We start from the raw sequence: 288,358 nt of genomic DNA, 5'->3' as shown, positions 1-288,358 counted from the left end.
ATTACAAAGGAACTTGCTGTGTTTTCTGCAGTACTACCCATATACTTTATGCAATGTGGACAAAATCTTACAGTACTGCTATGGACCTGAGTCTGAACAGATATATATGCTAATAGAATGATATGGTCATAGCGCCACCTACTGGTAGCAGGAAAGTTTGGTTGTAAACATGTGTTTGTTGTACATCTCTGCAAATGAGAGGAGAGGAGAGCATAGGACAGGAGAGTATAGGAGACGAGAGCATAGGAGAGAAGACAGTGATAGCCCTGCGGATCGCAAGGTGCGCGAGGGCCCGCAATGCTGCTTGCAGCTTTATTAGGGCCCGAGCACCGAATGGTGCAAGAGCCCTATTGAAAACCTTAGGATTATTATTAGGGCCCGAGCACCGAATGGTGCAAGAGCCCTATTGAAACCCTTAGGATTATTATTAGGGCCCGAGCACCGAATGGTGCAAGAGCCCTATTGAAACCCTTAGGATTATTATTAGGGCCCGAGCACCGAATGGTGCAAGAGCCCTATTGAAACCCTTAGGATTATTATTAGGGCCCGAGCACCGAATGGTGCAAGAGCCCTATTGAAACCCTTGGGATTATTATTAGGGCCCGAGCACCGAATGGTGCAAGAGCCCTATTGAAACCCTTAGGATTATTATTAGGGCCCGAGCACCGAATGGTGCAAGAGCCCTATTGAAACCCTTAGGATTATTATTAGGGCCCGAGCACCGAATGGTGCAAGAGCCCTATTGAAACCCTTAGGATTATTATTTTTAGGGCCCGAGCACCGAATGGTGCAAGAGCCCTATTGAAACCCTTAGGATTATTATTTTTTTTTTTTTTTTTTTTTCTTTCCCCCCCTTAGATCGCATTTTTGGGGGCCTTAACATGCCCAAAAACTCACCAAACTTGGTAGAAAAATTCATTCGCCCGAAAAATTTTTAAATTTGCTGACGTTTGAAATGCACATAGGAAAATGACTCTATAGCGCCCCCAACGTGTAGCCCCTCTGGCCAGTTTGACACAGGATTATGAAAATTGGCACACATATGTATCACCTCAAGACGCACAAAAAAGTCTCTTGGACCCCCCCTCCAAACCCAACAGGAAGTCCGCCATTTGAAGGTTTGTGGCCATTTTTGGCGATGTGTGACCCTGCTGCAAAACTTTTCACGCCTCGCATACTTTATCGGATTGAGCTGAAAGTCACCGTGTCCACTCAGGACACCATAGGGAATAGACGCATTCCAAAACTCTTACAAAAGTCTGACGGTGTGGCCGGGGCGTGGCCTCAAAGTTTGACCATTTCAGAGGAAACAGGAAGTCGCTATAACTTCTTTGTTTTCTGTCCCATCTGTACCAAATGTCACATGTATGATCAGAGTCTGACCCTAAACACATCTATACAACAATATTGAGGCTTTGACAGAGCGCCACCTACTGGCTACACAAAATGTTGTGTTTTCATAGGTTTTTCTGCCTGCCCCCCTGGACTGTTTTGAGTATGGTCATGAAAATTGGTACACATGTGTATCACCCCAAGATGCACAAAAAAGTCTCTTGGACCCCCCCTCCAAACCCAACAGGAAGTCCGCAATTTTGAAATTTCTGTTAATTTTTGGCGATTTGTGACCCTTCTACAAAACTTTTCACGCCTCGCATACTTCATCCAAATGAGCTAAAACTCACTGTGTCCACTCAGGACACCATAGGGAATAGACGCATTCCAAAACTCTTACAAAAGTCTGACGGTGTGGCGGGGCCGTGGCCTCAAAGTTGACCATTCGCCATTACAAAGGAACTCACTGTATGTATTTCCCAAATGCGTAGCCCCGCTGGCCAGTTTGACACAGGATCATGAAAATTGGCAGACATGTGTATCACCCCAAGACGCACAAAAAAGTCTCTTGGACCCCCCCTCCAAACCCAACAGGAAGTCCGCCATTTTGACTTATGTGGCCATTTTTTACCTATTTGTGACCCTGCTACAATACTTTTCACGCCTCACATACTTCATCCAATTCAGCTGAAATTCACTGTGTCCACTCAGGACACCATAGGGAATAGACGCATTCCAAAATTCTTTCAAAAGTATTACGGTGTGGTGGGGGCGTGGCCTCAAAGTTGACCAGTCACCATTACACAGGAACTCGCTCTATTTTATGCAGTACTACCCATATACTTCATGCAATGTGGACAAAATCTTACACTACTGCTATGGACCCGAGTCTGAACAGACATATATGCTAATAGGATGATACGGTCAGAGCGCCACCTACTGGTAGCAGGAAAGTTTGGTTGTAAACATGTGTTTGTTGTATATCTGTGGAAATGAGAGGAGGAGAGCATAGCACAGGACAGTATAGGAGATGAGAGCATAGGAGAGAAGACTGCGATGACCCCGCGGATCGCAAGATGCGCGAGGGCCCGCAATGCTGCTTGCAGCTTTAATTTTTTTTTTTTTTTTTCTTTTTCCCCCTCCGAGATCGCATTTTTGGAGGCCTTAACATGCCCAAAAACTCACCAAACTTGGTAGAAAAATTCATTCGCCCGAAAAATTTTGAAATTTGCTGACTTTTGAAATGCACATATAAAAATGGCTCTATAGCGCCCCCAACGCGTAGCCCCTCTGGCCGGTTTGACACAGGATTATGAAAATTGGCACACATATGTATCACCTCAAGACGCACAAAAAAGTCTCTTGGACCCCCCCTCCAAACCCAACAGGAAGTCCGCCATTTGAAGGTTTGTGGCCATTTTTGGCGATGTGTGACCCTGCTGCCAAACTTTTCACGCCTCGCATACTTCAACGGATTGAGCTGAAATTCGCCGTGTCCACTCAGGACACCATAGGGAATAGACGCATTCCAAAACTCTTACAAAAGTCTTACGGTGTGGCCGGGGCGTGGCCTCAAAGTTTGACCATTTCTGAGGACACAGAAAGTCTCTATAACTTCTTCGTTTTCTGTCCGATCTGTACGAAATGTCACATGTATGATCAGAGTCTGACCCTAAACACATCTATACAACAATATTGAGGCTTTGACAGAGCGCCACCTACTGGCTACACAAAATGTTGTGTTTTCATAGGTTTTTCTGCCTGCCCCCCTGGCCTGTTTTGAGTAGGGTCATGAAAATTGGTACACATGTGTATCACCCCAAGATGCACAAAAAAGTCTCTTGGACCCCCCCTCCAAACCCAACAGGAAGTCCGCAATTTTGAAATTTCTGTTAATTTTTGGCGATTTGTGACCCTCCTACAAAACTTTTCACGCCTCGCATACTTCCTCCAAATGAGCTAAAACTCACTGTGTCCACTCAGGACACCATAGGGAATAGACGCATTCAAAAACTCTTACAAAAGTCTGACGGTGTGGCGGGGGCGTGGCCTCAAACTTGACCATTCGCCATTACAAAGGGACTCACTGTATTTATTGCCCTAATGCGTAGCCCCGCTGGCCAGTTTGACACAGGTTCATGAAAATTAGCACACATGTGTATCACCCCAAGACGCACAAAAAAGTCTCTTGGACCCCGCCTCCAAACCCAACAGGAAGTCCGCCATTTTGACTTTTGTGGCAATTTTTTGCCTATTTTTGACCCTGCTTCAAAACTTTTCACGCCTCACATACTTCATGCAATTGAGCTGAAATTCACTGTGTCTACTCAGGACACCATAGGGAATAGATGCATTCCAAAACTCTTTCAAAAGTATTACCGTGTGGCAGGGGAGTGGCCTCAAAGTTGACCGTTCGCCATTACAAAGGAACTCGCTGTGTTTTATGCAGTACTACCCATATACTTTATGCAATGTGGACAAAATCTTACAGTACTGCTATGGACCTGAGTCTGAACAGATATATATGCTAATAGGATGATACGGTCATAGCGCCACCTACTGGTAGCAGGAAAGTTTGGTTGTAAACATGTGTTCGTTGTATCTCTGTGGAAATAAGAGGAGAGCATAGGACAGGAGAGTATAGGAGACAAGAGCATAGGAGAGAAGACTGCGATGACCCCGTGGATCGCAAGGTGTGCGAGGGCCCGCAATGCTGCTTGCAGCTTTAATTAGGGCCCGAGCACCGAATGGTGCAAGAGCCCTATTGAAACCCTTAGGATTATTATTAGGGCCCGAGCACCGAATGGTGCAAGAGCCCTATTGAAACCCTTAGGATTATTATTAGGGCCCGAGCACCGAATGGTGCAAGAGCCCTATTGAAACCCTTAGGATTATTATTTTTTTTTTTTTCCCCCTCCGAGATCGCATTTTTGGAGGCCTTAACATGCCCAAAAACTCACCAAACTTGGTAGAAAAATTCATTCGCCCGAAAAATTTTGAAATTTGCTGACTTTTGAAATGCACATATAAAAATGGCTCTATAGCGCCCCCAACGCGTAGCCCCTCTGGCCGGTTTGACACAGGATTATGAAAATTGGCACACATATGTATCACCTCAAGACGCACAAAAAAGTCTCTTGGACCCCCCCTCCAAACCCAACAGGAAGTCCGCCATTTGAAGGTTTGTGGCCATTTTTGGCGATGTGTGACCCTGCTGCCAAACTTTTCACGCCTCGCATACTTCAACGGATTGAGCTGAAATTCGCCGTGTCCACTCAGGACACCATAGGGAATAGACGCATTCCAAAACTCTTACAAAAGTCTGACGGTGTGGCCGGGGCGTGGCCTCAAAGTTTGACCATTTCTGAGGACACAGAAAGTCTCTATAACTTCTTCGTTTTCTGTCCGATCTGTACGAAATGTCACATGTATGATCAGAGTCTGACCCTAAACACATCTATACAACAATATTGAGGCTTTGACAGAGCGCCACCTACTGGCTACACAAAATGTTGTGTTTTCATAGGTTTTTCTGCCTGCCCCTGTGGCCTGTTTTGAGTAGGGTCACGAACATTGGCACACATGTTTATCACCCCAAGACGCACAAAAAAGTCTCTTGGACCCCCCCTCCAAACCCAACAGGAAGTCCGCCATTTTGAAATTTCTGTTAATTTTTGGCTGTTTGTGACCCTGCTGCAAAACTTTTCACGCCTCGCATACTTTATCCAATCAAGCTGAAAATCACTGTGTCCACTCAGGACACGATACAGAATAGACGCATTCCAAAAATCTTTCAAAAGTATTACCATGTGGTGGGGGAGTGGCCTCAAAGTTGACCATTCGCCATTACAAAGGAACTCCCTGTATTTTTTGCCCTAACGCGTAGCCCCGCTGGCCAGTTTGACACAGGATCATGAAAATTTGCACACATGTGTATCACCCCAAGACGCACAAAAAAGTCTCTTGGACCCCCGCTCCAAACCCAACAGGAAGTCCGCCATTTTGACTTTTGTGGCCATTTTTTGCCTATTTGTGACCCTGCTTCAAAACTTTTCACGCCTCACATACTTCATGCAATTGAGCTGAAAATCACTGTGTCCACTCAGGACACCATACGGAATAGACGCATTCCAAAACTCTTTCAAAAGTATTACCGTGTGGTGGGGGCGTGGCCTCAAATTTGACCATTCGCCATTACAAAGGAACTTGCTCTATTCTATGTAGTACTACCCATATACTTCATGCAATGTGGACAAAATCTTACACTACTGCTATGGACCCGAGTCTGAACAGATATATATGCTAATAGGATGATACGGTCATAGCGCCACCTACTGGTAGCAGGAAAGTTTGGTTGTAAACATGTGTTTGTTGTATATCTGTGGAAATGAGAGGAGGAGAGCATAGGACAGGAGAGTATAAGAGACGAGAGCATAGGAGAGAAGCCTGCGATGACCCCGCGGATCGCCAGGTGCGCGAGGGCCCGCAATGCTGCTTGCAGCTTTAATTAGGGCCCGAGCACCGAATGGTGCAAGAGCCCTATTGAAACCCTTAGGATTATTATTAGGGCCCGAGCACCGAATGGTGCAAGAGCCCTATTGAAACCCTTAGGATTATTATTTTTCATTTTTTTTTTTTTTCTTCCTTCCCCCCCTTAGATCGCATTTTTGGGGGCCTTAACATGCCCAAAAACTCACCAAACTTGGTAGAAAAATTCATTCGCCCGAAAAATTTTGAAATTTGCTGACGTTTGAAACGCACATAGGAAAATGACTCTATAGCGCCCCCAACGCGTAGCCCCTCTGGCCAGTTTGACACAGGATTATGAAAATTAGCACACATATGTATCACCTCAAGACGCACAAAAAAGTCTCTTGGACCCCCCCTCCAAACCCAACAGGAAGTCCGCCATTTTACCTTTTGTGGCCATTTTTGGCGATGTGTGACCCTGCTGCCAAACTTTTCACGCCTCGCATACGTCATCGGATTGAGCTGAAATTCGCCGTGTCCACTCAGGACACCATAGGGAATAGACGCATTCCAAAACTCTTACAAAAGTCTGACGGTGTGGCCGGGGCGTGGCCTCAAAGTTTGACCATTTCTGAGGACACAGAAAGTCTCTATAACCTCTTCGTTTTCTGTCCGATCTGTACGAAATGTCACATGTATGATCAGAGTCTGACCCTAAACACATCTATACAACAATATTGAGGCTTTGACAGAGCGCCACCTACTGGCTACACAAAATGTTGTGTTTTCATAGGTTTTTCTGCCTGCCCCCCTGGCCTGTTTTGAGTAGGGTCATGAAAATTGGTACACATGTGTATCACCCCAAGATGCACAAAAAAGTCTCTTGGACCCCCCCTCCAAACCCAACAGGAAGTCCGCAATTTTGAAATTTCTGTTAATTTTTGGCGATTTGTGACCCTCCTACAAAACTTTTCACGCCTCGCATACTTCATCCAAATAACCTAAAACTCACTGTGTCCACTCAGGACACCATAGGGAATAGACGCATTCCAAAACTCTTACAAAAGTCTGACGGTGTGGCGGGGGCGTGGCCTCAAAGTTGACCATTCTCCATTACAAAGGAACTCACTGTATTTATTGCCCTAACGCGTAGCCCCGCTGGCCAGTTTGACACAGGATCATGAGAATTAGCACACATGTGTATCACCCCAAGACGCACAAAAAAGACTCTTGGACCCCCCCTCCAAACCCAACAGGAAGTCCACCATTTTGATTTTTTTTTGTAATTTTTACCGTTTTCTGACCCTGCTATAAAACTTTTCATGCCTCGCATACTTCATGCAATTGAGCTGAAATTCACTGTGTCCACTCGGGACACCATAGGGAATAGACGCATTCCAAAACTCTTTCAAAAGTATTACCGTGTGGTGGGGGAGTGGCCTCAAAGTTGACCGTTCGCCATTACAAAGGAACTCGCTGTGTTTTATGCAGTACTACCCATATACTTTATGCAACGTGGACAAAATCTTACAGTACTGCCATGGAGCCGAGTCTAAACAGATATATATGCTAATAGGATGATACGGTCATAGCGCCACCTACTGGTAGCAGGAAAGTTTGGTTGTAAACATGTGTTTGTTGTATATCTGTGGAAATGAGAGGAGGAGAGCATAGCACAGGAGAGTATAGGAGACAAGAGCATAAGAGAGAAGACTGCGATGACCCCGCGGATCGCAAGGTGCGCGAGGGCCCGCAATGCTGCTTGCAGCTTTAATTTTTCATTTTTTTTTTTCCTTCCCCCCCTAAGATCGCATTTTTGGGGGCCTTAACATGCCCAAAAACTCACCAAACTTGGTAGAAAAATTCATTCGCCCGAAAAATTTTGAAATTTGCTGACGTTTGAAACGAACATAGGAAAATGACTCTATAGCGCCCCCAACGTGTAGCCCCTCTGGCCAGTTTGACACAGGATTATGAAAATTGGCACACATATGTATCACCTCAAGACGCACAAAAAAGTCTCTTGGACCCCCCCTCCAAACCCAACAGGAAGTCCGCTATTTGAAGGTTTGTGGCCATTTTTGGCGATGTGTGACCCTGCTGCCAAACTTTTCACGCCTCGCATACTTCATAGAATTGAGCTGAAATTCACTGTGTCCACTCAGGACACCATAGGGAATAGACGCATTCCAAAACTCTTACAAAAGTCTGACGGTGTGGCCGGGGCATGGCCTCAAAGTTTGACCATTTCAGAGGAAACAGGAAGTCGCTATAACTTCTTTGTTTTCTGTCCCATCTGTACCAAATGTCACATGTATGATCAGAGTCTGACCTTAAACACATCTATACAACAATATTGAGGCTTTGACAGAGCGCCACCTACTGGCTACACAAAATGTTGTGTTTTCATAGGTTTTTCTACCTGCCCCTGTGGCCTGTTTTGAGTAGGGTCATGAAAATTGGCACACGTGTGTATCACCCCAAGATGCACAAAAAACTCTCTTGGACCCCCCCCACCAAACCCAACAGGAAGTCCGCCATTTTGAAATTTCTGTTAATTTTTGGCGATTTGTGACCCTGCTACAAAACTTTTCACGCCTCGCATACTTCATCCAATCAAGCTGAAAATCACTGTGTCCACTCAGGACACCATAGGGAATAGACGCATTCCAAAACTCTTACAAAAGTCTTACGGTGTGGTGGGGGCGTGGCCTCAAAGTTGACCATTCGCCATTACAAATGAACTCCATGTATTTTTTGCCCTAACGCGTAGCCCCGCTGGCCAGTTTGACACAGGATCATGAAAATTGGCACACATGTGTATCACCCCAAGACGCACAAAAAAGTCTCTTGGACCCCCCATCCAAACCCAACAGGAAGTCCGCCATTTTGACTTTTGTGGCCATTTTTTGCCTATTTGTGACCCTGCTTCAAAACTTTTCACGCCTCACATACTTCATGCAATTGAGCTGAAATTCACTGTGTCCACTCAGGACACCATAGGGAATAGACGCATTCCAAAACTCTTTCAAAAGTATTACCGTGTGGCGGGGGAGTGGCCTCAAAGTTCACCATTCGCCATTACAAAGGAACTCGCTGTGTTTTATGCAGTGCCACCCATATACTTTATGCAATGTGGCCAAAATCTTACACTACTGCTATGGACCCGAGTCTGAACAGTTATATATGCTAATAGGATGATACGGTCATAGCGCCACCTACTGCTAACAGGAAAGATTGGTTGTAAACATGTGTTTGTTGTACATCTCTGCAAATGAGAGGACAGGAGAGCATAGCACAGGAGAGTATGGGAGACAAGAGCATAGGAGAGAAGACAGCGATAGCCCCGTGGATCGCAAGGTGCGCGAGGGCCCGCAATGCTGCTTGCAGCTTTAATTTTTTTTTTTTTTCCCCCTCCGAGATCGCATTTTTGGAGGCCTTAACATGCCCAAAAACTCACCAAACTTGGTAGAAAAGTTCATTCGCCCGAAAAATTTTGAAATTTGCTGACTTTTGAAATGCGCATATAAAAATGGCTCTATAGCGCCCCCAACGCGTAGCCCCTCTGGCCGGTTTGACACAGGATTATGAAAATTGGCACACATATGTATCACCTCAAGACGCACAAAAAAGTCTCTTGGACCCCCCCTCCAAACCCAACAGGAAGTCCGCCATTTGAAGGTTTGTGGCCATTTTTGGCGATGTGTGACCCTGCTGCCAAACTTTTCACGCCTCGCATACTTCAACGGATTGAGCTGAAATTCGCCGTGTCCACTCAGGACACCATAGGGAATAGACGCATTCCAAAACTCTTACAAAAGTCTGACGGTGTGGCCGGGGCGTGGCCTCAAAGTTTGACCATTTCTGAGGACACAGAAAGTCTCTATAACTTCTATGTTTTCTGTCCGATCTGTACGAAATGTCACATGTATGATCAGAGTCTGACCCTAAACACATCTATACAACAATATTGAGGCTTTGACAGAGCGCCACCTACTGGCTACAGAAAATGTTGTGTTTTCATAGGTTTTTCTGCCTGCCCCCCTGGCCTGTTTTGAGTAGGGGCATGAAAATTGGTACACATGTGTATCACCCCAACATGCACAAAAAAGTCTCTTGGACCCCCCCTCCAAACCCAACAGGAAGTCCGCAATTTTGAAATTTCTGTTAATTTTTGGCGATTTGTGACCCTCCTACAAAACTTTTCATGCCTCGCATACTTCATCCAAATGAGCTAAAACTCACTGTGTCCACTCAGGACACCATAGGGAATAGACGCATTCAAAAACTCTTACAAAAGTCTGACGGTGTGGCGGGGGCGTGGCCTCAAAGTTGACCATTCGCCATTACAAAGGAACTCCCTGTATTTATTGCCCTAACGCGTAGCCCCGCTGGCCAGTTTGACACAGGATCATGAGAATTAGCACACATGTGTATCACCCCAAGACGCACAAAAAAGTCTCTTGGACCCCCCTCCAAACCCAACAGGAAGTCCGCCATTTTGACTTTTGTGGCCATTTTTTGCCTATTTGTGACCCTGCTTCAAAACTTTTCACGCCTCACATACTTCATGGAATTGAGCTGAAATTCACTGTGTCCACTCAGGACACCATAGGGAATAGACGCATTCCAAAACTCTTTCACAAGTATTACCGTGTGGCAGGGGAGTGGCCTCAAAGTTGACCATTCGCCATTACAAAGGAACTCGCTGTGTTTTATGCAGTACTACCCATATACTTTATGCAATGTGGACAAAATCTTACAGTACTGCTATGGACCCGGGTCTGAACAGATATATATGCTAATAGGATGATTCGGTCATAGCGCCACCTACTGGTAGCAGGAAAGTTTGGTTGTAAACATGTGTTTGTTGTATATCTGTGGAAATGAGAGGAGGAGAGCATAGCACAGGACAGTATAGGAGACGAGAGCATAGGAGAGAAGACTGCGATGACCCTGCGGATCGCAAGGTGCGCGAGGGCCCGCAATGCTGCTTGCAGCTTTAATTTTTCATTTTTTTTTTTCTTCCTTCCCCCCCTTAGATTGCATTTTTGGGGGCCTAAACATGCCCAAAAACTCACCAAACTTGGTAGAAAAATTCATTTGCCCGAAAAATTTTGAAATTTGCTGAGTTTTGAAATGCACATATAAAAATGGCTCTATAGCGCCCCCAACGCGTAGCCCCTCTGGCCGGTTTGACACAGGATTATGAAAATTGGCACACATATGTATCACCTCAAGACGCACAAAAAAGTCTCTTGGACCCCCCCTCCAAACCCAACAGGAAGTCCGCCATTTGAAGGTTTGTGGCCATTTTTGGCGATGTGTGACCCTGCTGCCAAACTTTTCACGCCTCGCATACTTCATCGGATTGAGCTGAAAGTCACCGTGTCCACTCAGGACACCATAGGGAATAGACGCATTCCACAACTCTTTCAAAAGTATTACCGTGTGGCCGGGGTGTGGCCTCAAAGTTTGACCATTTCAGAGGAAACAGGAAGTCGCTATAACTTCTTCGTTTTCTGTCCGATCTGTATGAAATGTCACATGTATGATCAGAGTCTGACCCTAAACACATATATACAACAATATTGAGGCTTTGACAGAGCGCCACCTACTGGCTACACAAAATGTTGTCTTTTCATAGGTTTTTCTGCGTACCCCCCTGGCCTGTTTTGAGTAGGGTCATGAAAATTAGCACACGTGTATCACCCCAAGATGCACAAAAAAGTCTCGTGGACCCCCCCTCCAAACCCAACAGGAAGTCCACCATTTTGAAATTTCTGTTAATTTTGGGCGATTTTTGACCCTGCTGCAAAACTTTTCATGCCTCGCATACTTCCTCCAATTGAGCTAAAACTCACTGTGTCCACTCAGGACACCACAGGGAATAGACGCATTCCAAAACTCTTACAAAAGTCTTACGGTGTGGTGGGGGCGTGGCCTCAAAGTTGACCATTCGCCACTACAAAGGAACTCCCTGTATTTTTTGCCCTAATGTGTAGCCCCGCTGGCCAGTTTGACACAGGTTCATGAAAATTAGCACACATGTGTATCACCCCAAGACGCACAAAAAAGTCTCTTGGACCCCCCCTCCAAACCCAACAGGAAGTCCGCCATTTTGACTTTTGTGGCCATTTTTTGCCTATTTGTGACCCTGCTTCAAAACTTTTCACGCCTCACATACTTCATGCAATTGAGCTGAAATTCACTGTGTCTACTCAGGACACCATAGGGAATAGACGCATTCCAAAACTCTTTCAAAAGTATTACCGTGTGGCGGGGGAGTGGCCTCAAAGTTGACCGTTCGCCATTACAAAGGAACTCGCTGTGTTTTATGCAGTACTACCCATATACTTTATGCAATGTGGACAAAATCTTACACTACTGCTATGGACCCGAGTCTGAACAGATATATATGCTAATAGGATGATACGGTCATAGCGCCACCTACTGGCAACAGGAACTTTGTCTGGAAATGAGAGCACAGTGGAGTTTAGGAGATGAGAGCATAGGAGAGGGGATTACATTAACCACACGGATCGCAAGGTCTGCAAGGGCCCGCAATGCTGCTTGCAGCTTTAATTTATATTTATTTTATTTATATATTATCACTTTGTTGTAATTTTAAATTAAAATTAATTTTGAATGAATAATCGTTTTGACTAATCGTAATCATGATAATCGCGATTAGATTTTTCGTCTGGGTCGACACGTGCAAGATTTTTTTTATTTCTGAACGCACTTTTGTTATTAAAAGAATAGATTTTTGAACATTTATGAATCAGGCACACATCTAGTTAATGCAACGTAACAATCGTAACAAACAGAAAATATAAATATTCAGGTTCCGATTTAGAGAAAAAAACTTTTCATGTTTTGACTGATATTTAAAGGATTTTCCACAAACTCAACATTTTAGAGATGTTTTACCTTGAGGAGCGTTGTGAGAGAGAACCATGCCATGGTTTGGTTCTGGTCCATCATAAGCAGCAGTTACTATAGAGGGATCAGTTTCCTCTTTCAGTACATGCTGCTCTCCTTCATGACTGGTGCAGACTTCCTGCTGCTCCTCTTTAACCTGTGGAGGTTCTGGTTCCTCCTGGTCCAGACTGGAGTTCTTCTTCTGGTTACAGAGCTGCTGGTCAGCCAGAACATCCTCCACTTGTAACTTGTGTTGTTGAGGGAGATCTGCAGGTCAGAGGTCAGAAGAAAACAGAGAGTTTATGTGATCTCCATGACAGTAGCTCATTTGTCAAAAACTGAACCTCAATGATTCATCCAGGTCATTTCCTTGTTAGAGTTCCTTGAAGATGTTTAGCTGCTCCTACAAGCTGCTTCAAGCCTCTGAACAGTTCAGAACCTTCTCATACTAAAACTAATGATACACTTTTTGTTTTTACAGTTGGCTTCACTATTAGAGCCTTTATTTAGATATTTATTCAGAATACAGTTTATTCACATACAGTCCACAGCAGCTCTCATTAACCCTTCAGAGTGCTGAAGTAAAAACTGATCACACCTTTACTGTCACATCATGTTTAGTTAGTTAGCAGCACAAACATGTTCATCTCTGCAGTTTCACTGCATGGTCTCTAAATATACACACTGTGCTTCTGATCAACAGCAATCTGTTAATATTATTTGTCTTCTAGAAAAGCTGTTTAATGCTACCTAGGAATGCTGATTCTGATTTACAGTTTTTGATTCGTTTGACCTGCCGCTACTGATTTTAGCTGATTAGGATTTCATTTTTTAAAACCTCTTTACAGTAGAGCTGCTCGAGCCTGTGTGCCCCAGTGTGGGCATTCAGACACTAATAACTACTGTAATTGTTATAAAACAGACCATACACATCATGAAAGTGCAGTGTTATGGAACAACAACATATTGCAAACTTACCAGTGTTTCCTCTGCCATTATATAGGGAGCAGCTGTTTTCTATAGCAGCAGATCATAACAGAAGCCATTTAAGGTCACCTTTTCTATAGAACAGGTCTTCACCTGGTTCTTTTATTAAACCAACTAAATAGCCTTATGTTATTTATCTTATTTGACAGGCAGCAAATCATTAATTAATTCACTGATGAAATGTAACTTCATACTGTCTGCACATAGGATGCAGACACGCTTCAAGCCATGAAGTCAGTGTCCTCCTGTCAGAAACACGATGTGCTGAATGTCACTCTTTTCAAACAGAGCCCTTGTTGTTCCGTGACATTGTCATGTTTACACCTGTTCTGTGTAGCTTGATCTCAGGCTTCAGGAGGAGATCCAGCAGTTTGCGCTGATGGTCCAGCTCTTCCTAGTACTGGACGATAGTTTGTTCAAACACTCCCAATATTTCAGCAGCAGCAGCAGTTAGCCGCTCGCTGATAAAAGGTCTCAGAGACTCAGCAGCAGCTTCAGATGATGAAACAGTCACAGTAGTTACACTTCTGTTCAGCTATCGAACAACAAACTACTTCTTCTTCACATGCATGGAGGAGCTCAGCTGTGCACTGTCATGCTGTGTGTGTCCAGAAGGAGGGAGGAGGACACTTGATTCTTTGATGTCAACATGGACAAAGCAGAGAGCAGGAGGAGGTCAGAGTCCACACAGCAGGCAGCTACATGCAGATGTGCTGACAGTGCAGGGCTGATGAGGGCCGTGGAAACAGGCGTCTGATTGGAGGATTGTCTGCAGGTGAGGCAGGAAGCAGACAGAGCCACCGTGGCTCCTTTTTAGGGGCCATATGACATCATCATTTAGATGCATCCTCTGATTCTTCTGTCAGCATCAGACACATCACAGTTTGATCAGTTTTCAGATCACACACAGCAGCATCAGTAACACTGAGCAGACATTACACACCATCAAACACACACACTGCTCACTTATAACAGGGATAATAAGTAAAGTTCTTTACAATAAATTCACATTCACATTTTGGTATCACTTCACACATGGCACAGTATATGTGGCAGTGAGTTAAAGGTGGAATATGTAGTCAGTTAATACCAAATATTGACACTAGGTGGCAGCACTTGAGCTAAGAGTTGTTTCCTCCTCTCCTCCTGCTTTTTGTTTCCACTTACTGTACAACACGATCATGTGGCTGGTGTGCTGCTTTCTTCTTATTGTTGAATGATGATTATACAGCTCCTGTCTCCAGTCAGAGTGAAGGACAGCAGCAACATTTACTCTCATTTTCTATTGACCTCAATCATTTCTTTCTTTGACCACAGTCATTCATACATGTCTTTACTTCATGTGTGTGGGCAGCAGTGGCTCAGTGGTATAGCAGGGTTGTCTAATAACTGGAAGGTTGGTGGTTTGATTCCAACTCCTCCCTAGTCACTGTGTGTGTCCTTGGACAAGGCACCAGGTGCTCTTTGCTGGGCTGCATTAAGCAATTTCCCCATTGTGGTACTAATAAAGGTTTTTTAATTTGCTTAATGTGTTACTCTGATTATGACATCATTCTCCACTTGTCTTAAACAGGATGGTTAGGTCTGGAGGTTAGGTCTGCTTGTGACATCACTCTTGGTCTGTTGAGGAGAGCTGTTGGTCTTGTTATGACATCACAGGTCAGTTGCTGTGTTAAAGAGAGCTGCTTGGTTGGGTTGTGACATCACTGTTTACCGAGTGTGTTACTGCTTGTTGGCCTTGTTATGACATCACTGTTCAGACAGCTGTGGCTCAGGTGGAAGAACTGTAGGTTCTCAGCTTGATCCTCATTCCTGCATTGATGGTGACAGGTCCTTGGTGACAAGACACAACTGCAAGTTGGTCCCGTGTGTGTGTGCGCAATTTCCCTTCCCCTGGTCTGAGTCTTATTCGTGTAGAGAGAGATGGAGGAACAGCTGCAGATATCAGTGTGATCTCAGTGGTTATTAGGGCAGAAAGCAGACAATCAGATGGCTCAGTGGGTTTCACTGTGACGGTTACAGAATCATTCCAGGAAGTCCTCGACCTGCCTCATTTCCTGCTCACTGCATGCTCTTTAAACAGATCAGTCTGCACTCAGTGTTTCAACAATTCATTCAAAACCACAGAAAGGTGTTTGGATACAAAACATCAGATCTGAAAGAGTTTATTAATATCAGAAAGTGACAGAGCTGCAGAGAGTCTGAAGACAGCTGCAGGTTCATTTCTTCTTCTTCTACTCACATTGAAACAATTCATTCATCATCAAATCACAGAGAGCACATGTGTGCAGATAAAACATTCAAACATTTTCTCATTTTATGTCACTGTGAAGAAACCAAACTGTCACAGCCCAGCAGCTCTTACCGCCTATCCATCATTACCTGTTAGTGTGTTGTCGTCATTCCCTCTCTCCCCAGGTCCACTTCTTTCATCCCCTCTGTGCTGTGTCCCACCATCCATGCCCTGTGCATCTGTGGTGTGTGTTCCACCTGCCATCCATCACCACCGTTTATTTAGAAACCAATCACAAATGTCTGACCAATTTTTTGTAGGAGTTTGACAATCTGTAGCCAAATGAGACATATTACCTGTAGGCCTTTATATGTTCTCTTTCTTTGTGAGAATCAACAGATTCATAATGTGAAGTCTGATAAACTGATGTCTTTATGAACAAGTGTTGTAGTTTACTAGATTTACTTAGGGTGCCCCTTTAAGTTCCTAAAAGGTTCTTTTTGTCCAACCAGCCTGCAGGGGACCATTTAATTTTAGGAGGTTTAGTTGTCACATTAATGCAGACATTTTACCGTATTGTATTTACATAAGTCTGTAGTGTCAGTAGTGATGTTTCTGCTTATATTTTGAAAGTACTTTTGTGTACATTAAAGTCGCTGTGCCAAAAGTGGCCAGAGTGTAGATGTTCAGTGGCTGGTGCTTGACACATCCCCCATACTCCCCCCAACATTCCATTGGCTGTTCTGCAGCTTGAATGCTAAGCTAACCTAGCGTTGTTTGTTGGAACACACAGATGTGTGTGTCCTTATTTCTCCAGTCACTGCGTGACATCCATCGTCTGTCTTAATTGGCTGAAAATCATCTTTACTTAATTGATCTGACTCAATCATGCATGTACTGAAGCGGTACAGACGTCGTGCCGAGTATGAAAGCGTTTTCATTCATTGTAACTGCAAAAGGCTAAATAATGTCAACCGCTGTTACTTTTTAAATTAATGTGCGTGAAGATCTTGGGAAATTCTTTGGGGTGTAGTGTAACCACAACAGTTTACCACATCTATCACATCCTGATTTGTAAATAAAAAAAAGGCCACTGAGTCATGCTGATGAAAGTGTGCTTTTCTTTCTTTTTTTAATTATAACTGAGTGTAGAAACAAACCAGACTTATGAGCTGAGCTGGCAGAGCAGTGCGACCCCTCGTCTGATCCAGTGGTCCGCAGAAATGTCAGTGTTGAGGGTCATGGCGATTACGTAATTGGTGGAGTGCCCGGTGGTGGACAGGGTGCCACGTCGCTCACTTGTTTTGTAGACGGGAACCAAGTAACACATTCTCTGGGGAATGTCCTGACGCTTCATGGGCTTACACCACATCTGAGGTGAGAAAGAAACAAGCGTTAAGACCGCCATCTACTTTGTCTTAAGAATAGCCATTTTGGCAGACACTTTCATAAGGGGTTATTTCTAAGTTGAGTGGGGAGAAAGCTGCAGTTTCTCAGGTAGCCACTTGAGAGCTCAAAAAGCTTTGCAACAGAAACAAACATGTTTACAGCCTGGTACAGAAATTGATTTTGATCTCATATAAAATGTAGAGAACTACATTTTACAAGTCAAACTCTCAATTATAATAATTGAAACTTTGGAGGCCATAAACTTAAAAAACAATAGCATTAACAAGGAAGAGCCCCCCTTCAAAGCTATTATGGTAAGTAATCTTGGTTGTGCAAAAAGGATAAACTCATAGTCAATGAATGCACTGTGAAGAAAAGAAAACAGAGGGAGGAGGAAGCTGTGTTTCTGTGGCTGAACAAGAAACATCCTCATTGGTGAGGCTGCAGCTACAACACAGAGGCTAAGAAATACATTGTAAAAAAACATGTTTTTCATAATCTACTATGATAAAAGATCAAATATTACTAGGGCCCTATAAAATCTGTTTATCTATCAATTTCCTGTGCTTTGGAGAAGAGTCAACTGCGTGGTGGTGCCACAGCCAGACCATATGACGAAGTGCTGCGTTTTTGATAACCTTTGGTCCCTAATCCCCTAAGGGCAAGTGCACCAATTTTTAGCCATATCAAGCAATTCCCCTAGGAGGAGTTCGCAAAAGTGCGGGGTGAGTAAATTGGAACAGGGTGTGGTTTTTTCCAAAATGGTCGACTTCCTGTACATCGTGGAATTTTCGTCCAAGAGGCTTTTTTTCTTGTCACAAGGCGAGGCGATACATCAGCGTACCGAGACCGAAGTCTGTAGCAGTTGCGGTGAATATATTCACACTTTAGGGGGCGCTGCAGAGCCATGCACCCACGCCCGCCAATGGTGACAGTGTCAAGTCGCGATTTTCGTCGGGGGACAATTTTGTGCCAAGTTTGGTGAGTTTTTGAACATGTTCAGGGGGGGCAAAATCGCGATACCGGAGCCGGAATAACAATCAAGTATAATAAAAGCTTGCATTTCAATAGGGCTCTCGCACGTTTTGTGCTCGGGCCCTAATAATTTCCTGCTACCAGTAGGTGGCGCTATGACCGTATCATCCTGTTAGCATATATGCCTGTTCAGACTCAGGTCCATAGCAGTATTGTAAGATTCTGTCCACATTGCATAAGGTATGTTGGTGGTACTGCAGAAAATACAGCGAGTTTTTGTAATGGCGAATGGTCACATTTCAGGCCACGCCCCCACCACACCGTACCACTTTTGAAAGAGTTTTGGAATGCTTCTATTCCCTATGGTGTCCTGAGTGGACACAGTGAACTTCAGCTCAATTGGATGAAGTATGCGAGGCGTGAAAAGTTTTTAGCAGGGTCACTAATAGGCAAAAAATGGCCGCAAAAGTCAAAATGGCAGACTTCCTGTTGAGTTTGAGGGGGGGGGGGGTCCAAGAGACTTTTTTGTGCGTCTTGGGGTGATACATATGTGTGCCAGTTTTCAACCGGCCAGAGGGGCTACGCGTTATGGGGCGCTATAGAGCCATTTCCCATGTGCGTTTCAAAAGTCAGGCGGGCGAATTAATTTTTCTACCAAGTTGGGTAAGTTTTGGGGCATGTTAAGGCATCCAAAAATGCGATCACAGGGGCGAAAAAAAAAGAAAAATAACTACAAAAAGCATTTCCTGAAGAAAATGCAAGTTTGATTGCAGCAGCTGAAGCATTGCCTTGAACGCTTACTTGAACGATTGCTTTGAAAAATTGCTATGACATCTGAATGTAATTCATAAAAACACATCAGAAATAATATGAACAAAAGCTAAATTAACATAAGCTGAAATCATTAAACATAAACTTTATAAATATACTAAATATTAGCCGAATCAGTCATAAAACAGCTGAATCGGTCATCAAACAGCTGAATCATGTTTTCTTACCACAGGCATTGTATCATGCAGGACTTTGGGGTGGGACTCGGCAAGAACTTTGCTCTTTCTGTCCCAGTGGGCTCCTTCGAGGAACAGGCCTCTGACGTACACACCTGACACAAACACAAACAGTACAGACAGACTGTTATCATTACTGTTATCATATTGGTACCTCCAAATGTACATACAACTGATTGTGCTTCCTTTCTCATGTATGCATTGCGTAAACTATTGTGATCCATGACACAAACTATTATGTCTTAGCAGAACATGCACATAAGTGCAGGGCATCACTAGCAGCTTTTAAACACCTATGAAGTGTGATCACTTAGCATCAACAGGTGTCACTCAAGGCTGTACTGATTTTCACATTAAAAGCCTTTAATCTGGACAAATATGTAGGAGCCCTGTGACTACATCACATGTACAAGCACAGCATTTTATTGAGCTGACCTCTGTGCTCTGACCTTCTTTTCATCCTGCATAAGAGCTTCTCCACTAATGGGATGGCGAAAAGGGCTCATATTTAGAGATAACTGGTTGTTGGCACACTGTCAGGATCACACACCCGAATGCACAAACACACTGTCAGATTTGTAGCTTGGCAGTATAGTATATAGTATAGTATAGGGTGAGGCTTTATGTAAGAATCTCACAGCAGGGGGTATTCAGGGGTTATGGAGCAAGGCAGACATGGCTGAGTGAGCTCCGCGAACATGCGATAATTATTCTGCGGGGATTCCGTGAAAGACCTGCAGACTACTGTTACCACTCTGACCAGTGAGGTATCATCATTGAAAGTCAAATGTGAGGAGCTTGACAACAAATCTAGACGCTACAACATCAGGGTGGTTGGCTTAGCAGAAGGTATGGAAGGCTCACATGCATGGCTGGTTAAATGTGACATTTTGAAACTTGACCGCAAGCCAGCGGTCAACCACACTTATAGAGCTCTACATCCCAGGCCAAAGAGTGGCGATGCACCACGCCCAGTGATTATACGACTGTTATATCAGAGGGACAGGATTGCTATTCTTCACAAAGCCAGGGAAATTAGTGATGCTTTGAAACATGATGTAAAACGAGTGGAAATGTTTCCTGGCCTTACGGTTGCCCAGTCTGAAAAGCGCGAGGGGTTTGCTGGTGTGACTTGTGATTTGCTGACTATGGAGGGGGTTGTGGTTGCTGCTTTTTTAAAACATTTTTTTATAACTATTGTGCATTTTTCTGTTTTTTGTTTACTTGCTTATTTATTTATTTATTTCCTCTTCCCCTCCCTCTCTGTGTGGTCCCTCATGTCACATCATCAGATGTAAGGCTGTTTGCAGTCTTTAAATCTGCTTGTATTAGATGGCACTGTTTTGTTAGGTTAGATTCTCTATGGCTACAGACACAGGCTCTTCAACTCAAGGAGGTAGCCTCCCTTTTGTGAGTTGGAATGTTAAAGGCTTGAACTCACCTGTTAAATGCAATAACCACTTACATAGCCTACATGCACAATGCTTGCTTTCTTACAAGAAACACATTTGGGAGTTTTGGAACATGCAAAACTTAGATGAAAATGGGTTGGGCAACTATATCATTCTAAATTTTCTTGCAGATCAAGAGGGGCAGCCATTAAAATTCGCTTTATTTATTTGCATCAGGCAGGTTATACAATATGCCTGTGGTTCTAGGCAGTGTATATGCACCAAACTGGGATAACGACAGTTTTTTCAGAAACTTTTTTTCGGAAATCCCAGACCTTCAGTCCCATCACCTCATTTTAGGTGGTGATTTTAATTGTTGTTTAAACTCTGATTTGGACCGATCCTCTTCACAGCTCTACATCAGCTCATGTGATCAGATCTTTTATGGAGGAATATGGTGTCAGTGATCCATGGTGGTTTCTATATCCTCAAACCAAAAAATGTTTGTTCTTCTCCCCAGTACATCACTCTCTCACGTTTTGATTTCTTTCTGTTGGATAATAGATTGCTTTCCAATATACACTCGGTCTCATATACTCCTATAGTCATCTCTGACCATGCCCCTGTGTCCCTTGTGCTTTCTTTTCCAGAGAAGCCTAATTTGCGTTTTCCCTGGCATTTTAACTCGCTCTTGCTTTCAGATGAACAGTTTGTTAATTTTATATCAGATCAAATTGATTTTTTTTTGCACCAACTGAAATAGCTAGGCTTGAGGATGAGTACGCCTCCACCCCACCCAAGAGCGATATAAAAAAATAATCACTTTAAAATCTGAGCTTGATATCTTAGCCACAGAGCAAGTAGAATCTACACTGCTAAAGCTTAGAAATTCTGTCTATGAATCTGGAGAAAGGCCCTCCAAGCTGTTAGCCTTTCAGCTGATTCATTCATTTTCTATGGCTCTCTCTATAACTCTGAACAAAATGCTGATTTCCAGGCATTAGTATCTTTCTTTAGTCAAAAGATATGCCTACCATCTTGCCCAGCCAAAAAGAGACTCTTGACCAAGCGCTCACTGGAGAGGAACTTACTAAGGCAATTTGCGCCATGCAATCTGGGAAATCTCCCAGCCCCGACTTGACTCCCTATAGAATTCTATATGAAATTTTCTTCAACTAACGCTCTTTCTCTCAGATTGGACTCTGTCCATCCCTTCATCAGACACCCAGACCAAACAGGTATTTGTGGTTTCAGGTATTTGCAAGTCAGACATTTTTACAGACATATAAAGATTTTCCACATATCCCAGCAGATATCCCTACTGATAGAATTTTTAGGATACCCCTGATGATGAGGAGTGTTGTTTCTACACTTTATAATGTTATACTATCTCTTTGCTCCCCCTCTGATGAGACTCTTTTAGCTCTCTGGTCCCAGGATTTAGGTAAAGACCTGATGCCTGTCTGGGGGACTATTCTCGGTCGGGTCCATTCATCGTCAGTATGTGCCAGACACGGAGTGATTCAATGAAAGCTACTACATCGTGTATATTGGACTAAATCTAAACTATCCCGTGTGTACCCCAACACTGACCCGCTTTGTGACAGGTGTCGCCATTATTGTGGTACACTCTTACATATGTTCTGGACATGTCCCTCCTTACATTCCTACTGGAATTCTATATTTTCTTCTATTTCAGACGTGCTACAGATAGACCTGAGCCCATGCCCTGTTGCCGCCTTATTTGGGGTCCTACCTGACACTATTAACCTTCCTAACTCTAAGTCAGACTTTGCTGCATTTCTTTTTCTCTTTGCCCTGCGTTTAATCTTACAACACTAGGGTTAGGGTTAGATGAAAGGCAGGGAGGCTTTTCTTTAACTTATTTTCTTACTTTGTCTCCCTCATATTCAGTCAGCTTTATGCCATCACTGTGTTTCTCCTCCTGCACTCACCGCTTATGTTTCTCTTTCTGCCTTTAAACCTTATTTTGCCTCTGACTTAACCTACAACTGGACTACACTAAGGAGGGTCCTACCATCCTCTGGGGGCCGTTTGTATTGTCTGTCATCCATGACCTCGAAGTCGAAGCTGAGCAGGTCGATGGGGATGGAGTGTTTCCTGGCATAGTTCTGCTGTGTGCCTGTGAGGAAGGCCTGGGTGAAGAAGAATCCTGATATCCAGAATACAGCAGGCATGTTTTTATCATACCAGTCCTGAACAAAGCAGAGCAGAGAGAGGAATGACAGGGCCCACTCGCCTCATACATTTAAGGTTACCCATATAGAAATCTAATATTCATCCCCCTATTTTCCAAGTAATTTTGTTACTGTGTGGTGACATGCAGGTATGTCACCACACAGTAACATGCCTCTGGATATATAAAGATGTAAATATTTGATATATATGTGATAGCAATAGTAAAATGTACACATGTACACATATTCATGAGTAACATTTACATGACCTGCAGCTGTGCCAGCTACTGTCTTGGATTATAATACAGTTCTCAACCTGTTATTTCCTGTATATTAAGGCATGGGTTGCCCATAGTTATTAAGGCTAAATCATACTTGCATGAACATGACTTATAAACCCTCCTGTTAGTACTAAGTCTTATTAGTCTTCCTATTCATATTACTAGTATTTTGGTGTATGGACAACTTTCCAGGAACTACTGGAAGCTACAAATATGATTCAGGTGTTTTAACCACACAAAGTGATCTGATTGGTTAAATTTAATGTCTGATATAATCAGTGACAGACAGATGGTTCATCCGATCACTTGCCATTTTCTTTCTGTTTCATGGTTACAGATGGTTCAGTGTAACAAACCCTCTGGTGCGCCACACAACATATTTAGCCTAGATTAGCACATAATATATGTGCTTTTTTATTGCTTTGTCATGCAAATGCAAGTGTTAATCCCAAACCCTTGTTGTAACAGTAAACAAAACATGTAACTCCGTGGAAAATGGATGTTTTACTGTTATGCATACATACACAGGCAGTGGACTGTTCAGAGAGAACTGATTGAACTGTAAGATGAAGCAGAATTGTATGATACATCATATGCTCACATGCACAATGTGTCAACTAAAGAAGGCATAAAGTCAGTAGATCCTCCTGCAGCAATGAAATAAAGAGCTCCTGTGTGACACAGCCTATAGCAGGTTTCAGCTTACTCTAAAGTTGAAGTATGCAAATACTGTCTATAACTTCCTCATGTATAGCTTTGAGAAGACAAGCACAGAGCAGGGGTTCAGAGACTTATACAGTCTGTGACAGGAAGTACTGATGGTAATACTAAGTCACTTCACAAACTGTTTTGTGTGTGTGTTTGTGCCGTCTGTGTTCTTCCAGTCAAAAACATTATTTATTAGCTTCTGTTGTTTGTTTGGGATGCTATGACGTGAGTGGCTTCTTTGTGTCATGATCTTTTCTTTGATTTTTTCTTTAGCAGATATAAAGAAACCCAAATGCTAAAAGCATTTTCCTTAAATGTTAACATACCTGCAAGAACTGTAGTCTTTCTAGGAAGTCATTGACATAGCTCCCCAGCGGCTTAAGGCTGGGGTAGGACTTCTTCATCCATAGGCCGGGTATGCGACCCTTCAAAATGCTGCTAACCACTTCCTCCAGGTCTGCGGACATCACTACCAGACCCTGCAACATGAACACATGATCATCAAACTGACAACTGCAATATGCCAAGTTAAATTTGACAGTGAACCAAATATGAGAATTTTTATTAGGTTTTCTGATCCTTCTTCTTCTGAAAAATGTCAGTGGTATGTAGAAATGCCATCCAGTTTCACTGTGGTAATGTGATACTGAAAACATACCCCCCCTCCTTTCTGCAAGCTCTGTGTTTGCATTTACCTTTATGGCCTTCTGAATGTCGACACAGGAGTTTCTGATGGTGCTGAGGAGGTTGTTGAAGCGGCCCATCTCCTGCACCAGCACTGTGTTCATGCTCTGATTGTAGCTGGTGGGAAAGCGCCTCATTGCTGCCTCCAAGTCAAAGTCCCCAGGCAGCTTGCTCAGGATGTCAGCTGCCACATCAAAGACCATGTCATCTGAGGATTTGGCATCTCCGCCTGAGGAGCGGGACTGATCACAGAAGACACAGAGTGACAGAGGACTGATGAGAAGGTCTTATGAGATACCACTTAATTTTATCTTTCCTTTCCTATATGCATTGCTCAGGCTCACCACATTAAAGGAAATATACGGTAATATAATCTATATAATGCTTTGATCTTATCGTGCAGCCTGAGATTAAAGTTTTCTTCTCCTGTAATTTGACACACCCTTATCAACAATCCTAATGATCACTCGAGCTGATAACCTGTGATTCTTCCATTTTCCTCTATATGGTGCTTAGTCACTATCCGGCGGTAATGGATAATCATTGGCTAATGGCACTGGGGGTTACAGTAGGAGAATAATAAATAGCTGCTTCATTCCATTTGAAATGCCTCCCTGTTCATCTGTCATTGAGACTGATGAGACTGTATTCGATTCTAATGAAGTCCACACATGACGGAAGCCTTTATTAATCTTGTTGAATGGAATCTATATGAATAAATGCCAGAAGGAGCTCCAATTTTAACTCAAAATCTATATGCTATCCAGGTCTTTTGCAGCCAAAATATACAAAAAGAGATGCATGGAGTCACTTCTGTTGGCTGCTTAGTATAGACCCCTTGCACTTCTTCAATATCAACTTTATTTCCAGACAATTTACACTTTAAACACAGTGAATCATCTCAGATAAAGGGAAACTCTGCTCTGCTTCCTAAAATAAATAAATGGATACACAGATAAATAAATATCCATTTCCACTTTACAGAAGAAGCCGTGTTTCTTTTATCCTCAAGTAGGTCTGGAAGTGAAATCCCTTAGATTTGATTTGCAGCACGACATTGACTGGAGCAGGGAAGTGGTAAGATGTAATCCTCAACAACCTAACCTAGTCTAACTCTTACAGCGCTCAGATATAATGATGTGGGATCCCACGGCTCCACCAAAGCCTCTGTGAGTCATGCTGTGTCTCTGCAGTGTCAAAGGAAGACATTTCTTTTCTTTGAAAACGTCTCAACAATTAATTAATGTTGCATAGTGTTTTTTAATGGAGGGTGATCAAATAAAAGGGGTTAGGAAACGACAGATGCCGTCCATGTACCTAGTCAGGTTTTCATGCATGCACTATTGATGGGGTCTGAATATGATATATGTTGTCTAGAATAACAGCCAATCAATATTAAAACCAGCTTTTTTCATAGGCCAAGGTGGATTTACCTGTGTGAGCAAAATGCTGTCAAACAGTAGTTGGGTCTCAGCTTGATCCTTGGTGATATCCGCGTTAGCGTTCAAGCCAAAAATCTCTGGTGATGGGTTGAGTGGCAGCGACTTTGTGTATTCTATGTAGCTCTGGTACTGCAACAGAAAATCAGAAAACAGTGAGGAGTGGGGTGAACCATTTTTAATGCAACATCAGGACATCTTGAGTAATAACACTCAGTGAAAAACAAGTAGTCTCCTTAGATTGCTGATATTTATTTTAATGGGGCTTCATTAATGAAAGATGTGGTTGGAGGGGGGTGCCACGTTGGAAAACAAAATGCCAAATAAAATGGTGAACACCATAGATTGCACTTGTGTTAACAAATATATCAGCCCTCAGTGATGGAGGCTGCCTGCTGTGCCTTGTTACACACATTTTATCTTCTAATGACTTTTTAAAGGTAGCAGTGCAAAGAAATATACTTAGTTTAAAAACTGAGTTTTTGGGGAATTACGCTCTACGCTAAGCAACTGTTGTTCATCTTATAGAGACTTGATCATCTCTATAAGCAAGCCATACCATGGACAGTACAGTGACTTGTGAAGATACTGGCTAATAGTGTGTAAAGCTGCAAACACTATAGCTCTTCCTTATACTAAGAGTGTGTTTTATTTCTTACATCTTCCTCAGCTGGTGCGTAGTAGAGTGCGCTTGGGTCAAATTTATAGTCTGGGTCCTCAATGATCTCTGAAGTGTAGAAGATAGAGAGGATCGTGCGCAGGGTGCGTCTGTCCCAGTCATCTGTCACGCGGCCCCCATAGTTACATTCACCAGTCATGTAGCGGAGGGCATCAAATGGAACTTCCTGCAAGAAGCAAGAAATCACATCATCTATCAGAACAACAGAAGGAAGGCAACACGTGATGCTGAGTTTAACTGGATACAACAAAACAGAAAACTATAATGAATTTTACTTTAGGACCTACACTTACGATACAGATGGGTATAATAGGACATAGAAGTTGAGGTTCTGGGCAGTGTGGCATTTTCTGTTGAAGGCTACCACTTACAAATTCACAGCGTGACACTTACAAGTGGAAAATGTCACTGTGTTCAAAAAAGATATCCTCTGTCCTTTATTTGTGCCACTTTTTCTCAGCTACAGCAGAGGAACTAGGAAAGGCAGAGGGTTGGAGCTTTCTGCTTGTGGAAAAATGTCAAGAAGGGAGGTTTTTGAATATGGCTCATTAAAGCGAATACTTGAATGAAGCAGAACACTCTTGTAGAGGCCAGAATTTCAACTGCAGGCTCAGATGTTGAATAGGGATGTTATACACGTGGCAGGTATACACTCTGTTCTCAAGAGGGTATGCAAACTTTTTTCCCCAAAACAGCTACCTGGTACTGTTCCAGGAACATGTGCAGCTGCTGTACTGAGATCCGGAGGTCGGTCTCATTGAACTCATATGGAATGTTCCAGCCCAGAGGTCCGAACTTTCTCCTCTCCTGGACAAGGGCGTGGAAGAAACACAGGCCATACAGTAGCTTCTTGAACACAGCCTGCAAAGAGGATAAGCACAGATGGAAGGCATTGCCTGAGATAAACAACTGGGGCTTGCTTAGTATTTCAACAGCTAAAGCAAACACTCTGAAACACACCCACTGATGTTGGTATGATAGATATGCACAGCAAACAACTAAGATGTGTGCTTACCGGCTTACTGCAGCTCCCAAAAAACTCTGGATCAGAGATGGGGTCCATTAGAAAGGAGCGTGCTATGTTGGCGCGCAGGCCCTTAGGAGCCTCGTTGGTCATCTTCACCCCGTTCTGCAGCACTGCCACAGGGAATGTGGGAGATGGGTAGCTTGTCAACCACAGTCTGAAGTCTGGGTGGGTATTATCTGGGTTCAGCCCCTGCCCACAGAGCCACAAAAAAATGAATAATTGCATCCATCCAAGAATTAGCACTGGGTGCAAAAGCTGCATTTGCATGTGTGTGCTCTGACCTCACAAACCCTCTCCAGTGTTGACATCCATGAAGTGGCCAAGTGGCAATTCTGAAGAACCACCCAGGAGCCCTCTTTAATGCCTCTCTCAATCATATCCATGGCAATAGGACCCTGGCCTTGGCCCAATGAAAGGGAGGTCAGCTTGGTACCAGTAAAGCCCTGAGGAATAAGAACAGCAGCACACACACACACACACACACACACAATTTTGTGGCTGCTTATTTGCCTTGGAAAGTGGCAAAACAACTTTCATTAATTTTAAGGCCGATGTGGGAGCCTGGCAAATCTAGAGGAATCAATTTTTCCTTTCATTTGTAGCTTGTTCACACAGCGGGCTTCAAAGCAACTAAATTTCTCAAGATGTTCATGTACCTTTTCATCTCCAAACTTGAGCAAAGCAGCCATGGGGTCTGAGCCGGGTGAGAGAATGAAGATGAGAGGGGCACAGCAGTGGCTATCCACAAAGGTCTGACTCAAGTTGAAGGGTGGTGCTTCAATGAAGGGCCGGCCCAAACTGTCTGAAACAAACTCCTGCACCATGGGAATAACCTGGAAGACAAACGGGTGAAAGGATTTCATGAGGGAGTCCGTGTGAAGTGACATTCTTCCCCGCATGAACTGACTTTATCGGGTCTGAGACAACGGATCACAATCATCCTCTGAAATTGGCTCAGCTTCTTCTGCCACTCATCAGGAAGGGGAGTCTGATGGGGGTTCTGCAAATAAGCACATCACAACATCACAACAACAGGAATTACTTCACGCTCCATAGGGGATGTATGCTTCTAATTATTATATGGCTTTTACTGAAGGAAAAATACACTGTAAATATGTCATCACCCATGTTTCCTTTCCCATTATTTAAGGTATAAACAACAGCAATCATGTAACTCTAAGGGGAAGCTGAACAACCACACAGACACCTTAGTTAAATACTTTTCTTTGGATTGGGGTAATACAAAACCCCTTTGACCCACTGAGAAAAGAGACACGCTCCTATCATCAGGGGTACCTTAAACATGCGTCTGTGTGACCTTTTCTTGGAGAGGCAAGACTAAGCTATGTAATTAAGCAACATGAAAGGGAAGTGAGTCATTTTGGGAGACACTTAACATCAGAATCAGAATCAGAATCAGAAATACTTTATGCATGAAAAGGAAGAAACATAAAAAAACACTGGGTACTGGGTCACAGGAACATGTTCATTTGTGGAACCAGAGGAAGTGAGCAATGCTAGTAAGAACGTTTAAAATCATTTCCCCCCAGGCTGTTTGTATGTGTGTCGGCAGGTGCTTTGAGACGGATACACCTATTTAGGATGTCCAGGGGATTCTCTGTGTGAACAGGGGTGTGTTAGTGCGTGTAAGTCTGATTAAACCGATGCTCTGGCATCAACATTGAACAAAGTGTCAATTCTTCAACTGGAACAAACCAGATTTAATTAGACAGAAGTATTACAGCTGATTCAGTTGATTATAAACCAAAGATGGTGTGTGCACGTGTGTGTGATACAGAAATGCACCAGACATTGATTAAACAGCTGTTCTGTGCCTTTAGATTGCACACATGTGACTAGCACAATGAGAAGTGAATGGATTTAATTAGATTAGGATTGGGTGTCTCTGCTCCATCTGTACCTGACAAATTGTTTCCTTTCTTCCATATTCATTCTGTCTCTGTCTACATCTAAACTAACAGAAATTGTTACAAACGCCCAGAAAAAACTGGGACTGTGAGGATATTCATGTTTCTGAACTATTACAAAGACTGTTACATAAACAATCATACAAAAGGTAAAAGATGCAGATATGGATAAATAAAAAGGAATATTTCAAGACGTGCAAACTGCAAGCAGCATTAGAAATAGAAACATTCACTGAAAAACTACAATGAAGACAAAAACATTCAATAAAGTAGTAAATCTGTCAAGTCTCAAGCCTGTTCAGAGAGCCAACAGAACTATTCAGAGTATATGCAGCGATCCATGAGTTAAATTGCTGATTACCTTTTTTACTACCTTTAATTTTTTTTAAAACCATCATGACATTGAGTTGCAAGTGTTAATCAACAACCTTTTGTAATGTGTACTCTTATTCTGCCATTAATTGCTATACACAACGGAGTAGATAGAGACTCACTAACGTAACGGCGGTGCAGCAGCACAGAAAGTTGAGAGGTAACTGCTCTCACCGACTGCGCATGTATGTTTAGTGGATTGCATATGTGACCGAAGTGCATTAGCTCCCATCCAGTTGATAAGGAAATGTTTTTACAAACCGAACAATAAGCCTGCTGGTTATTCTGTACTACAGGCCTGAGCCATTCCTAAATGCTGGGTCTTCCACCCAGCTGTCAGAAAACTTGCATTTGCCCATGATGACAATAGTTGTCTGGACTAGACATTGAAGATATGCCTAGCAAATAGGGTTGGGCGGTATTAAGGTATTAAGGTATACCACAGGGCACACAGGTAGCGACGGTATCATTTTTAATACCGTCAATAAAAAAATGCAATGTACTTAGAAGATAAGGATCAGATATTAAACAGATTTTGTTTGATGCGTTGTGTGGTTGAATCTTCAGTTTCACTTCAGTAGTATAATATATTTTACTTTTGGAGACCTTTGATAAAGTTTATGAACATGACGTGAGAGAGAGAGAGAGAGAGGCAACAGTGGTAAGTAAAAACCAAACTTTGAGCAGGAAGGCTCCTAAAGGACCACAGAGCTGTCACAGTGTTGTAGGCATCAGGGCTGTGATTCAATGAGCCACCCTGTTGAGTTTCAAGGCTGGCGAAGAAGCTGGCCCAGCCTTCACAACTTACTGGAAGTGTCCTGCTGTGCACTTCTTAGCATTCTATCATTTCTATCTATACAGGCCATCAGACTCCGCTCGGGAGACTCAACTGCATTTTACTAAAAGGAATTTAGACGAGTTTAACTTTAAGACACAGTGATAAGGTGGCATTGCTTTCTTGTTTGTCACGTTACGTGCACATACAGTAAACGTTGCTAAAATCTTTTCTAAATACCCAATCTATCTTTTAGCATTTATTCTTTGGAATCAGGTCAGGTGGCACACAGGGTATACAAATGTTCTGCCAACTAGTGGTTGACAGCCAGATGTGCTATTTTTTTGCTTTGTCCTTGCTGAATGTGAATCACAGACTAATTCACAGAAAGAGCCCCAACAGGACTAAACAGTACTTACTGGGCTGTCATAAAATTCTTTCCACTCTTTCCGGAGGTGAGACATGCTTTGGCGTAGACCTTTAAAGCGTTCAAGCTCATCCAAGCGGCATATCTCATCCCAAGACTTCTTGGGGAGCCAGATGCAGGGATTGGAATGGGGGTTGGCCAGGCCCACACCACCTGTCAGAAGGAAGCGCCACTCTCCTTCATCCACCTAAAAATTCATTATCATCAAAGGGCTATTAACACAGCAGCATAACAAGCAGAATTTGCGATTAAATTGATAAATAGTTGATGATTTTGGATTTTTCTATGCAAATTGACAACACAAGCTACCGACAACTTTAAGCAATTACTAAGAAGACTGATTCTGGAAAAATAACACTACTGGGCTTGTTTGATTACCTAATCACTTACAAACACACCCAAATCATTGATGGATGTTTTTACAAACAGCATCTATGGTTGCAAATGTGTGCAGAGGTGTGTGTGTTTATCCCTACCAGCTTGTTGTGCATGAGCAGATTGACACTGAGGCAGAAGGAAAACAGCAGTTTATCCTTCTCAAACAGTGAGCGACACACATTGACATAGAGCATGTATGTAAAGTGGTCTCTCAGGATCTGCAGCCTGAAGAAGATACATATACAAGCGTTTTAATGCTAATTAGATTGAGAGGAAATCCAAGCCAAACAGAAGTTGCAAACTCAACCACACTTAACTGACTTTAAGAGACGGTGTTTTCTGAGTACATTAGACAGGCCTGCTTACCTCTGCTCCAAGTCAGCGCTCTTCTCTGAGCCATCAATGGAGCTAATGAAGAGGTTAATAAACCAGGTGAGAGAGTACTGGTACATGGGTTCAATGTTAGCCAGGTCAGCAATAGAGAAGAACAGGATGGCAGAATGCACGGCAATGGGTGTGTAGCCCATGCGGGTCTTATCAATCGTCCGCTCCGTCACCTCAGCCGCTGCCTGCTTCTCTGTGATTTCATTCGCCAGCACCTTGGAGCATGAGAGGATGCTGACAGCCGTTTCATCCTCCAGAATGTTGCCCTCAGAGGAGGAGAGCACCTTTAAGATTTTGTCCTCAATGTCCTGCAGTTGTCTAGAGAAAAAATAAGAAGAATTGAGGATGACTACAGGTTTCTTTTATTTGAGTAGTTAAGGCCATTTGCCCTGGGCCTACTGTGTGCCTCTGTACCTTTTGTTCTCTGCTCCCTGTAGGATGAGAGCTTGTTTCTCCTCTTCCAGGTCAGGCCTTTCTCTGGCCACCACTATGCCCAGTAGCTGGTCTTGGATGCCCTCTGGTGTGATCATGAAGTTTAACAGTGTCACCTAGACCACACACAACACAGTATGCAGATAAGTTTGTGTAAATGAAGCAGTATGTATATATACTTTCAGGTGAGGTTGACATTAAAGTACTTTACAGTACCATGTTGAAGATCTTGACTTAAGTATACTTTTCCCCACAATAAATTCTTATAACAACTTCAGCTTGGCAAAGTACAGACAGGATACATTTGCTTTTTTTCCTTTCTGTGAAAAGGTGTTGCAGCTCAAAGTGAAGGAGTGTCTTTTACCACAGGCGTAGCATCCTGCTGTGCACTTTGAGTTATGGTCAAAAGCCAAGCCACATGTTCTCAGCATTTTGATATATCACATTCACAAGAATGACAATACAATAAAATAATGTGTCAGCACCTTCACAGAAGTCTCAGGCAGGTAGTGGGGGTTGCGTAGCTTTGTAGTGATGTAGAAGCGAAAGTCAGGGGCATATTCAATGTTAGAGTCTCCTAGTCGGATACACAGGGAACCACCCACTTTGAAGGTCTGTCTGAGCAGCAGAGGCTCCAGGATGGGGTCCAGCTCCTCGCCGACATTCTCCAGGAGCACTGAAAGAAATAGTTCACATCTCTGTTTTCTAGCCAAATGAAAAATCTTTTGTATAAATATGCTTTTTAAAGCAGTCGGAAGCTGTATGATTGTCTACTGCCTCAACAGCTGAGCCATTGCACAACTTCAAAGCCTTTGAAAATACACAGCCAGACTGCTTGTCAAGACAAAGTGTAGGGTTGGGCGGTATTAAGGTATTAAGGTATAGCGGCGGGGCATACATGTGGCGACGGTATCATTTTTATTACCATCAATAAAAAAATGCAATCCACTGATATAGAAGATAAGGATCAAATATTAAACATATTTTATTTGATGCCTTGTGTGGTTGAATCTTCGGTTTTACTTAATAGTATAATATATTTTACTTTTGGAGACCTTTGATAAAGTTTATGAACATGACGTGACAGCGCGGAGAAGAGAGAGCGAGAGCTATAGTCGCACCTGTGACCTGGTCCCTTAGAAGAACACTGCTGCGCTTTAGAGGACGAGCCACAAGAGGGGGTTGTGCGCGGCGCACTGTGCAGCACGGTATTTACGGTATTTATACCGGGGTAAAATGTGGAGGGTTTTGGATACTGCCTAACCCTAACAATCTCTTTTTCAGGCACCAGTTTGCCAGTTTGGCTGATCTGAGTGCTACTCCACAGCTGTTCCATAGTGCTGGGTTTATAAAAGGGTGTCCACTCTATTTGTGACTCTACTGGACTCTTGGGTCTGGAAAAACGAATCCATGAGTCTTTGTATTTTGTAACCACTACCAAGCATCTTGGTGAAACTATATTTAATAAAGCAAACAGTTATACCTATATTACTGGAACAGTAATACTGATAGCATCCCCCTGATGACTAAAACTCGTAGAGCTAAATATGCAGTCCTTCTATGGACAGGCGATGTGTGCATTACCACGAATCAGTGGAGCACATACGGCATTATTTAATGTGAGCGGATCTTAATAATAGTATGATAATGCTATTATTAAGATCTCATGTTAAGAACTTTCCCTCATCAATAATTAACACGAATTTAAACAGATTAAACAGTACTTTATATAATTCAATAAGCATCAGCCTAAAAAAACTGTTTCTAACTCTAATTCCTCTCATGATGTTCACTCTCATGGCTTCTTTAAAATCCTATGAGAAGTACTGCAAGAGCTGGGCTTTATGTTTTGTGCTTTTGCAGAGGGATCTCAGGGTTTGTAGTGAATTTAGCTTGTGTGTAATGTCACAGCCATAGAGTTGCTTTAGCAGATTCCGTACCACCACCAACCACTGTAGCACCAGGACAGAGACACACTGAAAAAGAATAGCCACAGCTGCCTACACATCTTCATTTTACCGTAACACAAGGCAGGAACCATGTAAGTGCAGAGTATCATTGATTTTTCCTTTGTATGATTTGCAGTAGTGTTGTCTGAATAAAGACTCACTGGAATGCTTCTGTCAGTGAGATTGTTATTTGAACTCTCCCACTGCAGAACAGAGAACAGAGGAAGAAAGCATTCTTTGCACAACAACAATTCGTTTTTGTGGTAAAGAGAGACCTCAGCAGGCAGAAACAAGAACTGCAGAAAGGTAGGCGAGGCTCACCACAACAGAAGAAGCCTCAAACTATAGACATATATATACTTACCAGGCGTGCCAAACTGGATGCAGTTCTCCAGAGTGCGTACAAAGCCAGCATCACTCAGCTTAATAATGTGCAGGCTGTTGGCCTTCTCCATGTTTTTTACCCACTTGTTGGCCTGTCCTTGGGGATCGATCATCAGAGGCCATCGTCTGGCATTACTATAAATAACACACACGTACACAAACACACACTCCGAGTGATCAAAAGGGTCTGCCTCGTCAGACTGAAAGATCTGTTAACCATGAGACATCAGAGCAGTTGGGGTGTATTAGGGGACAATAACTGAGATGTAGAGAGCAGCTCAAGGATGAACAGTCACAGACGGATGGCACCACGGGCCAAACAATCCCAATCCTCTGTTAATCAATCAGTGCAATCATATGCTTAGTGGAAAAAAATAACAGCAGCCAGCAGTGTCAATATATATATAAGCACCCAGAGTAAGGTGAGGCTTAGGCTTTAAAGCAGATTTGCTTGTTTGTTTTCTGTCCCAGTGTGCAGGTGTACAGCACCTTTAAAGAGCTGCTTAAGTGAAAGGCAGAGTTCCTGTTTCAGTTCTATAATTCTGAGACACTGGCTGCTCAGTACAAATATAGATAAGACACCTGCCGAATAGGACTTACGAGATTATGATGCCATTGTCTATGGAGAAGCTGTCAGATGGAAGGCCAGCAATGGTCCATTCACGGATCTTCACTGGATCACCCAGCGAGCTCATAAGAGACATGTTAGACGAGCAGGGAATCCCTCTGCTCTTACAAAGACTCATCCACTCCTTTGTCTGTTGCTGGGGAGGAACACATTACTGGTAGTGACTTTGTTGTGATGTAGTAGTGACTACAATGAAAAAGATATATGTAAACATAGTCCCAATGTGGAGTGTTAGTGTCCTTCTAAGTAACCTAGTTTCAAAGATGACCTTCTAAAAACTAGCCTTGTCTCTGAGCTGTGAATAGGAGTAAAGCACTTTGCAGAGACAAAGTCATTAGGAAGTGACATTAGCCTTACAGTTGAAAAAATTCCCCTGTGCTACCTGCTCCACCAGCTGTTTGTACCTGTCTGTAGCTGGAGGTGAAGGCTCCCAGGTAAGCCACGATGCCTGCTGAGATGAGGATGTCACCGGTCAGGTTATCATAGAGCTGTCCGAGATTCAAGGCCATCTCACTCCAGCGCGTTTTCTCTCCACCCAAGCCTCCAATCAGCTGCTCAGCTCGCTCCAGCTTTTTACTGCACAAATCCACCTGAAGGACGTCATCCAGAGAGGAAGCAGAAACAATTTATGTTCACCGGAGCTTGTGACTACTAAATATGTATTTATTCTATACAAGCTATTCAAATTCAGCATTTTCTCCTAATAGACCAAGATATGATTACAAACCTGATTCTCCAAGTCAGCCTTTTTGTTTTTATTAGCATCCAAAGTTTCCTGAAGCTTGGCCAGTTTATCTTGGACTTCTTTTAGGGCAGCCTGCTTTTTCTGCAAGCTTTCCATGGCCACACTAAGCTCACCCTCAGCCTGTGCTAGCTTCTCTTTCTTAGGAGCTACCTCCTTGGCCACTCTGAAGAACACAGGCAATACAAAGGTGAACATTTTAAACCAATGTACACAATAGAAAATCTAGAACAATGAACTCATTTGCATTTTATCAGCAGAAATTAGTAAGGACACCAAAAAATTCTGCAAGTTAAGATTGTGCAGAACAATACTGATATAACCGTAATGATTCCCATCTTGGATCTGTCGTGTTAGATGAATCACTGGGGACATAGCTCATGCATGGTACACACCAGGAAAATTATTTTTCCTTTGATACTTACTAAGCTTCATGTTCATTTTAATATTCATTCTCATAACTAAAAACACAGGAGGAGAAGAGCATTACTTACGCGTCATACTTGTCCATCGCACACACCCACTTACACATGCCCTCAGCTGCAGTAGATGCAGTTTTAATCTTCTCTGGTACAAAATCCGAGTTGGTAATGTACTTATTACGGATAATGGTCATAAGATGTGGTGGGATGTTGTCCTTGTCATACTCATGGAGGCTTTGGAGAAACCTTAAGTCTCCCAAAAGCTTTTTAGCTGGGCCCCAATAGTCCTCCACCTTTTTACCGGAGCCTGAGGGATCCGGTATACGCTCAGGCTTGATGCCTTTGAGAATGCAAATTGCCTCCATGACCAGCTTGACAGCTGTGGGTGGGCTTTTCATAGACTTCACCACTGTGATATCCTGTAAAGAGTAGAAGCCCTATTCACTGCTCTATTCTAGGATATACAGCTTTTGAGTATGATGACAAGAAAGAGGACCCATCTCTGACTTTACCTGAGTTGTGAGTGTATTCAGCGCAGCGAGGGCTGACTCCAGGATAGGCATTGCTTTAGCCAGGTCAGCATCACATTCATCTTTGATGGCCTTGGCAGCCATGGCTTGTTCATTTGCCACAGACTCGTCGACTTTCACAACCTTTTCTGTCTCTGCCACCTCTACAGATTCATGTTCAATCACCACCATCATCTCGTCTACCTTTTTGCTGGCCACAAGCAGCTGGGGCTGTAGAGCCTCCAGCTCGACCTGCATGGTGGCCACTTGGTCTGCTGCTGACTCCAGCTTTTCAAGACCCACTTCATAGCGACGTTTAAGATTCATCACCTCACTTAGAAAAAGACACACAAAAAATGAATTTAAGTATGTAGCATTAAACATAATCACAAATTAGATCTTACGTTCTTTTTGTCTTCAGCAGGGCTTTGAAGGTGGAAATGAGCTCCAGGTACGAGGTTGGAGTGACATAGTTGTGGCGCAGCAGCTCATTTAAAAAGCGGAGTGAGAGCTCAATGGTTGAGGTGTGGAAACTCTTGCACATGTTAATGCAGCCATCTCGAGTCTCATCTGTCATCTCAACATCCTCCAGGAAGCGGCAGGCCACCGCCTGCAGAGCATCTTCAGGCCAGGTCTAAAAAAAAAAAAAGCCATTGTGTTACCAGCCCTCGAACACTGTTTACTCTTTCCTGGGAAATGTCATGAATTACTAATGAATGCATGCCGAACTACAGTACATGTTGTTGATGTTGAGTGGTAAACAAGAAGATTAACTGTTTGCCAAACAGCATACCAGATCTCATGCAATACACACATATACTCACCTGGAACCAGTTTATGGTGCAGCAGTTAATGAGAGCAGGAAAACGTCTCAAGCGGTCCCTGAAAGCATCACCAATGGGACTCATGGCCAACACCACATGCAGCTGTGTGCGACAGCGCTCCAAAAACATGTTGAACAGGGACAGGGGGCTGCCATCGGTTTGTTTGTCACGATCACGCTGCCGGTCCAGTACACGCATTTGCTCACAGATTTGCTGCTTCTCGTCAACTGCAAACAGGTTAGGCACCTAGAAACCAGATTACACCATACACCTGTCAATGTCCATTTGTCTACCCATACATCTAGACTAGCATCCATACTTCTAACATGCTTTGTATGTGTTTATGACATGCTCATCCATTCATGCACACATATTAAGAAATTTTCTGATCAAAAACGCCTTTAAGTATGTGAACCCCTTAGCAGTTTGGATGTTTATGCTGTTTTACCATGATTTTGTCATTTTATCATCACCAGTTTTTATGTATGAAATCTCAGATCTATATTTTATATATTTTGTACCGTATTTTCACCGGAGTATACGTCACACCAGCCAAAAAATGCGTAATGAAGAAGAAAAAACCATAGATAAGTCGCACCAGACTATTAGTTGCACCAGCGGGCCAGTGTAAATCACTATGTCTTTAGCACAACCTTGCCTCTTGAATTCCTCCTAACTTAAATGGTGCGGCTGCAGGACATGGAGCGTGAGACACATGCATTTCAACAAGTCCTCAAGCTAAGAAATGATTAGCTTCACCGCACAGAAACTCCTATAAACATCCTGTAAATGTGTCAAAGGGAGACTACTGTGTGCTCATATAGCTGTCTGGAATTAGCGACCTGTCGGCCTATCGGCTCAGCTGCAAGCACTCGTTCCATGAACGTGCTCGTCACCTATGCTCGGAATGCAAAGTGTGGACAAGCTGGAGGTGGAAGAGAACCATCAGGAGAGGGACAGAACATTTGGCATTATATTTGTAATAGGACGTCAGGACACAAGGCTAACTAATTGTATATTTTTTCATATATAAGTCGCACCTGAGTATAAGTCGCATACCCAGCCAAAGGATGAAACAAAGTGCGACTTATAGTCTGGAAAATATGGCACTTATTTAGTGGAACTTGTTTAAGTAGCCTAAAACTACATGAAACCTGGAATTAGTGTATGTGCAAAAGTATGTGATCCCTTGTATTAGCCATTACTTCAACCAAACGTCTTCTGTAAGCTCTTCTGTAGTCTCTCGCATCTGCTTTTAGGGATTTTTGCCCACTCCTCCTTGCAGAACTCACCACAACATTTCAATAGGATTAAGATCTGGACTTTGACTGGGCCAATCCTGAGTATGAATTCTCTTTCTCTCAACCCTTTCCTTTGTAGTTTTGCTGGAATGCTTTGGGTCATTGTCTTGTTACATAATCCATGTTCATCCCAGCTTCAACTGTCTGACTGATGCCAGGAGGTTCTGGTCAAGAATTTGTTGATATACTTGGGAATTTATGGTTACTTGAATAATATGGAGTTGTCCAGGTCCAGAAGCAGTAAGCAGCCCCAGACCTTCACAGTTCCACCACCATGCTTCACCATTGGGAGGAGGATTTTTTTCTTCATTTGCAGTGTTGGCTTTTCTCCAAACATGGCGGTTTTGTTTGTGACCAAATAACTCCTATCTTGGACTTATCTGTCCAGAGAATGGACTCCCAGAAGGCCTCTGGCAAAGTCGAAATGGGCAACATTTTTTTTAGAGCAGAGGCTTCCTTCTAGCAACCCTGCAACAAATGTCATGGGTGTTCAATTTTCGACTGATCGTAGTCGCATGTACATTGGTCCCAGACACTGCCAGAGAGGTCTGCAACTCTGTAGAGGTGATGTGTGGGTTGGCCTTTACCTTTTTAGTGGCTCTGGGTTATAGTTTTAATGGGTGCCCACTTCTTGGCAGTGTTGCTGTCATGGTGAAGGCCCTCCATTTGTAAATTATTTGTCTTACAGTCGATGGATGGAGCTGGAATCTTTTGAGATATAGATATAGGTCTTATATCCCTCCCTAGACTGATAGGCTATCACTACCCTCTTCTTCATGTCCTCGGTTATCCCCTGTCCTCTCGGCATTGTTGATGTGTATGGGACCATGTTGGCTTGGTTGGTTTCCGCTCTCTATTGAATAGTACAGGCCAATACCTTTCCCAATGATGCCTCATTTCATTGGTCGACTTAAATGATTAATAAAGCACACACATGTGTTTCACCTTAGTCTGTTACCTGCTTGACTTAATCAATGCAGCTAGGGGTTTACAGGGGTTTGCACATACACTAATTCCAGGTTTCATGTAGTTTATGGGTTCCACTAAACAAGTACATGCTACTGATAAAACATGTATCTGAGATTTCAGACATAAAAACTGGTGATGATAAAATGAGAAAATCACGGTAAAACAACAGAAACATCCAAACTCCTCAAGGGGTTCACATACTTTCAAGCATCAGTGTATTTCCTTTCCATCCACTTTACCTCGCCGGTGTTGAGCAGATTGCCAATATCCTCCAAAAATGACTCCATTTTGATTTGGGTGTCTGTGAATAGGAACACACCATGAGCTTCCCCCTGTGTAGACTTTCTCATGATTTTCTTGAGGTCATCACGCCATTCACTTGTTCCATAGGTCTTGGAGATTTCCACCTGGGAAAGTTCTGCGTCTGCCATGTAGGCAGCCAAGCGGGTGAGGGACTGACGCCCGCTACCACCCACCCCCACCAGCAGAGCATGGCCACTGGGCTGCTTGAGGATGCGGGAAATGCGGCACACATGCTCGATGGCAAAACGGAAGAGCACTAGATTCATGGGTGCATTACTGATGTTGTTGAACTCCTCCAGACGTGACTCCACTACCTGACGGAGCTGGTCTAGGTTGTCCACTTCTCGGTAGTTGCGGTCCTCACCCTTAGGGTCATGGAAGTCACAAAACATGAGGCTGCGCAGATCGTCCTCAGTGACCTTTCCATCACTGTCCTGGTCCAGATGCTGGAAGAGCTGGTGGAAGTTTTCCTTCATGTGATCCTGAAACACTACCTGCAAATGACTTACAAGCCAGGACCGATCGTTGTCATAGACCAGTCGATCATAGTACACTCTCAGGACCTGAGAATGATTAAACATAAAAGGTATTTTTAGTTAGTAGTTTTACTTATTTATTTAGCTCTCTATACTGTATGTGTACTGTAAAAACATTACCTCATGGACCCATAATCGTTTAATGACAGATGGCTCAGCCGCAGTCTCCGGCCGGGACAGGCAGACGCCCTGGATCACCCGTGAGACGTCACGCAGATTGAACAAGTAATGGGACTTTGTAGGAGTTGGTAGCAGGTTCTTGGTGGCTTCCTCGTACACTGACACAGTGCTTTTGACAATTTGAGAAGTCAGGGCTGCAAATTGCTTTGGAAAGGAAAACCTGTGAATGAAATGATGGATTTAAGATTAGTTTGTATTACATAATCATACAGTAGGCACCATAATTTGATTTGATTTTGATAAACACTAACATCAAAAACATCTGAAGTAACTGTTAAAATTAGGTGATGTATCTGTGTAATTGTTTAGGTGGATTTAAAACCTGCTTTAGGATATGTGGTCTCTGCCGTAAACAATGTAGCAGTGCAGGGAAAAGAGGATAAAGAATACATCAACCTCCCAAGTATTGAAACACAAATGAATTATATATAGTAACTGGAATGTATTATTTTCTACCTCCACAGCATTGTAGATTCTAAAAAAACAACTGGCAGCACTTGTTGTATTACACAGTACATTAGTAGACTATATGTAGTAGTTTGGGTATGAACATTCTAAGTAAAACACACAGAGCATGCTAGATAATACACTGTAGTTACCTTATGGTAAAATGCCAATCTATGATCCTGGAGAAGATTGTATACATAGTCTTCTCATCAAAGTCATTAATGGTGATCATGTTGAAGTGCCGCAGGAAGCGAGGTGTGACTGCGTTTCGCCCCCCACCTAGAACACAAGCAGGACAAAATCTAGAGAACAATTCTGAAAGCTGTATTTTACCATGTATGTCCGGTCCAGGTGAAGGTCATTTCATACTGTATTTTAACATTCAGTATTCTTTTGGGCTTGCAGAACACAGCATGATTATTACATAGAAACTAATCAGAAGGGAGTGTGCAAGGCTTTTACTGTTCTGAGGTTTAGCAGGGTCATCAAAATTGGCTTTGCACATTTGAAATAAAATCTCTGCTCTTTAAAGCATATTTAGGCATCAATTTAAGAAATGGAAATGAACCAAGAGAAAAAGAAACACAATTTAAAAAAATGTTTGCCAGTAATTTTTGTCAAGTGTGTGGGTTTGATCAGACAATACCAGAGATGCACAACACTTAAAACACTGAAAAACTGTCAGCTCAGGCACCAGCAGCAAATACTGTTGCACTGCCACCAGCCGAGAGCGGCAGCCACCCCTTTCTGTTTCATCTGTCGCTGCCAGCAGCCTCAGTGGACACGGCTGCTTTCATGTTTACACTGGTAGCTGCAGTGGAGGCGGATGTAATAAACACGTTCTATTTGTAAGAACCTCAAGGCACCAAGGAGTTTCACATAATAGTAGGTAGAGGTTGGAGACACTAACTCCAGAGCACTTTAGCAGAAGGTAAGTAACAGAGGAAGAGCGTACTGTACTCATCCTCCAAACAGAGATCAAGAGCTTTGAAACAACATAATTGATGTAACAATAATATTTCCACTAAAGAACCTTGAGGTTTCCACAGCTGCTACTCACCAGGTGGTCCCATAGCACACATGATCTGGATATCCACCAGGTTAATCATGGAGCAGTCCTTCATGTCATACCAGTTCCAGTGATCCAGCCACTGACGCAGCAGCTCCACCGGCGGCTGGGCACCATAAACCTCCATGGCTGGCATGTTCACATCATCCACAAACACAACCTGATAAGATGTAACATTATGTACTGATCAAAACAATGCACCTTTGTACTGTATTTCAACATGTATGCTTCACACTGTTCAACTGCCAAAACAGAATGACTGCATGCTGTTCAAATATAAAGCATGAAGTGATGAAGGAGCTGTACCATTTTCTTCCCCAGTGGTGGGCCGAACACTCCTTTGCGGCGCTTATCTAGCTTGGACAGGATAATGTTTTGGGTCTGGGCGGCTGTAGTCTGGGCTGAGAAGTTGATAAATAATGGGCTGTATACATCCTTCTGCAGCTGATTCAACAGGAAGTCCTGGGCAAGAGATATTTGATATAAGCACTGTTTACAGTATTCAATCAACATGAACATCTATGCATTTACAATGAAATGGTCACACTGTATGAAAAAAACTATTCAGAAATTCATATTCAAAAATACTTTTAAATGACATGTGAGAATTATTCTAAAAAAGCAATAAAGGTCTTGATGATTGTTAACTGCACTTTGGTGCTCATTCAGTTGAAAAGGTTTTAAAACATGCCCGCACTATTCTAAATCTGCATGCTGTACCAGCAGAGCTCATTGGAAAAGATCGTTTCCAATTTGATCCAGACGAGTGGTTGTGAGAAGCTTTATAATCTAATAAATGTGACATTTAGTATGTATTACATCAGATTAGTTAATCGTAGAAAATGGCAAATTAGTTTACAAAGGACATATGACTGCATATGAAGCTAGAAGTGCTCATTTGGACATTTTTTGTTCATATGAAGAGAGATCATAGAAGGGAGATCTGGAGTGTTTCATTAGGATTTTATCCATTAGGGAGCATGTGGGATCACAGAATGATATGACCTTGCTTGTCCCGTGCATAAGCTTACACACAAGCTTGTGAAATCACGTAAATTATGAGCTGCATAATTAAAGCAGGGCTGGTGATGTGAATGAGCACAGCATGCAGCTAAAGATCATCCTCATTCTCCTCTCTAAAATATAAACCAGTAGTACAGCTTGTCTGCCTCCCATCAAAGCAGTGTGGGGGCCTTGTACGGTCTGCAGGCTGCGACACGCAGACAAGCAGGAAGCGGAGAACAAGTAGAGCTCCACAGTGAGATGATCTCACCCCAGAGTCTCAAGTTCGAGCACATGGTTGAACTAATGAAGCAAAGGGAAGAAGGGGAGGATTAGTCCTTGATATAAAGAGTCAGAGCTCTGCTGAGAGATGCTCTGTATTCATTCAAGGTGGTCGTCTCACACCCGGTGTCTGTTGCTGTGCTTCGTCGGAATGATTTGTGTGGTCAGAGCATTCTCTCTATCCTGGGACATCATAGAGAGGAATGCTCACATGGACAGTGCTTTTTCAACAATTACTTCTGCTGACAAAGACATCTTCATAGTACAAAAAGCCATGTCGGTCCACAAATCTTATTCCTATTGAAATAAAGTACATATAAGCTAATTAATTGTACCTCTGAATGCTGTATCAACATTCAGGGTTAGAAAGCTACTGAAGCTGACTGTGTGATAGAGAGACACATGTAACAGATGCCCTAGGGGCATTTGGTGTTAAATACTAGACATTAGTATACATTAATAAGAAAGTCTGATGCTGGGGGAACCTGCTGAAGGTGAGGGATTCCAGGCCCATTTCTGGAAGATGATTTTCAGGGTGAATCTGAATCTGGTTATGGCAGGCCAGGCTGCCAAGTTTTATAACACAGCTATACTTCTAGCATAATTACGTATCTGACAGTTCCTGGGAAAGACTTTCTTAACATCAACATATCAAAACAAAACATTGGTGACTCACTGTAATGTAGACACTCTTGCCAGTGCCAGTGGGGCCAATGACAACAGTAGGCTTCTGGTGAGTGACGAGGAGCTCCATCAGTGCCATGTATCGCACGGTGTTCTCAGTGGGAACAATGATCTCATTAAACTGCATGTCCTTGGATATGGGGGGAGCAGCCTTTAGCTTATCTGTCCAAAGCTCCCACCTGCCTGGGCCCTGCCGAAGAAAATGGAAGATATATATTTGTGATGTAAAAGACTGGGATATCAAGTTTTGCTTTGGTCTAAACTTTAGTCAAGGACATTTGATGACATAGAGCATACACACTTATCTGTCTGTATTGTAGACATTAAGTAGAATATAGGTATGTGCACATTGACGTCTTAAATTCTGTGGTACCTTTTACTTTAATAAATATTAAATAAATACTGTACATTGGAATCTTCTTACCCCCAACAATCAGTCACTTTGGGAAGAACTACTGCACTTTGTGTCTGTTGTCAGTTATACTACAGTATAACCACATGTAGTTTTTTTTTGTAGTTTATCAAGAAGTAACCAAACTCGTGCTCAGTTGCACAAGCAGCAAAAGCAGAAAAGACTTACCTCTTTAATAAAGCAATACTGGTAGACTGTTCCCTCAGTGGGCAGAGGAATGGTCAGCTGTTTGGGTGGAGCCTCAACAGTGGCCAGAATGTTGTAGAGGGTCACGGTGTCCTGGCTTAAGGGGCCTTCCAGTATCTCTCTTACCAGCATGTCAAACTTGACCCGGCCCATGTCATCACAGCTGGCGCCCACTGACCACACCAGGCTGAACACGAAGATGCCCTTTGTAAAAGGAAAGGACAACTTTTATAATATTTCAGAGTAACAACTCTGCTGCATGGTATCTACCTTTAATAAGGTTGATCGACTTTCATGTGATCAAATCATCACATGAATTTAAGGGCATCATTTCATTCTTTTGTCAGAACCTACAGGGCCCATAAAACCCTTAGATCATAACACACCAAACAAATGGAGAGGATAGTTCTTGGAATGTACATTATTAGTCGGCAACAGAATAGGTAACAAGCCACACTGTAGCAAAAGTAACACAGGCTGAGAAACACAGGAGTGAGGGTTGAAAGGCATTGATCAGTGCAGGTTGCCACAGGGGGATAATAGCAGTGCCATAAAAGACAGGATTAAGGCACAAAATCAATTGGAAGCCATGCAGGGGGGCAGCAGCATCAGCTCATCTGCTGAAACCTCTTTTGTTATGTGTGGGCCTTTAAAGGTCGGGTAGGAGATTTCCTTCTGATGCACTTTTTGTTAAATTAGTGTAACTTCTCTTTACAATCCGATAACAACCAATTAGTTCGGCAGCTTTGCTTTAAAATGAACATCAGCCAATCCTGCGAGGCGCCCCTGCGCGGAGTATTGGCTGGTTGTCACTCTCTTGCTGCTCTGCGTACATCAGAGAGGTACGTGCATGATGGCTGAAGTCACAGCGTGTGTTTACTTTCAAAATCTTGCTGACTCTCACTGAGTTTTCAAAATCTCCTACCCTACCTCTAATCAAGCAGACCTGATGAAAAGTAACCCTAAAGTTGAAAATAAATGTGCTTTGTTTTAGTTTATTATATCTGTATATCTTGGGGGCGGAGGGATTAAATGACACCACACTTAGTATTACAACTGTCTAATTTCAATCTTTTTTACGATTCACATTCAATTTAATTTTTAGTTTTCACAGCTATAACTCACTAAAACTGGTGTCAAGTGTCCTACTACTGTAGGTCTCCTCCACTTATCAGTGTGTGACAGGCAGGATTATCTCACCGTTTGACTTTTAGCTTGAATAGACTGTTACCTACTTGTCTGCTCCAACATTGAATTGCTTGCATCAAGTTTTGAAGTTGCATGATAAAATGCGTTCTTTGAGAGGTGATATCATGTCTATTCCCTTTTGTATTTGATGTGAATATCACACAGCTGTTCCTTTAAATTCAAAACTTTGAGCCCCATGTGTTTGAATGAACAGACATATTCTACTCTGTCTGTTAAATCAGGCCTCGTAGGCATCACAGTTACAGAAGTGAGGACAGTGACCAAATTGTTTAACAAGCGATACGCTTAACCCTTTCACAATCTGATCTTGTTAACAGTAATCGTGCACAAACCTCCAACCAGGAGCAGATGTCTTGCTCTTTCATATTCTTCAGCTTTGCTTCATGGTGAAACTCATCCATCATGCAGTCCATCAGGTTCATCAGGGACCTTACTAGATTGGTGTCAGAGGTTGGAGACAGTTCCTGAAATCAATCAAAAAGAGACAACTCAGATCAAGGTAAGCTGTATGTGTAAGTAACTGAAGGGTAAAACTAAAACCAGAGAGGTCTAACATTAGATATGAACCCATCAAGATTCAAAATACTTATTTAGGTACATTATTAAATAGCAACCAGCTGTAAAATCTGAACTGGGTTAGGAAGGTTCAATCAGCTCAGCACCTTGGCAGCTTTTCGTATGAACTCCAGGCACGGTGGCAGGATGCGGTCAAAGAGGGCGATGATGAGGTCTTTGTGAGTGGCATTGACTGTAGTTGGCAGAGTATTGAGCCAGGACAGCATTAGAGGCCGCCAGCCAAGCATATGGGGCTCCATGTAGATCATACCGCAGCGAGACACCTGCAACAAAGCACATATATCACAACTGAGAACATACAACTTGTACCCTGTACGAGCAAAGGAATATTCACATTATTAGAAAACTATTGGATGAAGTGCTAGGACCTAGAGGCGGACATGCAGAGTATATTGTAATGATTATCTGATGACAATGCTGCAGCCGTTATTGCAATCCTGTAGTACGATTAGCTTCAAGAAGAAGTACAGGCAAACTATGAGCAGAGATAAGTAAGAGAGACACAGAAAGTTGAAACAGAGAAAAGAATTTAGGAAAGTACAAAATAATATAAATCAATCTTTATAGACAGAAAGAGAAGAGAGATCAACAAGCACTATGCACAAAGGGAGAAGGGTTCATTGTGATCACAACAATTTCAATGCCTCTGCATTCGGCATGATGAAAGCGACAGATGCCAGGCTATAAAGAATCAAAAATAGAAGTGTCTGTATTAAGAAAGTACAGCGAGGGATGTGCAAAGGTGTTCTCCTAAGGCAGCTAGGTACTGCAAGCAAAACGCTTTATTCCTGCCTCACAACAAAGAGCCATAGGGAAGGAAAAGACACGAATGGAAAGGTCTTTTGTTTTGGCAACTGACAATTCATCAGACAGCTTAGCCACTTGTGCCAGTTGATTAGGAAGAATACCAACACTGTTAAATAAAAGTGCCTCTCACCGTGGCTGGTGATGCCACCTCCAGGTCCATCGGCTCAAAGATGAGGCTCATTTGGGGTGACATCTGAATGATCTCGCCGCTCATCAGACACAGCTTCTTGTTGTCATCAAGCACCGTGTTCATGTTCTCGATCCACACAGCGTCCACTGGGCCATCAAAGATGAGCCATTTTCTGTCAGGACTCTAAGAGACAAGAAACATGGCAGCACATAGCTTGAAGCAGCAACTGCAAAACAACTGACAAAAACCCTGATTTATTAATACTGATCACACCATGGGAAGCTAAATTCTGAGTGATTATACAGCTGATAGGTTCATAAGAAGTGCTCAAAGGTAAACATGGTCTCCACCTCATTTTTATAAACACTGTACCTATATCCACATCCTGCATTAGAATTAGAATAACATGGAGTGGCTCAAGATATGAAACAGCCCTCGGGCAGTCGGCCTTTTCCTACAAGGCCATTAGCTGGTGGAATAAATCCAGCCATTTGTTGAGCCAAAATGATTTTATTATTTTCTCAAGGTTTTTAGAACCCAGAGCTGTACACACTGATGTTATTTTATTATTTATTAAATCCTGTGTTGTGTATGCCCACGTGTATTGAATATGAACTCACCACTAGCACTTTGCTGCATATTATGTAGGTTGGAGAATGATTGTTGTGACAGTATTAACTACCTTCTGATGTGTTGTGCCATTACATGAAATGTGTTTTTTATGTATATATACACAGATGTTTTTATTGCATCTCTACAACTGCTTTCTGCCTGACTAGGAAGCTGCCTCCGTTTCTATTTTAGGCAAAAGCAGCTGAAAATGATTTTTCTTTAACACACAGTAGCTTAAAACTATTCATCAAGATTTCTATAGGAAAATGTTAATGGTTAAAATGTTTGTTTATTTTATGTCCATTGTCAAAATGTAAACTCCACTCCAACAGTACTATGATACTATATACTATATATTTGTCCAGAGAGAAATCAAGAGAGTATAAGGTGTCACAAACCAACGCTGATAACACAGTCCTGTTTTGAATAATCAATACTACACCTGCACATAATAACTGGCAAGACATTGTTATATCAAGAAATCGGCCTTGATATCTGCTAATGGCCAATAATATGAGCAGAAGCTGAACGTGTCTAAAGTGTACTGTGTTCCCAGTGGATGCATCAAACTTGTGTATTATGTCTGGCAGCATATACAAGAGATAAGCTTGGCATGAAACTGCTAGCATAGTTGCTTTCTGTTTGTGATACCTCTGCATTAGCATTCCTGTAAGTTTAATTACAGTTTCAAAATTTCATTACAGGAAAGAGTTCTTAATATATATCAGTATTAGCAATCATGGCCATAAGGAGTTGAATAATATTCAGGATATTGGATTTGGGGCTTAAATTCAATATTGTGCATCCCTAATTACTCATACTAATATATAAGTAAGGGCTCTGTCTGTTCTACAATAGTTTAATATAGTTTGTTCATCTTTTTTTCTTTATTTTAATCTGGAGCATTCTGAGCCACTTGTAAAACATATTGTCTTTCATATACAAAGTGTCTTTATTTGAAAATGTTTGTACTGTATAACTGTGTGATGTTTGCAGCCTGTATAAACATGGAGTTGCTTTTAAAAGAAACGACCTTGAGATGGGGATCACTATTTGAGAGACCCAGTAGAAAAATCCTAACTTGCCTCCTCAGTCCTATCCTGAGCACCAGGATGTGTCACATGTGCTGTTGTAACACAAAAATCCTTGTTTCTAATTGGCTTACAGGGGACCAATGAAATATTATGATCCAGCCAGGTCAAACATGCTGTGGTCCCAAATATGTGTGTTTTTGTAACCAGACACACTCAGAGGCAAACATCTTACCTGCGAGGCGGCAAAGGATCTATAGCTGACAGCAAGGATGCCATCAGACCACTCGTGAGAGACCGGGTCAAACTGGCCATACAGCTGTCCCATGGTGATAGATTTGGGGTTGATGACTGTGATCTGTACTAGGTTCTCATCCATCAAACCCTGGTGTAACAACCACAAACACACATGAGAAGGCATTACCAAAGAGAGATCATAAAGAAATGGTACATGCACACATACACAAAGATGGACACACACAGGAACACATGCAAGATTTTTGCATTTTAAAGAAGCAACAATAAAAATTGTGTTCTAATGTGTGACAAGGATGTCATTTGACTAACTTTTCCCTGACAAGACTAAGTTGCAAATTGCTAAGCGAATGACAGAACGTCTGCTGAGGAAGACAAGCAAAAACTGCAACAAACAGCCGTTCAGACAAGCTGTCAGTTTGAGTTAAAAACAACAAGAAAGCAAACTGCTGGAGAAAAAACAAGAGGGGAGCAGGGTTGGACATGATCAGTGGATGTGCAGCGACAAGGATGACGATGATAAATGGGGCATTCCCTTCCATCAGCAGGCCTTCATTGGTCTCCTTGGTGGGATGCCATGCAAACACAAGAAGCCAGTTCTGGTCCTCTCTGAGAGATCGATAACTACTAAACAAAGGCTACTGCTCTGACAAATTGAATGGATGTGTTTACTTGGGACAAACATGTGGCACAGATAAGCCTTGGATACTGAAGCTGGATCCATACTCCACGAGAACAGAGAACTCCCGTCCCCCTGCAGATGTTACGCCCACAAAATGACGTCATTTTTTATTTGTGCAGCGATCTCAGACACATGGCCCAGGCAGAACTTTTTCTCTCAAGGCTGTGCATCAACCATGCTGTGATTGGTCGAAATTTATTGTGGGCGTGATGAATGTGGAGAAGCACAAGAGCTTCTTCAGGTGAGAACACACAGACAGAAGGAGGAAGTACAGCGACGATGGACAGTTTAGATGAGCAGCTGCAAACAGCTCCTGGAAGGAGAAACACGGCGCACAGAGGAGAGCGTCTGTCCAAAAGGTGGCGATAAAAACTAAGTATTGATCTAACCCAGTATTGATCACGGCGTTACATATGCTCGCGCACATTAAACCCCGGGAGACGGGATGTATTATTGCAGACAGTCATCCACACGTTCACAGAGTTAACTCACACAGACCAGAGGTCTGCTACAGTCAGCTGCACTGATCTTCTATCTATTGTCATGCTGTGCGCCCTCTTCCCTGAACATTATCAGCTCGTTAGGCCAGGTAACCACGACTGTGCTCACAATTTACAACACAACTGCATTGTCAACCTTTTGTGTGTGACGTGTGCTGCGTAGGAGGCCGTATGAGGAGTTCTGCACACACACGTCTCGCGGAGTATGTAACCTCCGTGGAGCGAGTTCTCTGTTCTCTGTTCTCACGGAGTATGGAACAGCCTTGAGTGTAACACATATTTTTACTTGACACACAACATCAGGATTTTTTTTATAGATTGAACAAGTTCATAGCTCAAGGACTCAGGAAACCCCGTTACATTTTCTAATAAATAAATGAAGAAGAAATGCATGGCCACCCATCAAAAGATTTTTTAACATTATTTGAAAGTACAGCTTGTCTCCACTCACTATAATTATTATAATCACTAATTACATTAGACCTTTATTCCTTTAGCTACAGTCTACTATTTCAATTTTAATGGGCAACCAACCTTTTTACAGACGTCATGAAGGGCAGCAGCCAGCACACGGTAAGCACTGGTCTTTCCTCCAAAGGGTTCACCCACCACCATAAAGCCATGCCTCACTATCATCATCTCAAATATCTGCAGGATTTTCTCAGCAAAGAATTCTGTGACTTGTAGGTTCATGTGCTTGCAGTTTTCCTCAATGGCCTCCAGCAGAACGCGATAGTCTCGTTTTGGGAGTTTGACTCCAGGGAAGAGGTCCGAGGTGATGCCCTGAGATATAAAAGGTAAAGTTGGAGTGCACAGAGTATTCAATATACAGAGTACATAACCACAACCTACAAAGGAAATAAAAAGGCTAGCATGGAGGTGTACGAAAAAAAAGTACCCAGAACCTTGCTGTAAATATTCACTTATGCACACACATGTACTGTATATATTCCATTTACAGGTTACCAAAAAATGTGTTTCTATTCCCGATGTGCCAAGCAGGATCGTATTGTTGTGCTCACTGTGCTGCATTAATCAAGACAAGAAGAGCTCCACAAACCTCAAATAGCTTCAGATCATGGGCCAAGAACTTTGGCAGATTGACATCAATAATGGATCTCAGCAACAGGGTGTCTTCATTCTCCTCTGGAAAAGTGAGCTGCAGTGAAAGAACAAACCCACCCCAAGGAGAAAAAGAAGAAGGCAGAGAATGAGACACATAAACAAAGGGATGGGAGGAGAAGACATATAATGTGACACAGCTGATTATTGGCTTTTACGAGGAAACAAATGACTCTGTGACAGGCACTTCTGTTACATTTAAGAAGAGACATCAGAAGCTGTGGGGGCAAATCAAGCTGTATCTACTAAGTTGATATAGCTGGAAAGAAAAAAGAACATGAAGGCAGCAGGTCACCCAAGTGGGGTCACATCCCCTGCTTGTCCAACGAAAGGAAGCCGATCATACTTCTTTCTATCTCACTAACTATTCTCTCTCAAAAAACAGTTTGGACATGAGCAGATGGGGACCAAGCATTTTAATGCCAGAAAAACCAACATGTAACTAACTAGTAAATAACTTCTGCATTTCTTCTGAAATTAAATAGATTTTGAATGATGTTCACCTTTAAATTATTTTTTATAAAGAAACCAAAATGAGCTTTTTGCTGTGTGTTTTTAGTTAAATGATCTGTCATTAGGCATGTAAATAAATCATGGTTATATGTTTGGGATCATTTCTGATACACAACAAGTTGTGTTTTCATACCTTAAGGTTTCCAGCAGCAGTTAGCACAGACTTTACTGCTCTCATCCCGTAGTCATAGTGATGTTGTGAAGACAGCTGCTCTGAACAGAGTCGATAGGTGGCCACTATTTTCACTGACAGAGGACGTGCACTTACAAAGCCGCAAGAGTAGAGCACGATCTCTGCGATCAATGCGTAGTCCGGGACCATCATAGCAACGGTCCTGAACAGAGCCTGAAGTGAAGAGCCAGTTTTGCTTTATGACCAAGACATTCAGAATGTCAATATATTTTTGATCAACATAAATTAGGCCTGCATTTTAAAATATTTTCTCAATCCTCGATGTATTCCAAAATTATAAAACAGAACGGAAGCAGAGGTCAAGAAGGGATACTGTGCCTTTAAGTTGTCTGGCAGTTCAGAGCGTCCAGCGTAGCCAGGATTCATTGTGATGAAGACAGCACAAGAGGGGTTCAGTTTCAGCTCTGTCCCTTCGAACATCAGCATCTCAGCGTGGGCAGCGATTCCTGGGCACAGATGTTAGCTGTAGTGTTTTATGCGTAATTTTCAGAGCTGTTTAAATGTTTTCAACAAAAGGCAGCAGACTGATTACTGATCATTCATGCTGCAGTTTTAGGAGGTTTTTTTATACACCATATATTAGAATTTTGTCAGATATGAAATATATGTGGCCATAGACTTCTATAAACCTTTATGACAAGTAGACTTCATATTAGGCCCAACTGTGATTCTCAATCAGGCTGACATGCTGTAGGACACACCGTTGTGCTACAACACAGGAAAACTCTTCCTAAAGCTCTGCTGGCCAGCCCACATGAATTGCCTTAGCTCAGTGTTCCACCACTTTGTAGTCTAAACCTACCTTTTTGCTGCTGAGACTATGCCGAATTTGTTTCTGGCAGACTGACAGCTCATTCAAAGTTTGAAGAAAAAAGGAAGGCAGAATGTCAACAAAAACCAACCTCTCTGTATGGTGAGAATCTGTTGAGCCACCACAGACAGCACCTCCAAGTCAATGCGGTTAAACTCGTCAAAGCAGGCCCAAGCTCCACAGGACAGAAGGCCCTGGTCACACAATTTACACAGAGACATGCACAAAAACATCAAACAGCATTTGTGATTCAATCATTTAGTCTGGCTTTTGTAGCCTTACATATTCAGGATATCACAATCACTGCTGGGTAGCTGCAGGAATGGTGCAAGAATACGGTTTATTATTCAACATCTGCTCCATTTGGACGTTGTAGCAGAAGCAATGTTTATGTGTTTTTATTCATATATCCACAGCCAAAAACAACTGCACCACCAAGCAATATTATATTTATATAGACATGGTGCAGTGGTGTGTACAACCTGACATTTTACTTCCTGTGTGCCATTCTGTGACAAGAGGAAGTAAGAAGGAAGGAAATGTCACCCCTGTGTCATCTCTCTGAAGTACTAGTAGTTATGCTGGTGGGATATTCCCAGGTAGAAACATGTGCACACTTCAATCAGAACAAAGCTGATAACATGTGTGAATGTCTTCTTCTAACTATTTGAGGTCAATTATTTTTGAATGCTTGGCTTCAACCAAGGTTTTGTAGTGTATCATTTCATAGTACAACATTTCACTCACTTTAAAGAATTTGCCTAGAGCTATGTAGTCCAGTCCATCAGAGCAGTTAAAGACCACACACTGCTTAGCCACTGCTTTGGCTAAGTCTTTGGTAGTTTCTGTTTTTCCTGTGCCGGCTGGACCTTCAGGTGCCCCACCTAAGTGGAGGTGTAGGGCACCAAACAAAGTGCTGAAGGAAGAAAGAAAGCACAAAGTACAGTGATTATCACTAATGTGTTTTTTAAATAAACTTTAAAATGATGGCAAAAATGCATATTTTGTTTAACCTTGTAGATAAACCTCATAGGTGAAGGCACATTGGAATAGGAAATATATAGATCAACACTTCACATTGCTAGAGAATGCTAATTATTGTATAACAACATAATTAATCTCAGCCACATCTACTAATTGATACAACCACTGCAGTAACTCATATACTACTCAACTACTTTGACTAATTAAAAATGATGCTCTTAAAGGTAGGGTAGGAGATTTTGAAAACTCAGAGAGTCAGCCAGATTGCAAAGTAAACACACGCCCCTTTCTCTCGGAGCTCACCCTGATCTGTGACTTCGGCCATCATGCACGTATCTCTCAGGTGCGCGCAGAGCAGGAAAAGAGTGACAACCAGCCAATACTCTGCGCAGGGCCCACCTGGAGGATTGGCTGATGTTTTTATGTTTTATAGCTTCCACAGATGATTCATATTCTTCGTTTTAATGAGAAACTGTCGAACCAATCGGGTGCTATCGGATTGTAAAGAGAAGTTACACTAATTTAACAAATAGTGCATCAGAATGAAATCTCCTACCCGACCTTTAAGAAAAATACCTTACCAATACCATACAAGACTGTGTCAAACAGATACTGCTGGTACAGATGGGAAGCCGTTTCTCAGCCTTCAGTTTACAAGAATTTAGGAAGAAGTTGAAGGTGTTGACGTTTTTTTTAGGTTAATGTGTTCAACAGGTGTATGACCTTTACCATTGCCTGATGGCCTTTAATTCATTTATTGAATTATTTATTTCATATCACTTAAAGATGATTTTATTTGACATTTGACAATGGGGTAAAATGCAGCTGAAGACATTTCTATCAAAGAAACATTTGTGAAAGATGAAGTAGAGAAGCTTGCTTTGGACTTACCGGTAGCAGCGGTCAGTGAGTGGAGTAATAACCAGTCGTGGAGTGTTGCCCAGGTACTCATAGCCGTAAGGCAAACCGGCATTGATCATCTTAGTTTGGAGATGGTTCTCCTGCACAACAGTTCTGAAGTCAATCACTGAATTTGTAATATGAGTTGACTTTGATCCCTTCTTCCTAAACATACACACTTACCACCCAGTAGTACCGCAGTTGACTCAGCCACTCAAAGTCATTCTCGTCACGTACTCCCTTTTGCACCAGCGTGGCTAAAACATCCCTGGCATGAACGTCTAACACAACAAGGGCGCCGAGGGTCACCCGGTTCTGCTTGGACAGTTTTCCACGTACAAGTGTCACAATGTCTTCAATCTGTTTGTTGTTCTGTTCCAGGTAATCTTCTAGGGCCTAAGGAGGATACACAGCTTCAAACTAAAGACCATACTGAGCTAATCTACACATTCAAGGTCACAACTTGAATCCCTGAATAAAATAGCATCAATGGAAAGATGTCTACAGTCCTGTTAATACTGTAAAACAGAATGTTAAACAGATATCTGTGGATGCTCTCATTCATCCAGGTCATAGTCATTTCCAGGAGTTTAAATCGAGGCAAGCCACTTGGGGGAGTGGCCAAACGTCTTCAACACAGAACTGAAGAAGCCACTTGGGGGAGTGGCCAAACGTCTTCAACGCAGAACTGAAGAAGCCACTTGGGGGAGTGGCCAAACGTCTTCAACGCAGAACTGAAGAAGACACTTGGGGGAGTGGCCAAACGTCTTCAACGCAGAACTGAAGAAGCCACTTGGGGGAGTGGCCAAACGTCTTCAACGCAGAACTGAAGAAGACACTTGGGGGAGTGGCCAAACGTCTTCAACGCAGAACTGAAGAAGCCACTTGGGGGAGTGGCCAAACGTCTTCAACGCAGAACTGAAGAAGACACTTGGGGGAGTGGCCAAACGTCTTCAACGCAGAACTGAAGAAGACACTTGGGGGAGTGGCCAAACGTCTTCAACGCAGAACTGAAGAAGACACTTGGGGGAGTGGCCAAACGTCTTCAACGCAGAACTGAAGAAGACACTTGGGGGAGTGGCCAAACGTCTTCAAAAAACAATCCGAGTCCAGGTGCCTCGAATTAAACTCTTGGAAATGTTAAACAGAATGTTATGTGAGGTATAATACAAACCTTCTGTCCTGAATTAAAAGCTTCATGGATGTCCTTTGTCCAGTAGACCTGTGAAACGCACAGCACAGTCTGGCCTGGCCAGGCACGCACCCAGTTGATCCTTAACTCATTGGGGTATGCCTGGATTGCCTGTCCTATTACCTAAAATAGTCAATTATGGTGGAAACACTGAGTCACACAAGAAAGACAAGTCTCACATTCTACACAGCGTTTATGATATTTGGATTTATGAAAAGCTATTGTCTGAATCCTCTATTTGACATAAGCTGTAAAAATGATGCACTAACAATCCACACCATACCTTATGCAAGGAGGCAATCATGCCATTCTCGAGCTCCAGAAGCCATTTTTCGACCTGGCCCCTGGCTTTGGAGGTGGAAATGATATCCAGGAGCTGTACCATTTCACCCTCACTGCTCTTTATGTCAGTGATATCCAGGGCAGCAGTGAACACCACACTAGCAATGCCTTCAAAGCACTTCTTCAAATGGGGCTGCACTCTGATGAAAAAAATTTACCAACTTTATTGTAGATGTTAAGAGTACTATAAATGTGAGCTAATTGTCAATGTATGCGTTAGATATAGTGGCAATGGCTGTGAGTTTTGTCAGATGGCTCTGTGTGCACAGCAGTACAGCAGTACATTTTAGATACATTTTAAGAAAACACTAGTTAGAATACCTATACCTGTCCAGGGTTATATAATACATGTAGAAGGCTTTGAAGATGAGATTATGATGTCACATTGAAGTTGATTTTGACTGGTAGGAAATAGACCGTCATCATCATTCTATTAGGAATTGTGTGGAATTTTGTAATATTTAACACATGGATTCTTGGCCAATGGGTCACAGCTTATATTAGATACAGAGAGACTACCACACTAAAACAAGTTTTAGTGTGGATTGTGTGTGTCTTCAGGGATGTGATGAGAATTCCCAGCAGTTAAGGGGAGAATTGGGGGATAGCAGAGTGTAAACGGAAGGAGGTGATAAGCCTCGAACATCTGTTGCCTGGAATCACATTCATTATTAACCAAATGCCGCGGGTGAAATTAGACAAGGGTGGGTTAATAGTGAGAACATCTGGGGAACCACTTTGGAGGTGGTTGCAAGAAGACATGGGCATTCTATAAATAATGTACACTAGCTGCATAGCATTTTCTAGCAGTGAAACCAGTTTTGGTACAACAACTTGGCATGTCTACATGTGCTATACTGTTATTGCAGGTGATGAAATTCATGAGTTCCAAATATATTTACAGTTGTGTTCGCAGGATGGTTTACCTTGTGGGGTCCTTGGTCTCTGAGAGGATTTCCAGCAGCTCCTCATTTGAGAGGAAGAAGAACCGTGGGAAATAGAGACGTTTCATCTCCAGGTAGTTGTTAAGACCTTTGAGGATCATTTCCAGCAACTCGTTTGACTTTTTTAGCCTTTCCCGCATGTTGTCAATGGCTATTACTGCCAATACCTGCTTGTCCTATACAGACAGAAGAGAACATTGCTTTGAAGCACTGATCACAGAACATCAAAATACAGAGTCGATTTTTTAGTAGATACTTTATGTTCCACACAGTACAATAATCTAAACCTATCTGATTGAGATGACACCTCATCTGTTCACTACTTCAATATCCTCTGAACTGACAGGTAATCACTAACCTGCTCTCATGAATATGTTAGCAGGTATGAAATGAAGACAGGTCACATTTATTTGGAGTAACAAAGAAATGAAAAGAACAAACTACACAGTGATTGTGGAGTGAAACATCTTTTGGATCAAGTCACAATGCCAAAAACAAAGCATTAGTACTTACTGTGTCTTTTATTACTAAAGCAGGGTAGAGATATCTTTGCATGTTGCTTTGCAGTGATTTAATCTTGATTAATAAAACAATATAATTGTTCTTTTTACAATGACTCAACCTAATTGTATTACAATCATTACACAGGCTAAGGGTTTCTAATAAACTGTTATTCTGTTCTGTCTTCACTCTTATATTTGTATTTGGTCCATTCTTTCAGACAACAATGCTATAATAGGTCTATTTTTATGTTCACTGTGCCAGCAGGAAGCTATTCATGAGCGCAATGTTGCAATGTGTGTATTTTGTGTGGTAATGTGGTTTGTATGCACCAAACAGATGGCTTCAATGGACAACATGGACTGTCCACAGCTGATATACCAGGTTTATAATCTGCACGGCAAAAAAAATAAACAAATTATACTGGAAATAAAATATTTTTCTTTGTTACCAGCTGACACACACACAGCAGTGGGAAAAACATCTTGTATCTTAGGGTAGACCCCACACAGTATTACCTCTGCATGAACGCACGTTTTTCAGCACTTTTCAACTCCTGCATACTTTGTGCTATTAGAACCGTTCAACCACCAAACTGTTCAGCTTTTTTAGGAGAAGGGTGCTTGGATTTTTCTTTTTTCAACTATTTTTACTTTTTAAACTATTAAGCTTCTTTTTCTAAAATGTTCAGCCCATTAAGAATGAATGGAGAATGTTCTCCAAACTCCCCCAACTTTGACCTTCAACTACTGCGTCATACTTTAAGCTACAGAAACTGTTAAACTATCATTCTGTTCAGCTGTTCGACTACATTTGAACTTGTGTTTAACTATTCCAATGATTCAACAATTTTTAAAATGATTTTTACATTAAAGTGAATGGAGGAGCTTTGAAAGGCTAAAACTCTGTGATAGTTTAACTGACGGACACCATTCAACTTTTACACTGCTCACGAAATGTTCAACTATTACACTTGTATTCAGATGTGGGCTATCTTGATTGGTTTTCGAACTGGAAGTAGTTTATCAGCAGTTGTTCGGAGGGTGCAACCCCCATTAAAATACATGGGGTCTTCCCTGACAGGAGTTAAAGTAGTTTTATGCCCGGTTTACACTGTGCGATTTTAGGCTGTCGCCGACGAAAGACAAGCATTAGAGGAGAATCGTGGAGAAATTGTTGGTCGTGGCTCTAAATCAGTGGTCTTATGTCGCACTGTGAGACAGGTTCTACAATGGCCATTGTCAGAGTCTTGCGACCAAAGACAAGCTGAGATAAAACTCTAGCGGTGTCAGACACTTAGGAGGACGGTCTCACAAGGTGACAGCTGCTACGACCTGTCCACATCCACGTCTTCCTCCTCCTCGCATGTTGACGTACGAGGTAACCTGCGATTGCCTGTGATTCAGTAATGGTCATTGTACAATCTGCACGCATCAAACTTGACGTCGTCCCAAAGATTATTAGATTCACGTCGTGTAGTGTGTCATGCAATGGTCTTATAAGATCGCTAAAAATCGCACAGTGTAAAGAGGCCATAACAGTCACCTGTGTCTCCAACTTAGACAAGCAGCCAGGCAGGCAGGGCCGTTACCATAGTGACAGGCTGACACACAGAAGCATACAAAGCAGCCATATTTGTAGTCTTTATCAGACTTTAAGCATTGTATCTGTAATATTGTCATAACATTGTACACATGGTCTATATAATTGTGGTCCTGTAATATTGATATTCTAATTGCCCTGGAAATTAAATTCTCCGCTGGAGAATGCAAAGTACTGAAGAAGCTCATGTCCTTTCACAGAGAGTTCACTAAATGGATGTGCTCTGTTACTCAACTCTAAATGAAGTGAAAAATGAACGAACTTACCAGAGAAACTTGTTTCATGGTTTCTCTCCATGTTTTATCAACAGCTGCAAAGCGACGTCCCTCCTCAGCCATCTGTTTCATGATGTCTGGGGAGCTGAATATAGGCTCCAGGTAAAGCCAGGTGGACTGCACCTTTAGCCATTCATCCAGGATTTCCTGGAGAAGCAGCAACTTACCCTCCCATTCCCTAGAGTGTAGAGAAATATGATGATCAATTCTGTGTGCTTATATTATGTTACAACTTAATTTCAACTAGTTTACAGCCTAGAGTTACAAACAGGAGCAAGTGGTTGGGATTGGTCATTGTAAAGGATATTGACTATACCCTCACTGTGGTAACAACCTCTCTACCCCACAAAGCTCTATAATTGCATCATAAAGTTTTCATGCAACATTACATTCATTATAATCAAAGTCTTCTTCCTCTGGCATTTGATCTATTTTATCATGATACAGTACAAAAGCTACAGGGAATCCATGATGAAACTATGCCTGCCAATCAATGCTCCAACAATCTCACCAATGATTTTCATTTGGCTAACTCAGTGTAGTAATGAGTTTCTTGACTACACTTATGAAACTGACTCAGTATTTAAGCAGAGCAGAGGTATCCGGTACATGAGAACTATGTAAGTTGTTTCTTAATTCTACACATCTACACTCACTCACCTCTCACTTCTCTGCTGAGGACAACTGGCAATCAATATAATTTACAAATAATTTAGATTTATGCAATTAGCACATTGACATCTTTTTACCTTTCATCAGATTATGAAAAGGTTCAAGCACCTCTGAGGTCTGCTAGCTTTGTTGTGGGTGTTGTAATTTACATACTCAGATTATTACAGAAACAGGTTAACGCTGATTGGTCTGAACCACTGTTTCAGCCATGGGTGCATAGCTTATGGCTTGAAACGATGGATTCTCACGTAATAAAATCTGTCACCCAAGATAAATATGTGTGTACTTGATAGCCAATGGACTGCTATTCAACACAGTCAATCTAAAGCAACTGCTCCGCTCTCTTACTGTATATCCTCCTCAAAGGGCTTAATGAATGGTGAACCCCTCATGGTTTGTGTCTTAACAATGTGATCATCCAGAAGCATCTGGACCTCATCCACAGATGACAGGATGGAGGTGCCCGTCTCTCTGTAGGCCAAGAGGCTGAACTCCATGTCGTTCCACTCTGTGGCCATTTTCTCCATGGCCTTCTCCAGGGAGTACTCCTTGCTGGCTGCCTCACTGATGCCGTTGAAGCTGTCCAGGTGCTGTTCCAGGCGCATGGACAGGAAGTAAGACACACAGGCCTGGTCTTCAGATGGCTGCAGGGAGATGCCAGCCAAGTCTGACATGGCATTCCAATGGCGTTCACGCAGGCCTGGGTTGCAGAGTACCTATGCAATGATACAAAAGACTTGTAGTTTAAGCAATTCTGACTTCTGTTAGTAATAAATGTTGTTCATTTTCTGACCTGCACCATAGGAATGTGCTCCTTGAAATCATCCACCTTAGCCTTTATGGTGGTCACTATGTTCATCACAAGGGGCATGTCACTGAAGCCCTTTTCCAGCTTATATAGAGTGCGCCCATAGTTGCCAACATCAGCTTCTACCTACATGGGTACACCGTAACAGAAAAAAATTATTTAATAACAGCCTGCTCATCCTTTCCCTCAACTACCAAAAAGCTATACTTCATCTGTCAGATTAGTGTTATTAATCCACTTTGTCCTCTCAATGGCTCCCATCTGACCTGTATTTAATACAAAGTGATTAACCAGTGTTTGTACCTTGTCTGGGTTCACATTGGAAAGTGGCCCATGGAGCCATTGCTCATACTGTTTGAGGAAATCAGTGGCTGTCTCGTAGAGGCGCAGGAATGGTGTCAACTTGTCCTGTATTTGCTTCCGTTGTGGATACTGAGAGACAGACCAGCCGTAGGCCTCCTCCTCCAGATTGAAATCATCAATCTTTCCAAAGGAGAGGTGGTAAGGGTAGGATAAAGAAATAAAGGAAGACACAAATAAAAGACGATGGATAAGTGAATGAGTACTGATGAGTAGAGGAAATATAATATACCAGTTATACCTCCTTGGTTATTTATTTTACATGCAATGCTGCCCTCTAGAGGTTGATATTTGAAGAAAACATTCATTCATCTTTAAATAATGTACATTGCAATAATTCACTGAGCAACTAATGGGTATTTTACAGGCAAACAACCTCTTAACCTTTACAATTGCTACGGACTCTCTATTCAACTTCACATACCTTTTCCATGGCTAACTCCAGCTTGGCATGGAGGGCCTGGGCTTTGTTCAGGTACTTGCTGAGATCGTCCAATTCGCCAAAGGAAATAAAGTTCTGCACCTCTACAGCATAGCTTTGCAGTTCTTCCAAAAAGCGCTCACGGCTGAACTGTAATAGGTACAAACATCCTTTGATTATTCTCCTATATCTTTACCCTCATAATGTATGAATTGTTGTACAGTACAGTTTTTCAATGAACAAATACCCAAAACATTGATAAAGTGGGATAAATAGTGCTGCTGCAGGTAAAGTAGAAATGCACACCTCGAGGGCTTTCTGATATTGCTTTGTCTTCTCTGTAACTATCTCTTGGTGTTCCTTCATGATGGACGGCATGCGTTGAAACCACTGGATAGTCTGTGTGTTGAGCTCCATATCCATCGATGAAAGGGTGATAAAGTCGATCAGGAAACACAACTGTTTGTTGGAGTCTGCTAGTCTTTCCTCCAACACGGGCATCTCTGTGGTCACTACCTTATTGATGTGAGCCTGGATTGGTTGCAGGACAACAACATACAGTGGTGAAGGATTTATATTACAATAAGGTATTTCATTTCTGTTGTTCCTGTTACCATGTTGTACTAGTGTGTAGGTGTAAAACAAATTTAAAAAATGAAAAAGAAAAAAAAGACAAAATGTAATTTTTAACAACTTCGAGGACAAGATGGGAATGACTAGATGTCAAAGAGGTCTGTATGATGAAATGTTCTGCAGTCACCTTAAGTTCCATCAGTTTCTGAGTATCAAGTGGTGTGCTCAGGGCCGTCTTTGAAATGTTTTCAAATTCGTGGCAGAGCCTGTGAAAGGGAAAGCAGCAATAATTCAGGGATATACAAGGAGGATTCACAGATTTATAATCTTATTTGGATGCAGCTTGGGGCCGAGGAGCAGTACTGGGACAGAGGGCAAAATGTTTTACTTCTGTGAAGGGACAATTAATGCCTGAAGTCTATCAAATAGAAAGTACAGCTAATACCAATGAACAATTTCTTAATGGCAAAGAAAGCGTGCTTCTTTGGCTATGCACAACACTACAAATGTGAACTGACTGACTTTTTGTTGATTTCCTGATGGTCATGTAGCATCCGTGTTGTCAGTTTCTGCTGAAGCTCCTGAGCACACTTGACAAGAGAATGGATAAGCTTATGGGACTGGACTTCAAACATGCCAAGACGTACAGCCTAAAGTGCAAGGGATTAGTCAGAAAAACAATTAAACATTGAAAAACTGTCCCTTTTCTGTTTTAGGATTCTGCATATTACACAGAATAATAAATACAAGTGGAGTTTTGGCAGTATTTTTGTATGATAGTACCTTGTATGGTGTGTACTGGATCTGGTCTGCAAGCTGCTGGTAGTGTATCACCTCTACCATGATTTCTTGGAAGGAGTGCTGTTCCCTGAGGAACTGCTCCACATCTTCTTCTGCCTGCCCTGTGACCAGTGCAGCATATTTATCATACTCGTGGACATACTCCTTGGGCCTGACACACTCAGCCCGAAACACCCTCCGCACCTCCTCCTGATGCGCTTCAAGAATCTCTGGAAGGATGATGGGCTTCAGGGTGCTTCCACCTTCAGAGTGTGACTAAGGGTACAACCACAACAAAATAATGATTATGAACTTATGAACTTACTCTTAACATTACTGCAATATTATTATATATTATCCTTGTCTTCTTACCCACTCAGGGTACAATTTGGTTTCCACACGAGGTACCATGCTGACAGACCTCAGCATGAGCTCATAGACATTAAGGAAGGCCTCCTCGTATATTTTGAAGTCAGGTTTAAACTTGACCTCCCTGTCCTCAAGGACCAAATGGAGAACAAAGCCTGGGTGCTCACTTACATGGACTGAACACTAAGATGGTGGAGAGCAAAACAAAACAAAAACAAGTGCAGCACAGGACTTTATGAAATGATCTTTTCAGCTCAGCTCATTGCATTGCTAAACTGTTATAATATTGAAGCTTACCGGATCTTGGGAAATCAGACATGTGTAGTCCTGCATTGAGTCTATTGCAAGGCTCTGCAGTTGGGAAGTCATAAGAGTTGCTGCACAGTTGAAGAAAGATAGTAGGTTCGCCGGATTGCTTTGGGAAGGCACTAGTTTGTGCCTTGAACCTCGGAAGTAAATGTTTTGTACATCGAGAAGCCAGCTGGAAATAAAACCATATTTCAGAGCATATTAGCTAACAGATGTCAGAACACACCCATAAACTGACCATTGCTCTCTCCTCTTTAACATGAAGCAGAGCTATCTCAGCTCTGTGTTATTGCTGAAAAAACTGTTAGGGTTTGAGTTCAGTTTGACGGGCAGGCAACAAAAGGCTAAGATAGTAACAAAACGTTTTTTAACATAAAGCTGAAAACTTAAAAGTAGAACCCAACACAGAACTGAAACCAACCAGCCGGCTCTGGCTGGGAGCCCAATAAACCAGGAGGGTTGGGGCCAGAGGGCAGGAATAGGACATGGAGCCTGAGCTGTACATGTGAAGGTAGGGCTGGAGAATTGGCTGACTGCTGCAAATTCAGGCACCGGAGCTGGAGAGGTGATATGAGCAGGTACAGGGAGTAGAGGTGGACTGGAGATAAGAACAGGCAGTAGGAGATGAGCTCGAGCAGAGGCTGTGGCTTGTGCTGGAGACAAGTGCAAGCAAGAGCAGTAGAGCTGGACAGGTGGTAAAGAGCTTAACTGAAGAAAGATAGTTTGCAATGTCTGAAAACAGACGTGTTGTATTAGTGTCTCCTGACCTTCTTTCAAAACAAGTCCTTGGTGCTGCTAAGAACTCAATGCGTTGTTTGCCTTTTGCAAAGGTTTATTAGACAAAAGGCAAGCTGAAACAAATCCCCAAAAATCCAAAAGGCAAAAACTGAACTAACACTAACCAACCAACCATGAACAGAGAAAGTGACACTGTAATGCAGGATCAAACAGCAGCACAACACACGACAAACTGACAACGAGGAGACAAGACACAGGCGAAAACAGTCAGTGCAAGGCAACAAGGAAAGAAACACAAGAGGACGTAAAACACACACAGACACAAAAGGAAAACCAGCATTCAAAATCAAACAGGAAGCAGAGGGCACAGGAGGAATAAAGCCACGACTAATTAAAAATCAAGTCCTTTTTAAATAAACTCAAACAAAGGAAGCAGACAAAATAAAACAGTGATCATGACAAGAACATTAAGTCCCAATTCCCATAATGCAGCAGCTTTTAATGCAAGTGACCGTTTTTAAAAGATAGAAACGTTTCAAACCTAAACCAACGCACTAGGTCAACAGCATGAAATGTTAACATAAGTCATGCTGCATATATGTCTGTCTTTAATCACATGTGGAGGAGAACAGTTCAGTTTGTTCCTGTTTTATTATCCTGAGATTCAATTTAAGAAGCTATTTTTAAATAGCAACCATTTCCAAATTCATACAATATCTCATATAAACACATAGCTATTAACTTTGAGACCGAGGCAAGCTCTGCTGCTGTGATGTCATGATGTCAACTTACTTTTTCAGGAGGACACCTCTAGCATGGTCAACCTGCCGGTTGACTATCTGCTGAAACACAGAGAGCTCAATGGACTCCTCTCTGCAGCGGAACTCCTCTACATCTACCAGACGGAGAGTTCTGCAAGTAGGAAGCAGAGGGTCAAAATCAATGGGGATATATAGGTCTACACCACAGTAATGTTAAAAATGTGAGAATAGCACAGGAGTATCACAATGCACTGAGTAACTGTGAATACAGCTTATAATGAAGATAAGATAAGATCAAACTCCTACATTTATAAGAACCAAATCACATAAAATGAAGTAAATAAAAATGTGTTAGAGCATACTCACTTGTAAGAGACATCCCAAATGTGCATCACCTGCAACATGGTAGGGTTGATAGAATACAGCTTGTTATGCATCCTCTTTCGTGCACGGACAAACCATTGGTTCCATGGTTTTGGCAGTATTTCCACCCTAAAATGAAAGCATAACAAAGCTAATGCACAACAGTCAATTAATGATTCGAACGTTTTCCCATTGCAGCTTATTAAGAGTTTGCTTGTACCAAGACAACAAGTTATCCATGTATGGCTCAGTCATTAGAGGCATTGTAAGCAGTGTTTACTATGTATGTGTCCTCTGATCACATCCCCCTGACTTACTCAAGTCTGTGAGGGGGCAGATCTTTTGCTTCCTCCTCGTCACTTTCCTTTAAACCTTCAAAAGAATCCTTCACTGCAATCATAAACACAGGAAGCACAAACTGATTCATGTAGGATGCATGTTTGCATCTATTTAAGACTCGTGCTTTTGAGGGTAAGTGAATAAATACAGATTATTGTCTTGATGCTGGTCAAATAGTCATCCTTAATCTCATCCACCAGCAGCTCCATTGTTGTCCTGAAGCTCTGCAGGTGGCAGGGAATCCTTCCTCTAATGGTTTCCAGCCATGTGTCCTGCAGGGGAGCCACATTTACGAGGTCCATCCCTCTTTGGATGTAGAAGTTCAGCCTCTGTTGGAAGAGCATATTGCATCATTGTTAGTGGCAGTATACATTTTATAAGACTGACCTCCTTTGCACACTGTGCCTGCTCTACACAGGCACATCGTCTTGTTTAGCGCTCAATTTAAACCCAGGTCATTACTACAAAACAAATGTACACCAGAGTTACTTTGTTGAATGTAAAAAGGTGAAGACATCTGTACACAACTACAACCACTGAGACCAACACAACACAACAGTCAATAGGCTGCTATATCGGTGCTTAACCTCCATTAATTATGGGCAAAGGCACAGAGGGCTTATGATATAGATACACAGGAACTGATCAGCCTGATGGCCTAAGATATATAGGCTCCTGCATATAGAAACTCTTTCAGCATCGACTTGGTGATAATGTGTTTTTACCATGTTATCTGTGTCGTCTTCCTCCTTCTGCTGGCTGAAATGATAGAAGAACAGAAAAGGTGCAATGACTGTCAGTGTGAAATGAAAATAATTAGTAACTCTATCCTCAGTCGGACATGAAATGAACCCTCGACAGACTCTGAACCGGTTACTTGCCGGATTGTCCTCAGCTGTTCTTGGATATCCATATGCCTTTTATGAAGCTGTGCCTGAGGCTTTCTGTACATGCTGGAACCCCCACGGATCCATGCCGCCCTTCTTCTCTGGGCTTTCTCAAAACTTCTACTGGGTCCACTGTCTTCCATCAACACATCTTCTGGAGGACATGATGGCAAACAGATGCACCATCACACTCACAGCAGTATCAAATGATATGAATTGATTATCAGTCAAAATGTGAATAACATGTGTGAGTACTACACCCACGTGTGGAAGCTGCTTCAGCTCCCCGTGGTTCTTTCTGGTGGAGTGGAGGAAACAGCGAAAAGGAAGGTTTAGAGTCCATCCATGGCTGCTGTCTGGGGACCTGGACCATTTGAGTAGAACATTAGGGTTCTATTGTTTTCTTTTATCCTGGTCATTTCTGCATCAGCCTAACTGAACTGAGAGTATAGACTAAAGCAATAACTGCTGGAGATATGTGACTGTCAGTAAGCACGGACTACTCGATACCTAGCTACAACGCTAGCTGTTGTTGTGTATGCAGCGCCACATCAAACACACGTACCTTTGGGGGACTTGCAAACATGTGTGCTGGACTGTCTGTAAAACATTTCTTCTTCTTTCTTCCTGTACCTTCTTCCTTAGAGAAACTCATGTCGCTGAAAAGTTATCAGGCTCTACGCTACCAACAGAAACCTCCCGGCGTTGCTAGGACTGTTGCTAACACAGTTGCAGGTAGTAGCTGTTGCCTGGCAACGCGACTCTTTAGGCGAGTCAGTGCCGAGCCCATTCATCTAAGGGGGGGGGGGGGGGGGTGTGACATGCTGGCTGGTGTTTCTTCTTCTTCTAAACTTACCTTCCTGTAAATAAAGTATAATACAAAAATAACAATATTTACATACAAATACAAGAGGGCAACTGGAACGGTCTCTGAGTCCCGCTGTAATGTGAACGATCGTCTCTGCATCGTGTATTTTTTATACGACAAAATCCACTTCTGTTTTGGCTCAGCTCGCCGTTTATTGACAGTATGGAGGGGCGGGAACAACCTAGCATGGCACAGGCGAATCCATCAGTAGACTGGAAGACAGGGAAGGCACGATTCACACTGTCCCTGTGGACGCACTCAAACGGCGGCTGAGACACAGGGCCAGGGTTTCAGTTAGGGTGCACACATAACTGCATTAAATACAATTCAATATCAATGTAACATCCATCAATGTACATCAATAAATATAATGTCAAAATAGACCACATACAATATTAATCAATATACATTAACAAACTGTCAGTGTGCATCAGTGTATATTGATATAATGTACATGTTCTGTAATATTGAACCATATTATTTTACACCAGGCATTCCTGTTCCAAAGACCAAACATCCGAGCACACACAGCGACTACAGACCAGTTGCTCTGACTCCACATGTGATGAAGTCTCTGGAGAGGCTGGTCCTGAAACACCTGGTGCTGTTGTGGAACCATCGCTGGACCCCCTGCAGTTTGCTTACCCGCCTGGTATTGGAGTGGAGGACGCCATCATCTACCTGCTGCACAGAGCACACACCTACTTGGAGGAGGCAACACTGTTAGAATCATGGTCTTTGATTTTTGCAGTTTAACAGTCTGAGTCTGTGGTGGAGGGGACGGAGAGGAGGATGCTGAGGAAACTCCTCAGTATTCATAACAACACGTCTCACCCCCTGCAGGACACACTGCTGTCCTACAGGAGCACATTCAGCCGTAGACTGAGACTACGAGGAGCAGCACAGAACGCCACAGGAGGTCCTTCCTGCCAGATGCCATCAGACTGTATAACTCCTCCCCTTTCTGTAGGAGAGGAGCTGGATGATCATGTCAGGCATCACTGTCATTCCCTCCACTGGTCTATATTTGTATCCACGCATCATAGGGGCTTGCAAAAGCATTCATACCCCTTGAACTTTTCCACATTTTCTCACATTATGACCACAAAAAAATATATTTTATTGGAGTGTTATGTGAAAGACCAACACAAAGTGGCACACAATTATGAAGCAGAAAGAAAATAAAACACAAGTTCATTTTTTTTTTTTAAACTGTAGTGTGCAAAAGTATTCAGCCCCCCTGAGGCAATACGTTGTCGGCATACGTTTGCTGCAATTATAGCTGCAAGTCTTTTGGGGTATGTCTCTACCAGCTTTGCACATCTACAGACTGAAATCTTTGCCCATTTTTTGTTGCAAAACAATTCAAGCTGAGTCAGATTAGATGGAGAACATTTGTGAATAGCAGTTTTCAGATCTTGTCACAGATTCTATTGTATTTAGGTCTGGACTTTGACTGGGTCATTCTAACACATTAATATGTCTCATTTTAAACCATTCCACTGTAGCGTTGGCTTTATGTTTAGGGTTGTTGTCCTGTTGGAAGGTGAATCTCCGCCCCAGTATCAAGTGTTTTGCAGACTCCAACAGGTTTTCCTCCAAGATTGCCCTGTATTTGGCTCCATCCATCTTCCCATCAACTCTGACCTGCTTCCCTGTCCCTGCTGAAGAGAAGCAGCCCCAGAGCATGATGCTGCCACCACCATGTTTGACAGTGGGTATGGTGTGTTCAGAGTGATGTGCAGTGTTAGGTTTCTGCCACATATAGCGTTCTGCATTTAGGCCAAAAAGTTCAATTTTGGTCTCATCTGACCAGAGCACCTTCTTCCACATGATTGCTAGGTCACTCACATGGCTTCTTATGGTTTACTTTAACAATGGCTTTCTTAATGCCACTCTTCAATTAAGTCCAGATTTGTGCAGTGCATGACTGATAGTTGTCCCATGGACAGATTCCCCCACCTTAGCTGTAGATCTCTGCAGTTCATCCACAGTCACTATGGGCCTCTTGGCTGTGTCTCTGATCAGTGCTCTCCTTGTTTGGCCTGTTAGTTTAGGTGGATGACCATGTCTCAGTAGGTTTGCAGTTGTGTCATACTCCTTCCATTCGCCGATGATGGACTGAACAGTGGTCTGTGACATGTTCAAAGCTTGGGAAATCTTTGTATAGCCTAACCCTGCTTTAAATATCACCACAACTTTATTCCTGACCTGTCTGGTGTGTTCCTTGCACTTCATGATTCATAGAAAACTCAACAAACCACAGAGGCCGTCACAGAACAGCTGTACTTGGACTGAGATTAAATTACACACAGGTGGACTCTATCTAGTCATTAGGTCAACATTCGATCAGTCAGAAATCATCAGGCAACTTCTGAAGGCAATTGGATGCACTCAGAGAAAAGGGGGCTGAATACTTTTGCACACTGCACCTTTCAGTTTTTTATTTGTAAAAAAAAATTAACTCATGTTTAACTTTCTTTCTACGTCACAACTGTATGCCACTTTGTGTTGGTCTTTCACATAACATTCCAATAAAATATGTTTATTTTTGTGGGAATAATGTGAGAAAATGTGGAAAAGTTCAAGGGGTATGAATACTTTTGCAAGCCTCTGTATTGTGTTCATACTGTGTACTGTACTCTGATTGGATTATAGTGACACTTATACTCTGATACTCTGTACTTACTGCATTTAATGTAACTTGATACCTCTGGCACAAGAACTTCCTTCGGGATTAATAAAGTTTTATCTTATCTTAAAACAGTACTCTAATGCACAGTGCTAATATAGGACAACAACAAAGGTTCTGTCAAGTTGTATGTAACATTGAAAGAGTAACAGGACATTATTGGAGTTATGGACACTTCATTTAAGTTTGCATTATTTGAGAAACGAAGCTTAAAAGCCCATCAATAGTCCGGCTAGGCTAGGCTAGCGGTAGCATTACAATAGCTCGCGGCTAACAAGTCAATGCAAAACAAATGAAGCGGCTAATGCTAACGGTAGCTTCGAACACACAAACACTCACTGATTCCGCTCCGTAGCTGAACACAAAGCCCCTTTCGCTCCATAGTACGGTCGCGGTGGAGGCTCCTACAAGTCAACATTCAGTACATTTAATAAAAAGCGCTGTCAGCCGAGATTAAGCGAACCGAAAACTTTGAACCCTACCTGCAGCACCGGTGGTCTCCTTCTCCTTCTTCTTCTTCTTCTGCTTTTCTTCTTCTTCTTCTTTGGTTGGAGACAGACTAGACGCTTTCGTAGCGTATTGCTGCCCTCTACTGTTTCGGTGGAGTTACTGTCCAGGTCAGTTTTAATCTGGTTATTGCTACAGCGTCTGTTCTAAGAGTAATTATTGCCTTTCCCTACACAGCTGTGTGCGCTATAGAATTTCCTCCCTTCACTTTCCTTGTCCCATGAGTTCTGCCACATGTCTTCAGCTGCCATAAGAGTGTTCTGGTAATTCTACCTGAACCCCTCTTTGCATTAATGCATTTTTAGCCTCAGTGTCTGCCTCCTCATTCCTGTTATACCCTCATGAGCCGGCACCCAGATAAATCCTACCTCACATCCTATGTTGTTCATCTTTTAGAATATTAGGCACATTTGCATTATTTCTCTGCCAAACATCTTAAAACATTCATCACTGTTCTCTCTAGATGTATTTTCCATGTCAGCCTTCCATCCATCCACACTCCTAAATACTCTTTCCAGCTCATGATTGTTGATCCTCAAACCTTTGTCTGGTGTCTTCTTTTTACATCCAAACACCATAAACTTGGTTTTGTCTATTGAGATTGTAAATCCCCAGTTTCTAGTCCAAACAGCCACTTTATCCAGGCTGTCCTGCATTTTGTTCAAGATTCCTACCCCTCTTCCAAATTGCCCCATCATCAGCAAATAATGACACCCCAAAAACCTCGCTGACTGAGCTAAACATTCCACTAATTAGTTTGTCAACAGGCAGCTGTTCATTACTGCATAGCATTTCTGCTTGTCGCCGGTGCCAGAGAACCAGCTGCAGGGTCTTCAGCTGGGAGCCACCCCCTACAGATGTGTGTTAAGGCTGTTGTCATGTTATTAATCAGCTTTGTACTGATATATACATATCAATAGCAGGACAGTCTGGAGAGAACTCCTTTGTGCATGTGTTGACAGTATTGATCACGTCTTGCTCACTAACTGAAGACAGATTCAGTTACTCTTGATGGGTCTGATGTTTAGCTCTGTTACATGATCAGGGATTTTGGATGCTAGGTCTGGACCAACATGAACAAACAAGTCATTGAACTATGAACCGTCTCATTCATATTGCATCACATTTCTGTTTTTTTTTAATTTTATTTTAGATACTGTATTAATCCCAGAGGGAAATTCTTTATGGCTGCTGCCAAGCAGTGTCATACAATGACTAGCAAGGCGCGCCACAGGCTAGGGTGAAGTGTCTTGCCCAAGAACACACAACTACTGACTAGGGAGGAGTTGGGATCGAACCACCAACCTTCTCTGCTATCCGCGAGAGAAAGAGAGAAAGAGCATCTCCACTTAATTTTTCCAACAACAAACACTTTTATTTGTTGAAATGGTACGTTAATTCTTCTTTGTTAATGTAGTACATACTTATCCAAAAGTTAGCTTAATGCCGTATTTCCCTTTGCTCGCTAGCGATTAAACGATTCACGTTTGTGAAGAAAAAATTAAAAAAAATCCCATTTCGGGAAAGCAACCTTTTTTTTCCCAGTACTTATCAGTAACTACTTATTAAATGTAGTCATTTTCCGAAAGTTAGCAAGCTTAGTGAACGATACTGCACTGTACTGCACTGTACTGTGTGTGTGTTTTTCAAAATGTAAAACTCGAGTGTCGCGTGGCGCGACGGCCCTACTGTGATAGTACTAAGTAATAAATATGTAGTAGTAAAGTGTAATGAGTTTGTGAAAAAAAATTGCAATTACCGTGTCCCTGCTTTTATTTTAGATTGTTTAACATGTGTAGATATTGTTGTGATTAAGGTGTTCTTGTATTTGTTTCATATTGAAAAATGTGTGGCTACTAGATGTATTCACAGTGTATATATATATCTATAAATAATAATCTTTTTAATTTCTCCCCATGATCATTTTCCAGTGTTCCGCCTTGAGGCCACCTCCAGAGAACTGACCCTCAGGCCCTCACAGGAAGCACAGCAGGTGGTGAAACGGTATAAACAGCAGCCACCATCCGTCGCCATCTTGATTTCTCCCACTGCTGCCCGTGCAGAGGCGGTCAGCAGGGTTGTGGAGAAGCGGGGAGACCCAACCCGTGAGCTTCAAGTACAGGCCGAAATGCAGCTGCAGTTTGGCCAGTACAGAGGGCAGACCTTCCGCTGGCTGCTCAGCAATGATCTTGGCTATGCAGCCAACCTTGTGGCCCAGCACCAGGACGAGAGGGAGCGTGACCCAAACCTGCAATCGGTCCATATGGTCCACAAGGACTCCCTTGCCGCCTATGCCATGGCTTTCCCGGTGATGGCGGATGCCATTAACAGGCGTAGGGTGAGCGAGGGAAGCCAGAGTGCCAGGACCATTGATGACACAGTTGTGGGTTTTGGAGAGCATGCCCACCTCACCTACAAGGCCTTGTATGGTTCCAGGAGCAGGGAATTGCAAGGGTGAGTGTTGCCGTGCGTGCTTGTCTGTGTGTGCACATGTGGAAGACGGATCCCAAGTAACACATTTTTGTTATTGTGCAGCTATGTGGGTTGGGTGAGGGAAATGAAGCCGGTGCCCGGGACCAGGCTGCACTCCCTGCACCAATACATAATGGCGAGAGATGAGAGGAAGGAAAGGCCCCCTGAGTCTCAGCCAATGCATGTGCTCCCACGTCCAGGTAAGCCACCCCTCCCCCCTCCCCCCTGTGGCTGCTGCTCAGACAGATCTATATCAGTTAAGCAACAAGCTAGAATAAACATGTGTGTCTACACAGGTGCTGCAGCTTCAGAGCCGGGCCTGTCTGACGACGAGATGGTTGCTGCTGCCATGGAGGTGGAGTGCAGCAGTGAGTAGAGGTTGTGAAAATTACGAAAGCTATTCAGCAGAAAGTAATGAAAGCCTCCTATGTATATATGCTTAATGTACACTCTATTAACTCCACTTTCAACCTCTTTTTCACCTACAGTTCCCTCAGACTCCCAGCCAGCAGCTTCCTCCAGCCACCCTCCTTGCCCTGTTCCTGCCTCTGTTCCGGCCCCTGTTCCAGGCCCAGCTGTGCATCCAGCTCCAGCTGCCCAGCAGCAGTCGACTGGAAGACAGGTAAGCTTAGTGACTGTTCAGCGAGTGCCATAGTTTTTGGTGTGAGTTTTTGCTTTGATATCTCATAATAAATAAAATAAATAAATAAAATGCTCTTTTTTGTTTTTTTTTAAGCTTCTGCCCCGCAGGTGGAGGTCCACGCTGCCGGAGGAGCAGCAGGACTGGGTCGGCCGGGCCCTGTTCCACCACACGGCCAGGGGTAAGGTGGAGCTGAGGAACATTGACAAGATGTGGTGGTTCCCGCCTGGCCCCCGGCGGCTGTATGCTCAGCCGCCTGCCGGTCACCACATCTTCTTCCAGCGCCCGTTCTTCCTGTGGCTGCCCTTCAGGATGTGGGCGTACCCTTTGCGGTGTGAGTGCAAAGGGAAGCTGACGGGTGCCGGGCTGTACAAAACCGTCCGGAGGGTCTTGTGGTTTGACGAGTGGTACTTCATGGCCACAGAGTACCTGGAGTGCGGCACCTGCAAGAAGAAGGTGCCGGGCTGGGCGCAGGCCATCCTGGATCAGCTGGACGTCGTCCACCGGGCAGAGTTACCAGCTGTGCTGTCCTACAAGTATGACAAAGTTTCAAAAGTCAGACAATTTGTGTGTGCAACATTAGGTGTTGGATGGTGCTGCCTTAGAGTGTCATTCAATGCTGACACGTGACTCTTTCCCCCCAGGATGGCGTGTGACAGGAGGGTGCTGGGTATGCTGAGGGACCGCAGCCTCGGAAACAGCCCCTCTCGGCTCCGCAACTACCTGATGGAGGAGCACACTCTGCGCTGGATGGACCGCTCCGGCCTGTACTTCTCTGTGCTGGAGAAGCTGCAGGTGGACGCCCCGGCACCGGTCCCCCCGATGGACCCAGTGCCTACCATCTACTGGATGCTGGGAGTGTACGTCAGGGAGGCCTTGCATAGGGCACCAGAGACCAAGGCCAGGATCACGTCTGTCTTTGGGAGCGTTCTGAAGCTGGACTCCACCAAGAAGGTGAGCAGCGTCGTCCACCCGCCTGTCTTCAAAGTGTTGTGTGATTAGCCTAGTGTGGGACCCTCGTGACGCTTCTCTGTGTTGTGCAGTTCACCAAGAAGCTCGCTGGTGGTGCCGCTGGGACAGCTGCCTGGGTGACAAACGTGGGCAACGAGCACGGGCAGGTGCTCATGTCCGTGCTCACTTGCATGGAGGGCGCTGGCCTGGTCAACATGGCAGCTGGGCTCATGCAGCAGTACCGCGCAGCCAAGGAGGAGCCCCCAAGCTCCTCTACGTGGACAGGGACTGCTGCAGCAGGACGGGGCAGTGCAAGACGGCGCAGATGTTCCACGAGTGGAAGGACCTCGTCATCCGCCTGGACGTCTGGCACCTGATGCGTCGCTTTGCCAGGGGCGTCACCACAGATGCCCACGTGCTCTACGGCCTGTTCATGGGCAGGCTGTCCTTCGCCATCTTCGAGTGGGACACCGGCGACGTGGCGGCCCTCACCAAGGCCAAGCAGGCTGAGGCGTCGAGGACGTATGGCAGCGCCACGCCCACAGCCAAGGAGCTTGCCCGCCACTGCCGCCGGCGGACGAGGGGTACGGCTGAGGTGGAGAGGCTGATCCAGGAGCTGCTGGACAGCATGTGGGACGCCGTGGACTCGCTGGGCGTCCCCCTGCTGGACCGTGAGCGGATGGAGGACATCTGGGCTACGCAGCGCCGCCACATCGGCTGCATCCAGGACCCGCCAGGTGTGCAGCTGTACACCAAGACGGGGGAGATCACCAAAGGCGGGGTGCGTCTCCCCGTCTATCGCTGCAGCAGGGGCTCTACATCGCTGGAGTCATTCCACCTGCACCTCACCCGCTTCATCCCAGGTAAGCCTCTTTCCAGTCTCCATCAGTGGCATGAAACTGGCCTCGAGTTCTGACTAACGGTGTTTCTCTCCCCTGTTTGCCAGGGACCTCTGCGAGTGACATACACTTACAAGTGTACTTGCTGGAGGGGCTGATGCGGTGCAATGAGGACCGCGCCAGGGCAGCCACCGTCGGAGGGCGGGAGACAGCGCTGCGCAGCTACTACGCCGACAGGCATCAGAGCTTTCAGCGGCTGGCCCGGAAGTACATGGGGACGGTGCCAATCAAAGACTACAGCCAGCCCAGACCCTACACGGGTATGTAATCTGAGGCCTCATTGTGAGGTTGTGCTTTGCCCCTGAGCTCAGTGTCATCAGTCACGTCTCTCTCTGCTTTTCCAAATGCGTGCAGGCGAGCTGATCGGGATGGAGTACCTGTACTCCCAGACAGGGGCTGTCCTGCAGCAGGAGCTGGACCCCGACGTGCCCAATGTGCCTGTGGCAGAGGGAGAGGGCGACGAGGGCTTCGGGGAGGTGGAGCATGAGGATGACCTCAGGCCCGAGGAGGAGTTGACCACCGCGCGCTTATGCGGGCCCCAGCTGGGTCGTACGCTTCCTCCCAGACGGAGGAGAAGGAGGAGGGGGGAGGCCTGCAGCAGGCAGGGGAGGACGAGTCTGTAAGTACTACAACTGTCTGCTCTTCCACATTGTGTCTGTATGGAGGGTTGTGTGTGTGTGTGTGTGACAGGGGGAGAAAGAGAGAGAACTGTAGAGAGAACTGGAGACACTCATGACTCATTTCTGTGCTTTGCATCTTTTTCCCAGGGCGCTGAGGGTCCAGATGGGCGGCCTGGCTACCGACAGGTGGTTGAGCTGGCCATGGCTCTGGTGGAGCTGCGCAACCACGCCTTTGTGACCAACGCACAGGCCAGGGACATCATTGCCCTGTGGAACAGGCTGTCTGACCAGGACAGAGAGCCAGTGCAGTTTGCGCCGAGCCACCAGGACAGGCTTGTCAAAGGCCGGTTTAAAGTCAGCCAACGCCTGAGCCACACTCAGACAGGGACAGCGTCAGGCGGTAAGCACTTGCAACCCACCCATCCTTAGCCTTTACCACATGCAATCCAGTCAACAAATACTTTTGTGTTGTGCGCATTGTTCACATCACACTGTCTTGTGTGCAGCTGTGCCATGGGCTAGGGGGCGGGGGCTTCTCAGTCTCCAAAGGCCAGCAGGCTTGTAGAGGCGATCATGCTTCGCCTGTGCACGCTCCACCAGGCCGACACCCGGACCATCGCGCACCTGCGCATCAACCGCTGGGGCGCCATCATCAGGGACTACAACCAGATACAGGACAACATCTTCAACTGTCCAACCCTGGTGGGGGCCACCAAGCTCCAGCTGTACGACGTCAACCAGCGCACGCTCTCACTGTGGTAAGATTAAATATGTGTATATAAAAAACACATATCTGTTTATGTGTGTCTTGATGCGGTCGCTCACACTGTCACATTCTTCCTCCCAGGAACATGCAGCGGAGCAAGGCCAAGGCGGCTCATGTTGCCAACCTGGCCTCCCTGCCGGCGACCGCAACACAGTTGGCAGCTGAGGTGCTGAACCCGGCACAGACACTGCAGCAGGAAGCGAGGACCCACAGCTCTCTGTTTCAGCCCAATGTGCCTGCAGATCTGTCCGGTCTGGCAGTCACGCGCAGAGGACCACTGTCGGAGGCTCTATACAGGCGCTTGACTGCCACGGCTCCCACAGCTCCGCCCCGTGCCACAGCTACTGCGGTTCCAGCTCCATCCACTGCCACAGCTCCTCCAGCTCCAGCTCGTGCGCCGTCCGCTGCCACAGCTCCTCCGGCTCCAGCTCCGTCCGGTGCCACAGCTCCTCCAGCTCCAGCTCCTTCTCCATCCGCTGCCACAGCCTTTCCGCCATTCATGGGGAGGACTAAGCCTGCCACAGCTTTCCCGCCATTTGCTGTGAGAGGTTCCCCTGCCCCCTCTGCCACCGCCACAGCTGCCCCCTCTGCTGCCGCCGACACAGCTGGGTATTCCAGGACCACAGCTTGGCGGATGAAAAAACATGAAATGGGGAGGCAGCTTGCACTGGCGGCGGGGGACACTGCGAGGCCGTATCGACGGACAACGCACTTTACCTGTCACGACTGTGGACTGCCAAAGACCAAGCAGTACGGACACACACGCTACAGGAATTACGGTTGGTACTGTCCTGTGAGGGAGCAGCAGAGTGTGGAAGAGTGGCTGGCACGGAAGAAGATGGAGGAGGCTGCAGCTGCTGCCACTCTTACACCTGCTGACCAGCCTCCACCACCTCCTCCTCCTCCTCCTCCACCTGCTGCTCCTACACTGTAATGTTCCTTTTTCTATTGTTTTTTGTTTGAGTTTGCTGTGTGTGTGTGTGTGTGTTCTTTGCACTTTAGATTTTAGTGTGCACTGTTTTGTATATAGTTTGACATCGCTTGTTGTGTTATTGCTCTTCATTGTAGGAAGTGATTGCTATGCAAATATCTTGCAGGCTGTTTTGTGTTTGCACTTTTATTTTCTGTTTTCAGTTTGCATGTTACTTAAAACTTACTTTTTTATTATTTTGCACAGTCCAGTACTTTCAGCTGGCTTTCTTGCTTTGCACATTTGCTTTTTGACTGTCTGACTGACTTTGTGCTACTATTTACAGTTGACTTATTTATTATTTTGCTCATTCCTGCTGGTCCTGTTTCTTGGTTTGATATTAAAGCACTCTTTTAGCACTTATGCTCAAGTTGTTCATTCTGTCTATTGGAATTTGTCTGGCAGGCGGATCAAAACCAATGACTAGTCTTGGAAAAGACAAAAAGGCTCCGCAGGGTCCCTAAACACCTCGTTGTCTCAAGGGTGGAAGGCAGTGGTGTTCAGTTAAATAATGCAGAGCAGCACGTTTCTAACATAAGTTCAACGTCTGTCACCATAAGCCCGAGCACGAAGAAAGCCGAAGAAAGCGCAACGAGGACACAACGCCGGCTACAGCTGTAGTCGCCCGGGTCGCGGGGACGGAGCGCCGCGCGCGGGGGGCGGCGGGGGGCCCGACCGGCAAAAACGTCAACCTTCCTTTGCGCTGCAGGCTGAATGTTCCGCTCGTGTTTTCTGTGTGTGGATGAAAGCGTCCAGATGAGTGTGGGAGCAGCGCTGCAGGCCGACAGTGAAGGAGCTGCTAGCGGACTGTGTCTCTTCATGTTCAGCTCATGTGGAGCTCTGATGATCTCTGCACTTTGCTGCTGGAGAGAGTCCGCGCGCTGCGCAGCGGCTTCTCCCTCTTCTTCCTCTCAGAGATGAAGTCAGACTATCAGAGCTCCATCAGAAGCTGTTTTCCAGCTGAGCCGCATGTTGCTTCAGAGACTCAGAGGACAACCCGACATCTGCTGACGTCACTTTGTCCCAGAGTCCGGCTGTTGCAGCAGCATCAGACCCTGATGATGGTGCAGACAGACTTCTATCAGAGCTGCTCCCTCCTTCTCTCGCTGAGCAGGTTGAATAAAGTCCATCACTGTTCTGTTTGTGTCACAGCTGTTATCATGTAAACAGACACAGACAGAGCAACAACAGGGAGGCTGCTGTACATGGAGCAGCAGACCGTTAATGAGCAGATCACTGCTGAATAACAGAAGCTCTAGTTCAGCTCCACACTTCAGAGCTGCAGCCTCAGCACTCTGTTGTTTCATCGTGTGACTGTTTACAGTCATGATAACCTGCGGCCGCTTTCTGACGTCATGTGATCGTTGTTCCTTCCTGCAGCGTCACACAACAGGGGACTCAACATTAAGTCTGTACAGTGACAGAGAGCTGTGCGTAATGACGCACATGAGCCAACAGCGGTAACTTTAGCCCGACATAAAAAGTGAGTGATCTGTGGGCAAAGGTTTCATAGAAACGAGGCTCACGCAGTCTGTATGTTCTGATATGAATGTACTGAAACATGGAGGAAGTGTGAAGCCTGGACCCACTGATCTGAACATCTTACTGAAGAGTTTCAGAGGGTGAAACAACAACTTGGCCCCCTGCTGTCATCCAAACACATTCAGACAGATGACCAGAGAGGGAATGTTTTATTAGGACTGAAGTTCGTCACTCAGCTGGATAGAGCGTGGCGCTAAAGTTAAAGTTGATCAACTTTAACCAGATGTGATTTTAAAGGCATGGCTTAAAATGTTTTAATGTTTTAAATCACGTGTCCTGGTTTAAAGGCGTGGCTTCTGTGGTCTTTGGTTTTTGAGCTCCTGTCAGACAGACTGCAGCAAAACCCGCAGCTCGAACACACGAAGGTGGAAACTTCTGGAAGTCAGGACTGATTCAGCAGGTGAGTCTGTCGATATCTGATCAATCATCAGTGTGATCACCTCATTGATCTTTACTGCCTGTAACTGATGGATCTTTATTGTAGTAAGTCCCTGAAACGCGGAACCAACAACAAGCGTCTCTGTTGATCGTTCTCTCTGTAAAGTTCAGCAGCTTCATTTGCTCTGAAACTCAGATCGACTCGTTCAAAGCTTCAAGCGGAGAAAAGGTCGCTTTATTCTGACTTTATCAGATCAGTCTGTTTCAGGTTTAACACGCCTGTGCTGCGCAACAGCCGCGCGCCACGTTACGTAAGTTTGGTTGTTTACTGTTTCATGGTGCGTTCAGGTGCATCTGGTTTAATTCCCTTCAGATGATTCTTATTACTAAAACTAAAACATTTATAAATGCATCAATTTGTCATGTTTTACTTTTCATGAATTCATATCGATGATTGAAACTCATCAGAAGAAACATTTTCTCTTCAAGGGTTCATAAATATGTGAATCTAATATTTGCCATGAGGAGAAGTGTGTCAGTCCTCAGAGCTCAGACAGTAGCTGCTCATGTGTTTGTCCTTTCTATAGAAAACAGTCCACAGACTGTTACAGAGGAAGGTCTCAGTGCTTCACTCAGTCTGTTCACACTGTGACAGAAACACACATGAACACATGTTCATTTATTCACATGTTCACACATGGAGAGAAGTGACAGAATTCTGAAGCAAACACTGAATGTGTGTGTGCACTGTTCCACTTACAGCATGTGACATCAATAATAACAGCATCAGAGATGTTGGTGTGTTTACAGACTCACCAAAATAAAAGCCTGAGAACCAAACCTGGTCTGAGGCTCTGATGCTAAGCTAACAGCATGATTAGCCTGTTAGCATCTACATGAAGGATCAATAACAACATGCTGACTGTGTGTTTCTGTGTCATGTTGCTGTGTTTGTGTGAAGGTGTGAGCTCTGCTATGAGTCAGTGTGAGGACAGAGAGGAGGGAGTCCCTCCCTCTAAAAGCCCTCTGTGTGGGGACCATGAGAGCCGGACCAAAGCTCAGAGGTAAGAGGACCGTCTCTGACTGTCCATGACTCTTCTCCATGTCAGAGCTCACACTCACATTATTCACACATCTGTGTGTTCAAGACCAAAGCAGCAGCACACTGCACACTCTGCTGGACCTGGACCTGGAGCTGGAGCTGGAGCTGGACCTGGACCTGGACCTGGGCCTGGGCCTGGACCTGGACCTGGACCTGCCAGCTGTGTGTCCATGAAGAGTGATTGGTCAAAGGATCACCCCCCTTATTTCAAAGATGTTGATCCATCTGAGGGTCAAAGGTCAGAGTTAATGTCACAGCTGCAGTTTGTTTCCATCATTATTAAACATTTAAAGTGTAACATGATGTTCAGCATCATTTTTCCAGAAGAAGCTCAGAGTCAGTGTTTGTGATTCTATCAGGATCCAGGATGTGAGAGCAGACTCTGCTGGACCTGGACCCAGCTGTGTGTCCATGAAAAGTGATTGGTCGATGGTTGAGCCCTTTAATTTCAAAGCTGATCAGCCATCTGATGATCAAAGGTAAGAATCACTCTGGAAGTGTCTCCATGCTGTGATGAGCTCTGCTGGACTCTTGGGGTTGTATGTGGGGCTGCCTGTCCCTCATACAAGTTTATGAACCCTTTAAAATCTGCCTCACAGAGAACCCATTCACACTGAAGTACAGAAAGCATTTCAGTAATCAATCAATCAATAAGAATGTATTTAAGGCAGCAGTGTTTTTTTTACCGCTATAGTAAAACTATAATAAAAGACAAGACGTGTGAAAAATTGCTGAATGTCAGCTTCAACATCGGCCATAAATCAGAAATATCAGCAGATGCTGGCGCAGCTTAAAGCAACTATTCAGAGTGCATCATGCCTGTTTGGCCATTGATGAGTCTGCAGATGTTGCTGGTAATGTCCAGCTCTTAGTGTGAGGCATTCAGCTGTTTAGACTGGACCTCTGTAGTTTAAGAGGAACAAGGGTTATTCTGCTGTGTTTGCACTTTGTATTTATTTCAGTCTGAGGTTTCAGTTTCTTTCATCTGAAATAAAGGCCTCAATGTATTTGCCTGGGACTACTTTTATTCATGGTAACAGAGCTAGCTGTGCCCCAGGTGAACATTTCCTGCATTGAAAACTGACAATAGATATTACTGAAACACATGAACATGTGGACATAGGGGAAGCTAATAAGACACAAGCTAGACATCAGTTCAGACCTTTGACTTGGAGGAAATGTGAACAGCTGGACCTCAGTGACTTTAATTGAACCCCCCTGGTCTAAATCAATGTGAACACATGATGACAGTGGAAGTGGAATGGAACTCTTAAAGCTGTGCTTCAGTCATTAAAGCAGCAGCAACAGGTTCAACATGAGCTGGATGTGTGGAGTTGGGATAGTTTTCATGTTTTAATACAACAATGCTTGTTTGTCACCAGTCTGTTGACTGTTGTGTGTCTGTTTAAAGTGAAAACACATAAAACACTTAGTGAAGTGATTGTGTTGTTAAATGGTGATGTTTCTGTCACAGACTGCAGCAACCCAGTGTTCAGACTCCTGCTCAGGACGCCATATTTATGGTGAGTACAAACAGCTGAACAGCAGAACTGAGGAAGCCACTCGGGGGAGTGGCGTCTTCAAAAACAGTCCTCCAGTTGATTTAAACTATATATATACACACAGTGGGTGCAGAAAGTATCCAGACCCCCTTAAATGTTTCACTTATATTGCAGCCATTTGCTAAAATCATTGAAGTTCATTTTTCCTCATTAATGTCCACACAGCATCTCACATTGACAGGAAAACACAGAATTGTTGTCAATGTTTGCATTTTTGTATTCAAAAAGAAAAAGTGAAATATGGCATGGTCCTAAGTAGGGATGCACCGAATTTTCGGCCACTGAAAATGGCCCAAAAGCGCATTTTCGGTTTTCAGTTGAAACACTTTTTTCACCGAAACAACTCGGCCGACACACGGGTTTGTCTGGACGCTCCAGCATGTCTGAGGTGTCTTTTCTTGCTCCATGTGAGCAGATAACAACAGAGATCAGCTCCTCTGATGCATCTGCAGCTGACATTATTCTTTTAAGCAGCACTAAAGCGTCTTCCAAGCCAAGAGGTGGAGACGGACCGCGGAGTGAAAACGTTAAAAAGTAGACTCGTAGTCCATCAGCATGTGTTTCACTGGTCAGATCCTTTGCACTTCCTCGCGACGGTATAGATCCGCATTATAAAGATCATACTTGGATTTGGGAATAAAGCAGCGCACACGAGAAATGATCCAGGCCGCGTGGATGTGTAGAACTGCTTAGAGACGGGGAAGCGCACAGCGCCCCCTCGCTGTCTGATATGTTCAGTCAGATCCTGCAGTAGAGTGCCTCATAAATCATAGACAGGCTATTCTGTTCTGATTTACTATATATGTGACCTCAGATTTATTTTTCTGCTGGACATTTTTTAATTTGACCAAATGTTTATTTATGCACTGGCCCTATTTAAATAAAATGTACACATAATGTACACATGAGTGGGGTCAAGCTAAGTTATTTATTTTATATTGTGCATTGTTGGAATGTGCTGAATAAATATTTTCAGAACTTTTTAAATGATTTATTCTTTGAAACATTAATATTCAGTTGGGCGTTTGCAATGCCTTGATTGTAGTGAGGTTAGTGCACAGTTATAGCCATGAATGCAATGGTACGAATAAAGCCGGGCATGCACTGTGCATTTTTTGGTCCGATTTTGACCCGAATTTTGAGTCATACGATTATTTTCGGTCGGGCCAAATTTCAGCTTTGTCGTCTTTAATCGGGCAGTGTACTGGAGGTCACGAGAGGCGATTAACATCACACGAACGGTGATCAGCTGATCGGTTGAATTTCTGACATGTATTGATTTGTACTTTTTTTATTCGACGTCACTGCGCCTACACGAAATTGTTTCAGATGATAACAAACTTGGCGGCGCCCACATGGCATTGGACAGAATTGATGTAGGCTATATTTAGTGAGCTGAGGCAGCAACACGCAGCACAGATTGTGACTTGTGATTGTGATTTTTCCTTTGAAACAGCAACAGCTCCAGGTTAGACATGTTTCATTTCCAGTTCAATGTGATCACCTGAGCACCTGAATTCGCGTGTAGTGTGAGCCTTTGCTGTGACTCTCATTTATTGAACTCAGGTGCGTCCATTTCTTCTGATCATCCTTCAGATGGTTCTACACCTTCATCTGAGTCCAGCTGTCTTTGATGATACTGATTGGACTTGATGAGAAAGACACACACCTGTCTGAATAAGACCTTACAGCTCACAGTGCATGTTAGAGCACATGAGGATCATGAGGTCAAAGGAGCTGCCTGTGAACTGTGGTAGTAATACTTATAACTACAGCAGCTGTGCATACACAACACTTCATATCTAATGTTGTAGATTCAAGTAATACATGTATGAACATAAGCTGTAATATCATGAAACACTAAACTGTTATTCTGCTCCTCAAAGTCTGAGAGTTTATACTCTGTTGTTCTGTTCCAGCTGCTGGAGGAGAACATTGTCAGGTTTGTGAAGGATGAGCTGAAGAAGATCCAGAAGCTCCTGAGTCCAGATTACCCAGAATGCTCAGAGAGTCAGAGGGAGGATGAGGAGGATGAAGAGCAGAGGAGCAGCAGAGAGTCATTAGTGCAGATCACAGTGCACTTCCTGAGGAGGATGAAGCAGGAGGAGCTGGCTGAGCGTCTGCAGAGCAGTAAGAGGATTTGAAGAGCTTTAACATGATGGAAAGAGGAAATGAAGTTTACATTTACACACTCTGCTGTTAATATGATGCAGACATCTATGAACTCTTCTGACTGAAAACACAAACTGTTTGTCTACAACTGATGAACAGATTTCATGGAGACAGAAAATATTTATTTGACACATTTATTGTAGCGTTCACTTATTAATGACATTTATTGTTTGTTTAGGAACTCATGCTGCAGAGTGTGGACGTAAACTCAAGTCTAACCTAAAGGGGAAGTTCCAGTGTGTGTTTGAGGGGATCGCTAAAGCAGGAGAGCCGACCCTTCTGAACCAGATCTACACAGAGCTCTACATCACAGAGGGAGGGACTGCAGAGGTCAATGAGGAACATGAGGTCAGACAGATTGAAACAGCATCCAGGAAAGCACACAGACCAGAAACAAGCATCAGACCAGAAGGCATCTTTAAAGGCTCACCTGGAAGACAAGAACCAATCAGAACAGTGATGACAAAGGGAGTGGCTGGCATCGGGAAAACAGTCCTAACACAGAAGTTCACTCTGGACTGGGCCGAAGACAAAGCCAACCAGGACATCCAGTTCACATTTCCATTCACTTTCAGAGAGCTGAATGTGCTGAGAGAGAGAAAGTTCAGCTTGGTGGAACTTGTTCATCACTTCTTCACTGAAACCAAAGAGGCAGGAATCTGCACCTTTCAGCACCTCCAGGTGGTCTTCATCTTTGATGGTATGGATGAGTGTCGACTTCCTCTGGACTTCCACAACAATGAGACCCTGAGTGATGTCACAGAGTCCACCTCAGTGGATGTGCTGCTGACAAACCTCATCAGGGGGAAGCTGCTTCCCTCTGCTCGCCTCTGGATCACCACAAGACCTGCAGCAGCCAATCAGATCCCTCCTGACTGTGTGGACGTGGTGACAGAGGTCAGAGGGTTCACTGACCCACAGAAGGAGGAGTACTTCAGGAGGAGGTTCAGAGAGGAGGAGCAGGCCAGCAGGATCATCTCCCACATCAAGACATCACAAAGCCTCCACATCATGTGCCACATCCCAGTCTTCTGCTGGATCACTGCTGGAGTTCTGGAAGACATGTTGGAAACCAGAGAGGGAGCAGAGCTGCCCAAGACCCTGACTGAGATGTACATCCACTTCCTGGTGGTTCAGACCAAAATGAAGAAGGACAAGTATGATGGAGAAGCTGAGACAGATTCACCCTGGAACAAAAACAACAGGGAGATGATCCAGTCTCTGGGAAAACTGGCTTTTGATCAGCTGCAGAAAGGAAACCTGATCTTCTATGAATCAGACCTGACAGAGTGTGGCATCGATATCAGAGCAGCCTCGGTGTACTCAGGAGTGTTCACACAGATCTTTAAAGAGAGTGGCCTGTACCAGGACAAGGTGTTCTGCTTCATCCATCTGAGTGTTCAGGAGTTTCTGGCTGCTCTTCATGTCCATCTGACCTTCATCAGCTCTGCTGTTAACCTGCTGGAACAACAACAAAGAACAACTCTGTGGTATAAAGTCTTTAGAAACAAACCTGAACTAAAACATCTCCACCAGACTGCTGTGGACAACTCCTTACAGAGTCCAAATGGACACCTGGACTTGTTCCTCCGCTTCCTCCTGGGTCTTTCACTGGAGACCAATCAGACTCTTCTATGGGGCCTGCTGACACAGACAGGAAGTAGCTCACAGACCAATCAGGAAACAGTCCAGTACATCAAGGAGAAGATCAGTGAGAATTTGTCTGCAGAGAGAAGCATCAATCTGTTCCACTGTCTGAATGAACTGAATGATCGTTCTCTAGTGGAGAAGATCCAAAAGGCCCTGAGATCAGGACGTCTCTCCACAGATGAACTGTCTCCTGCTCAGTGGTCAGCTCTGGTCTTCATCTTACTGTCATCAGAAGAAGATCTGGAGGTGTTTGACCTGAAGAAATACTCTGCTTCAGAGGAGGCTCTTCTGAGGCTGCTGCCAGTGGTCAAAGCCTCCAACAAAGTTCTGTAGGTGGATTTATGAACCATTTCAAACATGGTTAATTTGTATATGAACAATAAAACACTGACTTTCGTTATTGTTTTTTTTTTCTCAGACTGAGCAGCTGTAACCTCTCAGAGAGAAGCTGTGAAGCTCTTTCCTCAGTTCTCAGCTCCCAGTCCTCTAGTCTGAGAGAGCTGGATCTGAGTAATAATGACCTGCAGGATTCAGGAGTGAAGCAGCTGTCTCGTGGACTGGAGAGTCCAGAATGCAGACTGCAGACTCTCAGGTCAGGATCCAGCTTTTTGATCATCAGTTAAATTCTGCTTCATGTTCATGTTGAAGATCTGTTGGATTTTCCTTCTTTCTTCTTGAGTTCATGACATGTTTTGTTCCTCCAGTCTGTCAGGTTGTCTGATCACACAGGAGGGCTGTGCTTCTCTGGCCTTGGCTCTGACCTCCAACCCCTCCTATCTGAGAGAGCTGGACCTGAGCTACAATCATCCAGGAGACTCAGGAGTGAAGCTGCTGTCTGCTTTACTCAACAGTCCAGATTGTAGTCTGAAGACTCTCAGGTACACAGAGACCACAGAGCATGAGTCCTCCTCAGTCTGTCAGTTTAGGTCATATATCCACAGCTGTTGATGGATGGACTGAAACTGCAGAGAAGAAATAATCACTGATCCCTGATGTTCATCTTCCTCCATCATTAAGTGTCCATCATGTTAACTTCACTTTTCTTTATACACGTTCTTCATGTCAAAATACATACAGACTGATTTTCAGTCACACTTAGTGCAGATCAAATACACAATGATGCCCTACTTATTAATGTCCTCAGCTGTAAGAAGCACTGAATTATTTCCACAAACAAATGTTCCTGAAACAATCCATATGTGAAGCTTCAGAGGAGACAACAACACAATGGTAGAAGGAGGAGTTCCTTCAGTCAGAGACAGAGAGCAGGGAGACACTACAATATTATCACTGTAAAAACTACACACAGACATGAGTGAATGTATTTATTTGAAGTGTGTCAGAAACTCTTCCATCCATGACACATGTGAACCAGGCTTGTGTTTGCATATAGAGTGAAAGGAACAAACAGTCAGAGACAGTGTGGCTTGTTTGCTGCTTTGGATAAATGCACAATGCTGAGATCAAACCTACACTGTTGCTGCATGAAGAGGATTTTACAGTAAAGCACTGACAGAGAGCAATATTTCACAGAATGGAGGACATGAATAAACACAGAGCAGATCAGGAGAGACTCTTCTGGAGTCGACACAGATGAGTTTCAGTCTGTTTGTGTGTCTCTGACAAACTGAGGAACTCTGCTTCATGTTGATCAGCAGTTTGGACTCATGTTGGTTAGAAAATCATTCTGACTGTGTTTCTTCCTGCAGGGTGGAGCATGGTGGAGAGCAGTGGTTAAAACCTGGGCTGAGGAAGTGTAAGTTTGACTCAGTCTTTCCTCATGTTATTGTGCATGACTCAGTGTTCTATCAGTCCATCAGAGCTGTTCAGCAGGAGAAAGGCTGCTACATGGATGATAGAAAATGGCCAAATAATAAAAAGACATCCCTCATTATCTATTTAAGGCATACAAGGCATGAACACTACAATGTTCCAATTGTACTGAATCACAGCACTCAGCGGTCTGTGTGGTTTGTTGACATGGCCCAAAAACTTGTGTGTTGCTTAGAGATCTCCTTTGATCATTGATGCTTCTATACACAAACACACAATGATGCACACTATCAGGAGAGAGTGACACATCCCCCATAGACTCCCTGTCCGTTCCATTTGGGAGACCCAGAGGTGAACTGTCCCCTGCAACAACCAAAGCAGACAAAAGACAAAATCCAATAAGAGACCAAAAAGGGTTAAAAAGGTCCAAACACGGTGGACTGAAGAGTGAAGACACTGAGCTGTGAACATCATGTATATATTCCCCATATATACACAGTGTAATATTTGTTAGGCGGGACAGCCGAGCATTCTTGTTAAACAAGCTTTGACTGACAGCTCTGAACAGACAGCGTTAACAAGCCAGTAAGGTCCAGTGTTTCCCACAGACAAGTTCGCAATTTGTGGTGGCATCTTGGCGCCGGTGTCATAACGGTCGGCGAGTCGGTCGTCTGGGTTTCTACAGGTTAAATATACACCTGTATGCTTATCTAATGAGTTTTAAAGCTACAAGAAGCATTTTGAGTTGATTCAGTTAAATCCTAGTTCTCTCAGTTAGTTCTGAGTGATAAGACGAACTTTTTTACTAGAACCCTTTCTGGACCTTCCCCTGCCTCAACTCCATACATTACAGGCCAGTAGAATGAGTTTGCCCATACAAATACCTGGGCCGTATTCACAAAGATTCTTAGCGCTAGAAGTTTCCCTTAGTGGTGAAATTCTAAGAAAATTCTTAGAATTATGACGTTTTCTAAGAATTTCCCCTTATAATTAAGACTAAATCCTAGTAAAGATAAAAGAGGTCTTCAGAAAGAGGTCCACTCTTAACAGCAAAAACTGTTAAGAGTGGAGAGGAGGACGTTTAAGAGGTTTAATCGTTCCTTGAACAGGGAGAGCATGACGGAGCGACAGAGAGAAACGTTCTCCAAGCTATGAATGATGCTGAACACATCAAACGCTACAGATTAGAACGAGCAGGAACAATGTTTGTGGTTGAATATGAAGACTACAAATCTTAGTAAGGACTCTTATCTTTAAAGTCTCCAAGGACGGAGCAGACTGAAAGTTTCATTTTAGTGAGTTGTTGTGTTCGACCCCATTGCGAAGCATGAAGCATTGTTTAGGAGACGTGGTGGGTTGACAGAAAAAAAACCATGAGATTGCGTTTCTAATATTATAAACAGCATAGGATGGACGGTGACATGAAGGCTGTAGTCTCAGATGATGATGTGATCTTAAACACAAATTGATGGAATTCAGCCTGTAGGATATGTTGTGCACTTTGACAGTTTTGTGAGTAAAAGCGCTGGAACATCTGCACTGTAAGATGAGGGGAGGTCGCTGCACATACACGGGGATCTGCTCGTACAGGTGGTGGCTGTATGCACGCGTTTTGAACAAAGTTTACATGAAGCATAACAACATATTCCCTTAAAGACTAATGGATTATTTTCAGGAGGTCGCCACCCCCTGAACAGCTCTCCCAAGTGCCAGAGACACTTTAAAGTCCTTGAGCGATCTGCATTAAGCATATAGGTCAATGATCTGTTCCTGACTCCTGGGTGGTTTGACATAACCTGAGGGAGAAGTCCTGTTATATCAGTGACCGTGGCACTCGGATAGCTGCATGTGAGCATTCTTTCATTCTTGACGTCAGTGATAGCGCCGTCTCCAAGCAGCAGGATATCTTTGTCCTTCACTTCTGACACAGATTCTCTGCCTCTGTGTGCCTGATGTTTCGTCTTCGTCTCCCTCTCTGTTTTATTCTTTATGTCCCATTTCTTATTGACTGCATTGTATGCTGGCTCGTTTACAGCCAACTCAGACAGTGGTTGATATTTGTTTCTGAGCTGTATGCCTGGTGATGCAGCGTATGCCCCACTGATATTACCGTTCATTTTTTTCATTCTGTGCCTTTTTGGTTTGGCACCAAGTGTATGCCAGGTGGCATCAGTCTGTTTAGGACCAGCTTTCATAAGTTTTGGAAAGGACACAGTGTCATCCAGGTTTAGCGTATCAGCAGCAGAATCATAGTTAACACTGCATTTTGTTGATGCAGATTTAGTCTTCTTACCACCGGGTGTGATCGGGAGAGTCTCATGGAGTCCTTTTTCCATTTCCAGGGCAAAAATCTTTGCTTTAAGCTCGGTGATTTCCTGAAGATAATTCCAGCAATTTTGGCAGCGTGAGCTTGTTGTGGTGTCTGCTCCAGACATTTCTTCACTAGGCTGATGAGTAGACAAAGTGAGCTGCAGCAGGTCCGTTGATTTGTTTAAAAAGTTAAAATCCAAACATCCAGTGATACAAAACGTGTCATGGGTATAAAAATAATACTGTAAGAATAAGAATAAGCTGTAAAATCTTTGGGGGAAGATAAAAAGGTAAAAAGTAAAGTAAAGGCAGGCAAGAGCAGGAGCAAGCAGAAAAGCATCTGCACTCTTCAGAAGCAAGGACAGACGGGTGAAACAAATAGTCTTTGTGCATGCGGCCCCTGTCACTGTCCAATCAATGCTGCTTATATATTAGGAACATATTCTCATGTTGATCTGTCAACCAATCACATCTCATAAAACAATGTGTCACACTTAGCAACAGGGTCAAACCCGCCTCCTCACTAAGATCAAACCTTTAGTCTGCTCATTCCTCAGAGTCACTCTGAGAATGTTCTTAAATCACTTTTAAGCTAGGAGTCCATACTAAGAGTTTTTAGGCTAAGATAAGAGTGAATTCTAAGAATCTTTGTGAATACGGCCCCTGGCCTTTATATTATATATATGTACTTTTTACTTTATATAAGTACTTTTTACTTTACTTTTACTTATCACATCATGATCAAAGTTTTGGACCTGTGCCTGAGCTTGTGTGAATGTGTGAATGTGTGAATGTGCACACAGCATCGATGTGCCGCCCATACTACTGCCCGACTACTACTACTACTGCATTTATTCCCATCGATGCAACACGTCGGCCCCGAGGCAACGAGCCACCATCACATGGTTTTAATAGCTGCAAGGAGGAAAATAAATATTCATGGATACTTTTTGGAGTCAGCGCTTAAATAACAATAACATTTAACACCTTGGAAATGCTGATTAAGACTTTTCAGTACTCTTTAAGGGCCTTCAGAGGGGGGAGGCAGCAGCAAGGGAAAGAGATCAGAAGGACACCTGGGGGGAGGCACACACCTTCAGGCTCACACACACAGCACACTCCTGAAAACCACCCCACCGGTGAGAAACACAGCACACTGGAAAGACCCACCACTGAAGATGCTGACCACCCACTGCAGGCTCAGCTTCTACAGGAAGAAAGAAAACAGAATCAGCCCCAAAGATAATGCAGCAACAATCCCACCCAAAGAAAGGAAGATAAGAAACCAATAAACAGAAAAAGCACAAACACACACACAGCCTAAAGCTACACTAAGGATGAGGCAGTCAGTGGTGACATAGGGAGAGCCCCCAGCACCTGGAAGGGCGGCTAAAATACCTCTATAAGTGGAGAAGGCAGCAGCAGCAGTGCCGACTAATAAATATAGAAGACACTTGCAGAAACAAGGTGATGATGCACGGGGACACTGCTCAGATGGCAGCAACTGCAGCTAAGGCCAGCAGTAAGCCGCACTAGGACGAGAGGCCAAGCAGTGGTTAGCTCGGAGCTTAAAGCAAAACAGCAGCAACGCAACCCCAACGTGGACTCACAGGGCGGCAAGGGAATGTGTAGCGTGTTTTATAAAGCCACAGCAAAAGAATAAGGAGACAGCACTTAGCCACATGTAGCCCACCTGCAGCAGCCGGAGACAGGAAATGGACATGAGGCGCATAGCGTGGGAAGAGAGGATGAGGGGGGGAGACAGGCACCTAAATACATGTAGGCCCCGCCCACCTATGCTAATGAAGCAAACACAATCTCTTCCTGCACTGGCTGCCTCTGACTTTTACAGCTGCTTCCAACATTTGATTTCTTCTTTTAAAGCACTAAATGCTTTGAAGCCACATTATATTTCTGACCTTTGAGCACACTGTGAACCTTCACGGCCCTGAGGCCCTCAGATGTGGCTCTCCTGGTGGATCCAAATCTAGATTCCAAACAAAGAGGACAGAGAGTTTGTCCTCAGATGCTCCAAGCTGTGGAAGTCCTTCCAGAGGAGATCAGGATGTCTGAGTCTGTTCTTTCAGTCCAGATCCTCCTCCAGACTCTGATGAAGGAGCTTTTGGATGATGCTCTTTATCCAATGATACAGTTGATGCTGCTGTTCTTCTCATGTTCTAAATGTGTCGTCTGTCTTTACTCACATTGCTGCAAATATCCAGTTTGTGTTTGAACACAAAGCTGATAGTTGTGTGTTTGTTCATTCAAACATTAGTGACAAAAAGTCTGATGATAAACTTTGTATGAATGAACAACACATCAGTCAGTAAAGACAGAATGAAGCCATCAGATGTGTCAGATGATAAACTGCAGCTGTGTCTTTTTCTCTCCATCAGATTTCTGTCAACTTGAAGTCGACACAAACTCAGTGCACACAAAGCTCAAACTGTCTGACAACAACAGGAAGGTGACACATGTGGAGGAGGAGGAGCAGCAATATCCTGATCATCCAGACAGATTTGACTGGTGTCCTCAGCTGCTGTGTAGAAATGTTCTGACTGGTCGCTGTTACTGGGAGGTCGAGTGGAGAGGAGTGGTTTATATATCAGTGAGTTACAGAAGAATCAGAAGGAAAGGAGACAGTGCTGACTGCATGTTTGGAGGAAACAATCAGTCCTGGAGTCTGATCTGCTATGATGATCATGGTTACTCTGTCTATCACAATAACAGAGGAACATCCGTCTCCTCCTCCTCTGTCTCTCACAGAGCAGCAGTGTATGTGGACTGTCCTGCTGGCACTCTGTCCTTCTACAGAGTCTCCTCTGACACACTGATCCACCTCCACACCTTCAGCACCACATTCACTCAGCCTCTACATGCTGGGTTCTGGTTGTATCCTGGTTCCTCAGTGAGTCTGTGCTGTGTGTAGAAGCAGAGTGTGTGGAAGTGACAGCAGCTTCAACTTTGTGCTTTAAATGTTGATGATGTTTCACTTTCATTTGAATCACTGACTGTGATTTCAGGTCAGAACATGTTTTTGTCTTAGAAGCAGTGAAATGAGCTCCTAACCACTGAGCTCCTGTAAAAACTGCACTGATGGATCTTCTTGTTCTGGATGATCCTGGACAGATGGAGTTCAGCTTTTCTCTTCTCCTGTTCCTGATTGGTGGAAGCAGCAGAATGAGCTCCACCTGTAACAAACACTGACCTCCATCTGTCTCTGTGTGATGATGAAATATATACTGGCACCACACATTCAGAGGGATTCTTGATATTGATCAGAGTGATGGTACCAGCAGTCAAAGTGACAGTGATCTGTGCAGCAGTTGTGTGATGACCTGACCTCCAGCACCAACACAGCAGCAGTCATGACATGAAGAATGTGAAGCTGAATTTATGATCATGAACTTTGACATTTAGTTTACATTGTGTTGTCATCAGTTATACTCCACACCCTTTTCTTTGTCTTAAAACCCTTCAAGGTCTATGGGTGTTTTTGGGGACTTTCCTCGCCTGGCATTCTTTGTGTTTTACTGCTCATTAAATAGTCATCTTGTAATCCACAATCAAGTAATATACATCTTTTTTTCAGGAGAACCTGGGCTTTCATAATATTCAGGCTATAGTGGTGTTATATGACTGTAATAAAAATTCTAGCACCAGAAAGAGAAAGAAAAAAATAATGCGAAAAATAACATTCATACATATCTATTGAAAAAACACTGAAGAAAACTGTAACGAAACTCTCCCCCATTATGAACATGTAGTTTAGGGTGTTAGGGATAAGTGTGTAAAAAATGAAGGTTCTAACTATAGTACAAATGTAATTAATTACACCATAAGTGAAAAAAGTGCCATTCGCTCCATTGATTTTGATGCCACTGTTACAGGTCTGCCTCACAGCTGGGCTGTCAGCTACACAGGAATATCCTGTGTGTCAATTGAGCTTTATGTTCTTGATACAACTCCTTGTGTAGACTGCTGATGGGCTGAGGTGTGACCCCTGTTCACCCGGAACGTCTTCGATGTAACTTCCGTTGCTATGTTTTGTTAGCGCAACATAGCAACGCTAAAACATCAAAGAAAACATTTCCAGTAAGATATATAAGTGTATGACAGTGTATGACAGGGGTATATAGAACGACGTACTTTCCGGTTCAGATAACGGTCCGCTACACGTCAGAGACGCTTTTCAGCCGTGTGAACGACCCAACTAGTCAGTAGTGATGTGTTGCTCGTGAACGATTCGTTCGATATGAACGAATCTTTTATATGAATCGGGGTAACGAGTCCCCTCAGTGAGTGATTCGTTCTTTCGCTACATGGTAGGCAGCCGCATAAAGCTCAGTTGGCAGGACAGGAAACAGATATGATTCGTTCCTGAGTCGCGGTAGCCCCCGGATCTTCGTTCTGTTGTCACGTGACGGCCAAGCCACTCAGGCTGTGTGCCAATTGGCCAGCAGCAAATGATCAGCAAAGGAACTTGCGACTCGTTCACAGATCGTTCATACGAATCGTTCATACGAATCGTTCATACGAATCGTTCCGGATTGCTCATTTGTCACGCGAGAGCTGAAGCTCAGCTGCGGGGCTGTGGACTCAGAAACAAACAAGGAAATGAATGTCTGATATCTGACGCTCCTCAATTTGTCACGTGACACCAGGCAAACGCTATGTATTCATGAAATTATAATTAATGGTCTTTGCTTGTTGTTGATGTGTAGTGTTATTGTGTATATAATGTAAAGTGTGTTTGTAAATAAATGCTTTCTAAAATGACATCATGTTTTGTGTTATACTCTGCCATTAAATAATAAATATAATAGTACATTATCCAGTCATGAAATCATATGTAACCAAGGCTGCTCAGGCTGCACGGATCAGAGCTGTAGATTCGTTCTCCTCCTCGTTCTCGCTCATCGTTCATTTGTCACGTGATAGGCTGCTCAGGCTGCACGGATCAGAGCTGTAGATTCGTTCTCCTCCTCGTTCTCGTTCATCGTTCATTTGTCACATGATAGGCTGCTCAGGCTGCACGGATCAGAGCTGTAGATTCGTTCTCCTCCTCGTTCTCGTTCATCGTTCATTTGTCACGTGACAAGCTCCACAGGCTGCACAGATTCGTTCTCGTTCACAGCTCATGTGTGTGTGAAGCAGTACACTCTCGTTCATTTGTCACGTGACAGCTACCTAGTCACTGTGGCACTGTTAAACAACACTGGCAGGGAGGATGCAGGACAGAAGTCACTGTACCGTGGTGTGTATTTGCCCTCTTATGTTTTCACATGCTTTGAATTGCTTGTGGTAGTTATACTTATTATACTTTGTCCCATATCAATGCGCGGCACTATACTACAGAGGGACACGGCGCCACCGGCTGTAAAAATGAACGAAATGAACGAAATGACTCACAACAAGATTCGTTCACGTGAGGGTTCGAGAGTAACTGATTTGAGTCAGTAAGAAGAGTCGAACCTCCCAACACTACTAGTCAGAGAAGAGAGTTCTCTTGTCCTTCAACCATCTTTGGTGTTTACGTCAGAGCACAAAGGCTCTACAATTGGATGTTTGAGCCCCTCGTGATATTGCTCGATGGTCCGATTGGACACTGACTTGCCAATAGAATATTGCAGCCAGGGTACGTCACACAGACATGCGGAAAAGATCCCCGAAAAGTCTAAAGCCTCCTCTTTTCGAGGAAAAAAACAGAACGTCTCTACCTATTACCATTCCTGAGATATGAGCGACTTTGTAAGACATTCACTCTCATGTCGTATATGACTTCAACCGTGGGGACATGGGGAAAGTCAGAAACACAAATGAAACAAACATGAACTTACAGGGCACGTCAGGGCAGAGAGGGCACGCCGCGGATCATGTGACCGACCAACATAGATCTAAATTATTATTATATTGGTCCATTTACTATTGTTTTGGACCACACAGACTGACTGTCACACGCAATAATGATATAAAATAAGATAAAATAAAGATTCACTTTGACAAAAGGGCACTTTGGGCCTCAAAGGTAAAGGGGCAGGCTGGCACGTGCCAATGCCACACATTGTGTTTGGTCCTGCTGCCACTGTATTTTCTGAAGTCTAAAGTCAATGCAGCTGTTTACCAGTAGACTTCTCATGGAGCATTTCACAAAAACAGGACATTTTTTGTTGTTGTGTGTTTGTAAACACAAATATTTCTGTTCTTGTCCCCATCAGGTTTTGTTTGTACTGTGCAGAAAGGACACCAGTATTACTGTCCAAACCAAAGGTTCCACTGAGCTTTGAACTCAGATTGCTGGAGTCAGAGTCCAGAGTGCTAACCATTACATTGCATCATATTCACTGTGCCCTTTATATTCATTGTTATCATCACAGGTTAAAGCAGCTGCTGCATGAGGCTGTGGTCAACCTGGTCATAAAGGACTCACAACCACTGTCAGTAGTGGAAGATGTGGGGTTCAGGGAGCTCATCCATTTGTTGGATCCCCACTATGTTCTCCCTACTAGAAAGGTGTGTGTGTGTATAATAAGTGAATGTACTCTCATCATAAGTCTCTGCATGAACTGAAATGAATAACTGCCAGGCACTGAAGAAGATGGTGGGTGAGAGACAACAAACCAAGGAGAAGGCTGGAGAAGACATTCAGAGTGTGGCTGCTGTTAGCTTGACTGCAGCTATGTGGACATCAGTGAATATGGAGGCCTACCTGGCAATCAGCTGCCACGTCATTGATGATCATGGTATTGATAAGATAAGATAAGATAGGATCAGATAAGATAAGATAGGATAAGATGCAAATCATGTGATCAGAGCCCTGCCCTCCTCCAAGATACACACGAGTCCCCCACAGTCAACAGCACAAACTCAGTCACATACAATGTGGCTAAGCACTTGGCTGACATCCTGACACCACATCCACAACTCACAGGACTTTGTGAACAAGGCGAAGAAGATCCAAATGGACCCAGATGACACCATGGTCTCATTTGACATCAAGTCCTTGTTCACCTGCATCTCCACCTCAGAAGCCACACGACCTTCAGATGATGAGACTGACTCGCTGCCTACTGCACTAACGAGGCTCAGAAAGAGGTGAAACATGGTCTTTTCTCTTTTTCTTCTTTAAATAAAGACATCTACAGGGCTCATGCTGGCTACTGCACCAACAAACATTCTTAATTCAAATCAAATGAATGTGTTCTATAAAAAGGCTCTAAAGGTAAAACATCACAGTAATTCTTCCTGGGACACCTTCACTACCAGTGATGGTAAGTGCTCTTGTTTCAAATGTGATGTGCACTGTACCACTGAAGCTCGTCTGTGAAGTGTAGTGCCTCTGTGTGTGTCACAGTGATGTTAACAGAAGTCAGATAGATCTGTTAACACATATAAAAACAACATGCTGAACAACAGCATAGATGTGAAGGTGAATATATGTCCCCTCACAGGTTCCTCAGTCATTGCATTGGCCGGGAATGGAACCCGGGCCTCCCACGTGGCAGGCGAGAATTCTACCACTGAACCACCAATGCTGTGAAAAGCTGACATCTAGTGGTGCCATCGCAGACTGCAGGCTCCTCATTCCAAAATCAATCCCTCCTCCACATAAAGTCAAAAGTTATAAATTCGTCTCATTACATGAGAGGGTGTGTGTAATGACGTGGCTCACCAGCAGAGGGCGTGTGACGGAGCAACAAGCAGGAAACTACAGGGGAGAAGAGACACAAGCACAGGTCACACCCTAATACAAGACCACTTCCTGTTATGCAACAAATACACTTTATGATTCAATATTGAGCTAATGCCACAGCCACAGAAAGACATTTCTCCCAGCTGCTAGACAGCAAGCCTTATCTAGACATGGAGGACAGTCTCCTCATGGAGGACATCTTTGTTCATATCTTTACCAATGTCAAACTAACTTCACTGGACTGTAGAGGTACAGGCAAGGGTCACCATTAGACTTTACCCGAACAAACCGGGCTGGAGGTAAGAAGAACTTTTATCAGACCTAATACTACCTAAAAGTAAATATGTCTGTGTGATGTCTGCAGTGTGTTGTGGGTGTTTGTGTTGTTTAAAGACAGTTACTGTAAATCCTGTAGGCGGGTTGTTTCTGCAGAAACAGCCAAACTCTGTTCAAAATGTTTCCGTTTTAACTACTCTGAATTTCTCCACACAGTTACACACATGTTATAACACTACAAAGTCTGTTGACATCAACTCCTTTCATTTGGCACCAGACTGTCAACGCAAACACATGTTCTTCAGGCAAAGTTGTAACATTTACACTGAGACTTTATCTTAGAGCTGCTTAATGTTTCGACATTTGCTATTAAAAAGCCTTATTTGATTTAAGTAGTAAACAAACGCTGGTCCCCATGTCCTTACACACAAAAGTTAGATCAGGAGGTGATGTAGTTCTGCAAGAACCCACAAGGTGGCAGGATTACATCTTAGATGTCTCTAAGCTTTTCCTGGCATAAAAATAAACTGATGTTTGGATGTAAACCAGTATTTAATAACTACACTGGGGTGATTGATAAGTCTGTGGCCAAAAAGTTTCATTCTGTTTTTTAGCCAGCTCTAGTTGTGCATGAAGTCAAGTTGCCAGGACAAACAAACAGAACTGCCCACACTGCTGAACTTTTACACCCTGAAGCTCAATGCAGCAGACGGAAGCAGCAGGAGCGAGTTATACACGCCATCAGGTCAGACTAACAGCACTTAAAGTGCATCAGTTTGTTTTAAGGCTTAAACATCAGGTTAATGAAGCTGGGAGCTGCAGAATATGTGAATCTAACACACAGCCACTGAGTGGGACAAAGCGCTGACTTCCCACCCTGCTTGTTGCTGCATATCACTTTTGTTTCCAAGTCCTGGTTTAGCTGTATCTGCGCAGTATGAAGCTAAATGAAACAAGACAAGCTGTGTATACAGTCAGTCTATGTCCCTATAAAAAGAGCCTCTCTGGGGGCCAGTTGAGGAGTTTAAGAATCGCTGTCCTCAGGCATTAAAGCAGCATTATAGACCTTAGCCAGATTTCCTTTGCCTTCAGCTCACCCTGACTCTGAAGACTCTTCGCTCTGTCTCTTCCTCATCCAGGTCACTCTCTATATGTCAATTACTCCGCTGGGATCTTTTTACTGCCTCAGCCAATCACACCCCCCCTTTAATTAGCACAGGAAATTACATTCCTATATTTACAGCTTCATAACTAGACTGGCCTGCTGAAAAGGTCACATCAACAGTTTAGCACTTTTCTGCCCTATAGCAGTGCAGCCCAAGAGAATATGGCCGGGGAAAAGGCCAAATGAAGCAGAGGCAACTTTTTGTGGTTGATTTCACCTCCTCGCTGCAGAGGAATCTGTCGGACATGTTTGTCAGTAGCTTGTTGAATTAGTCACTGGAAAATAGGCTTATAGAGCAAAAGCAGGTGACTCCAAGCATCAAATGACACTTTCTCACATTTGAAAGTCCACCACAGACAAATACTGTGCTCAGCTAACATGGCCAAAGTCACAGAGCTGCTGCTGCTGCTGCTGCTGCTGGGGGAGGTTTGTGTGCTCACAGTGCTGTATTTCTAATTATAGGTCCTTTTTATTATGTCAGCAGCTAGTCCTCAGTGACATGATATAATTAGCATTATTGGACAATCAAAAAATCACATCATAATAAATACTTTTATAAAATATGGATCGTGTGTCAGGGAGAATTCTGCGATGAGCCATTCCTGCTGCAGGTTCTTTGTTTTATATCATCATGTATTAATACACAGCCTATTATAATAGAAGTAGAGCCTAAGAGACGGTTTAAAATGGGCCAATGGGCGGATGAATATGATAATAAAATAATTCAGATGTCATTCAGATGAGCATCACCTGGAGCTCCTCGGGGTGGAGGACGAGGAGCAGCAGCAGGAAATCCTGCAGGACCTCCTCCTCCTCAGGGTTCAGGAAGAAATCCATGAACTCAGTGACATCTGCTCTGGTGAGAAGGCCAAATGTGTGCTGTTCATGTTGTGCCTGAGCCTCTCACTAATGAAATAGTCTCAGAGAAGATGCTGGTCATTGTCATCCTATGGATCAACATGCTGCTACCTTCTATTTAAATCTCTTCTGCAGAGGGCTGTTCTTCATAAAGGACTACAAAATCCTCAGAGAGAAGGAAACTCTCTGCAAAGCTCTGCAGACTTTTTATTTCCCATCCATCCATGTGAAGGTGAGAGAAAGATGGCAGTGATGGAAATAACAAGAGAAGGTGAGCGGAGGGAAGGATCGATGAGGAGTGAAGAGAGTAAAAAACCCATTTCCTGTGTGAAATCTGACCTGTGCAGATGGATGAGATTAGTTTTTGTCTGGTTGTCTCTTTCTGATCCCTGCTGTCCATTAGTCTCTGTCTGTTGTTCTTTGTCTGCATCCAATCAGAGCATCATAGAATGTGAGCGCTACTTTGGATGCACTGAATGAGGGCCTGTGACTGGCATGGTGCAGCTCCACATTCCCAGCACCAGACATGGACCATATGTAGCATTTAGAAAACTCAAAGAGAAAAACATGGCTGACTGATGCTGGCGTCACAATCCAATGAACGACACTGTGCACTTATATTTTTGACTGAGCGATTAAAAACAGTGCCAGTGGTCCTAAAACGTTCAGACACCTATTTACAGGCATCTGACCTGCCTCTGATTTGTATTACTTAAAGCTTATGTCTGTTTTCAGGTGAATTAAAAGTGCTGCCTGTGCAACATCAGCCCGCCTGCTGCTTCTGTCTTTACCCAAAGACTATAATCATCAGTCATGTGTCATGTAGCTGCAGCCTCAGGCCTCTCATACTTATCCACGGTGAGCTTTGGGCTGGCTGGGGAAAAACCTTAGCAACAGACCCTGCATTACTAACAGCGAAGGTCATAATAGTAAACACATATAAATGAAAAGTTGCGTGCAGCCCAAATCAACAGTCGTATGGTGTAAGAGGGGAAGACAGCGAGTGTAGTGTTGATAAACTGTGCAATAAAAATGTGATCAGACTGCATCACATCAGTCATACATCAGCCTGGCAGTAATCCACTGGTTGCACTGGCACACTTTCAGGGACTGACACTTTTAGAAGCTATAGCTGAATCAGGTTTATGATCATTTTTGTACACACTAGAAACAAATGCTAAACTGATGGAATAAGTTGAATATTCAGGTGACTTCCCCTGAGGACATTTTCTGCATGCTGCTTGTTCTATATAAACAATATATTATTGTTCATAACAATATATATTAGAGCTGACTGATATATCTGTCTGCTATTATCTTTTGTTGCCTTGTACAATCATGTTGAGTCTAATCCAAGATAATCCAGTCTGATCTAAACTGAATCTAATCTATTAATACTGATTGGCTGATAGTTTTACTGAGCATAATATAAAACAATGATAAAAACAAAACGGTTCATGCCTGTCCCTGACAAATATATAGCAAGGTAGCTAGCTACACTTTCACTGTAAACTGTGCATGTACAAATATTGATCCTGTATATTAATATATACTTTAAAACCATCAGTTTAAATCATCATTTAAATTATCATCATTTAAAACTATCAGTTCCTAAAGTCCAATACTGGGGGAGCTCTAACTTAATAAACATGTGTATGAATATATGGAGAGACGGATGTTTAGGTTTTTTTGTTGTTTTTAAATCATTAATAAACAACTCCAACACATCTGAAGAAGAAAACTCACACAGCTGTTAAAGGCAAGAAACAACATGCATGTGAAAACTTGATGAAGCTGGAATGAGTGAGAGAGGTGTTTGTCTGACCTTTACTCTCTCACTCTCTCTCTGTTTCTGAGTGTGTGTGTGTCTAAGCATGATTTATACCTCAGGAGATGGGGTGGCATTTGATTTGGCGGGGGCGTGGTTGGGGAAGTGCTTACTCAGCAGAAGCGTAAATCCACCTCTCTGCTCGACTGAAGGGGGATGATGAACAACAGCAGTGACCCTGACCGCAGAGCCAAAATGAGACGTCTGGTGCAAAATACACAAACGCACACTCACTTTATTCCCAGATATGGTGTCTTGTATAAAATCTAAATTGATGGTACTGTGATCAAAATGAGGGACTGGACTCAGAAAGGAAGTCAGATTTTATAAACTGGTCTAAAGTGAATCAAAAATGGCATGAACACATTTCTAAAGGGTACATCTGTAGGAGATAAATACACATGCAGGCAAAGTAGGAAGCTTTTCTCATTGTTCCACCTCGGCAGGCTGCAGCTGTGGTCATGGCCGTGTGCCCCGCTCTTCAAACAGTCCTGTTTGAACCTAGCTGTGTGAGCCTCCTCCACCCCTCAGCGTCTGCCGGCCACAGCAGATTCTCTGTCACTTTCTTGCGATTTATTCATACCTGCAGCAGCGAGAGAGAGATCAATACTTTCTGAAAGAAAAATGCGTTTAGTGTCAGGCCGCTAAGATGAGAGGAAAAAGGAGAGAAGTTCACTCCAAGTTCAAAGGGCCATGACAGGAGTGTGCTGCTCGCTCTGCCTCCAATGCACCGAAAGAGCGATGATTCAGAATTGACCTTTTGGAAACCCCGTCCTCCTTAGTTACTCCTTAGTTACTGTTGCTATGCCTGGCAAGCTTTCGCAGGCTTAGGCCAATATGTGTGATGCTAGCGACAGATATCCCAAAGGGAATTATCAATAATTCTTGGAAACCTAGTCCTGGACCTCATACAGCTACAGAACAGTCTTGTACAAGTTTATGGCACAAGTACATAAAAAATGACACAACGCTAATAGTACTTGTTGAACTCATTGACTCTAAATAAAGACTGATGACAACACAAAGTCCCTAAAGTAGGGCCAAATCTCTACTGCCCCCTGGTTGCTGGCTGCAGTAATAACCACCTCCTCCATGTACCACGATGGTCAGCAGCCATTCAATGCAAGGCGGGGTGTGCTTGACTGTGCGCGACTTTTTTTTTACCAACGTTGCATTGCAAGTGAAATATTTTGGCTGCACTGTGCGGAAGCAGAACCTCATCATCCATCGATATTTACAGTCTATTGTTGAACTAGCTACCAACAACACAACATGATCCTCGCATGCCAGCATGTAATGTCACCTACTGGCAATTACATTTCTGCTAAAAGGTTATAAAATCATTAGCAGAGCGAGTCACGGTGAAGTCACGAAGCTAACGCTGCTACAATGAAAGCCTATAGCAATGACTGACGCAGCAAAAAGCTACGAATGCTAATACTCTACAAAACATCAGGTTCAATTCTGTCAACTTGTTAACAATTGTATTCAAGATTTATTGGTTCATCCACTTGAAATGATTGAAAATAAAAGATAAAAAATTAAAAGGGGTTATGCATGTAATACAAAAGATTCTTAAATGGTTCTTTTATTGTTTTGGCATGCTGAGGAATGACGTCCCCCCAAAACAAAGCAGTTCCTTTGGCCTTTATGTTGGTGTAGTCACTGCACTCTCGTATCGCTCCCCTGTGAGAAAACTTTCCAGCAATCCACTACAGAGCTGCATTTGAATGGTTCCATGTGTGCAATAATGTGACGCTTTGATTTCCTTCCTCCTCCTCGTCCTCCGCTGAGACCTGGCTGAGAAACGTTTACAGCATCACACCCAGCTTTACAGCTCACAGACTCCACCGTCTGCATATGTATGTGTGCACTTGAATGAAAAGTGTATTAGGCTCACATGGACACACACATCTCTGCCGTGTGTGACTGCCTGTACGTGCAAGCATTTTACAATAGGAGTGAAACTGTCACTTGAGAGCGAACAAACACCACATCACATTTATTAAATTCTCCCTGCGCTTGCTTATAAAATTAGTCCTGGCTCACCGCAGCCTGCAGGTAACCAAATGTAGAGCAACAAAATGTGAGACACGCCACCTGACAAATATCATATTTATTTGCTTGCCTTTCTACAGTCATGAACATGTAGGAGGTGGGAGTGAGTTTAGAAAGAGGCAAAGTTGTTGAGCAAATGAATCGGCTCCTAGAAATGAAATGAATGTGGAGGACAGCTATGATAAGCATACATTCATGTCTCAACTGAACTGTACAAATTAGAATTGGTTTTACAGGTGCATTCTAAACCGTTTGAACCCATATTCTTTTTTTATGACTTAGCCTCAGTAAGAAAAAGCCTAATCTTTAGCCTAATTTCCAGTTCTACTCTTCAACTTTCAAATCATGTATGTATGTGTTTTATTGCTTAAAAGGTGCTGGTTGGTGTGTTTTGACCTCTGGACAGAGCATACTAGCCTTTTTGACTTGACTTGATGCTAAGCTAAGCTAATTACTTCCTAGCTAACATGTCATGTTTGGTATCAATCTGCTCAGATAAGTGTCAACAAAAAATTCAGCAAGTGCATTTCCCAATACATCAAACAGTGTCTGAAGCAAATGGCTTCTTAGTATTTTTGTTATTGTGCAGTATATCATTACTGCACAATAAGCACAATACTGCATCTGTTTTCCCCCAATTTATTCCTCTGTGGTCCTCTAAGTGATTCAACATTTTCTCGCAGCATTCAAACTGGATTTCTGCCACGGGGCTCCTTAGCAATCGAGTTATAGTGTAAAGAGAGACGTCCAACAGCCTGAAGCTTTTTTTTTCCTCCTGAGACTCTGAGACAGATCAATGAGCTGTAACCAGCAAACTATCCACACATTCAGTCAAACCACCCCTCTAGGGCATATAAGTGTATATGGATAGAAAAAAAGCGTTCATGGCAGAAGTCTCCTAGGTATGTTTGTTCTGATCAACATGGGCATCAGTTAAAACTCATAATTCATTTTTCTATTTATTGTGTGCGTCCATGTTGATGTCAGTTTTGGTTCTGAGCAGAGTGAATCTAAATGCAGACTGAGGAATAACAGAGGCAGCAAAATACAAGCTCCTGCTGAGTTTATTAGCAGAGCGCACCTGTTCCGCAACTACAGCAGGTGTCTGTTCCAGGCAGGGCCAGACTGAGTGTAAATGTGTGTGTGTAGCAGGTCCAGTCACCATGACCGTCTGCTACCCAACACCCATTTGTCAAGACAAACAAGTGACACAGGAAAAAAAGGTGGATGGGGTGGCAAACCTCCAGCTTACAGCCAAAAAAAAACAACACAGTGTACTTTATTACCTGGAAGTGGGAAAATGAGTTTTGTCAACAAATGGCCCATCTATTTCCCCTCACATCAATGGACTCATGGCACTTGATTTATCTTCTCTGTATTGGAAGCAATGGAGTGGAAAAGGGAGGGAGGGGTAAAGGTGTGGAGGATGGGCTCCACGCTTTTACCTCTGATCAGAAAAAAAGCTGATCATATGACTTTAACCACATCAGGCAGGAAACACAGGTCACATGGTCTATATCTGCTCTATTTCTATTATTGTGTTGTTATGGAGCTATTCAAGCTTTGTTATTAAGAAGAGAAGCCTCTGATTCAGACAGAAATCAACAATCAATCAGTGGACTTATGTGTGTTTCCAGCATTTCTGGTTTGTAGCCTCAAATTTAAAATGTGACATTTAATTTCTCACAGTGCTTTCTGCTTTTCCTCATCTCTAGCCTTCCACCCTCTGACCTGGAAAAACTCTATAAACCATATTGAAGAATATCTCAATTCCCAAAATGCACCTGGAGGTGAGAGGATCAGCAACCGAGACGCATAAAAAAGTAACAATAACCAAGTTATGATGAATAAAACTGAATTGACATTGGCATCTCCAAAGAGAGAACAATGTTTAAACAAAACTGGATCTAACAGCAACAAATGATATTGTGTACTTTTCTGCCTTTGTGCGCAGGGATGTGTTTCCACAGTTTGACCTCTCATCAAATCATAACCTGACATAAGAACTGGCGTGTTATTCATGCAATTTGGTGATACCATGTTAAAACAACTGACTGACACGTGGTGGTGGGACAGGTGGGGAGTCCATTGTTCTTGCTGTGAGCATGTGACTTGGAGTGAAGCTTCCTGGAATGGATGGAATCACTGCATTGTATGTGGTAGAAAGATGATGTCTGAGGCCTCCACCTCTGTTAAGGGAAGGTTCTTCCAGCTTAACATAGATGCTTCCTTGACTCCTCTTTCATACCACCTTTCCTCTCTGTCTAGGATGTGGACATTGTTGTCCTCAAAGGAGTGTCCTCTGTCTCTGAGGTGGAGGTGAACAGCTGAGTCTTGTCCTGAGGAGGTGGCTCTCCTGTGCTGAGCCATTCTTCTGTTTCTCCAATGTACAGATCAGAGCATTCCTCACTGCACTGGACTGCATATATCACATTGCTGTGTTTCTCCCTGGGAATCTTGTCCTTCAGGTGAACCAGGTTCTGTCTCAGTGTTGTTGTGGGTCATTTAGTGCCCAGTTGGGATGTTTGCAGGGCCTTCCTGATGTGCTGCTGCTCCTCCTTCTTCTCTGAGCTGCAGGGTACAGTTTGTGCTCTGTGTTGCAGGGTCCTGAGGACTCCCAGCTTTATCTTCCAGTATTTTCTGATAATATGTTGCAAAGTTGGGTGGTGGAGTGAAAATGTAGGATTGCCAAAGAGGAAATGAGAGAGAACCTGCAGAGGAAGCCAATTACAGAGTTTTTTGTTAAATGTGAGTTTCTGGACCTGGCCTGATGCTCATTTGTTTCTAAGACTAATTTGTAGTTGGAGGGGGCCGGGGGTGGAGATATATTGTGTTAATGTGCTCATTTCTCTGGCTCTGCAGCCACTCATTACTTCGTTCTGCTCGCTGATCAATACCTTTTTCTAATTTTCTTACTGTGAATGAATCAGATTTGATGCACGCCGTCACATAAAGAACCACATGCTTTCATCAACATAATGAAGAACATACTCTGTTAGTTATTATTGCAATATATATATATATATATATATATATAAAGAAAGTTACAGTACATGGTGACATCATTAAGGGAGGGTGCCCCTCTTCCTGGTTTCAACAGTGACAGAGAGAGCTTGAACATAAACCTGATCCTGGTAAGCTGGTTACAGTCCACCAACATGGGAGATCACTGACGAGACCCATGACATGAACTAATAACACAGTGGTACATACACTGGCACAGACAAAGCTGTCAGCTGACCATTTTATTTTCAACACGAAACCCCCCAAAAAAATGAACGCTGCAAGCAGCGATCGGGCCCTTGTACTCCACGCGACCACGGCAGTCTCTGTGGGACTTCAAGTCTGTGATGCTCATTTGGTTGTGACGGGGAAGGTTTAAACGGTGAGAGACATGTGCATGTCAGTGTAGAACATGGCAATTCCTGTCTCCACCACAAGGAAGCGCCATGAGCGACACAGATCATGATGACATAGAGACTTTCAGGGCGGAGCTCTGAGCATGTGCAGAAAGTTTGAAGCAGTTTGGAGCAAGTATGTAGGAGAGAGAGCTGTTCGTGTATGAATGGCGAAGTGACGCCACAGTGGCCACGCGCTTTAACTTAAAGAAAGGCCTTTGATAACGTTTGATCAGCACGGTCAATCAGTTCGTCCGCATACCAAAGGTGGAAATTGCTGAAATTTGCTGTGTGCAGTGAACAGCGTGTCAGTCCTGTGATCTGACGCAGCGTCCGCACAGAGATGAACACGGTCGTATCCACTAAAGCTTTGCATGGTTCGGGCGTTTCGTCCACACGGAGCCGACGTTTCAGACGTGCCAAAACAACAGCTTTTGAAAACGAGGTCCCAGGGTGGATACGTTTGAAAATGCTGTTTCCATGTCTCAGTGTGGATGATGACACAGCTCCACCTCCCCCTCAACCCGCATGCGCTCACTCCGTCAACAACAAACCTTTAACAGCACTCTGCTCCTCTACTAACACAGCGAGCAGCAAGTGGACCATAACTAAGAAGTTTTTAGATCCATGGTATTATGTCTCCATCGCACAAGTTTTGCGTGCTTGCCCCGTGTCTTCTTCTCTGTTGAAGTGCTTTTGTGGTAGCGTTACAGTGCCACTCACAGGCCTGGCATATGTACTACAGCGTTTTCAGTGGTTTGTGCCAAATTCATCTCTAGACCAAGCTGCTCCCAGATGACTGAGCTCCTGCCTGTGGAGGGAACTTTAAGTGCTCGGTTGCAATCTTGTTCTTCCGGTCCCTACTCACAGCTTGTGGGTATAGATAAAGTCAGGAACATAGATCTACCTGTAAAATGGGCCCCTTGCTGTTTGGCTTAACTCTCTCTTCACTGAACAGACTGGAGCGGAGTGATCCACCTGTCAGTCAGAGTGGTGACTTGCAGGTGGTGTGAATGTCAGTGTCAGGATAATCACGTATTACAGTTAACATCAGTACTCAGAATGAATGCCTGCTTGCTCCTCCAAAAGATTACTGAGTGAATTATCCCTCTTCTCAGACTCACTTGGAAATGTATGAGAGTGTCATTCATTTGGCTTCACATAAATATTTTAGCCCGGTTGGTCGCTGAGGCATAGCTCTGACTATAAATCAAATTTGTTCACTGTGTGTGTGTTTGCGAGCAGGCTTTTAAAACAGAATATTAAAACATTAAAGTTGACAGAATGACAGAGAGCACTGTGCGAGCTGTTGTGGATAATTGAAATGCCAAAGCCTCAAGATGGCCGCTTGGTTTTAACATGAATTTACAGCTTCCATCACAAGACATTAATGCTGAAAATATTTTATGACGCAGAGAAGCTGTGAGGGAGCAAATATTCACGTGAACCAGTCAACTCAAGAAATAAAGAGTGCAGCAGCTTCACTCAGACACAGAGGGAAGGAAGAAGCAGCAAGGCCTGTACACCTGGCTACATCAGCTGGAAAGTCAAACAAAGAGCGAGCCGTGTCAAACATGTTGGTACAACAAGGCTTCAGTGTGCCTCAGCTTCTTAGCTTTTACAAATCAGGCCTGTGTCAAAACAAAACTGTACGTTCATATGTAAATGTACAGTGTGCTCTTTAAACTCTCTAAAACTGATGCCCCAACTCACGACCATATTTTACAGCAGTTTTATGGTGTGTATATATTTTGTCCCGGGAGACAAATCTGTACATTTTTTTAAGGAACTCCTAAAGGTTAAAATAAAATTTGCTGCAGTAGCCAGCATGTATATGAGAGATATTCTCACTAACATGGACACTGTAGGCCTTTGTTTAAAAAAAAAAAGAAATATTGCTCTAGTTTTCAAGCCTCGTGTCGAACAAGCCGCCTCCTCCTACAGCCAATCGCGAGGCCGAGTGCTACCACGAATCTACCACGAATTGACCAATGACGGAGCCGCCCTCTACCACGATTCGCCAGCTCCCGCCTACCTCCGCCGACGGCCAACCACGAGGCCGAGTGCTACCACGAATTGACCACGAATTGACCAATGACAGAGCTGCCCTCTACCACGATTCGCCAGCCCCCGCCCCTGGCAACGAGCCGGCCAATCGCAGCTCGGACCACTGCTTGAGGCGGATGTGGCCCGGTCACGACGCTGTTGCTATGGCTTCGTCATTGCCTTTTACCGAGCTACGTCGCCGTGGACGGCTATCAGGATAATTTACCCCAGTAACCGTCTGCAAGATTAATTTCTACCGGAGATTCCGACGTGTCGCGGAGATTCCGACGTGTCGGTGAGTGAGTGTCGTTGTGTACATGCTGGTATGTGATTGTAAAGCGCTACGTTTGTGTAGCAATGTATGTATGAACGTACCTAGCCGGTGCTCTACTGGCTAGGATAAATTCACAGTTACCGACGGCTCAGATGGAATAATTGATCATAGACTGGCCTCTGTGTTGTTTACACCTATAAAGCATTTGACTGGGAGAACGCTACATTTAGTGTGTTTTAGCAAACATTTCCATTTACAGCGTTAGCTTCGGCTAATCAGCTACAGACAAGCCTCTTGTTATTGTTAGCTTTAGTTAGCTCTCTCTTTGTCTTCAGTTAGCGTAACTTTCAATGGACTTTTATTACTGCAGTGTAGTGTAGTATTACTGTGTCATAGCATCACTGTATTGGTTTTCAATATCCTATGATCATGTAGTTGTTATAATTAAATTATTGTTTTGTGTTAAAGTGAGGAACTCTCTCTTAGTGTTCTGATAAACATTATGCTTCTCCTCCTTGTTCTTCTATTGTTGTTCTTTTAGGACTATTTACTGACAGACATGGATCCTGAAGCTGGTGGACTACACACCACCAAGGAAATACACTGGTACAGTTTCCTAATGTCTGGAAAAACTCATTTGTATTTAGGTTTAGTGCATATATTAGTACATGACATATGATTTGATGTGTTTGTGTGTATGATTTTCAGGAGAGCTTATGGGGTGGAGTATCTATATGACCAGACAGGCTACGCTTTGCTGGAGCCAGAGGAGTTTGAGGACGGCACTGTCCCCTTGCTGGATGCTCCTCCACTCACTGGTACATCTGCCACAGCACCTCCACTCACTGCAGGCTTTATAATTGTGAATTATAAGACAGCTACTGTAATATCTGGTCATTATTTTTCAAACTAGCATGTACACTTATCTTTTACTGCTATATTTCACGCTGCCTTAATTTTCCAGGTGTTTCATCGGGTCCCAAGGGCAGCCAGACCTGTTCGACTCCATTCAAGAAAACTCTAAGTCCTTGCCTTGCTTCAATCATCTCTATGATTATGACCTGGATGACTGAGACTCTTCATCAGCATACACCAGTGTGTTGTCAACAAAGCCTGTGTGATGGCTGAGACCACCATCCAGCTGCCTGAGGTGAACACAGCAATGCTGGCATGACGGTGAGTAAATCATGAAGTATGTGAACCATGTCAGCTGTATTTGTGGAATATATTGCTTCTGTAAAACTTTTGTTGTTGTTGTTTTTTTCAGGTACAACAAGCAGAGTCGGGCTCGGGAGACCGAGGTGCTTCAGCAAGCCATTGAGTCTCCAAAGCCATCCACACCTCAGAGAGAAGCTCTCTTGACCATGGCTGCAGGGGACAACCTGCACAGCTTTACCGTGCCAGCCAATACAGCAGAATGGCCAGGTTTAAAAGGCAGCTGGTGTTTGGGGGAGACAGACCCCCATCTCTTCTCTGAATCTTGAGGCCAGCCTGGCATCTGCTTCAGTGCAGCATCCTGCCACCAGCGCAGCATCTTTGCTGCAGTGTATATCAGTGTGTATATAGTGTAAACAAACACATTCTTTTGGTATCAGTTTCCCCCTCTGTGTAATTCAGTTAATAATAATAATGTTCAGGTAGTTGGGCATGTACAGCTTCATAGAATGATAGTAGATTGAACAACAGGTCTGCCAGACAGTATTGTTTGACCTCTGGAATGTGTGGATTCTTAAAACTGTGAATCTGCCTTTATCACAATTAAATGAGGCTATAAACATTACAAAAGCTTTTGTTCGGTTTTTACAGGATTTGTAAATACAGTCTGATTTCAGTGTTTGTAAATACCATTTAATTTCACAAAATACTTTGATAAAAAATGATGTTTATCCAAATATGAATTTAGACTAATATTAAGAGGCTTTATGAGCAGTAAAGACTGCAAATAAACTCCTACTGGTCCTTTACATGTGCTCAATGTGAGCAATATTCCCCCCAAAAAGTTACTGTAATAACAATAAGGTTTTTTTCCATTGTTCTTATATATTTGGGGTTGTGGGGGTTAATCAAGAGTCTGGAGCCATTGATGAGCCTTATATTGCAGACAAGGTCGGTATACAAAAAAGGATGTTAAGAAAAATGCAGATTAAAACATTACAGCTTGTTACTAAGGATACAATTATTGTATGCAATCCTGTTCCTCTCAAGCTCTTTCCATATTAGCTAAACAGCGAGCAGATTGCACTTATCCCATTCAATGCATGCATGTGCAATTGGACTATTACAGCAAATGACACGTGAAATTTGTCATATACAAACGGTGTGCATCACTCTCCTTTCGCTTTGTTTTTAATTATAACGTCACCTCGGTAAAATGTCATACAACGACCAATATGTTTCGCGTAATTTCAGTGCAAAATATTAACGCACCTAGCGGGATTCGAACCGGCGCTCTCGGCGCGATTTGTGGCATCAACGTCGACACATGGGCGCTAGGCTAGCGCCCATGTGTCGACGTTGATGCCACAACGTTGACGTTGACGTTGACGTTGACGTTGACGTTGACGTCGACGTTGATCGCGCTCTCGGCGCGATTTGTGAGAGGCTAGCGCCCATGTGTCGACGTTGATGCCACAAATCGCGCCACAAATCGCGCCGAGAGCGCCGGTTCGAATCCCGCTAGGTGCGTTAATATTTTGCACTGAAATTACGCGAAACATATTGGTCGTTGTATGACATTTTACCGAGGTGACGTTATAATTAAAAACAAAGCGAAAGGAGAGTGATGCACACCGTTTGTATATGACAAATTTCACGTGTCATTTGCTGTAATAGTCCAATTGCACATGCATGCATTGAATGGGATAAGTGCAATCTGCTCGCTGTTTAGCTAATATGGAAAGAGCTTGAGAGGAACAGGATTGCATACAATAATTGTATCCTTAGTAACAAGCTGTAATGTTTTAATCTGCATTTTTCTTAACATCCTTTTTTGTATACCGACCTTGTCTGCAATATAAGGCTCATCAATGGCTCCAGACTCTTGATTAACACCCACAACCCCAAATATATAAGAACAATGGAAAAAAACCTTATTGTTATTACAGTAACTTTTTGGGGGGAATATTGCTCACATTGAGCACATGTAAAGGACCAGTAGGAGTTTATTTGCAGTCTTTACTGCTCTCGGCGCGATTTGTGGCGCGATTTGTGGCATCAACGTCGACACATGGGCGCTAGCCTTAGCGCAGTAGGCAGCGCGTCAGTCTCATAATCTGAAGGTCGTGAGTTCACTCACGACCTTCAGATTATGAAGGTCGTGAGTTCAAGCCTCATACGGGGCAAGAGTTTTAGAGACAGCATTCAACAAAGAGTACACACACTCACTGCATTTACATGTACATAATATTAAACAGTAGCATCGACAAGCTAATTTACAGAGGAAATTACCATAAAAGCAGGTGTCTGTCAGCGCTTACTACACAATCCGGTGGTTGCCTACCCATTGTGCATGTGTAGAACACAGACCTTAAGGGGCCCCACACTCAACAGACTGTGTGACAGAGGCTGGGGATCAATGCCACCATTGTGAACACAATACCAGGAAGTTTAAAGGATTTTTCTTCTGTCCAGTACTCTATAGAAAAAAGATGGAACGTACTGATGGCCATGTCGTTTGGGAGAAAACCTCTTCTCTGTTTGTTCTCATGTACAAAAGACTCTGTAATCCTGTTGAGATCTCCTATTTTGAGGCATCTAGTTACATCACATCTGTGATGGCTAAGAAATACACAATGAAGCATATAAAAGAATTAATTCATAATAAAGACCTAAGGCAACGTGACAAAAGACAGCACATTTTTCAGACCTGCTCTTATCAGTTCCATGACGTACATGCTGCTCTCCACGGTGCAGCGTGTGAAGAAAAGAGCTGTAGTGGTAGAGAGGATGCTGAAAAGAATCCCCCACAGGGGGATGTCATCTCTTCAGTCTGTTACATGTCATCTTGTTCCAGTGGTCAAATGGGCTTCCCCCTTTTTTTGAAAGTACATAATAACTTCAATTTGAGATAAGCTGTGAGTGGTTTGGTCCTTTTATGGAAGGAGCCGAGGCAGCCAACAGGCCTTAAAAATGAAAAGTAAATCATGTACGTCAGGATTACAGCTCAAGATCTGTCAGAACAAAGTCTCTGGCAACCAAAAGAAAGACTTTTACAAACAGTGTGCGATGATTTCTTCACACAATGAGTCTCAGGACAAGTGACTGTTAGCAGGATATTTGCATATTCTGGTATATTTGCTTTAATAGTTATGTAGCACCCAGGTCCTGGATCACTGTTACTATCTGAGTGGGGCTCTGGGTTCTTAATTTAAATTATTAGTGCCGTATTAACCTGTGCAACAAATGGTAACTAAACAAAAGACTTTCCTCTTTGTTGCAGAAAAGGTAAGTACATATCCTGTGGTCTGCTTACAGTCGAGGGAACATAAAAAAGTCCAAGGTGTGTGTGCTGGTCTGGATCTCTGGTGAAGATACACACGGCTCTAAATCACTCATATTCATGTCATACTCAGTCTGAGCACACATAACAACTACAATAACACACATTAAATATTCCAGTAACATCAGGCTACTACATTCAAAGGTGTGTAAAATCACTCTTAGCATGCTAGCATGAGCTAACCGCTCATAGCCGTTAGCATTCTTAGGCACAACAAATGGTAAAACAGTCCGTATGAACCATAAACACACATAAGCACTATTTACCTTCAGAAAATCTCAGTATGCTTCTGCTCCACTGTTAAACTCTGCCTTTAACCCCGGAAACAAGGCAAAATAGCAAGTGCTATATCATAGCTGTCGTCCATCTCTCTGTTCTCTGTGAAGTCCTGATGTCCCGCCCCCTTAACCTGTTTGATTGGATGATCCCGTCACCATGACAACTGACATCAGACTGACAGGTAGCATGAGGATATGTGACAAATGAGTACATCAGATGCTATAAACTTATTTTTAACCCTTTTTCTCTTGAAATATGAACTCACATGAATTCTATGTAACTATTTGAACCACTAGAAATATCTTATGACAAAATGAACTTACGAACATGAACATATTTATTCACTATTTGTTAAAGGGAGCTTCAGATTTAGCAGGGCTACAGTTATTTCCATCAGCAGTTATTGGGTCTGTGGTGCCCCCAGGCTAAAAGTTCAATCATAATCCTTATAAATAATGGACACCAACAAAAGTTTGAAAAATTTTTGAATATGAAAGGAATTAAAGTATTAAGCAATTAAACTAAGCACTCTCGGACTTTATAAGTATTCTCTGAAATTTTGCATTTTGTGCAAAAGAAAAAGGAGGATGAGGAGAATCGTGCTTCTCCTCCTCCTCCTCAGTCCTGGAGGCTCACCCTGTTATTGATTGACCCTAATATGTTTGTTAGCTCTACACACACACTGACAGAACGAGTGAGCAACTGTAACATGAAAAATCAATTTGCACTGCAGATGCATGGAGGCAGAGAGAAGCCTTCACGTGGCAGTGACTGGTGCAAGGCTATGAAGACAAGCAGAGCCATCATCAGGGAAGACTCATGTACAACAGCTTGGACAGGCTGTGTTATTAGGACACGTTCAGTGGTCAAACTGTCCAACAAGCTAAAGCTAATGAAGCAGTAGAAGAGCGGAGGAGGTCGGGATGGATCGACGTAATTCTTCATTCTAAAAACATCCCTGTTTTCGGAGTAACAGCTGCAATGGCTGGCTGTCCACATACTTTTGTCCATATTGTTATTTCAAACTATAATAATAATAATTTACCAGCTTCACAAGTATAAGATTGTTTTAAATTTTGATTGACAGTGTGGACAAATGATCTAGATGTGAAATATAATTCATTATTTAATTAGAATAAATGTAGTAGTTACACTTGTCAACACGTGTCAATAGTGTATGTGTAATTCTTTGCACTGCCAAAAGGGGGAGATAGTAATTTCTGTGCTAAAGCTTTAAATTTAACAAAAATGTACGGCAAAAATCTTGAAACCGATACGTGTCGAATTTGTCTCAGGCGGATTGTTGTTGGATGGAGGATTTCTCCATGTGACAGTTTTGTCTCCCTATGTTACAAAACTCACGGCTTGAAGTGAAGTGTTGTTTTGCTGCTGTCTACAGAGTGTTGGACTGTCTGACAAGATGTAATTATTCTGTCTCTCTGCGTCTGCTTGTGGCCATTAACGCAATAAAGTATTAACCTCGTGCACATAGCACGACTGGCAACGGTGCACGCGGCAGCTGACAAAGTGAATGTATGAATGTAACTACAGGCTCTGCAGAGCAGCTGTGGCCGCTCACTTTTTCTGTGGCGTTAGTCTCACAAATAGATTTTACAGAGATTATTATTGTATTGATGGGCAAGAACCAAACATGATTACAGTGATCCACCAAAAGTAGATGGTAGACATTGCTGTAATAAACTGAATAATAAGGGGTGTTTACCACACACACAAGATGAGATATATGATATGAAACCATGGTGTGTGATAATAAACCATGTTACAGAAGTGCAATAACAGTTTACAGCATTGATGGTTACAACAGTCACATTTCTGAATGTGTACAGATGTTTTATTTCTGATATTAAAGAATACATTATTAATACGTTATTGAAGAATATGAAACATGGCATAAGTTTTGTGTTTTTTATATGCACCATTTGAGGACATTTTAGAATCATAAAATGATGAAACAATGAAAAATATCAGAATCAGAAATTACTTTATTTATCCCCGAGGGGAAATTCTTGTTTGTTACAGACAAATGGAAGAAAAGATAATTGAAATATGAAATAGAAATATATAATAAATATCTAAATACCTAGACAGCATTTAAATCCCTTTACTATTGTATAAAAACCTTTACATAGTAAAGAGCATGACAATAATATTATATAATAACAATATACATATATATATTCATAAAAAACAAAAATGCAATCTTCGAGTTTCATTGTTTTTTATATATCATATAATAAAATGTAGGTACTTTCTCCAACACCTCAGTATTATCCATGCACAAGTAGACTAGATTTTAATATTCTAAATGTATATTTGGTCAAACTGAGGTACCATTTTTCTGTCTCCAAGGACACACAATCTTGGACACCTGGTAAGTTTACAATTCAACCAGTGGCCTACATAATCTAAAACACTTTCCAATAGAGGGAAGATCTTAGGACACATGGATAGAGGCCCTCTGCATTTCCAATATAAATCATGCTGAACTACTCCCATTCTCCTCAGTCCTGACGGGTGAAACAACATCGCTGAATTATTTCGTATTGAATGCATTTGCCTCTGGCTTCTCTTATGTATTTTTCAGTATATAGTAAGAACCCATGTTTTTTAATCCAATATCTTTTTTTCCATTATCAATTTTAAAATATCACAGCCATTATTATTTGTCCATGGACACACACACAATATGATACAATCATAATATCATAACATAATATATATGTTACGATTATATGATATGAATAAGGTATCCATGATGTCACCCCAGAGAACAATCATTTTTGTACCTGGCTGTAAACTTGCCACATTCTTATAGCTAGCTCTGTGATACTTCAAGTCACACAAACAAACAAGGTGTCATATGAAAGCTGAGGCTTTACCAATTGACACTGTTACAGTTGTTTTGCTATATTATAAATATTTGGTAAATTAGAATATAAAGACAAAAAAATTCTGTCTTTCTTCTGTAAATTTGCAATAATCAGTCATATTTGAGGGCAATAAACGCTTGGTTCAGATAGACCAACATGTCTGTGTTTATTCAAGACTAAAAATATTTAATATTTAATAACATTTATCATGTTTGTGGAGGATTTTTTTGGGGGGAGAATGTATCAACGGTTGTTTAGCATAAAAAGCATTTTCTTCCATGTGGCTGGTCATTGGTGAGTCTAGCACTAATATTACTACTACCTGTCAAATCTACTGGTTCTGACCTTTTGATAGAGGTGTCAATCACCCTAATCAACCCGTCTATTGTGAAGTTATGAGCCTGCATATTTGACAAGGTATTAGCTTAGCATTAGGTGGGCGTGGCCTATCTGCTTTATACATCTGTTATAACCTACAGATGTGTAATAATGTATGTATACAAGTAAAAACTGATGCAAATAGAAGTGATGAACACCAATAGTGACTTAAAAGTCAAATATATAGTTTGGTTCATTACATTTTAAGATGGCCGCAAATAGCGGTCAGGAACCTAGTGGTTCCTGAGATATACTCAATTCATTTTGGGCATGCCATTTTCATGACTCACTTTTGGAGTCAGCCCTTGAGGCTGTTGGGGGAAGTGCAGTTTTTTAAATACTTCTACATGGTCGTCAATTCTCAGCCCCTGAAGTTGCTGTTTGGATATCATACAACATGATGCCATACAGTACAATGTAAAATGACACAGCACTCTTTATTGTGACAGGATGTCTGAATTTGTTTCTTTTGCATCATTCCATGAAGCAGAAAACAGAACAGAGACATGTAACAAGCAGTTTCAATTCACGTCATACAAAAAGACAAGAAAAAATAGCACTTGAGGTTCACTCAATGTGAGTCAAAGCTGGCATTGTTTCAGAGGAGTCTGATGTAATAATATGTATTCATCGTGGCCTGCTGATTCATAAAGATCCATATCAGTCAGATAAGCTGTGTTTTGGTCTGGCCATTAAAACAGCAGATTTTGGCTTGTGAACCTCCATGTGTCACTCCATCCACTTGTCTGGGGATGGAGCAGGCTTTTATCTGTTCTGTTGGATTGTGATGATGCTCATATGGAGAATAATTACAGCCGTTCAACCTCACTGTGTTTTTTTTGTTTCACGCCAGATGGTCTTAAAATGTGGATTGTTTGAAAATTGCCTCGCAGCCTCAGAATCTGCACAGAACAGGACCACATTACAGCAGCGAGTGGCGCAGCTGGCGGCGTGCGTTCGCTCGAGTCATTAGATGAAACAATCCCAAGCCAGGACAGAGATATTGATTTTGGAATTATTATTATTTCTTTTTTAAGGGTGCGTGTACGCCTGGGCGGGGGGTCTGCATGTGCTCCCTGCCGATGATGTGACTCAGTCAACATCGTTAGCATTTAGATGACTCCTCCACATGGCATACTGAACAAAGATTTAGACAGAGTCAAATCATTTTTCTCGCACTCCTCGGGTCGCTGATCAGCCTCGAAAAACTTTTTGTTTCCTCTCAGGCTCAGGCAGTAAAACTTTAAACAGCTCTCCTCTGAGGACATCAGTGGCTGGTTGCATGAAGAAACTCATCCTGACTTGTATCTACACCACAGCATATAAATATGTTCATAAAAGAACATTTAGTGCTTCAGTTTTCACTTTCAAGTGATTTTCTCTCCTCGTCTTTAACATGCCGGTCGTTGACAGAGCCAGGCTTTCTATGCTTCTGACTAGGTTAAGTTAAGTGTATGTTACCATGGTGATAAAGCCACAGGTTAAAAGGAATCTGATAACTTACTTAGACAAAAGCAGCTCACAGCCAACAGACAACAAATGCTGTCTGATCACGCTCTGAACGCTCTGATCAAAAGTCACATTCTCTCCCTCTCTAAGGGGTACAGACCATAGGGTGTCTCCACAACCTGTAATGTACCACAAGTACAGATCAGACCACTTGTTGCTTGAGGCTATTAGCCAGGTTCCTTGTAGTGTTGAAGTGTTTTTAATTTTAAAAGAATATATGTTATTATAACAAAAAAGAAAAGGAGTGAAGAAGTGTGAGGAGAGCGGGGGCCAAACAGAGGCTGCAAAATAATGAAGCTGGTTAACTCCAAAAAGATTAGAGACAACATTCTAGACAAGTAAAACTGAACAAAGGACAAACAAAGATTCAAAGCCAAGGACAACCCAGGCAAGAACACCTGGAACAAGGTGCTCAGGAACAACACAGGCCAGGATGTAACAGCAGAAGAGACACAGTGTTCAGTCCTGATGTTTATTTTGATCACATTTGCCCATGTTGACAGCTCATATTCATCACTGTTGTGTTTTCTTATTAGACCTTTATCTGTGAACGTCGTTCAAACATCACATTGATTTCCATGTAGGTGTCACTTTCATCACCAAAATAAAATGAGATATTTGTGAAACGATGAAAATGAAAATAAAAATAAGAGCACATGTTTGGATGAGACCCCAAATGGTTAATCTGTATGTGCAAAGGTCAAGAAGGCAAAACACCGGTTTCTACCTGGACTGTTCTCTGTTATGGTGCATGGCCACAAATCAGACGTGTCTTTCTTTCTTTCTTTCTTTTTTCTTTCTTGTGTCACCACTCAGATTCAAAACTGGGATAAATGATCTGATGTATGTGTCCATACAGACCTGAATAAATCAGATGAGTCACTTCCAGCTGAATCAGAAATAACAAGTGTGGGTGATGAAACACAGGTGGAAACAATGAGGACGGGGCAGCCAATCAGGAAGTATGAAAAAGGTGCTAAACAGGAAATGAGACTACAGAAACAGGAAGACAGATATTTCAAAATAAAAGAGGAAGCCCATTTGATTATATGGAAACTGGCAGTTTAAGACAACATTCTCAAACTGTAACACAAAACCATCAAGCTGTTTTTTGCATGATATGTTACATAATACATGATCCCTTTCTCCTGAAAGAAACACCTCTACCCAGGAATATGAGTTTACATGTCATCAGCAGACATGTGTGTTGTTACGTGACATTTCTTCTGGTCTGGTGGTGATTTCTGCTCAGCACTCTGAGCACAGTCACAGCCAGCATGGTTTTGTGTACTTGAACCAGGAAGTGATCACATATGTGATCAGGAAGATCAGACCAGGTCAAAACTGTATCACAAAGGCACGTCCTCCTCGCTGTAACGGCACAGCTCATGTCCAAACCTACATGGTACAAGCTGTCCAGTCCAGTTGTATGTTTTGTTTGTCAGCAGATCTTAAATCTGGACTAAGATTACAGGTGTCCCTCACTGTTCAGCTGATGATAGCAGAGTTGCTAAAAGTGCTGATGCACTTATGTACAGCTGTGTACTCAGAGCAGCTGCTGCTGGCTCAGTGGATTTACCTTCAGACTGCTCCGTGTCTGAAAGGAACACCTGCAGATGCTCCTCAAGGGTTAAAATAATCCAACTGCTCTAGACTATTTTTAATGAAACATGCAAGATCTGATCAAATATGAGACTAAAGTTCAGAAAAGGTCCCGCACACGACATAATCTGAATACAGGTTTGTTCCAAAGCTGGCTCGCACTCCCCTCTTGAGAGGAAAGAGACTTCATGGCTGAACTGTCCCGAGATTAATAGTGAAAATGAGGAAGTGTGAGGTGAAGTGAAGCGATGGACTGAGACTGGAAACAGATCAGAGTTGGCTGTCTCCGCCGCCCTGCGAACACCAACGGGACCCTTTCAAATTTATCAGCCCCTAATGGACCATGAAGCCATCAACCCTGACGAATCCTTCAGAGTTATCACAGCGCCTGAAGAAAACTCTGCTGCTCAGAGGGAGCTGGAAGACGTGCTCGCTGCTTCAGATAAATACAGTAATGTTAGCGGTGTGTGGCTTGAGATTAGACAGAGGAATTACATCATTCTTCCTGCTCCTGAATTATGAGAAAGGCCCAGGTCACACAAAAAGTGCCAATGTTTGCAGGACTGTTGGGCAAAATCACAGATGATCTCAGTTATTTCACAGCCAGATCGCCTCAAACCAGCAGCAGGGGACCAGAGCGGATTATCTCATCTATCATCTACCCAATAAATGATCAGATTAATAGCACCAAACCAGGAAATGAACTGAGATTAAGTAAGATTACTATGACAGAATGAATGACTGAACTCTGGGATTGAATGTGTGGTTATAAAATATGTTCTACCTCTTCTGTCCACAGCTTTCATGACATGTACATAAATGCCTCCACCATCACTCTGGATGATGAATATTCATGTTCGTATGTTTCAGACGTGAGCCTTTATGTGTGATGACCACTGCTAATATGACCCCAGGCTTATCTCTTATCTTCTATACTATCTGATCCTGAGAATATGTAACATGAATTTTCCTTAAATTAAGTGTGTTGAAGTCCGGCCTGCAAGATGTGCCACAAGATGGCGCTGTTTGATGCGCCTTGCATTGAAGGACTACACAGCATCTGTAACTCTCTCTCTCTCTCTCTCTCTCTCTCTCTCTCAGTCCAATTAATGACACGTGGCGTCTAAATAAATAAATAAATAAGGTTATAATTGAAAGTTAGCAGACTCTCCACCGTTTCAAATTTAAGGGGAGAGAAAAATACTTTTGTTTTGAAGTCACATGCAGATCACATAAAGTCCAACCAATTAAAGAAACAAACACAACTTTACCTAAACACACATACAAAAACTTATTTTGCATGTTTGCCAAAAGAAAAAAAATCCAAAAATGTACAAATGAACGAAGTTTGGCTGAAAAAGAAATGAAATAAATCAAATAAAGCTGTTGCTGATTGCTCCTCGTCTTGTCCGCACACTCTCTCCAAATATAGTCCGGGAGACGCTGAATTGCGGCGAGCTCCTGTACCTTATCAGGATCAGCAGACGCCCCGTGCTGCTCCGATCCCCCCTCTCAGTCTGCCAGCCTGCTGCTGTCGGGCTTATCAGCGCTGCTGCCTCTGCTGCGTCTGCTGCACGGTGGCGGCGTGTAGCCCGGATCCACAATGAGGATTTGAGGCATGGAAACGTGAGGAAGGAAAAAGGGGTGGGGGTGTGGCGCGGGGGGGACCTGGTGGGTGCTGGAAGCCAGTATTCTGGGGCGGAACAAGCCAGAAGAACACGCTCCCTCATACGCGTTTGATCCAATACTACAGAGGAAGGCAGCCACTCAAGTCGCTCCTAATGGATCTCTCCGGATCAGGTGCAGCCGCTTTTCCTTAACTTACCTGGGATGGTGATTTATGCCTCGCACAGGTGGGAGCGCGGATTTCATTTCCAAAGTTTGGACCTGCTCTCTGGGATTTGCTGTGCAGCTGCTGCAGATGCTGCTTGGAGATCATGTTACACACTTAATACTGGATGGATGCTGCCGACGTGATCACAGCTCCTCTTGCAGATGAGTGTGTGTCTGAATCCACCTGCCGTGCGGACAGATAGCTGTGAGTGTGTGTGTGTGTGTGTGTGTGTGTGTGCCGGTGGGAGTCTCCTTTCTAGAGGAAAGTTTGTGAGCGGGACGCGGCGCGGAGGCTCGCACCGCATCTGGCACCAGTGTGGACGCTGAGCTCCGTGGGTTTATTAATAACCCGCTGATGGATTTATCGTCAAGTTTAAAGGGTTGATGCAGAATGTCTTTCCAAATTGTGGATTCCCGCTCGGGATGGAGGGGAGAGCAGCGGACACGATCCGGACCACAGGTGTTACCTGGAAACAGGTGAGCGCCTTTTTCAGGACAGTTCTGGTACTCTAGTCACGGAGGCTGCTTAAATACTGCTTAAATTTCCACGAAGCCACGTGTAGTCTCTGGTGTCAAACTCCATTCAGAAACCCTGCGTTTTTAGTGCTGCCCCAGCATGATGTGACAGACTTGAAGCAGACTCGCTCTTATTCATCCCGCTGCCCTGCATTCAGGGATAGAGATGCTGGAGCAGGCTGCTTTACTCTATTTTCTTTGAAGTAAACTCCAGGGGTTGTAAATATTGTGGAAGAAGTTGTGAGAGTTGATGCTGGATTTCCACGCAGAGCTTTGTGACTGATGATCAGGGTTTATTATGTGTTTCATCACATAGGAAGAGCTTTCAGTGCAAGCCATCAAGTCTGCTTTAACATTCTGTTTCTTTTTTCTTCTTAGTGACTCCAGATCCCAAAATGCCGAGCAGCGGATAGAGAGCTGACCTGTGTCTACTTCCCCGTGACCCCTCTCCTCATCCTTTTTACCTTGTGCCCTCCACCCCCCCACGCTCCTCTTTTTATCTCAAACTCTATCCTCTCCTCCGTCTCTGATTCCCACAACCCCTCCATCTTCTCCCTCCCTTATTCTCCTCTCCTCCACCCTCCCTCCCGCCCCCCTACCCAGACCCACCACCTCCACCTCTTCCTCCTCCCCCCTCCCCCGCAGCACACATGCAGGCCAAGAAGCGGTACCTGCTCGTGTCTGTGGGGGCCGGTCTTCTCTTCCTCGTCTACATGTGGGGTCTGCAAATCGGGGAGTTGCAGCAGCAGTCGTACCAATACCAGCAGTTTCCCCAGTACCCCCAGTATCACCAGTACCACCAACAGGAATACCAGTACCAGAGCTTGGACGTGTACCAGCCACAGCCGCTGCCCCAGAGGAGTCCATCCAGACCGCCCAGGCACTGGCCGGAGGCGACCGAGCCGCTGGAGCCGTATCTGGAGGGAGGAGAGCAGGAGGTAGACTGAACGAGAAGAAACCTGAAAAGAGAAAGGAAACAAAAGTAGAATTTTTCAAAGTAAAAGTGGCCCATTTCTGTACGTTTTATAATGATCCAAGAGAACACCTGAACAGTAGTATGAAAGTACTTTGATTCTAATTGACAAATGACGACATTTCACACAAGAGGGAGAAAATTATCAAGTGGGATGATTTTCTATCCAGACAGACAGCAGCAGCATCATGTTCTGCAAATAAATAAATGAACCTGCAATCCTTTAAAGCCTTCACTATATATAGACAGATGGATGCTGACCGGAGCAAGATTGATACTCTGAACCCATTTCTTGCTAGAAAAATATGCCAAAATTGATTTATTGGCTAATACCTATATGACAGTATACTGACAGAGTATACTATAGTATACTTGGTGCTGCATAGCATAACACATGTTCTGTATCATGTTTAGTAATGAATATCGGCCCACATACAAAAAGAAATGACACCAATAAAGATTTGTCTGTGATAATATCAGCAGACTGATTCATAGGTCCAGCTCTGTTTTCATTGTGTGACGGCAGTGATGCAATTGAGGGTGCTGAGAAACTGATGTGAGAATGGTAAAGAAAGCGTTTCTTCACCTCACCAATGAGCTCACAACATACCGTGGTCCTTTACAGAGACCTTCCTGAGTAGCAGGTGTACTCAATATGTGAGTGATTTCAGACACATTTTTTTACCCCTCATGGGTCCAACCGGAGTACCACGATCCAGCTGTGGCGGCCATTGCCAGAGGCAACACCATGCAGCCAGACTGCAGGGCCCTGAGGATAGTCTTCAGGGCTGCTTTCAATAATAGAGTTTTGAGTTTAAAGGTTCTTGAGATCCAGAAATGCTGCACAGTAATTAATAAAAACCTTCGGTACCCAGAAACCTCCGGGGTGGTGCTTTTAAAAGCTGAGTGCAGATTCATTCGTTTTATTGAAAAAGGATTTCATTTGAAAGACTGTGCCTGGAATGTTATTTTATATTTTGCTGTGTTCTGACAGTGTGTCTGTGTCCATACAGGAAGACAGCCCTCAGCTCCATCACCAGCACACCTCCCCCCGTGAACGTCGGGCTATCCGTGACAACCTATACAAAAACAAGCGCTGTCGCATGGAAACCTGCTTTGACTTCGCTCGCTGCCAGTCGGGCTTCAGGGTTTACATCTACCCTCCGCAGAGAGGGGATGAGATCTCAGAGACCTACCAGAAGATCCTGTCCTCCATTGAAGAGTCTCGCTTCCACACCACAGACCCATCCCGGGCCTGTCTCTTTATTCTTGCCGTGGACACATTAGATCGGGACCAACTCTCAGCGCAGTATGTTCAGAACGTTCGATCTCGCATCCAGAGCCTGCCCACGTGGAACGATGGCAGGAACCACCTAGTATTCAACCTTTACTCCGGCACCTGGCCTGACTATACAGAGGACCTGGGCTTTGAGGTGGGCCAGGCCATGTTGGCCAAGGCCAGCGCGGACGTGGTCAACTTCAGACCCAACTTTGATATTTCCATTCCTCTGTTCTCCAAAGATCACCCGTTGAAGGGAGGGGGCATGGGCTACCTGACGCTCAACGACGCACCACCTTCCAGGAAGTACCAGCTGGTTTTCAAAGGGAAGCGTTACCTAACCGGGATCGGTTCGGAGACCAGGAATGCTCTGTATCACATCCACAATGGGGAAGATATTATCCTGCTGACCACGTGTAAACATGGCAAAGACTGGGAGAAACACAAGGACTCTCGCTGTGACAGAGATAATGAAGACTACTCCAAGTAAGTCACTGCATCTTTAAAAGTCTTCGTACTAGTGTCCTTGGGGTTGTTTTTGGACACTTGACGTTAATCCAGTGGGGTTTTTAATGTCTGCAAACAGCAGCCATTAGCAGACATTAGCAGAGAGTCGGTTATCTCATTATCAGCTCTTACTTGCTGTTTTAGATGCAGTGAATGTGTGCGCACCATTACAGCTCTTCACAAGTGCTTGTTGTGTTTTATGTGTTGTCGATCTTTACAAATTTGGTTTGTTGGCTGCAAACTCTCCTGCAAAGTGTTTGGGACGGCAGCTGCAGCTGCTCTTGTTTATTAGTATGAAACCGGTTGGCTGCTTTTATGTACATTTTTCACAATTGTCACGGGACTACAGAAGTGTAGTGTTGTGAAGGGGGAAGAGAGGAGCAGGAGAGCAGAGGAGTATCCACCGCTGAAAGATGGGAAAGTTTTGTCAGCTCAGCAGTTGGTCGACAGAAAAGCGATCTGAGGTGAGGAGAAAAATTCAACTTTGGACATTTTTAGCTGGAGCTGACAGCTGTAAGAAGGCCGAAACGCTGCACAAAGAGTGAAAAGGAGCCACATTTTTAAACTTCTCTGGCTTTTTCCTGGATAATATGTTAGATAGAGAATCTGTTGAGTACTTTAAATTTGGACATTGCCAAAGCCTAAAGGGAAGTGGATACAGACAACTGCAAAGTGCTGCCAAGAAGCAGCAGAAATGTTACAGTTAGCATCTGAGTACAGTGTAGCCTGCAAATATTTTGGCTTCTTTCTGGCACCTTATGAAACAGGACTGAGGATTTCTAGACTCATTAGTGTTCTCATCGATGTCAGGCAATAACAAAATGGATTTTAGAAAACGGCTGGTTTGATAAAACTGATTCATTAAGCGAGGAAGACCATGGTGGCCACGTTTACCTCCAGGGAACAGAAATTCTTTTGGTCTGAAACCAAAAAAGGCTGCGCTTTAATATTTTTCTACATTGTTTTTCTACAGCGTTACATTTTGGTTGCTCGACTGTAAAACAGAAGAGCCGTTGTTGTAAACAGATAGAAGACTTTTGCCGACTCAGCATTTGCTCTTACTCGTCATAGCAGATACTGCTTTAGTGCAGCTTGTAGTCCAGACACGAGCATATGTAAATCAGACACAAAAATCTAAGTATTAACTCTTGCATGTTAAAAAATGAGCTGCCATAAATCCAATGAATACCAGTTCCATCTGGCAAAAATAACCTGCTCTGATGTTCTTAGAATAAAGACCTCACACATGTGACAAAGTTGTGTTGTGTCCTGATGATGGCCTGCAGGGCCGGGTGAAGTTGGATAACCAGCCTCCACTGTCTAAAGACCAGGGTGCAGCACACAAAGTCAGTGCTGTATAGTGCTGCATACAGTACTGTTAGTATACTTACAAGGGATTTTATGCTTGTTTTGGAGAAAAGGCAACATTAGGCTGCTGATAACAGAGTGGATGCTTGTTTGGAGAAAAGGCAACATTAGGCTGCTGATAACAGAGTGGTTTTCAGTTATTAAATAAAAAATATCTTGGAGACAAGATGGACCACAGATCAGTTCCTCTTTAAACAGGCATCTCTATAGTTATCTGTTATGAAAAAAATGAGAAAAGCATTGTAAATAGAACATGTGACCAGTGTCGTCTGTTTATGAAGACAATGCCTGAAAATAGGCTGATTAATGAAGGTAGAACTGTGGCGGCTTTATAATCAAAACAACATTTCACACAACACAATCCACACTGACGCTGTTGACAAATGAAAACCCAGAGTGCACTGCCCGCTGAATAAAACACAAAGGCTGAGGATCGATAGAGTACATTAATGAACAGAAAGTACTTAAGAGGCTGCTTCACCAATCAGACGGTACAAGAGTCCTTTCTCTGCTGTTGGCACTCAGCAGAATATTACTCAGTTCTATTATCTCTCATGTGGTTCCACAGTCCCTTTAATTAATCATATATTTCAAGGAACTTTAAAGGGTGTGGGTGTTTCTAAAGTGTGAAGCTGATTTAAAGAAGCAATGATGGTGAACTTAGCCTCCCAGACAAGACTTTTCAAACATCATGTTACTCAGGTGGGATTAATCCAGACAAAGTATTCAGATTAAAAGATAAGACAGCAAAGTTCACATTATTGTATAGTGGAAACCCATGTAGATCTGCAAAGATTCTGAAAATGTGATATTTCTTTTTAAAACGATGTGTTTTTGTCACTGAAAATTCAATGCATGTCTCAGCTCAACTTTTAGATGGACAGAGTAGGAGGTATTTCGTGTATCATTCATTCATGTGATATTCAATTGAGAATTAATAATTGAAAAATAAAAAAAATGACTTCTTATTTCAACTGGGGAACGGAAGGCATTGTGGGAATTGTAGTTTCATCGAGACAACATTGTAAACAGCCTAACTTTGATGTTCTACAATGTTTCTACAAGGACAAAAGTTTGTCGCAAAGAGCCACATGCTGTTCAACCACCCCCCCGGTTTGTTGCTGCCTGCTCCGGTGTTTTACACAGCACATCGATACAGACATCACCCAGTGCACTCAGAGGTTTGGGAGGAGGGGGGTTGTTGGGATCCTGCACAGCCAGCCTCCCTGGTGGGAACAGAAACCGACGAGGATCTTGAAGCCTCAAGGCGGTCGATAATTGCTCTCCAATTGAATTAAGCTGTGAATGAAGGGGATAGATAGAGATCTCACCTCCCTCTGAGCGGCACCGGATTGAACTCAGTCTGTTTTACTGTACATAGATAACAGCCAGCCGAACCAATTAGACTCTCTCTCAGAACAGAAGTGTCTCCCCAAAGACGCTTTGATATCATAGGCCGAGGGCTCAATTAATGGAGTGGCAGATAAAACGTTTCATTCAAGTCGCTGTCACGTCTTTCATGATGTCTTTCATGGTCAGAAAGGAAAAAGAAAAAAGGGGTGAAGAACATGGTCAGACATGATGAGAGGTGTCCCGCTGACTGTACAGTAAATCCATAAACATCTTTCTTTATCGACCTCCTCTCCTCTTTTGTCTCTATCGGACCTTGATGCTATTTCAGCTCCATCTTTCTTGCCTTGCTTCAACTTGGTTTTTTCCTCTGTGGCAAAGCAGGTGGCATTTAAATGGCACAGAAAGTGCTGAAATAAAACCCAGACTTCCCTCTGACTGGACACTTCTTCCAGCTCTTCCGGGGGAATCCCAAGGCGTTCCCAGGCCAGCATAGAGACTAAGTCTCTCCACCGCGTCCTAGGTCTTCCTGGAGTCTCCTCCCCTTTGTAAAAATTAGGATGACAAATGTTACGGCTACACTGAGCTGGACGTATAACTTGCGACTTTATTTGTGCTTATTTATTCCAACCATGCGGGAGAACGATTTTGTTCACTATCATTCCTCCCCTTCGATTTGCTTTGTTAACAGGAGGATCGCACGACACACTCTCCTTCTCACACACACAGCCGCTAATCAATATCAACTACTCACATGTGTTTGTTCCTTTAATCCAGGCAGTGACAGACAATATTAGCTTTAGCAAGAAGCAGCTGAAGCTAATAAATCAAAGAGAGATGCGCCCTGATTGGTTGTAATGTCAGTGTCATGTCAATGTAATGTTCTCATTTCCAGATTACCCTAAATGTGAGTGTAGTCAAATTTGCAAAGTTGTGGGTGGAAGTCCTCACTTCCTTCTGGGGGCTTTTTGTGTCCTGTTCATTGCCGTTCTGCTTGGTTGTGTAGTCTGTCTGTAACGACGGCTTCTTCCCTGCGAGCTCTGCGGGTTAAGAAGACGTTATTGTTTCCTGACATGTCGAAGTGCGTCACTGCTGCCGACAATCCTTCTGATGGACAGATATTTTACACCCACTGCTCGAACGCTACTCTGTCATCATCCTACAAATGTGTTTCCATCACTAATTGTTTCATCAGAAGCAAGCAGAGAATCTAAATGAATTAGTAATAATGGGCTCTTTCCTTGAATGAAAATAGTCAGATGGAAACACAGCTGCTGTCACATCTGTGAACGTTCGGCAGCTGCACAATCCAAAATGTATGATGGGAGAAAAGTGTCTGGCTGTATTAACTTGAATGTCAGCGGTGGTCACATGGGTGGGCTGTCAGTTCAGTGCAGTGTGTGTGTGTGTGTGTGTGTGTTATTTCTTCCTGGTCTTGTTGTGTGATGTTCTTTTAAAGTGCTCTTTCATTGTTGCTGCTTATCTCCCTCACTCCCCACCCTCACTCTCTTCACCTTCACTGCTCTCATTCTCCTCCTCATCCTCTCGCCCTCTTTCCATTCTCCTCCTTTATCTGTCCTCTTCCTTCCTTCCTTCTCTCTGCCTCTCTTTCCCTTTCGCCCGCTGTGCTAAACTAAAACCGTGGAAAAGCTTTTGCTGCCTTCTCACTGCATCTTTGATGCAAGTCATGATGAAGAGCACCACCAAGAATAATAACTGAGTCAGAGAGAGAGAGAGAAATTCAATACTTCTAAGAAACTTTGATGTGTGTTGGCATTAGGAACCTAATTAGAGCAACAACAAGCAGATGAAGAGAGTAAACAGAATGCTGCATATGAGCATATTTAGTAAATGTATGCACTTTATTAGGTCCACCACATTAGGACAAGGTGGGACCACTTTATGCCTTTAGAGCTGCCCTAACTTAGTGCCATAGATTTAATAAGAAACATTCCTCAGGCATTTTGCTCCATATTGACATGATAGGATCGTCACCATGTGAATATCCAAATCTACCACAACCCAAAGGTGCACTACTGAACCTGGAGATCTGTTGCTATGGAGGCTACATAAATACAGCAAACTCCTTGTCATGTTTAAGCTACACAATGACTTGTGGTGTACCGCAGGGTTCTACTTAAGATCCCACCGTTTTCAAGACCTCTGACCTCTGACATTTACAAAGAACTACTGCTCACTGGATTTACTGTAAACACTAGAGCTTGGTGTGTGTGAAACTCCCTGAAACACTCGTTCAAACATCACCGTCCTCTCATTCTGATGCTGCTTTGAACGTCACAGGTCGTCTTCACCGTGTCTACATGTCTGAATGCACTGAGCTGCTGCCGTCTGATTGATGACTGATTAAAATGTGGGTTTAATGATAACAGGTGTAACTAATAAAGAGGCTGATGAATGGATAGAATACTGTGTGCAACTCAGGTGATACAGGAGGCTGTTGGGGAGGATGGATGGTCAACTAACAAACAGATGTACAGCCATTGGGCATAGGTTTGGACCATCTGAAAATATGATCAGCTTTGGGCACAGCTGGATAATACAGTAAGAAGAAATGATTGAGACAAACAGTACCCTCTTTATTCCCTCAGACTTCTGGACATCAGGATATTTACTGGATCTTTAAGAGCTGCTGTGGGGCTTTTAAACGCCTGCAGACAACACTCTGAACTCATCAATGCATCGAAAGGCTTCTGCCAAGGCTGGGTGGAGGGTAAAAAGGAAGCTCTTATTGATCAGATTTGACTTGAGCACTGCGGCCAATCAGCAGATGAATAGAGGTTAATGGGTCCTCTTGCTGTGTGAAACCCAAACATAGATTGGCATTTAGTGTGACGAGGCCTTGGCATTTATTTTAGCTGGGCCTCTGTCAGTCTTAATGGGGAAAAAGAAGTTAGTGTTCTCAGAGGCTGTACGCTCAAACTGGAACAGAGTTGAAACGTTTGACTGAGCGTCCATAGGTAGACTTGAACTTTCTAATCTAAAGTTACCGTATCGTTATGCACAGAATTTTTATGATGTTACATATATTGTGTAATCGCTGACGAAGCATCACGCACTACTTGGAGCCATGACTGTGCTGTTCCCATACTGAAAACATGTTCTATTGAATTTACTCATTTTATATGAATATTCATTAATATATAGTATTATTAATATTGAGACTGGCTGCAAACAAAAAAAATCTAAATCTATTTTTCTGTTTTGAGTCGACTGTACCTGCACACTATATTCTTCTATTCTATTCTGAGATTAATCGCGATTAAAAAAAACATATATGCCCCGTGACAGCAGAAATGATCGCGGTGAGTGACCTGCCCTTTGCCTTTGTAGAACCCTAAAAGGATCGGGACTCGCACTGACAGATACTCAAAATCAAATGGCTCGGTCTCGAGGGCAAAAAAAACTTGATCGGGACCTCCCTATTTAGAAGAACTCTTTCTTGTATTTCAGCTCTAGATCGTTTCAGTGTATAGATGCAGGATGTTCACTTGCTGTGAGTCAAAACACCCAGAAAATGCTGTGGGTTCATTTAGCAAAGCATATCATCTGTAGGAGACAGACTCATAGCTTTCCACCAGCAACTTTTCTCACTAAGTTTACTTTTAGTTGCAAACAAACCTTCTGCTGCTTTTTGCACTTCCTGAGAAAGAAAATAAGAAAGGGTGAGTGCCCACTCCTCCTCTTATCACTTTGACAGTAACAACGTTCGCTGGAAGAAGCACGTCTTTGTGTGAGAAAACACTGCGTGATGCTGTCTGTCTGCAGAAAGGATGTCATTTTCTTCTGGCTGTATGAAGTGCTGCCTCAAGTCCACTCAATCACTGCATTTTCTTCCCTCCTCTCTTTCCATTTCCCGGCCTCTTAATTTCTTTCTTTTCTCTCGACGTGCATCGGCTTTTTGCGAGCGCCGACGATCAGTCGAGCTGAGGCGAAAAGGTGTGTGGGAGCTTATCAGGATGTTTGCCATCCATCCTCACTGAGAGAGACGGAATTAGAGAGCTGGTAAAATAGTGGAAGCGCTGCCTGGCAGGCTGGATTGCAGTTTGAATCCATCACGCGAGGAGGAGAAAGAGAGGGAGGTGTCGTTCCTGTATGACTTTTCATTTGCTGAATGTCACTCTGTGTATTTGTCTGCTCTGAGCTGAAACAAATGGTCCAAACTGCAGAAAGATGGCGATTTTCTTTATTGCAGGGTTTCTCCGCCACACGTCCCACAGCACAAGTATCCATCTGTTTCTCTTCACAGATCCATGTGGGACAATTTTAGTTGTTGTTGATTTAGTGTTGCAGGCACTTGAAGCACTTTTCTCCTCTGTTTATCAGTTTCTGACTGAATGGGACGACGGAAAAGATGATGGTGCCTTGTTTTATATGGAGCTTATAGATTTGTGAGTCATCTACTCTAGCTTTTTGGATCATATTTGAGAACAATATTTGTGTAAATAGTGTCATCCACCTTGGAAAATACAAGTTTATCCGATGAGTCTAGCTGCTAGCTTCAACATCATGTTCCAAGGCTCACGGTGGTCCACTTCCTGGCTTTAATATATACATATATATATATATATACACACACATATATGTATATATTGAAATATATATATATATATACATACACATATAATTGAAATATATCTTGATAAAGGTAGTTAGACTCCGTCTCTGACATGACGTGATAAACAGTATAGTGTCATAGCAAGTAAAAGTGCATTTTGTGCTAATCTTCTGCCCACAAATCAGCATCTCCTTTTCATAGCTGGATTGCTTGATAGCTAGCGATCTGACTGAGGCTATATATATATATATATATATATATATATATATATATATATATATATATATAGTGTGTGTGTGTGTGTGTGTGTGAGGATGAGCACAAATCTGTCCTGCGGACCTCCGTCGCTGCTACACATGCAACAGAGATAGGAAGGAATGAGATGGCTACTCCCAGCATCACCTCTAGAAAAAGTTTAACTCCACAACATGAAAAATACACACAGTGACGTTAACCAGGGTACAAACCGCCAATTAAATTCATAAAAGTAATTTTGTTGTCGACGACATTGATTTATTTAGCACCCCTGATACCCAAAGTAATTACGTTGACTCATGGAGTATATAGACTTAGAGCTCATACTGTACATCCTTACTTGTTTTGTTTTCTCATCCCTAAGAAGTCAACACCTGTACATGTGTGTGTGTGAGTGTAAGCTGCCTGACAGCTGGCGTACTACAAGCTGCCCCTCCGTTTGTACCATCGGGTCTCATTAGCCTGACAGACACAGACACATGCTCGCAGGCCAGGGTTGAAAGTCTCTGTGTAATGATTTCTTGTTGTTGTTTTTGTGTGTATATGTGTGTATGTGTGTGTATGAAAAACACCTGTGGGAAAAATGTTTTCCAGGCCGTCGTATCACTGGATAATAGTGTTAGCTTATTTTTGTGGTCACCACAATCTTGTAGTTCATCATATTAAGGAGGTAGACATGTCTAAAACCATAGGACTACAAACCAGAGGATGAACAATTTGTGGTTAAATGTCCCTTTATCACAGTTCACCATGGTCACTGCAGTACTGTATTTACAACTACAAAAAGACACACAGACACACACACAGTAGCAATGTGGGATTTGCTTAATTATAAAAAGCATAACTTGCAAACCAGGAGCATCTAGGCATCCCCCCCCCCCACACACACAGCTGTTTCTTGTTTCCTGCTGACACACACACACACACATATAAATATACTGTAAATGTAAAATCTCTCTCTCACACACACACCTAGCACCAGAGGGAGGCGGCTGTTTAATAGTTTTAGTATCGCTGCCATAAGCTCTTCTCACTCCATAACTGTGTCAGCAGGGATTTACAGCTCATTGGCTCTCATTATGAAAATGTGATATTGCGCTTGAAACCCCTCCGGCTATTCTTGGCCTTTGGACTTCTGCAGTGTCATGGTTTACAGACGGAAAGGAAACGCAGCAGCAAGCCTGCTTGTCCCGCAGGTGGACAGAGGTGAGGACACATCCCATTGGTTTACCACACAGTGTTTGACTTTCATAACAAGTCTGACGTTTCGACTGCATGATGACATCAGAGAAATGTATCTGCTGATACCGAGTCCTGATCCGATACTTTTAGGGTTCTCTACAAAGGCGAAGGGCAGGTCACGGCTCAACCCAGTCTTGAACCCAGGACCTGTTGCACTCACAGCGACATCATACCCCTGGATAACGTGCCAGAGAGTCATTGCTAGCACTAATACGTATATATCCAAGTCCTGATCAGAGGTAACGTCCTATTCCGATCCAGTCTGAAACCACGTGATCCGCCCGATTTCCAATCACGTGATGGGATCTGGACATCCCTACTGTATATGTATTTATTCATTACAGGACTTGATGTGTTTTAGGTCATTGTTTATCTTCCCAGCAGTTCCATTCACTCTTATCGCTAGTTCTCAGTGAAAAAGAACAGAAAAGAACAAAAACAGAGCTACGGTGTACAGTGTTCCTTTTTCTATAAAAATAAATGTATTTAAATAAAAACAGTACCAGAACTTGAATTATTTTATGGAGAAAAGAAGTCTTAAAGTGTAGAGGACACACCGGTCTTTTCTTACCAACAGCAGTGTGTCAATATGATGAGTTAAGATGAGCTCCTATCAGTGTCCCTCCTCAGGAAGAGACAGCTGATCAGTGCTGCTTATCACACACACACACACACACACACTTGACAACCCAGCAGTCCCCCTGCCTCCTCTTCTCTGTCCTTGAATCCTTCCCTCTCTTCTGTCTTTTGCTCCTATGTCTCGCCTTTTGTCTTCCTCTCATCCTCTTTTCATTCCTTCCCCTCTTCTTCTCCGCCGCCTCCCTCCTTCCTTCCTTTTTTGTCCCCTTGCTCATTTGCAGCTCATTTGATATGTTTTCATCCTCACGTCTCCGCCTAAGTGTCCGGCGTCGATCTTGTAAGCGTGACAGCAGGATGACATCGGGGCATTTCAAGGTTGGTATCGGACCAAAAACAGGCCGCCGTCCGTTCGATTGTGTGTGTGTGCGGTTCCTCCTTACATGCTGAGAGTTTGATGTGCCTGAGGCGAGAGCTGCACACACACGGAGTCATAAATACTGAGCAGGAATCGCCTCGGGGTTGGTGAGGTGAAAACGGTATGAGGCCCTTTGACTCCTGACAGCAGAGCTGTAACAGACCGTTTCTACTCTGTCTGCTCTTCTTGCTGTGATATGAGGCCTGTGTGTGTGTGTGTGTGTGACCTATTAAAACATTGTGTTAAATGTGTGTAGTATTTAAACAAGCCTCCTTGCTCCATATTATTTATAATGGATTCTTTAGCCGACACCTATTAATATGACTGGCCCAGTGGCCCACTTTCTTTCTTTTTTTTAAATGTTGTTTTTTAAAAGAATTTCCAAGGAATGAAATATACCATGGAACACTGTGAAGAGAAGAAAAGTAGTCAGGGAGGCAGCACTGAAGGAGCTGCAGGAGATTCTGGCGAGTACTGGCTGTGTAGTACATGTGACAACAATCTCCCGTCTTCTTCTTCTGTCTGGGCTGTGGGGTAGGGTGGCAACACAGGAGCCTCATCTTACAAAGAAAAACCTTGAAGCCCGGCTCAATGTTGCAAAAAGACGTCTGAACTCTCCCAAACACATGTGGGAACATGTGTTATGGTCTGATGACACCAAGGTTGAACTTTTTGGACATAATTCCAAAAGGTGTATTTGGTATATTTGGTTTTTCATTTGCGTTGTACAGGTTATAGGTCACATGAAAGGTGGAAAAAGTTGTCATGTTTTTACATCAGGAAAACCTGCCATTTGAACAGGGGTGTGTAGTTTTTATATGCACTGTAAATCAATATTGGTACAAATATTTGCCTTTTCGTGGTGGTTTGACACACAAAAATTATAAATATGACACATAATACAGAAAAGCTTTGTACGTGCGTCATGCATGGGGCAGCTGAGCAGACTAGTTTGCTGAAAAGTCAATGACTTTTGGGACTGAAGCCCAGAATCTCACATCAAAAGCCCTGGATCTTTTTGAGCTTTTACAAAATTACACTGCTAAAAACATAAAGGCAACACAATGTAACTTCAAGTCAGTCACTCTTCTGTGAAGTCAGCCTGTCCAGTTAGGATCAACACTGATTGTGAATCAGTTTCAGCTGCTGTTGGTCAAATGGAACAGACAACAGGTGGAAATGAGAGGCAGTTATCAAGACAGCCCTATAAAGGAGAGGTTCTGCAGGTGCTGACCACAGACCATTTCTCTGCTCTCATCCCCATTAACTGGGTCATACAACAGGACAATGATCCAAATCACAGCAGCTAATCTACATCAGAATGACTAAACAATGAAAGAATCAAGGACCAGCCAAAGTCCAGACCTCAGCACAGTTGAGGTCTGTGTATAAGTGAATGCTCAAAAACCTCAATGAACTGAATCAATGTTGTGAAGAAGAATGAACCGAAATTCCTCCACAATGATGTGAGAGACTGATAAAGTCATACAGGAAACCATCACTTCAACCTGATCACAGCGACTCAGTGTGACGAAGGCTGTTATGATGTTAGTTTGTATTACATGTCACAGAGTGCGCTGTGAATTTATGTGCACACATATTGTCTTTCACTATAACACACTCATTTTCACTTTAAACACCCTCTGGTGTGTAGCCAGGCAAAGCAAACTTATGGATCAGTGTCGGCTGTAGTCATCTAAAGCTGCTAACAGTTTAAAGGAACATGCCACCATTTTCCACCGTCTACCCTGGAGTTAAATAAGTGAGCATTGTTGTCAAAGCATGCACCGCCTTGGTCTGGCAGTGCCACTGCTAATTTAGCTTAGATTAGCATAGTGAACGAAATCCAGAGTATCAGGAGAAAAAATGCCTTTTCTCTGGATTTCATTGACTACACTAAGCTAAGCTAAGCTAGCAGTGATTGCCTTGGTCTGGCATTCTCCATGATCAAATTATGTTAAGTTAAAAAACAGTCAATATTTCATTTAGCTCAGTCAAAGAAAAACAGGCTGGTGATTTTTTTATCTGCATCAGGATTTATAGTATAATCTGCTTCCCTTTTGTTCTGTGGGCTGACTCATAAAAGTAAAGTATTCCTGTCGGTGCTGCTGCTGCTGTGCTGGCAGATCTAACCTGTTCTAGTAATTGACTTGTGTTATTTTTAATGGTGCCATATGTTGTTCCTGCTGACTGTGGCGCACGTGAACACATCAAACACAAAGAGCGCTGCTGCTGTTTGACACCCTGTCAAGACTTCCTCTGGATATTTTGTATCAGTGCAGAATTTTCACGCTGAAGAATCTGCAGCTGAACATTTGTTTCTCTTTCTGTATCCGCTGGGACCGAGGAAAGAACGCTAAAAGGGTCCAACTTAACTTTAAGGTCTTAACATGCAGGACTGAACAGAGACGGGACACTGCTTTGACTCTTTATCCCATCTTGTGGTACAATGTGGTATTACATGAAGCTACATGCCTAGTCGAGTGTTAGAACTAGCCTCCATGTCGCCATTGATTGAATATTTAATGAATGCATTAAACAACAGACTTTGCAGCAGTACTAAGTCAAACTGGCTGGCTAGCTTACTTCTGGCACAAACATAGCTGTTCTTACTGATCCCCGGGATGTTCAAATCCATACCCGACATCTGTCCAGCTGCGTTTGGGCTTTATGTTATGGCAAGCCATTCATATCACATTTCCGCCATACTTTAAACGGCATTCGCCAGTACTTTAAACAGCGTTTTTTACGTCGTACGCCGCAGAAAACGCCGTTTTTTTTCACGTCGTATGCCCTATGGCGTTTTCCAAACAGCCACTCATAACGCCGTACGGCGTTTTCTATTATTCTAATGATCTCCGCCCCATAACTTGCCAAACGTGGTGTGTGTCCTTCAGGATAGTGTGTCAAATAACATGGAAATCAATCCAATCTGATTTTAAAAGTCAGTAAACAGACGTTCTTTTCTCTGTGGTTTAAGTGTGTAAGACAAGAAGAAGTAAGAAGAAAGGTGAACAAATGCTATTGTAAGCAAAATTTAGTTTATTTCTTTCATGAAACCTGATGGCTGTGCATTATCCAGGCTTATATATACAGTCTTCTATGATCCAGACCGAAGCGATCCTACAGGAGATCGGTGATGGATTAGTGTGGTCTGACCTTCTTCTCTGCTGGTAGGCCGATAAAGAGTAAACTGCAGTGGCTGAGCAATTTATGGGGCGGAGATCATTAGAATATTAGAAATCGGCGTAAGGCGTTATGAGTGGCCGTTTGGAAACCGCCGTACGGCGTACGACGTGAAAACGACGTGATATGAATGGCTTGCCATATTATGTACACAATCCCTGTACACACACCGCTTTGTTACCTTGATCAAAAGCTTGCCAGGCTCCCCTGCCTAGATGCGGTTGCTAATGTATGATTGGCTAGTAGATGTTCTTGGGGAGAGTTTCCGGTGAATTGTGCATTTAAAAGTTTAAAATGCCAAACTGCTGCACAGTTTTTTTTAACACTCATGCAGGTAGAAATGGTCTTAAATGAGCTTCAAACTTGCTCCATTCATCCCCCCAAAATAAGTTGCTTCACACTTAACCAGACGCTCTTTTCACAAATCTCTGAGTGAAAACATGTCAGCAAAAAACGTGGCGCCGTTTGTGGTAAATTTCCAGCCTCTGTTTTGAAAGGAAACGTGTGATTCTCACAGAGCATCATATACCTGTGATGTGATGACAGCAGTTTGTCTTTCCACTAACTCTGTCTGTCTGCAGTCGTGACCTGCTTTGTGTGTGTCTCCTGTGACCCTGTCTGCTATCTTCTGACAGCTTCCTTGTCTCATTGTTTATTTCCCATTGCCGTGTAATTGTTCCATATGCATATGCATGAGCAAACACACACACACACCCACACCAATGCAACTCTCTGACACAAGCGATGACACATCACGACCACCCTGAGTGTTATGGCTGCCGATTGGAAACTCAGACACACGCTCAGAAGTGAGCGTTCAAAGTCATTTCTGTTTGTAAACGCTGAAGGCGAATTGGCCACGGCTGCTTCTGAGACGCTGCGTGTCAAAGCTGTTGGAGGGCTGCGGAATAAGAAAGCAGTTTAATCGAAAGTCTAATCTCCATTCTTATTACCTCCTACTTCTCTCTCTCTGAATGTGTCCCAGGCAGATTCTTAGAGCTCAGAGGGGTGTTCATCTGCACTCCTGTCACACATTTTTCATGTATTTGTATATTTGTATAGTTTGCTGTATATTAAAATTAGGAATCATTTCAAAGTAGTTACTCCAGTCTGACAGTAATATAGTCCTCACCAATATATGTGTGTCTAGATAGATTCAGCGCGTTTTTGGTATATATGTAGCATGCTAGCTAGGTATTTATATACACACACATATATATATATATATATGTATACACATGTACACATACGCAGACTCACAAATCTAGAAATGTCCAACCAAACATTAAACCACATAAGAGTCCCAAGGAACGAAAGACGCATGAAACACAGGTAACAGGTGACACGCAGGGGCAGCACGGTGTGAGGCGACACAGTTCGGACTGACAAGGACAAAAGGGGATCATGAGACAGAATCAGGGGGTGGGAGATAATCACACATGGAGGGAAGACATGGGGGGTAAAACACAAGGGAACACACAAGGAAAATGACATTTAAAACAGGAAACATAACCAAAACCCAGGAAAATACATGATAGCAGAATAACTGGAAAACCAGTGAACACATGACTGTGGTTGTGTAGCTCAGAAAGAACTTGGCTCTGCGTAGTTTGTTAGATGTTCAGCAGACACTTGTTTACCTCAGCTCTCTGCCATTTGGCACTAAGCACACACAGTGTACAGTGTGTGAGTGGAGAGCTGCTGCCCATGCTGCCTCATGGGGGAGGGGGGGGAGTGAGAGACATTGAGGACCAAAACATGGAACTGAAAGCTGCACAGACTGGTAATTCTCAGTGGGATCAGAAACCCTTTTCACAACACAAATGGAAATGATGCTGTTTTTATATACACTGCTAAACATAGCTCTCCACCTGCAGACCTGGCTGTCTGGGGGCTCTAGGTCTGAAAGGGAACACAGAGGGTCTCAGGATTATTCGAACTCCTTGTCCTTTTACACAGCATGCTGAACAGAGCCCATATTGGCTTTTGGGACCTTAATATCAGCATTTATGTTGATATACAAACAATGTACAGACAAAGCATATACTGACTAGCTAGCCTGCTCGGAAGGTGTCAGGGTCTGGCCCTTGCCGAGTAATGCACGCAGCCCCTCAACAAGCACCTAAAAATCTGAACCTACTGGTGTCACATACTTAATTATGCATTTGTAATTTTGTAAAATTACACAAAAGTTTTAGCCAGAATATATTTAAAATATGCTGCATCATTAAGTTTTTCTTGTACCAGGCTGTAAACATGTTTATTTCTGCTGTAAAATCAGCCATTTTTAAAGGGATTGCCTCGCTTTTACAGCCAGCCTCAAGTGGCCACATTAAGAACTGCATTGTTGATGGCACTTCCTCATTGTTTCTTGTTTCTGCTTGTTTCCCACAGGTGGCGCTGTAGCATGTATATCCAAAAATAGATTGTTTATATTACTTATGTTCAGCTTTAAATTAAGCACACACACATGGCATAAAAGACTCAGAGCACAAACTGTAAACTGGTCTGGTTTACAGACGAGCTGCTGCACTGAGCAGGAGTCTAAACAAGATTTTTCTACTTGCTTTGTGTGGATGGATCACACGCAGCAGTCTGCACTGGATTGTGAATATCAAACATGACTGATATTATCAACTAGGCAGCACAGAGCAGCGCCTGACTTTGACTCATTTTTTTGGGGGATTGATTGAATCTAAAAACCTTGCTCGGTGCCATCTGAGCTTCATTTTACAGATTCCTGTGAATGTCCTCCTGCGACCCCTCCTGTGTGTCCCAGCCCAGGCCTAAGCATTAAAACCACCTAATAAGAATCAGACAGTATGAAAGTTTTTTTAAGGATTTCTCTACTGTTCGCCTTGTGTCGATATGAGCTGTAAGTACACCGTCTGACCCTGCAGTTTCACAGATATGGAAGTTTAGCAGCTTAAAATTGTGAGAAGTGCTGCAGGGGAGTACGAAGGCGTAAAAATGGAAAGCAGAAAGTGTCAGTGTCAGCAGTGGGATCATATTTACATGCATACACTCATACAGCACAAACAGCCTGAAGCTGGATTTTTTTCTACACAGGACAAATATAGCATTATCTAAAGCTGTAAGCAGTAAAAGACTGTAGGAGCAGTTATCATGGGTGTCCAGCAGTCTGAAAGTTAAACAGTGGTACTCCGGTGACTTCATAAGAGACAACAAGAAAGTGAAAGTGAATGATGTGTGGAACAAACACATAGCAACATAGCCATGAGTATTCTGTAAAATGCAACATCCTTGTAAAAGACACTATATTCCTTGTAGGCTAATTGCTAAATTACCCGTTAGACCTCTTCTGCTACCAAGCCGCTCGATGCAGAGTCGAGTTCGCTAAACGTTTCCTGGAAAAGTAATGACACACACTCACACGACTCAGGATGTGTCTGTGTTGATGCTGTCCAATTATAGGCCGGGATCAATGGCCTTGTCATGTTGCTGCAAAAGGTCGCTTATATGAGTACACACACACACACATTACCATCATCTGCAGCAGCGCGAGGTCAGGACTATCCATCAGAGTTTTGTTTGGTGTCACAGTAAAGATCGGCCCCTCTCACCTCTTGCCAGCCCGGCTATTTAAATAAAAGCGAGGTGTGTTTGCTTAGAGGGAGAAAAAGTGCAAAACACACACACACACACACTCAGAGAGAAAAAGTGACAGTAAAGGAGCAGAAGAGGTAAATAAATCAAGTCAAGGTTGTGGCCTTCTTGCGTGAAAATGACGCCCGTCTGCAGCGTGAGGGGCAGAGGTGGAAAGTTTGAATGCATGTGAGCTGTTCATCATTACTGCCCGACACACCGGACACACACTCTCACACAGTGTTGTGAGTGTGGGTGTGTTCGGGACGGACAGAGGAGGAGGTGGAGAGTGATGCTTTAAAGTGCTCTCCAGCTGTGCGTTGGGTGAAAATGGAGCTAGCTGTCATTTGCATTCGTGGCTCAAGGACAAGAGTAACATTAACCAAGCGTGAGGGATCAGTCTGACGGCACGCTTTTTTGCGTTGCCGCACAGATGAGGACGACAACTTTACAAAGCAAACAACACAATCCTAGCAATCGATTTTTTTTTTTATCAATAACCAACATCATTCCTCATGAAGTAATAAAGATGCCGATCATTCCAACATGGAGGTCACCCTGAAAGTCGCGAGCAGTAAAAGAGGAAAACACCTGTCACGTGTTATTTATATCCCACATATTGCACTAAAAACAAGGATCAATAACGTGTACCTACAGTACAACAAACGCTGTGTGCTTTCCATTTAGCCCAGCAAATCATCTGCCTTCATCTAAAAAGGCAGGATCAGAGCTCAGAGGAGGGAAAAGGAGATCAAAAGAGATTAAGAGGAACAGAAAGCCCGCTGCAGACTTTAACAAAGTGAACATTAAGAGGTCAGATATTGTATAATTAATCAGAGCTCCACCAGGAAGCGGGTGCTGTGTACCAGTCTCAGAGATGATAAAACATTCATGCGCACACTCGCATACATCCACGTTCACGTAGATAAAGAGCTTAAATCCACTGTCTCTATTTCAGCTTCAAGGTTTGCTTTGCAGCGTGGGGTGATTTGAACACTGTAGTGATTAATAAGAGCAGCCAGGGACATGAGTGTGTGTGTGGTAATGAATGAGTGAAAATAGAAGGGCTTAGTCGAGGGTTTTGCTCATGAGATATGACATCTTGTTACTTTTTTCAGACTTACATTTACAGCACTATAAAAATGATAAACTCAGAAGAGAACAGAGCCATGTCGTCAGTATAAAGACTTTCATGTGTCAATATGTGTATGTATTTTACTTTTTAAAGGTGACAGCTTTAATCCAACCCTGTTAGCCTCTCTCTATTTAGGGTTCAGCTACTTTCCCCTGACATGTAAAGGAATTGGTTTAGATGAATGTTCACACAGAGGTCAGATGCAGAAATGGTGTTTTTCAGACATTTTGGGCCCATGTTGCATATTATTTATTTATTATTTTGGATATAAAATTGTAAAGCTGCTACAACAACTGACAGTCTATGTTGTTTCGGTGCCTTTTCTCCTCTGGGAACATTTGTGCTCTGTAGTACAAATAAGTCCAAATGAGACCAGTTTTGCCATCATATATTTGACAGGCACAAAACAATACCAGAGTTCCTGTTCTTGCACACTAAAATAGATTTGTAACTTTTTCTGTCTGTTATGATGATTTTCTTCATTTGGCCCCGTTCACACACACGCGTCCACGCTCAATCCATCTTAACCCGGCTTCTTTGTTGTCCTCCAAACCACTAGGTGGCGCCTCGTAAAATTCAGTATGATGTTGCTAGCTGGATCCGCTAGCTGCATTTGCGTTCAGACCTGAGCCAGATTCAGAAGCCATTCAGCATATCGTTGGGAAGGTCCCTCGGGGAAATTTGGGAATTTTATATATAAGATTTTATATAGTTGTACATTTCAGATATAAAAGAAATGTTATGTTAAACAATTATATTAATATATATGATAAAATATAAATAAATATTGTATTATTATGAAGAAATGATTATTATTATATTATTTCGTTATCTATTTAAAAACTGAGCATAGGGATAATTGAAGTAGCTGTTCCAGCCATAGAAAATAAAAGCAGTAAAAAACTAATTAGATGCGATTTCTCAAGCAACAACATTTAAAAATAAGTTTGTTTTCCAGTGTAGTGTGAAATGTTACTTTTCACACAGTCTGACTGCAAATTGCAGACAAATCAGTGTTGAGCCTGAAAAATGACCAATTTGGCAGTATGGTCGTTTACAGGTGGGAAACTGTAATTAACCATAACTCTTATAATAATGCTTCTTTTCTTTTGTTTAGCTGTTTTCTGGTAAATGCATGCATATCGTGCTCAGGGGACTAATATCTGAACAAAAGTTGTGCCTGTGTGGGCCTCCTCCCACATTCTAAAGACGAGCTTGTTAGGTCAATTGGTGACTCTAAATCGCCCGTAGGTGTGAGTGTGACTGGTTGTTTGTGTGTGTTGTCCTGTGATGGACTGCCTGTGGACTGATAAAGGAAATGGCTGACAGAAGAAACAGATGCTAACCTGACTAGCTCAGCCACTTTCAACCTCATAATTATCTCTGCTTACTCAGTTTTGCTTATATGGGAAATCCCACTTTAGACAGCATTTCTTCACTGACTGCTAATTTGTCCAATCTGTGCTTTATTGTACGGTTCAGGTCAGAGACAGCGGAGTTCACTCAAATATCTGCTGAGAGAAAGAGATAACGCTTGTTGACTTAATTGTTTCTGAATCACATAAATCACCCGATAATAAGCAAAGAGTTTGTTTCTCCTCTTCAGAGGACAGAAAATAAGGTTGGACATGTGCGTCTGCACCTGGAGACTGTAGTTCCACAAAGATAAAGGACACACTGCAGAGGGGTCAACCCTCACAGCGTTGTGAGTATTAACTCTCCTTTAATAGAAGTGTTTTGCCTCTGCGGCTCTTAACGGGCCGTCCAGATGGGCCCTTTATATCCCTCTGTACTGTAACACAACAGCTGTTTACTTTGTCTGCTTTATAACTTTTTAATTCACCTAATAAATATGCAATGCAACAACTGAAAAGAGCCCGTGCAAACTGCCTTTCATGTTTCTGAATCAAAGCAGCGTTTATTTATGACCAAGAAGTGTCTGATACCATAACATTTCTCCCCCCTGTTATGTTTTTGAAAGATTAGAGTCAGGAAATCCAAATATGGTCAAAGACGAGGACACAGACAACACCGCCTTTGGTGCATTAGACAATGAGAGGCTTGTTTGTTGTGTGGACTTCTAAAAAGAAGGTGATACAGCGAATGACGAGCTAAGAAGTGTGACTTGATGATTATGTGGGGGCCTTAAAAAAAGTAAATAAAGGCTAGAAAAAAAAAGCATTAGTGAGATAACAGCCCAAAAAACGAATAAATCCAAAATGTATTCACGCATTATACAAATCCAAATTATAACCTTCCTGTATTAATATTATTTCTGAGCTTTAACTACCATATTTAATGTATTGCTTATATATTTGTATTTTTGTCACCCACATGTTGATATTACAGTTCAGATGTCTGCTTCGGGCCTGTTGGTGGCTGCAGAACTTACAGTGCTGTTTCATCAGGTCACGTTCAGACTATAACAGATATTCTGCTGCGACTGAATCTCAGATCAGCAGTGGAGGAATAAACACAGACTTTCCATGGATGAGAGACAGAGAGTGAAGCCGAGGAGGTGGAAAGGTGAGGATTGCTCTGTCTGGTCTGTCTTATTTTAAGCCACGCTCACCGTGTCTGGCTTCCACGCTCGCTCTCTCTGTCTCTTTCCTGGTGATGCTGACAGTCTCTGAAGTTCATTTATTTGGATCCCCTCTTTCTCCTCGCTCTCCGTTTGACTTGGCTGTCTGTAGTCAGATACCTAACAGGCTTTTCTGAGAGCTGCCTGAAAGCCAAAGTACCACTTTTATGTCCTGAGAGGGAGATAAGAAGACAGACAAAAGGAGAAGGCGATGCCTTGCAGGAGTTTCCTAACATTACTCAGTGTGTGCACAGAGGAGCGTGCTGCAGAACTGAATGTGTAAATAGTTTTATTGCATATACACAAGCAATCTTTAATAAGAACAGACGAACCGTGATGCATGTGGCGTTTGTGGATGTCTGACCTTGAGTGTGTGTCTCTGTTTACCTGTTGACGTCCTGCCTCCTGTATCCCATTTCTTAATTCTGGTCTGCCGTGTGATTGATGTTTTAAAAGCCGGAGCAGCTCATTTGTTTTGCATATATTCATTTTCAGCGATGGAGCGCCAGGGCTTGAATTTCCTGCTAGATTTGTACGAAGCAGCCTTTAATGGACTCCGTGATATGAGTGTGTGTGTGTGTGTTTGTAAATCTATATGTAGCTGATTTAGAAATGCCTCCGGTAGCTAATACAGTAGCTAATGGCTGAGGTAATGATTGTTGCAAATGGAACAGCCGAATCTTGTTCTTGTGCGGAAAGGAAAGGATGAAGACGGCCGCCGCTGCCGGCTGTAATACTACCGTATGTGAGTCATTCATTACAGACTGATGAATGTTTCATGTATGGAAAAAAAGCCACGTTTGTACAGCTTCATTTACAGCAGTGGGCTCATGTTATAGGCGCTCAGAACATTTCTCTCTTTGCACAGATCAATACCTGCACTATTGATATCAGGGCTTCTTTTGAGTCACTATAAATATGATTAACAGGAAAAACAATAATGTGTAAATCACGTTTAGTTATGTTGCTGAGTGCTTCGACTCATAGCTCATTAGAGATAAAACATACATAACTGCTTGTATGAATTAGTGTATTGATGTACTGTTAGTGATTCTAGCCCCATTATCACATGGCCACAACACAATACACAAAAAAAAATTAAAAAAGAGGATCAGAAAGAGACAAAAAAGAAACACAAAATGACAAATGTAACAACACAAAGAGACAAAGGCACAAATCACACATGCGTGCGCTTCTTTGTTGTCCTCCAAACTGCTAGGTGGCGCCTCGTAAAATACAGAGTCCGTTCAGGCCTTTGCCTACATTTGCATTTTTTGTTTTTTTGGTTCAAAAAGCAGTTTATTCCTTTGTAGCCCTATGGAAAATAAACTTGGGGCAAAGCTGTCGTAGTTCGATGGTTGTTTACATACGGCTTTTGTACGCGACCCGGACACTGTCCCTGTGAACCCAGATGTATGACGTTGCTAGTGGGATTTCCTAGCTGCATTTGCGTTTAGATCTGAGCCAGATGTAAGCCAATCCGGCTAGATCCACCTCTGAGAAGTGGATTGAAATCAATCCGGATATATCCAGATTCACGTTGTTCACAAAAACAAAAACTATCTGGATATATCCAAATACGGCCTGAATCCCAATCTAGCCGGATTGATTTCCCCAGTGTGAACGGGGTCAAAGAGTCATACAAGGAGCACAAAAAGACCAAAATGATCATAAAAAGACAAAAAAGGAACACAAAGAGACAAACAGACACAGGTGCTTCTCTTTGACAGCATGTGTTTGGACAAATAAATATACTGAATTGAGCAGATCTCAATCTGATCGAGCATCTGTGGGATGTGATGGGACAAACAAGATTTATCCATGCAGGCCCCAACAGCGTCCAGGACTTACAGGACCTGCTTGTGCAGACCTCACAGTGCATGCTCAGAGGTCTGGTGGAGTCCATGCCTCCATGGTGCAGAGCTCTTTGTCGAAGCAAAAAAAAGAGTCATCTCACATTTTTTGTGAAACTATAATTTATACACATTTTTTCTGGGAAATAGGTCTGCTTGCATCATGCAGTAATGGGATTGACACGTTTTTGTGACAGAGGGCGATTCATACAGTCAAATAGTCTGGATTTTTTTGTTTTTTAAGGACATGGTCCGGGTCAGTGAGCCTCAGCACTGTTTGTGAGAGTGTTCTCTCTCCATGTGAAAAGATTTATTCAGTTGTTGTATTGTACTGTAGTTCTATTCCACCATGACAAATATGCTGCCCTCATTCTTTCAATATTCCTTTGGTTTCCTGTAGCAGATGCTGGATGCAAAGAAAAAAAGAGAAAATACAAGAGGAGGAGTGTTGAAGGGATGAGAGGGAGGAGGAATGAAAGATTGAAATGTGATACACAGTGTGAGTCCAGCAGAGGTGACAGTTAACTGCCTATATAGTCCTTGTATGACTGGACTGTATGGGGACAAGTCAATCAAATGACTACAAAGAGTCTTGGATGAATGCAAAATGATGATGAAGAGACTCAATCTAACACAAAGACATGCAAACAATTCGAAGTGAGCACAGAGACAAAATCAGCCATAAGAGAAATGCAAAGAGAAACAATTTGGTACAAATTCAAATTCAAATAGGACAATCACAGACACAGCAAAGATCACAACACAATGCAAATACACACAAAAAGCCATAAAGAATGACATGGTGGCTGTAAACAGAAAGTAAATAACCATAAAGAGACATAAATCGTACACAAAAAAGTCACTACAAAAGCAGAAAAATGACGACAAAAAAGGAACAAATCTGTGTCACACATTCTTCATCACCTCCATATTCAATAATTATATCTCCCATCCTGTGGTCCAAGCCCAGTCCCACTTGGGTGTATCTGAGCCCAGACGTGGCGGTCGTCCACGGACCTGAATCGACCCACCACATGCAATGGAGCCCGGCCGCAGTAATGGAAGTGGGCTGCTTGTGTGTCAGGGTGTAGATTGGTGTGTGTGTGGGAAGGTGGTGGTGGCTTAGAGGAGGCAGAAATTAGTCACCTCTGCCGCTGCAGCTGCTGCTAAGAGCATTTAAATAAATAAATAAATACAAAAAAGGCCGTCCGGCTAATGGCACTGCAATTAATGCAGTGAAAGTGTGGTTTGTGCTTGGAGCCTGTTTGGTCTGTCAAATGTTTTCTCTCTCTGCTGAGGCCAGGATATTTGTGACAGAAGGGGGTTACAGTTTCATTATTATAAGCAAGATTGAGGCGGAGGTAGAAAATAAGAAGTGAGAAGCAAAGAAAAATGGCTAAACAGCTTTTGGGCTCCTCACAGAAATGCCAACTAAAGCTTGAAGTGACAGCCTGTTTTTCAGCATGAAAATAGACAATTAATAATATTATAATGTCAGGGTGATGGTTGTTTATTGCATAGGACTGTTCCTAAAAGAGAAAAAGAAGGTCATACTTGACTAAACTCCTATTACTTGTATTGTGTACGCTTCATCTGTTCATGTCTAGCGATGTTGGGGTGTATTTTACGCTCCCTCTTCTGCTGGAAAATAAAGAAAGGGATGGCTGTAAAAAATGTATCTGCTCTTGTTCCTTGTCTTTTCTGCCTCTGTACCATAATGAGATGGAATGGGACAGAGAGAGGCAGTGCTGCTAACAGGTAGAGGCATGTCATTAATATTACACCATCACACAGAGAAATCACATCCCGGCCAACACCAGAGGAGCACATCAGCATAAAGTGTGGAGAATAGTCATTCAAATGAAAGTTAAATCAGTTTGTATGCTATAATAAGTTCCAAATGTCTCGGCTGTATTAATACGGGCGCATCATTCTCTATGTCGATGACTCTGCGTTCTATTTGTATTAGGGCACTGGTGTATTTATGTTACAAAACATACTTTTAAAAGTATACCTTGCATATGTAGCATACAAGCTAATTTGTCATACATTTTGCTATGATTTATACCAGAGTGTGCAAGTCCTGCAGGTCTGGCAAGGAGATATGCTGACTTGTGTTGTCATGATTTATTTTGAAGTATGTTTTTCCTGTTTTTCATAGTTTATTTTGCCTTGTTGTCATGGTTGAACTTCATGTTTTATTTTTAAAATCTCTTGTCTCTTTTTGCTTTACATCCTCTTGTTTCCATCTATTTTGATTGGCTGCCCTAATTGTCTCCACCTGTGTCTTGTAACCCTTTCAGAGGTTCACTATTTAATCTGTGTATTTTGAGTCCCTGTTGATTACATCTTTTAGTTATTTCCAACTTGTTTTGGTTCTCTTTGGCTTTTTCTTACGTTTTGCCTCCTTAAAACTTTTAACTATTTTGACCATTTTTAACCAAAGTACAAACTGTGCGGGCACCAGGTTTCACTAGTTCACAACTTTAAATGTCTGAGAAAATAGTTTTTATTGTTAGTCTCCCACTTTCGCACTCCAACTTTAGCCTCTGCACTGATGTCACAGCGACTTTATATAGTGTACAATTAAATCGTGCAAACCTTTTATCTTTTGTAACATTATTTTGAAAGGTGCTGTGTTAACAGTAAGGATAAAATGAAAATGCTATAAGTTAGACAAAGATTATGATGAAATCAGGAGGTAGAAAAATAGCTTAAACCTTTATCAATTTTATATACAGTATATATAAAAACGCTGCTGAAATGATAACATTTCAACAAAGCAAAGACCCTGTGGACGTCTTCAGCTGAGCCCTCGAGGACCATTACTTCCAATCAGACAAGTGACAGCGCTGAACCAATGAACAACAGCGAGACAGGCCCCATTTAGCGTAATGAATATCTACACAATATCCGAGCCCTGCAGACTGATCCTCCAGCCCTGAAACTAATTGCTGGATGTTGATTTACGTTGTCCACAGTGAACGGGAAATCGAAGTGACGAGGTGGCACTTCGTTAAGAGATATCAATAGTGATCTCGTTTGCACGGTAACTAATGAGGCGAAGCTGCAGGCTCTTTGTTACTGGATAAGTGGAGGCTGACAGGAAGACACATTAACCTACAGCTTCAGGACGCACAATAGAAACTTTTTTTACATAGTAATACATATTAATAATTACAACAAGTGTTACCACGGTAACTAGATGTAAACATAGAAAATATAATGATCCACAAAAGGAAATATACAAAGATATATGAGCACAGTGTCCTTAATGTTCTCGCTAGCTTCTCTCCATCTTCTTAATATAACAATTATCATGACAAAAAAATATCCTGGTTTACATTTCTGTGCAAGTGACTCGAGAAGTAAAGCAGAAAGTCTACGAGCAGCTTGTTACACTTCACACCAAATCCTCTTTGACAGGCAAGAAAGTTGTGTTGTGTCTCTTTTCTGCATCCTTGCTGTCAAAACTTTGCTTTTCTCCAGCAGCCATACAACTTCTTGTAAAAGGGCACTCGCAGGTGAAAAATAAGCTTCGCTCTTCATCTCAGGAAAGTTTCCTGATGCCCAGTTGCATCCTCTTGATGTTTACCGCTGGCACTGGTGTGAGCATCTACATCTTCTACTGGTGTAGAATCTGAGATTGCACATTGTGTCAGTCAAAAAACAGCACAGGCATTCTTCTCTGTCTTTAACTCAGTGAGGATATAGTTTACAGCACATTAAGTTTAGAAAATATGTTTATTAAAGGTTCCTGGTTCAATCCGGCTGGGGCCTTTCTGTGATATAATGCAGTAATGCCATGCAGGGAGCTAAAAATCATTTCCTGTGACAGCAACTCAGACAGAGAACAGCTAATGCAGGGACCGACTGTCCCCGCCCTGTCCTCCGGAGCTTAGTGCTACGATCGGATTGGACAGCCGTGCACAGGGATTGCAAGGAACGCTTCCTGGAGTCGCAGGGATGTGACTGACAGCAGAGCGGACGTTCTACTGTACGTAGAAATCCCAGGACGTAGCCAAGAGCACTCAGTCACTGTTTTATTTACACGGCCAGCCATCATGCAGTAATATTAAGCAACCTTCATGTTGAATTAGTGACACAGGATCAGGCCTGTGCCAGGTCACCAGCTGCACATCCCTGCTGCAGCAAATGTCTCCCCATATGGACAAAGTTATCTAAGGCAAAGGACTGTGGGCCTTTTTTTAACTTCCTGTTTTTGTTTCACTGCTTGTTTCATTTACACATTATCAGCTGTCAAAGCAACATGAAGTGATGGAAAACCTAATTTAAGCTTTTCTGTTTAAGGCCGATCGGTTGCTAAAAGTGGCTCTACCATTTACATTAGGGGGGAATAGGTAAATTATTTATGGAGCCCGAACCTGCTGTAACTTCAGATATTTCAACATGGAGGTTTATGGGGATCAAGTGGCCCCTTGAGGGACTGCAGTGTTTGGTTCTTCTGCATTGCCTTAATTTTTCAGCCTTGGATATTTTTGTGTATACAAAATAATAGACAGACATAAAAAATAATCTGAGCGGTCTCTATCGCCATTACAGTATGTATTACAGCGAGTGTTTATTGAAAACACATAGGTTTATGTTACCTATAGGCTATTGATAGGGAAATACGATCCCCATTCACGTACCTAGGTAACTGTGTGGAAACTATTTTCTAAGGGTTTTGTGAGGGCAGCGTGCAACAATATTGCGGTACTCAAGGGTAACAATTTTTAGTACTTAAGTAAAAAATGAAAACATTACAGCAAACCTCTATAACAACCTACATGTGGCACCCCTAAAATGGGTTGACCTCAAAAGTTATTTGTAATTATTTTTTGACATTTTTGTAAGGTGTGTACTGTTACTCTGTTGTTTTGTTTTCAATTAGAAATTATGAACGTTGTCATAAACCGCTATATTTAGGGGGGGGGGGGGGGCCCGGGGAACGATTAGGGGGGCGGAACGCCTGCTTCTTCTCAGATGTGATCTGGAGAGGAAAACATACAGACCTGCGTCCTCATTTCTCCTCTTTACCTGCTAAATACAGGTCAGTAACAGTAAATGTGCTGTGACATGTTAGTTAATATTGATTCACAGTTGAAGCGAGACAGTTTGTATGTGACTTTGGTGTGTTTTATGAACGTTTTATATCATAAAAATGACTGTTGAGAGGATACTATGCTTTGTCTAGTGTGGCGCTGGGTACACCTGTTGAAATGTTAAATGTTAGATAATTAAATCATGTTATGAATGTAACAAGCACTTTACCTAAGCACACATTTCAGTGTTCTTTTACATGAGCGTGACAAATATCGAGACAGAAGAGCGGTTGATACACAAACAGCAGAATGATGATGCATGTTTGTACCAGTTTACACTGAATGAAAGAGTGATGTATTTACAGGAGATGGTTGTGAGTATCAACTAAAAGAAGGATGTAGCTTGAAGATGAGATCAATTGTATTAGTGAACCTAAGGTGCAGATGAAAGAATTAATTGTGGAAATGTGAAACTGTGCTCTACAAAAATAGAAATGAAGCAGGAAAAAAACGCATTGTGCTTGTGTGACTGTTTGGACATATGTTAAATAAATGTGAGACGTGATCTGGAGAGAAAAACATACAGACCTGCGTCCTCATTTCTCCTCTTTACCTGCTAAATACAGGTCTTATATTTGTTACTGTGGTCTCCCATCCCTGGGACCCATAACATACACATCAAATTAATTCAGTAGATTACAGTTAAGCTTAAGCTAGCTACAGACTGAACCTGCTACTGGACATGCACACAAATCTGAAACAGCCACACTGTTACTCAGAGTACCTCTTTAACATCCGTTTTAAACAGGGTAGTCCAACAGAAGTCTCTAAAGATGTTACCAAATTCTGCTGGTGTTGACAGTCTTTTTCAGGCCTTGGTTCCCACCATTTGCTCCTTAAAGGCTTTTAAAAACATTACAAACAAAAATCTTTTGATTTATGTACGTTTTTTGTTGTATCCCTTAGGGGACCTTCTGGCCCTGGTTTGGAAACCATGGCTTTAGATGGGAGGGGACTTGTTAAAGCAAAATCAAAAAATAATCTTTGTCAAACCTAACAACTTCTCATGCCTGAACGCAACAAATGGAGGCAAAAAGGTAGCTAGGAACTTGCGTAGTACACAGGTCCTCTAAGTGCTGCTTTGTTGGAATTTGTGTTTAAGAATAATGAAAAATCTACAGCATGACAAAGAACTTGAGACAAAACGCCTCTCCGACATCTTTAGTGCCACAGTTTGATGTGTCGTGCCCCAATCCTTGGCTGTCATCAGGGAATTCATGGTCTGGGCCTTGTTGGGTTTGCCTGTCAGTCAATGGAATAAATCTGTGTGTTGACAAGCTGACAGATGTTGACAGTAACGGAGGCATTTTGGTTTGGAGTATATCCGAAGGGCAAAACATCCAGATAAAGTTGTTGTTGCCAAGAGCAATTTTATCTGAAACTGTGGTTGTCAGCAGCGTCTTTACAGCCCGGCTGTCTGAATGACTGAAAGCCCACAGTCAGCTCAGGGGGAAGGAACGCTGTTTCAGATTCACGATGTAAAGATGTCCCCGACACAATACACTACATAAATGACTATTTCTGCCATTGGTAATGGCCCCTTCCCCTCAGCAAGAGGCAGGGAAAAGTCACAGAAGGTGATGAAACTATTTTCTCTGGTGCTTTTTTTACACATTCATGATAAATGTTACAAAGAAATACGAACTTTTGAAGTCATGTCGCTACAATGTCTTTATGAAGTGATGCTTGTTAAGACGGCTCCGGGAGACAACTTGAGTAGCACTGAATTAGCTGGTGTGTCAGCTGACCTCGTGTAATTGCCATCTCATATTGGGTGGCCTGTTTAAGCTGTCAGACTTGCTGCTCCTTCTCTGCTGCTGCTGCCAGTTCATTCACACCCAGCATCCATCTGTGAGCTCTGTTTTTTACAGGGCGCTGCAGTCGTTTTTTTCCTTCCTCCTTTGACATTGTTCGTTTTTTTAAATCAGTAAAGAGAAAAACCCATGTGAGAACAACCCTTCATAGCTAAATGACGAAATACTTTGGACACTTACTTTCAAAAGCAGCCAATTTATGCACTGAGGTATGGGCAGGGTTAGCTAACTGATAGCCATGATAGTCAAAAGGTTGATTTTGGGAGATCATAAAGTGTGGTCTCAGGTGTTGCCTTGGCAACCGTCTGACCAAGGGTGAATGTTGAAACTGTTTAAAAAGGGTGTAAGCAAACCAATCTCAGACTCACATGCTTAGATTGTGAAAGGTGATCGGTGCACAAAACAGACCCAGATATCCAAAACAGCATCCTTTGCCCCTAATGTTACATCTCTACATCTCTACATAGATGATGAGATCCCAGACAGTCTATTCCACATAGACGAATTGTGTTGTGGCCCTGAACTCTGAGGCATGTCGTACATCCACACGACCATGTTCCAATCGAAGAAGCTGCCTTATCAGTGCAATATTTACTAAGGTCACTTTAAATGTGTGACTAAAAGAGCAGTGTGCAAGTCTTCTTAATTGCTTTTCTGATTAATATAAATATATTATTAAACAACCCAATTCATCACCGCCTGTGTAGAAAACTGGCCTTTAAATGAAACCACCACACACTGTCAGTTTTTAAACTGAAACACCGAGGATGTGGCTCCGCAAATTAGTGTGGGGCTTTCATTAACTCTGTGCTGCTGTGTGTGTATGTGTGACCAGAAACTATGCAAAACAAAAAAAAACACTTGCATGCATCATTTACCAGCACTCCTTCCTAGCTTAAATAATGTTCATCATTTTGATATAATTTAAGGCTAAATTGTAGGTTTGTGAGAGAACAAATTACCAATTTTCCAGTGAATGTGGATGATTGCTTGTGTTTTTTCAAGTTAAATACCTGGTTTTGTTGCACATTGTGTGTTTAAAACTACAAGTATAAAGTTAGTTTGTTCCTCCCCCTCGTTCAGTCAGCATGTTGCCCACTTTTTCTGTTTAAATGCAGCCCTTCCTCAGCACACAAGACCCTGCCGATCCAAGCCGCTATTTTTCTTCAGTGAAACCTAGCTGGTCTCTCTCTCTCTCTCTTTATCCTCGCTGCCTCACTTCTTGTTGCTCGCTCTACCCCTCTGATGAAAAGCGACAGGCACGAAGACAGTCCGGATAGATAGGAGGAGACATGGTGAAGATGGCAGGACTGTGATGTGAGCCTCTTACAGCAGCGGTACAGGCAGTGCTGTCAGCCGCCCTGCCTCCCCCCCTCTGTATAGGCTCATCCTGCCCTGTCTTCATCCACCCCTATCTCTCCCTGTCCACCTCTCACCTCCCATTCTTCCTTTCGTCTCATTCCCTCCATCCATCCCTGTACGCCACATGGAGAAGGAGAGCTTATATAGAGCGGGTTGATGCTCTCTACAAGCCACCGCTAAATCTGTTCTGTGCACCATAGTCAGTCAAGAGCAGCTACAGAGGTTCAAGATAAGACTGGATTAACAAAAGAGGCCGTATCGTCTTCGTCATGTAGCTCAAATAGCAGCACAGATAAATCCATTTCTCACTACATACTCCCGAGTGTAACTGAAGAGCAAATAGTAACTCCAGAGATAAAAAAAGAAAAGACAGGTCCTCAAATAGACAGTCAGGCCACTCCTTGTCAGAGAATGGTCAAACAGGCCTTAAAGGGAGATGCCCCTTCAAATTTGAAATCCTACAAAGGACTGAGGCCTTTGTTGGAAGAATTTTTAAAGATGCTTCTGTGAATCTTTGTGTTGTGTATGCTTGTGTGTATCCTCCTGAGATGAAACGGTATGGGGAAGACGACACTGCATGTTTCTTAAAGTCAAAGGATAGATTCTATTCTAGGCTTCATTTCTAGGGTGCCACTACATCATCCAAACCAAAGAACGTTTGATTTTAAGGAAGCTTGAAATCCTATACCAAGGAATAAGGATTGTTCAGAGAATTTTTAGGAATGTCCTCACATTGAGTATGCTTGTAGGGGGTTTCCCTGATACTCCCTCTTCAAATCCTGCCAAAGGACTATTGCAATTTTAAGGGGATGCACAAATCTCTTCCTAAGGTGGCATTTTTGGAGTCTAGCCTCGAACCTATTTTTTTTAAAGCCGTGTCCTACCGAGGAGTCTTCCTTGACTTTGAGAACTCCAAACTGTTTTTTGTTTGCCTTTTCCTATAATCTCCTTATGATGAAGTTGTGTTTTTTGCATGTTTCCTTGTCGTTCCTTCGTCAGACATTCAGCTATAAAGGACGATTACAATGGTCCTTCATACTACTTACATACATACTACTATTCCTGATGGAAGTTTGCACCTGTCAAACTTCCATTCGTCTGTCTTTCTTGCCTTCATTTAACACTTATATTAATATTCAAATATTTGTATAAACTGCTTGTCCTGCCACGTTGTGTTGAGCTCTGCTAATGATGAAGAACTGGGCAAAAACAGGCTTCTGGTGTTTGCCCGTTAGCCCTCAATGTCTGATTCTCTCTTCCTGTTTGCAGGGCCTATTTTAGGGTAGTCCAGCTGAGTTATCAGGGTGATAGAAGAGCACTTTAGACTACAGCTGGGACTCTTCAGAGGAGACTGGCTGAGGGGGACACAGAGAGCGTGTCAGGGCACAAAGACTTTCCAGTGGTACCTCTACTTTGTATCTAGATTTTTAACTGATGGGTATGTTTGGACAGAAATTCTACATATAGCATCATATACACACAATATTTGTGTCATTTTACTAGAGGAGACTGTAAAAATAGATTTTTCTCTGATTATCATTAGGGATCAACATGTCTGCATGAAAAAAATGCCACGTTTGGTCGATGGTACATCCGCCAGACCAAAACACATGGCCATCAGGATAGAGAGTACAGATTCTCCAGGCCAGGACCAGCAGACTGAGGGATAGCTTCATCCACCAGGCTGTCAGGAAGCTGAACTCTCTCCCTGCTCTGCCCCATCTTCCCCCTCTTCCCCATACATAAGAACCCTGACACTACCTAAGCTAATGCTCCACCTCTTTACCCATATTTGAATTAATCAGGGGTTTAGTCAAACTTGGGTGATACCAGTATGGCAGCGGCTATATCCTCACACACAGGTCTAAAAGCAGAGCACAGTTTGAGTGTAGTATGCTAAGAATTACACCTACAGTTGTGCGTTTTTGTTTTGTTTTTTGCACAGTTGCCAGAAGCAGATACATTAAAGTGATTTATGTAATAATTTAACACTTGCTGAATCATCTAATAATGTCCATCTGGTGACATTATTGTCCATCCTTGTGGTAAACAAAACTGCTTTTTGTGTTCATTGCAAAAAAATAAAAACAAAACAACAAAACTTTTTATTTATGCAAAAAGAAGTTAATTAATGTGAAATCTAATTTGATTGTTTCACACGAGTGCACATTTGTACATGTGCCTACCTGTTCTTAGAGCTAATTTCTCCCTCTCCAGTGCAAACACACTGATTAATGAGCAGACAGCGCAGTCCTGCAGGGCCATAATTCATAGTAATTCATAATTCATATTTCACTGAAGGGGATTTTTTGTGGGCCTTTGTTTATGCACATTAGTCCGATGCTTGCTCTTTGCTGATGTGGGCTGCACATTGTTGATTGCATGTGTGGACAGTCACAGGCAGTCACACCTGAAACTTTACGCAGCAGTTCAGCATTGGCTTAACTTTTATTTTATTTTTCCACTGCTCATTTCACTCCCCTGCCTGTTCTTTCTCACTGACAGCCCTATTTATTGGCTTCAACAGCTGAGGGAAGGATTATGGAGGGATACAAATGAGAGGAAGCACACAGAGAGAGTCCTGCTGGGAATTGAACCCGGGAAAAGGGGGGAGGAGAAAGTCCTCCAGCTTAGAGCGATGTGCGACTCCTGCCCTGACATACTGCTGTAGGCTTTTAACTGAAAATATTAACACTACGGTTTGCATCTAAACAGCCTCTGAAACCAGAGACTTAGCCCCTTTGTTTCCCCTTTTTAAGGTTGTTAAACTCACCCTGTTCTCTGACTGACTGTCTGTAGTAAAGTGGGAGGAGGTGACTGAGAGTATCTGTTTATAATGACCAGTGGGACCCGACTTGTTAGTTGAATGGAGTCAGATTGGGCTTCAGCTTAGGCAGGATAAATGTTTAGCACATGATTTATCGTATTAATAACAGAAACAGCATTGCCTCCTAAGCAATTTGTTCTAAGCTTATTATATTGGTTCTTGCTTACATAATGAACTTCTGTTTTGGCTTGCCAATTAAACTAATGGAAACAAGGTGAGTGTGGTTATGTAAGACGGTGCAATTAATTAAAAATGCAATAAATACATAAGCAAAGATGGCAGGGAAATGAAACAATATTTTAGTGTCAATCAGGAGAAGGAGGGGTTTATGGGAATTGTGTGGTAACACCCATACAACCATACTGAGAAATCTGTGATCAAGTTCCACTAAATATTGTTTAAGCTTGTCAGCATTAAACAGTAGGGATGTCCCGATCAGGTTTTATTGCCTTCGAGTCAGAGTCATATGATTTTGAGCATCTGCCGATACTGAGTCCCGATCTGACACTTTTAGGGTTCTCTCATTGACAGTAAAACCTATGGACAAAGCTTCCAAGGCGTCACCCTTTTGTTTTCGAAGAGACATTTTGAGGCATGGTGGGAGGCTCCGGGACGCTCCGACCACCACCATGTTGGCAGCGTCCGCCAAAACTCCAAATATGGACAGAGAGGGGGAACATGAGCGGAGTTGAGGAGGTTAGGCGATCGCAGGAGCAGGAAACTCTGTGTCACTCAGCGGCAACGCCCATAATTATGCGTAATTTTAGGTCCAAAAATAATTAAAAAGAGTGAGTTGTAAAAAAATTCACCCTCCATACACTAGAAGGGAACGTATCCTTTGAGACCAGAATGGACCTTTGTTGTAAACATGTTCATTTCTGCTGTGAAGTTGGACGTTTTAACATGGAAGTCTATGGAAAATGACTCAGCCCCGAGTGCACGAACTACAAGCCACTACCATACCCCAACACTATAGGCCTGAGAGTCATCCAGTGCAGCATTATGCTGGATTAATCCGCGGAAACACGTTAACTTTGACAGCCCTAATAAATATATAACCCTGATCAGGAGGTAACATCCGATTCTGATCTAGTCTGAAACCATGTAATCGGGCCCGATTTATAATCATGTGATCGGATCTGGACATCCTTATTAAAAATCATATGTAAAGGGGGGCTGGTGTCTGGGGGATAGATTTATCTTACTCATCCTGTCTTCATATTGCAGATAATTAATTAGTTTATCGCTATTGTGCCATGTGTTACGTCCCCAGCTCTCTAGGGGTTGAGGAAGGACGTAAACATTAGATTTAAGATAAAATAAAGCAAAGGAAGGCCAAACTCAAATGTCTATTTCTTTACTGGCAGATTCAAACTACAAACGAAGCACACAGGTTTTCAACAAAACCTGACAACGGTTTCATAAAATGAGAACAATAGTATAAAAAAAAATAAATTACAAGCAGGAACCCTGCTGGGGATTATCGAGACAGCGAAGTATAAAAAGAAAACTAAAGCCACTGCTTCTACTGCAGTAGTAAAACAACAAATAACCCAAAACAACTCTAGGAGCGAAAAACACACAGGTCAAACAACGAAATTAAATCTACTCAAAACTGAGCGAAACTCACCCTCACACACACAGGAGGAACAGCACACAAAATCCCAACAACGAAAGAAAACCCAAATTTTCACAGACACAGTCGTTGCAAGTTTGTTAACACAGAGAAACCTCTCTAACTCACAGCACACGGACGCTACAATATTAAATAGTAGCGCGGGGAGAACTGAAGCCACACAGTTGTGCTCTCTCACGCAGTCTCCCAAAGAATTTCAGCCGGCGCGGGCCTTTTACGTCATCACGGTCCAGGAGAGGAGAACCCCCATTGGTGCAGGCATTTCAACGTGCCACTCCTGATGAAGCTCCGGAGGTGTGGCAATCTGCATACCTAATCCGTCCCATTCATAGGATAACCTCATTCACACACACAGGCTCGGGGAGAACGTCACTCTCTCCCATACGGACCTCGGGGGCCGTAACACCTCCCCCCTTAAGAGTGACGTTCCCCTGCGCGAGATCCACATAATATACATAGGTTAAACATGCACACAGGTTACACGCGAGACAGAGCATCAGCAATCACATTTTCAGAGCCCTTTTTATGTACAATCTTTATATTATAATCCTGAATCAGGGTGGCCCATCGCATGAGTCTCTGATTGTGATTGTACATACGGTTCAGGAACACAATTGGGTTATGATCAGTGTACACGGTCAATTCTTTTCCTGAATCTACGTATACATCAAAATGTTGCAGAGCTAGCAGCAACGCTAATGTTTCTTTCTCAATAGTTGAATAGTTCAGTTGGTGTTTACAGAACTTTCGAGAAAAGTAACTCACCACCCGGTCTATACCGTCTCCATCCTCCTGTAGGAGTACCGCACCCACAGCAGTGTCACTCGCATCAACTTCCAGCTTGAATGAGCGCCTGAGGTCTGGAGCTGTTAAGACAGGTGCATTGCACAGCAGAGCTTTGGCATTTTCAAAGGCAGTTTGACAGTCAGCACTCCACACATACAGGCTCTTAGGACTGAGAAGTGAAGTTAAGGGACGTACTACTGCAGAGAAGTTTTTGCAAAAATTCCTATAGTATCCCACCATGCCAAGGAATCTGCGTAGTGCCTTACGGGACGTGGGGGTGGGGAAGTTTTGAACTGCTTCGACTTTAGCGGAGAGAGGTTTAACTTGTCCGCGGCCAACCTGCTTTCCCAGATATGTTACGGTAGCTTTACCAATCTCACACTTTGCCAAATTCAAAGTTAGGGTAGCCGAAGCTAGACGTGAAAATACCTGTTCTAGTATTTCCATGTGTTCTTTCCATGTCGAAGCATATATCACAATGTCATCAAGATACGCTGTGCAGTTTTTGAGCCCTGACAAGACAGTGTTAACGAGCCGCTGAAAGGTGGCAGGGGCGTTACACATACCAAACGCCATCACGGTGTATTGCAGAAATCTATCAGGGGTCACGAACGCAGAAATTTCTGACGCACGCTTAGTTAAAGGCACTTGCCAATAACCCTTCAGTAAATCAAGTTTCGTTACAAACTTGGCAGCGCCGATTGTGTCTACACAGTCATCAATCCGGGGTAGAGGGTAGGAGTCAGTGACAGTAACAGCATTGACTTTCCTGTAATCTGTGATGAATCTGGGGGTACCATCAGGTTTAGTCTCCAGTAGGCAGGGTGAACTCCAAGGACTGGAACTGGTTACAGCCAGGCCATTCTGCAACAGATAATCAGTTTCTGACTTCATTAGTTCGCGCTTACTTGGACTTGCTCGGTACGGATGTTGTTTGATCGGCTTAGCATCACCTACGTTAATATCATGTTCAATCACAGAGGTACGCGTTGGAACATCACTGAACAGCGAAGCATAAGTTTTCACCAGCTTAACAACGTCATTTCTCTGAGTCTCAGTCAAATGTGTTAGATGATTGGGTAGCTCACGTATCATAACTGAATTTACAAGTCTAGCACTCAAGGGTGCTGAACGCACGGTGGGACAATCTGGTCCGCACTCTTCCTTAGCGATGAGCGCAACACCGCATACAGGAGAAATAGACGTTTCCGGCTTCTCACACACAGGTTCACATGCGTCACGGGGGTTATATTTCTTTAACATGTTTACATGACAAACACGGGACTTCCGTCTTCGCTCTGGGGTTTCGATAACATAGTTTGTGTCAGAAATGCGCTGTAACACATTAAATGGGCCACAAAAGTTAGCAGACAACGCTGACCCTTGTGTTGGCATCAATACTAACACTTTCTCTCCTATTTCAAATTTTCTAGCAGCAGAGGAGCAATCAAATCTAGCTTTCATTCGTTTCTGTGTTTGTGTAAGCTTCTCTTTTGCTAGGGCGCGGGCACGAGACAAATGTGCACGTAGAGTAGCGACGTGTTCAGGTATTTTTACACTTTTACCGGGCAATGAGAGGATCTGCTCCTGTAATGCTTTCAGCGGACTTCTCCGGTTATGCCCAAACACTAGCTCTGCAGGACTAAATCCCAGTGATTCCTGAACTGCTTCTCGGGCTGCAAACACAACAAAGGAAATGCCTTCATCCCAATCTTTTTGTGTTTCAAGACAAAACTTTCTCAACATTGATTTTAACGTCTGATGCCAACGTTCTAATGCGCCCTGGGACTCTGGGTGATAAGGGCTAGATGTCACATGTTGAACGTGTAAAGTATGGAGTACCTGTTCAAACAGCCTTGACATAAAATTTGCACCTTGATCTGTCTGGATTATTTTTGGTAAACCAAAAGTGGTGAAAAATTTTGTCAATGCTCGAGCAACAGATTTTGTGGTAATTTTCCTTAACGGAATAGCCTCTGGAAATCTTGTGACAACACACATGATAGTGAGTAGGTACTGGTTTCCACTCTTTGTGCGCGGAAGCGGACCCACACAATCTACTATCACCTTTTCGAACGGTTCTCCTGTAGCAGGGATAGGATGGAGCGGAGCAGATGGGAGCGGTTTGTTTGGCTTTCCGCTCATCTGACATGTATGACAGCTCCTACAATGTGAAATCACGTCACGTTTTAATCCAGGCCAGAAAAAATGGTTTAATATTAACCTGTAAGTTTTTGTAATGCCCAAATGTCCGGACCACGGACTCTCACGTGCCAAAGACAGAATTTGCGTCCGATATTTTGATGGCACCACTACTTGGTGAACGTTAGTCCACTCACATCCAGAGGCAGCGCACCATTTTCGCATAAGGACGTCTTTATCCAAATAGAAACATGGAGCGTCAGCCACATCAGAAATTTTCCTCATAGCTTTACTGAAGCATTCTTGCAAAGTAGGGTCATTTTTCTGAGCTTCACATAACGACACACAGCCAGCACCAATACAGGGGTCTCCAGGAGGAGGGGGAGAGACCCCGTTTACCTGCTCTGTAGCAGCGGCAGTCGTCTCTTCCTCCTCCGGAAGGTCCCTCTCAGGCTTCTGATCAGTAGAAAATACTGTAGCAAACAGACTGTCAGCCAAGGCAACATCTTTATCTTTACGAGCTTGTGCTCGAGTAACAGCACAGGTGGGAAATGTGTTCTGTGCCAGTTGATCAATTGAATCCTCATTTACCACGGAGGATGGCTGATCTAAAATTTCCAGGGTTGGAATTACCTTCCCGCCTGCGATGTCGTTACAGAGTAACATCTGGATTCCTTTGATTGGAAGTGCGGGGCAAACCGCTACAGGAAATATACCTGAAATTAATTCAGAAGTTAGCTGAATGTAGTGCACAGATCGCGGAACATATCCCATCTCAACGCCTTGGATAACAGCGCTGTAGCCAGCAGCAGACTGATCTGAGAACGGCAGACACTCAGCTAGAATCAGTGATTGGGAGCCACCAGTATCACGCAGGATACTCACAGTTTTCTGATGGTCAGGCTGTCCAGGCAGTGACACTAAACCATCTAGCAGAAATGGTTTAAAACAAGAATCCACAGCACTTTCATCATTTTCTGATTTTTGTTCACAAGCAATCATCTTGCTATTTATCAAGCCGACTCCTTTAACTTGGGACTGAGCCACTCGTTCCTTTCGCTTGACAGCCAAACAATTTGCAATAACATGGCCAGGTTTGTGGCAGTAGTAGCACTCGCGTGTGTCTTTCACGGGCGCCTTTTTTTCAAAACGAGCAAAAGTGCTGAAATTATTTACAGTCCGATCTCTGTTGCCAGTGACTGCAATAGGAAAGGTCTTGTGCGTAAGGACATACTCATCAGCCAGCAACGCAGCCGCGCCTACTGTGTCAATTTTTTTTTCATTCAAGTATGTAACTATGCTCTCAGGCAAGCACTGCTTGAACTCTTCAAGGAGCATCAATTCTCTGAACGAAGCAAGATCATTAACTTTCTCCGAAGTACACCACCGATCAAAGAGAACAGACTTTTCTCGTACAAACTCTACATAAGTCTGAGTAGGGAGTTTTCTTGTGCGTCTGAATTTTTGTCTGTATGCTTCAGGCACCAACTCATATGCCTTCAATATCACATCTTTGACTTTCTCATAATTTGTGCTGTCCTCCAAATTGAGTGCCGACACAACCTCCTGAGCTTTGCCACTGAGTTTACATTGCAATAATAACGTCCAAAACTCTTTTGGCCATTCTAATGCAATAGCAATTCTTTCAAAAAGTGAGAAATATGAATCTATTTCAGCTTCACGAAAGGATGGCACTACAGTAATGTATTTTGTTATGTCGAATTTTGGGAGGGTGGTGGAAAAAGGCATACCTGTTTCACTGGCTGGCGTCACTTGTGTTGCTTGGGGCTGAGCTTCTAGCTCGACCTGGCGCAGTCTGATGGCTTTTTCGGCCTCAATTCTCCTCAATTCGAGCTCAAAGTGCCGCTCTTCTCTCCGCTGTTGAGCCTCCAGCTCTAGCCTTGCCAGGCGCACTTTCAGCCGGGCACCTAAGCGTGAGCTAGCACTGCTCTGTGGAGAAAATGGATCAAATTTGGGAACCGTGAAGGGGGTTTTCACCTCGGCCGGCTTCCCACTGACCATTGCCGCAGCCGCAGCTTTGCCGTCATACACAGGACTATCAGCCGCATTGTCCTGTTCAGCAGGAACAACACACAAGGCTACAGGTTCCTCCTGCTCTGGAAATGCAAGTCCTAATTCCACCAACCTGCTGACAATCAATCCTTTTAATTCTTGCTTTCGAATTTGTTTTGTGAATTCAATTTCATAATACAAAGCAATTCGAATTAAATCCTCCTTTCTAAATTTATCAAGAACTTTTATCGAAGGAGCAACGAAGAAATGCTCTAGCTCAGTTGTGGCCATTTTCTCAGCAAAGTTTATCAGTTGCACCTGCACTCACTCAACTCACGCTCCCGCTCTCATTCAATTATCCAATTATCTTACAAGAAAACAGGAAAAATGGAAATTGAGTATAGCCAACAATTGCTTTAGCTTAACTTTTACTGTTTCAGAAAAAAAATGTTTTTTTTTTTTTTTTATATATATATATAAGGGAACAATACTCCAAAATTAATACTCCAAGATTAATTATCCCGGATGAGCCCCCATTAATGTTACGTCCCCAGCTCTCTAGGGGTTGAGGAAGGACGTAAACATTAGATTTAAGATAAAATAAAGCAAAGGAAGGCCAAACTCAAATGTCTATTTCGTTACTGGCAGATTCAAACTACAAACGAAGCACACAGGTTTTCAACAAAACCTGACAACGGTTTCATAAAATGAGAACAATAGTATAAAAAAAAATAAATTACAAGCAGGAACCCTGCTGGGGATTATCGAGACAGCGAAGTATAAAAAGAAAACTAAAGCCACTGCTTCTACTGCAGTAGTAAAACAACAAATAACCCAAAACAACTCTAGGAGCGAAAAACACACAGGTCAAACAACGAAATTAAATCTACTCAAAACTGAGCGAAACTCACCCTCACACACACAGGAGGAACAGCACACAAAATCCCAACAACGAAAGAAAACCCAAATTTTCACAGACACAGTCGTTGCAAGTTTGTTAACACAGAGAAACCTCTCTAACTCACAGCACACGGACGCTACAATATTAAATAGTAGCGCGGGGAGAACTGAAGCCACACAGTTGTGCTCTCTCACGCAGTCTCCCAAAGAATTTCAGCCGGCGCGGGCCTTTTACGTCATCACGGTCCAGGAGAGGAGAACCCCCATTGGTGCAGGCATTTCAACGTGCCACTCCTGATGAAGCTCCGGAGGTGTGGCAATCTGCATACCTAATCCGTCCCATTCATAGGATAACCTCATTCACACACACAGGCTCGGGGAGAACGTCACTCTCTCCCATACGGACCTCGGGGGCCGTAACACCATGTGCATAATATACTGTGTTGTATTTTATAGAAAATATCAGCATCGGCCAATAAGACCTTGACATATGCAGACGACACTGACTAATGTGGGGCCCAATTACAATTGAAATTGGAGAGTTTTAAAGAGGCATAAGTACATCTGCAGAGTGTAGCTGTTAGAAACTAGGACCTTTGTTTGGTGGTAATGTGAAGAGGAGCCAAAGTAACCCTCTCTGACCTTACCTTACTTTTAACAGTTGCTTCGGCATATGCATTTTAATCCTCGGATTTACATTTTACATGAAGGAAGTTGGCTGTGTGAGTCAACTAAGTTTTTTTTTCCAGTCACGTGTCTAACACATTTCATGTTTGGGCTATGCAGTGATGTTTCCACAGAAAAAACACACCTTATACAGTTTGTGTGCAGAGGTGCAGAAAAGCCTATATCTTGAGTCACTACTGTCAGTCAAGTTACAGTCTTTCACATAATTTGTCTTTTAGGGAAGTGCCAAGTGCTGTCTTGAGGACAAACTCAGGGAACCAATGTCCCTTGGGGTAGCAGAGGTCAGGTGGTAGAGCAGGTCATCTGCTAACTGCAGGGTTAGCCAGGCTGCACTTCTAACTCCCCATGGGCTTTAACCTTTAAGGTTAAAAGAAAAGTGCAGTCCATTTGTGAGTGTCATTGCTCACACAAACACAAGCAAAATGGGTTTTTGATGCTCCAAACAAGATGAGGATGAATATCCAGAAGGAGTTGATGCAATGGGTAACACTTTATTAGTAAAACTGCAACAGAAACATCTTCCCTCCCCAACATTTACTCTACATAAACTGACAAAAGAGTAAGATAAAAGCATGAGCTTAAGCTATGGTAGATCCATTGTCTTCTAAGTTACAGCTAAATGCTGAAGCTTAGCTTCCTTGCATAGTACCTTAGCATTAGCATAATTCTGTCTGAGTAATTTTGCTGCTAAACTAGCTAGTATGCTGTATGCAAATTGCCACATCAACATATTACAGCTTGTGGGGCAAGCTTAGCTAACCTCCTTGGTGACGTTTTCATTAGCATAGTACTGTATGAGTGATTATATGTCAATTCACCATTCATGGTGGAGATAGGTTAGGGGGCTAAGCCTAGTTTACCTGCTTGATGTTTCATTAACATAACAGTGTATGAGTTAATACAGCAATGTATCTCTCACAGCTGAACTGGCTAGCTTGTCATTTGCAAGTTAGCAATTAAGTTAATGTTACTGTTTCTAAAGACAGCAAATCATAGTGGTGTAGCTACTAGGGATGTCCCGATCCGATCACATGATCCGAAATCGTCCCAATTATGTGATTTCAGACTCGATCGGAATCGGACATTACCTCCCGATCAGGACTCGGATATATACTTTTTAGGGCTGTCAAAGTTAACGCCTTCTGTGCAGGGTGGCTCTGTGTCTTGTAGTGCAGGGGTATGACAGCTGCTTTTGGTGCGACAGGTCCTGGTTCGAGACCTCGATGTGCTGCGTGTGTGAAATCTCCCAGTGTGGCGGCACACGCACACACAGGCCTGTCGCGATAAACAATAAATCAATTAATTGCACGATAACTTTAAATGGGCTCGATAAGTTTTTCGGCCGCGATAAATTACATTTGCACGCTTGTTTGTTTTCCTCTCTCTCTCTCTCTCTCTCTCTCTCTCCCTCTCGCTGCCAAAGAGGCTGGATGACAAAAGGCGTCACTCCGGTGCGTCGTAGCGTATAAAGTGTGCAAAGTCCGGCCGTCAGATTTAATATGGCCCGCGGCTTCTGTCTTAAAATGCGTCAAACCAACAGGTAGTTCTTATTTTTTTAACTTATTGTGTGACGTTTACGGGATGTTCTGAGCAGACCGCTGTCAGCTCGCTGTCTGCGTCGCCACGGTGCGTCACAGTGCTGCAGGGCTTGGACGCTGGTTACAGCAACACAGAGAGCTGTGAAGCTGCTCAACACTGGTTCAACACTTTGATACAATTCACCACGACACTAAACATGCTAATGTATACAACGTGCCATCAAAGAGAGTCCGCGTTGTACGAGTGAAGTTCTCTGCCTTCTTACTGGCGGCACTCGCGGCAGCGCCACCCAGTCTAGTTCTCTTGCCCAGTCCTCTGGTGCCATCTCTGCTATTTTATGTGTTTCTGTCTACATGGTGGCGTTTTTAAAATTCGCTGATGCGCATACACACACGCAAACGCGTGCGCACACAAACACATGTGCGCACAGGTGAGCCCACTCCCAGCAGCAGGTAGAGTGCGTGTTGTTCGACTCTCTGTTGCTCATGACGTGCTAGTTGGTTTGACTTAACTCCATTGACTATGCTCAGATAAGCTATGGTAATAGGCCTACCACTACTCATAATAATAATATTAATATCATTAATAATAACAATAATAATAATAATAGTGTTGATAATTGGGGGCCTTTCCAATGTTAAATGTTCTTTAGAAATTAAAGTTTATTGATCTTTGAAAGGGTGTACTTGCATTATATGTCGTTATCATTATGTTAGTTGAACATTGATTTGACAATATTATCGCTTATCGCAATAATTTCTCTTGGCAATTAATCGCCCAGCAAAATCTGTTATTGTGACAGGCCTACACACACACACACACACACACACACACACACACACACACACACACACACACAGGTTTTGCCGCAATGAGTGCCTTTATAGAAAGTATCGGATCGGGACTTCATGGACATCAACCCGGAGATTTCTGGATTGAATTTCTGTTGTCTAGGCCACGTTTGGCTAGCAAGCTAGGCTCAGCATGCTAGCTGTAATGCAGCTGTACTGATATGATTTGCTGCTGTTTAGTGGTTGCATAAGTTATATGCAGACCAGAAAATGAAACACTTTGGCGACTAGATCGACCAAGTGGCATTACTGATATCCACAGGTGTCGTTATTGATTCCACGCTTTTTGCACTTCAAAACTTTAAATGATTTTTTTCTGTGTCTCGTTGTGCACATACCATTACAGCTTATGGCCAAATGTAATACAGCACTTTTCTAAGTACTGTAGCTGGAGTTTTCCATCCAGTGATTTTCAACCCACAGTACAAGTTTGTCATGAAAAATATAGTCCTGCAAATGTTGCTGCTGTTCCTGAACCAGCATCAGGACTTTGTGATTAATTTACTAATCTCTGAACTCTGTGAATTAATCACACAGACTTAAAGTAGATAACACCAGAAGGGACAAATAATTAAAGCAGGTGTTGTTACTTGGTCTTTTATTTTAGCGACAATCACTGCCCTTTTTCTCATTTATTGCTTTCAGTACCAAACACTACAAGAATTACTTTCATTGGATTAGTAGACTCTAACGGTGAACTGGATTATTGCAGCAATTTAAAATTTGAAACACTGGTACAAATCCAGCAGGGCTTTCTGTTTGAAGTTTCCACATTGTCCCCACACCTGTGTGGGTTTTGTCTGGGTACTCCGGCTTCTTTCCACATGCCGAACATGTTAGGCGAACTGGGTACTCCAAATTGGTCTCTATGTTAGCCTCTTGATAGACTGTTGACCTGTTCAGGTTTTACCCCGCCTTTTTCCCATTGACAGCTGGGTTATGCTCCATCCCCACTGTGTCCATGTAGTACAGGACAAAGCGGGTTAAGAAAATGGATGGTACACATCCACCTGCTTAGATTATGTATGACCACCTACCCCAGTGAGACAAGTCAACTTAATCATGGCAGGTCGAGCAAAACAGCTGGACAAATTGACTTAGGTCAGCCCTGTCTCTTCTCCTTCCTACAACTTGTGCAGCTTTGAGTTCTTCTTCCCAACAAACAGACCTAATGAATTGTAATGATTTTCAACGATCACACCGATCAGCTGTACCATTCTGAGCACTGACAGGTGAAGTGCATCGTACTGATTATACTGTTCCCATGACGCCTGCCAGTAGGTGGGATATATTAGGTAGCAAGTGAACATTTTGTCCTCAAAGGTAAGGTTAGAAACTGGAAGCTTCTGTGTATTCTTTTGTATTACCAGCTGTTACAGGTTGTAAATGATGTGATGGTTGTTCCATTATAATTCCCACGTCCCAGTGTAAATAAGGTCTATAAGTGTGTCTTTCTCAGTGAGCTAATGTGTCTTCTTATTGCATTCTTTTGCTTCTTTAACTCCCTCCCTGCTTCTGTGTTGATACCCGGTCACCTCGTGTTTGACCACATGTTTCTCTCTCTCTCTCTCTCTCTCTCTCTCTCTCCATCTCCTCGTCTCTCTCAGGGTTTCTAAAAGGGACTTTGATCATTTTAACAGCCTTATAAAGCTGACAGGTTCACCAGAGAAAACGTCCTTTCTCACCAGAGTGGTTGTTGGAGAAGTGACGTTGAAATGACCTGACATTTATGGGGTCGCCAAGGACTCCAATGACAGATGGGGGTGGGGGCGGGGTGAGGTGGGGGGGAATGCCAGCACACAAAAAATTCCCCCTTTTTAAAAAAAAAATATATATATATATATATGATGTGCTGGTTACTTGAAATTGTTTTTGGAAAAATGCAGGACTATAATGGAACTATATTCTGTCAGACTGTGTGGAGACTGTATCACTGTGCAGAAGGTAACATTCATCTGCCCATGTGATTGTGACTATTGGATTCAACTGAATACAAACAATAATCCCGTCCATCATGAGCAGTCACGCCACTTCTGGCACATTGAAACAGATGTAGTTTGGTCAAAAATAGCACCTACATGAAACTTACAACATTCAATAGATTTGAGTGATGGTTTCTGGACATAGAGACATTGCTATTAACGCTTTAAGTGTTTTTTTTAAGGCATCTGATGGCACAGATTGTAAGCAAACATGGTGGCTCCTATAAAAGCCTCCTCCCATATTTTAAGGTGCGATACGCTGTTTCAGATCCACAATATCGGCTTTTATTTATGGTCAAAACATGTGCTTATACCTTTTTAAAACCCAGCAGGAATTCATCATACATTCATCATAGAGTATGACGCATTTCTAAACTGAGCTGATTAATAACGAGCCACGTAGCAGTCAGAGGATGCTATTTAACCCCTGATATCACATTTAATCTTACAAAATAAAATTAAACATGTTTCTCTCTCTCTCTTTAAAACCACACTAACATTACTAATGGGTTCTATCGTTTATCGGTCAGGAGCTCTACTGGATTGCGTTTTCAGAAATCAGTCAGTCAGTGTCTTTGCCTCATCTTTTGGTTTGACTGACGGAGTGTGTCTGGGCTTTGAAAAGAAACGCATGGCCAGTCAAGCATCCTCTGCTTGTTGTTGGTGCATGCATGCGTCTGTGTGTGTGTGGAGAAGGTAAAGGCTCACAGTCTTGAGGACAGCTTTATTATGGTTACACACACAACCAGAGGCTCACCTTTCCTGTGAGTGTGTGTGCAGTAGACTCTGGAAGTATTTTAGCTTCTATTTTGCTCTAGGCCAGAGAAGTTAATAATGTCTTGAAGAACAACAAAGTCAGATATGAATCCTAGAGCGACTGGATCTTTACCTTGCAGCTGGCCTCTGGGTATTCTTTTTAAAGAATGACAGCTGTCTGAAATCACTACATTATCTGGATGCATTTTTGTTCCTGTGACAAGACTGTGACAATTTTTAAAAGGTTTTCCGCTTTAAACTTTACCTGATGCAATGACGGGGATTCACATTCAATGTAAAGTGGCCAATGTTAGCCTATCTTGCTTTGATCATAGTAATTATTAGGCTCTCAGTGTGCTTTTAGTGTCATATGAGTATCATTTCAAGCAAAGTGCTACCATTTTCTCACTTTAATAACTAAGCATGGTGGCAAGCAGCTGGAAGCTTTTGTGGTTAGAGAAGTCCAGAACCTGCACTTTGCTGAGAGCTGTGCTAACTGCAGAGGTCTAATTTCTTTAGAACTGTTAAATTGTTTGACAATGGAACAGCTCACAGCATCATGTGACTAAATTCTTTACTTTACTCAGGTTGGAAAACAACAATAGTGGTTGAATTTTGAAGGTTATGCACACAGCTGGTGTTCAAGTCTGACCTGCGGAGGTTGCCAATGTTTTACGCTCTCCAAGTGATGAAAGGTGTTTTGACACAATTCGTGGTCTCTACCGACACCTAACCAAGTAGTTTTGCTGCCTAAACCAAAGTCACGTAAAATAAAGGTCCAGCATGGGGTGTGCACACCTAGTTGGATGGAAAGTCTGGAGTTGGGTTAGTTTATTTCCATCCAGCTGCTTACCCGTGTTCATCTCAGCAGCCTAAGGAGGAACATGCAGACCTCCTCCAGCTCATGTGAGGAGATACTGACTTGTTCCCAGACCAACTGAGAAATATAATCCCTCCACCATGTCCTATGTCTGCCTAGGGGCATCTTCTTGGTTGGACATGCTCAGAGCACCTCACCAAGGGAAGCACCCAGGGGATGTCCCAACCAGATGGGAACCACTGGCCCTAAGGATCAGTCTATAGTCTCTAATTTAGTGTACAACTTTCATCTTTTCATGATAAAAAATGTATTTAAAAGGTTCAAAAACACTAAGAAATTATGTCATCACAAAAATATTAGGCTAATTAGCTACAATGTCTTTGCAACCATCCATCATTATTATAGGATACAATTTTTTTTAATTAAATAAAACTGTTGCTTTCCAAAAAGTGTTCAAGATCAGGTCCTCTGTTGTCTGGTTTAGTCTGACCAATGAGAAAAATGTACAAAAAAATAAAAAGACATTGACTTTGTTTTGGCTAACTGCTCTCTGAAAGTAGCCCAATATATCATTTTCACTTTATGTCACCATGTTCACATGACACCCTGTGATGTACGAGAACACTAACATGAACCAAAAGTGTGCTACCCTGCTAATTTAAAGAGAAATCAGCATGAGAGTAAACACACACAACCATGTTGCAGGTTCACTTTAAACTGTAACTTTGGTGATTAAATCCTAAAATAGGCGACCCGACAGAAAAAAAAAGTTGTGACAGTTTGGGGTCGCTGTGTGGTGACACAACTAGGAGTTAAACAGCTGAGCATACACACAAACATCTGCAGACTTGTTATATCTCTCGTGAGAATCTTGATGTGCTAATTTACTACAGATAAGTTCCAACACAAAAATCTATGTGAGTTATGGAAGTTTATTTTTAAACATGCTTCGAGTCGTGTAGTGTCAAACTAAATTAAGAGAGATTGGTCAGTGGAGTGTGTCTGTTCCAGATCAAGAACTGAAATAAAAAAAAAACACTACCACTAAGGATGGAAGGATGTCTGGTTTATAACTATAGCCCATGTCTCGGTACAGAAGAGCTTCAAGTCAAGATCAATTCCACTGTTACTCCTTCCCCTCAGGTTGAGAGTCTGGGTCTCATCCTCAACAGCACTCTCTCCTTTGAGGGTCATATCAATAATGTCACCTGGTCTGCTAACCTTCACTTACGCAATATCAATCGTCTCCGTCCGTCACTCACACCCCCATAATACTGCTGTTCTTGTCCACGCCCTACATATGGATTACTGCCATTCTCTTTTCACTGGTCTACCTCACAAGTCCCTCCATTAAGTGCAGCTTGTTCAGAATTCTGCCGCCTGTATCATCTCCACAGCCTCCTCCCTCTGAACACATCACTCCCCTTCTCAAGCAGCTCCCCCGGCCTCCTGACCCCACATGAATTGATTTCAAAATTCTACTTCTCAGCTTCAAAGGTCCACCATAACCTAGCACCTCTATCCCACTCTGAACTCCAACAGTCATACACACCGTCCTGCACACTCGGATCTTCCTCAGCCCATTCAGCCACTCTGCCCCATGACTCTGGAACTATTTACTGTAGGACCTTTGCACCATACTGCAATGTCATTCTTTATCTAAACATAAGATTTCTTATTTAAACTAAATCATTCCTTTTGGTCTCATCTGTCCACAAAATATTTTCCCAGCAGCCCTCTGGGTTGTCTGTATTCAATTAAGCAAACTGCAGCAATGTTCTTATGGACAGCAGTGACTTTCTCCTTGTCAGCCTGCTGTGCACACCGTGGTTCTTCAGTGTCCTCATGATGATGAGAGGGGCCTGCTTAGAGGCTACCCCAGGTTCCTTTGTGAATTTAGAGACTATCACACATGGTTTTTGGAGTGATCTTTAATGGTCGACTACTCCTGGGGAGGGTAACAGTGAACATGAACTTCCAGTTACTGTAAACAGTCTGTCTGACTGTGGATTTGTGGAGTCCAATCTCTTTAGAGATGGCTTTGTACCCTTTTCCACCCTAATGAGCTGGTTTTCTGAGGTCCTTCAAATCTGCTTTGATTGTACCATCATACTCTTCTACAAACATGTGCTGTGTAGATCACACTTTGATAGATGACTCAGACCTGATTCTACCTATAGAAATATTATATTTATATATTTATTTATGTTCTGTTGACAACAATGGTAGACTGATCATTAAATCAGTAAGGTTTAAGTGTAACATTGTAGGAAACTGCATAATAGTTACAGCTTGTCCCATTTGTTCTATTCTTAACTGAACCCTTTGTGATATTAAGCGACTGTTTATCTTCTGACCCAGTTTCCTCAGTGGGATTATTAAAGTTTCATCCTGATCACAGCCGCAGTAATGTCTTATTTTAAGTGTGTGTGCAGGCCCTCTGTGGGACCCTGGGCCGGCTCCCTCAGTGACTCCACATGCCAATGCTGACTATTATGCATATTTAATAAGGTATGCTTTCCAGCTAAACTGACCCATTAGGATGAGTTTCAGTTACAGCTCATTTCAGACCTGATGTTTCCCATGTTTCCTCCTCAGACCGTGTGTGTGTGTGTGTGTGTGTAACCCTTCCTCCACGCTGCCTTTCACCCCCCCCCCCCCATCCTTTGCGTATCTACCTATAATCAATCTTTCCACGTCTCTGTCATTTGTCTAATGTTCTTCGTGGCTGTTTACCGTAAAGGCCTTCTGTAAATCACACTGCTCTGCTGACAGATCAACTCTGCACACACACACACACACATACACACTCGGATATAAATGTATAAATTCAATGACGTGTGTGACACTAGGCTCTAAAGCTGTCTGTCATATCCTCGTGCATGCGTTTGGATGTGACAGGCCATGTTTCAGTATTGATTGTGTTATATTTAATTTCCTTTGCTTAAATCAATAGGATTCACCTTGTTCCAGTGCCATTACTTTGAAAAATCTCTAACAATAATCCAAAACCTATGATTTTCTTTAACATGTGCCTTACAAAGTATTTTCAAAATTGTGATTCATCACTGATAATATGGAGTGGCACAGTTGGAGGCCATGGTCACCTATGGTGACAAATAGCCACACATGGATGAGATTGAATGGTAATTAGATTTATTCATTATTTTCATCTGATTTGCTTTGTGTTCTGTAAATGGAAAGACATACAACCAACAGAGAAACAAAGCATGTGACAAAGGTAGAGTGACAACCCAAGAAGTATCAACAATAGACTATTGAAAAACTCTTGTCGGTTGTTATATATTATAACTTATCTGCTCCAGGCATCAAGAAGATAACAAAAATGATGTTAGCAACTTAGCATGCTAAACTATACATTCACCGGTCCTCGAGTCCTCGGTCATATAAAACGAAACAAAGCTAATCCTCCAGTCTCAGCACTCTGGAACTCTATTGTCGCCATGTTTATCTGGAGCATCTTGTTCCCGTCATGCAATGCTCACGTCTACTGAGTTCACTGCATATATTGTACGTAAAGCGCCCTCTAGCAGCCATTTTAGGCCATGATGGTCACCTCAAAACACAGTTCTCCTCATTCATTCAAATATTAAAATAAGATTATTTACTATGAAACCAAACAACAAATATTAGACTATAAACCCAAAGCTGTACTTCCTTGGACTACTTTTTGGTACATACTGACCTCTGCAGGGCCCACAGGGGCTACAGTTCTGGATATGCTTTGACCCAGTTGTCTAGACATAACAGTTTGTTACCTATTACTCACATCCTCCATCTTTCCATGTTTTCTGCTTCTAACATCAACTTTGAATAAAATGTTTGCTTGCTGTCTGATATATCCCTCCTACTGACAGGTGCCATGGTAACCACATAACCAGTGTGATTTACCTCCCCTATCAGAGCCACAGTGTACAATCAATACTGTGTTTTAAAAACTTTACTGAAATGTGGACTTTGAGTAGCTCTGTAGTCACTGTTTGGACAATGATGATTTCACTGCTTCTGTAGACAACTTTATGGAGGTCCAAGATGCCAATGGATCTTTATGCCCCACTACTGTTGGACGAAATGTGCACTTTAAGCACTGAAACATGTTTTCTCCCAGATGTTTTTTAAGCACTACATTTTCATTCTGGTTTTCTCAGAAGCACGTAGGCCTGTCAGGAGGGTTTTACATTACAACTTAACAAGCCTTTAAAATCACAGTCTGTAGACCAAATGGCAACAGAGAAACAGCACTTAATTCTGCAGCTGGTATAGTCAAGGCTACATCAGTTTGGGTGGTCAATACTGATCAATAATGCAGTCCTAAACAGTACATTGAATCTAACAACAAAATACTGATATCTTTATGTAATTCTGTGTGAAAAAAGAATATGAGAATATTGACTATGAGAAAAAAATCCAAAGAAACAAATTCATTCACACACATACACACATACACACACAAAGCATGTCAAGCCTGGTGCCTGACATCATTAACTATAAAGTTAAAGAGTGTCCCAATTAGCTCAGGGCTGTAGAGGAACCTCAGTGTTAGACGGTGGAGACTCCCCATCATTAACCTTTAGAAAGGGGCCACACACACACACACACTGAGGGAGAAAAAAACCATGTAAGCAGAGGTGGATCAGCACATACACACTTTAACAAACACATTAATCCTTGAAACACACAGAAGGACCTAAGTCCTCATTACAGCGAGTCATTTAGCTATAATGGCTGCGGAGTGATTGCTCCTATCAGTGTAACAGAGGCTCAGACTGACAGTCAGTCCTCATCAGGAGGAAGGGATTGACATTTCTGGTACTAATCTGTGGTTAAATATCTATATAGTGGACTTCAAAGGAATGGTTCAATGGGACATTTAACCGTTAACGTCCAACACCTTAATAATTCAATAATTCCACTGATTATTTTTATGCTGTACGAGCGGAGCGAAACATATGATTGTACAGCCCCAGATCATCTCATGAGTGAACACATGTAGCTGCATAAGTCCATGTACAAACGGTTGGGGTAGTTGCAGAAACACTTCAGAGGACAATCACCCAAGAGTCTGGAGTGTATTCTTCCCATGACATTTCATTTTCACTCATGGTTGGGTTTAAGTCTTACAAAACATGGTTTTGTTTGGTTTCTGCTGCTGTCATTCAAGTCCTACCCCCTAACAACACATACTTTATGAAGTGCATCCAGTGGATATGTACACAGAAGTCATTTCCAAGGACCGGAAATGATGATGTGTCGTCAAATACGACCATGTGTCTTTTCTGAAGTCATGATTTCTCATTGTAACCAATCATACTTCAGATACTTAAGATAAAGTCTGAATCTGTAGTCACCTTAGTTCTTTTCACAATTAGTTGGAGAACTGAGTGACTGACAAAGCGGCCTAGAACAGTAAACAGGAAGCTGAGTAAAATCAAACCAGATCGGGATCCATTCTTATTTATCAATCCAATCCCCCTTTAACTGCAGATTATCCCCTGCTTCTCTGTGGCATACGACAAAAATTGGAAAAAGGTCAAGCGGGTTGGATTTTTCACAGACGGACGGAGATTTGTATCAGAGGAGCTCAGAATGCCTATAAATAGGTTCAGTGTCAAGAGCCAAACTGAGATCCCTGGGAATCCACTAAGCCAAACTTCTGGCAACCTGTCTGGTCTGTTTAATATCTCTGACCTTCTGCCAGTTTACCACAGAGGAAATATGAAAAGTGCCACACGACAGCTATCACCAATACCACTGTGTAACAGGATCCTTTTTGATTCCTGGTAAACATCTTTTATCTTTGTCTGTGACCCTCATTTCCTCAGCTGTGATGGAATTTTCTTTTAGCGACTTCGGTGGCAGACGGATGTGGGAGCAGAGGTGAAAATGAAAAAGCCTCTCTCCTCTCTGTGCAGAGTTCTGTCAAACCAGAGCTACAGTTGTGCTTGGGTCACTTAAGTGGCACTCCATGGTTTCACCATGACCCAGGGTGCACCAGGGGATCCAAACATGACGGACACACCAGTACAGATATTTTGGAGTAGTAAGCACTTTCCTTGTTTTTTCCTACATTTTCCGATATGTCAAAAAGACACTAATGATTGAAGGTTACTGACCAGCAAACTCACACCTGCTGAACGTGTTACTGCACTAGATGAAATGCTGCTTTAAGGATAAAAGGAGGATGTAAGGGAGCCAATTCTGAGAGGAACCTGGCTCAGTCACAGACAGGATAATGGAGACTAAAGGACATCTGCATGGAGATAACAGATGGGGCGGAGGAGAAGAGAGGCATGGGCAGGATGTAGGTATATATACACAATCAATGAGTTTTTTATAATGTAGGTTTCTAAAACTAGTTTCACCCAAACCTATTTCATTTCTGTCTCTAATCATAGTGACTATGGACAAGAGTAGGATTTCAGTTGAAAAATATAGCAATATTTTTTATATTTAACTTTAGCTAGCTACCTTATAGGCAGTCAACAACTATGTTAGAATTATAAGACATTACAATACAATATACCATTATAACGCCATTTCATTTTATAAATGCAATATTGGCCTTTACAGTATTTAAATATTACAGAAAGCAAACATTTCTACATGTTTCTTCCCATTGAAAGTTGTCAGTGTATTTTCTCATCAGAGCCATGATGGTAGATGGAGAGGATCATCAGAAGTGTCAGAACATGTAGCTATTTGTGTACTTTAAAAAGGCTGTATTGGTTAAGTGTCCTGTGGTGCAGAAGAGGAACCCGAGTGGAGCTCAAGGTGGGAGCAGGAAACTCACACTTTGATTGGCACCTGCCTGTCACTCAAAGGGGTCACACCTATAATTACGCAAACCTGTAAGGGAGTAATTATCCCACAAATACAACTCCAAAGGGAACTATAGCAGCCAGAACACAGTTTTTGTTATCATATATATTTCTGCCGTGCAGTTAGACAATTTACCGTCGGAGCATATGGAGATTGACTCACTTTTGGGTTAGGTTTTGGGTTTTAACCCAGGGTTTTAAATATTAGAGAGTCTGGAACAGATGAAGGGGCTTGGGTTTTAAATGTCTTCTTGTTCTTGTGGCACTCAGCTGTGAACAGCAGTGAAAAAATGATGATGGTGTAAATGTATCCTAATTTTGGATTTGGCACTTCTGTCTCATGAGAAAATGTCTCTTAACAACAAACACACATTCCCAGAAACAAAGACATATAAGTCCATTTTAAAAATACGTCATTTGGAACATGTGGGTTTGATATTTATAGACAGACAGTTTAAATATATGCACTAATTTATACCTGGAACGGGTACAAACTCCTGCAGGGCCCTACTATCGTAAGATGAAAACACCTTTGATGCTTGACAGTCTCCTTCTTCTTCAGAAACGCCTTGATTAGCAGAAGAAGCTGAGGCTTTGATACCCAGCCATGGTTCCAGGTTTGGACCCTGACATCAGGAATGCTCACATGTGTGTGTGTGTACTCCCTGCTTTGAAATGACAGGCCAACAGATCCAGTCAATCTCCTGTTAAAATCTCCGCTTTTCTTTTTTTTTGCTCCTCTGAGCTCATCCTGCTAAACACTTTTTGTACTGCAGACAATAAAACCTCTTTTTATCTCTTTTTTTTTCCTGCCTTGAATTCTTCTAAAATGCCATTGTATGACAGACAATAAGATTCACTCGCTTTCCTTCTGTCTCCGTCACCCTCCTAATCACTATTGTGTGGCAGACAATGCAGCAGCCGCCTCTGCTGCACAGAGCGATGGGATGGCTGACTGTCAAGCCATTCAGCAACACACACACGGCTGACAATGACATTTCATTTAGGGACTAAGTGTGTGTGTGTGTGTGTTTGTTGATGGGTTTTTGCAGCATAGCTAACCTTCAGGTTTGAGCCCTTATCTCTCATCATTCAGCCCTCTGTACAGATGCATGTTGCCTTCATCCGTCAGCTCTGTGGATTGTACCGCACCTTTCTGTTACACACACAGACACACAGCATTTGTCTCACCCGTCTTATTAGAGCAGGTCTTCCCACCTAATGAACACAGCTAAAGCCATGCTGTGTGCTATTTTAGACAGACAACATGTCACATATACAGAACATCACGTTCCTCTGCTTTCATCTGCCTTTAGTTACATGAACCAACCGCACAGCATGTGCACAATAAATCATATGGAATGTTTTTGCATGAGTATTGGGAATGACTAAAGCAAAGTGTTTGAAATACTCTAAGCAACTGAATTAAATATATTTCCTCCTTCCTCAGCTTGTGTTGGAGTGTGTCTTCCAATCAGACTTCTGCAATTTTGTCCGAATTTTGCCACATCAGCAGTTGACGGGTAGAAAAGCTATAATATCTGCTCAATGATTAGTGGACCCTTAATAAAAAAACATACTTTTAAGTACATAAGTGCATACTGAAGGCAAACCCAGAAGCAAACATCTCTACATCCAGACCAGGTTTACGTCCTCTGATGTCTTGAACAGCGCAAACACTTTGCCACTTATCACTTATTAGCAACTGATTTGATAATTGACACGTTAAATATTATATAATAAATTATATAATTATATACTTATACTCAGTTACCGGCTGAAATGACCTTCTGTGTGTCTGAACTGTGTCTGTTTGCCTGTCAGTATGCTGCCTTAACCTTACCTTACTCCCATTCCTTACTCTCGCCTTGTTATTTATCTAAACTCTGTGATAAAAAGTGATAAAATAGACATGGGTATTCAGTGCCAGCTACATCTGTGAAGTCGCTGCCTGGATGCTCTGCTAATGAAATAATTTGCCACCTCTGCACACTGCAATTTACCTTTGCACATGTACACAGAGCTACACAGCGCCGCAGACCTCTGCAGCGGTAATGTCCTCAGCATTAGTCTCAGTGACTCTTGGCATTATTTTTAGTTTTTTAATTATGTCTCTGCTGCTTTTCATCATGACTTCATGTATAGATTGGTTCAAGTTGTGTTTTCGGCGTTGTAGCTGCACAGCTTTAAACACAGCAAGGTGACCGAGAACAGGCTTCCATGCTGGGCAAAATGAGAGTGAGGGAAAGTGCATGTGTTCGTCTGTGTGTGTGAATCCACAAGAGATGGAAAGACAGAGAGAGAGGGGGTCCAGATGAAGGGATTATATCTCAACACACTGTCCAAACAATTGTTTCCATCGCTGTGCTGCTAACAATCGCGTTTGGCCTGAGAGTCAACTGCTCAGGGATCTCTGAATGTGTGTGTGTGTGTGTGCCTTAGTTGTAAGGATTTGCTGTTACAAAGGCACATATACACAATGAAAGACCTTGAGTAGAGTCACTACAATCTGTAAAAGAAAATCAAATGTAGTCCCAATTCATGCAGGCTGTTGTGGTGCTTTGTTTCCCCTCAGCTCCGTTTTCATATTGGTCACCATCAGTAACCAGCGCAGTCTTAGAGCACATCATAGAGCACATCATAGAGCACATCATAGAGCACATCATAGAGCACATTATAGAGCACATCATAGAGCACATTATAGAGCACATCATAGAGCACATTATAGAGCACATCATAGAGCATATTATAGAGCACATTATAGAGCACATCATAGAGCACATTATAGAGCACCTACTATGACAAAAGCTTTTTTTAAAAATAAATACTGAAGTATCCGTACCGTAACACCTGGTATAGACATGCATCTAAAAACCTCACGTTTGCTGTTTGACCAAGGTTTTGCAGATTCTCACTTGACAGCAGGAAAACTTCTGCATTGATCGAAAAACTCCTTCTCATCATCTACACACACACACACACACAAAACAAAACAAAACAAAACAACAGTTCATACTAAAAAGTATGTGAACGTCATACATTGTGGCAGTTCTTTCCAACATGCATTAACAAATGTAATAAAATATTGCTGAGATCTGGACCTTTCTTTGCATTATTTGGCTGCCGTAAGCACCCGTACACATCCATGTACATGCATCTAAAATCCTCACATCAGCGGCTGCCTTTGCAGCAGTAAAACCTCCACCAACACACAGAGCAAGCGATCAGAACAAAGGGGGACATTATAGTGTTACCTGGATAAGTGCTTAAACTCACACAAGCCATGGAACATCTTAGCTGCTGCACAACCTTTTTTACTTTGTGCACATCTTGTTATGTATCTATTTTGAATCTTTGGTTGTTGGATTTTACACAGTATCTGTATGCAGCAGTTGAATGACTTTCATCACATTACATACCTCAAAAACAATACTGATGTCTAGACAGTCAACGTTCACTCGAGCAGTCCATTATACTACTTTCCACTTTCAGGCTTCCTCAAACCATTGAGCAGATGTTACACTGTGGCCATTACATGTGCTTCAGTCTCAACATACCTGTTTTGTCACATGTCAGAAGTCAGATGCTTCAAAAGCACTTTGTGTCCATTTCTGTGTGTTTAGAACTGACAGTCTGCGTGCGAGGCTGAACTAGCAGGGCCCAAGCTGTATGATTTTACTTGAGATGACTGCTGGCTGTGTAGGACTTCAGCGCACAACAGTTTTCACCACTTATTAGCGTCAAAGAGGAAGAGAGAGGAGGGAGGGAGGGAGGATGGACGGCTGGGAAGGCGAGTGTGAAAACCAAAGTGTGGGGAATGAGTTGCAGAGTGAAAAGTAAGGCGAGTGTTTCTGTAGGTGACTTTAGTTACCCTGTGTGATCCCATAACTGCTTTTATGAACTGGTGTGTACTGCAGATTACACAGAGCTGGAGAGATAAGCATTTAATGTATGTGAAAAAATCCATGTTACACTAATCTGCACTATTCATAAAGCCAGACTGATATATTATTATGATTATAATATCATTTATTAGTACTATTTTTTTACTAAACATGGTGCAAAATCATGCAGTACAGTACACATGTAGTAGTGTTAGCGTCACAGCTAACAGTGACATCCAGTCACAGGATGCTTTTATCTGCAGCTGCAACATCACCCTGTCCCTAAAAACTGCCTTGCAAGCTATTTTTAGGTGGTATACTGTACATATATAAATGTGCATTTGTATATAAACTACTTTTTATTGACAACATATATTATTTCTAATACATCCAGTAATCCATAATGCAATCCATAATGACTCTTTAGATCTGATTGATATGTATGTGTATGTTTCCTTGACTTTATTTGAGCGAATGCTCCTGAGGCTGTGTTTCTTTTTTCCTGCACATGATGAAAAGCAGTGAAGCGTGTGTTTTGTTCACAGTGAATAACCCTACAGGGAAGCAGATGTAAAGGCTCTATGTTTAGTCTGCAGCTTTCCTGGCCCAGTATGACTAATACATATCAACAGGGAAAGAACTTAGCAATCAAACGTAGAAATCAATTTGACATCATCACCTCATTAATAATAATAATAATAATAATAATGCATTGGTCTTATACTGCGCTTTTCTGCTCTGTTGGGCAGGCACTCAAAGCGCTTACATTGAGATGCATTATTCTTTCACACCACATTCACACAGTGGCAGTGGTAAGCTACCAGTGGTAGCCACAGCTCCCCAGGGGGAGACTGACGGAGACGTGGCTGCCAAGGTGCGCCTACGGCCTCTCCGACCACCGCCAATTCATTCATACGCATTCATACACCAGTGAGTGCACTGGAGGCAATGCAGGTAAAGTGCCTTGCCCAAGGACACACAACAACGACTAGGGAGGAGCTGGGGTCGAACCGCCGACCTTCCGGTTATTGGACAACCCTGCTCTACCACTGAGCCACTGCTACCTAAATTATCTTTTACCTGTTATTGTAAAAAAATAAAAATGAACTCAGTAAAACCAAAAACATCTTATTTGTTGTTTTCTTCAAAGGTACCTCGTATGTGTAATCCTGAACCTTCAGGGTAAACTCTAATCTCAAGAAGCCCTCAGGTAGTCAGTCCATGGCATTGCTAAACTATGCTGTAGACATGTCCGGTCAGACCCTGAGGTGCAATCTTAAATTCTCCCCCTGAGAATGCCTGAGGTAAAGGGGCTGGGCTATTCCACAAACATGGATCTAAGCCACAACCTTGGGTTGGCTTAGATCTAGGCAACCACTCTCACATATGGTCATGAGTTGAAAGACCCGAGTACAAAGCAGTCAGAAGTCTCTTTGGGGACATCAGGCTGCCTCCCTTTACAGGTCTGTTTATCTGTTATTTACTTCTAGTGCTGCTTCTTTTAATTAACCCTTTAATGTGATCATGTTTCTAATCTGATTATAATTCTTATTGGGGGTTCACCTCTCCCAGAGGACCAGGGGAAGTTAATGAGAACATGGTGCCTGGTGTCTGCTCCACTTTTTGCTCCCATGGCCCTTACATAGATGAATATTTATATGAAAAATATAAAAGGTTAAATATACAATATAGGATGTGCCTACACTTATAACCCCACTTTAAAACCGCACTCGGCTGTTACGGCTATAGGTAATTGGTGACGGAGCAAAGTTCATTAGCCATGTTAGCTGATATTTAGGGAGATGTGGGCTGCAGGCTAAGGAATACATTTAATTTCATAGCTCATTAACCTAATGCTGGATGTATTCTGCTGCCTCTCTCCGGCCTCTGCCTCGGCTAATGAATTAATATCTGCCCTTTTCCCCACCCTGACAATATCCAGACTCACAGTGTGAAACATCACATACACACAACTAGCACATGGAATGAACAGGATTGGTTTAGCTGTGTCACAGACGTTTAGGTTAAACTACACATCCTAAAAGCATTATATAACAGAGGGATGATTTTTCTGCTCCAAAGTTATTGCTTGCTGCAGAAGAATGCGTTTGAAATGGAGCAGCTCTAATTAAGTGCCATTATCAGCGATCGCCAGCATCAACTCACTACTTTCAAAAAACCAATAGCACATTTATATACTGTGCCAAAATGGGAGTTTGTTGTCAACGTCAAAATAACAGCAGCACAAATAATCAGTTTGGTACCTGGGAGACGACTAAGACCTTACATAAAGGCGTAAACTGGCTGCCTGCCCACCAGTCTGAGACCAAAGTTTAAATCACCAGGAGAGGAAGTTGTTGGTTGTCCAGATCTCTCTGTGGGACTCATCATTCACAGATGGAAGATTTGCAGCTTTAGTGTCAAAAGTCAGACGGGGTCAGATTTTCTGAGGAAATTCTGATGGTAACAGCTGCGACATTCACCGTCGACCAGTTAGAAAGATGCAGAACATTCTGTTTGGCAAGTTGTAAATAAAAAAGGAAAAGAAAAAAGTATTTAGCAAGTTTTAGAGCAAGTTTTTTTTTCCCTCACACACTCCATCCATCCATTCGCCAAGCCATTAAATCCATCTGGGCCCTGGTAGTAACAGGAGGAGCAGGGACACACAGCTCCTAATGGGGGATCCCCCAGCTGCTCCCAGGCCAGCTGGTAGGGGTAATCCCTTCAATATGATGTAGGTCAGCCTTGGGGTCTCCCCTCACATGCACATCATGGGCACACCCCTAAAGTGAAACACCCAGAGGACATCGTAAACAGGTGCCTGAACCACCACCAGCTTCTCTGTGACTCTGCATGTATCTCCTTCTACAGTAAAGACTGCAAACAGGGACAGACAAACCCGAGGAGTACTTATGAAGTTCTATGTGACAGGTCTGTCGCCTACCTAGCTTCTGGCTAATCCAAAGAAACAAACAATAGACACCCATATTAGAGAGATCTAATGGTCAACCCTGTGATATATCAGAAAGAAACCTTAAAGGAAACTGATTGAATTAGAAGGTTTAGGATCCAGTGAAAGTCAGTGGTTCCCCTACCATTGTAGTGCTGTTTATTTGGATATATATTTACATAAAGTGGCATCTGCAGTTTACTTCCTCAACAGTTCAGGATAATCCGGGCAAACCATCATCCACATTTATATTCATACTCTACTGCCTGCCTTAGTTCTGACCTGAAGGCATGCTCAACATTCCCCCTGTCATCATGAAACCCTGGTCTAGAGGGGAGTTACTTATCACTGTGAGGACTGCAGCAACCGCAGGTATTAAGGGAACATTAGCTGCTCACCAAACCTGAATTGTGTGTCTGTGTGTGAGAAATGCTGACTGCAAGTCTAGCAAAGGTGAGCTCCCTAGATCACATTCAAATGTTAAGCGATACACACACACACAGGTGAGGTCTCATACAAATGTTGCTAATAAGCAGCATCACTGGGCCAGATCCTATTTGTCAAACCCTTGGGCGCCGGCAGGGAGTAACCTGCTGAGCTCACACTTCTGGAGTGCAGACACACACACACACAAATATGTAGACCCACAATCGTTCTAGATAGTGTGGCAGTAGATAAAACAGGCTTCACATTTACAGTAGCACACTTTGCTTACAGGTTTGCTGCTGTAACAAAAACCTGTTCTTCTAATACATGTGACACTATTTTTCTTTCCGAATTAAAGGGCTAAGCCGCATGTCTTTTGTTTTTAGGTCGGGCTGTGCAACATGTTTAACAATTAGAATATTTTTCAGATACATATCAAACCCTTAAAGACATATGATTATACAATCCACAATAGCACATTTTATATTGTGTTGAAAGTGTGAAAAAGAACACAAGTATCTTCCAACTCCAAACACACTCATTAACACCTGGATGAGTAAACTGGTTGGTTTGAGTGACGGAATGAGTTTTATGTATTTTAAGCTAGAGAGCTATGTGCTAGTGCATGTCAATTGTGGTGATTGGAATTGGGATTTGTTGGCATGCAGTTCTATTTCTGTGTGAGAAGAATTCAAGTTTCATGTATGAATGGTAAGAAAAAAAGCCTCTCCAACAGTCCTTTGTTTATGAATAATGCCTTGCTGCCGTGTTTCTAAATGCTCCAGGCTTCTGTAATGGATTCTGCCCATGCAGAGCTGTTGGCAAGTGAAGCATGGAGGAACATTTGTGATACCTTTTTGTTGTTGGTGTTACCGCTGGCTGCAGCTGCAGAGGAGTAGCTGCGTCTCTCTCTCTCTCTCTCCCACTGCGAGTCTATGCCGGCACTCAGAATGGGTCGCCAGATTAGTGCAGCTGCCTGAATATTTGACGGTGGCCCAGCGGGTTTCACTAGGGGGACCACTGTTGCAGCTTCATGTTCTCAAACATTGATGTATAAACCTGGTTTTGGTCAGTATTTGGGATGTTGCCACCTCGTCAGTCTGGCTTCTCAAAGTTAACACTAAAATAACATCTCCCAGATCTCAATGAATGAAATATCCCAGTTGAAAATCTTCTTTTATTACATGGTGAATACAATAAAAATGATCAATGTAAATCAAAATTATACGTCTCCAGACTCTGTCACGAAGGAGGAGGTTGTTGCTGGGTTGTTGCCCTCCTACGGCCCCCTCCACGTATCCTGGTGTACTGGCCTGTCTCCTGGTATCTCCTCCATGCTCTGGACACTGTGCTGACAGACACAGCAAACCTTCTTGCCACAGCTCTCATTGATGTTTCATCCTGGATGAGCTGCACTACCTGAGCAGCTTCTGTGGTTGTAGACACCACCTCATGCTACCTCTAGGGGTGAGAGCACTGACCAAATGCAAAAGTGATCAAACATCAGGCAGAAAGGATGAGAGCAGAGACATGGTCTGTGGTCAGCACCTGCAGAACCTCTCCTTTATAGGGCTTGTCTTGATAACTGCCTCTCATTTCCACCTGTTGTCTGTTCCATTTGCACAACAGCAGCTGAAACTGATTCACAATCAGTGTTGATCCTAACTGGACAGGCTGATTTCACACAAGAGCGACTTGGTGTTACATTGTGTTCTTGATGTGTTCCCTTTATGTTTTTGAGCAGTGTATAAATCTACAGTTAAAAGATCTCTCCCTCTTAGGAAGTACCTACAGCTCCAGTGTGAAGGTAAAACTTTGCACACATATAACAAAACAAGGAAGCCTGAACAAAAATAAACTCAGAAACAGAAATAGGACCCCATGTACGCCTCATGGAGCTCTCCTGATTAGCTGCTGCTGTCTACACCTGGCTCCAGGCATCTACCTTGAGATCCCAGCATGGGTGTGTTCCTAATGGATGCACTTTAGCATCTGGTAGATGGTGCCCTATTTTTGGAGAAAAGTCATTTAGGATTTTCTAAACTGTTTTTTTTTGCAAGATCCAACATCTTAACCTTGGAAAAGATAAGATTTCAATCCAAGCTGCATTTTAGACCTTGCCCTGTAAAGACAGGATGGCATTCTTTAATGAGATAAGATGTTTGGATAAGAAGCCTGAATGACCTCACCTCTTTTATTAGTGATTGGCAGTGGCAGATGATGGATTTTCTGTTTTGTCTACAACATGGATTACCGTACTGTACAAGTACAGCTAGGGCTTTGACCCTAACTGTGATACGTATGAGAAATATATTGCCACAACCTAATTCAGTGTAGACAGAGTTGGTAACGCAGCAAACAATATATATATTTACCCTATCAGCTTCAGAACGTGTGTTTGAATCCCACTCCCTGCACACTCTGCATAAACCCCAAACTAATTTTGAACATGGGAACTGTTTATGCAGCAGTCTTCTAGAATGGCATGGCACCTGATGATTGTTTGCATTATTGATTAATTGTCCATGATTGATCAATCAATGTATGCTGACATTTTATGGTGAGCACACTCCCACCAGCAGAGAGAGTGCTAACGGTAGCAATGCCATCACTATCTCCATTGCAAAGGATGGTATTTACATGCTTTTGGAGCACTTAGCATGTATCGCTGTTATTTTATTTATTTATTATTATTTATTTTTGTAGTTTTGGATGGCTGAACAATCAAAGGGCAGAGTGCAGGGTTCAGCTTTTTAACTTTTACCTAGTTCGTCCCAGGAGGCCCAGTGAACATGTGGAGGTCCAGGTGGCCTTCAACCAGAACTCTGCTCCATATAGACACATACAAGTGGTTAAACTGCCAAAGAAGGTGTTGGCTTCAGGAATATAATCGTAGCCATAAACCAAAAGTACATACACAATGGAGTACAATGCAGAGCGTTGTCATAAAAGGGCGATAAAGCTTTTAAAACTTTTTTTATTATTTATTTATTTTATGCCTAAGCCACAACATCAGTATTTACTGTTTTATTGACTTTCTCTCAGTAGTTGGAGGTTTTCAGTATAGTTTGGGGTTTGGACAGTTTTATTGAAAAAAAGATGAAAATATTCAACAGTTGCAGCCTGCTGCTGCTTCCAAAAGTAGAAAAGTGTTTGGTTGTTTACTCATGTGTCTTCCTTTCTGTGAATCGATGGACTCCTACCGAGGAACAGGAGCTGAAACAAAATGTTAGATCGTACACTCTCTCTGGAGGATAAAAAAAATGTCATAAATCACAGTTGTTTTTTTTCACTTTGAAGAGGTTCTCTTTATATGTCCACATACATACTCACGATCTAACCTTTTGGTCGTGCTTTCTTACCTAACAGGCATGTTTAGCAGTTGAAAAATATTGTCTTTACCAGTGAGATGCAACCTGGCTGAATAATTGAGAAGGTGGAGGTCATGTGCTGCTAGCGCTGTTTGGTAATTGGGCCTAATTGATGGAAACACTGGCATCAGCAATCAGTCATCCCTGACTGCATAATCTGATATAATATGCAGCTGGAAAGGGTAGGCCTCTATTGAATTACATTGTCTATGCTTGTCGTACGTGCACATGTACTGTCTTGACATTTAAATATCAGTTTAAGGTTAATGTTTCTCCCCCCGTGTGGATAAAAATGGTGCACAAAGCTCTCATTACATTTGCAGTAATAGGTGTTTAATAAACAAATGGCCTTTCAAATACTGCCATGGGATGACAGACAGTACTGTTTTCTATATAATAATGTTCATTCAGATATTTGTCCTGACTATGATTATTAGGACAGCTCATTGCTATGGCACGCTGTACATTTATGTGCATATTAGGGCCTGTAATTAATTTAAAGAGACACTTTCCACAAAAATGTGTTTTTTACTGTAAGAAAGGAGCAATTTCGTTCAATGGGTGCAGTTCGGTAGTAAATATATCCTCAATAAATTGTTGAAACAAGTCTTTTCTTGCGTAGGGCTGGTCATGAATTTTAGAACGAGACATGGTTTTTAAGTTTGGTCACCAAAATAAATGACTTAAATGAATGCATTTTTGACTGAAGTAGTCATCTTTACTGTTTTTACTGTTAGCACATGGCTAAAACAAGCTCAAATGTAGAAGCTAAAAACAAGAACGTTAATTGATTGATTGTAAATTATACTGTAGACTGACTAACTACCTATCCACGCTCTGTGGATAAGCATGTTCATTCTCCATGTCCTCTTCATGTTTATTTACTAAAGAGTGTCTGCCAGTATAGTAATAATTATTTAATAATTAGTGATACAAGGCTTGGACTCTACATACAGCCTGTAGTCAGCAGAGATTTTCTATTTGAAATCCAAAGACCTGTTCAGGGGAGGAATGAAAGTCTTTACCTACAAAAACAGCGGCAGCTCTTTCCAGTAAGAGCAACATTTGTGCTGAACCATCTTTAAAGAAGCTGCGTTATTTTTAGAAGCCATGACACATCTGATTCTCCATTTTTATTACTATGGAAGCAAAAAAAATCAATGTCAACTTTATGTTTTCATCGATTTCTGCACAATGTTCTACATAATATGCTGCCTTGAGCATGTGATGTAAATGCCTTGGTGACAGATACATCGTAAAGACAAGTATCTGTCAGCAGTGTGCGTGCATGAAGTCAACAGAGGCAGTTCATTTAAAGAAACAACATGCTTGGGGTTGGTTCAACAGTTTTAAGAGATTTATTCCTAGGGGGGAATATTCTGTTTCCTAGTTAAAAGACTTGTTGTGTCATTCTGTGGCTCATATGTCTGTTTTAATAGAAGCTTGTCTGACAGAGATCAGATTTCTGAGTGTGAACCGGGGCCCATACAGTTCAATAGAGTGTAAAATGTAATCATGTTGAAATTTTGGGGCATTTTGAGGCACAAAAAAACACAAAAATATTGATTTAAAAAAAAAAAGAAAACCCCAAAAAATGTCCAATCATGACACATGTGTACCCATAACCACCCAGACTTAATTCTGCCTTCTATATTTTATTAAATAATGAGATTCATTTAATTGCCGTTGTCTCATCTGCCATTTCAACAAGGAAAAACACCATCTGCTCTTCAGTAGTCCTGGCAAACACACATGCCTGCAGCCCGCTGTGCGGTGGTAAAGTTAGTTGTGAAACCTGACAGGACTCCCACAGTGCACCACTACTGCGAGAACAAGTATAATCAACACTAATTTATGCTGAAATTACACAGAGTCACATTCACTCACAGAGAGGGAAGATCAATTCTTCTCATAAACTTCCAGGAGAATAAAAAGGTGTCATTTTTATGCACCCTGTCCCATCCTGCTGTCAGAGATACTTCAGCTAAGCACAGACATCCACTTTAATTATCACTTTAAGCAAAGATGGGGCAGAAACTGCTAACTAATTCATCTGTGCTGTTTATGTTGACAAGACGTCAGCCTGATGCAAGTAGACAGCTAGCACTAGCTATACCCAGAAGGGACATGCTGAATAAAGCAGATAAGTAAAGACAGCAGAGGGTTCTCTGTGGGTTCATCACTGTGGCGTCACCGAATCTATAAAAAGTATTGATCGCTTCACCAGGCCATGGGTAGACCACTGTGTACACCTCACAGCTTTTTGTAAAAGGGTAAAAAATGAGCATTTCATTAATAGTGCAGTTTATTAATAAGCACTGTCCCTGTTAATAATGCATAAATAAGAAAATGAAAGGGTGACTTCTTCGTATCTACAGGAAATGATCTCTCCTCCATCCATGTAGCCTGCTCCCACTGTGTATTCTACCTGTACATCATAGCTTTTGCAGTCATGAAAGTATCACTAATACTAGACGTTTAGGCTTCTTATACAAACACAGAGACAGTGCAGAGAATGTTGACATACAGTAACTTAGAGTCAGCCCATGGATAGCATCTCTGCAACACAGGCCTATATCTCAGTGCTGCAGATGGACCTCATCTATTCATTTAGCTTAAATAGCTGACATGACTGACAGTAATAGCTGACGCTGTCAACAACACATCCAGGCAGTAAATACATGCCCCAGATATAACACATGGTTCCGTTTATGCCAGAATGGAACATATGGCCTGACATCATCTGATCGCACCTCATATGGTACTAACTCTGCAGCTGACTTGAACCCTAGATTCACGTCACCTTCCAATTCGTTTTTACGAGTGATTGGGGCCCGTGGGACAACTGCAGCTAAATGACTCCCACCTATGATAGTCTATGTGACATTTTACGTACGTTTACTGCTGCTCTTAATGCAGACCTGCCATACATGATCAGATCTCCTGCTGCCTGTCAGCTTCAGAAGATCCTTGTACTAGTTTAGAAGTCTCTTCATGGTCTTAGCCCATCTTATTTAGCTGATTTGCTTTTATCCGCCTAGCCCTCTAGACCCCTCAGGTCCTCTGGTACTGGCCCTAGAGTCAAAACAATAGCTCACCGCGAGTCGCCATTTTCTTTCTATGGGCCTCGTCTGTGGAACAGCCTGGCTGAGGGCCTGAGGGCAGCAGCTAGTGTGGAGAACTCAAGACCTACCTTTTTACCTCGCCTTTTAGTTATGTAACTATGTGTGGCAAGATTTTGAGGTGAGAGTGTCTGGGGGTTCATTTCTGGAAAGCAGTTTGTGTTACAAGGTTTTGTATGAAAGGTGCTTTATAAATACAGTTTGATTTTAATTTGATTTGATCTCACCCTCGCAGCAGTGTCAATAACTCAATTATCACAATCAGTGATTTCTGAAATGTTGTAAATTTATGCTGTAAATTCAGATAACCATGCTCATCTGAACGCTTGAACGTTGTTACTTTGATTGCTGTGTGAAATGAAGTCATTAAACAGCAGCATACACATCTTTTAATGTTTAATATGATGTCATCAGAGAGTGCTGGACACGTTTGGACCCCCCTAGGTTTAGATGAAGATCATTTACAAAGCAGATAAGCAGGGGATTGTTAGTAGTGTCGATAAAAAGCAGTTCCTCCCATAGGTAGGCATGTAGGTATTGTGTACTACACCTCACAGCTTTTTATACATCTGGACAGGGAGAGCAGATAAAGCAGCACTGGCACTGGTTTGGGTTAAAACACACACATTCATAACATTAAATACACTTTACAGTGAAAAACGTTCCCTTCCAGCTGCCGCCGTTCTCTCTGCTAACGACACATACAACATGCTGACAAGCACACAGCAGACATTTGCATAGATTGGAAAACCTCGTGTTACATTTCCCTGCTGATAACAGGCTCTTTTTACATATGTCACTGTAATTGTTTTTCCATTATAGGCAAATCACATTAGTCATTTACACGGCACCTTTGACAGCGCGTTGTTCTGAGCTTCACAAACAGGCCAGCCCTGTGCTCATCAAAGCAAGTCTTGTAGGGGAAATGACGTGATGTTTATGCAACAGAAGACACTGTATAGCAGTCATGTTTGTTATGAAAGCCATGCTAAATATGAAATAAATTATCATCCAGTGTGCTAGTCCACAGCAACGCCACAGCCTCCCAGCATATGGGCTGTCACTGTCACAGTCAGACAAACAAAGTAAAAAACACTCTGGGTCACAGATGGGGGGGGGGGGGATGCCGGACACAAGCTTCAAGCTGCAAACAAAAGCTAGCTTGCATGCTAACATGAAGATAGTACATCGTTGATAGTGATGTCAATATTACTGCATGGAAAACATACATGTTTATACACATGCACTTCAGCTGCAGTGCATTGTGGGTGTTGTGGTTCTACTTCTTGCAACACATTTAACATGCACTACAGCCATAGGTGCCTGACGCACATGGCATCAGTAAGTTTGTCCTTTCGGTCAATAAGAGTAAAGTTAAAAGTTAAAACATTCCTTTTTAAGCTTCATATCTCTCAAAACAAACAGCCACAAATCTTCAGACAATGGGATGCCTTTAGAATGTCCTTATGTGTTTAAGTTGGCAGACAGATTGCACTGATGCTGGTAGGGAGCTTGCATTTCTCCAAACACTTGGCAGTTGGTCAGCTTCACAATCATAAAGAAATCCCTTCTCCTAGGTCCACAGCCACAAAGACTTCACGCAGCAGGATCCCTTTCAGAATGACTGCTATCGCTGCACATGCAGAGCTGCCACGCACACTGGCAAGTGTGAGATAGGACGCACTGCCAGGGATATCTCTCTCCCAGTTTTCAGAGATGCAACTCAGCCAGTGGCTGAAAAAGGTATTTGATTATTTAGCTTTTATTAGATTAGTGTTGTGGATGTGGTGATGGAGCGAGGTTATCTGGGCACACAGTAAGCTTTTGGGAAGCTATTTGCATATACTGATGTATACAAACACGTTCTAGACAGGAGGAGTGGAAACGTAAGCTTTTTGTTTAGCACAGAGCTGAGGAATCAAGGACGGTTCAGTAGATCCACACTCATTACAGCCGGACACAGGTTGCAGCTCTAAGTTAAAAGCTTGTAATCTCTGCATTTGAAATTATTACCTGCATCTCCCAAAGCTTACGACGACAACTGCCCTCCTGTCTGACATCTCCATTTCCAGCACACGTGAAAGTACACGCACACGACTGCCGGCACAATTAGAGAGGAACGTGCAGAGGGACCCAGACTTTATCCATCTGCCTTCCTGAATCCAGCCTGTTCCAAACATCTGCCTGAGAGGATTGATTAGATTGATAATGAGGAGCACTGATCTGAAGTCTAGACATGTGATCTAAGGATGAGAAAGCGGGGAAAGTGGAGAGTGGGTCACAACCGGAGCTGGTTGTACTGGGCTCTGCTTCTGGATATGAGAAGCTTTGTGCATTAATCTCTCGCTCCCTTGTTGCTCTAAATAAGAAGATAAGACAAATTCACTCAGGTATTTTTTTCCTCATTCCAATTGGGCACATGAACAGCAGTCCTGGTTTAATTTGACTTGCTAGTTTACTCATGCAAAGACTTTACTTTAGGGAGTGAAGTCATAACCAAAAAAAGTTCTCTCATCTCTATCTTTGTACAGCATCTTATCAGAACTTCAGTCGCCAAAGTAGATTTTTGGGGTTTTCTCTGGGAACTCTGGCTTCCTCACACATACCACTGACATATGCACGTTAGGTCAACTCTCTATATGTTACCCCCACGATAAACCGTCAATCTGTCCAGGGTGTAAACCAAGGTGCATGTTTGATCATCGCTGAGGTTCTAAAGAAGCTCGGCCATGCCAGTCGACACAAGGATTTTAGATGCACATCTACACAAAGTGTTACGGTATGGATTTGTACTGATTTATTCCACACAGAGCCTGTGTGTGCCCCAAACATGCATTTTTTTTGGTTAATGCATCTGTTGTGTGCAGCTGGACGATTTGCTGTTGTTTCAATGGATGGATGATGTTTCTACATCCTCAAACTGCTCACAGATGATAGAGAGATTTAATATATGTAATATAATCTCAGGCTTTTGGACCCCACTATGACATAATGTCAATAAAAACTGAAAACATATTAGATTTATAAACTGATGGCCTGCTGTAATGAATTGCACAGGTGTTCCTAATAGAGTGGTTTCTCAGTTGCACTGTAATGACTGAAGAGAAGCAGCTGCTGTGTGCTTTTAAATAGAACCGTCCATTTTTCTTTGTCCTTCCGACCTGTCCTGCTCTTTATTTCTGTCACTCAGGTCACTGTTACTTGGTCACTTAGTGCCGTCCACCCTGACAGCATTCTCTGTGTGTGTGTGTGCAGCAGCAGAAAAATGAGCTGAACGGATTCACCGCACAGTCCCGTTGTTGTTCCCCTTTATTGGAGCATATTTGCTGTATTATCCCGACCATCGTGTTTATTTCTCTTTTGTCATTGACGGTGTGTCTTCTCAGATTATGACCTGATTGATGGCTTTGTCCCCTCCAGCATGTACGCCTTGAACCACTGTGTCTGTGCATGGCTACAGGACATTATAGGTCAGATATGTCTGAACGTTAGGGATGGATCAGAGCAGTTTCCTTTTTTTTTTGCTCACAAATCTATAAATCTAAAATATAGTTTTGCTGCAGAGAGCATTTACATCTTTATAGGCACATAACTGACAACACTATAGATTTTGTGAATGTACAATAAAACAGTGTGGTGGGCATTACTGTGAATGATGTGCAAGCATGAAAGTGTAGTAGAGCTGCAGATGAAGACTGGGTTTGTTCTCGGCGCACTTTACTTGTTTATTTCAGATGACTTTCAGTCACATGATTGGATGATGTAGAGCAAAACGATTATGATGTTCATGTTGCTAAGAGAGCCTTCTTAAAGTCTATACCATGTTTACCTCTACTGTGAAGTTTTAAACATTTTAACATGGAGCTCTAAAGGGATTGGCTCACCTTTGAAACAAGCCCCCCTGTGGCCTAGAGGTGAAACTGCAGTTTTTGAGACGCGTGCTTTATTTTTCAGACCCAGAAGTCAAATGGTTAGAGAATAAAACTTGTTAAATTAAATTGAATAATTGTTGTGAATTACACAGAAAATTTTTTAAGTGTCTTTTTATGCAAAAATGCCAAGAAATTGTTAATTATTGTTATTCTTTTTTATTCCTGGTATCACAGGCATGCAGGCTTTCTGTGGGTCCACATAAAAGTGCATGTTTTGTTGTAAATTCATTAATAAATGAAATAAAGTCATTAAAATGCAGTAAGCAATGCCTCCTAATGTTTAAACTGAAATCACTTTACATTCAAATAATTCTAAGAAAAAGGAATCCTGCAGACTAAATACCAGGATGTGGGCAACACGTGTTATAGTCTTAACAAGAGTCGAACTGTAAAAGTGTCAGTGGGAGGGGGATCACTTTTTAATCTAAAAACTAAAATGACTGAATTCACACACACACACACTGCAATGTCAAGCCCTTAAGTAGGATGTGGGAAGTTTGGTGGTAAACTTCCGTGATTAATATATCATGTTGTCATGGCTGCACAGCTGACCTGAGCCGCTCTGTTACTGTATGAAAGAGATGATTGATGGTACTACTGGACACATTAATACATTTTGCTGTTTCCAAATTACAGCCACAGAATTAGGCCACTGATTTGCATGTTGCACAAAAGGGTAACAGCAAACAGCTAATGGTCCCTGGTGGAACTGGCATTAGTCTGACTTTAGACTGCAGAGAGCAGTAATTGTACTCCCTTTGGGGACCGGGCTGCATTTTACAGCTAAAAGCAGATTACGGATCTTTCCACTGGACTCGATCTCTCAGCTGTCCGTGCTGTAAGAAGTCTGTTGTTAGTTATGTCGTCTTAAATAAATTGTGAAACACTTATTGATGCCAGATGCCCTGATGATGATTTTTTGGAATATATGATGACAAAAATCGAATTATTTTGTGATCAATTTCATTTTCTTTCAGTTGTGAGGACGTGCTCTGTTTCATTGTTGTTATTTATGATGTCATTACGTAAAACTGATCAGTATTCTCTCATTTTTAGGCAGCTTATATGTCATTTATTCATTTATTATTTTACAAATACAGCTTCTTTGGCAAATATCTGAGATCCATGACGATTAAATACCCCATTTTTGACAACACTTTAGGAAGCTCAAAAAAAGAAAACTGGAAGAAAATGCACCTTCATTCAATATGTAGCCAACTCATATCTTCACTGTTTTTATTTCTTGTACAGAAAAATCTGTGTACTTGCCTCTGCTGATAATTAGAAAAGTCACAAAGAAGTTCCTACTGTGTTGAGACAGATTTAGCACATAAATATGTGTGAGGTGTTTCAGCTTCAGAGGTACTTCCCTCCTTTGATTCTTTTTCTTTGCTTTCTTTTGCTCTCACTGTGCCGACTGTCTCTTTGATGGATTGTCTCTATCCTCTCCTTTAGTTCCTCCGTCTACTCCAGTCTGCATACTTCAGAAAATAATTGAACAGGCCCATTTTAGCTCACATCACATGCTGCTTCCTCAACTGTTCTTTCAGGTCCTTTCTTTCCTGCTCCCCTCACCTGCATTTATCACAGATCGCATTGTGTGTCTAACTTTTGGTTAATGCAAATATGAGGAGAGCAGTGTATCCCCAGGGTTTCCTGCAGCGCCTTAACAGTAGATGCCCCCGCATCTACTACATCCCCCCGAAGAGAGAAAAAAAATCCATGTATGCATAGACAGTGAAATAGGGCTGCATAGCGATGAAGCCGAACAGCTGCATCTGTTGGTTAAATGTGTCACTGTGCCATGTATCACCTGTTGCTACCATTGACAGTAAAAGCTATGGACAGAGCTTCTGTGACATCACCCATTTGTTTCTGAAGAGCCGTTCTGAGGCTCAGTGGGAGGCTCCGGGACACTCTGACCGCCGCCATGTTGGCAGAGTCACATCCGCCAAATATGGACAGAGGGGGGCACGAGCAGAGTTTAGGGGGGCGGGCGATCGTGGAAGCAGGAAACTCACACTGATACGTCACCAGTCTGTCACTCAAGCGGCAACGCCCATAATTCTGCGTAATTTTAAGTCAGAATACAATTAAAACGAGTGAGTTGTAAAAAAATTCACCCCCCCTACAATTGACACTAGAAGAGAACCTATCATCTGAGACCAGAGTGGTTTTTGTACCAGGCTGTAAACATGTTTTTATCTGCTGTGAAGTCGGCCATTTTAACATGGGAGTCTATGGGAAATTACTCGCTTCTGGAGCCAGCCCCCAGTGGCTGCATCATGAACTACAAGTTTTGACACTTCTGCATGGGCTTCAAGTCTGAGCACTTAAGGTTGCTGCTTGGTTGCTACGCCAATATATATTTTTTTTAATCGTGATGCTAATTATCCGACAAATGGATAGCATACAACGACTTGCCCTCATATCCCTGTTAACCGTTTGTGCTTCCCGACCGTAGTCAGAGAGCACAGAGGAGCCGTGTACAGCTCCAGGGACGAGCTATGATGCAGAAGTTCAGTGAAGACCCAGAGCACTCGTTCTTCCTTGCAGAGCTGCAGCTTTATTGTTTTAACTCCGTACCGTACATTTCATCCCTGCCGCTAACAAACAAACAGCCACTAACGGGCACATGACATCTCTCTCTGACACATTTTTGCACATTCATAGTAAGATGGGCTTTATGCAATTCATTTAGTTTCTTATCAAGGCTACCGATGTGCTTGCGTGCGGGTTTCTGCTATGCTTGACAATTGCACCTGATTTTCTCAAGTGTACAGTAATGGATGGGAAAAGGCAATCAAGTTCTATCAGGGTACTTTGTCGGAATGAACCGGCCCATCTGAACGGTTTTCTGCAGTTAACCGTGCACCATTAGAGGACATACAGCTCTTGTCAGTTAGCTTCATTTCTCAGCCCTGGAAGCTGCAGCCTGGGAGCTAAACACTGTGCTAGAAGCTAGCACCGCTTCTTCTTTAAGGTTCAACCATCCATGCTATGTTAAATTCAAAGATTTCCTCAATAAGTCCTGGAATGTCCTCAGGAATCCCTTCTAGTCCCATCCCATTATCTTTCATATGACTCCTTTCACATCCATCAGTTTTTTCCCTTTCTACACAATCACATTTATTTTAATCCCAGTCTCATTAGCATTTGTTCCAAGTGCGAACCGTTGGATTTCAGTGGTGTCGGTGGTGATTGCTTCCATCATCAACTCTTCCCAGCAACATCCATATAACAACAGGTCTGCAAACACTCATCTGTTATGTGTAATTGCTGTGTAATTGTCGGGGTGAGGTGACAACTGACTGATTACAAGTCGGTGTATACTTCAGGGGAGGACACATGGCGTATCCTTCATACAGACACACACAGTGAAAGCCAACATGCACACAGGCCACATGCTGGGAAACTGCATTCAGCTTCACCAGTTGTTTTTCTCCTCTGTTTTTAGTGCTATCTATCTGTATTTGACATCAAATAGGCTTTTTTTTTTTTGCAAATCTGTGTCATTCTTGGATCCCATGGGGATCTTTGAAATTCTCAGTAGGACTGCTGAAGCAGTGGAGGACAGCCATAAAGCTGTTTTATGTGAAGTCCTTTGAGAGGTCAGATGAATTCCTGGGGGAGTCTTCAATTGACGAAAGATCTGTAGATCCAGATCTCGAATGTGTCCTGTTTTTATAGTCCTCTCAGGCTCTCCGTGTGCTGTCCACTCAGTCTTTTTTGTATATTTGTTCTAAATACAAGACATGGAGGTCTGTCAAAACCTATTATTCCTCTCTGCTTACTATATTTATTAGGCTATGGATTGGCAGACATCGACACAAACAATGGAGGCCAACAGACACATATGGTAGCTGCATGTCCACATACTTTTGTAACATAAAGTCTATCTACGACGAGATGTCTAAGTGTCTCCAGCTGCTGTCAAAGATGGCCCATGACCGACAGCTGAAGGACACTGAGGACAGCCTGCAGGTAGGGAAACATGAAACCTGCCACAGTAAGCTTGTTAGCAGTGACTGAATGCCAAACGGAGACTGGAATCATCAGATTTAATCCTAATCTGTACTTCAGCATTAAATAAAACATTTATTTTGACTTTTTATTTTGATGTGTGCCAGGTTAAAAGATTAGTGTCTGTACATAAAAATAACAAAAATCCTGCTTGGTCAAGTGGATCAAGAGGGAAAACAAGATTTAAACTGTCAATGGAAAAAAAAGTGACAGCATAAAATGGAGAGGGGGAAAAGGCCCTTTGTGTTCCACTTTTTGTGCATTGTTGTTAAGTGAAATCCATGATTTGAAAACCCAAAGGGCTCTCTCACCGTACTGTTGAATTAGCCTGAGAGGAGCGGAGACATCCTGTCATCCGTCTTCATTCATCTGGCTCTGACTCGTGTTAGCGTTCAATTATCTCTCCACAGTTTGTCTTCATTCCAGTTGAGGAGATTTAAAGGGTGGGAGGAGAGTGATGGAGGGGGTGACTGAGTAATGTTCAAGGGGAAATAGACAAACAGGAGAAAAAGTGGCTGCACATTTAACCAGCGATATGAAGGAGGAAAGCACAGCGAGGCACTGAAAGCACTATTTCTCAATACAGCAAAAACCTGTAACATGGCCTGCTGCCTGTTCCAATCTCTGTCTGCAGATTCCATCGTTTCCAAACTAGCACCATCACTGTCTGTTCATGGCAAACTCTGATTTCTGGTTTAGTCACAGGGCAGGCAGTTCAATCCCAGTGTCAGGACCATCACTTACTGGCAATGGGCAGTGGTGCTGATTGACTTTAACAAAACATCGCTCAATATAATATGATAATCAAATATCAATACTCCCTTGTTCCTGCCATCATTTCTGCAACCACCTGAACAATGTGCCACAATATTAAAACCCGCTTACGGACCCTATGTATCACTAAAAACGACTTGATGAGAATATCTTTATACAGTTCATGTGCAGTATGTAGCTCAGTGTGTGTTTGTATAGGCTGGATGCATGTGACAACTCTGGATGATTCTAAGCTCTGGTTTTACAGACTGATGAAATCTAAAGATGGATCGCTGCAGCTGACACGTCAGTCTGACATAGCTGGCACCACTCTGGTTAAAGCTAAATGCTGTATCAAGACTCCTCTATGAAATATTTAGCAACTTTCATGTATTGTTTTCAAAGCATCGATTTAAAAACAGCCATCGTAATGAAGCTTTTGTTCAGGGATGATCGGCTCACAGATTCCACTCTTTAAGGTTCATTCCATTCCATTCTGCACATACCCTCATGGAGGACTGAGTTTGTTAAATAAGTCACCTTCCTTGTATTTGCTTGTATTTATATTTGAAATAACACTTCTGATTCTCTTTTGATTTCAAGTAGCTTAATGGTCTTGAACTCTTTAAAATCCTTACAGTGAGCAGCATTCATAATGATAATTTAACCCTCTTTTAACAGACATCTCAAAGCACCGCAAATGCTTTATGAATTTCCCTTTTGCAAATGTACCCTTTAACAGTGAACAGTGGCACACACACACTTAAACCGTAGACTCTTAACATGTTTTTTTCTTCTTGTTCCTCCTTCATAACACACTATGGCAACCCTGAGGGGACATTATACATCTAAATAAACACCATAAGGAAGTCCTTTACACTGTGGTTAGCTGCACTGTGGCTAAGTCCATTCACTTTGCTGGCCAATGCATTAGCTTACAGGCTAACATCTGAAACATTATCAAGCTCTCTCCTGTCATTAGGTCATTAACTACAGACACCTGGGGGTCCACCCCTTCAACCAATGAATGACTAGTATTGCACATGCTCTCAGGCAGTACTTCCTCTTATCAGGAACTCTTCAAAATAAAATGACACATTAATGAATTTACATGTGTGTGTTTTAAAGCTCAAAAACTCAATTACTACCCTTCAAAGCCTTTTATAAAATACCATGTAACTCTGTTTTAACATGCTTGCCATTTTAACCTCATTTATGCACCAGGGTTACACTCAAATGTGCAACAGGCTGTTGCCTACATATCAGCTGTGGCTGTGATTTACAGCAGATTCACCGTTTACGGTCTGTAAGTGCATGTTCAGGTATATGCTAGAGTTACTGTCTACGGTGTAGAACAGGAGGGACGTGAAGATGACATTTCCCTGCGGCCTGTCTGTCCTCAACGGACACTGTTTCACTCTGATCAGCAGATCAAGACCTGATCACTTTACATAGGGCTGTACTGTAACCTCTGTAACTACACACACACACATATATAGCTGTTCAGAAGCAGATATGCTGGAGTCTGCTGCCCATCATAAGCTGCATTGATTTCCTTTCTCCTGCGTCAGGCTGTCTTGTCAACAGACTCCTCCAGATGAATTATTCACAGGACAGCCCTGCCAGGATCTGTAAATAAATACTTAACTAATATTGGCCCCTACAACCCACAGTGCTCAGCTTACTGTGAGAGGGGGCTACAAGAGAGCAAAATAAAATCTGCCCTGAAGATACGTTTTCATTCATCCATGTTGGAATCTGTTAAGTGTTTAATCACTGGCTCATTTGTGGTGGTCTCAAACCACAGCAGCACATATAGCACATACAGCACTGTCTCAGTAGAGGACCGCACAGCCCTCCATGTCCTAGCCAGAGGTACCCTGACTGCCATCAGGTACCAGGATGAGATCCTCAGACCCATTGTGAGACCATATGCTGGTACAGTGGGCCCTGGGTTCCTTCTGATGATGACAATGCTAGGCCTCATGTGGCTGAAGTGTGTCAGCAGTTCCTGCATGATGAAGGCATTGATGCTATGGACTGGCCTGCCCGTTCCCCAGACCTGAATCCAATCCAGCACATCTGGGACATCATGTCTTGTTCCATTCATGTCCAGGAGCTGACTGATGCTTTAATCCAGGTCTGGGAGGAGATCCCTCAGGAGAACATCCACCGCCTCATCAGGAACATTCCCAGGTGTTGTAGGGAGGTCATACAGGCACGTGAAGGCCACACACACTACCGAGCCTCATTCTGACTTGTCTTGAGGAACACTCAAGCTGGATCAGCCTGTGATGTGATTTTCCACTTTTATTTTGAGTATGGTTCCAAATCCAGACCTCCATGGGTTAATCACATATACTTTCAATATATGTATATGGTATAGAACTCTCTGCTTTTAAAAGCAGGAACATGATTACAATTCATTTTTGAAACAATATAATATAAAAAATAAAAAAATATATAATAGAAATTCATTATACTCTGCTATAATAAGTGACCATATGGAGAAAAGTGTAAAACCAAACAAATCGCAAATCATTTCTCACACAGTTTATATGTTAAATTCAAAGCCCGGCCGTGAGGCGGTGCTGCTAAATCAAGCCAATACAATACAGTACATACAGCGAGAAAGTACGATCATTTGACTGGCTGTGGAGTAGCTCTAATTACACTAATGGACACTGTCTGAAATGTATCTGTCTCTATTTTTAGGTGGTCCTACAGTAAAACTCCTTTCAGAGGGGCTTTGTGCAGCACAAGGATCCTACACCATCTCTCTCTCCTTGTTCTACGTTCTGTCATAATAATGAACCTGGTCTGGATAATAGAAGATATACAAGTACTGCACATACTGTTGAATGCTGCATGAGAGCCGGCAGCTCAGCGTTTCACACCAGCGCTGTGTCACAGAAGTTCAGAACAGCCACCTTTTAGGCCAGCTCTCTGGAAAAGGCCAAGCAACATGTCAGAGACGCATCCATTTTTCACCATTCTTCCTGCCGTCTGCGGTAGTCACTCCACTTCATGATCTCACTTCACTGATCTTTTTTACATAGGTGGAGGCAGGGTTTGTGGCTCTATACAGCAGCCACTATGGAGCAATGGAGAGGTTTTGGACCTTATGTTTGTGGTGCTGTCATGTCCTCCATCTGTTTCATACAGTCTAAGGTCAGATAGAGTAATAGAGACCTGCAACGGGCGGGAAATCACAAATCTTGCGGGATTGGGTGGGAGAAAAATTGCCTCGGGCTGGAGCGGGCGGGCATGCATCCCGTCTCGCTATAGGAGTAGGCGGTTGTAGCCCAAGCGACAGGGTGGACATGGAGGATGATAAGGACACAATAGCTGTGGTCCAAGCGGCTCACTGTGTGTTGTATTACACTGATCAGGAGAGGGAGCACTGTGTAATTAGTAAAAGCGTTATTCTATTCTTCGTATCTAATCGTTTTACATTTCATAACTCTGATACTCTAGCTCTTATAAATCTTTCCTAACCTTTACACAGGCCAAACAATTCTTACTGATTAGAGAATATTTCTCTTCATGCTCTCCTAAAAAGACATAAATAGCCCAAGTAATAGCCCAACGTTTTCCCGATGGAACTCGGGCGGTCAGGTTAGGATAGGCTTCGGGATGGGGTCAGGAGGGGGATTGAAAATACAGTCCCAGGTCTCAAACCTGTAACATGCTAGTTTAACTAACATGATCATTTCTAGAAGCTATTGTTTAATTAGAAACTCATCACACTGGAACACACCCTCTAACCCAATCCACGGTCAAAACGGTCCATTTTTGGTCCCTGTATGAGGTTAAGGAGTTTTAACTCAGTGTTTTACAGCGTAGCTTTACACCATGCACATACCATGTCACAGAGATCGGCCCAATCCCCTGCCAGCACTAAGTGACTCTTAACTGTGTTAGATTGTTTAAATCCTAGAAGGGGGCGGTGGTGTTATGATTGCCACGCTTCATAGGGTTAATCTGGCGGTGTGAAGCCGCCAGATTAACCCGGGGGTCTTAACCCCGATTTGTGTCTCCCTGTCTCTCATTTTATGAGCTTGGGATTAAAACATCTGCCACGTGGCGCAATGCTTACACGTAACGAGGTTTGTAATGAGATCAGCCCGCATGACACCGGGATCACAGCTATTTCTCTGTCACAAAGCTGCTTTCCTCTGTTCGACTGTGATCTGACACTTCTTCTGTCTCTCTGTATCACTCCTGACAGCAGAAAAGGGAGTTAGTCTTTTTCCCTTTCTGTCTGCTCAGTGCGTCTCTGTTAATGTCAGCGTTTTATAGTGCTGTTTCAAATGTGTGCATCTTTGTACAGAACTGTGACTCTTAGGGACAAACAGCAGAAAGAATTGTTTTATGGATAAATGTGTAATTTTCTGCATATCTTAAGTGCAGAAATTTGCACGTACTCTAAATTTTTGCAAATAATGTCAGAAGAAAATTAACAATTTTTTCATGTGGACAGCAGGTCCATGTAGTGACAACAATCATTTTAACATATTTTATTGTCATGTTTTGGATACAAAAGAATCGATGTACAGTAGTTTTAATTTCTGTGTGTATGTTTCTTTCAATATCAGCAACTAGATACATATAGCTAAGGATACCATCTTTTCCGGACTATAGGTCGCACCGCCTAAAAAAAAATCCATAATTGAGAAGAAGAAAAAATCATATACGGTTATAAGTCACATTTTTGGGGAAAATTTATTTGACCAAATTCGAGACCAACAACAGACATTTCACCTTGTAAGGCAAGTTATCATGATAACAAAAGAAAAGAGAACAGCCCTCTAGTGGCTGTCAGTGTGAAAATAACAAACGCGTGAAATTATATATTTTAATATATGTCACACCGAGTATAAGTCGCATACGCAGCTAAAGGATAAGAAAAAGTGCGACTTATAGTCCAGAGAATACGGTAATTGCCGTTGTCACAATCTGAACTGACCAATCAGCATTCAGTAGCAGTCTGTGCATCTGATGGACATTGTAAACGCAGCCTCTGCAGCACGGCCTGTGTCTATAGCCCCTGTGTGTGCACATAACAACACGTAAAGCTATAGGCGGCGTCCACCCCCCCGCTGGCCGGGTCATGATCAGATGTGACAGCTGAGGACATCACAGCTCGGCCTCCTGCCGAGGCTTCATGAATCCCAGAATCAAAGTTGCTTTCAACTTTTAATGACTTCACACAGCAGGCGGAGGCTGTGTGCGAGTTTGTATGTCTGTTCTAACTCAAGGAGGCTTTCACTCACGGCTTATATAAAACTTATTTCCACATACAGACACAGTCTTTGTGACTCACGTCTGGCACTGATCAACCCGGGGGAAGTGCATCTTGTGTTCTGCAGTTATTTCCATTGATTTATTTCTTTTTCTTTTTCTTCCGCACTTCAAACTCTTTCAATCATAGATCATGTTAAGAAACTTGACCTGTGAGGAGGGAGATCTGAGGATGCAGAGAGGACACACAGCTCTGCTGAAGAGCCTGTTCATGCTGCTCGTGATGTCTGACTGTAACCACAGTCAAAAGAACGTCTACATCCAAAACATATGACAAAGCAAAAGTGCTCATAAATACAGTGTAAGTGAAGGAAACAAATTACATCTAAAGACCCAGGAAGACTTTTAGAATAATTATGCTTATTGATATCTGCAGTATGTTTTTATGCTATCAAACAAAGAGCTAAAAAAATAGTACATTTAACACCGACACATCCATGCCTGTGGTGTGTCCTCATAGGCACTGCCTTTTATTCTCTGCTACACAGAGTATTAAGCATCAAGCACCCATGAGCAGCAATGAGTTACAAACAGCTACTAACAACAGATTTTCAAAAATCTGTCATCATAGAAACCTAGGACAAATTAAGCCATGATATAATAAATACACTATCATAACACATGCTCATATCATGTGGGAAAATCAGGTAAAACAATAATATTATTATTGATACTTTTGATTGGTAACTATAAAGTGAGATAACTGCAGGCATGGCGCTGCTTCTGTCCTAAAGCCTCTATGATTGATGATATGTCTGTTTCTTCTTTGCCCTGACAGACATGTCACAGCACATCTGTGACAGAGACCACTGCAGGACATGGAAAAGAAAAGAAATGGGACATTTTTCAAGTCGAGTGGATGTTATTTATTTATTTTATTATTTTATTATTTACATCATTGTATAAGTCAGTCAGTTTAATTAATCTGATGTGCTGACTTTTGTGTGGTCCTCTGGAAACACTTCCCTTTGTGCCATGTATTTGCATTGTGTGTATGTGTGTGTGTTTCTGTGCATCGAGCTCCCTTGTGCACCATATCATTTCCTCCTCTTTCCTCAGACCTATCATTACGACGCTGGGGACAAAGACGACTGAAACTCACTTGGGTGTAAAATGATTTGAGTTTGAGTTTATTGTGCTTTAATTTGTAGTACAAGACGTGCATTTCCATGTCACTCTGTGACTTCTAATCTCAGCGCTGGTAAGGTTTTAGTCACTGTTATTGCGGGCCTGCTTCTGTAGAACCATGTGGAGAAGTCAAGCGGTGAGACGGTTCTAACATGACTGAATGACAGATGAGTCTGTGGAGGAGGGGGGCTGTGAAAACCACATGATGATTATTATTATTATTACATCTGATCCTCGGCGTGTGAATGGCAGCAGCGGCCTGTAACGTGAGAAAGTGAGGGCTGAGTCACCTGACTCTGCTGCAGCTGAATTCACATCGACCGAACTGTCATGCAGACGTACAGCACTCATCTCATCCTGTTATGCAGATGGCAGGATGCACACTGACTGCATGACTCCCTCCCTGCTCCCCCCTCCTCATGTATTAATAACATGTTCATGAAGACACACACACCCATCTTTAACCTTGATGTTAGCCTGTGTTTGTGTGTGTCTGCCCTCTGTCATAGCTCTTCTATTATTTACCACTTGTCTCTGTCTAGGAAGGGCTTGTGTGTGTGTGTGTGTGTGAGGCTACCAATTGCCTCTAGGTAAACAACCGCTGCCGATGACACAGGTGACCCTCACACAGACACACACACACACCTCATCCCTCCTCTGACCACATCTCATTTCCGATCGATATACTTTAAGCGCAGCTTCATCCGCCTAAAACAAACTCTGCTTTGCTGTGTTGGTGTGTGTTTGTTTGATTTTATGGAGGATGCAGGTGTCATTTTCAAAGGTTGGTCTACGACGCCCTTTAGCTTGTCTTCAGGTGAAAGTGAGAGGGATTCATCATCCCCTATCTCTGACAGGTCAGCCCGCACTGACCCGCTGTTGATTTACACCACATGCAAAATTCATGCATTCATTTTAAAGGTTAAATATGTAAGAATAAACACATATTAGCAAACCCGCCTCTAAAATCTATTCATTTATAAGCTATACTCTATTGAAAGGAAAGCATTTTTCTGCACTGCTTTTGTTAAATACATCTTTAATTTATGGAATTTTGTGGCGTTTTAGTGCCAATGACCTTATGCTCTGCAGCTTCCTGTGTGTGTTTTGTGTGGTTGCAAAGGAGTACTGAATGCATTTCCCCTGGCTAATCTGGGGCTCTAAACTAGTAGTTTATAAATTAGCTTTTCAGATAACATGACTGCAAACCAATAATTTTTACTTTTATTAATACAGTATTGATTTTTTGGTCATTTCCATATTTATTTATCATCAAAACACTTTTTTCCAAAATAAGAAATATATTTAATCCCACCAGATTTTTCTAATCTCACCTGGATTAGACAACACTCCTTGAAGGTGATGCATAATGTTAAATCTACAGGAGGATTAAGAATCCAACACTCCAACACTACAGCTGCACATACCGATTATTAGACTGGCTATTTGTGATAAATGTGCACTATTTAATAGTCAAAGGACTGATGGGCAGGACTGAGAACAGGCACATGACAGGCTTCTTACAACACAGGACAGGACATCACTTATTCACTTATCCAAATTGACACCTATAGTTCCTGTTTTATCTCTAAAATGTTTAACACTGAACTAAAAAAACAGCCCTTCATGTATACTACTATAGAGTCTTCATGTATACTAAAAGACAGACAGACCAAAAGCTTGCAAACTGTTTTATTAAACAAATGTTTTGTTTTTCTTCAAATCAATTCATTAGGCTGAGATGGACAGTGATGACCTCGGATTGAAGGCTGTGTTTGTTTCTCCATTTGTTGCTAATTGAGAAGCTAAAGGTCAAGTCATTTAGCGCTTGTACGGCGGAGGAGCATCAATAGGAGTGCTGGCTCCAGCCCTGGTTAGAGAGAGAGAGAAAATAGTTTTCAGTTTTTGAGACGCAGGCATGTTCTGTCACTGACTATGTTTACGTGCGCACCATAATCTGATTGAGTAATATAATAAAACTGAATATTCATGTTCACATGTCTACTAGCATGTTGTAAATTAAGCATTAAGCATTATTTGTGGCCTATTTTTAAAACTTTTACTTTGACTGTGAGATGCTAATCTAACCCTTCAGAGACTCGATTCTGGCCGTTTCTGAATGCTTCTGATTTTGCCTTAATATCCCACATAGAAAATGTTTACCATACATGTTTGGTATATTTAAAAAAAATATATATATATATATTTATTACAATTAAAAAAAAACCTACACTGAACTGTAGTTAAGTATGTAAATGCATATTGATAACACTATTAATAATTATTGCCCCAGGTCTTTAGCAAGACATTTGTCTGAAAATATTTCACCATTAGTATCTGGATTAACATCATAGAGAAACATGATGCAAAAGCAGTTATATTAGTTGGCGTCTAATGCAACTAAGATCTGCATACTGCACATGTCTTAATTGGATTAAAGCTTACTACTTTAGAATCGGGCTATGCTAATTAGAAGACATGGCAGTGTGTTAGTTGGAATATGACCTTATCCGGGTTAAAATCGGATTGCTGATGTGCACGTAAACATAGAAGACGATTTTCAGAGTTTGATGTGACATGTTTAAGGTCAACAGTTAGTCAAACATTCTTACGGTGGAGGTGGGTTCACGGAAGGCTGGCCGCTTCCACCTATATGTAGACAAAAATGAATGGAGAATGGAACAAATGGTCAAATTCTGCTGTCGCACAGTTGTATTATTCAAACACAGACCCTGTTAACTTCTTTGCAGATGATATACAACTCTTGATCTGATCACATGTTATATTGCATTGTGAGATAGAGGAAATACATTTAGTCAGAGAAATTAGAGAGAAATGGACTTCTTCCTCAGCACATACTCAGAACTAGCTTTTATTTTGTATTTTAGTGTATTTTTTCCCCATGCAGCAGTCCCAGTGCTGGTAGGGGTTGCAGTAATCCCTACTTCCACCGTCCCTGGACAGGGCTCCAGCATTTTCAGCCCGTTGTAAACCATAAACAAAATGAAACAGTAATAATAAACAGATTTACCTCTCCACATATTTTTGATACCTCTCCACAAGTTTTTCATTCCCTGAAAAACACACTCCCCAGGTTCAGCCATAAGGACGACCAGAGACAACACCAGAAAGATCGTAACGAACTTCATCCTGAAAACTGTACAATAGTGCCTCACATACACACCCCAAAAACATGTGATGTAAAGTGAAGAGAAATATCTCCTTATTACCTGTCCACAGACACCAGCGAAGAGGTCAGAGCGTGCAGCTGATGGGGATCACTGTGTGGTAGTGGTTTTATAACGACGGAGGGTGAAGTCCGGCCCACCCTCTTTACATTGTATTATTAGTCATCATTAGTTGAAAATGTGTTCCTCTGAATGATTAGGCATAGTTTGACCACAACTTCTGATCTCACAGTGACACACTAACATGTAACTTGTGTATCAATCCTTGTGATGTGACCAAAATTGGTGTGCTTTGAGAGGTAGCCATATTTCAAGAAAAGTCCCTAAGAAGACACAACAAATCCAGAGCAAAGTCTCTCATCAATAAACTTCACGCAGGAAAGTGATAAATATGTAGAGATTTTTCTCATAGAGTCATTTTTTTGTCACTGCTACCGGTACTGTATATAAAGATGGATGATGCAGCAGTAGCTCCACCTCAGATGATCTTGCTATAGCCATCTTGGGAAAAGACGCCATCTTGGAAATGCTTTGCCCGACTCACTCACTTCCACATTGAAGAACACCAGCTCCTTCATCCTTTTACATAGCCTGACTGCTCCATTGGGGACTGTAACGTTTCCAAAACAGATCAGCAAGATCAAAAGTGACAACAAGCCAAAACTTCCATTAAGGACAAATTTATTTCAAGGAATACTCAAATACATTTTTTGAAGTGAATGGCGTTGCCCCACTGTACCTCTCTGAGCTTCTCCTTCCACACACCTCATTGGGCTCTCGGGTCGGCTGGTTGTTTTTAAAGTGCGATATAAATAAAGTTGCAGTTTATAATTTTTATTTAGGTCTGTGTCCCACCTACTAACATGGAGGAGGCAGAGTTGTGACCCTTATATCAGCCAGCCACCAGGGGGCGATCCGGATGATTTGACCCTAATTTTTTTTTTTAATAAAATCTTTTTTGCCACTCGGAATAATAATCTACGTAATTCATTTAAAATAGCACAAACAGAGTTTTTTTTAATTTTTTATTCTGCATGTTTATTCAGTTTGACATTTCTGTAGATTAATTAGAGCAAAAGCAAAAGAAATCACCAGTGCTTTGTGGAAATCCCAGGCTATACCTCTAAGACTGATCAACAGCTGATCCCTCCTCAGGTCAGGGTAAAGAAGCTGCATCCTGAACTGTGTCTTCAGGTGGACACATTCAGCCCTGGTAAGCAGACATCGAGCGTTGTATGCTTGTGCCTGGTACTGTCTGTTTCTATTCCTGCAGCGGTCAGAGGAGGGAATCAATACACTAATAACAAAAATCAATCATTTTGATTCATATTGATATCCACAAAAAGTGCTTACCTTGAATTCAGTTTGTTGAAGTTTCGAGCATGTTTGAATGCTAACACAGATAGGAAAGGTCAGAATTTATAAAATATATCTGAGCTCTACATCTGTTCAAGTCAGCAATGACGACTTGTTACTTACCTCTGAATCCTGGCCTGGCAGCTTTAAATGCAAAGCGGGCACCTCTCAGTAGACTGCCCATAAACCCCTCCCCGTGATCCGCCATGAGGACGACCAATGACATCACCAGGAAAATCATAACACACTTCATCCTGAAAAAAACATTTTTTTCTTCTTATGATGCCAAATCTTCACAAATATTGTCCTGTCTTGTTTAAATTTTCAAAGATAGAGTACATTTTTTACCTTTTCACAGGTTGAGTCTGTTGTCAAAGAGAGTAAATAAGTCAACAGAGAAGTAACGCTACTGTGAAGTTCTCTTTCTCTAAAATACCTGTTCATTTCAGTGGGTGGGCCAGAAGTCCTTGTGGCAATTTAATGCTATTGCATTTTTTATTTTTTTTTGTCACGTTCAGGCGGTTTTAAAATTCTTCAAGCTGTGAAAAGTGGTCAGGCTGAAGACTCAACTTCCACCTCTGAAACCTTGTAAGGGGAACAAAGTGTAATTCATGGTACATAAGGTTAATAACAAGTAATAATAAGTAATAATAAACAAGTAATAACATGTTTATGATGCACACACAGGTTCATCCTCACTACCATGCACGTCTATATGATATTTAAATCCTCAGTATGATCACCAGGAGGAAAAAAGAAGCTAATGCTAAATTGTAAAAACTAGTAACATGTAGCATGTTTGTATGTCTATGACACCACCAACAAGTTAAATGCTCTGATTTAACTGCACAGATGCCTTCATGATATGTATAGTCCTATTAAGCCACTTGAACAGACTTAGTGGGCCTGATTATACCTGATGCCTGACCGAGTGTGTAGCCTTTGGTACCACCTGGCAGTGGCTCAGGTGGTACAGTGATTGTCCACTAACTAGAACAGGGGTCTCAAACTCAACTTACCTGGGGGGGCTGTTGGGGGTAGAGTCTGGCTGAGGCTGGGCTGCATCAAATATTAAAAAAAAAGTACAACTGGTGTACTGGTGCAATCGTCTCGATCTTTATCAATAACAGGTCAGAACATGAACAGTTCTTCAGAACATAGAACCTCAGAACCTCTTAGTTAATCACGTTCCAACCACGTGACCAACTTGCCTAGCTTGTCAACAAACACCACTAGAAGTCGAGCTATGGTAGCCTATAAGTGATAAAACAATATGAAATGTACAGGGCGAGCCTCAGCAAATAAGTATGTGGGAGAAAAGTTTGGGTTTGTGGGCCGCAAGTTTGAGCTCCCTGAACTAGAAGGTCAGTGGTTGCAGGCCAATATGTGCAAGACACTTAACCCTGCTTGCACCACTGGTGTGTGTGAAAGGGGTAAATGTGAAGTAGTGTGAAGCGCTGTGTGTACCTAGGTAAGTAGGTTATAAAGTGCTATATAAGTACAGACCATTTACCAAACAACCTCCTTTTGCAGTGAACAGGAAGCAGAAAGACGGCAACATATCACATCTAAAACGGAAGTGAAAGGGTACAACATGGTCGTGCTTTGTAAGATTCTTTTTCTTATAAATGCTACGAAGCCAGTTTAATCCCACTATAGTCTTTTTTTTAGTTTTGGTGACCGACACACACCTTTTTACTATATTTTTGTCACATGTGGTGAAAGCCAGTGAAACTGTGACCTTTATAAAAAAAAAAAAAAACATAATTTTTTGTCATCATGTTGTTGATTTATACATATAGCTAAATACAGACCAGCTGTGCAGGCAGCAGACAAACAAAGTGGTGACTTCTCCCACATAAAGCAACAGTGCACTGTCAGCCATCTTATCAGATGTTTGAGTCACAGGGATTGTGTAAGAGCATTTATCAGCAGTGCACACATTGATGATGATGAACACACAACACCACAAAGACAGATGGAGACAGAGGCGGGTTTCCTCTGGGTGTTCCACTTCCCCTCATAGGTACTCTTCCTGCTGTTACCCTTGAACAACGCTCTGACCTCAGACCTCAGGGTGGGCCCCAGACACAACACACAGCACTAAAAATCTTCAAGTGAGTCAAGTACAAGTTTCCCCCGATGCTTCAACAAAGTATGATGAAAACACGTTATTTTTAACTGGAAATGCACATCATATTATCATAATGGCTCCGCAGAGTTTTGGGCTTAAAAGCAACAGGACAGGTCGATCGGCTTAGTGTCCATACAAAAACACAAACAAATCATCATATGCTGTTTAGGTGTAGGCAGCGTAAAGAACTACAAGTTCCACAAAGGCATGGGATTCATGTGCAGCTATTATTTTTACGTTGCTTTACTGTAACTACCACATGTTTCTCTGCTGTGTTCTTGGTTGCCATGACAACAAATCAGACAGACAGGTGAAAATAATAAACAGGTGCTCATGTGTCCATAGGGCATCGTTCCACAAGTGTTGTTCTTTGTTCAGATGCAGTTTAGTGAACCTCAGCCCTGCTTCCATGCGCTTTTTCTCCTGGTAACCCTCCAAACAGTCTTCCTCTAATTGTCACGTTAACACTGAGCATGCTCAGTGAGGTCTGTAGCTCTTTGTATCTCTCTGGTCTTGGGGTGAATTAGCTGGGACACACCTGTATGCTGCAGAGCAGCAAAAACTTCTGTTTTTATAGAGTTCTGTACACCTGCTGATGATCAATTCATTAAGGACTGATCATCAGCAGCACCTACTGCAGCTCAACTAATTAAATCCTATGGAAGCAAGAAGAGGGGATAGAGTACACATGAATGGGAGTGGTGCTGTTTATGTTCATGCGTCCATAAAGTCAGGTCCCTCTTGGTCCATTGAAACACATAATCATGTCATTTTATTCAAATGGACCAAAGTTTAAGTTCAAGAAGAAATGCTGCTGCAGCTGCTTAGCAACACCTTGTCAATAGAATATAATGTGTACTGCTGGTGGGTGTGCACAGATGGCTGTTTTTTTGTCCTGGAAGACTGCATGTTTATATTATCAGTGTGTTTCTGTTGCTAGGTGTAATGTACGGCTTCACTGTTGGTTACAGGTTCTCTCTTAAAAGGCAGCAGATGAAGACAGGTAACTTAATGCAAACAGCCCTTTTACTGCATTTAAAATATCACTGTAGACATTACTGAAAAATAAAAATTGGTCCTAACTGGTTAATTTGCTGATTCTTCTAAGTCACATTTAGTTCATCCTCAAGACGCACAGAAATCTGACACTAGGCTCTATGACATGCACGGTTCCTTTTTTCATGACGTACTCCGTAATGGCTGCACAGTAAACTGAAAGCTGGACAAAAGGTTCATCCAGCAAATTGGTACATTGGAAGGGTTTTTATTGGAGATGGGTAGATGAAGCCTTGTGAAGCTTTGAGGCCTTCTCCTGGCTGTCTAAAAAATGTTACAAAGCCTCAAAGACCCCTTCTGGTTAGCTGCGATATCATAATATATGATATGATATATCATAAGGAGGGGTGAAGGTCTGGGGGGTTGTGTTAGATTGAGATTTACACTAAACTTTATTGATCCCCTCTGGGTAAAACCCCAAAAGGGGAAATTAAGTTTCCAGCAGCTTGTACAGGCAGTAAAGCACAGTGACCTCTTATGTACAGTAAAATCTTAACTAAATATACAACACAAATATAATTAGAATACAGTATTGAGAACTGTATTGGCCTGTGGTAAATAAATGTTTGTACTGTGGCAGAAGTCTAAAGTGCCCCGGGTACTGTTGTGCCACTACAAGTTCCACATAGTTAGTTTCTTATAGTCATTGCTACCACTAGGTGGCACTGTGGAGTTTGTAACCTATATTTAATATTTTTGAGTAAACAGGGTCACTTCCCGTCATTTGAATGTTTTGCGTCTGCGTAGAACACCATTTGTATTTGTACACTCTAAGGATGTGTGTGTGTGTGTGTGTGTGTGTGTGGCCACAGCTTTTGGTGTGTTGGTTCCAAACGTATTGATCGCACAAAAAGAAACAGAAAGAAACATTCAAATCTATGGCTCAGAGCAGGCTGAAGGCCCGTTTACTGTGGTGTTTAGCTTATTTAAATGGCCTACGCAATGCATTGTGGGTGCCACACAGGCTCTCTATTATTTATCTATCTATTTATTACCTTTGGCTCGGCAGACACTCAGATTTTAATTCATCTTTACAGCAGCAAAACATAGAAACACACAAAAAACCCAGCAGAATGATTTCATAATGCACATTTATTCCTGAACAAAAAGCATCATTTTTTTTTTACATATTTTATGATGAGAAGTGTCAATGGTTCCTTTTTCTGTCATTTGTTTTCACGGAATGCATGTACCATGTATAAAATAAAATGTGCAACAAAGGGTGCAGTGGGCTGCTGCTGCTGCTGTGAATATTTTGTTAGCTTAGCCGAAAGCTTTTCTTTTAACACAGAGTGTTATTCCACTAACACTATGTCTTGGTCCGCTGCGCTGCCTCGCTCCTGCTGTGGGTTTTTGTTTAAAAACCTGGAGGATTGAGAGATTTTTTAGCTCATGTGTACATGAACGTTAATGTGTAAAACACTAAAAATGAGCAAAACAAGTTAAGTTCTTACCCCCCGATGAAGCGGCCAACTGAATAAAAGAGAGAATAAAAAAATGAACAATACACCCGGACATACATGTTAACAATCAGCTCATCAGGACTGTATTCTGAAGCTTTTTTTCTGTTTCATAATAACAATATTAGTGCCAGTTTATACAAAGAGACAGTTCACCCAAAGCTAAAAGGATTTTCCTGTGGCTGGAAGTGCAGTTTAATTTAATTGAATTACATTTTAATTAATTTTATTTGTAGTATTTTAAATACTTTTTTGGTAAAAATGAGAATTGTCTGTATATTATATTATATTATATTATATTATATTATATTATATTATATTATATTATATTATATTATATTATATTATATTATATTATATTATATTATATTATATTATATTATATTAAAAACATCTAGCTCTCCTTCTGGGTGCTAATGAGCTGGAATCCATATAAGGTCTATGCGTCTGCTAAAGAAAGGAAATAATGATCAGATACCGTGACCGGCTATTCCTGTTATAATGTGATGAAAGAATGCATCCCCAGGTTCAGCCATGAGGACGACCAGCGACATCACCAGAAGCAGGGCGACAAACTTCATCCTGGAATGAAACACACACACAACAGTAGTCTGATAGTTCACACTGTTTGAATTAATTAGAGACCTTACCTTTCTGCTGGGTTAGATCTGCAACGGTTGCTGTGACACAGAGCTGCTGTGTGTGCTGTCAGTGTGGAGTGTGGCTCTATTTTTATAGCAGTGGATGAATTCCTGTAGTCATTGTTTTGCAATGGATTGATAGAAATCTGTAAGTAGTAATAGCACCATATAAAGCCCCTAGATCCGCCTCTACAGTTTTACCTTCCAGTATACAGGGGCGTAATTCTCATTTTCCTAAATAGTGTATTGCATTACATTAAATTGATATGTTGTACAGATATGTTTTATTTTATTATATATTATATTTTAATATTTGTATTATTTTATATTATTATTATTATGATTGTTGTTGTTGTTAGGGGAAGTAGTAGTAATATACAGAAAAATATAATAATATTATATAATAATAATAATATATAATAATAATAATAATAATAATAATAATAATAATAATAATAATAATAATAATCAGAATTACAATTACTTTATTTAAAAAATATTTTTGCTATAGACCATGAATCAAACATTTCAAGGTGTCATAAATATCAAAGTAAAAGTAGTTATGTTTTATATTATATTATATTATATTATATTATATTATATTATATTATATTATATTATATTATATTATATTAAAAACATCTAGCTCTCTTTCTGGGTGCTAATGTAAATGAGCTGGAATCCGTATAAGGTCTATGCACTTGTCTCTAGCTACAGATGCACCACTGTGTGATATTGTGACATCGTTAGGTTAATCAATATAAAACACAGAGTTTTTTTTTATCAGTTTGAACTTTATTCAGTTTATTCAGCTTTACAAAACCACTTTTAATCAAATGAAAACCAAATTTCAATCATGCATCAAACTGTTTCTATATATTTCCTCCTCCGCGGACACTCCACGGTGCGTCCTCTAGTTAAAAGCAGGCCGTCCGGGTCTGTAGTCAAGCGACCGCTTGTCCACCTTTATCTCCACTTGCTGGTCCTTTTCCTTTCCTCCATTAACGAGCCTGATAGAGGGAAAGATAAGAAGAAGAAGAAGATATAGATAAATGTAGCTTATATATATGTTTTGCTGGTTTAGTAGCATAAACATAGGTGCTTACCCATGGATCAAATGGCTGACTAAAAAAGAAAAGAAAAAGATAATCATCACGTTATATTGCAGCACATTCATCCATTGTTTTTGTCTATAAGGTAAATATGGAGTTATATGTAAGTCTCTGTATATACAATGTATGTGATATTAAAGCTGCTTTGACTGCATACTTCCATGTAAAACCAGTCCAAAGATGCATTCTCCAGGTTCTGCCATGAGGACCACCATGGACAGCACGAGAAACAAGGCAGTGCACTTCATCCTAGAAAAAAAAAGAATAAAAAGAATATTATTTCAAGCCAAATGTGCATAAAGTGGCTTTGTGTTTGTGATAATTCCTACCTTTCCCTGTGGTCAAATAGAAGGCTGCTTTACCACAGAACAGAAGTCAGAGTGCCTGCTGACTGGCAACGCCTCGCTTTATATACTGTTCTTACATTAGGGTCAGTGACTATGCAGTGCTTCGCTCATCACTTCCTCAATTGAACCCAAACTTATTAAAACTTGATGTTCAGCTAGTTATTCCATCTAAGCACTCAACACCAATATGTGATGTCAGTTTGCAGGAGGACGATGATGTAGTTTGAACACAGCAACAGAACTGGTCCCAGAATAAAGCCCTGTGGAACACCACCCATTTCTGTTTTGTCTCATTCTCGACACATGAAACTGCAAAATGTTACGCAGCACATCATAGAGAAACATGATGTGCTGCAGGATGTCTGCAAAACCATTCACCTAACTCATCTCACTGGTGTATTATAAATTAGCATTTACCATAACTGTTAGCAAAACACACAAACACTTTCATGCTCATTTTCCTGTAATTTTATTTTTCATCACAATTTTACCAAAGTAAAAGAACCACATTTTTCACTATCAGCTAAGTAAATGCATTTCTGATTTAAAAGAGACTCTTTTTTCTCTCTGTTCATTCAAAACACCACCTCAGACGGACTCCTCTAGTTGAACCGCAGCTGTCCCGGGTTGTAATCGAACGACCTTTTGTCAAGCTGCTGCTCTACTAGCTAATCTTCAATGTTTTGGTCCCCATAACTATATGACTGAAAAAACAGAAACATCGTAAAATATGTGTAGTAAGTACACCAGTAAAGAATTTCCTCTCGGGGATAAATAAAGGAAGTTTGATTGATCGATTGATCCTTACCCATGGATTAGCTTTCCGGCTAAATACATACCACTTTCATCCATCAACACTCAGCATTATTATTCGTAGTGTTGTGTTTGAACCCTTAAAGTGAATGTGACTGTACCATGAATGACTCCATGAGAAAGAGCACAATGCACTTCATCCTGGATGTTACCTTTATGTGTGCACAAACATAAACTAAAAGAACTTGTTAACAGTAAATCAGGTTTTTGGTATACACATTTTGTCAAATACCATATTATGATGAATTGTAGAACTAATACGGCAATTTTCATGCACTTATTTTGAAGTCTGCTTCGTTGTTGGACTTGTTGTCATTGTTTTTATTTTTTATTATAAAAGTAATGAAAACTTATGAAACGAATGAAAACATGTGACGCTCAATAGTAGAGTTGCCCATAGAAATGAATGGATAAATGATTTCTTCAGCCTCCTGTGTCACAGTGAGTCAGTTTCAGTGTAGAATGGAGCAGACATGCAGGACATTTCCTTTATCCGAATGGTTAAAAAGGAGAAAGAACATGGGTGTGAGAAAATTGCAAAAGAGTACATCTAGTATCAGTATGTTTTTCTTTTTTTTATGCCCGCCTGGGTGGTGTGAGGTGGTGGTGCATGGTTGAATTCCACACTTTATCAGTGTTAACAGCTTGATGGCTGCCTTATCACTTCCTCATGCTGTTTCCTCTTTTGGTTCGACTTAGAGGAACCCACAGAAGAAGAAGAAGAAGAAGGTTAAAAAAACTTCAATCCTTTTTAACCCTTACTACCTTTCTGAGAATGATAAACGCACATATTTTAAAATAAATATACAGGAGTCATACTTGTTAGCCGTCAGATGTTTCATGTAATAACGTGTGGACTAAGATGGCAGGAGGACGAGATATCAGTCCATGTCAGCCTCTCACCTGATGTGTACAGTGGCATTACTAACAAAACAAAACAACGTCACATACGGACAACACAATGCAAAGACCCACAACATGTTATCATGGACCATTCATTTCATTATTACTTTAGTCTTATTAGTCACATGGTTACTTACACTTCAGTAGCAAAAAGCTAATAATGGTGCCACACAGTAGGAAGGTTCCTGCTATGAATCCAAAGCCATACTGGCTGAAAAGATGTGACATGAGGGTCAGCAGCTCTGACATTATGATTATTGTGCGTCTGGCAACACTGCTTTCAGACGACTATGTCTGTGTAAGATGAAAGCGCTCAGTGGTCAATAGTCATCACTGCTGTGCAGGCCCAAGACTGAACAGAGAAGGGAACTGTACGCTTCAAAAACCAGGGGCCACATACTTATTAATCACCTCTTATACATGATATATGCACAAACAGACCTGCATGAGGTGTTTGTGTCCTGTGTTTAACCCCTGAGTTACTACAGAAGCGCCGCACAGGGGCGCGTCTTTATCCCATAGGAGGCTTAAGATGAATAAGCAAACATACATTATAATATCTGATACTTTTCACTCTTTGTTTTATGTCTCTCCCCCATCAGCAGGCCCTAACAGAACCAAACAGGACGGAGCTATTTGTGTAAGATGACCCTTCTCTGCTGACCACATATGCAGTTACCTGGACTATAAAAGGCGTATTGATTTGGCCTAATGGAGACTTTTCTTAAAAAAAACTTTAACCACGCATGGATCAAGTCTTGTGAGAGCTGACCCCTGTGTGGTTAGTGCAGCACTCTAATAGCAACGGAGTGATGTTTTAACAAGTAAGAAAGATCCGCAGACAACAAGGAGTCAGGAGCTGAGGGTTTTGTGTTGATCCAGGTGTAAGACCCCCCCCCCCTCTGCTGTGGCTCGGTCCAGTTTCACTGTAGCACAAAAAAACCCTCTGAAGGACACGAATTCACAGCATCAGCTAAAAGAGAGGCAGTCAGCCATTCCTCAGGCCCCCCTGTACTTTGTTCTAATCCCGGCTGCAGTGTCAGTCAGAGATCAGTCCTAGTAAAAAGCCTCACTGCTGCTAACGCTAACAAATGGCAAATGGAAAAGTGATGGTCTTAAAAAGTCTGTTGTTCTGACACTTACAGAAGTGTCGGCGTTATCTGTCCGTCAACAGCAGGACGCGCAGTACTCAGCATCAAACCACAGCTGAACTGGTTCACAGCTGTTGCGCAATCAAGACTGATTCATCTGAAGGCCTCAGAGCAGCGTTAGAGGGATTATTCAGGTCTGTTATTGATACCGGAGTGTTAAAATACTCCATTAAAAGTGTGACTGTGGGTTCTAGCATTAGGGTTCTGACCAGTGTGAACTCTATGCTGACAACACAACATATGAGAAGGAAGGAGGAAGTCAGCGGACAGAGAAAGAGGCCAAGAAGATGAGCAGCATAATGGCCGGCTTCCATCTTGCTTTTGCAAACTATAGTGGAGTCTACAAATAGCAGTAGGGTGCTAAGCACACTGGGCAAGGTAAGCAGCCGTGCATAGAGCCATGGCTTCCTAACCTTCCTGACCTCCTGCACTGTGCTGGAGTAAGTCTGGTTATGGAACTTATTTAAAGACTTCAGCCTGACCGTCAGCTAATCAAAGTCTTGGAAGTCAATTTAATATTGAGCCGGTTTGAGTCGTTGCAATTGGCCACAAGGGTTTTCTGCTCTGTTCTTGGTTTACATTCACACACCTGTTCTTATGTAATAAACTGATGAAACAACAAACCTGGAGTCCACACACACAGAGATCAGAGGCTATCAAACTCAGACATGGCTACATGAGAAAAAAGCAGGAACCTCTGTGCTTTTATAAAGAAACCCATAAAGAATTGTTGTTCCCCTCACAGCCTCTAGGGGCTGGCTTCAAAGATGAGTCAATCCCCATGTACTTTCATGTTAAAATGTTCTCTCCGCCATCTTTGCCTGTACCTGGCAGACTATGACACTGCCAACATGGTGATGGTGAGAGCTCAGGTTCAAAATGGCTCTTCAGGTGATGTTCTTTTTAACGGGGTACATGCGTGGGCAGGCTTTGGTGATGGTCGTTATCAGTTCTTGTACGTGATGTTGGCATTTTAGAGAAATAATCAACCTGATAGCGACGCAAATATATGTAGCGACAGACCAGAAAGAACAGGCCTGCCGTGCAAAGTAAGTTGTCAAAGTTTATTGCTGTCATCCAATAAGATGGCAGTGTTTGGCTGCCTCTCTTTCATTAGAGATGGAGTCGTGCCTCTCTGCCTGCTCTCTGCTGAGTTTTAGAGGTCCTGATGCACTCACTGGCTATTGAATAATGACCCTGAGAGACCCAGCTTTAGCCTGATCCCTACTTGAAAGCTATCCTTCCTCTAATTCAATCCCTCTTTAAACCCTCTCTGGAAACACACACACACACCTGGATTAATGCAGCCAGACTTGAGCGGTGATTCCAGCACCATACTGGAACTGAGTAATGACACGAGCATGGATATAATCAGGATGTAGCATTTAAAACGGGGATTGTGCTGCGAACGCTGGCAGTAATTTAAGAAGCTGCACTGTGTAGAAATGACATTTATCCCCTTCAATACCTTGTTCTCACATATTGGAGTCATTCAGTTCCGCAGAGCGACCCGAGAGAGCTTTAATGCATATGCACAGCTACACAGAAACACATTAAAAGGACCCAGCTAGTAGACAAGTCTGCCTTTGTTTTTTTGTATTGACAATTACATCAAGTGTTAGATCCTCTTTTACTCCAGTCTGTTTTAAACGAGAGGCATGGGACAGTCTTCTTTCATAAAATGCTGTATAAACCTAACCAAGGGCCAGTTATTTTTTCTTTTTATTAGATACTGTATTAATCCCAGAGGGAAATTCTTTACAGCTTCTTTACAATTTCTAAGTACATGTATTCATTTATACTCTGTGGATTTGTTTCATGGTGAAGTGTTTCATGGTAGTGAAAGGTCTCCCAGCAGCAACCTTTTATGCATATTTAGAAAACGTATGGTCACCTATGGTAAACACATCAACACCATGGTTTTCTTATATAATCCTGTGCATCAAATCATACATGTTGATGTTTGCAACAGGAAAAAAATGTACCTGCAGTTAAGTCTGTCCACATTTCAATCACCTTTTAATAGCTACATGACACAGATCACTGTCTAAACTACACTGTCAGGTAGTTGGAACACAGCACGAGTGGGCTTGGTGGGATTCCGGCCTCGGAGCCACCATCAGGTCCTCCAGGTCTGGTGTCCCTTGCTGGAGCTGATAAACACGTGTTTATTTTTTTTGCTTCAAACATGGAGGTATAGGGGGATTGACTCGCTTCTGCCCCCACAGGCTGCAGGTGAAACTGCAGTTTTTGACACTTCTACATGGGCTTAATCTATCAGCACCTTTTCTGTCATTTTTGTATGCGTTTCTTCAACACAAGATCTAACACAACAGTGATTTGTTGTCATGTAAACATATCAACGAAACACCTGGATAGAAATAGAAACAGGAAGATGCAATAAAAAACCGAGAGAGGAACAAACAGCTCCGAGCACACACATATTACAGATGTGTGTGTGCTTATCTGTGCCTGATGGGCTGCTATAACATCAGGAGCTGCTTAGATCCAAAGACATATATCTGACGCTTCAGGTGGAAAGCTTTCAATTCTCGTTCAGCTGTCACTCGCTGTGACATGGGACAAAGTGTGTGTGTGTGTGTACACGTCTGGATTTTCTTCATTTTAAATGGGGTCACCCAAAAACAAACATCCAAAACATCCACCCTCGCTGCTGATAGAAGACATACAGGGAGAGTCGAGTGTCAAAACATGGGGAGTATTACAAACCAAATAAGCTATACACAAGAATAAATGTGTCAACAACTGGAGGATTGTGTTGTTTTACTAGTCTATAGGCTCCCCCAAGAGGAAAATACATGCTCGCTATTACACATGAATGAGAAAGCAGAAGTAGAACTCATGGTTGCACTAAACTGTGTGTAACTATCAAACAGAATGAAGCTTTTTGGTCATAATATTTGTTTGGTTTTGTCAGAAACTTGTATCAAAACTTGCGTATTTATTAAAGAAAAAGAAAAAAAATGCGTTTTGGTGACGACATCAGTGTCAAAGTCAAAGAATCATTTCTTGGAAATACAGAAAGCTGAAATGAGGTGGGAGGCACGAGGAATGGATTCTCAACGCCGCCTAGAAAACCGCACGGTCTGCTCCTCAGGCTTCCTGATATACAGACACACACACAAACGGTCAAGCTCTACCTCATCATTGCCACAGAGCATGGAAGATGAAAAACCCATGAGTGTACGCATTTTGATTCTTAAATCAACAGTGTTTTGATTTTGGTTTTGCTACAGCAGAGCGTGAAGTAGCTTATTATCTGCTTCATTACTGGCAGGACGCAGTTGTGTGTGTGTGAGAGAGAGAGAGAGATAGTGTGTATGTATTTTCCAATCTGTATGTATGTGTGTAGATGTGTGTGTGCGAGTTAACCAAGCCCATCCCACTGGTTTATTGGAGACTGGTACGGTTTTTCCACTGCACAGAATGCGTGTGGGAACATCATTTTATCGAGTAAACAAAGCAGCAGATGGAACTGAGAATTATTTCATGGCATCTACAGACACACATAAAACGCATTATTAAGTTAGCAAACTCACCAGCTATCACTTTTCCTGGAGAACAGCATGGCTGTCGTGGAATGCAGCTAAAAAAGTGAAGTTTTGTACTCAATTACCGTACTGTTTAGAATAGATCCTTATGGAAATACAGCTGAATTATAATATTTCAATAACACACATCAGTGATCCTTTGTGATGTCATCAGACATCATTCACACACATGGATTGACCACCAGAGTGTCCAGACGTGAACCTGCAGGCAGTCTGCACTGTGTGTGTGTGACATTTAAGTCACTTTGGGGTTCTTGTGCAGCTGTTTTCTTAAGTGTGCATAATATTGTTTGTAGTGTATGTACCCCAGGTCCCCCCATATGAGTCCACTAAGAGGCTTCCTGTGTGAACTGGAGTGCCCAGAGGTCTGCAGTGGAAGATACGGCCTCCGCCTTTGTTCACATTACAACCCTAATTAGGCAGAGCATTGTGCGTGAGAAATATGAGAGCAGCTCTGTGTGTGTGTGTGTGTGTGTGTGTGTGTCAGCTGAATGTTGCCACCAACGCGCTCCACTCGTCTCCTTGTTTCACTTCAGACCAGCAGAAACCCGGTGTCAGGTCAACATTCAGTATTTCTATACGTATGGCCCTATTCCACCAACCTTTATATGATCCAAATACTAACAATGACATTAAGAACACACTGTATGTCACACATGGAGTACAGCTGCCGCCTGTCATTCCTTCCACCTACAGTATTTGTATAGGAAACCCCCCTACCAGGCGGGGTGGACAGTAAACTCGACCCCCTGGCTTGTCTCCTGGATTGGTTGTGATGTCACTGTTCTGGACACACTTGCATCATATAATATGTGGATCTGGTGTCATCTGAGTACTTTGTTAAAATTGTAATCTATACATAAAGGGATGTGACAGAAGACCCTTTGCTATAGGATCCTCCTGTGACACTGATCGAGGATCCAACCTATGATGAGAAGTTTTTTTTTCTCCAAAGGTACAAATATGAGTGTGTGTCTGTGTATGTGATCATGTGTGTTTGCTGCTGTCGGATTATTAAACTTCTTTCCAGGCAGGAATATTAAAGACCAAAGAGGCTTCCAGCAAAGCCTGTGGCACACACACACAGAGATAACTCAAAGGCACACCGAAGTCTGCTTAAAGTGTACTATCACCTAAAGTTCGTGTCGTTTTTACCCCACCCTGCCCTGAAAGACGTTAGCATGCAGACAGCTTAGCTTGCAGGCTCATACTTCTGTTAGCCTGAAGCTACACATGAACATCTGGATGTTAAGTGGAAGCAGCTCCTTAATGTCCCCTCTGTGCAACAAGTTAAATGACTTCAATGACTGTGTTATATGTCATATATATACATATACAGACATCGGTATTGAAGTCAGTGCTGCCATAGATCACCTGGCAGAGTGTGTGCATGAACACAGACAACATAAAGACACCCCGGAGATCTGATAAAAGGCACCTCTGTCCCCCTCTGCACAGAATAACACCTTAAATGATGCCACATCTTAAGTGCAGGTCCCAAACACAGTGCAAGCCTGCTGTCAAAAAAAGGTCACATGACTTTATGGTGTGATTTGAACCTGCCCCAGTTTGTGGAACACAGTCTTTATGTGGGCTGTTCAGCCTGTTGGGCCCAGCTAAATGTGTGCACATCAGCAAAGCAGGTGTGACTCGACCAAGGGAGCTCAAAATATTAAAGTATTTCTCTTGCAAAATGTGCTTTGAACCAAACCAAGTGCTTTCAATGGTTAAACCTTCAGATACATTCAGTTGCAAGGTGTTAGCATTTTAGCATTACCTAGGTGTATCGATAGCAGGGGTCTATGACCTATGATGCAGGCATTCAGATTGGAACCATCCATCTTTATATACAGTCTACGGGTTCAGCATTAATGATATAACCATTGACAGTAAAAACTATGGACAGAGCTTCCGTGACCTCACCCGTTTGTTTCTGAAGAGCCGTTCTGAGGCTCGGTGGGAGGTTCCAGGACGTTGATGACTGCCGCCATGTTGGCAGCGTCACGTCCGCTAAAACTCCAAATATGGACAAAAAGGGGGAGCACGAGCGGGGTTTAGTTTCACCCCCCTACAATTGACACTAGAAGAGAACCTATCATCTGAGACCAGAGTGGTTTTTTGTACCAGGCTGTAAACATGTTTTTTTCTGCTGTGAAGTCGGCCATTTTAACATGGGAGTCTATGGGAAATTACTCGCTTTTGGAGCCAGCCCCCAGCAGTTGCGGCGTGAATTACAAGTTTTGACACTTCCGCATGGGCTTCCACTTTGAGCCCCGAAGGTTGCCACTTGAATATAACGCTTTCAGTCCAGGCTGGAGAGTATGCAGATGGAGGCGTGTGATTGGTCAACATTGGACTGATCGCTGCTGATTGGTTAATCAGTAAGCATTTTCACAACAGCAACAGATGACATTAGAGATCATGGTATGGGGGCTTGTTTTTAAAGCACTGTGAAAAATAATAATAATTAAAGCTGCAAGCAGCGATGATCGGGCCCTCGCACTCCGCGCGACCGCCCCCTCCCTGTCACGCCGTCCCTTCCCTCCTCTGCTCCCCCCACGAGCTGCGGCGATTTTGCCAGCGGTGGGAAAAAGCCGGCAGACAGAAGCAGAGATGTGTCAGTGCAACAAATCTCTCAATATATGTAAAAATTGTTAGTGTGCAGTAACCTCCTCTTTACAGTAGGTGGCGCTGTCCACAGATGTCCACACGTGGTCGGGGTCGGGTCTGTATCACATGTAAAAAATTTGAGGATTTTAGGAGCATCCGTGGTGGAGTTATATCAGTTGCAGTGCCGTATGTGTCCACTGGGTGGAGCCAGACACCATGAGAATAGTGGAGACCCGTCTGTGCATCAAACCTCAAAAAACATTTGATTCATACATGAAAAATGTCCAGAAGCAGTTACTTCCGGTTTCCTGTAGGAGGCGCTGTGCAGGTGACTCATGAGCATGCAGACGTGTGGGGGGACGGACCGTTAGGACATGAAAAACATTTGAGGACGCTAGGACGATGCACGGCGAAGTTATAAGCAGTTGATGTTTCATGGCGAATGTTCAACAGTCGCCACTGCCACGGGCAGCATGATACAGAAAACCACACAGGTGTCTCTGTGGGACGTCAAATCTGTGATCCTCATTTGGCTGTGTAATGACAGAGAAGGATTAAACAGAGTGCATGTCAGTGAAGAACATGGCACTTCCTGTCTCCACCACAAGGGAGCGCCATAGATCATGATGACATAGAGACGTTCAGGGAGGGGCTCTGACCACGTGCAGAAAGTTTGAAGCCGTTTGGAGCAAGTATGTAGGAGAGAGAGCTGTTCGTGTATGAATGGCGAAGTGACGCCACAGCGGCCACGCCCTTTAACTTAGAGAAAAGCTTTTGATAACTTTTGATCAGCATGGTCTCTAGGTGACAGCGACCGAATATGAAGTCAATCGGTCGAAATCCCTAGGAGGAGTTCGTCCGCATACCAAAGGTGGAAATCGCCAAAATCGCCATTTTCCATCCAAGATGGCGGACTTCCTGTTGGGTTAAGGTCATGGTGTCAAGAGACTTTTTGGTGCGTCTTGGTATGATAAACATGTGTACCGATTTTCGTGCACCTACTCCAAACTAAGCCAAATGCGAGGGGTGTTTTGAAAATTTCAAGGGGGCGCTGTAGAGCCATTTTGCCCCGCCCCTTTGCAGCGACCACAAAATATCAAATTTTTCGCCACCCCTGATGAGTGTGCAAAGTTTCGTGAGTTTTCGTGCATGGCAAAGGGGTGAAAAATGCAGTTAAACAGGCAGGCAAATAATAATAATAAACACAGCAATTACAATAGGGCCTTCGCACCACTCGGTGCTCGGGCCCTAATAAACCTTCTTATTTATTATTTGTAGTTTTTTCATTTTTGACAATGAGCTCACTTTATTGTCTGACTTCACTCTATATTTAACTTCCTATATAGTGAGTATAGAAGGTTGAGTGTCAATGAGTGGATGATTCAACCGTCTGATGCTGAAGTAGGTGAAAATCAACACACAATGTCATTTATGTGTGTGTGACCACATGTGTTTCCTCTGAATGCTTTAACGTCTCTGATGACTAATGACTAATAAATTAGTCATTAAAATAATAATAAAAAAAAACACATTAGCCCCACTTAAGCACTACAAATAAATGAGTGTTGTAGACTGAAGGCTCACAATCATTGAAAAACACACCAGTGAACCAGGCCTGACCTGCTGCTGCTTTCACTTCCTGAGCATGTCACAGCCTAACCTGTCTGTCACTGAGTTCACTGAGAGCTCCACTCATTCCTCACTTTGCCCCTTATCAGCGTCAGTCAGCTTATGTCTTTGTTCTTTTATTTTAGAAAAAGTAGTTTAAACAGTGTTACTTCATGAATGTAATGTGGATGGTGAATGTGCTTGCTATGACCCAGCTCTGCTAGGGAAGGGGGAAGTAACATAAACCAGATGGAACTGGTTAAGCAAGGTGTTTAATGGGTTAAGTATAAATAAAAACAACTAATAACCACATAACAAAATGGGCAGTAAAGAAGAAGAACAGTAAAGAACACAATAAGGTGCATGGAGCTGACAAAAGTGACAAAAGTGTGCGTACTACTGGGCGAACAGCAGACATTGAAGCAGCTGCTGCGAGGAAACTTCAGCGTCCTCCTTAAAAGCTCCCGGTCCAGAAGTAGAAAGAAATTGCATGTTTTGCATTAGGACAGTGGTATCGCTATTTTTTAAAATAGAAAAATAAAAAAAAAAATAAAAATCGAGTAAAAACTTTTGACTAGCAGGTATCGAAGTATCGATATTAAAGAATCGATACGCACATCCCTAAATAGTGCTCCTCAAGCTCTGTTGTTTCTTTGCTGATTCTGAAGCTTTTTGAAATAAAAAAAATCTGGATCCTCTGAGGAAGAGTTTGCCTCCAAGAAAAGCGCAAAAGAATATTCATGTGGAATTTCTGTACGGCTGCTTTTTAAAATCTGAAAAGGGCACATGTGACAGAACAGAACAATTATCTGAGTGAATCGTAAACTCTGGCCGGCAACAGGGGCACTTCATTATTTTCCTGTTTGTATCACGTTATATTGACCTATATAACAGTCAGGATTAATAAACCAAAACAAAACACTGGCAGGCAGCAGTGTTAGCATGTGAAATGGGTGAAGCACACACACAAAGCACAGGGACACACACTCGCCTGAGGAGACAGCTTGCACAGTATGATTTAGGAGGTAGACTCCTGGCAAACAGGAGTGTTTAGGAGGGAAGGAAAAATGGAAAGAGAAGACAGAGGACAGAGGAAAAGGCGAGCGGCTCCATCAATTACCCTGTGATGAACAAAGACCAGTAACAGGACACAGGCTAATTTTAATCAACGGAGACATGTGGCATTCAGGGGCCAACGGCAAATTAACACTTGGAGCAATTAACCTGCTCATTCCATCATGTCAACATAATAGGTCTCTGCTTGCTTAAGGGCTCTTCCTCCATGTTGGAGGAACAGTCAAAGAAAAATTCATTTGTATTTTTTTTTATATGTTATAAAAAAAATACATGTATTTGTAGGAAGTAGAGCTAATTGCTACAAGTGCTAGTATTGCTGAGTGTGTGCCAATGGGTCAGAGTATAAACTGCTTTGGATATTAATGTGTATCAGATTATTAAAGTACGGCAGATCACAACGTCAATTCCAACTCGGTTACTTAGTATTTAATTAAAAAATATATTTTTATGTGAAAAATAATGCATGTAAAAAAACATGATAATCTATTTTTTTTAAGTTGTTTTAGTTACATGATTTCACATTCTGTGTAAACAGTTGCTTTTTAGCAAGCGGTAACATCTGAAAAACTCACAAACATAAAACAGTGCAGTTCTTCAAGTGGCCACTCGAGGGTGTAACACCACAGTAAGTCAGTACCTATTCATCCCAATGTTTAAAAAGTCCAACTGTACAGCAGATCTGTAGGTCAAATATGTGCATGTGGGCACAATAACAAAGCACTCACAGTCTTAATTTACTACTATTAATGAAAATGTACAAAAATCACATCTTTTAAAAAAAACATTTATAGCAGTCATAGATTAATAAATTAAAGGCACGGTAACAACATCGATCCAGGCTTGTAATCACTGTGGCTGTTGCTCTCAGTAAAGGTTGGGAAGTAAAGCTGAGGTTCAGTATTCAGTATCTACTTCAAGGATTAAATTTAACCTTAATCCTAATCTCAATCTGGACTACTTTTGTTTTTAGTTGGGTCCATGTCCTATTGATTAACAGGATGAAAAGACCAGTTTATTCTGGCAGCCAGCCACCAGGAGACAGTCCAGGTGACTTTTCAGGAACTGTCATGTTGTCCATTTTTATATACAGTCTATGGTTTGGAGGGACGATACAAGTTTGACCTCATATAACCTGAATGCCACGCATCATAATTACCTTCAAAGGCCAAGACAGCTAACTAGCATGTTAGCTCAGTGTTCCAAAATTGCACAAGGGCAGACTTATTTATAGCAGAAGGCTAAACATATTAGCCTAGCTTGTGACAGAATTGGGTAATGCTACGTGAGAAAACAGCATGAATGGCGCTGGGCTTTAGCATCCTGCTAGCAGCAGCTAGCATAAAGAGAAAGTTTATTATGTAGACAGCAATTAATGACGTAACCTCAGCCTATTTTAAAGATGCATCACCCCAAAAGTAAAAAATAAATCTTTTCACTAGAAAGTCACACACACTCGTACAGGTCCACACCAAACACACACACACACACCCTTCCACTCCATCAAAACTACATAGCCACAGGCCACTCCATTAACACTTGTCTCTTGAAAAGAAATGAGAAAAGGGTGGAGGGTGGAAGGAGGTGTGCCTGTTTTCCTTTCTTTTTAACATTGGAGGGGGAAAAAGTCAGAGAGAAAGACTGATTGAGAGAACCAGCTTCAATTATGTATACCCCAACAACTTCAATTAAGCATGTGAACAGCAAAATCAATATGGGAACTGATGACGTCCCGGCGCGTTCATTCCTCACTGAGGAACAGGTCTGTCTGGAGGAAACACACACACACAAACAGTATATAAATAACTGACTGAGTATAAATCATTCTAGTCAACAGGAGCACAGGCTTCCATCCCACACCTTCATCGGCTTCATCGACATCCATTGATAATGAGTGATGATCATCGTGTGATTGGATAAAAATGAACTGTGGAGTGTTGCAGGAGTGGATGATGATATATTTGAATGGAATTTTGGGGGATCTTGGAATGATATACGCAGGACTCTCGACCTGCAGCAACGCCCTCCTCTCCAGCAGGTGGCACCCTAGGCGTTGCCTATGCCTGTCACTATAGGTCATATGTGATTGCACCATGGGTGTTCTTCTGCGTGTTATTTCCTGGTCATCCAAAGACTGTCAACAACAATTGGCTAGCAATTGTGGATTTGGTGTCAGTTACCATAGTAACAACCTCCGTCGCTGACAGAAAAGACAGTCCACTGTTATTAAATTGGAGTTTTGAGGAAACAATGCACATGGTAGAGATTTTTAACTGTATTTGCCATTTTGAGCCCCACAAGTAAAGTATTATCTAGTTTAATCTTAGGTTGGGATTATTCGCTAACACTTGTTGTTGTAAAACTGAATATAAATAGAATAAAAATTCAACAAATGAACTGATCAGAAACTAAATAAATAAATACATTTTTTAAATGTGTTCGTCTAGTTGCTATTACAGCCCCCTGCCGGTAGGTGGCTGACCCAGCCCGGTACTATAGCCCACTCTGCACCACTATCCTAGGCGTACACTACTTATAGCTTGTTATGGACAGGTTATGTCCTCTTATTTACCTAAACGCACAGGTTATTATTATGATGCATGTGTAAAGCTGAGAGGGACAACATGCTGTGTGTGCCACCTCTTATCAAAGTCATTATCAGTATCCCCCTGCATGAAATTTCATATAAGTGTGTTTGTGCATTAAAGTGTGTACCTTTGTAAGTGGTAAATAATTCAGCAGCAGGAAGAAGAAGACGTCGTTACATCTCTGATTTCCTGCCCCGATGTTGTTTAATGTCTGTCGCTATCTCTGGAAACAGGGAGGACTTGGATGTGTTGAGTGTGTGTGTGTGTGGTGGTGGGGTTCTTTTTTCCGAGATAGAGAACAAGTTAGAGGCGGGAGTGGGCGAGAGTTAAGTGCCGTGTATTCAGAATTATTGATTCCCGTCCGCCTGCACTGAGGGTAACCTCACAAGTTTATTTTCACATCATGTGTGAGTGTGAAGAATGCGGTTATCTGTAGATCTCTGTCTTCAGACTGGAGTGTAGCTGTAGCTTTGGTGGTTTAAGCCGCACAACAGTTTGCCTGATAAATAATAAAAACAATAAGAAAAAAGAAAGAAAGGCGCTTTGTCACTTACAAAAATGTTTTCCATCCATCTTCCCCATCAGCTGCCACAGTTGTGTCTGCTGGAGTTTATTCTTCTTATCTATACAACAACAATATATGCTTGTTTTTCTCCGATGTTAAAGGTTCTATCTGCTATCTCTGCAGCCGGTCTTGGAGTTTTACACAGTTTTTCAGAAACCTTAGATACAGAAACGGATTAGTATTCTGGTCAAATGTGCAGTAATCACCTAAAGCAACATGTAAATAAGGGTACAAAACGTCTTAATCTCCACAGATGGACAGAATTTCTTGGTGCAGCCAAAAGGGGCACAAGTGGTATTGTTTTGTTGCCTCAGGATCCCGTCTCCATTGCTTTTTTTTGCAGATGATGTGATCCTGTTGGTTTCATCAGCGTTATGACTCCCAGCTCTCACTGAGGCAGCAAAATGTGAAGCAGCAGCGGGGAGGAGGATCAACACCTCTAAAGCTGAGGTCATGGTTCTCAACCAGGGTGGAATGAGTCACTGCAGCAAGTATGGGGGATGTTAGTCAGTGGTCCCTATGTGTTGAAATGATCAGGTGAGGTGCTTTAAGCATGTCCCACCTTGAAGATATAAAGGCAGTCCAGGGCCAGCTGAGACCGACAATCCCACCAAGCTTCTTCCGGGGGGGGGGGTCACAGAGGATTTGTCCACATTTATCTATAAGGACGCAGCGGGTTCAGCTGATGGATGGATGGATGTTCTTGATGTGTTTTCTATCTGTGTGAGTCTGTACACACAGATAAGAACACACCAGTTTCACTAGTTGCCTGTGCACCACTGCTAAATGCAGCTAGCTCTTTCTTATCTTATCTTATCTTATCTCTCATTTTAGCACTGCTAGCCAATGAACTAGACAACACTAATGAGACAAAGCATAAGTGGACAATCCTTCCCCGGTTGTTCACTCAACTTAACAAAATTATTGTTGACTGGTCAGAACACCAACCAACCCAATGATGTCACCATAGGACTACCATGCACTATATGTTATATGTTTGGAATTGTGTGCATAAAATGCAATTATTACACAAGAGCTTCGAGGCTATCGAGGCACCTGGACGCAAGTTGACTTCAGTGTTTAAAAACACACACACACACACACACACACACACACACACGCACTTCATCCTCCTTGACACACTGAAACCTGCTGGGGGCACAGTGAGGGTGCTGATGGTGTCTCACACAGCTACACACTCATTGAGTGTGTGTGTTTCTCAGGAAGGCGTTACACATCAGGACAACATCAAAGAAAGGAAGGAAGAAACCACAGTCTTCATGGAGGAATTACAACGATGTAGCTCGAATAAAATTGCCATTACTTCTCCTTGTCCATCTGATAACGCTCACACAGCCTCACACAACACTTGCTGATAACACACACACACAATAACAGTCTACCTCTGTGATTTGGAAATGTCAACCTATCACCTGCTGCTCTGTGTGCGCTCAGAAAAAACAAGCTAAGAATGCAGTGTTTGCAGCTTTTTATTGCTTTGCTTTGAAGGAATTTCTCTTTTTCTTCTTTTTTTTTCTTAGCAAGAGGATGCAACTGTGACCCTGAAAGGTCACAGTTGATTGGTTAACAGCGGAAAGCTTTTACCTGTTTTGTGCAGGAATGTCCGCCCGACGACAACATGTCTTGTTCATTCCTCTGAGATGCAGCCAAAGCCAAATAGTCTCCTGTTTAGTGTGACACAAAGTCAGCTGCTCATGTGATTTTAGACATTGGATTTAAGATAAGATAAGATAGGGTAAGGTAAGGTAAGGTAAGGTAAGGTAAGGTAAGGTAAGGTAAGGTAAGGTAAAATAAGATAAGATAAGATAAGATAAGATAAGATAAGATAAGATAAGATAAGATAAGATGAGATAAGGTAAGGTAAGGTAAGGTAAGGTAAAATAAGTTAAGATAAGATAAGGTAAGGTAACAGTGGCATCCCAACTCCTCCCTAGTCACTGTTGTGTGTTCTTGGGCAAGACACTTCACCCTAGCCTGTGGCGCGCCTTGCTAGTCATTGTATGACACTGCTAAGATAAGATAAGGTAAGGTAAGGTAAGGTAAGGTAAGGTAACCATAGGTGACCATACATTTTCTAAATATGCATAAAAGGTTGCTGCTGGGAGACCTTTCACTACCATGAAACACTTCACCATGAAACAAATCCACAGAGTATAAATGAACACATGTACTTAGAAATTGTTTAGTAAAAAATATATATAAATAAAAAACAAACAAGCAGACAATCTGCTGAGATCAGGCTGCATTCTGTGTGTTCTGACAGATAGTGGTTAAAATTAGAATGTATGTATTTATTTATTTTAATTAATTAATTAAGTAATTAGTTTGTTTTGTTGTCTGACCATTTCTTTCCAGTATAATAATTCAGGAAGTGTGCCTCTGTCTTCAGCCAATAGACTAATATGTTGTCCTCAAAACATATACCTGTTTCCTCTTTGAATTGTGTGCAGTAGTGTTTGTGTGTGTGTGTGTGTGTGTGTGTGCGTGTGTGTGTGGTATCTACTACTGAGCGTGCATTAATATTCTGAGCCCGACCAGTCTGCAACATTAAGCTTTAATACCAGCCCAGAGACCTGTGTTTCATCTCAGCAAGTGAAGGGAACAGTCTCAGCTGTGATGTTTATGTACACACACAGACACACACACAGACACACACAGACACTCAGTGATAAATATGGAAATTCCTCTCTGTCTCAGATGCAGCAGCTGAACATGCAAATGACTCTCACTCACGTGCTCTTGAAGCTAAGGTGTTTCAGTGAAGCCGGGCCATCTGTCTTCTGGTGGTGTATTTAGTGGAACTTGATGGGAGCAGACCTCTGTAGTAACAGTGTTTTCCCTTCAAAGTAGTCCCCCCTCTGGGACTCCCCAAGCTCCCAGACCTCTGCCTGGCCTGCCCCGCCGGAGACCTCAGAAACCACTGTTTGGATATGAAGGTTATAAGCGATGCTAACAAGTATCACACACATACAGCGTTCCCAATCTGTGACACACACACACTGGTTTTTTGGAAGTTTTCTCTCTACACACACGTTGCTTGTAACCAGCTTGTATCCATTCAGACCTGAGGCTGTTGTTGTGCACAGGTGAAGTGATGGGAGTAGCTTTGCAAAGGGTTAAAGTAAGATTTGAAAATCCTCTCCTGTCACACAGACTTGCTTGGTTGCTGCATGAAGTACACTCAACAAAAATATAAACGCAACACTTTTGTTTTTGCTCCCATGTTTCATGAGATGGACTTGAAGATCTAAACTTCATTCCAGATACACAATATTACCATTCCTCTCAAACATTGTTCACAAATCTGTCTAAATGTGTGATAGTGAGCACTTCTGCTTTGCTGAGATAATCCATCCCACCTCACAGGTGTGCCACATCAAGATGCTGATCTGACATCATGATTAGTGCACAGGTGTACCTCAAACTGCCCACAATAAAAGGCCACCCTGAAATGTGCAGTTTTGTCTCACAGCAAAATGCCACAGATGCCACAAGCATTGAGGGAGCGTGCAATTGGCATGCTGACAGCAGGAATGTCAACCAGATCTGTTGCTCGTGCATTGAATGTTCATTTCTCCACCATAAGCCGTCTCCAAAGGCGTTTCAGAGAATATGGCAGTACATCCAACCGGCCTCACAACCGCAGACCACGAGTAACCACACCAGCCCAGGACCTCCACATCCAGCAGGTTCACCTCCGAGATCGTCTGAGACCAGCCACTCAGACAGCTGCTGAAACAATTGGTTTGCATAACCAAACAATTTCTGCACAAACTGTCAGAAACCGTCTCAGGGAAGCTCAACTGCATGCTCGTCGTCCTCATCGGGGTCTTAACCTGACTCCAGATCGTCGCCGTAACAGACTTGAGTGGGCAAATGCTCACATTCGATGGCGTCTAGCATGTTGGAGAGGTGTTCTCTTCACGGATGAATCTCGGTTTACATTGTTCAGGGCAGATGGCAGACAGCGTGTGTGGCGTCGTGTGGGTGAGCGCTTTGCTGATGTCAATGTTGTGGATCGAGTGGCCCATGGTGGTGGTGGGGTCATGGTATGGGCAGGCATCTGTTATGGACGAAGAACACAGGTGCATTTTATTGATGGCATTTTGAATGCACAGAGATACCGTGATGAGATCCTGAGGCCCATTGTTGTGCCATACATCCATGAACATCACCTCATGTTTCAGCAAGATAATGCACGGCCCCATGTTGCAAGGATCTGTACACAATTCTTGGAAGCTGAAAATGTCCCAGTTCTTGCATGGCCAGCATACTCACCGGACATGTCACCCATTGAACATGTTTGGGATGTGCTTGACCGGCGTATATGACAGCGTGCACCAGTTCCCACTAATATCCAGCAACTTCGCACAGCCATTGAAGAGGAGTGGACCAACATTCCACAGGCCACAATTGACAATCTGATAAACTCTATGCGAAGAAGATGTGTTGCACTGCATGAGGCAAATGGTGGTCACACCAGATACTGACTGGTTCTGAGTCCCCAGACCGCCAATAAAGCAGAAACAAAATGCACATTTCAGGGTGGCCTTTTATTGTGGGCAGTTAGAGGTACACCTGTGCACTAATCATGATGTCAGATCAGCATCTTGATGTGGCACACCTGTGAGGTGGGATGGATTATCTCAGCAAAGCAGAAGTGCTCACTATCACACATTTAGACAGATTTGTGAACAATGTTTGAGAGGAATGGTAATATTGTGTATCTGGAATGAAGTTTAGATCTTCAAGTCCATCTCATGAAACATGGGAGCAAAAACAAAAGTGTTGCGTTTATATTTTTGTTGAGTGTAAATGTACTTACCTCAATAAATGTGTCTTCATTTTGGGGGATTTGAAGCAGATGTGGTGTAGAAGGCAAAGGTCAGACAGTCCAGCTCCTTGTATAGTGCTGCTGAAACTAGATAGATGGATAACATCAGCAACAAACTGCCCCTCTTCATACCCCTCCACTCATATTATGTTTTACAGAATTAAGGTCCTGCAGAGTCCTCCAGGGGGGGCCTGACAGGCGCTCTACTGAGTGGTGTTATATGTGGTCTGTCATAAAGGCAATAAGGTGGAGGCTGCTTCTGAAAAAGCCACGGATGATGTTGGATGTTTCTAGATATGCATGAATATTAGGAGCTGGGAGTCATCAAGGTTCAGTTGTAATCAATCATAACAGAAACTTTTATGTAGAGGATACAGAGCTGCTAGTGTAGGTTTGGAAAGGACCCTGGTTCAGGTCTTTAAGTGCTGCAGGAACAAGGTCCTGCATGGAAAATGAAGGTTTACGGCCTCCCTGGTAAAGGATACATTAAATCCTATCGGACCTCAGAGTATTGTTTTTATGTGTTGATGGACCTAATCAAGCTAACTGGCTCACCGTGTCAAGTGTGCATCGCTTGAACTAAATCTCCTTACTTCTTCTTCTTCATCGAGCACAGACGCAGGATTTGAGGTTACTGATGCTGTCTCTTACTTAAAGACGTCTGTGTCTGTTCTTAGCTGCATTATGAATGACAGCATCATAATATATAGATATTTACTGACTGGCCTCTGCCTTCTCTGATTTGTTGACTACAGACTGAGACAGAGAGGCAGCACTTTTAAATGCAGGAGCACGGCTCTGCACTAATGTGAGACGCCACATTAGCCCGATGTGCCAGCTCTCCCTCTCTCTCGCTCTCTCTCTCTCTCTCTCTCTCTCTCTCACACACATGCACACACTCTTTGATGATGGACTAAATAGCTTGTTGATGCTTTGATGAGTTTTTAAACAGCTTCCAACAGAGTCCAAAGAGCTGGGTTGTTGATAGACTTGGCTGGGATGCTTTATTCCTTCCCCCTCTCCCTCCGTTAGTCCTTATCCTTGACCACAGCTTCCTTCGTGGTTTTTATGAAGATAGATGTTCCTTTGAATTGTTTTAATAACTTAAACTGAGACTCATTTCCCTGCAGTGTCCTGATTTATGACCATTTGGGTCTAAAGACTCACACAGGAGCAGCTGAGAAATGATTGGTTACTGCGCTGAAGCTGAGGGCACATCTGTACATTACAGCTGGGTTCCTTTAAACAAATGATAAAACAGGGTTAGAACTGCATGTAAGGTTCATCCTGTAGCAAGTTGGAGATGTTGTCATAGTCATAAAGTTAAGGCAGACATTATGCTTCAGCTTCTTCTGCTTCTGCAAACTTCTGGTTAGCCACCATGCTAGAACTGAGATCAACCATGACTGTTAGGGTGGACATGTATGGAACCAGTCTGTGGTGGCATAGTGGAGGTCAAACATGTACAGTGGTCCCTCGCTATCTGCGGTTTATCCTTCACAGTTTTTTTAGTGCAATTTTGCATGTTTTTTTTTTTTACAGCGCATTCTGTTCTGCGTCCTGATTGGCTGGAGACCACTGTCAATCAATCTCCTCCGTGCCTTCTCTCCTGTACGTACAGAATGCGTTCAGCTTGCCAAATGTACATAAATCTTGGTCACTAGCGGTGTGACTCTGAAGTGCTGTGCTACAATACTGGACTTATTCTTCCACGACTTGAACTTTGAGAGCGTTTAAACAAGAGAGACAAGTGTGAAAACGTAATGAAAGTGTAAAACATTATGTAGTAGTGAGGGTTTTACAGCCTTAACACATCAATCATTGTAAATAAATAAAGGTACTTCGATGTGTCTTTAGTTGGAATATGGTGCAGTGTGTACACGTGTGTGCGTGTTGCGTTCAAAGACCTTGATGTCCGTCAGAGCTGCTGAAAACATTTTTTCACCGTATGGTTCAAATGACTCCATTTATTCCTGTTGTCTAGTAAACTGCGCTAGTGAGCAACATTTTAGTCTGAACAGAGGTTGTTTGTTTCCTTTTCAAGGACGTCCCTGGTCGTGTCTCTGCTTCATAATTTATGTGTTCACACATGTGAAGCCACACACACACACTGGGGAGAGCAAGTCTGTAATATGAAGCCTTCAGGTCCTTATTTTGGCCTGTGTGTGTATTGCTAATCTTATGAGGACATACAGGTGTTTACATGTAAATAATGAGCATAAAGGTCCATGCTTGGTAAGTCAGTAAGTCATGATGACATCATCATCGCTGCTCTGGACTACTTCCTGGAAGGTCTGAGATGATGCTCGCTTGTTTGCACTGCGTCGCCTGTTTGTGGCACAATATGAGAGAACAAACAAGTGGGAACACGTCAGATGATTTGTCTTTTTGGTCGCCCCTGGGCACCGACATCACACACACACACACACACGTCATGTTAAATTAACACCACCCGAGCCTCCACCCAGGAGATCAGCTGCTGCTAATTATTATGTAGTACTCACAAAGCACCTCTCTGATTTGATTCATATAGCTGTGGATTACCCAGAAGGCCCTCTGTCCCTGTGTCTGTGTGGAGAGCCCTCCAGCTTCATCACTTGATGTCAAACGTTGTCTTTGCTGGATTCTTGTCTTCACATATAAAAGCAGGCATTTTTCACCAGTGTACAAGCAGAGCTCTTTTCTCTGCAAGGCCTCATATTGATCCGTCACTCCTGAAACTATTTGGTGTCTTCTACCGAGAGAATCCTTTTACTTTATAGTGAACAACACTCTTTCTTTAGTTTTTCAGCTAAAATGTTCTGAGTGATTCTCTGTGGCACGTATTGATTCTTAATTCCCCCTTGCTGGTTATCATCCAGCTCTGCCTTTCACCGGTCCGTGACGCTCTCCTTCAGACATAAACACAACTGCTCTGAATTCTTACTCTAAGGCCCGTATAGTTCAAAAGCTGTTTTTCAAGGGAGTTTTTTGGCAATCAGATACTTACAACAGCAATGTTGGTAATCATTGCAAGCAGATGATTGATCAGTGGAGAAATATTGGCCTCTTCTTCTAAAGAAAATGACCAAATTCATGCTACAAATTTACAGAGGTCATTGAACGCCTCATCTTTGTTCAGAAAACTGCCGATTTTGCTTTTAAAAATCATTTATCAAATTTATTCTACCTGCCTTGTTCGTCACCAAAAAAGTCTTCATACTAAAAAAACTGTTAAAAAACACAAGAAAATTCTGCACTTCTACATGTAACAAGCCATGACTGATTGTCGTATGACCAGCAGTCACATGACAAAAATTCATCAAGTTTTCGGCTGATCTGAAGACTTTACAGGTTTGTAAAGGCTGTAAAAACAAATGAATTTTTTCTGCTGTATAATTTGTTACACTGAACAAATGACTATTTTTGTGAAGCATTTTGTATTTCAGTGACAGGAGTGGATAAACATCTTGGAATTAAAAAGGGTTAATAAGGGTCATGGTGGTTCCGCCTCTTCTCTCCGAGGTGGCAACCATTAAGGGTCACGAGTACACTATGGGGATGTTGTATGTTGCTGTACTTGTCAATATGAACGCAATATACACAAATGGGTGTAAAGGGTGTTTTATTTTGAAAGTTTTGGTTTTATTTTGGAAAATTCCTAATCTCCCTCTCGATCCCCTCCTTGTGTGCGTCCTCCTCCATGTGTGTCACATGTGTGTCCATGTGTTTTTAAGGTGTGTTTCCCTTCACTCCCCTCCAGATCGCCTTGTGTGCTTGCCGAGCGTTCCAGCAACTTCCGTGTTTCCTAGTCTTTTTTTTTTACTTCCTTGAGTGTATTTGCTTCCTAGTGTATGTTTTTGGATTACTGCTCTTGCTTAAACCTTCGTACCACTAGTAAAACCCCTGTGCAACGTTGCTTGATTGGACTGCTTCCTGTGTACAAAAGTACACACGTCCAGCCATTGCTGTTATTGCTCATTACCCTTCTCTCATTTGAATGGACTGCTGATCCCCTCGTCTGCCTCCACCTCAGCTGCTTCTCAGGGCAAAGCAGCTTCATGTCATTGAAACAAGACAGGTTCTTGGGCCCTTTCCATCAGAGATAAAGCCTCCGGGAGAGGAAGGAGAGGATCATAAAATAAAATAAAGCAACAAATCCCGCAGGAATGGATCCGAGGTCAGAAAAATATGATTTTGTCATGAGATGATAAAGCAGAGGAGCCGTGTGGTGAAGTGGGATTTAATTTTTAGTCAAAGCGTTTGACTTGTTATTCCCAAATATCCATCTTTAGATGTGACAAGCTGTCTCCGTCCGTCTCTGTGTGTGTGTCTCCCCCAGGAAAATGACCTTGTCTTTGGGTGACAAACTGGACACCTGACATCTTATTTTGCTCTTTTCCACTGACACACACACACACACAAAGGTGCAATGACAGTAAGTGATATGCCAGACTCATCATGAGGACTTACACACACACACACACCACATGTGTCTTGTGGTAAGGTTGTGGGGACAGTTGATCCCCAGACAGATTAGGCTGCAATCTCAAATCTCCTCAGGCCAGCCCTAAGATGCACACTCTCTCTCTCACACACACACTGTCAGAGCTTTAAAGCCGCAGACAGAAAGGACTTAGCTGTGAAAAGTTTGAGTAAAACGTGGAGTCCAACCATGAGGGAGTTTGAGAGAAATAAACATGAACACTTGAACAATGTGCAGCCACAGGGTTACATTAGCTAACAATAAGTCATCAGGAGCTTTTGTGTCGACAAACGCCACACAATCAGCCTTGTTGTGTGTTTTTTTCTGCTACGCCACACAGAAAGGGTAAAAAGCTCCATTACCATTACATCCTTTTGACCTTCTTCACAATAAAAGCATCCTGCCGGTTTATCAGTGAATCAGTGGCAAACAGTTGGGAAATTACAGCGGTGGTGTAGTGATTTTATCTCCTGCCCTCCTGAGCTTGTCTGAATAGAGTGCATGTCTAATGGGATCATATTTCCCACTGTACTCATAATAACACAAGACGACACAGGTTAAACTGTAAGAAAGCACAGACCAATGCTTCTGATCGACTCACTTTTAGAGTCAGCCCTCCAGAGGCTGTGGGTGGAACTGCAGGTTTGGACTTTTCTGCATGGGCGTTATCTATCAACCTTGGTGGTTGCTACTTGCTAGTAACATGCAAAGATTTTAAAGTGACTTGTCCCTGATTGTCGTGCACTGTGCTTGCTGTTTGCCATTAAACACAAAGGGTGGCTGTGGTCGGTGGTTCGATCCCCACCCTGGCTGCAGGCCAATTAACCCTAAGTTGCTCCTAGTGGTTGTGTGTGTGTGTGCTTGTGTGTAAATGTGAAGTAGTGTAAAGGGCTTTGAGTACCTCAGTAGGTTGAAAAGCACAATATAAGTACAGACTATTTACCATTTAAATGTTTGACTCTTTGAACTCCTCATAGCTCTACAGCCGCTCCAGCATCCTTCAGTCTTTGCTCCTCCCTTCTAGTAAATCCTGCCTCACCGTGCCCCGAGGGGGATGCTAACCTGCACTAAAAGAATTTCATCAGTTAAATATTAGCACTAGCCTTCAAACGCTCTCATTGATCCCGGCTTGACGGACAAGACGCACTCTGCTGTCAGATCAATACTTTTCTCCAGCGCAGCTGAGTGAGGCCTTCAGTGAAGGCGGCCCAGCATGGAAGCCTCTCCCCGCTCATATTTTGATCAGATGAAATGTGTTCAGGGCCACTGCTGTTTGATTATAGAACAGCTGTGGACTCCAGCACATTTCATTATTTATCCAGCGCCGAGCGTTTGATGTGGAGGAGCCGCTGCGGCGCTCTGCAACAACACAAGTCTGAGCTAGTCGTTTAGAGGAAGTTGGTTTTGATTGTTAGTTGAAATTGATGTGTGGGACGAGGATGTTTTTCTCTTTTTTCTTTCAAGTTGATAGACTTCATTGTCACCCTGAAAATGTCTTTTTTTGAGGAATAATTCTATTTTGCTGTTTTTTTTATAACATCTGGTGCATGTCTTGTCTCTAACCAGATTTTAAATGTGTCCGTGCAGGTTCGACTATCAGGAGCTCCTCCATAACTCCAGTTTCTGCTTGGTTCCCCGGGGACGGCGTCTCGGATCCTTCCGGTTTTTGGAGGCCCTGCAGGTCTGTGTGTGCTTGCAATAAATGGACAATGTGGCTGCACATCGTATTACTGATTTGCCACAAAATGGCATGTTGACATTCCAAATGACAGCGCCCCCAGGTGACCACAGTAATGAGACCAACAAGAAGACTTGGAGAGGAGGTCGGGGTAGATGTTTAGATTGTTAATTCATTTTGTTTAAAGTCCAGAGGACTAGATACATCATCATTTTTATGTCACTCCACCTCAGCACAGTGAGGATGTAGGGTAATGATGGCTGCTTTGTAATTAACCCTGCTACTGAAGCTGCACATACACCACTGTGTCTGATGTACTGAGTGCAGGCGATGTGTGTCAGTGTGGACTATATGATCCTCTAATGACAGCTGTTCCACAGAGCCAAAGGTCCCTTCTCGCTGGTCTCTTTGTTGGATGCAGACAGGAGAAAAAGTGGACGTTCATCTTGCATTAGCTGCACGTCTGTTGTGACATTACCTGTCCCTGTTTGCCTTCAACTGTTCGGACCTCATATATATTTCTGTACAGAAACGACACAGTACTTACCACCAGGTGGCAGTAGAGGTAAAATTCACTAGAGTTTGTCTTTGTCCTTAGAGTGTCTTGACCATTGACAGTAAAAACTATGGACAGAGCTTCCATGACGTCACCCATTTGTTTCTGAAGAGCCGTTGTGAGGCTCGGTGGGAGGTTCCGGGACGCACTGACCACCACCATGTTGGCAGCGTCACGTCCACCCAAAACTGTCCACTACAGACACACTAATTCCACCGACATATTTTTTTTGGTGACATTCTGAGATTTAGCCCCAAATATAGCATAAAAACACTTTAAACTTTCATTTTAAAAGAGCACCAATTATTTTAATGGCTTTTTCGGTAAACCTGAGATCTGTTTGCCGGTGGTATAAGAAGGCAGAAAAAAAGGATGGAACAGCAAAAAGGCATGTGAGAGGAAGAGAGAAGAAAAGAGTCATCTCAGGAAGCCAGACTAATCAGAGACCTGCGTGTGTGTCGACAGGTCACCCATCATGCACTCGGCATTTGGTGAATCTCCTTTAATCTCTCGGTTTCACTTGATTTAGAATATAGTCGAACTTGAACTTTAAATGAAAATGCCAACCTTATTGAAATGTTCTTCTCAGTCTCTGCTTCTACAGTATGTAAGCCACACTGTACATTCATGTTCAGAAGTTAGTATTCCTTCTTTAATCCTATATTAACATAATAGAAATCATCTGATCTTAGTATTAGCTAGATACGACTTCAGATGAATGTGGAACAATGTCCTATGGACACATGAGACCAAAGTGGAGGTGTTTGGTCTTAATGATCACCACCATGTCTGCTGGACACCAAACACAGCATGAAACACCTCATACACACTGTCAAGCACGGTGGTGGAGGACTGATGGTTTGGACTTGTTTTACAGTCACAGGACCTGGACACCTTGCAGTCATTGAGTGGACCATGAACTCCTCTGTATACCAGAGTGTTCTAGAGACAAATGTGATCTGACAGTTAAAGCTTGGTGTAAACTGGGTCATACAACAGGACAATGATCAAATCGCAGCAGCTGATCTACATCAGAATGACTGAAAAATAAAAGAATCATGGTTTTGTGGTATGGACCATTCAAAGGTCAGACCTCAGCTGGCTGTTAAATCACCAGAAGTCATTCACTTTCTATGAGCGACTAAAGTGACAGTTGATGACAGCTTTATACAAATTAGGTTAAGCTGTCAGGTTTAATAATCAAGTTTCGGCTGTAAAACACTGGCGAACCAATTGGAATGTAAATGTTCTTCAGTTGAGCGGCTCTTGGGGAACATACTCGGAAACCTTGGTTTCTACTATACTTTAGTTCTTTTCAAAATGACGTGCAAGAGGTTGATCACTGCCGTCGCCTGGCGTTGTATGATCCCACGCTTTTTGTGGTCTAGAGATCAACACAAATTGGCTCTGGCCTGGGACGAGGTGTGACGGGCTCTTGGTTGGCCTGCTGAGTTGATGAAATGTGTGAGAATTCTTTATTTTTTTGGAGGGGAATCACACAGCACAACTTGCAAAGCATGCGGCTCCTTTAAATGGTTAAGCAAAATTGAACGTTTGAATTTCTCACGTCATCAGTGATTTTAAAGCGAACAGAACTTTTTGTTAGCAGTTGTACTTGACTGTACGAGAGCAAAAAGAAATTTTTACAGCTTTAGTTGCTCTTGGTGTGAACACACGGTAAGACCCACAACAGCCTTTTGTGTTACAGTGAAACCATGGAGTGAAATCTAGATTTGGATCTTTGTCTAAATTCACATAACAAAGTCTGTTTATTACTTATTTAGTTTAGAACATAATCAAAAGACACCACAGGCTTCTAGATGAGATGGAACACGTGTGAAATGAACCAGATAATATGGAGGAATTTCTCTTAGAAACAGCTGAATAGTGCAGCGGGGGTGCACAATATACTGCTATTCATTAACCACAAATGACGGAGAGTTTATTGAACCTCTTCATTAAAGGGAGCTCCTGCAGGAAATGAAAACACCTCCTGATGAATTAATAAGTACACCAATCCACCAGAAACCTCTGCAGACAGGAAATATAAATAAATAAATAAATACAGTTTGTTCCTAATCTTCCTCATTTTTTCACTAACTTTGTTTGTTGCTTTGAAAGTGTTTCAACAGACAGAAACATCCAACAAGGATAAATCCCTCACTGTAGCTACTCAAACACTTTCATTCTTCACATTTCCTTTGTTTTATGGGGCCCTTTGAAAGACTCATTGCACACATTGGTGAAAATAAGGAGGAATTGGCATCATCATGGTTATCTAAAACACTGAAAATAAACATGTTAAATGTTAATAAATACTAAACATGACTAAATTAGATTGGATGTTGGAAAAAGTGAAGAAAAAGTTGGTATTACATTGAGTTGAAGGGAAGCTCATAGGAAGGTGAAGCACTTTCAAAATAAAATGGACGGCTGATTGAATCATTTGTCAGTTGTCATCTATCACAACCTAACCTCAACCCATCTCACTAAGGAAGTAGAGAGGAGAAATGTTTGTACTAATAGCTATGAAAAAAAAAATCCTAGTCGTCATACTTCCAGTTCACGGAGACAGTGTCCGGGTCGGGTACAAAAGCCGAGTGTAAACAACCGTCGAACTACGACAGCTTTGCCCCGAGTTTATTTTAGACATGGCTACAAAGGAATAAACTCCGAACCGAGATGCACATAGGCTGTCCTACAGTGGCCTGAACAGACTCTGTATATAACGAGGCGCCACCTAGTGGTTTGGAGGACAACAAAGAAGCCGTGTTAAGTTGGATTAAGCTTGGACACGTGTGTGTGCCAAATTTGAAAATGGGTTTGAACGTATCCAGTTTAAAGGCTATCTGGATTGACTCCCACTCTAGCTGGATTGACAGAGTGAACAGTGTGAATGGGGCCTACTGTCAATACTCACTGACAGGATGCTGATTGGTCCTGGTCACCTGTGGTTTGGCCACAGGCTCATAAATCTTGATACCTGGCAAGATAGAAGGTTAGTTACCTTCCTAACCTTACAGCTCTTATGTGTTAGAGTTCAGGTGGGATCCAAACTCAGACACAAAGGCCAAGAAGCCCATCAAAAGGTGAGCTCGAAGAGTTCAAAGCACGTACAGCAGACAAAGACAAGGCTAAGCACCAAGACCTAAATACACGAGGGACAATGGTCAAACACATTAGGGCGGGGCAGTCAATCAAAGAGGAAGCAGGAAGACTTTCAAAATAAAACAGGAAATAAAAGGACAGCAAGAACCTAAACACACCAGAAAAACAAGTGAGACAAGCAAAAAGTAGAGAAAAAACAAGTCTACAACAAGTTGTAGTTAAATCATCAGATCATGAAGTTTGTATCCAACACTCCATCTGTCTGCTTCTTGTTCAGCATAATCCTGGAGCAGCTCTCTCTGGTCTGGCGACCTCTTCCTCCTACATACACTGCTCCAACACCTCTGCACCTCTTACACAATGAAATCTGCTGCACTCAAGTTTAATCTACAGTTGGAGGAACAGCCCTGGAGCTGGCTGGCAGAGCTCAAACTTTCATGGGTCTAGAGCAGGGTGCTTGAGGCTCGGGAAACATGGAGGAAAAGTGAAAACTCCAAATTGTTCATCATCATGTTCTTGTACGGATCCTAACCTGTTTCTTTTTTCCCTCACAGGCCGCCTGTATTCCTGTTATCCTCAGTAACGGCTGGGAGCTTCCCTTCTCCGAAGTGATCGACTGGAGGAAAGCTGCCATCATTGGAGATGAGCGGCTGCTGTTACAGGTACTGAAAAATACCGGCAAAGAAAATAAAGGAATGGATGGAAATGCATGACCTTGTAGCACGACGTATTAGCATCAGGCTAGCGACCACAACATAGAACATCATAGCACACAACATTGGCATTTAAAGCAGTGTCATGAAATCGTAGATGAGGATAATGGCGGTCAATGCAAACATGGGTGTATAATGTATAGAATGAAGCTAGTGAAACTGACACATAGACACTAAACAACACTACACTCTAGGGTTTACTTTTAACATCTTGCTTTAAAAAACACGACAGATGCTCAAACAGCCCCAGGCTGAATGCTGCCAACTCACAGCATGAGCTTCCTGCTTCTGCCTCAGCTGAGAGTACAATGGGAAGAATAAGTATATTAAAGTTCAAATGAATTATGCAGGATATACAGTTGGAACAATAGTAAATATGTGTGGTTGAATAAACACAAAAACATCATATAGTGCGAGTTTAGTAGGACTATGATGCTGCCAATGTGGCGGGGGGCGGAGCCTATCGTAGAGGGACAAAACAGCTCCTCAATTGTATTTTACAGCCGCTATATTCATAGTCACACTCACACCTCCGTCAGGAACTAGTTTTTTTATCAGGGACGGATTACTCTACGATTGGATCACCTTCTGTTGCCTTTAATTACAGCAGAGGGCAGAGCTTGTGATATTTACATTGTCTAATTACTCTCAGTATTGCCACGTGTCACCTGCGTGACCTATTCGAGCACCTGGACAGCAGGAAGTGTGTGTGTGTCTGTCAGGGATTGGAGAGCGCCTGCCTTTAATTAGTGTCTATGGCGGACTGTCAGCGGACTGTCAGCACCTAACGATGATGATTTCATTTTCTCTGTGAAACACAAAAGAAGCAGACATTACTGCGACCCACAGTAACACACATAAATGTTGTGGGTCCTTTGTTTTTGTTCCCTTTTACAAAACCACGCCATCTTTGTCAAAGCACGCTAATTGTTGCTTAAAATAAGGCGTTGTTTGACGTTGGTGTTGCTGAGCGTTTTTTCCATTAATCAACGTGGGGTTGGTGCAGACGTGAAAGGAATTCATAAACATATAGAGGCAGGGGGTAAAACAAATCATTCTGAAGCTTTCAAGATACAAATCTGACATCTGTGGGTGTGCAACGGAATGAAATACACAGCTGACTGCAGTGCTGTTCGGACCAGGACACGGTGAAAGTAAACACAAGAGTGAAAGGAGTGACTCCTCATGAGCATATATATATATATATATATGCATATGGAAAATGTCCTTGGCCTGGCTGTGTTTTGTACTGTACTTGTACCTTCAAGCTGCACCAGGCTGTAAACATGTTTGTTTCAGCTGTAAACGTTGGACATATTGCTTCATTCCTGAGCCCCGCCTGGTCCGCTATGTTTACTGCTGCAGTGACATAATCAATAATTTAAGACCCCTCAAATCAGTCTGTGATGCAATAATCCAACAATATATATTATATAGTATATTATATTAATCTTTGTTTCATACATATACGCGTTCATACCTGACATGATTGACTCTTTAGCCTCAGAGTTTGGGATTGCTCATCTTTAACCATAGTAATCATTTATAGGTCTAAATGGCAGCATCTAAGATTAAGTTTAAGATTAACTTTATTAATCCCGTGGGGAAATATCTATGCAATTAATTAAAAAAAACAACAATATAATATCAAATACAAACATAATTAAATGTTTTTGTTTGTCAACACATCCTGGATGCTGCCCCCCCCCCCCCCCCCCCTGTTCAGCATTGCAGCCCTACACCACCTGCTGAGAGAGTTGAATCTCATTACTTTCAATTACATCACTGAGAACTGCAACAACTAGCTGAGTTCGGAGAGTCAGGAGACACTCAGCAACACGCAGACATTTGTGCATTCACACAAAAACACACACCCCTGCTGAGACACATAAACACTATTAAAGTCAATGGAGGAGAGAAGAGAATGGGGCTCATTTGATTGGTGTTGTTTATATGCCACCTCAGAGAGGTGAACAATTAAAGCTCGCACTGCTGTCGCACGCCGCAGTGACATCGCTCTGTGTGGTGAATTTGAATACAAATCAATGATGTAGAAGAAATCTTGGTAAAGCGTAGATTTTAGATGTAACAAAGAAGCAACACACAACTTCTCTGCACTCCCACAACTTGGATGCATAATGGGTGACTCAGATTCTGATGTTCAAACGCTGAGCTGTCAGAGTTGGCAGTCCAAACTTGTGTATTAGGTATTCAGGTGGAAAAACGGCAAAATGAAATGCATTCCACAAAGTCCAAATTTAAGTTTGAAGACTTATCTGACACCAGAACACTGCCCAGTGGCTGACGCTTGGAAAAGTTACTGCTTTGTTTTCTCTCCATAGTTTTATCAGGGCCCTGGTAGCAAAAATAAAGGGTTGCAGAGACACCCAGTTGCTGGAAGTTTAAGGGGTGACTCACACTGTCTGGCATGTTTCCATCCCGAGAACATCCCCGCAGGAGCTCTTAAAGGACGAACTTTGGTTAAAAAAAAACAAAAACTATAGCCTACATATTGAAGGGTGATCTGTGTGACCCTGAAAACTGCAGGGCTGGTTGGGGTAAGGATCAGTGCTGGTCGTAGTGCTGTACTTCAACTTTCTAAAATCAGGTAAACAAAAGATGACATGCAAAAACAAAGCTATACAAAGAACAAGGGGGCACAGATCAAGTCAAAACATACATAGGCCCCGTTCACACTGGAGAAAGTCACTCCAGCTAGAGTAGTATTGAATCCGGATAGCCTTTAAGCTGGATGCGTTCAGACCTGTTTTAAAATCTGTGTGTCCGTGCTCAATCCAGCTTAACCCGGCTATTACTTTCCCCATGGGATTAATAATGTAAATCTTTTTTTCCAGTTAAAAATTCAGTTTATTCCTTTGTAGCCCTGTTAGGGTTAGGGTTACCCTAACCCTCGGGGCAAAGCTGTCGTTTGACAGTTGTTGTCTATATACAGCTTTTGTACAAGACCCGGACACTGTCCCCATGAACCAGAAGTATCACGTCGCTAGCCGGATTTGCTAGCTGCATTTGCTAGCTGCATTTGCGTTCATACCTGAGCCACATTTGAGCCAATCCGGCTAGATCCACCTCCAGGAGGTGGAATGAAATCAATCAGGATATATCCAGATACGGCCTGAATCCCGCTCTAGCCGGATTGATTTCCCCAGTGTGAACAGGGTCTTAGTCACCTTGTGTACCTGATAGGTCTTGTAACACAGTGGAAAAACACAGCCATTAAGGTTTCTGATCACATTGGTCTGTTTTGACCATCCATATTCATATTTAAAGTGAACGTGAACGTCGATGTGTATGTGTAATCCGCTTTACGGAGAGCAAGTAACATCTGTGAGACCACGCAACCATTATAGGTCATTGACGATCACTGACAATTATGTTCATGTCGCATGGCCACAAATCAGATAAAATATTGGATTCAGGACCACATCCTGAAGTGATTTTAAAGATTGGAGCTGTGTGTCCATACAAGCCTGAAAAAAACAATTTCCATCTAAGGAAAAAAATCTGTAGCTTCAGCAGGGTGGTCTTAAGTTAGATGAAAGTAAATGATCCCCTAGCACCTCGTGTCAGTGATCAAATCACACCTATAGATCCTCCTGTGAGACTTGAGACTGCCAGAAACCCAATCTTAAAGAGTAAACCCATCCGCCCTGTACAGAAACCTTATTTCAGCTGCTCGTACCTTGTTCTTTTGGCCATTTCGTTTGCAGCAGGAAACTCAACAATATCCCTGACTGACACATAATTCATGAGAACGTTTGTAAATTTCACGGAAAATATTGCTTTAGACATTCTAGACAGGCTCACTGTCACTCTGAGTTGCCTCGTTAGGCTTCCACAAGCTGAGAGCTACTTCATCACAGCATGAAAGACGGAGCCAAGCACTTCTCAAAGTCCTCTTCTTCCTCCTGGATGGTGCTCAGTGTTATTGAGGCAAACTGGTAATAGCATCATCAGTCCTCCTTTAGACCACAATGGCCGTGTCCAACAGGCTGGCCCTGTGGTGTCCAGTGAAAAGAGTTTTTGTTGCCAAAACACCAGACGGGTCCTGGGCTCTTTCAAAAATCCACCACCACCAACAGCAGCAACACCTCTTGAGGCTCTTCAGAGGCGCTGGCTACAGGCCTGCTTATTCTCCTTACGGACTCACTGTGGTGCCGAGTGATCTGGCTAAGGTCGCATCTGACCTCATCAAAGAGGTACTGAGTCCTGGTCCATCTTCTACCATGTTCAAATCTGTTTAGCTCACTGGTCAGTGTCGTCGTCTCCCTTGATTTCATCCCCTCTCAGCCTCTCCCTGAGGGTGGTACTCTTGCAATTCATGAGCCAGCTGCTTATGTTTTCCATTTCAATGTGAACTGGGACCTCAGTTTGCCTCTGGCGCACCAGCAAACAGGATATTTAAGCTTCTAGTAAATCAACAGGAGTTTGTTGGCCGGGTCGCCGGGTTTTTCTTTCTGTATGTATAATTCATTCAGACGAGAAGTGAAATGTCTTTACTATAAGGTGTGGACGCAGCGTTTAAGCTGGACAGCAGGTGGTTCGCTGCCTCACCGTCCTGAGGAAGCTGTTTGATGGGCAGAGTAAGATGTGGAGGCGGGAAAGGGGAGGGGGGGATTTCCTCTAATCTTTTACTGCCTATTCACAAAATTACTCATGCTTCCTACACCTGTCTGCAGACACATCCTTCACTCAACACTGTTTCAAATCTAACTTCATTCATCTCACTGTCATCATTTGTTCTTTTCTTTTCTTCCTGTAGGTTCCCTCCATCACTCGATCCGTGGGCCGTGACAGAATCCTGGCTCTCCGCCAGCAGACACAGTTCCTTTGGGACGCCTACTTCTCTTCTGTAGCCAAAATAGTCTTAACGACTCTGGAGGTAAGCTTTCAGGACAAAGAAAAGAAAAGAAAAGGTCTAAATGGGAGCTGTGGATTTAGTTTTGTCAGGGGAGCTTCATTTAATCTATCAAACTGCTATGTCTTGTTCTGTACAGTACACTGCCGCGGGCTGTGCATCACCTCTCGGAGATAAACTTTGGAAAGAAATCTTTCTCCAGTTGTTTTTTTTTATGCGGTTCAGTCAGTTTAGCCGAGTTTGCCCCCTCCTTCCTGCATCATATTCATAAGCTTCCATCCAGAACAGTAAAAAAAAAGCTGGAGGTTGTCTTCCGTGATTTCAGTAAATGGTATATTTTCATTTTAGCATGTTAGCAAGCAATATAGACCCATATAGGCTCCCCTTTTACCTCAGTTTTGTTCTCAACCTCACCATAGACTGTATATAAAGTTGGATGTCAGAACAGCTCCAGCCAATATAGGTCATAAATCTATATTGTTAGCATGTTAGCAGCAACGAAAAGGACTCCTCAAATATATAGTTTTCCAACGATGTTTTATGGGTTGTTAGCTAGAGTAAGCAACATTGTGGTCAGTTGCCACAAAACTGCAAAGGAGTGTTTGAGTCAATAAGTAACGATAAGGCTTCGTCTTATAACCTCTAAGGTGCAAAATGTGTTTACATCTTGTCTTTCTCCAGCATGGCGGCACCGTTAAGTGCGATATTTTGGGTGGAGGTGAAAACAACGTTGTTCATCAGTTAATGGTCCCCATCAGGAAAACATGAACATATCTGTGGCTGTATCTAAAGAATGTATGTATCCACCCACTGGGGTGGTGCCAGATGTCTGCTCAGTACCCAGTTCTAACCTGATCTTTGCACATGCTTATGTAGAAAGAAAGAGCTAAGGCGTCAGTAAAGAGGAAATAAGTTAAGAGTTTTTTGGCAGACATGTTTGTTTTTAGTGGCATTTGCAGGTTTAAACTGGCTTTGAGCACATTTTTCATGTGTGTGTCACATATTCAGACGGAAGAAAAATAAAAAGTTCTGACAAACTAGCAGCGACATTGTTGTAACATGACATGTTGACAGGAAACTGGCCTTAAGTCTAAACACAATGCAGTGTGAAGGAGGCCCGGCTGGCAGCCTTCAGGTTCAAGAGGCTACACTGAGTGTGTGGGTGTGTGGTTGGTATGTCCGCTCTCAAAGCTACAGAGCCACAGGCCGGCTCATTAAATGACTTCACCGGCCGAAGTGCAGAAGATGAACTTGTCTCATTCGCATGTACTCCTCCATGTTGGTTATTGTTTCTGGTTGACTTCCTTGCAGCCTTGATTCAGTCCTCGGGGGGACTCTCTGAAAACAAACACATGTGAAATAATCATCCTCTTTATCACCGCTCTCTGTAAAGGCAGCATAGGTATCAGTATGACCACCAACATTTCTCTTATAGCACACCGTTGTATTGTCAGTCGGTAAAGAACACAAATGCTAATGCATGTTAGCAACCAAGCTAGTCTAGGTGTGCACTGACTGTTAGTTGCACCATTGGTCAAGCTCTCATCATATTGATACAGACTATTTACAGCTTCTGCAAAAGCTACAGGTTCTCCGGTCAATGTCAGTTAGAAGCCTGAAATCTATCAAATGTATTGTAGTGTACAAAGACTTGAGGAGCCTCACAGTGGGGCAATAATTATGTAGTGTAATGGCGCTTTGTTTGCACGCGTCTAAAAGAGGCACCACCCAGGGTTCGGCCTGGGACTGTAGTACTTCAAATGAACAAAATATTATTAAAAGAATCAGCTGAGTCAATCTCACCTCAGGGGCTGTAAGTCCTCAGCTTTAGTGACCTCAGTTCTCATATCTCAAAAGAATGCACAGAAGAACAGCTTGGTCTATAAGATAATATATTTATTAACTGCAGAATAAAATATGAGACTAAATGCAGTGTAAATATGAACATATGTACAAAAATAGGGCATAAAAATGTAAAAAATAAAAGAATGAATGAAATTAATGGTGAGGATGCAGTTAAGTTTCTATAAAGCAAAATAAACTAATCCTAAGCTGTGAATTGGTGTTTGAATGTAATGATCAGAACCTAGACATCAACCGTTATCAAGGTGCAGGTGTGACTGTGTTACTAAGCAAATGAGCATTTAGCGACAACCTAAAAAAACAACTTAGCTAGCTAACATACCCATGACAAAGTGGTCTCTGCAGACACAGGCATTAGCAGAATCTGCTGCTCCCGAATTTAGCACTCTCACATAGCAGCACCGTGACGTTCCATGGCATCACCGCTACATTATGATATGTAAGAAAATATGGACAAAAGGGGACAAGTGTCCTCTCACTTCTTATCTTGGTCCCTGTATAGCTGAATGATGCATGGACTTCTCAAATTTCAGCCCTTCTTTCTTATATTCTATGCACAAATCAGACCCGGGTGACTCCACCAAATGCCCAGCGCTAGCAGGGTATGAAATTAGACAGAAGCCCATTGACAGCCATAGACTGCAGGCCAGATGTGCTAAAAACTCCGAGCCAGCATGCCACCAGGCTAAACGGGTGAAATGAAGCGTTGTTGATAACTGTAGTGTCCCACATACAGCGAAGCCTGACAGTTGGTGTCAGGAGGTGTGTGTGTCTGTGTGTGTGTGTGTGTGTGTTTGTGTGTGTGTGTGTGTGTGCGCAGGGCAGGCTGTGAGTGCCAATTCTCCACAGATCAGTGGACAGCTAGGAGAGGAAAAAGAACACAATGACAAAAAGATAGGTTGTTCTTTGTCCTGAGTATCTGTGTTTATAGAACATATATTTCATATAATTACCATTTTAACACTTTCAGTACTGTTACATATCACTGATGTGCTGCAAGTTATTCAAGAGTATATCGTTATTGTTGGTGTTGTTGTTGTTATTAATAAAAACCCCACAGTGCTAACTCTATGTCCTATCTGTATCTATTGTCCTCTCTTCGTCCTCCAGATCATCCAGGACCGTGTGGACTCGCATATATCCAGAAGTCGGTTGTTGTGGAATTCTCTACCCGGGGGTCTCTATGCGCTACCGCAGTACTCAACTGACCCCACTCAGTTCCCTTTTTACTATGCCATGCTGGGTGAGTTCATCTCAGATGTTATCAGTGGAAATAAGCCATTAAGATCAGATTTGTGTTGGGGCAGAGTTCGGAAACTTTAAAGCTGCAGGACGTGGACGGCGGCCTGCTGTGTGGGTGTCCATGCAGACCGACCGGATTGATTGGCAGTGGACTGAGGCTGTAACTCAGATCGATGCTCGTCTCTCTCTGAAGAGTTGTGCACACACAAGGGTCATGAGGAAGGGAGGAGGAAGAGGAGGAGGGAAGGAAGGATAAAGCGGTTTGTTTATGCTTATGCAGTCAATCACTATTTCTCGGCAGTCTCACTCTGCTAGTTTCCCATAAAATTTGATGGCAAAGCAGTGGCAGCTTCTGCCTGATAGTTTCAAAAGTTACTTGCTCTTCAGTGGTGGTCAGCTGATGGCTTTGGGTTGGGTCAGGTAAGCTTGAATATTAGTGTCTTTATAATCGTATAGTATATATACAGTTGGGCAGTTTCGAAGCCCTGTTCAAAAAACCTTCAGCTTTAAATGTGTACTTCATGTTTATGTGTCAGGAGCAGCAGTGGAAACAGGTGTGGCATACAGGACGTGCAGAATATTGTGATTGACAAAATGTAAAACTAGTTTTATTAGTGTGTGAAATGTGCCCTCATGTTGTGTCCTGGTGCTTATAGGGACATGTCTCTATCCGTGGTGCTGAAACATTCTAACTCTGCTAAACGTACGTTTTAAATGCGTGGGCCCTCACTTGATGATCATTTTATATTCTCTATATGCTGTAATGTAACCAAACCAGGGTACATCTGAATGTTTTTGTCCTTGCTGAGCACATGTTTGCTGACTGTATGCCTTTTATTAGCTACTGATTAATGAGTGGGGCTCCGGGTGTCAAAGCAGATCAGCCATTAATCTTAAGGATGAAGGTTCCAATGGCCACATTTTCTATAAACATAAATTACTCCACATGTTTGAATGTGCAGCACACATTAGCACACATATGCAAATGAGATGCACTCATTGGCATTGGCCTGTTTTAGGACGACTTAAATTCAATGTCCAGAACAAATACCTCTTTAATGACACAATCAGACTCTTTATACTGCACAGTGTTACAAATGCAGAGCTTTAACTCCCTAATTTGGGTATAGATATGTATTCTAAAATAAGGGTGGAACATTTTAAGTGGTTAGTTAAAAGGATCCCATTCTGCTAGCCTTCAAAGCATGTCGTCTTTAGACGTTTTTTTGTTCCTTGTGTAGGATTTGTATTTGTGAGCAACACTTGTATTCAAGATATATGTCCTATAAATTCAACTAATAAGCATTGGATGTTGGAACTTTTAATCAAAACTACCTTGTTCTAACTAATACGACCACTGCTACATGTCATTAAAAAGACGAGGTGGCACTGCTCTTTCCAGGCAGCAGAAGGCCTATTTCTGTGACCCTCCCCCCCACCACCATCCACAAGGGCAGAGCCCGTGCTTCCATAAATACCACTAAGCCCACCTGAGATGGCTGGTCGGGGGGCTCAATGTCAGAGAGATGGATAGAGCAACACTAAAGAGCACTCTGGCTCCACTTATCCATGAGGATGTGTTCTCCCCTATTCCCATACCCACCCAACACTTGGCTGTGCCATGTACAGGCAGCCCTGCCCTTCTCTGGTTGTTCTGTGTGCGGGCTCCCACGTGTGCCCCCATTTATCTATTATGGATTCCTGCAATGCTCATTTTCAGCTGCTCAGATGGGTTATCTGACTGTTATAATTACTTTTTAAAGGAGCATAGGCATGTTCTACTAATGATCTGATAGGGTATAAAGTCAATATTGATGGCATAGTTTACATGTGGAGAGAGGTCTTCCCTTCTTCCCCTGCCTCCTATGCTTATACAGTAATCTCCTCATTGTGAGGAAGTAGATTAATAGTATGAACAAAGTTTACAGATGAACTAAATCCTCCCTGTACCTTCCATTTTACATCGTATGTTTGATGTGAGAGGGTTTCTTTCATCTGAATGCTGACTGTGATCTCAGAACATAGCACTGCTTTAAAGATAAGGATGACATTTTATTATGTAAAGCAATCAGCATCGTTCACGTCTGAGAAAAAGAGACGTAAGGCAAAGTGTTCACACTTGGATTAGACAGGTTTACTCATGCTCAGTCATGTGAGGCGGGGGTATATGTGCTGTCAGAAAGATGGATGACGGGTGCAGCGCAGAGCACTCTGTGTCCAGTTAACCGTGATGGAGCTTTATGGAGAGCTACATCTGCACAAATCTGTCTTTAAAAAAAAGAAAAAGCTAAATACAGTTTACCCATGACAACTGTTTCTGAAACCTGTGTGTGTGCAGGTAAGAGCCCGTCGCAGCAGTTCACAGCGGTGATCCATACGGTGACTCCTCTGCAGTCCCAGATCTCCCCCGTGGTGAAGCTCATCATCGCTGTAGCCAAGTCCAAGTTCTGTGCACAGGTGAGATGAAAACAGGAGGAAGTCCTCTCTTCCCTCTTCCCTTCATTCTTCCTCATGTTTTTCCTCTTCTTCCTCCTAATTGATCCTCTTTCCTCTCCTCCTGTCCTGCTTCCACCTTCCTTTTCTTTTTGTGATACAAACATAAATAAGAGAAATCGGTTTGTTTATGTTTTATGTGAAAAAAGCATTAAATTACTGTAACAGGAGAACTAATGCACAACAATGATTGTTTACAGATTGTGGTTTTATGGAATTGCGACAAGCCTTTACCTCCTAGAAACAAGTGGCCCTCCACCAGCGTGCCTCTCACTGTCATTGAAGGACAGACCAAGGTAACAGCTGCTGGCTTTTTTTTCTTTTTGCATTCATTATGTTAGAAAATAAACCTTTTCTCCCCTATCATAAAACGAAATTAGCTGTAAGGTGTGTTGCAAATGAAAAAAACAACCTTTTGGAAAACACAAACGTGATGACCTGAGAGAAGGTGTTTACAACAACCATCACCTAAAAAAGGGGGAAATAATATCACAGTATTTTATTTGTCAAATCATAAATCATAAATTTAGATGTGTGCAAAATAAGAAATACATGTGTAAAGGTTACAAAGGCAGACCTTCAAACCTGTATAGACTTTATCAACAGCAGTGTGTCATAGAGATTTTCTGACAAACTTTCAGTTAGGGATGTCCCGATCCGATCACATGATCAGAAATCAGGCCCAATTACGTGATGTCAGACTCAATGGGAATCAGACATTACCTCCCGATCAGGACTCGGATATATATATTTATCAGGGCTCTCAAAGTTAAAGTGTTTCCACGGATTAATTCAGTGTAGTGCTTACTCTCTGGTTTGTAGTGTAGGGGTATGATAGTCACTTTGGGTGTGAGAGGTCCTAGGTTCAAGACCTGGATGAGACATTTTGAATTTGAAATGACAAACTCAAGGGCAAAAAACCTTAGTTAGGTTCAGAAAAAGATCAAAATTTGGGTGAAATTGAACCATCTCTAACAAGCTTCTCTACTCTTTTATTTGCTACCATGGAGACTAAAGTGGAATTTAAAGAGAGTAATTGATGACGAAGGGGATCGGCAAGTATCGGCAATCAGGCATACAAACCCTTCACATTTATGCTATGTGTAATTATTAAGTCTACTATACACAAGTCTTATACTAGGATACTAGTGCACTGCTTCCTTAAAAACATGTAAAATGCAACCAAACTGCAAGTGATTAAAGTTCTTTCATAAAAGTGTGCTCCTGATTTATGACAATTCGGTCATCTGTAGTGATCAATTGGTGCCTAAATGCTACGCATCAATAAATAATATTTAGGAGCTAAGCCAAAAAATTGTTTGTGCACCTTGAATATTGAATAACAGAAGTTACATCCATCTGATCATTTAGAGGCTGCAGACAGAAGCCATGTTGTCTAATGTGGGATGGCTGTTCATCTGTGTGTTCAGCTAATTGATGGTCATAGGTCAGAAAGTAATTATTATGATGATTTTTATGAATGGTGTAACATGTTAATGTTTCATTAAAGGTGTCATTAACTGTGTGGGACTTCTGTGACACAGTACATATGCTATATGTGTGGCAACACACTCCCATAAACATGGTTCGACCATCAATACACCCACACATGCAGGAGACAATGATATATACATAATACAAGTAAAAATGATATCAAATAGAGGCGCCATCTCAAACAGTCCCATAACGTGCATGTGTCGTTCTCTCCGGTGAGCTTAGGGAGGAGCTTTGCTCCTTTCAAAGCTTCATTTCATGATAAATGATTCAGTAAATTCAGAAAATACCCCTGAGAATGCCAGATGTTCTGAGTCTTATATGTTGCACTTCTTATAATAAGATAAGGCCTGATTAGGGCTCAGTGAGGCTGAAATGCAGCAGGCGGGTTTCCCCAGCTGTCACTGTTATTTGCACTGTGGGTCCACAGAGTACATGTGTGAGTGTTCAGCTCTCTTATTCAGTTGTCTGTTTACAAATGTCCTGCAGCTGCTCTTTCACTCACATTGCTGAGCAATAATTAGACCATATTGGATGAAAGGAAAAGTCCACGTATACTGCACACTCATCCGAACTACAGTTTCTGGCTCAGGTGCTTTCAATTACCTCGGCTTAGGTTAACCCCTCGGCAGGTCTGTGTGGGCGTGTCTTTATCCCTGAGTGTGTCCTGGTAGCTTTAGCTGCACCTGTTAAAGGGTTGGAAAACACATTTTCCATTTAACCCAGCATAAATGTGAGATGAGGTTAAATCGTTCAGAATAAGTGAAGCGAGCGCCCACCATTGCTGATAATTTTCCCTCCTGGCCTAAAGGAGTCTGGAGTTAGCCATCTGCTGTGATAGGTCTCCTGAGAAGACCTGTAACATCAGCGGTCCATCCTCCCCAGGAAAACGGAACATGAGGTCAATGTTTCAGGAACGTCTGTACGAATGTCTCTGCCTTATCGTCACACTGGTAGCCAAACATTGCAACCATGGAAGGGAAGGAATGTCCTTGTAAAATGCGTTTACTCTAATAGATTTCTGTGTAAACCCCTTACATTTTTTTATCCTTAACCAGTAGTTTCTTTGTGCCTTACTTCAACCACAATTAAAAACAAAAGGTAAACATGGGCACAAACCAATCTTAACAGTGGGTGAAACCAAAACTGTTCCTGGTGTCAGGGGGACTCAAACCCCAGCCTCCTCAGAGGTCCAGAGCAGTTGTGTTCAGAGGTTCAACTAAAAACAGCCAGACCAATGGCCTTAAGTTACTCTACCTGGTTCTGTTCAGACGGGAGATCCATTAAAAAAAAATCAGATCTGTAATCCTTAGAAACTCTATAAACACCCTCTTCAACAGGGGGTGGGCAACTCCTAGGAGGTCCACAGAGGTACTGCAGGGGGTCATGATATGTTTCACAATTTGTTATATATTTTTTTAATATTTATGTCTACAAATTTAAATGTCACAATTATATATTTATAAATGGCATTAGCAGGGCCAATCTACTCACTGTACTTTGCACGTTTGAAATCAAAACATGAGCCTGTGCATTATTTGAATAGCCTAGTGTTGAATGCACAATATACCTGGCAAAAGGCACAGTTTAATAGTAACTAGTGTAGGTGCATTCAGATGCGTTCAGCACGTGTGGCAACTCAAATCAGACCTGTATGAATAAAGAAATCTGATCAGATACAGTATCACAAAATGTTTTTTTTTGTTTCCACACACATGCTGTTTTTTTTTAAGGGACTGACATCACACAAAGTTAAGACGCAAGTGCGATGCTCATTAATTATGAGCTGTGAAGATCTGATCCCACATAAAAGCATAAATATTTATATAAAAACATTTCCCCACCAAGTTCAAACAACATATTTCCATGTACCTGGAGCCATGTATTGGTGCCTATGAGGGAGGGGGGAATGGGCTATGTACTGGATAATTGTCAACAGTGTGTTGATTAAATTCTAATTTCAGCTTTAAATAGATTCTTAACGGTGAAAGTGTAGCCTGGTGAGCTTTGATTGTCATATATTAGAGTCAAACTAGGAGCGTGACTTTGTTGTGATTGTTGTCATTTGTAGTTTTACTGCACAAGGTTCCTAAAGAGGAGAAAAAGTTTTTCATTCATATTCTTATCGGGTTAAAACAACTGTGCCTCTTAAAGTGATACCCTGTACACATGCCATCATCATCTCTAATTGCCTCTCTTTGTTTTCATGTAAACTGTCTGCCCCTTTAAGCAAAGTAGCAATGTTTCCACTGGTGACACTAAAACACATCTCAGAAGCAGAGTGTGTGTGTGTGTTTGGTCCTATAATTAGTCAGGTGCTTTATTTTGTTACCAGCCAGATGCTTCTCACAGTGTTTTCCTCCAGCGTTTGCGGTGTTCGCTGTAATAACACACACAGTCTTTGTCATTTGCCTCATCGAAATGCGGCAGAAGAGTCATTTGCTGTTGGTTATGAGCGTATGTGCTTCATAAAGCCGAGTGGATTCATCCCATCAACAAGCCTTCACTTCCTCTCTCGCTCTCTACATACTACATACCTCTGTACTTGCTTCTTTGCTGTTGTCATTTTTCTCAAAAAGGTCTTCTGAAAAATGAAGACAGAGGGTCAGCTTCCTTCAGTGTCACATTGTAACACATAGTAGTTTATGCAGAATTGTCCATTAGAATTCAATAGCAGCGCCAAAAATGGACACTGCCAGCGCGTGCTAGTCGCAAACTGACTAATCATCAATCCCCTTTCAATATAAACTGCCTTACCTCCAATAAATAAAAATATGCATTTAAATTACAGCAAAGGAGCAAAGAAGTGAAGGGATCAAGGGTCAAGTAGGACCCAGTGTTGAAACCCGATTGAAGAGAAGGTCAGGGCAACAGACTTAAAGTATAACTGGTAGTCTTTTTTTCCATTGACAATAACACAAGTTATTGGCAGATACAGGGTAGAAAGCATGCTGGATACTGCGTTCGTTGCTACAGGTTCCTAAACAAGCAGAGCATGAGCTTAGTTGGCATTACTAGCTGTGTGTTAGACACAGTCCTCAGCTGAGGTCGGGCTGATTGTGTTATATATGAAGAGAATTTCTTGGTGTAGCAACGGTCAGAGGCGGTCCGACTTGGTGGCCTCAGGGTCCTGTCTTTGCTTTTTACAAATAGTTCTGCTGGCTCCATTGAGCTCCCACTGGAACAATTTGCAGCTGAGCGTGAAGCTGCGAGGATGAGAACGAGCACCTCCGAATCTGAGGCCATGGTCCTCAGCCAGAAAAGGGTCAAATGGCCGATCCAGCTGGAGGAGTATCTGGGGATCTGGTTCTCAAGTGAGGGAAACATGGAGTGGAGATTGGAAGGCAGATTGGCATCTGTAGTGATGCTTGCTCTACTACTTTAGTCTGTTTTGATGAACAGAGAGCTGAGCCAAAAGTCAAGAGGTGATCTACATTCCTATCCTCACCTATATGGCCCTGAGCTGTGGGTAGTGATCAAACAGAATGTGATCACGAATTCCTCCACAGCATGACTGGACTCTTCCTCAGAGAGAGGGCCAGGAGCTCGGTCATCCTGGAGGGCCTTTGAGTAGAGATGTGGCTCCTCCACATCAAGAGGAGCCAGTTTAGCTGGTCCATCCAGTTCAGTGTGCCTCCTCTGGGCATGTCTATCTGAGACAAGGCCCCCCTCCAGATGGAGGTCATTGTTTTCTTGGTTAGCATGCTAACCCTGTGACCTGGCCTGTGATAAGTGGGAGAAAATGGATAAGTTATGTGTACAAAAACAAAAATCTATATTCTCCACTGTTTAAGTAGAAATATTGAATCTAAACGCCGACATCAAAAAAGTAGTCTGGAAATGTAGATGACTGTTTTGTCCTGACAGATGAAGAATAAAACAGTAATGATCATTCCAGTATTGTGAGTGTATCATTTGTCACCAGTAAGCACAAGTAAAATGTTCATGATGGAAAGAAGTGGCTGTTTGTGTTCATGATGGCAGTGCAGATAGCTGTGTGATCTGTGACATTTGACTGTAATTTACAGACATGGAGACATAAAAATAGGCCCAGTATCTCCAAAGACTCCCTTTGAAGTAGCAAGAGTCATGGCAAATATAAAGAGAGGAAATGAGTGGAAAGAAGAGCGACAAAGATAAGGTTCAGACCATTGAACTGTCAGAGATCTCAGCGGGATCTAATCTCTGTCCAGAGGCAGAAAAACACTGACAGCAGCCAGAGGGAGGCATGGAGGGGGAGTGACACACACACACTGTCTGACTTTAGCCAATATGAGTGTAAAGCAAACTGGACTGACGGCGCTGAAGGGCAATAAACTATAGCTGCATCAGTTTGACCACAGTCAACAGATACAACTTGTTAATCAGCCAATCAGACAGCAGCAACCTAGATCTAAATCTAAGCTGTGATAACACTAATTATCTCTTCATCACGGCACCTGTTAGGGAGTGGGATACACGAGGCAGCAAGTGAACGTTTGTCCTCAGAGCTGTGGAAAGCATGGGCAGGCGGAAGGATGAGTGAGTCTGACAAGGTCTAAACTGTGATGGCTGGACGACGGGGTCAGAGCATGACTGGGTCAGAGCATGACCAGCTGATCAAAACGGAGTCAGACCTCAGACCGACACTGCACTCTCAATTCACAACTCTAATTCTCCTCTGAGACCAAATGTTCATGGCAAAAAGACATTTCATTTCACAATATTACTTAGAGTCATTTGGCTAGCATGTGCTAACTCTTGGTTGTAGGCCTCAATGGGAGTATGCTATCCAGCTCCTAACCGAGCTGACGGCGAGCTGCAGAAAGTCAAATGGCCTAAAGCACACACACACACACATTTTGTAAACAAAATCATTGAAAAAGCTGTTTGTGTGAAAAGCAGGATGATGTACAGTGAAATTCCATAAAAGAAAACGACCACTGAAAACAGCTCCAGTGTCATTCAGGTGGTGTACTGTACATGCAAAATATGGCCTCTAAAATGTCAGTTTAATTGCACTTTATTATTATTTAGTATTGTTTTAAACAAGCTAATCTTATACTGTACGTTTACTGCATTTACGGCCGGTTCTTCCACTGTAAGATCTGTCCTGACTGAACTCATTACCTGCCTGCTGATTATAGGGCACCCGTCCAAAGACAACACATTTTCTGCCAGGAGTCCACACTTTATGCAGTCATTTAATGCAGAATTGTGTGAGGCACTCCCAAATAATCGAAGGAATTTTAGAGGATTTGCATTGAAATTCCTTTGATCTGATGCTTAATTTCTTGATGAATTTGAACTTGGCATCCATCAGCTCATTAAGCTGAGATGGCAGTAGACATTAACCTTGCAGATATTTGCAGTCTCACTTTGCAAAATAAGCCTCTTACCGTTACCCCTGGGGCTGGAAATTCAATCTACTTTATTCTGCTTTAGCCTCTGTGAATCTGTGTTAAACTGTCACAGTGTTGAGCACAGAGCTAAACTACAGAAGAAAAGCTTTGCAGCAGGTTTCTGTCATGTATGAAGCTGCTATAAGGGAAATAATGTCACTGGTTAAGCTACTACTACTACAATGGATATCTGAGCGTCCATAACGACCATCATTACTAATACACGATGAGCTCTCAGCTATCACAGACATCAATCAACAACAATCTATAATCTATGGGCCCCTTGGTGTGGCCTGATGCTGGGAGGGGTCATCATAAGCAGTGTCTGAGAAACCAGAAGTACAGCAAGGGATCTGTACTTAGCTAAAAACTAATGCTAGCATTTCGCCTCTACTATTGTATACTGTATACAAAATGCATTCACTCACATCTTATAGTGCAACATGAAATTAGGCATAAAATGTGTATCAAGTGAAGTGTCGCTAATGCTTAGAAAGATGGCTGCCAGGGCAGCTACTGGAGCGGCAGTTTTGCATATGCCTACATGTAACGTTACAACCGACTTAAGCTTATGACTAGTGCATCGCTCAGACTTAAACATATACAGTAATACCTCGAGATTTGTGACCTTGCTCGTATCGCAAAGCAATTTTCCCCCATTTAAATATATTGAAATCCTAATAATCCGTTACAGCTTGTAAAATTCCACTCCAGTTGCTTTGTTTATGTGTTTTGAATAGGGCTGCAACAAACAAGTTTTTTGATACTCGGATACTTGCGATTATTCAAGTAATCAGATCACACGTAATTGTCATAGTTTTCCCATAAATACGGTTGCGGCTAATAGCTACTTAATTAGTGGGCACCTGTTTGTGTGTGTGGCTCGCCTGGCTTTCGAACCCAGGGCCTCTTGCATGCAAAATGTGAACCATGTCACTAACGAGTCATCGAATACTAAATTAGTTGTCGTTGTTGATGTTGATGTTGAATTTTGCCCTTGGATATAACTCGAGTGCTTGAATAATTGTTACAGCCCTAGTTTTAAATATAAAAAATGTACAGTACCTGTATTTATAAATGACAAATATTGTATAAAAACATACAGCATTATATAGTGTATATGTAACTTTTATACCTAGTATGGCGCAGGTGTAACTTGGAAAATAAGACTCATTTCCATGGTGACAGTTATATAATTCACACTTTAATTACAAGTCAATAGCATCAGCAGCAGCCATCTTTAGCCTAATGAATCAAGGTCTGCTACTCTTTCTGTTAGGCCATGAATTGATAAAGTCTCACACAAACCTATTAAGTGAGCTCGTTGATCGATAGACACACACTGGGTGAAACAAACACATTTGTTTACTGAGATGTTTTTCATGCATCTGTTCTAACTTTTAAAAAGTGCATTGAAGTAAACACCTTTGAGCCTTGAAGCTGTTTCAGTAAGGTGTCTTTACACTGTGTTGATGACCTGATGCTTCTTTCTCTTTCTACGCAGATGATGAGCAGTCGTTTTTTCCCCCATGACATCATCATCACTGATGGCGTTCTCAGTCTGGATGAAGACTCGGTCCTATCCACTAATGAGGTGAGTTACAGACACTGAAGGCACTCATTTGTAATAGACAACTGCCCAGACATGAGGCCGCCAAAACGTAGCTTTTTTTTTAATTATGCCCGACTTCCTTTTAAAAAATGGGGACCTTATATAACAATAAATCTACTTAATTGCTACATATAATACTGTGAAAATAAAAAGACTGATGCTAAAGGAATAGGTAAAAATGACACTCCAAATTTGATTTCATGGTTTCATTCGAACATCCAAGATGTTTAAATCAAATACCGTGGTAAAAAAGCACAAAAAAATCAAACAAGTGAAAAGTTGTACAGTTAATTTGACAGAAAAGAAAATATTATTAGATATTTGCAGATATCTGAATACTGACTGAATACTGAGCTGTGTCCCCAGCAGTGGTGGAAAGTAACTAAGTATTACTTCGTTACTGTACTAAGTAATTTTTCATGTATTTACTAAAGTAAAAATAATAGTGCTCACTTTCTACTTTGACTCCATTACATGTTGCAGCTGACAGTGTCGACAGTGTCTGTAGTTACTTGTTACATGTGATGAACACAGTGCTGGACTGATGTGAGGTCAGACTCTGCATGGAGGTGGTGTCACGCTGCCAGCTATGTTTCTATAATGAGCCTCAGTCATGATGCCGGTGCTCTGGCTCAGTTAGCTAACTAGTTAGCTGCTGTCTGCTAACACAGGTCCATCCATTAATGTCTGATTAACATGAATCATAACATGAATCTACAGCAGGAACACTGACACAGTAAACATGCTGAATGCCTGTTTGTTATCAGCAGCCTCTCTGCTCACTTGATGCCCACAGCCTGCCTCATGACACACAGGCCTGTCCATAGCTGCTTCTGGACTGAACATGTACATTAACTACACATGGTCCATTTTCATTTAATGATGATGATGATTTATTTGATTATTTTTTTGATTATTTTAACCTGTTCATATCCTTTGCAATGGAAATCAATAATATATATTCAGTGTGAGTACTTTTACTTTGAATACTTTAAATACATTTAAAAGTACTTAAGACTTTTACTTAAGTAGGATTGTTGATGTAGCACTTCTACTTTTACTTGAGTATATACTTTGCTGGGTATTTGTACTTTTACTTAAGTACCGAGCTCGTACTTCCTCCACCACTGGTCCCCAGTGGATGTATCACAAACGATATCATTATGTTAGCGAGCGTGGAAAAGCAACAAGTTTGTGACGTGGAGGGTTTTAAAGTTAAGCTAGCGTAGTTGCTGTCAGATCATGATAGCTAAGCATTAGCATTTGATAAGCACTTTAAGTGTACCTAAAACAAAACTATAATTTTATTATAGGAAAGATAGGATGTTCTTTACAATTGAGTACTGGTGAGTTCATTTAATGTAATCAACCAAAAGGTATAAAAATATTTTCTCTTCTAGCCACATAGAATGAAAAGTCTTAGTAAACAAGAAACGCAGTGTATTACATGTTGTGCTCATCTTTACTACTTACTGTAATGTTAATAAGCATGTTAACAGTCGCTAAGCTCAGAAAAAGAGAAAGGACCTGATCCTGGAAATGTTTGTATAGCCGGGTCCAACCTGCGTGGCTTTGTGTCAGCCAGTGGCACAGGGTGGTGATATCTTAACACAGTATCGATCCATGCTGAGATAAGGCAGTCTGTTCACACACAGTCATGAATACCATTCATTATAAATGAATCGTCTCACTCAGCCAGCCAGTGCTTTGCCTTTAAATGACGACTGCAAAATAAATCAAACTGGGTGGGATGACTGGGAAGTCCAGCAACTAGCAAAAAGTTCTGAACACAGACATCAGTGTTGTTAAACCTGCTCTTAATTATAACACTGTCCGATAAGATAAGGCATTATTGAGGCGTTCTTTTAATTTAACACTGAGGAAAAGGTGGAAGAGGTGGATGAAAAACTGGAGAGGGAAATGGTGAGAAACCATGAGGCAGATGGAAAAGGAGCAGATGACGGGTTAGTAAGTAACACCAAATCAAGGCCGGAACAAAAAAGGGAAAGGAACCAAGAAAGTGGCTTTAATGAAAATCAAAGTGCTTTCACAGAGTTTTACGAGAGCCATTACCATCGTGTCTGTATCATTACACTGTCAAAACACAGAGCGTCTCTTTGATTAAAGTCTCACTTGTTACTTAAAGGCGAGGATAAGGGAACACCTCAGTGGTTTCTTACACTGGCATTTGTTTTAGAGCAAATTAGAAACCACTGATGTGACCAATGATGTCTGAATAGCTCCCTAGAATCAAGCCTTCGGACTAACACTAATGAGCCTTAACACTGAAATGTTGATGAAGATTCTCAGTCATCCCGGTCATAATATGTAGAGAAGGTTGAAGCAAGGCGTCTGGAGTTTTCTTGAAGACGTTTCACTGCTCATCCAAGCAGGCAAGTAGCCAGTCATCACATAGACCCAGTCCGAACGGTACTAAAGGTACAAGAGGGTTAGTGGAACTGGTTTATTTCACTGAGAGGATTTTTGAAGTCAATGGGTAATGCAAGTGCAAAACGGCTGGGATGCGAATCAGCACCTACAATTTTGAGGCCATGGTTCTGGACCGGGAAAAGGTGGCTTGTCCTCTCTGGGTGGGAGGAGATTGACAGGTGGATTGGCGCAGCCTCCGTAGTAAGTGTGTGAGTAAGTTGTCGCTGTACCAGTCTGTTGTGGTGAAGCTGAGCCAAAAGGCGAAGCTCTCGATTTACCGGTCAATCTACGTTCCTACCCTCACCTATGGTCATGAGCTCTGGGTAGTGACCGAAAGAATGAGATCGCGGATACAAGCGGCCAAAATGAGTTTCCTTCGAAGGGTGGCTGGGCGCTCCCTTAGAGATAGGGTGAGGAGCTCAGTCAACCGAGAGGAGCTCGGAGCTGCTGCTCCTCCACATCGAGAGGAGCCAGCTGAGGTGGCTCTGGTTCGGATGCCTCCTGGACGCCTCCCTGGGGAGGTGTTCCAGGCATGTCCCACTGGGAGGAGGCCCCGGAGAAGACCCAGGACGCAGTGGAGAGACTATGTCTCTCGGCTGGCCTGGGAACGCCTCGGGATTCCCCCAGAGGAGCTGGAGGAAGTGTCTGGTGAGAGGGAAGTCTGGGTGTCCCTGCTTAGACTGCTGCCCCGCGACCCGGCCCCGGATAAGCAGTTGAAGATTGATGGAATGACATAATTAACACAGCCTACTGTGACGTGTTGCAATTGATAGTTTTTAAAAGTAGGTCAAAAAAAGTCTGGAAACTGCAACTGACAGTAAATGAGAACATACAAGAGCCATACGCTTAAATTCTGTAGACAGACCTGCAGAAAAAAAGCTTCCTAAAATAAGCTTATGATTACTTGTGTTGCTAGGGGCAACACACACCAATAAAACAATGTGTGTGTGGTCTACCACTGTGTGACTTTTGTGTTTGGGATCTACATTAATAAGTTGAACTACCAGAGCTGTCAGCATGATTATACTCCGAAATATAAGGTATACCTTTTTTTATTAGGTGAATAAAATATGACTGCCCACAGCAATTCATTATATGTATGCTGAATATCTTTACAGATGTGCTTGGACATGTTTTCATCATAGATTTTTTTTTTTGCCCTCCAAACACAGGTTTCACAGCTCGTCTACGATGCTAATCACACTCCCACTTTCAGCCATTACAAGCAGCAGGCCTGGTTTCTGTAAAGATTTTCAGCAAGTGAACGATGTGATCCATAATGGATTGTGAGGCCCAATGAGCCCACGAGATCCAATATATCTTTAAACTCTGAGATGTTTTATTGATCGGAGCAAGTCAATGTTCACCTTTTCTACGCAAACTGGATCACAATTACACCTACCTCGTGGCAGTTTCTACAGCGAAACCTTTATGGGTGCTCTGCTGGTTTATGAAGAGAGAGGGGGGAAGAGATGTCAGACAGAAAGGTATCATAAAGACGGAGCGAGTCAGTCTTGGCCGTGCTTACTAACCCATTGCTCTAATTGCCCTTTTTAACACAGAGAGGAAATTTACATAAAGGAGCTGAAATATGTCAAGTGAGTGAAAATGGGCAAGAGAGAACATTACGCTTTTTAATAGGACTTTTCATATTACAATATCTCTACGGAAGAATGGTTGCGCCAATTTCATAATTACATTGTTTCAGCTCATTAAATGTATGATTATTCCGTGAAGAGAGATTAGAGAAGTGAATAGGCCCGAAAAAATAAAAAACCCGACAAAGCTATTGTCTGTCATCGGGTGGCCGAGCGCGCCGCTGCGTTATGCCCTTTGGAAGACATTTTCAATATGGTGGATATGGAAATGGTGCTGCAACAGCAGCAGCAGAATTTCCAGCCTGCATATTGTAGCAAGGGTTTGAGCACGTGGCAGAGCGCTTATAATATCTATTCATAATAATTAGAAAAAATAAACGTAACAAAAAAGCTGCAGCATATTATATACTGAGATGAATTCTTCCACACCCACAGGGGCTTTTTCTCCATATAATACAGCATTTTTTCCTTCAAATATGTTTTTAAATACGTATTTCCTGGATCAGTTAGCAATGCAGATTAAACACCTTTTAACATGCTAACATCACTGTGCATACAAAATTTATTTTAAAATGAGCAAGAAGGAGCCAGAGCATGAGAATGATGATTGGAAGAGCAAGTTAACCCTTTCACTACTATAATCATAACAGTCTGCCTTCTTATTTTTAATGATTCTGTCAGAAAATGTTCTTTGTATTCATTATTTGACCTGTTTTTCTTGACAGATGAAACATAACTTTCAAAAGCTGCCACATATTTGTTATTATTATGTTATAAATGCTCGGAACAGTGTGTAATAACAAGAACATTTGTACATAACATTTGTAAAACCAAGCCACTTTGTCCTGTACTAGAAGAGTCATGGGTGGGCCTCTGCCCCGGGGACACCCTGGACAGGTCACCAGCCTGCCACAGGTGTGTCTAACAACTGGTTAATGACTATGAGACTACGAGGGGGCTGTGATGGTGAGACAGGTTAACCCTTTGTTCTTGCTGTGAGCATGTGACTTGGAGTGAAACTTCCGAGGAATGTATGGAAGCACTCCTAGGAAGGAGTGGTAGAAAGATGATGTCTGAGTCCACCACCCAGACCCACCCACTGAGGTCCTCCACCTCATATAAACCAAACTGTTGAACTGATGAAGCTGCTTCATGAAAACTCTGCAGACCCTTTCAACAATACCGAGAACAAAAACCTTCTTGTGTGAACATCTGTGTCAAAGTTAAGGTGTGCAAAGGGTGTGAAAACTTAACACTCAAAACACTCGGTGTGAAACTAAAGTCACACACACACTAAGTATTAATTTTGGCTCGGCTTCTTCAACAGGGACGCTGCAGTTAGAGCGCGGGGAGTTTCACACACTGTGTCTGCTGTTACATCTTCCCCCTGATATTTAACTCTTTGATATATGTGCACATTACCATACACATTCACACAAATGTCACACAAATCCTAACAATAAATACAGGAAGCACACACACAAAGTACAAACTGACAAAGTCTTCCACAGAGGGAGCCTTGAGCAGTGACAGAACATTTAGAGAATAGGTTTTCACACACTGAGAGCTAGTAAAAAACAGCTGAAACTCTGAGACGTGTTGCACACTGCAGACCCACGGGAGCCACCTGGAGCCTTAGCGTGACCTTACACCCCCCCAGCTGGTCGTCTTGTGTCACACCGACACTGCAGCTAAAACTTTCATCAAAGCCACAGCACTGCTGGATACAGCATCACATTCCCTTACTTTTATCAGCCTAAAATCATATGGAAGCTGACGGGGCGAGCTCTGCAGGGAGCAAAATAAAAACACAACTTCTCCAAAGCACTTTGAGAGATGCTGCAGATGGGAGGGAGGGAGGATCCGGGCTCTGTGTGAACTGCTTTCCATCTCCTACATGCTCGTTGGACATGTTAAATCCAAATGTCAGGAGAGATTTGTATCGGATCTATTGCTGGATTGACCCTCTGCAACCTCGGATCAATTCTGGCCTTGTAGAATCTATTAGTATGCATTACAGGAACGCACACGTACAGCCATGTTCTACCACTTGAGAGGAGATCATACTGCTACTATAGCTTTAAAGGTACAATGTGTAAAAACAATCCTGCACTAGCTTGCATCTGATGAAACGGAGTGCTAGCAAGTGCATAACAGCATCTTATCCATCCAAACACCACTAAACTGGCTAGCTGTATCAGTTCTTTACACGCATGGCGGCCATCTTGGAAATTATGTCTACATAGGTTGGACTAAACCCTCTGTAATTTGATTCCCCTTAATTAGAATGGAATGAAGTTCAACATTTCATTTAAAAATGCATTTTGTTTGTGTAAACAGATTTATGTCCTCTCAACATAAGTTAAACATTCAAATGTTGGATCTCCTTTGAATTCCTCAGCCAAATCAAGCCACTCTTTAAAACCATAATTAAGACAGACAGATTATAAGAGCAAAGAATCTTTGCTGTGTGTCTCTCTCACACACACACATACGCCATTTCACATTAAAAAGACCCTTTTCATCTCCGAAGGCAAAATTATATTTGCATGATATTATTAATCTTTTCAGCACAGCTGGAGAGATCTGACACATACAAACACACGTCTGTTCGTCAGGGTCTGCACTGGGACCGCAGCTCCAACCTTTGCTCTCTCGGCTTAGCGCCGGCGCTTTACACTGATCGCTCACGGGATTCATGACAGAAGCCGCAAGGTACCACCAAAGAACTGCTGTGCTCCCCTCCCCCAAATGCTCTGATAATTAATTTTCTCTTTCTGTTCCTCAAGTGATGTGTGTGTGTAAATACCAGGTATTTCATTATGTGCTGAGCCCCCTTATTCTCCGGTGTGTCTCAGTGGTGTTTGGGAACTCAAGAGAGGCTCTTTGTCAGGTAGCTCAAGCTTCTTCAAGGACAACCGGTGCTCCAGACAACTGCACCTGAAATATCTTCTTTATGGTTTAATCTGGGTAGCTCTTTGTGAGATATCACCCTCCTAACCCTCAGCAAACACATGGCAACTGCTCCCAAAGACAATCAATGAAGCAGCCAGCTGATTGGACGAACATTCTGTCCAGGCAGTGCGTTTTGGTCTGAATTCCACCTGAGAGCCATAATTCAATCATGAGAGACTCAGCGATCTGAATGAGAAGGAATTTATTAATACAATCATTGTGAATGTGCATTGGTGTCCTAGACCCCGCCGTGAGGACCACGTCCGAAAGTGGGGAAAGCTCGAGCGGAGAGACCGCTGATCAGAAGACCCAGCCGGGTCTAGATCTGGTGGTGGTGTAGAAGCAGGAGAGCAGGAGAGAGGAGGCCTTGAAAAGCATGGATCGGGAGGTGCTTGGGCTGGAGGAGGGTTGCCGGATTCGATCAAGAGACAGAAGCAGCTAGCATGTCTTCAGAGGACAATGACCAACATGGCCACAAATTCATAGCTTAAGCCTAGCTGTGATGGAGCAGCCCTGTCTTTGACTGTGGTGTAATGGGACACACACACACACACAAATAAACCACTACACCGAAACTTATTTCATCTGCACACATTTGTGTCTAATGCTTCCTCACCATGCATTTCCACCAGATTAATATTTTTTCTGCTTTTTTCTGCATTAATATGTTAAACAACTTCAGCCCTGCTCAAAACTACCAAACATTAAATCATGTTGAGGAATTTAAACCTTTCACAGTGTTCTGGTGATGTACTGGAAAATTTAAATTCTAAAATGTGTCTAGAGAGAGTCTTTGTTACAATAAATTGTGCCATATGCACCAACACAGATAAAATGGTGGCCAGGTAAAGGGACAAAAATTACCCAAATGGACAAAAAAAAGGGTTAAAAAAGAAACATCCTACTGGGAGGGGCTCATCTGTCCCGAACAGTCCCATGTTGTATTGTCATACTGGAGGTAACTGACGCATGTGAAAATTCTGATGAGGACTTGCCCTGTAGTCGTGGTATTGGGGCACAGATATTTAAAGTTAATTTTGTTTTTTGTGACCACCACTAACCCAGCAGGATCCCTGTTTCACTAGCATTAACTTTTCTTAATCAATCCACTTTGTTAAGCAACAAGAATATCAGCAAGATCCAGATTTTGTTTTGTTGTTCGTAGTAAATGTGTGTAAATGTGTAAATGTGATTAATCAGGATTTTAATTCACCTTTAACTACAGCTAGTTTCAGCAGTCAGAAACACAAATACTTTGATTTCTAACTGGTTGTTAGTAAGAAGCGAGGCAGTAAATCGGTCTTTCAGTGTTAGACTTTTATGCTCTACTGATTTCTGACACTTGTTCATTATGTGGCGTTTCTGACAAAGCATTTAGACAGCACCTTACAGACTCTGACATGCTGTTAAACCTTTTGTTTTGTTTTGCAGATGAAACTCACTTGATCAAAGTAGAGCGAATAAATTTAAATTAGGCACAGACAGAACATCAGAGGGAGTTTGGCTCTGATGTGCTTCAGCTGGGCTTGTAGGCCCCGTTCACACTGGAGAGAGTCCGTCAAGCTAGAGTAGGATTGAATCCAGATCGCCTTTAAACAGGATAAATTCAGACCTAATTTCAAGTTTGGCTATCACACACGCGTGTCCACACTCAGTCCAGCTTAATCCAGCTTGTTTTTGTCCTCCAAACCGCTAGGTGGCGCCTCCTGATATACAGAACCTGTTCAGGCTGTGTGTGCGCAAGCATCTTTGCATTTTTTTGTCCCGTGTCGCTCGATCTTTTGCTTTTTTCAGGTTCAAAAAGCAGTTGATTCCTTTGTAGCCCTGTCGAAAATAACCTCGGGGCAAAGCTGTTGTAGTTTACATACGGCTTTTGTACGCGACCCCGACATGGTCCCTGTGAACCCAGAAGTATGACATCACTAACGGGATTCGCTAGATGCATTTACGTTCAGACCTGAGCCAGATGTAAACCAATCCGGCTAGATCCTCCTCTGACAGGTGGATCGAGATCTATCCAGATATATCCGGGTTTGCATTGTTCAGACTCTAAAAAAAAAACTATCCGGATATGGCCGGAATCCCACTCTCGATTAATTTCCCCAGTGTGACCGGGGTCTTTGAGAAGATTTTAGATTTATCTGAATACGCTCACTACGCTCTGTTTCTGCTCCTCTAGGTGGATTTCGCCTTCATTGTGTGGCAGAGTTTTCCGGAGCGCATCGTCGGTTATCCAGCGAGGAGCCACTACTGGGACAGTTCAAGATCACGCTGGGGCTACACATCCAAGTGGACCAATGACTACTCCATGGTCCTCACAGGAGCAGCCTTCTACCACAGGTATGAAACTCCTCCTAACTCCTAGCGTTCATCCATATAAAGATACGTATATTAAAAATGGCATGGTCGTGTGTTGTTTGTGAAACAGCTGTGGAGAAAATGCACATAGTTCTTACTGATTAAAAGTGTATAAAACAAACACAAGTGCAATACAAGCCTGTAATTGAATCTAAATCACAGTTTTTCTGCCTCTCCTGTCATGTTATCTATTGAAAGTGCATTAAACATCATCTGTTTTAACTGAGGTACATGAAAAGGAAATGGTATAATACAATCTGTTATCTGGTAAAGTGAACGTCAAAAATTAAATACAGGGACTGAACTTAAAGAAAATCATACAAAAAAACGCGCAACTGGAGTATTAAGCAGAGCGGTAAATTAAACAGAAAGAGCGCAGCTCTCCGAAGGATTTTCCAGCATCTTGTCATGCAGATAAACAGCTTTGTCGTTGTTCTATTGTTAGGACACTCAATGCACCTCTTTAGTCCTTTTGTTATTTAGACTCTCAAATGCCAATGCACAGCAGAGAAAATGAGTCAGAGGAGGAAGAGTGGAATGTGTGTGTAACAACGAGGGAAGGCAGGGAGGCGACAGTCGACAGTGACCCAACAAAACAGGATACTTATTCAAAGTAGAATAGAATAGAGCCAAGTATCACATAAGAGATTAGAATAGAACTGAAAGGAGTAGAACAGACAATAACAGAGCAGAACTGAGTAGAAGAGTGTGGAATATACGTTAGACCAAACTGGACTAGCGAGCATAAGCGACCGCAAAGAGAACCGTCGGTGCTGGTCAAAGCTAGAGGAGGTGACTGTTGGGTTTTCCTAACGAGAGGACCCAGAAGCAGAACAGAGGCAGAGGGTTGCTTAAGTTCAGTTTAATGAGAAAAGAAATAACAAAAGGCGAATCCAAAAGGGATCAGTTCACAAAAGGCTATGCTGTTCGGCGTGGCTGGCTAGGAGCTGGCTGGAGGAGCAGTCAAACAGGTTGGTTTCCTGGCAAAGAGAAAAGAGGGAAACAGTCACTGAAAAAGGCTGAGAATGCTCAGATCCACGATGAGGAGAATTAGTTCTCAGGATAAGCTGTAACTGACGAGTTACCAACTACGTAGACAATCCAGCGTCGAAGCAGAGAAGAGCTCCGGTATAAGTAGAGAGCAGAGATGAAACGAGGTGCAGGTGTGCCAACCTCCAGCCAGCAGGTAACCACGCCCAGCACTTCTGAGGAGAGACATGCCTCCAAGAGGAGGGAGAAAAACAGAAGTCAGCACAATCATGACAACAAATCAGGCCCAATCCCCATATCATAACAGTGACGTCAGACACAATGGACATGAGGAGATTCCCAACAAAGACACGGAGAGTTAGAGTTGTTTTCAGCATTAACCCATATTGTAATGAGGCCAGGTTAGCTCCTGTTAGCCTGCTAGCGCCAGCCTCGCCTAGCCAGTGCATATAGCCGCCTGCTTGTGTTCTTATCAGCAAGAATAAAATAAATAGAATGGACCGTCAGGACACAGTGGTGCATTATATGAACAGGGAAACACTGATGTAGCAGATAAGGCAGTGTTTCCAAACCGTTATTGAGCGATGGCTGAGAGGTCAACACAAATGAAGAACAAGTGAACAGAAGTTTTTTAAGATTAAAAACACATACTTTGTTCCATCTTCCATTCCCTATATGCTTGCAGATACTACCACTACCTGTTCACTCACTACATCCCAGCCAGACTGCTGACAATGGTGGACCATATGGCAAACTGCGAAGACATTCTGATGAACTTCCTGGTTTCTGCAGTTACCAAGCAACCGCCAATTAAAGTCACACAGAAGAAGCAGTACAAAGAAACCATGATGACCCAGGTAGGGTACTAAATAACACTTGTACGCTTGAGGTGCTCTGACGGACTGTACCTGACAGGAACGCAGTGAGACGCCACAGCTGCAGCTCCTACTTGTGTAGTTAGGAGAGATGCAATGGTCCAGCTTCACAACAGTGGGACCAGTTAGTGTCAGCTAGAACATCCCAACAATCTCAACCACAGCATCATGTGGGTGCATTTCAGATTGGACCTACCGATAAGCATTACCATGCATTTTGCTGGGATATTTATTGCTGACATTTCCTGGCACATTACTGCCACCTATTGCTGACCAGTGGGAAAAAATATGAGACAGTCAGCATGAATGTACATCATGCATCATTTTGCATGTACTGGTGGATCAGGAGAGTCCTTCACCAGTGATAGAGTTTAAAGAAAGAATAGTGTCGCTCCCTGATTCCTTTTGTATAAAGAGAATGTGTTGGATGAGTGATGGTCCAAACGTCTCAGGCTGTGTCCCTGACCTTCTTCTTTGGGAAATCCCTGTACTGACTATGCATGTTGTGTGTGTGTGTGTGTGTGTCAGGCTCTGATTGATGACCTGACCACAAGCAGGACGATGACTCGGCAGTATGGACTCAGTGATTAATGTCTTAATTGTGAAGGCAGCAGGGCAGACCTGGATTTAACCCCCACCCCCTCCCCCATCGCTCTCACCCCTGATTTGTTACTTTGCTTCAAGCAACAGCAGATGAGCATTTAGCATGGAGAGGGTGGAGGGAGCTGAGATCTTTAGGGAAACTTTGACAGTTTTAACAAAGTGCCGGAGAAGCCATGACTTCCCTTACACTGTTTTTTTTTGTCACTTAACAATTCATTTTAATTTTTAAGTGACAAGAGTTTCATCAAAGTGACAAACTGCTTCTGTCGCTCCATTCCTTTTGTACTTCCATTATTCTTCCTGACTCCCAGCAGCCTCTGCTGCCACAAGATCAATCTCCTCCTCCTCCTCCACATCTCCATGCACCCTAATCGCCCCCACCTGCTGCTCATCTGAGATAACCAGGTGAGGAAGCAAAGCAGCAGGAGACGATAGAATGATGGGAGTTACTGAGGGCAACGACACCAAACTGAGTTCAAGGCCCCTTTAAGACTACTCCGCAGTGACCAGGACAGATGTCTTATTCTGTGGTCTGAATTACTGGAATGACAAGAACAACTTGACAAGGGTCAAAAAATGAAGTCAGTGTGATACATCTGCATTCAAATGAAGAGGAGAGGACTCATGTTCTCTTTAGGCCCTGAACCATCAGACTGACATCAAATGTCTGAGGTGTAGCTGTGTGACCAGATGTTGATCACTCATGACAGGGATCATTTTTAGTTTTATTAATACTGTTATTGCTGTTCTGCTACACATGAATTCAGCTGGTAATGTGACAGGAGCAGCATCGGGTTTTAACTTTAGAGTGAGACTTCAAGTTCGCCACCTATATTTTCTCGTAAATCGGCCATTGTACTAAGTAACACTAGCGTTAGCACAGGTTCGCCCGCACTGTAGCTTCCCCAGCATCAAGTAGACATTTGATTCTGGGAAGTGATCACAAAGGGAAAATAACCAAGAATAATAAAATTATTATATTGCTAAGGTCATCAAGCCTCATCTCAATCGCAGTGCTAAAATGGTAAATCGGCATTGATGTGGTGTTTTGTATTTTGTAAAAAGACCCAGCGATCAAACTACTACTACTTATCCCCAGAATGTTCAAGCTTTTGAAGTTCTAGCTTTGAGTCTGGATTTTATATTATCAGACCTTCGACTGACAATCGAGCATGGCCACATATAAAAGACATATTTTCACATCGCTATATAAATTAAATTACTATTTTGCAGGGTAAAATATTGGAACACATAGGTTAGTTTTCATAGCTGGGGTGGGTCATATTGACTTATTATAGCTGTTGCTTCTCTCTCCACCTCCTCACCCTTATGTATGTGTATAAAAGAGCCATTACAAGGCATTATAAGGGTGATGGGCTCACACAATGTGTGATTTAAGTGCTACCTTCATTTGTTGGAGTAGTGTGTGTTAATGAGGTTCCAATGTATCTTATCACTGCTAAAACCTGGCTAATTGAGTTCTCTGTTCACTTGTTTCCACAGGGCTCCAAGGCGTCTCGCTGGGCTGACCCAGACCACTTTGCCCAGCGACAGAGCTGCATGAATGCCTTCAGTCACTGGCTGGGTTTCATGCCTCTGGTGCATTCTCAGATGAGACTGGACCCCGTGTTGTTCAGGGACCAGGTTTCCATCCTGAGGAAGAAGTACAGGGACATCGAGAGGCTCTGAACAGGAACACATGTCTGATCAGTGAGCGAGTACACAGTGACGGAGCCTGAAGAGGTGTGTGTGTGTTACACAGGCACGCTCAATGAACTTCTGTGATGCTTGGACGGAGTTCTAAGTTCTAAAAACCTGCATTTCTATGAAAATCAATATATTGCTACTGTGTGTATGGTTGCTAACAGTAAGCAACAACACATAACAGTACATATAAATATGAATGCATGTAGATACATGCAACTGAGACCTGGACCCATTCAGAGCCAGCCCTGACCACAGACATACAGTATGTGTTGCATGGTTTGAACGAGACAACATTACTGTGTAGGACCTGAAAAATAATGTGTTTCAAAAATATCTAAAAGACATGTTTATTGTTGGAGAAGTTGTATAAAAAGTCGACGGCAAATTCTGTGGGAGTGATGTATGTACAGTCGGGCAACATGACAGCTGATACCCCAAAAACTCCCAGAGACAATGGCAACAGCCTCTTGTATACTAATGTAGATTTTCAGCAGCGGTTCCTGTCTGTAATAAGCAAATAAAAAATGAAAAAAAATGAAAGAGATGTTATGTTATAAGGAGAGAGGCTGGGTCCTTCCTTATTCCTTTAGTTTCAGATTCTTCAGAACAAATAACCAAAGAAGTGGTCAGATCAATTCCCATGAGGCATCATGGAGCTGCAGACAGAGCAGGAAACATGTCTATAGTTGTAGTCCTGGACTACTTTTTCATTAATGCATATTTCAGCCCATCTTTTATTGAATCTGGTGATTGTGCGCTTCTTAGAAGCCACATTAAAATTACAGCTGGATAATAGTATGTACCCATTAGTGTTGGGTGCCATGACCAGTATTTTCATTAGGGACGTATCAGTCTGGTATCAGTGTTAGACCTCGTCCAGCGACGAGCTTCCGTAACAGTTTTTTTTATTCGTTGGGCATTTCATCCACACGGATCCGGCGTTTTGGGAGCAGAATACACCTGAGAGCCCGAGTGGACTCAAGTAGGGCTGCAACGAGTAATATTCAAGGGCAAAATGTATCGACAACTAATTTCATATTCGATGAGTCTCGTGGTGCAGCGGTATGATCAGTGTTTTGGGTGCAAGAAGCCCCGGGTTCGAAGCCCAGGTGAGCCGTTTACACATTGGACACACACAGTTTTGGCGTTGCGCATGGAGGCGGTCGCAGACTGAAGCAATGACACTGCAGCGGTCCAAAGCAGGTATCCACTAGCTGTTAGCTGCAGCTGTATTGACATTTACATGTGATCCGAGTACTCAAATAATCGCAAAAATAATCGGCGTGTATACAAGTATCAAAATACTTGTGTGTTGCAGCCCTAGATTGAAGATTTTCATGTTTCTGTGTTTACACCCTAGACGCAATTTTTCTGAAACGATGACGTCACAGTCACCCACATGCGCTCACTCCAACAACAACAACACTAACTACGGCAGCACCAGTTTAGTGCGCATACAGCCCTGACCTTGCACAAACTCAGACTCACAAACATCAGTTCAGTTTATGACCATGCAGTTTTACCTCTTCTACAGTCACCAGAGGGCTGGAACAACACAGGAGAGGTGGTGGTTGGTTGGATATTAATGGGTGCCCATGGCAAGTATGCATGTTGAATGACATAAATAATAAATGATGCATCTATAATGTCCAGAACCAATGCCAGAACCACCTCTTTGGGGGATCCTCTCATTACGTAGGAGCATGTACAGTATGCTTGGGTTTTTTCTGTGTCCATAAAGAGTCAATCTTCCCATATAGGTCTCTGATCACCTTTCATTTGTCTTCCTCTTCATCTCTCATTGATTTTCCTCTTTCCCCTTTCTCCTCCTCCCTCTTCTCACAGACAATAATTATGATCACCTCTTTCTTCACCCAGCTCCCTCCCATCTCTCACAACCAATAACAAGAATCTCTTTATCATCTGAAGTTCAGCAGAGCTTTTGATATGACATGTTTCCAAACTCAGATCTCAGAATAATAGGACACACGTAAACTTATTATGTGGAATAAACCGCCTGATAAATCTCCTTCACACCGACTTCCAGAATGTCAGAATATAAGTGATACTGTTTGTATGAACAGAGGGATTTAATGGAAGTTGTCAGTGAATGGAAGAGTTTTCCATTTAGAGTGAAGCATTTCCCAAACACAATCATTCCCTCATCTCTTCCCTCCCAACCCCCACACATGATTTAGTGTGAGCTACAATGGCTTTCATTTCACTTTGCTTTAGGGAATTCTCCTTTTGCTCTTGTGATGCATTATTATGGTCCCTGCAAGCCTGTGTGCCTCTGTGTGTGTGCACCAGGTCATAAAGTACACATTATCTTATGTATTCTATATATAAACAGTGCTGTTAAAGAATACCCGTGAGACCAGCAACTACCTATTGTTTCTTTCTTGATGAATACTAAGCCTGTTTGCATAAAGTATCACTGACTAGTCTCTGTTTGTCTGATGACTGGCTCTTCACATAATCTCGTGTCCATTTCGTAAAAATTGGAAAAAGTTCTTGATTGCTTTTGCTGTATATATAATGAAAAAAATGCATGAATGATAAGCAGGTGTGCCCTGTTCCCGTCGTATTCCTTGACTATGACCCCATTCAGATTGGGAAAAGTCAATCTGGCTGAAGTGAGATTGAATCCAGATTGCTTTAAAGCCAGATACGTTGAGACCTATTCTCACACACGCGTCCAGTCTCAATCCAGCTTCTTTGCTGTCCTCCAAATTGCGAGGTGTCGTAGGTGTCGTATCGTAAAATTAAGACCCTGTTCAGACGGGGTTATAGGACAGGGAGCCATGTCGAAAACAAAAGTCTGGGCACATGGCTTTTATAAGCCCGGAAGTATGACATCACAAGTCAAACAGACCACAGTCCTGGAGATGTTACATTTGGGAGGTGTTCATTGGAACCCTAAACATGAGGTCTAGCGTGTGTGCAGAACTCCTCATACTGCCCTCTTACTGCAGCACACATCACACACAAAAGGTTGACAATCCAATTGTATTGCACATTGTGCGCACAGTTGTTTTTACCTGGCCTAACGAGCTGATAATGCTCAGGGAAGAGGGCGTACAGCATGACAATAGGTAGAAGGTCCCGGTGTTTAATTTGCATCCAGCCACTGTAATGCTGTGATCAATACTGGGATTAGTCCATCCAACTGTCCATCGTCGTTGTACTTCCTCCTTCTGTCTGTGTGTTCGGCACCTGAAGAAGCTCTTGCGCTTCACCACATTCATCACGCCCACAATAAATTCCGACCAATCACAGAATTGTTCTCACACACCACTGAGAGAAGAAGTTCTGGCCGGGCCATGTGTCCGAGAGAGCTGCGCAATGGGCACTCCGAGAACAAAATGAAGTCATTTTGTAGGAGCGCGAGAAGAAAGTTATTTGTTCTCACAGGCATATCATCAAGCTGGAGTTCTGCAGTTTAAACATGCATTTTTGCACTTTGATGTGCACGACTTTGTTGACTATTTTGTGAGACTATGACAAAATTTAAGTTATATAAAATGAACAAAAAAATGTATTTGTTGATTTTAGTGAAAATTGTTTAGTTCAATAAATAATCAATAAATTAGCTGATTGATTAATCAACATAAAAATCAGTGGCAGCCCTATTCTACAGTCAGATATGACTTTATGAATGGAAATACAAATGTTTCACAACAGG

At 42.5% G+C, this 288,358-nt stretch overlaps 4 protein-coding genes and 2 long non-coding RNA genes across 10 annotated transcripts; 3 read left to right on the top strand and 3 right to left on the bottom strand.

Annotated features, from left to right (window-relative positions):
• Positions 1-17,111: 17,111 nt before the first annotated feature.
• dnah7 (dynein, axonemal, heavy chain 7) lies at positions 17,112-69,469 on the bottom strand. Of its 4 annotated transcripts, XM_028398382.1 has the most exons (67): positions 69,221-69,261; positions 68,376-68,989; positions 68,075-68,174; positions 67,805-67,964; positions 67,649-67,682; positions 67,072-67,252; positions 66,902-66,974; positions 66,588-66,713; positions 66,253-66,372; positions 64,711-64,894; positions 64,417-64,596; positions 64,048-64,320; positions 63,787-63,914; positions 63,452-63,530; positions 62,998-63,222; positions 62,695-62,841; positions 62,214-62,393; positions 61,896-62,036; positions 61,451-61,818; positions 60,422-60,608; positions 58,035-58,228; positions 57,050-57,248; positions 56,749-56,889; positions 55,758-55,970; positions 55,566-55,675; positions 54,438-54,606; positions 53,782-53,884; positions 53,198-53,325; positions 52,820-53,032; positions 52,112-52,210; positions 51,586-51,834; positions 49,850-49,999; positions 47,972-48,154; positions 47,121-47,297; positions 46,791-46,922; positions 45,232-45,453; positions 44,644-44,841; positions 42,990-43,145; positions 42,675-42,843; positions 41,767-41,893; positions 41,108-41,327; positions 40,388-41,014; positions 37,879-38,124; positions 37,459-37,688; positions 37,058-37,388; positions 36,618-36,964; positions 36,109-36,289; positions 35,786-35,971; positions 35,354-35,517; positions 34,734-34,888; positions 32,906-33,096; positions 32,403-32,536; positions 31,971-32,306; positions 31,703-31,829; positions 31,219-31,413; positions 28,632-28,724; positions 28,381-28,557; positions 28,006-28,167; positions 27,713-27,913; positions 27,397-27,558; positions 26,678-26,863; positions 26,013-26,150; positions 24,591-24,821; positions 24,222-24,374; positions 22,747-22,924; positions 19,309-19,412; positions 17,112-17,318 (listed from the first exon to the last, which is right to left on the bottom strand). In XM_028398382.1, exons 2-67 carry the CDS (start codon positions 68,463-68,465, stop codon positions 17,112-17,114), a joined length of 11,970 nt encoding a protein of 3,989 aa, XP_028254183.1. In that variant the 5' UTR covers positions 68,466-68,989; positions 69,221-69,261. The 4 variants fall into 4 exon arrangements, with proteins under 4 accessions (XP_028254183.1, XP_028254182.1, XP_028254185.1 ...); XM_028398381.1 differs by having other exon boundaries at positions 68,376-69,469; XM_028398384.1 differs by having other exon boundaries at positions 35,354-35,511; positions 68,376-69,469.
• A 12,621-nt stretch (positions 69,470-82,090) lies between these two features.
• On the top strand, positions 82,091-94,598 carry LOC114429932 (NACHT, LRR and PYD domains-containing protein 12-like; the record flags this gene model as incomplete). Its single annotated transcript, XM_028398534.1, has 9 exons — positions 82,091-82,181; positions 82,353-82,441; positions 83,732-83,740; positions 85,699-85,909; positions 86,130-87,930; positions 88,020-88,193; positions 88,306-88,479; positions 89,311-89,357; positions 94,081-94,598. Coding segments are annotated over exons 1-9 (3,114 nt in total), but the record flags the coding sequence as incomplete, so codon positions are not given.
• A 7,000-nt stretch (positions 94,599-101,598) lies between these two features.
• Positions 101,599-102,158, top strand: LOC114429829 (uncharacterized). The gene is made up of 2 exons (XR_003669948.1): positions 101,599-101,677; positions 101,812-102,158. It is a non-coding gene; the product is annotated as an uncharacterized LOC114429829 (long non-coding RNA).
• A 23,278-nt stretch (positions 102,159-125,436) lies between these two features.
• Positions 125,437-284,655, top strand: LOC114429756 (exostosin-1-like). Of its 2 annotated transcripts, XM_028398387.1 has the most exons (13): positions 125,437-125,570; positions 125,667-125,724; positions 126,773-127,524; positions 247,729-247,822; positions 252,038-252,145; positions 256,977-257,096; positions 260,046-260,178; positions 262,516-262,634; positions 262,871-262,966; positions 271,050-271,139; positions 280,320-280,480; positions 282,174-282,345; positions 284,470-284,655. In XM_028398387.1, exons 1-13 carry the CDS (start codon positions 125,437-125,439, stop codon positions 284,653-284,655), a joined length of 2,223 nt encoding a protein of 740 aa, XP_028254188.1. The 2 variants fall into 2 exon arrangements, with proteins under 2 accessions (XP_028254188.1, XP_028254187.1); XM_028398386.1 differs by having other exon boundaries at positions 125,437-125,724.
• LOC114429758 (uncharacterized) lies at positions 214,932-215,612 on the bottom strand. The gene is made up of 4 exons (XR_003669918.1): positions 215,536-215,612; positions 215,311-215,441; positions 215,185-215,224; positions 214,932-215,098 (listed from the first exon to the last, which is right to left on the bottom strand). It is a non-coding gene; the product is annotated as an uncharacterized LOC114429758 (long non-coding RNA).
• On the bottom strand, positions 221,252-221,976 carry LOC114429757 (pleurocidin-like peptide WF3). The gene is made up of 4 exons (XM_028398389.1): positions 221,920-221,976; positions 221,748-221,839; positions 221,585-221,603; positions 221,252-221,488 (listed from the first exon to the last, which is right to left on the bottom strand). Exons 2-4 carry the CDS (start codon positions 221,836-221,838, stop codon positions 221,392-221,394), a joined length of 207 nt encoding a protein of 68 aa, XP_028254190.1. The 5' UTR covers position 221,839; positions 221,920-221,976; the 3' UTR covers positions 221,252-221,391.
• Positions 284,656-288,358: the final 3,703 nt, after the last annotated feature.

Source organism: Parambassis ranga, unplaced genomic scaffold (genome assembly GCF_900634625.1).
Source record: "Parambassis ranga unplaced genomic scaffold, fParRan2.1 scaffold_21_arrow_ctg1, whole genome shotgun sequence".
NCBI classification, from domain to species: Eukaryota; Metazoa; Chordata; class Actinopteri; family Ambassidae; genus Parambassis; species Parambassis ranga.
The sequence above is the reverse complement of the archived record's forward strand: the minus strand, read 5'-3'. Positions and strand labels throughout refer to the sequence as shown.

Excerpts from the sequence above, each read along its gene's own strand:
- LOC114429757 (XM_028398389.1), bottom strand. The coding sequence starts at position 221,838 with ATGAAGTGCACTGCCTTGTTTCTCGTGCTGTCCATGGTGGTCCTCATG.
- dnah7 (XM_028398381.1), bottom strand. The coding sequence starts at position 68,465 with ATGAGTTTCTCTAAGGAAGAAGGTACAGGAAGAAAGAAGAAGAAATGT. Across the intron at positions 63,531-63,786 it reads CATCAGGAAATCAACAAAAA|GCTCTGCCACGAATTTGAAA; the intron begins GTCAGTCAGTTC and ends TCCCTTTCACAG. Across the intron at positions 24,822-26,012 it reads ACAGCATTTTGCTCACACAG|TCCCGCTCCTCAGGCGGAGA; the intron begins GTAAATCCACCT and ends TTCTGTGATCAG.
- LOC114429756 (XM_028398386.1), top strand. The coding sequence starts at position 125,437 with ATGCAGGCCAAGAAGCGGTACCTGCTCGTGTCTGTGGGGGCCGGTCTT. Across the intron at positions 247,823-252,037 it reads GGTTTTTGGAGGCCCTGCAG|GCCGCCTGTATTCCTGTTAT; the intron begins GTCTGTGTGTGC and ends TTTCCCTCACAG. Across the intron at positions 271,140-280,319 it reads CGGTCCTATCCACTAATGAG|GTGGATTTCGCCTTCATTGT; the intron begins GTGAGTTACAGA and ends CTGCTCCTCTAG.